The sequence below is a fragment of the Cimex lectularius genome, unplaced genomic scaffold (assembly GCF_000648675.2).
Source record: "Cimex lectularius strain Harlan isolate CLEC.00 unplaced genomic scaffold, Clec_2.1 scaffold246, whole genome shotgun sequence".
Lineage (NCBI taxonomy): Eukaryota > Metazoa > Arthropoda > Insecta > Hemiptera > Cimicidae > Cimex > Cimex lectularius.
In genome coordinates this window covers 162,501-406,163 of record NW_019392852.1, presented here as the reverse complement: position 1 = coordinate 406,163, position 243,663 = coordinate 162,501, and the positions used below count along the sequence as shown (strand labels likewise).

Genomic DNA, 243,663 nt, shown 5'->3' with positions numbered 1-243,663 from the left:
ATGTAGGATGTTCACCGCCACTACGTCAACGGAGGCCCTACATGGCGGGAACTCTGTCTCTCCCCTCTATCTGGACCCCAGCTGACAGTTTTAGTTGTTACCACCACGCGGTCCTACGAACACGTTTCTTTTTACGCTAATGTATTTTAATGTTAACTAGTTATCCTTTTACTTTTGTTTATGTGTTCTTTACCAATAAACTTTAAATCTTTATCTTTTTATTTGTGGGAGACCTTTAATTCCCTACATATATATATATATATATATATATATATATATATACATGTATATTCACGCTAGTAAATTCATCCTTATACATAAATATATATTGGTGCGAGTATCCGAATGAATGAATTGAATTGTTGGTGAAGGGTGCATACGTGTCCCAATGTGTAAGAGCTTAAAAATGCAGAGAAAGAAATATTGAGAACCGGATATGACCTACCTGTTTGCCGGTTGAAAAAATAAAAAACAATTTAAGTTCGCACCTAAGTTTGAAGAACCAACATAAATGATTAAGGACAAACTATAGATTATTCTTCGTTTTCTAAAAATGCCTTTGAATTTTCGATTTCCTTGTTGAGCAAGATTCCACTGGATCAAAATGCCACGAATGATGGATGATTAAAAAGCCTAGAATTTAGAAATCCAAATTGTGTGGTTGTTAAGAAAAAACAAAGTCAATAAAAAAATCAATAGCAAGTGAATTAAGCGCTTTGAACCAGAAGAATTTAGCGTTTATTACTTTAATCACCGCAATTTTCGGAAATATCTAGTCAGGCAAAGAGAGTTTCCAGCTTAAATGTGAAAAATGGAGTTTTAAAGAGCGCAAGAATAAAAGATTAGTTGATGACTTTATGGCATGTATTATGTGCCCCAATTATTGATTAATATCTCTAATCTCCAGTGCCCCTCAATTACTTCTCTGGCTCGTAACCTCTTCCATAATTTACTGTGTCGTTAAGAAATATATCACGAATTATCTTTTCGTGAAAAATAACGATACGGTATTTTTAATGCTATTAAAATTGTTTTGAGATGGTCATTTCTTGATCAATTTGTAAAATTAACTATACTTTTTAAATTATTATAATTTTTTAAAAATTTGTTTCTGTGTTTAAATTAAAAATAAGAACACATCTGTCAAAAGCACGTAATATGTCCAGTTTTCGAAATAATTTACAAAATATACATTAACACCTAGGTTAAAAAAAATGATATCCAATCCTAAGTATATGCAGTGATAGAGTCTACAATTTAATTGTAAACCTTAATAAACAAATTTGAAATTATTTAGAAATCGTTTAAATTACAGACAGAAACGCAATCTTTGTCATACTTTCATATGTAGTTGGTGGATATCTATAATAACATTCCCATAAATATCTGATTAGTAGTGAATACTTGCTAGATAAAAAATAATCATAAGGTGCTGAATATCGAATATAAATTTAAAAATCTTTCTAAAAACCTTTTTTAGTTGTTTTATTGTAAATATTAAAAACGATTTGTTATTAAATTTTCATTTGCCGGTTTGTAATTGAAACCCAATGGGTAAAATGATCATTTATGACTTAAATGTATAAATTCGTGATTATATTAAATGTACGTATAGATGAATAGTTTTAATTGTTGTGTCCAACAAATTGATTATTTATTCTATCCTTGTAACAATGTAATATTGTAAGTGGAAAGAGTCTTACCTTGTCCTCGTTGTTCCATCCCAGAACTATAATGTTTTCTTAGGGCTTTCCCCTACTCGGGTGGCCGTGGATCGCAAACAATCCCTCAACCTGTCATCCGAGAAATTACAAAATTATTTTTAGAACTTATTTCCCGGGAGACGGTGGCGAGAGATGGTGTTGTAGGCGTGGAGGAATAGGGCCTCAGCCATGGGGGTCGTAGGCCGGGGGGAGATTCCGAAGGGGAAAAATTCCCGTAAAATTCTACAGAGTTCCTGGCTCTTCTCCAGGCCGGGAGAAATGTTTTCTTTGCCTCGAGATCTGATTTAATGTGGCATTCCTTATGCGCACGATACCCCAAACGAGCCGCTCCGTTTCGAAATGAATCAAAATGCTTTACCTTTGTAACAACTCGGCCCTAAAAAGGGAAAGTGCTTTTGCGTGCTCGTCCTACCTTGGTCTCGCAGTCATTAGACATTCATGCAACGGCAATCAGAAAATACTTTAGACTTTTATTTATGAAGATTACTATCACCATAGGCAAGTTATTTAATATCAACTATTTCATTTTATCATTAGTAGAGAAATTCTTTTTCTTTTAATAATTTAATATTCCAAAGCCAATAAAAAAAACGACAATGTATAAAAAAGCAAATTTTGTAATTGTCCATTACTTAAACTAATATAAAATTGGGGGTTTGCCGGTAGAATTTATAGTTTGGTTGTCTCTGATCAACAGATTTGTTTATTACGTTGCAAACGATAAAAAGGGTCCAGGATTTGATTATGTATACAATCCTTCGGTATCGACCAAGAAAAGTACACGTTTTTCTTACTTACATCGTTAATTCCGCCTACCGAGAAACACACTATCCTGCTATTTGGAAATTTTTCAATATAATTTTTTTGTATTAACTAACCTTGATGATAACGTTGACGTTTTCCTTCAATCTACCGCCCAATCAGTCTCCTTCCTCAATAAAGAGAAAAATTCTCTAGAAACTCCTATTAAAACCTTATATCGTATTATTGAATTCCAAGAAACCATTCACCAGTTTCTATTTAGGTTCCTACAATATAGAACCCATCAATGGCATCGTCTTGTGGACGTCTTGTTATTCTCCCTTGAGCAGAATGTAGCAGAAGCAGTGTTGAGAACAGCTAAAAGCTTCTCGAAAGTTGTCGCATCTGCGGCAACTATAAACTATCTTTATCCAAACTGAAGTTTAGTTTCAGCGAGGTTCACTAATTTCAGGTACACTTGCCACAGGACATCAGCGACCAATGGAGGGAGAGCGTTAAGCAGCTCTCCGCATCATTTAAAGGTGTTCCCGAAAGAAAAAAGAAAAAAAGGTTCCCGAGATTCCCATCTGGTAATGACCAACCATTCAGCGGGGGCCATCCCTAACCAGACCGTTTGGATGCGGTTGTTCAGACCCCTTCAAAATTAACCCACGGATCCTGTTCCTTCCTCAGAACGAAACTTCCTGACCCCAACCTCAAAAATATCTAAAGGAAAAGGTGACGGGAGGAATGGTTTAGATGTCTCTTAAAAATAATAATACATAGTAAGATGTTTCGCTCAAATGCTTAAGGAAATTTTTCCTTCAATAGGTGAACGTGTCCTATAGAGAAGGTTGTTTGTTGAATAATTTTTAATGAGTTGACTCTGTGCAGCAAACAGTTTGTAACTTTTGCAAGTTTAAATCCCGGATCACCCTGAGTGAGATTGGCGGTTTCATGTCAACCTATAAGACACAATCAACACGATTAAAGTCCATCAGAAAATTCTTAAAGTTTCTGATAAATATGTTACTCGGGGATATTATAAAAAGGCTTTAGATCTGGAAACCAATAATGAATCAAGTTTGATAACAGCTCGAAAAAACAAACGGAATATTTTATGTGGTATTGTCGTGTCCCCAACTCGCAATTAGTCTGCTGTGTACGTTGCTAGAACACAAGAAATAAATGCCTACATTTACCGAAAATCGTATTATCAGCTTGCACTGCTGGTCACTCAAGATCACAGTGCCGAAATGTCAATGACTAATTCCCATCAATTTTGTGTACATATTTATGTTTATTCGTTTAATAATGAATAAAATATGTTAGTTTATACACTTTTATCAACAAATTATGTTTGTTTATTCATTATTATTTTGAGTTATAGGCCACGAAGGGTCTGAAGTCATTTGGAACATTGAAGCTCCGCTTGGTTTAAAACGGGGACAACGTTTTCTCCGTGCCAAGTTGAATAAAGTTAACGGGATCCCGTCTCTGCCAGGGGATCTACGTTTGAACGAGTGGTCAGAGTTGTCATTGAGGAAATTGCTTAGGGTTGTTTGATTAAAACCGGACTCTTACAACTCGCACTTGTTCAAATCATTAGTGTATTTGCCAAGTGGATGCCATGTTTACAATTTGTTTCCCCACGAATGAAAGTTTCATGATTAAATGTCTGGTTCATCTAAACAATTAAAAGAACAATTCATGGCTTTACTATTGTATAACATGTACACTAATATTAAAATTACAATGATTTCATGTTTTGACATCTTAGAGTGGACGGTGTTATTTAAGAAATAACTACATTATTTTTGCAGCATTGCATGACAACATTCTAAGTTAACATGTTTGATTGACTTTTAAAGCATCATTGAACCATCGTGTAGATTGTTTCGTCTTCTTAAAATATTAATGCTTCAATAAAAGCTAGTTTTGTTTTGTCGAACCTGATCCTCAGATTATTGACTTATGACAGATTAGATATACATTAAATAACTTATTGTTTACATAGTATATTCATGTTTTTCGTTTTTCACAACTATGTTTCAATCAACATAGTTCATTAGATCAAAACCGTATTTCTGTAGGTGTAACAATATTCATATTACTGCTGTAATGTTCATTTTTTTCATATATCATATATTATTCATGTATAAACTTTTTATTTATAACGATAATAATTTAAAAACAATAATAAACAGACCAGTTTTTTTACTATGAATAATAAAATAAATCAGATTTAATTTGTCGTCATAACTTTATAACAGTTCATATAATTGCTCCCAAAAGTAAATATAACTTATTTATATTTTTGAACAATATAGTTGGTAGGATCGGAGATGTGGTCCAAAGAATGTTCTGGTGTTGAAACTACGCAAAGGTTTCGGTGTTTTATTTCACCTTCCTCAGGACGGATACATATACATATAATATTTTGTAATTACTTATGGGTGTAAGTGAAAATCAATGATCAACTTGCTTTTCTTACTTACAAACTCTTTGTCATTGTTTTATTTATTTTATTTTTTTACGATAGTTCGCAACAGCAGAGGTTATATGAACCTTCGGGGTGCCGGTGTTTTTGAAAAAAAAAACCCCACTTGTAAGTATTCCCGCTGGATTCGAACCCGGGACCTTTACCTTAGAGTGATAAGCGCCGTGTCAACGTCTAAACCGTGGCGGCCACCCCCCCCCCCTTGTCAGTGTTAAAACTGTTTTTTCTTTTGAACATGTATAAATATTATTTCACTCTTTTTGACATTTCTTATATTAAGTACACTGTTTTCAATAAACAAGTAAATAGATAAATCAATAAATGGCACTTATTACAAACTATTATTACAGACAAAATCAACTTAAACAAAGAGGACTAGAGCAGGTTATTATCAGGCAATGTTATATCTGTTCACGTTCGGAACTTGATATTAAAAGCCTTATTTTAAATTTGTAATAAACAAATAATTAAAACTATAAACTATGATTTCCCTAATCTACTAAAACAATTATATTTTTGAAATCAATACCTACAAAAAATAAAACAGAAAATGGATGTATTTGCAATAGATTTCTGAGACTTGTATGGATACAAATGTTTTTCAAAACGCGAGTGGGAGCAAGTTGACGGATGGCGGAGGATGACTCGTTCGATTTGTTGACTCACGCATCACTTGAGATCACTTCTTCTTGTTTGTCTTCTGCCTCCTTACAAGTATCACTACACGGACTCTTTTGTTCTTCCTTTCATGCTCGGATACCCTTTTTACCGACCTATCCCTTTCCCGTCGAGGGGTGAAAAACGGTTTTAGTAAAATTCGCGTTTTTCGCCTTGAAATCATCGACCAGGAAGAGAAAACGCCAACAGTTTTTTTCCTCTCTCTAGTAGTTATCATCGCATGAAGAGTCACCTCAATTTCACCCTTAAAAAAACGGTTCGAGGGTGCTTGAGTCGGGGAGGAAGTGCGCCCGATAGGTTCGTATTGCTTGTGACGTTCCCTAATGAACCTCAGACTTCACCGTCCAGACTTATTTTCACACTATTTCTAAAGGTCTGTACTGGCAGTTTTTCCAATTAGTAGCCGGCCAAACATTTCTTTGAAACAATTATTTTTTGTATTGATAGTACTTGTATTTCTAGCAAACTTTTACACACGCCGAAATGTTGTCGCGTTTGATACAAACATTTTGATTCCTTTTGTACTAAACATAGTAAATTTATCAAATAGAGTAGTATAAAAATGAAATAAAATACCATTGATAATTAATTAAAATAATGTCATCTAATTTTTTTAATAAAATCATATCAAATGGAAATGAAAATTATTGAAAATAAAATACAAAATTGAATTATAGTCGATAATGACACAAATCCGTCAACCCTTCTAAAAAAAATGATTAAATTATAGTATGAGTGTTGTTTACGCCAACTATTTATTCATAGAAATGATGAATGATGGAGTGAATGCGGTGTTCAATCCTTTTTAAAAAGATTCTAGTTAGATTCTAATTTCTCAAACCAATCTACTTCTCTCCCTTTGTTGAAACTATGTAACATTGTTGTATTTAAATTTGAACTGAAAATATGTTTTGTTTCTTTTAGATAGTCCTAGAACAAAACATATGTTCAGTTCAAATTTAAATAAACAGTGTTACATAGTTTCAACAAAGGGAGAGAACTAGATTGGTTTGAGAAATTTGAAATTAAAAAATGGAACATAACATAATAGATATTGATCTACCTCCCATTTTAAATATGTACATCAATAATGTTAAATTTCCAAATAATTAAATCAATTATTTTTATTGTTATTTTTTTATAATAATTTAACAATTTCAGGAATTATTCTAATTTTTATCTTTTATCTTTAATCACTAATTTATAATTAATTTCTTACGGTATTTACTATTTTATTATATATATATCTAATTTACCTGTGTTGTAATTCCCGCTTTTCGCACGTTCAAAATTGAGCAGCATTAAAAACCAGCTTTTCATTGGAACGTCGCGTTGGCGGGGGTATCGGAGGGTTCACTTTTGCAATTCATGCCGAGAGATGTGGTTGTAGAAATCCTTCAACCTGATGATGAGTTAAAGGGCTCGAAATCCGAATCGTTGCAATAGAACTTACTGTGATTAGAAACTATCTCTTTAAAAAGGATTGAACTATGCATTAGTCAAATTTGCTGCTCAGTTACTCATATTATATTTGAATGCCATTTTGAAATTTTCAATTCTTAGCTATAATATGCTAGTCAGGATAAAAGGGAAAATAAAAATAATTTTGATTATCATTTAATTAATAATGTAATTCCGTTTACATATTAGTAATTCATTTACGTCACAAAAAAGTGGTTCGATAAACAGTTAAGTCCATAATTATCCCAAATTCATCTCGCGTATGTCAGAATAGTTAGAAACAGAATTACTAGTTAGAAACAATGATTAATTGTGTTATAATAGAGCGCTGAAATCGTCATGGTCTTTAAAAGAGGTAGGAGATTGGAGTTGGCAAACTGTAGTTAATTCCTAACGACCTGATTGTAATAATTACAGACCCGTTAAATTAATGACCGCCTTTAACAGTTGATCGTTTGATTTCATTGACCGCCTCCGATTCCCTCCCCTTAGGTTCTTGATAAACACCCTGCCACTTACTCAACGGAAAGTGTGTCTATAAATAATCACAACGTGAGAATGATTTGGCCATTTGTTTATTAAAGTAACTCTTCTGATGACATAGTCATTGTAATAATATATGAGTTAATGGATTGAGGATTTTTAGCGAATTTGGACATTTGACTATGTTTGATTAACAGTTGTCATTTTATTGCCAATTTTTTATTCAACGTTTATTATTTGCTCTTCTTGTGTTCAGTTTGGTTATAGGAATAACATTGGGGCAGTGCATATGTTAATAGAACTTGAATTTCTATATTTATACTGTATTTGAGACTTTTGAAAATGATGAAGGTTATGTCCATATAATCACAAATGATTTGAGCAAAGCATTTGATACAGTATCTCATGAATTTCTTTTAGGTAAACTGAATGCTTATGGAATACGGGATATTAAGCACGATTTTTATTGATATCAATGTCTATAAAAGGAACAATGAAATAACCATGGTGTCCCACAAATATCAGTGCTGGGTCCGATTTTTTATTTTATATGTAAATGATCTGGTGAATACGATACCTTTTCATTTTCAGAAAAATGAGGTTATGTTTCAGTTTGCTGATGATTCTCTTCTTGTACGCCATTCAAAGCAATCTAGAAAACGATAGTAGCCAGGCTATGCCCAGTTTAGTAGAATGGTTTAACTGTAATGCAATGCAAATGAATCAGTCATATAAACATGGTAATATCCAGAAATGGTCGGAATATTGGAGTAAACACAAAGTATAAGATTCTTAGTGTGTGGTTTGATAATAATCTTACAAGGCGTGAAAATATAACACGTATTAGTAGTAAGCTATCCTCCATGTGTTATTTGTTTCTTAAAATTTGAAGTACAATTTCTACAAGTTTAATAAGGATGGAATATTTTACATTGTTTCAGGGTATAATGACTTATTCGCTTCTGGTTTGGGAAAACAACAATTATATTGGTGATCAGGATTAATGATTAGTAAAAACGGAAGGGCGCACTAAAAAGAACATTTTAAAGACTATGTCATAATGTTGGTGATATGTTTATTTGTTTATGTTACCTTAAAATCCATTAACATAATATTATTGATTATGAGGCTGTGAAATTAAGGGAGTTCAACATTTTTAAACAGGCAAAGTTGTACAAAGGGTTTCAGAAAATAGTAAAAAGTCTGTACAACGACATTGCCCAGAAAAACAATTTTAAAGAACTACGACAATAATTTTATGTGAAAACCCACTCTAGCAGATAGATGATTTTGTGAGATCGATTATCGACAAGTTTCTTTTAAATTGTAAATATGCAGTTATTATATATTTGAAATATGGGTAATCGCTATATTTATCAAACAATTAATTAAAACTCTCAATGTTATTAAATGGTTTAGGATAAGATACTAAAATAATGTTAAGTGCTTCGGTTTGACCATACATGGTTCTGTAAATATATTTATCTAGTGTAAAATAAGTCGCAGTATTACCATATAAATGCTAAACCAATAAATATAAACGTTAAGATAGTTGACCTGCCCAGTAGTGTGTAAATAATTAGGGAATAAAATGATTTGATTTGATCATAGTAGTATAATTTCTAGGCTATCTAACTTTTAAACCTCGTATATATTTTACCCTCCGTATGTGACATACGTTTCTTAACCAAATTTTTTCTACATTTTTAAAATCTTTAAGTATTAGGCGCAAATCCTAATTATTCATTAAGTTAGTGTGTTAGCAATTTTCATTTAAAGGATTGCTTTCGTTGAATTATAGAATAGACTAAACCCGCACGACTCCGCAGTATTGCAAAACTGTTGGTTTTTTTCTCCGCTAGTAGTCAAAAATTATGTTAATATAATAAAATGTTTGCCCCCTGAATTTTTGTGAACAAAAATTAGTGAAACTATATAATTAGTAATCATAGAATAAAATTATGGCATTATATTTGAAAGGTAGCGTCAGAAGGTAAATTTCATGTTTAATTAAATAAAAAATTCTTAGAAAAAAGAGTAAAAGATGGCGTTTAATGGCTTTCACTCCCTGGAATGATATTCGATATTGCACCACAGGTAAAAGCTTACTCGTGCCGGCATCTCTGGTTTGTCAAATGTCAACACGAATGACGCCGCATTTACGAGTCCCCTGACCGTTTTACGTTTATTCTTCTTATTTTAATCACTCCCTGGCATGATAATTCTTGTTTAATTTCCTCCTCAGAGGATATTAGTAAGTCTCGTACTGAGATTACCCCTGGGAGGAGTTCAGATTTCTGTGGGGGAATGTTTTTACGGAGGTTTTGTCGACATGTTTACTCTCCATGACCAATTTAGCCCGCAGAGAGTTAGTGACCGCTGTACACAGTATTCCAGATGACAATTTCTTTAGGTTCTTTACTTTGCCCATTTGTTTGTAGATACACGACCGATTGGATTGGGAAATCCTGTTTGAAATCCCGACCTTTTTTCTCCATGATCATTATCTCGTGAAATTCTTGTTCTTTAGCATCTGACTTTCGCTGTCGTTTCCGATCTATTCTTATTTTATGGCTGTAGTGTCCTCACTAATTCCGTATTTCCGTTTCCGTTCCTAGCAGTATCCATACATTGGTTGGTTCTGCTTTCTCCACAAACTCCAACGGGGGGTGGCCTCTGCCCCCGACGACACCGGCAGTTCACCATCAGAATGGAATGGAAATCATTCGTAGAATTTTTTGGAGTTTGTTTATTTAAGGCCAGGAGGAAGCTACCCACCTTGACCACAGCCGTTTAGTGAGGCTGCCACTAGAGGTGAACCGGCATACCATCCCCTCTCTAATCCCTGGGACATCGGAAGGGGAAAAGGAAAAACGTTAGTGTTGGGGAAGGATTGTTACGAAAAAGAAAGGTGAGGTTATATGGTTAGTAAGGGGATGGTGGTTAAGGAAGGCCACCTGGTGCTGGAGGGGTAATGGACGAAGTTTAACCTCCTGCCAGGGAGGATCTGTTCTTTATAAAATTAACGTTGAAGCAATAATTAATTAAACAATAATGTTTGTCCCAATATTTTTAAATTCACTCTATACTTCGGTTATGAAGATTATTTAAATTACATTAAAAATCCAATTACTTTCTAAAGTATTGGGTTGTCTGTTTTATTAAATTTGTATTGACGCACGCAAGAACCTAAGGAAGGAAAGGAGGACCGAGCAAAGATCGACGGCAGACGGCGATAGATCACTGTTTCTCTCTCTCTCTCTCTCTCTCTCTCACACACACACACACACACACACACACACACACACACACACACACATGTGTCACACTCTGGAGAAGACTCTACACTAAGGAGCAAGGCTATTGAGGTTGATTAATAACCTGAAGCTGGCCGGTGAGTTATAAAAATAGAGTTCAATAGATTTACTTATGTATAGGTGCAAAAGGCCCTGTGGCAACATCTTTTACCCCTATCCTAGAAAAATAATTAGTTTAAAAACTGAATAATTCATTACAAACGTTTTGTTGAACAAAAATAATGTGCAGTTTGATATATTATTTTTGCTAATTAGATTTTATTATTTGTAAAATAGTCTGGAATTCAGCAGTTTGGTGCACATACATTTGTGCTTTTAATATTAATAAGTTTCACTAGCTTTTGTGCCCGTCATTTGTTTACGCATTAGACATAAGGATAAGTTCAAAAAAATGCTAGGATACTAAAATGATGTCAAAGTATTATTACTAAAACTGTTAATTCCCCCCCCTCGGCCGGCTAGCTGCCTGGGCTATTGCCGGCACCTCACATTTCTTCCACCTCACGTTTTATAAATTTATTTATTTTTATTTATTTATTTAATTTTTTTTTTAAATTAGCTTTTCTGTAGGAAGTCTGGCGATATTTCTGGTTGTGTGGGACGTTATTTCTACATTTTTAGCCCTCCCACACGTGGTGAAAAGGCTCTGAAACTATCTCATTCACTAACATTCAATCCTAGCCTAGCCTCTATGCGGGTTTCAGAGTACTCGATATTCCTCTGAAGACCCGCCCTCGTTCACGCTAATAAATACATCCATACATTATGTACAATTAAAATTACACTTAATCTAAAACATTAACCTAGGTGGTGGGTTTATGGGGTACTTGATATTCCACCATAGACCCACCCATGCATACACTACTATCGCACTAAAAAATACATTCACTCAAACAGTAACCGATCATCAGTAACAAATTAAAAAGTGCGGAGCCTCTGGCGCATTTAATATTACAAAAGTGCCTCCGCCCATTCACTCTAAAAGATATTATAGCCTAATACTAACCTAAATCGGTGGGTCTGTGGAGTACTCGATATTCCTGCACAACCCACCCATACACACTCACTTTCGCGCCAATAAATACATTCATTCTACCAAAAACACACAAAGAGATATCTATCCTAGTTTGGTGGGTCTGTGGGGTGCTCGATATTCCGACCACTACCCACCCATACGCTCACATATTCTCGCCAATAAATAGACTCACTTCAGGAAGGGAAAATGAAACCACGTGTGGAGAAGCATTAAAGGCGACCATATGCATTTATTTGCTTCAGATATTTGATTACTTTCTTGCTGTTGTCATTGCTGTGTTGCAAAACCTCTTTCAAGCTCGAGGAAAAGCCACACTTTTTTCTGTGCGGCGCCAGTAGTTCGCATTCGGTTAGTAAATGTTTACAGTTATTTGTGCGCCGCACAATGGGCATCTCCGTGGACTTTTCCTCGCCAAGATATGACCATGCGTCAGTCTAGTGTGGCCTATTCGCAGTCGGGTCAAAATTATTCTCTCTGTTTTGCTCAAACTATCCATGGCCCACGGTTTGACCGACTGTTTTAGTTCTTTCAGTTTGTCGGTCATTTTGTCCCAGCGGTTCTGCCAATCTTTCCGGCAAAGATTCTTCATATATTTTTTGAAATCCGCTGGGCTCACGGGAGTTTCCGGGTCATGTGGCATTATCGCTGCTCGTTTGGCAGCTTGATCGGCATTTTCATTACCTTCTATGCCGACATGGCCCGGTATCCAGGCAATAACTACCTCTTTTCTTTGTTCGTGTATTTCCCTGATTTTCTCTTGTATTGCCTGGATTAGTGGGTCCATGGTGAAGATATTACGGATGGCTAAGACCGCACTGAGTGAGTCGGTGCATATGACATATTGGTTGCACCCAATGCGTTCAGTTTCACTCAGTGCGGATGATATGGCGGTCAACTCTGCGGTAAAGATACTTGCAGCCTTTGGGAGAGGAATTGTTTTGGTGTGTTTTTCCCAGCATACTGCGCTGCCGACCCCTTGAACCCTCGAACCGTCTGTATAAATGAAGGTTCCTTCACTGTATTCTTCTTTGAGGGCCAGGAATTTAGCTTTGAATATATATGGGGGGGGGGTCTCTTCTTTCTTCAATTCCGCCATACCTACCCGTATAGGAATTGAGGAGAGCATCCAAGGTTCCTTCTTGGATTCTTTGATTTCCTTAACTTTAGGAATTGTAGCTCTCCTGCAGGCCAGTATCTCCTTCATCCTGATGCCTAATGGCATAGTACGGGTACTTAGCATTGTGTACTCCTCGTCGCAGGCCGGATCGTACAGCACCTTATATAAAAAGTGCTCTTTTCTAGCCCAGATATTGGCACAGTAGTTCATTATTAACTGAATTCTTTTTTCGCCGGGAGGTAACACCCCGGCTTCTGTGCATATACTACTGTTAATAAAAATATTTTTAGACTAATACAAGATTTCATACATATTTTTGTAATAAAATTTTAAGAAAAGTTTGCAATCTTTTTAGATCACTTCTCCGCCCGCCCATTCTTGGTGGCGAAATGAAAAAAGTTTTGTCTTACTTTATGAAAGCACATTTGTTAAATATGAAGGAATAGTGAGATATCTTCAGTGAAAAGAAAAACGGATTTATAAACAGGGATAGCACATTTATGCGGCCGTTATGTGAAAAAGGAGGTTTCTTTTCCGGAACGCTTTAGTTAATAATTTAATAGAAACGATCGTGTTGTTCAGTTGTGGGAGACAAGAGCCATTTCGAGGGTGTCTTCCATATAAATAATTCACTGGTCCGCGAGGCTTAATGAATGTCAACGCCCTTGCAACCGACACCGTCTCTAATTAACAATCAATTTCTTGGTCGGTTGTCGGCCCGGGAGGGAGGCCCATTCCGATTCGGCTCCCCTTTCAAGACAAAGGGCGGAGAGGTTTTTTTTGCCACTCTCTAATATTTATCGTCGTTCAGTTTTACGCTTAATCTATATATTTATAATCTGTTGACGCTCCCCCGGTTTTTAATTGACCTCCTCTTTCATCTCATTGAATTCCTCCCTCGTAATCCTACTTTCCTCGATGGTACTAACCGTTACAGAAAACACGTAATTTAATTCATTATGAAGTTCGGCAGTTCACAATAGAAATATATTTATTGAGTAAATACAAAAATATCCTTCCCCTAAAAAAGGATATTTTACGTTTTCACAACTTCAGTGACAACAGAAGCATTGAGCTTGTGTGACTGACAAGTCTGGTGGAATGCCATTACCGAAAAGGTAATAGCGGTGGAACCTATAGTAAAACTCGATAAAAGGATAGGTCACACTCGCTATACCCACGGCTATCTCGTCATCGGACAGAAACCAATGAAATGCTCGGGAAAACAGTACAGCATATTTTGAAAGAATGTCAACAACTGGCGCCACACAGGAACAGGTGCGCCCTACCTATTGTGTATGTGTGTATTTGTGCATAATGGCCACTCATTCGAAACGCACACACAAGTGTAAAGTAAGAAAAGCCCCGACAAATTCTCAACACAATTAAATTGAGTGGGGCCTAAACATATTCGGCATCATTATCATTATAACAACTAGCCAATTAGTTTGGTCAAATAAATGAAAACGAACCTCTAAGTGTAGCGTCTGACAGAAAAGAAATTTTAAGATGAAGAAATGGACTACGATCTAAATTTAAAAATATTCGAGATGAACCAAATACGTGAGGAGCCGGTAATGACCTGAGTAGTTAGCCTGCTGGAACCGGAAGTGAAAGTACATTGAGTGTAGAAGTGGAACTTATTACTGCGCAAACGGTTATCAACACCGATTAGTTTTAGAGTGAACATTAATCAACTGTGACAATATTGCAAAGTATATTGAAATAAATTAACAAATATTGCTATCGGTCTAAAAATTGTCAATAGCCTATTACGTTAAAAGGAAGAAAATCGGTTTTCAATGTTGTTTTCGTAGTCTGTAAATAAAGCTTAAAAACACATAAAAACTAGTTAACAATTCAAAACAAGGCAGATATACTCTGTACAAATCCAAACTCAATACGGAAATCAATTCTGTCAATGCTTTTGCCATACATAAACTTCACAGGTGTATACTGACAAAAATAATCTATACACTTAGAGTGTTAAGCAGTATTTACAATATAAGCACCAAAAAATGTTACGTTCAGAATAAACAGCAGGATAGCAGAAATAAATAACCACTTACAGACAATTATCTGGGGCATAATAAGGATAATCTTTTATATTTGTGTGTACCTTGCAAACTATCGCGGTAGTATAACAATCGTTACACATTATTCCTTTTACCTTTTTAATTAAAACTTAAAATCCATCCTGCATTATTGAAATTGTCCTGAAAAGGAAAAATTATGACAAAATTCTCCCCACGCTTTCTTTCATATGTAGCGGTCCGTTCGCTTTTATTATCTTATCTTGTGTTATTGCTTTTCTTGAGCTGTGTGAATGGTAAATTTGCTTTAGGTTGTGAACTAAACGGGCTTGTTTCATTAATGAATTGACATTGATTGTGAGTTACTGAAACGACGGACATTCAATAATTTGTGATACTGACTAAAATTCCAAATTTCATATCCAATTCAATTGCTTTTGTAAAAAAATATTTCAAAACATTGTAAATTGTCATTTCGTTTTTATGTTCAGGTTAGAACTTTTTCAAGGTTTGAAGCCTTCTAATCGAAACAATTTTTAAGCATACATATATATTTGCATGAAAATTTATTTTCGCTAAACATTTTAGTTTTACTATTATTATTTTTTTGGCGCAGCTTCTTTTTATTGCAAAATGATTTTTATATCTTAAATCGTCATAGTAACATGTGATGTATCGCTTGACTTTGCATTATCTCATTTACGTTCTGCCTTCTAGGAAACCCACCTTGAATATTAACGGCGTCGGGACACTGTTTTGCATAGTTTATCAGTCTTGCGGGTTAGTACTACCATGGATTAAATGTATTGTAGTTTCCCAGTTCGCAACTTTTCAGCACATTAAAATCATTCATAATGTTCCTTAAATTTATCTTTAATAAATTATTATTTTAATAGCACAAATATTAATTTGTATCCATTAAGTTTCGTGGTCCGGTTGACCAAATAACTTCTTTCAATTATGTAATTAATCTTTATGTAAGGTATTGGTTGAAATGAAAAAGTTAGTGCCACGAGCGGGATTCGAACCCACGACCTTCGGCTAAATACGCCGCTGCTCTACCACGATCCGCTGAAAGGTCAATCGGACCACGAAACATAATGGATTTAATAAGTAAAACGTAAAGTAAATAAATCTTCACTAAAGCTCTCCGTGGCCATTTCATTTGTCGCCGGGAATCGAATCCTGATTACACACGACATTTGAAAAATGGCAGAAAGGAGGGTAAAATCGAATGGTGGGTTGAGGTGGTAAGTTGGTGTCCGAGTGGACGTCACGATAGCTCAAGTGGTAGAGCAGCGGCGTATCAAGCCGAAGCTCGTGGGTTCGAATCCCGCTCGTGACACTACTTTTTTCATTTCAACCAATACCTTACATAAAGATTAATTAATTGAATTAATTTGTATGTTATAGAGGTTATCCCAAGCACATTTTTGATTTTAATATTAAACCCAAATCAAATTTAATTTATTACTTTTCATTTCGTTAATGTATGAATAATTAATCTTTAATAATACAATGCTGAAGACAGGCGGTTATATAAATAATGGATAATTATCCCCTTGATAATATATATTTCACCACTACTACTACCAAATTCGGAAAAACATCGTGGTTGAATCGTATACAACTCTCCACCGTCTATTGAAAGTCATCTGTTATTTTACCCACAGGTCATTAAGCCCATGTGAGGTTATGGCATCAAAACCTTGGGTTAAGAGAGCAGGATAAACTGTAATATCATATGGTTAATAACCTAATGAAATGCAAAGTCAATGAACCCTGGTAAGTCAGAAAGGTAAACCGACACCGTGACAACAAAATGATTACAGAAGAGGAAATAATAAGGTGGAATCTAACGATTATTGGCCCCGTCAAAGTGGAAGCGTTCCACCTATTAGATGTCGACTCTAATGACTTAATACTGTTGCAGTGATTGTTGTGAAAAAATATATGGATGTTTAAATATTTATTTATTTTCATCTAAAAATATTTCTTATCAATTACGTGAATTACCTAGATTGTAAACAAAAATAGTTAAACAAATAGTTACATTTTGACGTTAAACTAAAAAAGCAACAAAATTCGTAAACACTGTTTCAAAATTTTCAGTCAAATAAAGTAAGTAAATCATTTTTACTCGTTGGTTATCACAAACATAAGCTCAAACCACATTGAAATAATTATTTTTTCCAAATAATTCTCAATTAAAATTTTATAGGCTATGCCGTGATCCTAACAAGAACCGCGTAGGTAATATGAGTTGAACGCCAATATTTATACTACCGCGGTCACTTAACTAAGTTCTAAGTTTAAAGGTTTTTTTTTCAAAATACATAAAATGTGAAATAAATGTATGACGGATTCATCATAAACATCGTACTCTATGCAGAATATGTTAAGATTTCATATTATAAAGGAAACTAAAAATTTTTGGAACAGTTTTGCTTTGTTAGAATGAAAAGAATTAAATTTATTCTGGTGATACATAATATTTTATTTTGGATATTTTCAAGTATAATATGTTTTGTTGGTTTGATAACGATAAATTTATTTATTATCTTTTGGTAAAAATAAATTGTTTTGTTATAAAAACATGTTTCTTGGTGTTTATACAAAAATAGTTCATGATGAAAGTTACTTGCATCAGTTGTAAAAAATGAATTATTTATTTAAAAAAATCAAAACATTTTATGAACATTGTAAAATAATTACGATTTATGATGTTTAAGATTTGGGTCGTACGAAAGCCATAACGAGGGAAAGGTGGGATGAATTATGAGACCGGGCCGACCGAGGACTCCCGTTATTATAAAAATGATGCTGTCATGGAATGGTTGGCAAATATGGTGGAACTTAATGGTGGCCTGGGCCGGGTGAGGTATTGTATTTCTCACCTCATTAAACGCCAGCCCCTAGAGTCTCTGCGAACAGGATGCAATCTTGTCATACTCGATACTTTCTTGGTGATGGAAGCTCGCAAACTCATGATGTTCGACTTACTTAAGAAACGATTACTATGAAGATTATAAATAACCAACCAACAAACCGTTATATGTTAGGGTAGATGTGTTTTTCTTTTAGTGAAATTTTCCTTAATTTTTGTAATGAATATATAAGAAGATTGATTCGTCCAAAATTAATAAAATTAATTATGGCATATAAAAAAACAAAATTATGACATATAATTATTATAACGCAAAGCTAAGACATGGCACATGATCACACATCATATTTTAATGACATTGGTTTTTGTTTTTAATGTCTTTAATGTGAAAAAAACACACAATTAATTATTTTTCTAAATTCACTGTCTTGTTAAAAAACAAAAATAATTATGAAATTAATTTATTATCCAACTATTAATAAACAACATAGATATATAATATACATTATACAATGGGCAGACTAGAGAAACTATGGCGAACAAACCATTCGTCTGTTTCATGACTACAACAATGTCACTGTTTCAGACTTCCTCTGGTATATTATTGTTGATTAATTTCCTCATTTTGTCTTACTGGAAATCTGAATATGCTTGCAATTTACAGATTTTCAGTTAGGCAGCAAACCTGAAAGGTTGGATGAATTTTTGTAGCAATTCTCAATTGATTTGGTTGGTGGTTTAAAAATCGGCAAAAATAGCTCTATCTGAGTAAATAAAAATGTTGGGGTATTGAATGAAACCAATTTAGCTGATTATTTGCTGGTTTTTAAGTATTTGTTAGAATTTAATTACAAAATAAATAAAAATTATATGAATGAAAATTTGAAGTAAATGTCCTTATTAAATATCATATGTTAGCTGGTGTAAATTCGTTCCATCGATAAACGATTGCAGCATGACTTTATTTTTTAAAAATTAAATTGAGGAATTCCCGGAACGATATTATCTTTTTAGTCATTATTCCAGACATGTTCTTGTTTAAAATTTCACTGACGTTACACCACTCATTAGATTTCTAGGTCAATTATCCGGACGGTGTAATTGAACTTATTAAAATTTCCTACTCAATTTGATATAATGAAATTATCAAAGGCTGTAATAGCAGGGGCAGTGCGGGCCCGACACTTCTTACTCAGCGGGTCTAATAAGACACATGAAATATTACGGCGGATCTTCCAGGAATTTTTCAACAGCTAGAATTTCCCAAGACGCAGCGTCTGGTTTGCAATTCCACGGGATGAAACTTTTAATTCCTCAGGTGCATTATGTGTAGGCTTATAATTAAAAAGGGAGAGAGAAGGAATACATAAGAAGAGTAATTATTATTCAGCATTCAGCCTTTAAGCTTTTGCCAAACGGGCCTATTAAGAAATTAAAATATTTAAAAAAATAATCTTAATACCATCCATTAGATTTCATGGTCCGATTAACTAAATAACCTCTTTAAATTAATTAATCTTTATGTAAGGTATTGGTTGACATTGACATATTGGGTGACACTGCCTTTTTCATCTCAGCCAATACCTTACATAAGATAATCCTAGAGTTCATTTTTACATACAATTGTTAAAACTATTCACAATGTTAAAATTTGCTATAGGCTGCTTAATAACAGACAATTTGATGTTGAATATTTGAGAAACGATGAAGATTTATCATAGCACATAGCTGACAGTAAACGTCTTACTTTGAAATTCATCAAAATATACCTGAATCAAGTCGAAACATTCAAATAGAGCAATATTTATATTTTTTACGCACTTTTTCACGCCGACGAAAATAGAATAAACAAACCGATCATTCCTACCTGGGATCAAATAAATTCCTCTTCGAATAAATTCCTTCCGGACCTATAATTCACGGGACCCCTCGTGAGAGTGTCAGTTTTATTTAGCGATCGTCGCGCGGTTTGAAGGAAAAAAAGGCAAAAAAAGAAAAGAAACCGGATGGTGTTAAATATGGAAAATATGACAGGGGCTTAAATTGAGTTTCTGAGGTGGGTTAAGCCTGGTAGTGGAACGCTGCTCGGCCTGACAATTACTTTAACAAAGATTTGTCACCGGCTTTGGTTACTGATTGAGTTATCTGATTTTTAACTCGGGACCTGGTGAGGGGAGAAAAAGAGTCAAGGGTCCCCACTTCCTCCCCTTCTTGGTGAAATAAATTAGATAATGATGGATCAAGTTATTTGATATTTGTAATAGGGTGATCACCATCTGCTATCTGCTCCTCTCTTTCTCCCCCCTTTTCAATTTTCCCGAATGGCAATTAAAATTCCAAAAGTCTTTTGCACACGGAAATTTTGAGAACTTTTTTTAACGAGTGATGATATAATTAAAATTAATTCCATCCCTAACCATTACTAACCGTATTATCATTGTTTTATCAAATACATTTTTCAATAAATGATCCTTGAAATAATAAATAAATTTTATAAAAAATTGTATTCGTATAAATTCAAATATTTTATCAGTTATTAAAATAATTAAATTCTCAACTACAGAAAGTTTTGTATGTATACATGTCTACTCTTTAACAGAAAATTGTATTTATAAAGAAAAATCGTTTATTTGGGTTTTATATTTTGGAATGGGTTTGGTAGTTATGGTAGGAAGTGAATGATAACTTGCCAGCTGTTTGACCATTAGTGATTGTCTGCAGATCCTGCCGTTTCCGCTGCCGTTGGCGGTCAGATTAATGACAGTGGGAAACCGAAATGTGTAACTCTTCTGTTCTGTACTCCTTCAGGAGATGCCAAACGCACATCCCGTTCTATAGGCAAAGTTTAATATGTCTTTGCAAAATTGTGTTATAATGAAATATATATATATANAAATAGATAAAAAGATGTATATATATATATATAGATAGATAGATAGAGCTATTATGTTAAGTGACCGTGGATTTCACGGTGAGAGTAAAATCAAAATGCGAGAGATGTTGATAAAAACAGATACTACACTTTGATGTTGAAAAGGCCGAAAAGCGATGGTTTTCCTGCATTGAATTACTGCAATATCTTTCTAACCAAGTATCCCCTTTACCGCTAATTTCCTTAGCTCGGCACGCCTGGAGAGTGAGATACGAGTGGCTTTCAGATATGCAATAATTGTCGTTCTTGTACAAATACTTTTACTTTTACTGCTTTGTTTTTTAGTATTCTATCAGTTTTCAAGAGGTAATTTGTTCTTATGTAAGTCTTTTTGTTTTCTTCTTTTTTCTCATTTTTCCATCTATTTTCATTCGTACACTTGCTATATGTAGATTTTCTCTTCGAATTTCTTTTGTTTTAATATTTCTATATTTGTAAGCTTTATTATGCAGTAAACGCACCAAAGGGCTACTAGCCATGCTTATTATACTTTGTATCAGTGTTTCTATTTTTTGTTTGTGTCTATTCTAATAAAGTATTGTGTATTGTATTGAGAGATGTTGAAGGGGAATGGGTATCCAATTTCATTAATTAGAAAAGTAATATACCATAAATCCAATGAAAGAATAAACGATGAATCTGAACCCATAACTGACGTACCTGAAAATGAAATTGAGAATTTTAAACCTAACATCTTTGTAAACCAAACAGCCAACGACTTAAAAAGATTGTTGGAAAATGGATTTAATAATAAGATAGGCAATCAAATTTTCACTAAATTGAAAAGTGAAGACCCAATATCAAAACTATCAAACGTGCTTTACAGTACAATGTTATGATTGCCCCAATACATACAATGGCTAGACAAAGCAATGCGTAAGAGACCAAATCAGAAGGAGACCAATAATCAGAAACACTGTTATGACTGCAGTGCTTCAAATAGACGAGGTACTGCATTGTAGCAGCAAGTCTGCACCTCACCTGTGTCAAAAAACTGACAAAACAAATTATGTTTATCTTCAAAGACGATATTCCGTGTAATTTGTAGTCTGATGCAAATAGGTTAAGTTCAATGTGTTGTGGAATTTCAAATGATGACCATACATGATGACATAATTGATTTTAATAAATTGTATGTACATATAATTGTTTGTTTTATTGCGTTTATATTCTTATTTATTAACTATTCATTTGGAATGCAATTTATGTTATGTAAAAAGATAGTTAAACTATTATGTTAAAAGTGGTTTATAGCTAATAATCTAGAATTATTTATAAATGCAAAGGAGAGGGAGAATTTGTTAAAAGCTCCTTCCCTGTACAGGATATAAACCCTACATGAAAGAAACCTCACCCTAGTCATTGTTTTTATTTTTACTATCAGTGATATTGGGTAAATTGGGCAAGCCAATTGATAGTTGAACAGGTGAAGAAGAAAGTGAAAAAGTTTTCAGTGTTAACACGAAAATAAAATAATTTAAGTTTACACACTTCTGAACAAAATCTGAACTTTGTTATGTACAAAATGTTTCATGTTAAATTGGACAAAATTAAAATACATAATATATCTTTTTGTAGAAGCCTGAAGAAGGTACAATAAAGTAAAATTAAAAACATGTTCCTTTGACCAAATCCCTGATAACAATACATTCGACATATCTATAAAACAATACCCACACGTACACACACACGTACACACGTACACACACACACATCTATTTATATATATATATATATATGTCTAGAGAGAGAGAGAGCGNAGAGAGAGAGAGAGAGAGAGAGAGAGAGAGAGAGAGAGAGAGAGAGAGAGAGAAAGAGAGAGAGAAAGAGAGAGAGAGAGAGTGAGAAAGAGGGGGTAAATGGTTAAATTAAATTAGAAGGTAACTAGACTTAAAAGTTGCCTTTTATTATTATAATCACTTATGTAGAAGAATGCGTTTTCTGCAATTGCTCGTTCAGCTAATACGGTTATCAGATTTATAAAACGTCTCACGAAAACTATTTGGCTACAACTGGTACACTAAATCCTAGGAGTTAAAAGCCCGATTGGAAGAGGATTTGTTAAATGGCTTCCCCAGCCCAACGCAATACAAATTTAAATCGGTTCCTTTCGGATTTAACCCTGGATCGGACGGAAGCTGATCTATGAGACAATCACCAGCCGGTTCCATCAACGTTTCAGCCGGCGGAGGAAGCGCCCCAAGAATTATAATGACGGTTTATTGTATTAAAGGACGGTATTCAATTTGAATTCCTAATCCCTTCAATTTACCAGAACATTAGGAAAAAATGGAACGGAGGAAAGACCTTTCCGGAACATCGTTAAAGCGACGAGGGGCCGCCTTCTATCTAATAACGTCTTCAAGGTTGATAGGATGAGGAACAAGCAGAGCGAAAATCAAAGTTTTCGACGTCGGACCGGTGAAGTGTCGTCGCAAGGAAGGCGTCGGGAGGTGCGAGGGTGAGGGGTTGTGAAGTCTGCTCCAATAGAGCGGCAATGAAATAATTTACCCTGCCGTTGATAAGCTCTTTAAAGTGAGGGTGGAAGCGTAGATCGACTGATGGCGACCCGACAAAGAAGATTTCCATTTTATAAACGAAAAAGGGCTGCTACTGCCACATTGACACGTGCACTTTATTGAGTTACATGGTTAGATCATCTCAAAGATCACATCACTGTTTAGTGTAAAATAAGCCAAACAAAAAGCAAAATTAAGCTGAAAGTAGAGTCTATTGTTGACAATATACTTATTTTCAACGTGTAGATTTGTTTAACATGTTGAAAGAAATATGTAATTGCCCAATAACGTCTTGAACAAAAATGCACATTTATTTTGTATTTTTAATCAAAGACTTATGCGTTAAATATTGCTTTTTGGCAAATTTACAATTACATTTGCAAAGCTATACCCAAAATATTCAAATTAGTGACTCTTTACAATATTTTCTTTTAACTTTGTGCGATTTTCTTTTCGAAGGTGCAGAATAATGAACATGTATTTTCGGCGTTTCCGAACAGTTCTATCCAACACGTCCAAGCTTTTTGAATTGTTTAGACGTTAACTCTAATAGAATGTTGGTATTTATAATTTTGCAACGTCGGCGTTATCTCCATACAAAGAAATTTTACATGCCGAGTGATCTATTGCTCGCTCTTATGCATAAGCATTAGGTTTAATTAGCTTCATTTTTAGACATAGATCTCGACCATACACTTGCATTTTAGCCTAGCCAACCATTAGAGATGGCAAAACGCGTCTGACGATTTTAAACAAGTATTTTTTAACTATTATTTAAAAAACACATAATGTAAAAAAAGTAAAGTAAAGAAATTCCTATCTTACAGAAATGCTAACGTCCAACTACCCTTTGGTTATTGTGGACGATAAAACATACTATAATTATTCTAATTAATTAATCCTTATGTAAGATATTGGTTGAAATTAAAAAGTTAGTGTTACGAGCGGGATTCGAACCCACGACCTTCGGCTATATACGCTGCTGCTCTACCACATGAGCCATCGTGGCTTCGATCCACTCGGACACCAAATTCCTATCTCAACCAGCCTTTCGAATTTTCCCTCCTTTTTACTATTTTTCAAATCAGGATAATGGCACAATAGTTTAATGCCTAAACCAGGATTAGATTCTCGGCGATAAATGAAATGGCCACGTAGAGCTTTAAAGAAGAAGAAGAAGAAAAATAACTTTATTCTGGGACTGGTGTCCCCTTAGAATAATTTACATGAGACAAAATATAATAACCTTCTATGAAGNCTCAACGTTATCACCAGTATTGTTCAAGCCGGCCTGGTAACGAGAATCCAGTCACGTGAAAACGCAGAAATTAAGTCGGATATTTTGCCCGAAAACGAAGAAGAATGGAAAATCGAAGCTTATCTACAGGATTAAGATGTTGCTCCACACAAGTAAGCCAAAATTAAAAGCAATTGACAAACCTTAGACCGGCAGGAAAAGCAGTTGAACCAGAGTCGATGTGTCGCGTGTCGCTTCAAAGAAGGTAATCAAGAAATAATGAGTGAAGATATACTTCGTTTTACTTATTAAATCCATTATATTTCTTGGTCCGTTTGACCAAATAACTTCCTCCAATTAATTAATCTTTATGTAGGGTATTGGTTGAGATAAAAAAGTCTGTGTCACAAGTGGGATTCGAACCCCGATCGAAGTCAATATAGCTCAAGTGGTAGAGCAGAGGCGTATTTAGCCGAAGGTTTTGGGTTCGACACCCGCTCGTGAAACTATCTTTTTCATTTCAACCAATACTTTACAAAAGATTAATTAATTAAAAGAAGTTATTTGGCCAATCGGACTACGAAATATAATGGATTTAATATAATTATTGTTAAACGATCATAAATGATTAATATGTATGCATTTTATCTACCGAAAATGTATTAACTTTGCCTAATATAGTAAAATTGCTGCTGACAGGTGTGTGAAATTGTGGTAACAACATGAGCAAGTAGATGAACGTAGTGGCATGCGATACCAATCGATATGAGTAAAATATTGAGTATTTTCTTTCAGTACCTAGTACTTTTGGTATTGTCATTCGATACAAGTACTGTATCGAGTACTTTTTAGAGTATCCGTAAAAATACTCAAATAGATTTTTCATCGAGTGTTCAAATAATATTGGTTTATTATTTTCCGTTGGAAACATAACTTTCATCAAACTGGGAGTTGAGTAGTTACCGTTAGGAACGCTTACAAGCGGCGCGTATCAACAAGTTAATCGAAATTTGTAATTGGTGGTTGGTAACTCTGCTGATAATTTTTATTTCATAATTATTTCCCTAGTCGCACCTCGCATTTTTAATTTCAGTTTAATTTTTTAAAATGTTATTATTTTCATGTATCGAAAAACTATTCCCCTTCCTTCTCATACGTAAATCATGGCTCCTCCCAAAAGTAAGGCATGAGGTTATTTTACTAAGAAAACTGAATCGTCGGCATCTTGTAAATTGGGAATAAGTCTAACCTTTTTAAACATTTTAAAATAAAACACAAAACACACCCGATGATTAATTTTCTCAAAGCTCGATAACGATAAAATTGAAATATCAATTTTGTTGAAACGTGCTGAAAGTTTTTCCTTGTTATTACTTACGTACCCAATGCGTAAAAAAAATACATAAAAATATGAAAAAATTAGCAAATTTTTATTTATTTTAACGCATGATCGTATTTTACCCGCAAATCGATAGTGAGTACGTTGATCATTTATGAATAAACGACGAAGTACTCACATGAGTAAGTACTCGTTAGAATCGAATAACTTCTGTCGATACTTGAGTAGTATCGAATACTTTCTGGTCACTAGATGAAGGTACTGTTTCCACTTTCGACACGATGTACCCCCTTTCATTTTTTTAAGTTAGGACAATGAACTGAAGTGAAATGTTTATCTATTTGATATTACAGTACGATTAGGGGAGGCAATTAGAAGGAAAACAATCAGCTCCTATTTCGTCCATAAGAAATTTAAATCCCTTGAAATTCTATGAAATTATACTTATTGATTTAAAAGTAATTTGAACAAATGTATCAAAGAAATATGAAAATTCTATTAACTATTTGGAAACCTAGGTTTGGTTTTAAAATGAACTGTGTGAACGGTCTCAAGATTTTTCCTTTATCTTTTGGCCGAGGGCAGGGATATACCATGTATTACACACACTACAACGGACCAGTGTGCATTTTGCAGTAGCAAGTGTTGTTTCCGGAAAAAGATTAGAGAGCGTTATCAGCTCGGTTATTGAAATGATTACCAGCATTCTCCCATTTTCATTACACATTTCATTTTTGAGACCTTCGCTTCGATCTGCTGTTTCCACGAAAGCTAAATACGGACAAGCAAAGCATCACCTAAGCCTGCTAATTTCGTGCAAAAGAAAAGACTAATTGAATGTCTCGAACACGAATTCAACTAATATGTCAAATGCATGACTTGATTTTTTTTTTAATTAAAACGAAAATATTTTATTTATAAAACGCTAGGGGTTTGAGATGAAAAAGAAAATTGAAATGGAATAACGAAATAACATCTGTAAAAATCAAGATAAAAACCGAACCGAATTTTCTCGAATTGAATACATGAAAATATAAAAATAATTATTTCATCTCATTGAGGAGCGTTCATAACTAAAATATTTAACGAAAAAAATCTGCTAAACAAAGTAAACAAAAAAAGAGCCATTTTGCAATTCACGAGCATTAAAATGTATTTATTATTATTCGGCACAAAAAACTAAATTATTTCCATACTTGTGTATTATCTGATAATTTTTCTTCTTCCTTATCGACCTGAAGTGTGTTTATGATTATTGATTCTAAGATCTGACCGGTTCTTGGACACAAAAAACTTTTCTTTCCCTAAACGCAGGCATAATACCTTATTGTTTTTCTTTCTTATTGGCCTCACATTAGTACCATAACATTTTAATTAAAGATTTAAAACTTTCATCACAAATGAACAATATATATATATGTATATATATAAGNTATATATATAAAATATAAAAATGTTTCAAATTGTGAAATCTATTATTTTAATATGTAACATAAATAACTATAAGTTTAAAATCGTAACTGAGATTTCATATTCGTTAATTTCTTAAACTAACAATTATAGTTTTAAAGTCCTGATAAAAAAGGTTACTTCTTGAAAGGTTGATGTAAGAGATGAGTGTTTTTTTATACTCAACTACGACCATGATGTTATAATTTCAAATCATTATTTCTTTCAATTTGTTAATCTTTTTATGTAGAGGAAATAGTCATGGAAGGCAAAAAACTGGGTAAATAATTACCACAATAAAAAGACTTATCATCGAAAATTCATCACTTCCATCAACTGATTTTTCCTTTACACTTTTTCTTTCCAGAAGAAAAAGTAGAACATCATTAACACTTAACTAAAACTAACTGAAGAGGCAAAAATTAAACAATTACATGAACAAGCGATGAGTTGCAAATTAACAAATACTTTACATAAATCTTAAATAAACTTATAAACATTTTAAACTAAGAAAAATATTCAAAATACGACCTTCAGTTAATTCGTGGGTTCGAATCCAGCTCGTGGTACTAACTTTTTCTTGCAACCAAAAACCTTACATAAAAAGATTAATTATTTGAAAGTAATTTGGTCAAAATACCACTAAATGTAATAGATGAAATTATTATGTTGAATGATAATCAGTAATTATACTGAACAAAGTAACAAAGAAGGAAATAATTAAACAAAATCTTAGACAATTGAACAGATAATAATATTTTATTTTCCTGTGTCGCATTGAGAGTATTTTTCTTAGTTTAAGAAGTTTATAAGTTTATTTAAGAATTATTGAAAGTATTTCTTAACTCCATTATAATTTGTGGTCCGATTGATCAATTAATATTTTTCAATTAATTAATCTTTGTCTAAGGTATTGGTTGAGATAAAAAAAATCAGCGGCACGAGCGGGATTCGAACCCACGACCTTCGGCTAAATACGTCGCTACTCTACCACTTGAGATATCGTGACACCAACGTCCCTCTCAACCTCACCTCTCAAATTTTTTCTCCTTTTTGCCATTTTTCAAATGTCGTGTAATCTATTTGATTCACGGCTACGGAGAGATTTAGTGAAGATATGCTTCGTTTTACTTATTAAATCCATTACATTTCTTGGCCGAAGGTCGTTGGTTCGAATCCCCCTCGTGACGTTGACTTTTTTATCTCAACCAATACCTTTGATAAATATTAAATATTTGTTAACTTGCAACTCATCGCTTTTTCTTTTAATTGTTATAATTTTTGCCATAGTTATAGTTAAGTGTTTATGATGGTCTAAAGGCAAAGAAAATCAAGTGATGAAGTGATGAATTTTCGATGATGTTTTTTTATTGCGCTAATTATTTACCCAATTTTTTTCCTTTCATGACTATTTATGACGACTATTATAGAGGTTGTGGGTCGCTTTGAGCATTATATTGCGGTATGTGGGTGACATAGGAAATGCATTATTATAGTTTGCAGTTAATGGGGTTCCCCTCAAGTCCGTGCAATTAATTTAGGAGCGAAAATTCACCGTCAGCGGTCCTAGCGGCGCGGGGAGTTGAGGTTAACATTCCCCTTTGCGTCCCTATGATATTAGTGGTCCCTCGCCGCAACCGGTTTGTTAATAGCGGGACATTTGTCGTCTGTGCAGAGTGAGAGGGTGTAATTAGTCTCAAGATTTGTCTCCATTGTCCCCAGAGGCCGGCGGTACATTGCCGACAACGTCTCCGCTGACTGGTCCTAGGTGCACCACGGCCCCTTCATTATAAATCGCCCAGAGCGTACAAAGAGAGCATTATCCCGTTGTCTTTGAGGCCGGCCTAATGACACTCAAGTCCATTGTCTCACGGGTCAAGCGAACAAACAGGTCCTAGCATCCTAGATTTGTAAGCAAAAACGGCCCGACCCATTTGGTATTGCTCTCTGCTTATAAGCAAACAATGCCTCGTTAGAAACCGCCATTTAGTTTGTCAGAACCAAATTTTGAGCATTTGATCGCCAACGAGCTAACAGTATTACGATGCTTGTAAGTAAATTATTTATTAACACATATTATTAACCTGTTTCTTAAAGATACAAAAATTTTTTTTTTATTGAGTAATAATTGCTAAATTTGTAAATGCATTGTGCTTATAATTATAGGTTTGAAATATTACAAATAATCTGCTCAAAATGAAGGGATATTGCCAATTTTTTAGTACTTACTTTCCCCAGCAATTTTATTGAATTTTTATTACAAATTGCATTTAATTATTAGAAATTATTACATTTTTTCTAAAGGAAAATTTAATTAAGGGATTTGAAAAATAACAAAATAAAAGGTTTTAATTCCATTATTTTTATATTGGACAAAATAGTTTGTTTAAAGAATTAATACCTTGTATAATTAAATACATTATATTTAGTGGTCTATTTACCAAATTACGTCTTTCAATTATTAATCTTTTTATGTAAGGTTGAGAAATGAAAAAACAAGTGCCACGAGCGGGATTCGAACCCTCGACCTTCGGCCGCTGCTCTAATTACTTTAGCTATCGTGACTTCGATCCACTCGGACACAAACTCATCCCCACCTACAACCTTTCGAATTTTCCTTCTTTTTTGCCATTTATCAAATCTAATGTAATCAGGATTCGATTCTCGGCGACATATGAAATGGAGAGCTGTTAGTGAAGTTATACTTCGATTTACTTATTAAATCCTACTTTTTTTATATTCACTAATTTCGTGGTCCGCTTGACCAATTAATTAAGATTTTTATTTGAGATAAAAAAGTCAAAGGCACGAGCTGGATTCGAACCCACGATCTTCGGCTTGATACGCCGCTGCTGTACCACTTGAGCTATCGTGATCTCGATCCACTCGGACACCAATTTCCCATCTCAAAATTCAAAAGGTGCGGTTGAGATTGTTTTTTAATTTTTTTTTTAATATAAAAAGTTTTATAAATACCTGGCCTATGCCAATAATATATTTATATTCTTCTACCCCCTTTTTTGTTGTGGGGATGTCGTCAATTTGTTTTAAAAAACTATAGTAGAAACATATATTCTTTTATTTTTATTATTGTCACCCAATTGTGACCATATATATATATTTTTATTTTTATTTATATCTATGCACCTACCTCCAGTCGTTATCCTCCCCTCTCCGCGTGGGTAACTATCCACTATTATAGATGGTGATAGTTTAATTTTCTTTTTTAAATCGTAGCTTGTTAAAACGTAGGTCGAATTAAGGAAAAAGCAGCTAACTACCTTCACAACAAGAAAACCATATTAATATTGTTAGAAACAATATTATTAATAACTTTTTACCACTTTTCATAACAAAAACAAAAACTTTAAACATAATAATACTCTTAATCATAAAATATATTTGGTACACACTAGACAATTTTTAATAGAACACAAAAACATTATCATCCTAACAGCTGATAAAACAAATAAAACGGTAATTACTAAAAAAAAATACTTAGCACAAATGGATGAGATTATAGAAAACAACAAACAGTATAGACCAATCAGAGTGATCCTACAAAAGAAATAATCAAAGTATACCACAAATATTTAGACAAACTAGTCAAACAGAAATATATTTCCCCTGTAGAAAAAACAAAACTCACTTGCCATAATGGGATTCCCCCGAGAACTTACGGCTTAGTCAAATTACACAAAAAAGATAAACCATTAAGGAATATTGTATCTAATATAGGATCCCCTTTGAAAAAACTTAGCAAATTTCTTAATAAATCGTTGGACCATATAAACAATTATAACCCGTTTGTCATTAAAAATAGTTTTGAACTGAAAGAAAAACTACTTAATGTCAAGATGGATGACTCCCTGGTAATGTTTTCTTTTGACATAAAAGCTATGTTTCCTAACATCCCGTTGATAAATGTATACAAAATCATAAATGATAGATGGGATCAAATTGAACGCCAATTAAGAATAAGACGTTGTTTCTAGAAGGCCTAAAAATGTGTAATAAACAATATTTTATGTATAATGAGAAATACTATAGACAACTCGATCGTACTGCTATGGGTGGATATCTATCGGTAAATTTAAGTGGAATACTTATAAACCACTTAATAAACAAAACAATAAAAGACACAAATATCCTCCCAAAAATATTATTTAAATATATAGATGATATACTATGTATCATCGATAAAGAGGATTTAGAGGCTTTCCTAACTGGGCTAAATAACTTTCATAAAAAACTTGAATTTAATGTTGAAATTGAAGATAATAATAAAATTAATTTCTTGGATGTATCCGTAATTAGGTAAGGTAAAACTCTTAAATTTTGTTGGTATACCAAACCGTCATTTTCATGTCGGTTATTGAACTTCCATTCTAACCATCCATACCAACAAAAGAAAAATGTCATTAGTAATTTAATATACAGAGCCTTGAAATTATCTGACAAAAAATTCTGACCTGTTATAAAACATAAAACCCTCAATATTGCCCAAATGAATGCATACCCCCCTAAAATAGTTAAAGTAATAACTATAACTATATATATTAAATAACTATATAAGTTATAATAATAACTTGGTATAATGTAATAAATAGTTTAAAAAAAGATAAAAGTGAAGAAAAAACTCACCAGATAAAAAACCATCAGATAAAAATGCCAATACTATAAAATATTACTCATCATTCACTTATATCAAAGGTTTATCCGAAATGATAAATAAAACTGTAAAAACTTATGGGGTAAATAACATCTAAATGGGTTATGTCGCCAAAAATAAAATTTGACACACCTCCCCACCAATTAAGGATGAATTAGATCTAAAATATAAAAACAATATAATATATGAAATTGCATGTAAAGATTGTGATAAAACATATATTGGACAAACCAAACATCTTGGTAACAGAATACTAAATCACTCCAATGACATTAAATATAAAAATGATAAAACCGCTCTAGCTTCCCATGTTAAACATAACCAACATATGGTAGACCTTGTACATCCAAAGATATTAGACAAAAAATAAATCTGAAGAAGCGTGAAATTTTGGAAACCTTGTACATTTGAAAAAACCAAAATAAAATAATGAACCAAAAATCAGATATGAAAAATGTAGTTCTATATGCTAACATACTAAATGTAAACCCCAGTCGAATCCGACCTTCCCCGATCGTGACGTCATAACAAGTGGAGCGCTTTCAGGATGAAAGGAGAATATCTCCGTTTTCAGTAGTTTTGCCGCCACAACCGATATAATTGGACAGGCTTGTGAAGGTAGTTACCTGTTTTTTCCTTAATTCGGCCTCACGTTTTAACAAGCTGCGATTTAAAAAAGCAAATTAAACTATCACCATCTATAATAGTGGATAGTTACCCACGCGGAGAGGGGAGGATAACGACTGGAGGTAGGTGCATAGATATAAAAAAAATATGTATATATATATATATCTGGTCACAATAGGGTGACAATAATAAAAATAAAAGAATATATGTTGCTTATAGTTTTTTAAAACAAATTGACGACATCCCCACAACAACAATGAGGGTAGAAGAATATAAATATACTATTGGCATAGTCCAGGTATTTATAAAACATTTTATATTAAAAAAAAATTAAAATCATGGATATATGTTCTTTCTAACTGATAATTATAAAATAAAAAATCTCTCTATTTTTAGTTTTGATGATGGGACATTGAGCCCGTAACGTGCAATATACTGCAAAAAATTGGAATAAATTTTTAACCACGGAAACTTGGACTTTGTGGAGTTTTGTTTTTATACCCATCCAGATTATTAAATCCATTCTCAAAATAATATTACGAACTTCTGGTTCAAGATGATGAGTTTCTATGGTTAAAGAGAAACAACTGGATTAAAATGGAGAAAAAACGAGAAAAGTTGTTGGTTTACAAAATAAATAAACTTCACGTTTTCTATTCTTGGGTAAAGACGTTGTTAAAAATGAGGATTAACTAATTTTTATTTTTTGGCTTGTATTTTTTTATTTTGTTTTATACAGTTAAATAGAATATGTCGGTTAATTTAATTAAAATTACAAATATCTCTATTCATTTTTTACGCAGATTAGATGAGTATATTTCTTACCTATTTTTATTATTTTTTGAAGTACTGATAAAAAAATGCAAAAAATGCATTCACTTTATCAGGCCATTGAAATTGGGATGCTTGACGAAAGAAATATGTTTTTCTTTCTTTCTTATTGGTATTGTAATTGAGCGTGTTTCAGTATTAGGTTTCTCCGTGAACAAACATCTATATTTCCAGAGGATATCAGACAAGTCGACTTTGACTGAAAAGTTCCTATTGTGCACTGTCTGAGTACCATTTGTATTCGGGATATTTCACTTTTCATATTACTTCAACTTTTCACAAATTTATTCCGTTAAGACTCCTAGGGTTGCATAAATGTTAATCCTAATATAAATATAACTACACCAAAGCACAGGGCATGTTAATCTCCATTATTTTTATTTTTTTATTTTATTGTACCCTCAAGCAACAAAATACACGAGACTTAGAAGATAAACCTTTTGGGTTCCCAAAGTTATTGGCTAATATTTATGTTTGTTCTATAAATACTCATAGAAATGGCGCTTACATTAAAAGTTGCCCCTACTAACAGCTGCAAAGAGATATATTTAATTATTAGACAGTTTTCACTAATATAAAATTTTCATTTGATCGCTAAAACATTGATTTTTTAACCAAAGGTTAAAAGCTAGATGATTAGGGTCTTGAAAACTTATATTACAAATAATGGAAGTAATCCAAAGTAATCATAAAAAGGCTTATTAGTGCAAAAATGACCATAAGAAAGAAAAACAGCTTGACAGCAGTAAACTCTTTCTGGTTGAAGTTTACATTCTTCAAGAAAAAGAATATTTTGAAGATTTAATTTAATATTTAACTAATTTAAGATTCAATTTCGTTAATATTTTTTGAAGCTTAAACTGACCCTGTATATGTCAGTGTATATAGGACCAAGAAAATCTTTCTTAATCTTAAGACAAAAACTTTTGAAAGTCGTAAAAGTTCAACTCCTACGAGATTTTCTGTTTTGTTCGTTAAGGCTGCAAAAAAATCCGCAAGAGTTTCAAAAAGGAATAAATCTTTATGACGTACAACTGATTTTATGGTATATAGGCGTGAAAAGTTGGATCTCGAATACAATTGAGAATCAGACTTCGGACTGTAGGGACTTTTAGACATTTTGGCATATTTGAAACCTCTGGAATTATTAACGTGTGTTAATGGGACATCCTGTAAATTATATTGTTCATATTTGCCAGCCTTTGTAATGATTAATTAAAGTTTCGAAGTCATGATGAAGAAAATTTATTAGGCGAAATCTGACGACGGAACTAAGACTTTTTCTTTTTTATTGGTCTCATCCTCCAGCATGTTTTAGTTAAAGACTGTATATACCAAGCTTTGTAATAATTGATTGAACTTTGAACGTCATAAAAAAATTTGAAATGCTGGAAGACAAAGGGACTAATTTTTTTTCTCATTGGCCTCATATTTAAAATTAAAAGTGATTTGTTTCAGATTTAGCCAGGCGAAAAGACATCTGTATTAAGATATTTCAAAATTCACAATTTCATAGGTATTTTTATAATTGTTTTCTTGTTGATAGAACAGCAATTGTTAATTGATGATATTCTTTCTAGCCAGAAGAAAAATTAAAACGTTTTGATTACAGCATAGTAAAATCCTATTTTACTTATTGGTAGGTTTTAGTGTCTAAACTGTTTAGAAATTAAAATAATGAACCTCCATGTTAACCCTAATTATTAATAATACTCATAGAAATGGCGCTTACATTAAAAGTTGCCCCTACTAACAGCTGCAAAGAGATATATTTAATTATTAGACAGTTTTCACTAATATAAAATTTTCATTTGATCGCTAAAACATTGATTTTTTAACCAAAGGTAACCATAATTAGCCGATATTAGGAAACAATATTTTAACAAAAGAAAGAAATTTGGTGAGTGTATTGTATTAATTGAGCTGTTCAGAATATTCCTTTCAAACAAACATCTATGGGAATGGGATAAAAGAAGCCATTTTTGTTACATGGATATATAAGTACATCAAGTTATCTCCTAGGCTGTCATAGTTTATGGAAAAGAATACCGCTCGAATTTCGGATTTGATTGTGAAAAATCAACACATCAGGGCGAGCGGTGCACCGGAAAATAACATGCCTGGTCAGCAATAAAACAACTTGTCGATTCCGCAATATTCAAAGGCGATTTATCCGTTCATCATTTCATCATGATGATAGTTAGTTCATCATCGGATAGTTAGTAAAAAGAAAGTCATAGAATATTAAATACACCTACTACGAATTTGATGACCTAGAAGTAATTTTGCACCAAACTCTACAATGTGCCCCAGCAACAAAGTAAAACATTGCTGATCAATACCTTTTACTGTAGCAGCAAAGTATCGTTTTATAGGAATTTTATTTGAAAGAACACTTAAAAGAATTTGCTTAAGGGTGTACACCCAAGTTTATTGCAAACTAAACGTACTATATAAATGTTCTAAAAACAAACAGGACCCTTTTCACGATTTAGAACTCTAAGAGATAGTATTTATCAAATAGTGTGTTTTATTTGAACGTTTTTCTCACATGGTTTATTTGTTTCTTTTCGTGAGTGAATTGGTGTGGGTATTAGTCTGTTTGTTAAAGGTTTTTTCATTTTCGTATGATTTTTTAAGGACCGGTTGATTATTTACATACATTTACATCCTTGTTGGTTTTTATGTACGTGTTTTTAACAATTGTGGGTTGTTTAGTAAAATTAGTGAGAACGCGCGTGTTTATTTGTTTGTGTTAATTGGTGGTGTTGATTTAGGAATATGAATATGTGTTTTCTTTATTACGTGTTGTTTCTTTCTCTATTTTGCTATGTCTCTGTTTTTATCCTCATTTTTTCTTCATATCTATCTATCTATCTATATATTTATCTATCTTCTATCTCTCACTCTATGTCTGTTTCTCTTTTTCTTTCTCTTTCCCTTTCTGAAATCCAAGATTATCTGTGTAATCTCCCTTTCTTTCTCTCTCTCTCAAATCCAACTTAATTTTTTGCTTATTTGTAGTTTTGTCCACTTTTTTGGGTTGTATACATGTGTAAAATGTACGTACAATTCATATACGTTATTCACGTTCTTTGTTTTTTACGTCTCAGCCCTACAACTCTCTCTCTCTCTCTCTCTCTCTCTCTCTCTCTCCCTCTTTCTCTCTCTCTCACTCTCTCTTTCTCTTTTATTCTGACTTCTCCCTCTCTTTCTCTCAAAACCAATTCCTTTTTTGTTTATTTGTGGTTTTTGGACTTTTTTGTGTTATGTACAAATATACAGTACATGTATGTTGTTAGTGTTCTTCGTCTTTTACGTCTTATCCCCCTCTCTCTCTCTTTCATTTTTAATGTGTTTCTTGTTTGTTAGTTTGTCAATTTCTCTGTTTTTACTCTTTTTTACTACCTACCCTTTTTTCTTTTTCTCTATCTCTCTCTGCCCGTGTCTCCCTTTCCCAGCATCTATCTATTCTATTCTATCTCTCTGTTCCTTTTTCTTTTCCTTTCTTTTTCAAAATTTTTTGACGAAATAATTGTTATGAATTATGAATGTTAGACCAGATCGCCTCTCCATTAGTCTCCAAATAGTCACTAAAAATTGGGTATTTATCAAATTGAAGTTTAACTACGATCAATCGTTCAATTTTTTGGCTCAACCATTTTACTATCTATTATTAATGATACCTGCATGATGAATGTTAGACCCCATTCGTTTCCAAAGCTTTCTTCGGGTGGGTTTCATTATTTAAATCATATGCTAATGGCTATGATGGCTTCTAATGATTTGTGAATATTTCTTGTCATTTTCCCACAAAGAATAGATTTAGCGCAAATACTCACCAGGAAGGTAAAACGTATAACAGCAAATAAATTGTTTTTGATAACTTATTTTTATTTTCTAAAATATTTGCAGCGAATGAGGTTTGTGGCTTCTTAGTAGAAAGGTACGGAAACATAAAGTATCATTTCTAAATTGGACGTAATATAATAAATAATAATAAGTCGATGTAATTTTTTCTAAGACACACGAAACTGAACGATGCGTAAAATATAAAATTTGTTATTAAAGCAATGGAAGTGATGTTAGTTGGTAAATCTTGTAACAGCAAAACAGCTATTATAAAGTACTGTACTCTTTATATTGTATGTATATTATTAAAACATTTTTTCTTGGTTTTAAGGAGAGATGTTAAGTAACATTGAACATGCTATGAATAAACAAGAAGTTCATTCAACAAAAGGAGCTATGTTTTCGCATATTATTATTTTTAAAGCTTTCTGAGGGTGGTGGGAAATATATCACTGACTGAGTGGACCTAAGGCTCTGGGGAGAGATAAAAAGTAAAAATGTATTTATACTGTTCTCCCAGTGTCTGTGTGTACGTATTCCTCCCCCAGCCAGGATATAGCTTGGGCCCCCTCGAGGGTTTTCCTCATGCCTCCGTGATCCGGCATCGCAAATTTCCGGTTCCCCCCGCACAACCGCCACACCATAGTTAGTATTTTCTTCAAATTTATTACAGGCACAATAAATAAACAAAGGCGTTCCGCCCTGGAAATTAAGTACAATTCAATTCCAGGGCTGGAGTTTTTCGTTCGGTCAGGGATATTTTCTAAAAATTACGTCTCCGCCGTACTTTTCGGGGGTTTTTTCTTCGAAACATATTAACGGCATCTGAAACCTGAAAACGGAGGGTAATCTTGCTCAATATGCAGCAAGGTCCGTTTGTTACATCCTCATCGCGAGTCCTTCTTTCCGCTCCTTCTAGGATCCCCCAAAGCCATCCTTAATACTCTTATACACTGTTTGGGAAAATGATTATGTTTACTGCTATCACATGACGATGTTTGCCGCCAGTTAATTTAAACTTAGGTCTCCTCACATATCTCCTATGCGTGGATCCGTGGTTAACGGAAAATACCCATTGCTACATGTGCGGCAATTTCATTTTGATCCCTCATCATACAATATGATAATGGAGTTGGGATCAGGTTAACACGGAACGGGCAAAATGAGCATTTAACCGAGTTAATAAACAGTTAAGAGAAGATTATAGTCATGAGTTGTACGTACAGCTGCAACTTTATTTAAAAAAACAAAAATACACACGGAAAATTTTCCCATTATACTGAATGATTTGGATAATTATAATAACAATAACAGTATATGTATATAATATAAAGAAATAATATATGATATGATAAAACTTTAAAATAGAATTTATTGTGCAACATTAATTCCTTCTTTATTGTGCCAAAGTTTCTACCATTATTGAGATCATCTTCTGGGCCTGGGATCTGTTGGTATTGTTTAGATGTTACAAATAGTGAAAAAAAAATTATACAATGCTACAAAATTTTAGAATCAAAAAATTAATTTATCCAATGCTAAAAAATTTTAGATTAAAAAAAATTGTTTTATACTATGCTACAAATTTTTGTGAGTATAAATACTTTGATTGAATCTAAAATTTTCTAGTATTGTATAATTTTTTTTTAATCTAAATTTTTTAGCATTGTATAAATTAATTTTTTTCACATCCTACATGTATTTGTAAAATTTAACCAATGTTTATCAATCCCAGGCCCTGAAGATGATCTCAATAAAGATTGAAACGTTGGCCCGACAAAGAAAATGTTTTTCTAAAACCTACGTCACACCAGACCGCATCTCATCCGAGTAATCATCAAGTAAGGTCACTAAACAGCACATATTAATTCCTTCTGGTAGATCGTTATAAAACAATATACAATGATTTGTTGTTTCTTTAGTATTGTAAATGTGTGTAATACAATCTGCCATCAATCCATTTGAAAATGATGTGGTTACAATTTGCGGGGGGAAATTCGAAATAGATAAGCCCCTAGTTGAAACATGCTTCAATTAAAACTTTTTCGCCCCCACCATTATCGTCTGGGTTAAATGCCTTTGGCAGCAGGTTGGTCTCGCTATGTCCCCCAAAAGTACTTTGGCGTTTTGGTTGGCTACCGTTCCTGTTGCGGATAACTTTTAATTGTAGGAACAGGGACGTCCGAAGGGGTTCGTCGGTTGAAAAGGGGCTGCGTTAGAAGAGCCATGGTAGTTAGTACAGTTCGTCTATTTTCCATCGAATCTGTTCCTCCGCCATCCCCCATCAAAAAAGTCAAGGTAGTTTGTGTTTTCTAAACTGCTCGTGCAATAGGGCCAAACTTAAATTGAACAAACCCAAGTCCCCTTTTCCTTCACAAACTTATAATTATAATTAAGAAGATAACAACTACATACCCCATCGAGCTTGATAATTTGACGGTGGGTCTGGAAAAATTCTCCGGGCTTTCATTCCACTCTCTTTCCACATCCCTTTTTATAATCTGAAACTAATTATAGGCACAGAAATAACTAGAATATTAAAAATTCTAAGCAATTCACATGAATTTGAAATTTTTAATGTTAATATGAAATTATTCTAAATGTGCATCATTTTGCATAAAACATTAAAACAGATTAAATTCACTAATTTTGGGGTCCGCTTGACCAATTATTATATTACAATTAATTAAGGTTTTCAGTTGAGATAAAAAAGTCAATGGCACGAGCGGGATTCGAACCCACGATCTTCGGCTAGATACGCTGTTGCTCTACCACTTGAGCTATCGTGACCTCGATCCAATCGGACACTAACTTCCCATCACAACCCCACCTTTTGAATTTTGAAAATGGCAAAAAGGAAGGACAACTCAAAAAGTGGGGTGGAGATAGGAAGTTGGTGTCTGAGTGGATCGAGGTCACGATAGCTCAAGTGGTAGAGCAGCGGCGTATCTAGCCGAAGATCGTGGGTTCGAATCCCGCTCTTGCCATTGACTTTTTATCTCAACTAAATACTTTAATTGATTGCATTAAAATAAGTTGAAAATAATGAAATAACTTTATTTAGAAAAAAACTACTATGACTATGTACAGCTTAATAACGTTTAAAAAAAGTAAAAAAACTTATAAATTAAAAAAGCTTTTAACAGTGCAATCAGCAGGATTTTATTCAACTTAATTATTGAACAATCCAAACAACCAACTCAACAGATTCATTCACAAATGCCTAATGTTCAATTTAACATTTCGACAATAACTGCTGTTTAGGTATATTTCAACTTTTTGCCTGCAGTGTATTATTCATTGTATAGTAATAATATTGATATCATAAATAATATAAATTTATGAAGTCATGCTTCTTTCGTTTGAAACAACAGTAACTATTTTTTATTATAGATCAACACAATTTTGTATCGACTTAAGTAAATATTTGATTATGACGTTAATTAAGACGTTTGATTTAGTCAATGTTAGAATAACACCCATTTACACTGTAACGTTATAATTATTTTTGGCTGAAAATAACTCTAGGCCCGTTTGCTTTAATCGTCTTAGGGATTTAAAAAAAATATTTGTGGAACTAGGAGATTATTGAGCACGCCAAATGATGGATGATTTTTTAATGGAGGGTTTTGATTAGGTCATATACAAAATGGGATTTGAATGCTAATGTGATGAGAAACATAAAATACAACATTTAGAATCTCTCTCTCTTTATAAACGATTTTCCTGATGTCCTAAACTTCGGTATACTTTGCTTGCCTTACAGAGAAACATTGTCGCATTAGACAATTCACCATAGAAACCGAAAACAACTACAGCACCAACTTCTTGGACATAACACTAACCAAAATCTATAATAAAATCGACGTCCGAATGTACAGAAAACCTACTGCAACCGACATCATAAACGCACAATCCAACCATTCACATCGACACAAAATTTCAGCACTATGACACTCATGATACACAGACTAAAAATAATCCCATTCAACAATGAAAACTACAACAATGAACTACACTGACAAGGTAATCAAATTGTATCCTATATTGAACGGGTAGTATATCTCTCCTCCATTTTAAGCTAAACTCCTAAAACGTTTATGCTAGAAGCAGAAATTTTTACCATTTTAAGAAGGTTTTATATTTGTTAATACAGTAAATTGTCAGAAATAGTTTCTGATTCCTCATGAACGAACTGAGTATTTAAATACGATTGCTATTCAAGACTGGTAATCACATCAATACAATCGCTACAATATCAGCGAATGTATGCATTGAATTGTTAACGTGTGTAGGACTATCGTGTATATTGAAAAATGAAATGGGCCAAAAATGCATCCTTGAGGAACATCCGCCGTTTTGCGTAACTTATGTGCAAATGTAGTTCTCTGAGCGAAACCGTTGCAAAATGCAAAGTCAGTAAGGTATGTTTTTAATATGAGATAATACGTATGGAGGAAGATGTTTTACAAGGAAAGCCCGAGTGCCAGACTAGATTGAATTTCTAATCCAAAACAAGAAAGATACCCTAGCAATGCTGCTTTTGTTCAAGTTGTTCAAGGGAAGCGATATTGTCAGCAACATTTCTTGACTTTTTGAGTGAAAAAAGCGGAATTCAAAATGGATAGAGTTTAATTTTAGCAATTTCAATTATGGGTCAATTCATTGAAGTAGGAGGTTTCTTAGAATTTTGGCAAGTGTAGATAAAAAAATAATAGGCCGATAGAAATTTGGATTTTCAAAAGGGCCTACCTTCTTGTGGGCATTTTTGAAAAGTAATTTTTCAGAAAAATAGTCTACCAAATTGACGAAAAACATTAACAAAGGGCAAAACCAAAAAAATTACAAATACACGCATTACATGATGCACGAAGTGAAAAAAAAAACCTACAAAAAATTTACAACAATTTTTCACTAGAAAAAAATGTTAAAAAAATAAAAATTGAACGTACCTCTTATCAATATAATTACATATTACTCACCTATTAGTAATGTTTCAATTGAAAGAAAAATTTTTTTTTGTATTTACGAATAAGCGTAAAATTCTCAACGATGTTCGTAAATAATTAGGAAAACAAGAAAATCAATTTGATACAAATAATATCTAACCATCGTTTTTAGAAATATACCTGCATCAATAGACAAAACTCATCTGGATGCAAACAATACTCATTGTCACTTGAACTGCTTCAGGGGTTGTTGTAAAAAATCCATTTTAATCATATTTATTTCCAAATTCAATATCAATAACATACATATATCATCATCACATGACACAAAACATATAATGTAACGTATAAAACAATCATTAAATTCCTCACACACTCTTACACAATTTGGTTATTCTTTCCCTAATTATCACCATCTATATTACCGGAAAGGATAATCAGGCTGAACCATTACCCATTTTTTTCCCATTGTCGTCTCCTTTCACCTCAAAGAAGCCCACTCCTCATATAAGAATGGATTTCTATCACTACTTCCCTCTCCACCTGTTCAAAATCAAACGTATATAAATAAAACATCAATATCTCTCTGGCAGTGTCAACACGACACACAATAATGACACATCTACACAGAAAAAAAAACACTTTGAGCGAGTACAAATACTTTGATTGAGTAATATTTTAAGCATTGTATAAATTAATTTTTTCATATCCTACATGTATTAGTATAATTTAAATAATGTTTATAAATCCCAGGCCCTGAAGATGATCTCAATAAAGATCGAAACGTTGGCACGATAAAGAAAATGTTTTTCTAAAGCCTACATCACACCAGACCGCATCTCACGATATCCAAATAATAATTAAATTATATTATTTTTCTTAAGTCCTCAATGTGTCCAGGCTGCACATTCTCAATAATGTGTATCCAAAGAGTATAAATAACTTGAGAAGGTTGCTTGTGAATGGAATTGGCAAATTGATTGTTTTATTGAGTAAATTTAAAGACACGATCAAAAGAAGGTTTAAGGGCTTACCTACAGAGTTTTACAACAGTTTTAGGCAGAAAGAGGGGGAGACTCTAAAAGGGCCCAATATAAAAAAAAAGGTTATATAATCTGCATAACGACTTTCCGATTCCTAAGACCTCCATCTAAAACGGTTTCATCTTATTTTCGATTTCGATGTGATCCCCCTTACCGATAGGGTACTTTTATTTGAAACATCTCAGCTTTATCACCTTATATGATTCTTGATACATTTAGAAGTACTGTTTAAATTTGTATATTCCAAACAGAGGGAAAATTCGAAGGTTTTTGAAATAACAGTGTGAGAGTTCGGATGGATATGTATTCTCATCGTGCTGTGGTTTTAAACTTTAAAAGGGAATTTTTTTTTAAACATCCTGCGTTGTATTACATACACCGCGTTCAACTTTTAGCGACGTGAGTGGAACCCAGCCCTTAATAAAAAAAAAACACCTTATTTTTTGATAAGGTATTCAAAATATAATAATATATAATGTAATCGCAGGCTGCTTTTAAACTCGGCTCTCTTTGTAGGCCGGGCGTCAGCGTAACAAAATGCTTGCGCTTTCCCTCTTTCAGCACTAAGTAGACCTCTTAGCTTCGTAAAAATACGGGGTTCTTGGGTTATTTAATTTTTGTGCATGCCTTTGGAGGTTTGTAGATAGAAAGGGAAGAACATTAGTTAGACGTGACCGCCATGCGAGACGTAGTATTATGTATGTATAACGTTATAAAAAAAAGATTTTTCTAATAGATAGATGGTTTCAGAGTATGCAGTGTAGACTATAACACGAGTATTATCATTAATATTCACAAATAACAAATAATTTATCGATTTAAATATTAAATAAATAACAAAACTTTTAGAGAAGTTATAACATATACAAATATATATTTATAATTTTTAATTAATAAATTTAAATTAATAAATTTATCTATTTTTTTAAGTTCAATCACTAAGCTTAACTTGAAAGTAACCATTTTATTATTTGTTTTTCTGTGCAAATGTTCAACTGACGTACTGTCAAAGTAATCAATGCCGTAAAATGTTATACAAAATATTTATTTTATTGTAACGAAGTTTGATTGAAATTGGTGAAGATAGTTTTGCCTTGAGGTAAATTTTAATGATTTTTATGTTGGATTATTTGGGAATAATTGTATTAAAATAACGGGATGGTAAATTAAAACTTTTTCTAAGATTTCTATAACAGTTTAACGTTACAATTTGAATTGTTAAATATAAAGTATTTTATATTTTTTTTTTATTTAACATTTTTTTAAATGTTCTTGTTTGCCTTGTTTACAATTACATATAGAGTTTTATTTTTATTTTTTATTATTGTGTTATATACAAGAGTTTGCTATTTTTATACACCAGATTAAAACAGAAGCACCGAAAAAGTGTTGGACGTTAAAATAGAATATAGAAAAGAATTATTTAATTTATTTAAGCATCGCTTACAGGAAAAAAACAAACGTTTTACATTGTTGTAAAGAAAACAAAAACAATTAAATGACAAAAACTAACTTTGGATAATTTTTAAATTTTTTATTTGGATATGAATAAATAGCATTTCACAAAAAATGAAAACGTGAAAAAATGAAAATATGAAATTTCACAATATCTTAACTTATTTAGTAAACAATAACTTATAAGACAAGACAAAAGAAGCAATATAATTTAAATAGTCTTATATTACATGATAATTTAATTACATGATAAACATTTTTTTACAAATCATACCATACGCAGTCCACGTCATATATCAATCAGAACAGCTCTCAATTTTATACTCAAATCGTCTTTTACACAATTCCTACGATGAAAAAAATTATTAAACGTTCCACACCGATGGAAATAGCTAAGATTTATGTGTATCCCAAATATCTCGAAAGTTCCTGAGATTACTATGATAGCAAAACAAGCTTAACCACAATGCGAAGTTTCATCATACCGACCCACCTCACGGCTTCCACTAATCTCCAAACTATTTGAAAATGTTTTGCTTAAAAGTCTGAAACACTAAATTTAAAAAGCGAACATCACACTAAGCCACCAGTTGAATTTAGAGCAGGCATTCAGCAATTAACCATAGGTATAGAATCAATTTTGAGGAAGGCGGATAGTTCTGCCTCCAATCTCTAGAGAATGAATTTTCCTCCTAAGTAAATTACTTAAACTAAATAATGTAACATAAAAATGTTATACATTCAGAATTCCTTCTTACAAAACCCAGCTAACGTTGTAAATATATTATCCTAACTTTCTGTATTATATATGGTGTTTACTGACCGTTAGTTAATAATTATTGGGATATCGTGAGATGTGGTCTAGTGTGATGTAGGTTTCAGAAAAACATTTTCTTTATCGTGCCAACGTTTCGATCTTTATTAGATCATCTTCAGGGCCTGGGATTTATAAACATTGTTTCTGTATTATGCAATTATTCCACAGTAACTATTTATATAGGCCAAAAGTTATAGCTGTAAATAGCTTACACAGTGTGTTTGGACAAAGGCAGCCTTGTAATTATTATGTCCATCAATTGAATAGACATTATTAACAAGTAATATATCTAAGAGATATATTACGTATATATAAAACAGTAATTATGGTTGATTTTTGCTATTAATAAGGATTAACATACATTGTCAAAAATTATTATCAAGAAAAGCAAACATACAATCTGCGTTAAATTTATTTTTCTACTCGTAGTGGTTGTTCATTTTTTTAACTTGAATTTCCGTCTATTGTGTTCGGGGTTTGGTAATTACTCATTTATGTCTTTATTCATAGATTTTTCTTTGGGTATGATCTGTTGTACTATAACTTTTTCTAGACATAGTTGACATTCATAATGTTGTTAATATTTGTTAGGATTTTTATTTAATTTTGTGTTGAGGAAGATTTGCCCCTTTCCGAAAGGAGTTTTTGTCTTGCTTCATGCACGTGTGTTCCCACAATTTGTTTTATTTCCTAGTAACCAAAAGATTCTAGGCATTAATGTGGCTCAAGATTGTTTTTTTTACTCTCTTTCTTGAGCTCGGGTGTCTCCTGCTTCGTTACCTGAAATTCCCTCATGACGTGCCACCTACCGTAGCGTTAAATTAATAGTTGTGTTACCTGTATTTAAGGAGTTCTAAATTACTTTAGAGTTGATCTGGTATGCTTGACGAGCTTTTAAACATGCCTGGTTAACCAATAGTATTATTTATATTCACTAATTTCGTGGCCCGCTTGACCGATTAAATCATTACAATTAATTAAGGTTTTTAGTTGAGATGAAAAATGGCAAAAGGAGGGAGGACTCATGAGGTGGGGTTGAGATGGGGAGTTGATGTCCGAGCGGATCAGGGTCACGATGGCTCGGTTAGTAGAGCAGCGGCGTATCTAGCCGAAGGTCGTGGGTTCGAATCCCGCTCGTGCCATTGACTTTTTATCTCAACTAAAAACCTTAATTAATTGTAGTATTATTTATGTTGCTTGAATTGTTCTTTAATGATCTCATGTGAACATAATGTTATAGCTAGTAATTCTTAAAAGATGGTTATGATACTAGACCATCTGATTTTCATGCATTAATGTTTGCATTTATTAATTCCAAATCAAGAACGGATATGAGCATTTTTTAAAATATTTCCCGTTTGCTATTGAATTAATTAATTTCACACTAACTATTTTAATAGGTCAAAAATATAGCTGTTAATAGCTTACACTGCCACAATACTTTTAAACGTAACTGTCGACTTCACATATACTGAAAATTGTACAATAGTGTGGTATTGAGGGGTTTACAAATACTTATTAATGGACCGATGTAGGTCGCACTAATCCACCAAAGCTGATTAATCCATTGGAAATGCCTGCCCTATACAATTTATTAGTTTAATTGCTACCTTTTTTAAAACATACATTGCCTTTAATATTTGTGGAAAAGTTATATGAATTGATGAAGCGTAGAGACAACAGTTTTGCAGTACTGCCAAATGTCATATCATGACAAATTATTTATTTTAGTAATTATTCAGAAATCGTGAGATGCGGTCTTGTGAGATGTAGGTTTCAGAAAAACAGCAATATCTCACTGGCACTCTCAACACGACACGCAAGAATGGCACAATTACACCGAAGACAAACACTTTGAGTGAATATAAAAAATATATTTTGCATTGTATAAATTCACTTTTTTCCACATGCTACATGTATTTTTTAAATGTAAGCAATGTTTATAAATCCCATGACCTGAAAATGATCTCAATAAAAATCGAAACGTTGGCACGATAAAGAAAATGTTTTTCTGAAACCTACATCACACCAGACCGCATCTCACGATATCTGAATAATTATCGATTGACGGTCACTAACCACCACACACTTATTTTAGTGTGAATTCATTTTATAATGTTAATTTTTATATAAACGCGACAATTGAAACTGTATATTTTCCAGACTGAACTTCATTGTACAGTAATATTTAAAAAATAGGTTAATAAAATCTGTAATTAAAAAATGCATACCTTGATATGATGAAAGCTTTTAGCAATCTGTACAACAATGGACAACTTATTATATTTTATTTATTTTTCTAAGCTTCTAGTCATCACCCTAACTCGCTCATTCACTCTCTCTCTCTCTCTCTCTCTCTCTCACTCTCTCATTCTCTTTCTCTCGCTCTATCTCCCCCTCCATCCTGCTCCCTCTGTCTTTTTTTAATGCACACACACATTCACACAATCACATAAAATATAATACAATTCGGAAATAAAAACTAACGTAAGGTATATAAAATATGCCTATGGCTTCCTACATTTAATAGCCTGCAAGCAAGTAGAAAATTGGGAAAAAGAAAGAAGAAAAAATAGTGAGAGAAAAAATGGAAGAGCAATTTCATAGCATTTGAGAAAAAAAAAGAAAAGAAATCGGCATAATCTATCTTCACGTAAAATATGTATATACATACATTTTGTTACACACGTAGTTTTGCTGAGGTCATAAATTTTACCTTAAGCCGTATTAACGTGGGCTAACAAGGGACCGCTTAATATTCGGAGCCTCATTATACTCCATCTTTCAGGGGAAAAAATCCTCCTCCCCTCCAGCAGAAAACGCCCGTTTCCGAGTCATTATGGTTGTCCGTCTGAGGGGGAAAAATAACCAGAACGGAATAAGACATTTGAAGGATGGGGTGAGAGTTGACGAGGGTCTGAAGTCGGTTCTTTCTCTCCTCCCCACGCTCGCGGCACATCGCGATATGAATACGTCAGGCTTGAAGGGGTTGGGGGTGAAAGTACAAATGACTCTTGAAGAAACGTAGTTTGAAGAAAAGTAGTAAGTAAAGAGGCCAGCCTCCAGATAGAATGATCAGCCCCAGAAACGAAAACGTTTAAAATAATCGTATTAACTATAAGTAAACTTGTTTTAACATTTTATATGAGCTGATTAATTCGTTTTTTTGTATTTTTATAAATCGTAAGAAAAAAAGAATATCGAATATTATTTTAAAAAGAAAAATGTAGACGGTTTCAGAAAAGGTTTAAAGAATAAATTAAAACGACCAATCTACCAATCACCACCCAGGTATCAATGAGAAATTCATAATTTAACAGCTTAGCTTTTAGAAGTAAAATTTAGAACATTTTACGAATGGTAAAGTAGAGAGATTAGGGATGAAGCCATGCAGGTGAAAAATCCAACTTTTTTTCTCCTGTCGAGCTTTCGGCTTTATTTGACGCCTTCCTCAGGACTCTATTTAATTACGATCAATGTTTCATTACAGATTACAAATATAAAAATTATAATGATAATTCAACAACACATTTGAAAAACTATTTAAAAAAACTTTACAATCAGTCAAAAGTTAAAAATTAATGTCGCTTATAATTTAATTGACAAAGTGTTCAAACTGAGCTCTGATATTCTTACTGATTGTAAAAAGACTGTGATAATAATTCTAGTCTATAATGATTATCCTGTACCTGTGGTCAAAAAATTATTAAATGATAGAATTCTAATGTTTAACTACAATACAAATGTACGTGATAGGAATAGTGGACCATACATTAAGATATACAAAACAATTACCTATGTTAAAGAAATTTAAAATAAATTGTTAAATTTTGTGAGGAATAGAATATAATTTTAATTTTAAATTTGTATTCAAATATAAGAACAATTCCATAGTTTTCGTGGTCCGCTTGACCAATTAATATCATTAAATTAATTAAGGTTTCAAGTTGAGATAGAAAAGTCAGTGTCAAGAGCGAGATTCAAACCCACGACCTTCGGCTTGATACGCGCTACTCTACCACTTGAGCTATCGTGACTTCGATCCCCTCGGGCACTAACTTCTCATCTCAACCCTACCTTTTGAATTTATCTCAACTAAAAACTAAAAATTAATTGAATGATATTAATTGGTCAAGCGGAACACGAAAACTAGTGAATTTAATGAGTGAAAATGAAGTATACTTCACTACTGCTCTCCGTGGCCAATTCATTTGTCACCGAGAATCAAATAGATTACACGACATTTGAAAAAAATGGCAAAAAGGAGGGAAAATTCAAAAGGTGGGGTTGAGATGAGAAGTTAGTGCTTGAGGGGATCGAAGCCACCATAGCTCAAGTGGTAGAGTAGCGGCATATGAAGCCGAAGGTCGTGGGTTCGAGTCCCGCTTGTGACACTTACTTTTTTATCTCAACTAAAAACCTTAATTAATTGAATGTACAAGAACAATCTTAGAAACCATGTATTTTCAAAATTGAAGTCCCCAGTACCCACTGAACTATGTAGTAATGTCTACAAATTGCCTTGCATGGGCTGTGAAAGGGTGTATTATGGACAAACCAAACTGTTATTCGAGGACAGATGTAGACAACATGAATATGATTGTAGGGACAGAGTTAAACACGTAACAGCTCTTTTCCAGCATTGTCATAAACTCAAACATAAATTTGATTTTGAGAAAACGGAGATTGTTGATAAGGAACATAACTTCGGGAGGAGTTTAATTAAATAAATGGTCTACATAAAAGCAGACAATAAAGCTTGTAATTTGAGAAAAGATATCTCAAACTTGAGTATTATTTATAGTTCTATTCTTAACTAAAATTGTCATTGTTGGTTGTTTTGTTGTATTGTTTTTTAATTATTTGTTTTTATTTATTTGTTTATTAGTAATTCATTTATTTATTGTCATTATTTATAAATGGTAATTGTTATATGTGAAATTTTTAGCGTTGATATATCTCTGAAAATTACTTTAAGACATTTTGTAAGCCATTGGCATCATTGTTGTGTGAGATAGATGTTGTTATCTCTCCTTCTATTACGACCACATGGCCGGACTGATTGTAAAGTTTTAAAATAGTTTTTCAAATAAGTGGTTGAATTATCATTATAATTTTTATATATGTAATCTGTAATGAAACATTGATCGCAATTAAATAATGTTCTGTGGAAAGCGTCAAATACAGCCTAAAGATCGACAGCAGAAAAACAAGTTCTTTCATCTGCATGGCTTCATCGCTGATCCTTTTACTTTACTATTTATCATGAAGGCCGATGCTATACTCTACGATATCTTATGAATGAAATAATATGAATGTTTACAACATGATAAATAACGGAATTGTGAAGTAAATCAATTTTAAAGGCATGTAAGCACAAAATGGCAATATATATTTCTAATTGAATCAACATATTGTTATGCTGTTGAGAAGCAGCTAGGGTAAAATTGAGGATTACCATTACATCGACTTGAATATAATTTTATTACGCGGATCTTGATCTTGTTTCTGTTCGTTACAGTAGTTAACACCGCTATGCGCTAAACTGGTTTGAGCGAGAGCAATTTATCAAAACTAATGGAGGCGGCCCATGATCGAGTTATATATACTGTATGAGCGGGCGCTCCTCCGAGGGAATTCTGAATGACTTCGGCTTTCATAAAGGCTTTACATGAATATTACAAGCGTGCAGACATCCAAGGCCTCTTTCGTAAAGATTCTTTTTTACTGTTATAATTGGTTGAATGTTTTTTTACATTAGATAGAAAAATCAGTGATCAATATTGACTTGGACTTTCATGAGGTGTTCAAATATTAAATACACGATGACTGCAATTCTGCCATTCCTGATTTGGTCTTCATAACCTGCAGTTCTTGTTTCTTTAGTAAGCTACTAACTATTCTATAGTAATTTCTCGCCATCGTTAGTGGTGAATCTGTCCAATTTTATATGAAATTCGTTTGTTCACCTCTGGGGATTTCTCCCTTAACGACATTATTTTAATAAAATTTCATACCGTAAGATTTTCAATTTATATCTATTCATGACATTTTCATCATTTGGTTGTTTGTGTAGATTGTTTTATCTTTAGAAAACAATCATATGACTTAGATCAGGGGTGCTCAAACGGTCGATCGCGATCGACCAGTCGATCGCGAGTGCTTTTTGAGTAGATCTCGAGAAGAAAAAATTTTTTAATAAGTAGGTAGGTAACTAAACTACAAAAATGTATTACGTAATAAAATAACACTGCTTGCGGCAAAAGGTGGCTTTATCAAAGGAACGCGCGGCACTTGTCAAAGAAAAGCCGCGTTGTTTCTAGACTAGTAGACAGTACAGTCTAGTCTAGAAACAACGAGAGACAGTACAGTCTAGTTTCGGGCGGCGCGTTTGACGGGAACATTCGAGACTTTCGTTCACGCCGATATAAATGTTGTGCCTGCAGGAATNTCAGTGGTTACGTACCATCTTATGAAAAGTATGCTGAGGACATGCAGTGCCACGCTTCAACATCCAAAGCCACTCCTTAGTTAAGTTTAACACCATATGTAACTCTTTTGTTTTGTAACAACCAATAAACTCGCAATTTTGAATAACTATGAGTTTTTTCATTGATATTGTAGAGAAGAACCTAACTAAACCTAACCCAAACCTTGACTAAAATAATGTACCTATATTGTGCAGAAAGCTAATATCTATATATGCTACGGTACACCCTAAGGTAGGTAGGGTGTATCGTGTATGTACGACAACCCTGCATCACACACACTTGCAGCCTCTCAGAGTCGATCGTAAGTAGTCTAAAAATATTGAGGTAGATCGCCAGCAGTTCAAGTTTGAGCACCCCTGACTTAGATAGATGAGAAGTACGCACAGAAGAGGATGTATATGGTATTCGTTACGTATTGTGCGTGTGTGTATGTGTTTTGTAAGTGTAAGGTGATTCGTTTTAAAACACGTATATTGATACTAAATTTCACAAATTAAAAAATTAGTTTTGACCAATATTAGTCACTCAATAAGACTGAATAGCATTCAAATTTTGCCTTCGGCAAATAAAAACCGTGTTTCAGCCTAGTGAGCTGTATGCAAAAATCAAATTGGCTATTAATAATGATGATGGTCGTAACATGAGACATCGCGGGTCATAAAACGGAAGTTATGTGTCATACCGTTACTGCCTATCCGTGCTTTCGCGGGATTTCTTTCTCAAACAAAACCGGATTTCAAGTTTAATTTAATTTATTGCCATATCGTTCACATTATGGTACTGCGGCTCAGCGCCCGTGAGATATCATGGTGATTTATAATATTTTTAAGCTTTCGATTGAGTTTGGCACCCGGGCTTGATGTTCATGCTTAAGGCCATCCTTCCATCCACCTACTATCTCATACTGCACAGTTACCTTACTGACCGATTCTTCCAGTTCAACGAAGTGTTCCTCAGGGTAGCATTCTGGCTCCCACATTATACCAGGCGTTCACAGATGATATGCCATCACATCCCTAAACCACCACATTCACATTTGCAGACGATACAGCAATTCTCTCTAGCAACTCCGACCTTGTCATTTCCAGCCCAAACTTTTAACAACACCTCACACTACTAGAGTCTTGGTGTAAAAAGAAAAGGACAACATTTAACACGAACAAATCCACCCCCCATTACCTTCACTCTACGTAAAAAGATCCCCCTCCCTGTTATCTTAAGTAATACTCCCCTCCATCTACGGACAAGGTATGGAACCTTGGACTGTACGTCGATAAACGTCAGAAGGTTATGACAGGATATAGAGGTCTTGCACAACTTCTTGACACACCTTCTAATTTACAATTAATAAATGTGTATTTAAGGTATTGGTTGAGATAAAAAAGTCAGCGTCACAAGCGGGATTCGAACCCACGACCTTCCGCGAAATTCGCCGCCGCTCTACCACTTGAGCTATGGTGACTACGATCCACTCGGACATCAACATCCCATCTCAATCTCACCTTTTGAATTTTCCCTCCTTTTAGCCATTTTTCATAGGAGGTTTTAATTTACCTGTCAAAAATAAAAGGCTGCTTTACAACACCATAGTTAAGCCGGTATGTACTTAAGGAATGGAAGTGTGGGGTTCAGCCAAACATTCCAACGCCCACCGCATTCAAACTGCCCAGTTCTTAATACTATGAGAAATACTATTTGCTCCATTTTATGTATCGAACTTAACTACACACAGAGTTACATATCCCTTTCGTTCAAGATGAAATCCGTTACCGTAAATTTCGTAAAAACCTCCTAACTACCGTAAATCAGCACATCAGAAACATTGCATCCCGACGAACCCCCCTCAAACCCTCCCCGCCAACTGAAGAGACAATAGCCGCGAGATCTCCTAGGAAGGTGAGGATAGTGAAAGTGATAATGGCACAAGTATCAATTAAACAGACAATATTTTATTAACATTGGAGTAATACTAATGGGTATTTTCTCCCCTCTTGTACTAAAAATTATAAAAAAAATATATTATTTTTAATAAACGTTAACATTGAACCCAAAAGACAACATACGATTGATTTTCAATGTCCACCTTAAATTTTAATTTGGATTTCAATTCGACAATTTTTTATTTACTAGAGTTTCTGATTAAAGAATGTTACAGTGTTACATTTCTTTTTCTTTATTGAAATCAAAACCAGAATTTTAAAAATTTGGGGAGTCGGTTTAGGCGTTGACACGGCGCTCATCATTGTAAGGTCCCGGGTTCGAATCCAGCGGCCCTGCATCGAATCCGCCATACTTACAAATAGGCTTTTTTCGAAAATACTGGCACCCCGAATTTTTAAATAATCTAGCAGTTGAAATTCCCTCGTAAAAAATGTAAGATTTTACTAAGGTTTATTGAAACTTTTAAGGTTATTTTTTTCGGAAAACACTCAGTACTACAGTAATAACACCAAAAACCTTAAATAATATTATGGGCGCAATTTATTTTTGACCAAAAGTGTGACGACTTTAAAATCAATCGATGTCCTGATCAACTGATAATATAATATCATTGTTCTAGACGTTCTTATTTACAAACTATTTTTAATGTGCCGTCACTTCAAGAAAAATAATCACACTTAATATTACTATTAATTAGCAAAAAGCTTCACATTTAGTCAACTTAATCGGAAAAGGGTGAAAACATATGAAAGTTCAGAAAAACAATCGACTGACTATTATCATTGATAGAAATATTAACAATGCAAAAATAAATTAGAAGAGGGGTGAACGTATTATTATTGTGCGACTTGATGTGTAGATGAAATAAAATAAAAAGAACACAATTTTTAAAAGCTTTCAGGACAGAATAATTATATTATTTTGAAAATATAATCTATACAACCTATGACTTTGTTGCTAAAGGTTATGAAAGTGTATACCCAAGGGGTTGTGTAAAATAAACTGTACTACCTGAGGTTATTCGACTGGCGGTTTGTAATAAGGATTACTGTCTAGTTGGGAACTCCACACACCTGTTGTTCATAAAATGTTTCAGAAGGGGTGGGTATTAAAAATTTTCATCCTTTTCTCATTGGGCGGGGGGATTGTTGAACCTTAATTAAGCCTGCGGAGAGGAAAAATCCACGCGTGGAAAACCGGCCGTTCGTTTTCAACCCCTCAGGCCACAAATCTGTTTTTGAAGTTGATTAATCGACTTTATGCGGAGGGAGAAACCGAAGGTCCGTGTTGCACCGTCCATTCCTGGATAAAATCGAGGAAACTTTGTACTCTTTTGATTTATACGTGATCATAAAAAAACACAAAACCTGTATGCAACATCATAATTGCACCAAAATGAAATTATTAATTGATAGAACATTGTTTTTTAGTCATATATAGCTTTAGAATAACTTAAACCGTGCTTGATCTAATAAAAGGGTAAAATAAATCGTCAATAATTCGGCATAAAATATTTTATCAAATTCTCAAAAAGAATATAATATATAATATATAATATATTAAGAATAATTAATCATCTTAATCCAGACTTTAGATAAAACAATTAATTAATTTAAATAATTAATAGAGTCAATTATGACCACTAAACATGTAGTATTAAAAGAAATAAATATTTAACCAACAGCTCCCCGTGGCAACTTCATAAGTCGCTGAAAATCGAATCTTGATTACACGACATTTGAAAAATGGCAAAAAGGAGGGAAAAGGCGAGAATGTGTGAGTGTATGGGTGGGTAGTGGTCGGAATATCGAGTACCCCACAGACCCACCAAACTAGGATAGATATCTCTTTGTGTGTTTTTCGTAGAATGAATGTATTTATTGGCGCGAAAATGAGTGTGTATGGGTGGGTTGTGCAGGAATATCGAGTACTCCACAGACCCACCGATTGAGGTTAGTATTAGGCTATAATATCTTTTAGAGTGAATGGGCGGAGGCACTGTTGTAATATTAAATGCGCCAGTGGCTCCGCATTTTTTAATTTGTAAATACAGAATGATTGGTTACTGTTTGAGTGAATGTATTTATTAGTGCGATAGTAGTGTATGCATGGGTGGGTCTATGGTGGAATATCAAGTACCCCATAAACCCACCACCTAGGTTAACGTTTTAGATTAATTGTAATTTTAATTGTACATAATGTATGGATGTATTTATTAGCGTGAACGAGGGCGGGTCTTCAGAGGAATATCGAGTACTCTGAAACCCGCCTATAGGCTAGGCTAGGATTGAATGTTAGTGAATGAGATAGTTTCAGAGCCTTTTCACCACGTGTGGGAGGGCTAAAAATGTAGAAATAACGTCCCAGAACACAACCAGAAAGATCGCCAGACTTCCTACAGAAAAGCTAATTTAAAAAAAAAATTAAATAAATAAATAAAAATAAATAAATTTATAAAACGTGAGATGGAAGAAATGTGAGGTGCCGGCAATAGCCCAGGCAGCTAGCCGGCCGGGGGAAAAAAAATCTAGTTTTTTTTTTTTTAATTATGATGATTTTTCCTGATTATAACGCGCCGGCTTTAAACGACATCTCACGGATGAAATAGATTTATAGAATTGTTACTAAATCTTTTGAATTTGTTCCATAATTAGTTACGTATGAAGTAATTTGTGAATTTTGATCTATTTTCGGATTTTTGACCACAATTTTCGACGTTTTGCTGTGGTCCAATTGATCAGAAAAAGTTCCATTGGATTCAACGCAACAAAGACCTAGACACACAAAATTTTGGAAACTTGCCTCAAATACCGTGGGTGTTCTGAATTTTTCTCGCTTTTTTTTGCATCTTGTTTTTCAACAATTTGTACGTAATATTTTATCACCAATTGAAAGCATTTTAAATAATCAATAACTTACATTAAATTTGTCAGATGCTTAATATTGGAATCCCAGTGTTGTATTTGAACTGGTAATCTTGTATATGATAGAAAATTAGTAATTCTTTCCTATCAACGCATTGATTTCACATTACACAAGTGCGCCTTTTCTTTGAAGCAGTCATCAAACAAAAAAATAAACATTGTAAAAGGGACTGATTTTAATAAAATTCATGCGTTAAAATATTATTCATGTTATATTCAGTGACATGGACTTGAGGAAACGTGAGCTTTTTTGAGCGGGCCGGGGCTTGGATGAAGGGGGACGGCAATGTTTTATGCCGCCTAATGACGCCATTTCCATACAAGATCCAGAGCGGGAAGTGTCGCTTTGACCGGCCTTTAAATGACCCTTCATCAGCATTCAAAGCTTTGTAAGGGCTACGTATATGTAAAAGTGAGATCAGCCAAAGGGAAGGACATGCATGTCCACGACGCCCTGCATTTTATGCTCTGTGAAATAACCACCTGATTCACCCTCGTATTTTCAAAAGATGGCATTAAAACAAGCTGTACTTTTTTGGTGTTTAAATCGCGTACAAAATGCCTATTAACAAGCTTACCCTCGTAAGCTTAAAAACATTTTTTATTGTTATTATTAAAAACATTTGAATTATTAATTATATATTAAAATAGCATGCGATAATTGACCATTCTGTAATTGATACTCATTAAATAGATTATGATTCTAATACGAACATTAAACTACTGCACTATAATTACCACCATAATAAACAAGTTCTAAAAGCACCAATAAAATAAATAAATAAAATTACACCAACTCAAGTTCAATAATTGAAAATTATTTACATAGTCTATTTCCAGTTCTACTTATTAAATAATCCAAGTAATAATTTTGTTTCAAGAGAAATCCAGATTATTACAAACGAATAAATGCTTTAATAGATGCAGTCTTTGTGTTCTCGATATTAGCAAGTGTTCGAAAGTACTCTTAAGCAATATTTTACAAGTTTAAGTGTAAAGTTATTTAAATTAAACCAATGTTCAAAAAATCAAATAGTTTTCTAATATATAATTACATCAAGAATAGACCAAAAGAGTTCAGAAATAAATTTATAAGCAAAGAGTTTTGTAGGTCGGTCTATTTTTAACTTTATTGATAACAAAAATCAACCCAATTTTCTATGACTCTAAACAAAGCACATTATGTTCTGGTTATTAAACATGAATATCGGTTTTCTTCTATCACGGACAGTTTTATAAATAAATCAAAATACTTTATTAAGATTTATCATTTATCGCTCTAATAACAATGAAACAAATAGAACTGTACTGGAGGTATTGAAATAATATTGAAATAAGTCAAAATCTCAAGGCTGTTTTGGGAACATGCTACAGTTGGAGGATATGCTAGGATTTTTTATCATAAAGCTTCTACCCGATTAACAGTCTGGGATCACAAAACGTTCATGTGTCCTTTGCGGGTGGGATGTGGGATACGGATCACAATCGTTCACACACATATACTCAACCATTCACGACTATAAATATCTTCTTCGTACTCTATTATATACAAACCTATATTAACTTAGACTATTTTAGCAGTCCAGCTGAGGCGGTGGCCATGGATGACTACTTCTGAGGAGCTGATGATTGATAAAAGGGGCTTTAACAGCATCGACATATGGGCACCCTTATGAAATTTAAAGTAGTTCTAACAATGCATATATGATATACATTATTTCAAAATTTTATATTTTATGTAGATAAAAACGGTTCAAAAATCTGAGGAGTATGTTAAGATAAAGGAAAACACTATTTTGGCGGGTCTGTGATGTACCTGATATTCCGTGACAGACTTGCCTACTCCCATTTTTGTCAATAAATATGGTCTGTCCTGAATAAAAGCTATGTAGCATATATATTTTAAGTAATTTATCTCATAGTCCGCGGTAGCGAGTGATTAGTGTAATAGACTCGACTGGATTCCCACCGTCTGGCCATATTTTTCACACAGCCCTTCCCCCCACCAAAAAACAATAAAACGCATTTGCATATACAAATCGTCAGGTTCCTTGCTAAAATGTAAAGTCTATAAGGCCATTAAAAAAATTATCCCTGCAATCACTGCTGGTATTATGCGACCTGGTGTGACGTAGGTTAAGAAAATGTTTTTTATTTATCGTGCCAACGTTTCGATCTTTAGTGAGATAATCTTTGATAAATAAAACAGTTTTTCTTAACCTACTTCACACCAGACCGCATCTCACCATCTCCAAATCATTAGTTAACACTAATATCACACGTTTACACACACGTTGGTATATTTTTCTTTCGTGTGGATATGCAAGATTTTTCGGTTTTCTTGTAGCAGTTCGCTATTGGAGAGTATATTTGTTGTGGTGACTCCTTCTCAACTTACTGGGCACCAACTAAGTTTTTGTGACAATGTCGAAACCATGGGTTAATCTTTCAGTATAGCCAATCCCCAACACGATTTTATTTTTTAACAATTCGAAATGACCCACTGTTTCTCCGTGTGTTTTTATATTTGTTCTTTTGGTAAGCAAGTGTGCCAATTATTCAAATAATTATTTTCATTTCCCGTTTTGCGTCTGCTGGGCCTCTACGGGTTATAGCAGGGTTACAGTTCTCTTTCCCGCTTTATCATCACTTTTTCATAGATACTAGCATGACCCTCCCGATGACGGTGAACTCACGATTTTTCCCCTTCCATGGGCTTAATTGATTTTTAAATACTCTGAATCTTTAAGCTCATGGAGAATGGATTACGGATATCGAGTGAATCCCGCGCCGATAACAATGGTTTCACTACGAAGATGACGAAATTGCTCGTAGTTAGTAAAACTACGGACCCAGTTAGAAGGGGGTTCTACCATATCTTGTATCCCTTCTATGCCACTCGAGCCATACAAATGTAGCATGATCAAATTCATCCCTGAATGAAAGAAAATATGATTTATAGATTTACGAGAGGGACAATTCTTTCTTTCCTATCGTTCCGGCTAACGAGGGGAACATCCACGGCCATCCTTCTTTCCGATATTTCTTATGCGTTGGGAATCACTATTCGCCTCGTGGACAATATATTTTTTTCGTTATAATTCTTTTAGGACTCGTACGGATTCTCTTCTAGGGTTCACATCATATTCTATATAGTTTTACTTAATAGATAGTCTTTTCTTGCTATATACTTGCACATTACTATACTAACTGTGTTTAACCTAATTTTAAAAAGAGCCACTACATTTTATTTTTACGGCAATTCTCTGAATGAAAATGGTTCATTTAATATTCAGATTACATGGATACTCTATGATGAAACTCCTTCTCTTTTGATTTGGATTTTAGTTCTATACGAATTGACCTTCTGTTAAGGATACTTTTCGAACTGCACCACTTATTTGTTTAACAAATTCTTCAAATAATATTGATTAATTAACAGGACGCTCTGGATGTAGTTCATTAAAGCGCGATTCAGCCAAGTACAAATTTCAGTTTTTTTCTGTATCACAACCAAGTAATTTACGATCAAATACAATTATAAATAAATTGGTTCAAGGTTGAAAAAGTTGAAAAAGATTTCGTTTATCCGAGAAATAGTGTTGTAAATAAGTATTTGCGAATAACTTGAGAAGGGTTGCTCCAAAATAAAATCGTTTGCACCGTTGATTTCAGTGTCCAAAACCTGTTCAAAAACTGTACATTGTATATTGACATTTGTTGAGTTAGATCAAAACTTGTTGACGCATGAGAAACAACATGAGAATTTTTTTTAAATTAATTTATTTTTTTATTTTTTTAACAACACAATAAAAAATATAGGGAGCCAGAAGTTAAACTTACCCAGTGTAATGGTTATTATATTTCTAATTTTTTTGGTTGCATATTATTGAGTTCGTTTTCAATAATTCTTACAAACTAGTGGGTTTTGAGGGGAAAAATTCCGAAAAAATCATTAAAAAATAGATTATTTTGTTTTAAGAAATTTGATTGAAAGGTTAGAAAAATATAAAAGAGGAAGGGTAATTTCCATTCAAAATGCATTGTTCACCAACAAACATTGCTTCGCAGAAATATGATTATGTAACACTTCCTTTGAGGCAAATTGCATGTTGATATTTGGTTGAGCCTGAAATCTAGCCCAGGGCGTTTGCCGATTTGGATGAAGGCTTTTGATTAAAAATTGATTAGTTCAATCGGTCCGGCTAAATTGCGACGTTGTATTATAAATGGGTAAACAATAACCATACAATTAGAAACAATGAATTATTGGCAAAGGTTAATAGGATAGAGGGGGAAAAAGATGCCAGCGCCTAGGGACAAATGATTAGCGGGAGCGGAAAAGCTAAGAGTAAAGAAGACAAAAGGCTAATTACCCTCAATGATAATGAGGAAGGAAGGCTAAGTAAACAGCTACAGTCCCCCCAAATGTGTACTTTGGGATTGGGACAGCTTTTGCTGGGAGGCCCAAAGACTCTATTATTGCCAATTCCATCAAAGTTAAAATTAACCCAAACAACAAACCCATTATTCTTAGAAATGTTTAACCCAAGTGGGTAAAACTTCTAGAGTTCTTTAAAATTGCCCAATAAAAAATACACAAGAAACCAACTCAAACTATTCGGCCGCAATGAAGAAATAGCATTTTTATGCATGCCTGTCCAGTTTATGTCTGTTTTTAAGCGATTTGTACAGTGTTGGTTATGTTAAGCATTGGTTAATTAGGTGTTAAGTTGTCAAAGCAGACGTAAACTTTGAATTGCCTTTTACCATTGGTATATTTGATCCAGATTTTTAAAACGTATTTAGCTAATAAAATAATGTTTTAAGCATTCGCTCTGAGTTTGACTTTCCATAATTTTTAGAAAGATTGGTTATTTTTTCACAGGGATAATAATAACAATATTCCTACGAAATTTGCTTAATTTGCTCGCTGAATTTTTTAGATGAAAATCTACATGGCAAATAACAAATAACGATAAAACTAGAATGTTCTGAACAACACAAATATATAAAAATAAAATTACAAGTAGAAATTATATTCAGATGAAATATGTGAAAGTTTTATGATTATGAAACGCTAGTTCTACTATAATTTCAATTTTTTACCATTACAATTACCCTTAATTTTTGAAATTCTCCTACCTTTTTTAATAAGGATATAACAATAGCCCTACTAAAATTTACAATAGCCCTACTAAAATTTACAAAAGCAAATTTAATGCTGAAATGTAAGTAATGACAAATAGCGATAAAATTAGAACAATCTGAACAAAACACATAAATAAAAAGAAAATTAGAATTACAAATTATATTCAGATGAAAATGAGAAAGTTTTATTATTATGAAACGTTAATTCTGTAATAATTTCAAATTTTTACATTACAATTACTCATAATTTTTGAAATTCTGTTAACTTGTTTATAAAGGATATAACAATAGTCCTACTACGATGTACAAAACTAAGGTTAATTTACAAAACTTAATTTGCTCTCTGAATTATTTAGGTTAAATCATTTAAAAAAGAGCTGAAATGTAACTAATGACAAATAGTGATACAATTAGAAGAATCTGAACAAAACACATAAATAAAAATAAAATTAGAATTACAAATTATGTTCAAATGAAAAATTTGAAAGTTTTATTATTATGAAACGTAAGTTCTGTTATAATTACAATTTTTTACCATTATTTGAAATTCTGTTAACTTTTTTATAAAGGATATAGCAATAGTCCTCCTACGATTTACCTAACTAAAGTGGATTGACAAAACTTAATTTACTCTCTGTATGTTTTAGATTAAAATCATTTAAAAAAGCGCTGAAACTGATAATGATAAAATTAGAACAATCTTAACAAAACAAATAAAATAACAATAAAACTAAAAGTAGAAATTATATAATTATATTCAAATGAAAAATGTGAACGTTTTATGATTATGAAACATTAGTTTTGTTCTAATTACAATTTTACATAAGTACTTTATAATCTCCTTTTATTGAATTTGAAGACTCAAAAAACAAACTTGTTATTTTTTCTTTTTTTTACGAGGGTTCGCAACAGTGGAGGTTATATCAACCCTCGGGTTGCCGGTGTTTTTGAAAAAAAAAAAAACATTTGTAAGTATATCCAGCGGCCCTGCATTCGAACCCGGGACCTTTACCTTACAGTGATGAACGCCGTGTCAACGCCTAAACAGTTGCGGCCATCGACGCCCCCCTGTTCTTAGCATTGCTAAACTGTAGAGGAATAAAGCTTCTAGTTCTCCACAAAATTTCCAAACAAAAATCCACAGAAAAACTAAAAACGGCGTTGTTGAGATATTTTGGCTGTTACACAAAACGAGATATAAATTTCTGTCATTGTTTAATATATATCAAATGCCCATTCATGAGTATAAATGTAATTTGTATTGATAATTTTACAATAATGTCTAAGCAAAAAAAAACCTTTGTAAGATGAATGAGAAAAACAATTATCTTGGACTATACAAAGACAAAGAAAGGGATAGGAAATAAAATCTACTTTTTCTCTCTCGGCGTGAAAAAATGTAATAACAACCTAGACTTGTCAGAATCTTCTTATTGCCGCTCCTTAATATAAAGAGAGACAAAATGACGCTCGAGGGGGTGTGGAGTCCGTTTAATTTACTTCTCTTCAATCCGTCTTGTACGTCGTCCCACTGCCTGTTTCCCAAATTAACACAGTTTCCGCTCCTTATGCCTATCCGTTTTATTGCGATTTTTTCCCAGGCCAAATGTAATTTCCTTTGTTTATCACGAATTACAGCTCCGTTTCTGCTTTTGTTGATTAATAGAAACGTTTTTTCTTTAACAACTGACCAAGCAATAAAGGGTTAAATGAAATTTTTTATTCATTTGCCCCAGACATAAAAGAACATTTGAAGAAACTAAATTTTATTTTTTTGCCGGGTCAAGACATCTACTAGGTAACAATCCCAACATTATTGATTTTCATCGCATGCTTATTTATGTGTAAAGTTAAATATTTATCTGATGATCATTCTTGTTAAGGCGTTAAGTGTTGTAAGAAAACCCCACCTTTAGAAAAATTATTTTAAATATATATGCATTTATCGTTCTATATTATTTATTTACAACACGAAAAATTGTGGGAAAACTTTGTTGTGTATTTACAAATTCTACTAATCTAGACTTGGTGATTTTTTAGACATATTTTCCTGAATTCCTAATCGTATTGCTTTAATAAAGATGTTAGGGTTTTCTTGTACCCTATCTGAATTCGTTCATGTTGGCGATGGTACAATACGGTCATTAACTAACTGGCAGAGGATATCTGTATTATAATAAAGTCACACGAGTGTCTACTAAACGCAATAAAAGAAAACCTCACTGCGAATATAATTAAATGTTATAGTTTGAAATATACAGACAGGATAAACTTCGAAAAGATGCACAAACGATATTGAGTTTTCATGACATATGTTTTCCTTTTAATCTTTCTTAAGTCTGTTAGGGTTTTATGAGAAAATATTAAAAAAATAATTACGAAAACACATCTAAAAAATACGTACAATGATGAAAAACAACTTTCTCATATTCTATCTTTCTCCCTCCCCCATTTAATAAATAATTCTTAATGTTTTGATGTTGTCCAACCTGATTTTGTAGAACTCCAAAATAAGATGAGGACCTATTGTGGAAAAGACAATTTATTTCCTACGCATCATCACATAATTCTTACCTTTTCTTTTGCTACGTGAGGCTCTCTCTCACTCTCTCTCTCTCTCTCTCTCTCTCTCTCTCTCTCTCTCTCTCTCTCTCTCTCTTTCTTTCCCTCTCTCCCTCCCCCTTCTCCTTTACTCTTCATGTAGGTATATCTCTATCTGGCTACTGATCTCATCTATGTATATTTATAGATCTCTAAGTATTTATCTGTCTAGATTTCTATTGATCTATAACTATCAATCCAGTTGTTTATTTTTCTGTGTCGTTCTCAATACTATTTTTTTCTCTCTCACTCTTTCTATCTATCACTCATTTCTTCTTACTCTCTCTTACTCATCTCTATCACTAACTTCATTTATACAGATGTACATCTATATTTTATCAATCAATCTCTTTCTATCTAATATATATATATATATATATATATATATATATATTATTACATTGTGTGTTATTTGGCAATAAAGATTCTTTTTATAAGTAAGTTATGTGCGAGATTTAGACGAAAGACTTTTTAAAAAGAATCTTTATTGCCAAATAACACACAATGGTTACAGAGAATAACTTTCCTATTCAGGGTATAGATTATTCTATAACAATTAAATATTCAGATCTTTACTGTCCGTTGACTGTCCTGTAACTAACTACGAACAGGAAGCTTATCTAAATGGAACAATTGAAAGAACGGGCAATTGTTGAGTCCACACATTCATAAGTACTGAGATAAGTATTGTTTAAAAGAAGTCTCGTTATTAAAACGGAGACGTAACTTATATATATACACACACACACATATATATATATATATATATATGCATATATACACTTAGAAACACTATATAGGGTGTATCAACTTAAGGAGTGGAATTTATCCTCCGGCCACAGGCAATCGAAAGAGTTTGTTAAGGTGATCAAACCAGCAGAATCGAAATGGCTATTCTCTATCTCAAGGAAGGGAATTAGGAGGCTGATAGGTATTCTGACGGGCCACTGCCCACTGAGAAGACACCTCTCCGTAATGGGTATTTTACCAAATCCCTTTTTCCGTTTTTGCGAAATAAAAGAAGAAACGGCAAGGCACTACCTCGCAGAGTGTGACAGGTATTCTAGGTCTAGATGTGAAATCTTCGAAGGAGCGGACATCACCAAACCACTCCCTGAGATAAAATGGTCCAAAATCTTGGGGTTTTTGAACAAGTCCAAGAGATTTATGCAAGACACGTGAGTCCAAGTCCCGGACCTACCTATCACTATTTCTTCTTTTATTTTGCAAAAGGGATCTGGTAGAATACCCATTACGGAGAGGTGTCTTCTCAGGGGGCAGTGGCCTGTTAGAATACTTATCAGCCTGCCTCATAATTCGCTTCCTTGAGATAGAGAATAGCCATTCGATTCTGCTGGTAAGATCACCTTAACATACTCTTTCGATTGCCTCTGACCGGGGGATAAATTCCACTCCTTAAGTTGATACACCCTATATGGTGTGTCTAAGTTTATGTATGCATATATATATGTATATTTATCTAGTTGCATATACATCTACGTATATGCACACATACACTTAGACACACTGACACAGACACTCCTATACACCTGCACAAATAAAACTCTAGGAGGACGGAACCGGAAATCGAAGTTATAGGAATAATAATACAACATTTTTATCATAATAACATCAATATATTATATCATTTAAAAAATCACCAATAGCCATGGAGTAGTAAAAATAAAAATGAAATATATATATAAACTATAAGAGAATGGACAAGTAATATTTTTTGCATACATACATGTATTATGTAAATCGAGAATCTTTCGATTAACATCTTAGTCTTAGGGTTACTATCGTCAGATAAACCACACACACAGTAAAATCTATTATTGTTTTTGATCAAAATATTCGGCTGATTCTTCGTTAAAGCAGGTGTTTTGCAGGACGTAGTATATTGTTGTTTAAAAATGAACATCATGATCCCTTATAAAGCACTATTGCGAACAATAAATGAAATTTGAAACTGAAGATACTCACACGACGGTATAATGGTTCAATTATTTCAAGCAGCAAGCACGGAATTGGTTAAAAAACCAATTATTGTTTTTCGTGACTAATTTGTCTCGACTTATGCTTAAATTAAGCATTGTATAAATCATAGTGTAAGGTTTTAAAAGATTTTCCTTTACTCCCCTTCTTAGATATTGTTTAAATGAAAGGCTGATGATGATTACTCCTAGGGTGAGGGACATATATCTGTGAAGGGTGAGCGAGGAATACGTGACCAGAACTTGGGGACACTTCCTTTGTTTAGGCCCTAATGAACTCTCCCAGCCGTAGTAATGAAAACCAAGGCACCTTTTCACCAAGATCCCATTTCCACCCCGTCTCTTATATACTATGTTATTGTATTGCCGGCGAGATTGCAATCCCAAGAACATAGCCGTCTATATCCATTCAAGCAACGTAGGACGATTTTAGCCACAGATTAAATTCCTTTTTCTTTGATTGAACGCAAAATCAATTGATTTGATTCAAAAAAGAGGAACCTCGAGTTCCTATTTACTTATAGAATTGACAATCTGTTTAATATACTTCTTAAATGATTAACTATGACATTTGTGGCCATATAAAATGTGTTTAATCAAGTGTTTGTTTTCTGCTAAAAAAAAGGATAATGCAAAAAGTTTGTTATTCCATTATACAAACACTTTTCTTCCATAGATAATTTTGTGATGAATTTGAGCATATAAGCATTCATCGCATTCTGGGGCTGATGAGGTACTCAATATTCCGCCATTGGCACTCGTAGTTTCCCATTCACACAAGCACATAGCTATATACACAAACAAATAAATATTTACATTAGCACTGTACAGCTACATATTTATTTACATGTACAATATTTACAGATGGGGAAACACCCTCGTCTCTCTTAAAAATCCGAACAGGGTACCGAACAAAGCACATAAAAATGATAAATGGTGGAGTGAGTATGATATTCAATCTTTATAAAAAGATAGTTCCTTCTCACGGTTAGTACTAGCTGGGAGTAGGAACTATCTTTTTTATGAAGAACCAACAAAGCCCTTTCGTGCCCAAGGACTGCCGTCTGGTGCCATGCCTACTTGCTCCATGCAATGCGCCAATGCGCGGCACTCCTGTAAAACACTGAGCAGCCTTTTTCTATAAGTGGGATACCTGCGCAAGGGTTCCCCAAAAAGGAGGTGTCCGTGTGCCAATCAAACGTAACTAGTTAACTATAAATGAATGAAAACTTTATTTGGAGAAAAGGTTTAATACTTGGAAGTAGGTACCGAGTGTTACAACTTGAGTTGTCTCTGCTGTAAAATTACTCGAAAATGGCAAGCCAGGAGTTGAACAGCACTTCCCCCGGATTATCGGTCACAATTGATGCTTTAAGCACTACAGTATTCCTCGATCTGAGTAAACGTGGAATAACTGTCCAATGGTAAATCCTGTTTGTTTGTCAAAGCTAAGACCGAAAAGGTGGCCATTTTGATATATTAATCAGTATAACTAATAAAAAGGTATACTTTAAAAGTACTTATGATTTTTATGTAAAGCGACGTGGATCAGATGTTCGCCGCGATTTAATTTTGACGAATATTTATACTTTGATAATATTTCATGTATTGTCTCAATAACTCTAAACTAGTCAGCTGTTTAGATACATAGCTTTTAGTTGAATACACAAACCCAATCATCCGGAATAAAGCGAGATTGCATCAACCACAATCCTGAGCGTTGTTTGAACGATTTTTGACTAGATCAATGGTTATTATATTTCATTAAACAACGACTGGATATTTTTTAAAATCTTTAAAAATATTGGACAAACCTTCTTCTAAAGTAGATAGTAGAAACGCGTTTGATATATCAAATCAACAAGATAGGTTGAACAAAATTATACAAAATTACCATACTGTAGCACAATTTGTACATTGAGACTTTTATACCTGTGACTGATATATTGGTCTTGCATGGCCATGAACCCGTAATTTAGTCGTAACCGAACATTTTGTAGCCAGGTAAATCCAATTCTTTTTGAGACAGCTTAATAAAACATAGATGTTGCGTTTGTCGTCTGTAATACATAACAGTCACTTGTATTCTACAATTGAACATACGCAAATTTTTTTTCTTATTTATAAAGTTTAAACAAATATACAACACATTATTTTGAAAAAAAAAAACGGAGATCAACTAGAATTAAGAAAAACTACTTAGCTCGAATTGCAGATTCATTTCGAATTAGAATAATGTATTGCATATTTGTTTAAACTTTATAAATAAGAAAAAAAAATTTATGATTCTATTGTTCATCTGTCGTGGTTGACATTGTTCGTAATTCATTTTAGCATGATGCCTTAAAACTGAATACAATATGATAGTTTGTTGTAATTAAATTATAATATTCATATTGTATTTAAAAAGTGGTCTCAGCTTTCATATAACTTCATGTCTAGTTAGTGAATACTACTACCCCTACTAGACCCGTTGGAGATCGTGAAATGCAAAAATACGACTGACGAACCAACCCAGACTAGATACGAAAACCAAATCGAACGGCGACGGCCAAATTTTTAGTATTACAAATGATAATGGTTGAAAAATCGCGTTAATTACTAACTAAGAAAGTAACTTTTTAATTTATTATATATTTTATTAATATTTATTATATATAATATAATATTATACAATTAATTTTATTAATATTATAATATATATTTTAATTTGCACATTAAATTTTTTTTATTAATATTGTTGATGTCACAATAAGTGAGAGTAAAAATGAATGAATTCATTGATTTATTAACAATTCACTTATTAACGATTTTTTTACTGCTCGCAAAATTTAGGCCACTAATACCTACCTTACGCTTAATTAAAATTGATTTTTTTACAGTCGTATCAAAGTTAAAATAAAAATAACTTAAAATAAAAATTGAAAAATGGCAGAAAGGATGGAAAATTCGAAAGGTTGTAGGGTGAGATGGGAAGTTGGTGTCCGAGTGGACGTCACGATAGCTCAAGTGGTAGAGCAGCGGCGTATTGAGCCGAAGCTCGTGGGTTCGAATACCGCTCGTGACACTAACTTTTTCATTTCAAACAAAACCTTACGTACAAAGATTAAGTAATTGAAAGATTTTATTTGGTCAATCGGACTACAAAATCTAATTAATTTAATAAAACAACATTTAAAAATAAATTCTAAATTCTTAAAGAGAGACAGAGGGACATAGAAAAAAAGAAAAACCCACAAGAGTGGGTAGAAAATGAAAGAAAGGGAGAGAGAGAGAGAGAGAGAGAGAGAGAGACAGACAGAGAGAGAGAGAGAGAGAGAGAGTGAGAGAGAGAGATAAGAGAAAAAGAGAAAATGAGTATAGTAGATAAATAAATACATGATATATATATATATATTTTTTTTATGTATAGGTGTAGGTGTAGCTAAATGAAGAGATAGATAGATATATATATAGTTAGATAGGTAATAGGTAAAGTCGTGAGAAGGATAGATGGATAGATTGATCGGTAGATAGATAGACAAGTAGGTAGGTAGGTAGATATATATATATATATATATATATATATATATAGAGAGAGAGAGAGAGAGAGTGAGAGAGTGTGAGAGAGCGTGAGTAATCTCTAAAAAGGCGCTTTACGATGTTAAACCAGAATGACCGATCCGTCATGACGGGTTTTAATTTATTCATGCGTCTCTCTAAGAAGAAATTGTCTGTTTTCTTTCTTCAAGTGTGCCAAACCAAAGTCTCTCACATGTTTTGTCCACTTCTCGGAAAATCATTCAATTGTGGATCTTTATTCGGACTGTGAATTTTAAACTTAGCCGACACGCGCAAAAAAAATATTTAAACGGATTCGTTCAAGTTCGATTTAAACGTTCTACAGCGCAAATTTTTTAAAATTCGAAATCATGTTCAAACGAAAATAAATTAATGTGTAAACTAATTACTCTAATTATAATTTATAAACATTTTGTCAAAATTTTAATCGTGTGAATAGTTTTGATCGTTGCAATCATTTTCAAATAAATCGTTAAATAAATTAATTATGCATTAAATAAATGCATACTAATGCAGATAGGTTAATGTTAAAATGTTTTATTAAAATTCGGGGATAAGAATATGTTGAAATCACTAAATTTCTTCACCAAACTCTCGAGAATTATTTACCCTTCATCAATAATGTTAAGCAATTATTAATAATTATTCCGAAATCGTGAGATGCGGTCTGCTTTTCCGAAAAATTATTGATTAACGGTCACTAATAATCACCAAACAATTATTAATGATTTACAAAGTTAACACATGTGAATATGTATTTACAATATTGAAGTTGCTGTTTAAAGCTAATGAAATTCCAAATTAAATTTACACGTACTACATGAAACACCCGTCTTTTCCATATAAGTACACAGTTATTTGCAAATTATATACATTACTTATCACTTACACCTCTTAGTTTATTGCTATATTTATTTTTATTTGACTTTTATGAATATTAAACAACTTAAAATAATAAGCTGTATTGAAGGGCATAAGAAACAGTTGTTGAAAATTAATAACAAATGTTATAATTAAGACAGAAATATAATTCATTATGTTGGTTTAGTTATCTCGTTCATCCTGTAGAACGATATATCAGGCTGCTCATTAGACCTCATTAAAGGGAATGGTTTCTTAGCATGCAAGGCCGGGGATGACGGTGAAAAAAGTGGACGGCCGTCCCGTCAGCATTTAAGGCCGGCAAAAACAGGCGAAACGAGCCGAGGCCATTAGTTTGCGCAGGAACAATAAGTCGGGACGTTCACAAAGGCGTTTCTACCCCCGGCTTGTTGTATTTGTGGACCTGTTTCCCTCGGATATTGCCGTCCTGGTAGACAATGACGTATGGCGTCACGGCTGACCGGTTGGTCCGCCAGCTAGTTGGTAAGGGTGCGGATCGTTCCTGTTCGAGAGGGGGTGAACAATTTGTCAACGGAAGGCATTAGTGTCCAAACCCTGCCCACAAAAGGGCCCGGCGAGGCCAGACGCTTCAACGTTTTCACGGCACCCGAGCTAATAAAATTCTTCCCGATACTTGTCCTCGGGCTATAAATCGACGATAAAAAATAATTAAACAAAAACAGTCCACTTCTAGGTTTTAAAAAACCTCTTTATCTTCCAAAGTTTCAACAGCAGCTATCCTGTAAATAACTTTCGCCTCTATATCTTTTTGTCCAGTTGGAGATCTCTCTACAGTGTATCTTTTCTTAATAATGGATTTTCAATGCTTAATATATTTGTAGAATAATTCAAAATGCAATAACGTTTTTTAGTAGCAAATAAATAAATTCTGAAGACAAACTTGTAAAAATCTCAATTTGAGTCTGCTTATCAACCGTTCAGGATTATCTGTAGATCTAATTCAATGTGAATGATTATGCCTTTTTTTCCGTTTGGGTGAGATGTAACAATGAAACCTAACATTGAAATGTTCAGAACATAGCGGATTTTAGACCTATGCTTTTTCAACTAACGTAAAAAAGAAATAATTTTGAATTTTGGTTTTTAAGAGCTAGATGAGATAAAGATTTCAGGCATTGACTGATATGTAGCATGATCTAATTTTAAGTGTCATTCACGCGTTTGTTTTATGTAAAACCTTGTTTCCAGAATCGGGAGGAATTACTGGATACTAAGACAGGAGTTCAAATATGTAGAAGAGAAATCATTAAATAGGAAATAATAGAACATCATTCATTTTCAGGATACCAGGTTATCTTTGATAAATACTTGGACGGTTAAGGATGGTATCTTAATGCTTTCTGTTTTCAAAAGCCTGGAGTCGATTACAAAAGGTGAACTTAACCCCTTCGGCCAAGGGCAGTTGCGCGGAGGCCTAGCGTTTATTTAATTATATATTTTTTACTAGATTTAGTTAATAAAACATACATAAAGTTGTTATTTTTTTAATCAGAGAGTTCGGAACTATTTTGTTTAGCTTGTAAAACTAGTCGTTGTTTATTGTGAAATTAGTCAGAAGTCATTGAAAGGCCCGGGGAAATTCAAGGGCATGCAGACCGACGGAAACAATGACTAGGTATGCTAGTACGGAATGGGGTGCCTTCAAACTAAATTAAAACAGTTTCCAGGCCTCGTTTTTCATCTCTAATTAAAGTGTCAGGCGCACATATTTTACAGTTATTCTCTCCAACCCTTTTCCACAAGGGCCCGAGGGCGAGGAGGGTTGCCGGGAGAGGGTGGTTTCACCGCAGTCTGCGGCCCGTCTGAGCCCCTAACCCCTCCATGCACATGTTGCGCCCCTGTATTACGGTGTTCATAAATTTGAATGAAGAGGGATAAGCAGGGGGGTCGATCCTCGCTGTAATATAAGTTCAAAAGCGCATAAATGTTAATTGAATTCAAAGAGGACTAGGTATCGATCAGGTATATAAAATCACCTACCTAGTCCTGTTTGAATTCAATTACATTTATGCGCTTTTGTAATTATAAATATGTATATATATACGTATTTATAATTATATACGTATATAGTTACCTAGTTACCAACTAATATATGTTTTTATTGTCACGTTTTTCAACCTTACAAAGGAGATTTCACTAGAAAAGTTCTAAAAAATTTAAAAGTGAGTACGTCCTGGAATACTTATAAAACAAGAAAACTTTGGTGAATCACCGAAAATTTTGCTGGAAAAGTCATTTCAAGAGGATATCCAAAAAACCTTGGTTTTGCAATTTGTTATTCTTTGTGCGGCACTGTGTGTATTCAGAAGCGCGAATTTTTCAAATAAAATGTTATCTTGTGGAAAATTTAATGTAGTTTGCAAAATAAAGATCAGATTTGTATTTAAAAGATGCTAATGTGAGAAATTAGGAATTTATGTAAAAAAATCTGATTTTAGACTAAAATCACACAAATTGTAATATCTTAAGAAAGTGTCAAGAAAGAAACCTCGTTCTGGTGGCACTGAACTACGTTTTATTTAGTGATCCCACCATGGCAGTATAGATATTTAACCCTGTAATGGCCTGTATGTATACACGTTCTATTCAGTGTCTCAATGAAAAACCATACACTTAAAAAAAAGTACAATACTCACGTTTCTTGACAAAGAAGTGTTATAGAAAATCAGTTCAAGTAGTCTCCTACACAATCACAGTATAAGGAAATGAGAACCAAATATAATTTTCAAACAAACCTACCAACTTTTGAAACATTGTCAAAAACTAGGTGTTTTAATACCAAATTTACATCAAGAAATTAGCCTGGTTGCAGATTTCCGCAGATATTTTAACTTAAAAACTGGCGATAGGCTATAATTTCATCATCGACGAAACAACGAAAAATTTGGATATATATCACCTATATTAGGAAAAGAATTAATAACTACAAGTCGATATACCATTGTTTACTCTTCATTATTATTGTATTAAATGTACGCAAAGTTCAATTTTTTATTTTAATTTACCTAGCCTACTTTGGCTTTTTAATTAAAGACGTCTGTAATAATTTGCGTAATAATTAAGCTATCACCACTCTGTGCAACATAAAGTAAAAATATATCAAGTAGACATGGCGTGCGGGAAAGTAGGGCATGAAGCTGCTCGACTGTACGTACTGAAATTTCCTGGGCTGATTGGACAAAATTTAATACTTTCTTGCTAAAAATTTCGAGACAGCTCGTTCCTTTGAGAATTGTTGCCAAAAATTGCTTTTTTAAAAGAATATCCTAATTGATCTTTAGTAATTTTAGTGAATGTACTGGACATTTTCAAAAAATAGTGCCCACCGACTTCTACAAATTTATGGGGTTAAAACAAATATTATTTCTTACGTTCAAGATTTGCAGAAAACGGACTATGAACGAAGGATTCCTTTTATGGCACGTATGGCAATATTAATGGAGCAAATTCCCAATATGCTATCTTATATTCTTGTGAATGATGAGCCCAATTCTACAGAAAATAACATTATTTAGAGTAAAAAGTGTGAGTAACGATACCACCAGGCCGTAGAACTACATTGAAAATCTGAAATACCCCCTCAGTTTTAGAATTAAAATATCTCCGTGAAATACACAACCATTAACTGTTTTTGGTGTCAGTTTTTATATTCAAAAATTAAGTTTTGAAAAATATATAAAAACTAAGTAAATAAAAAATACAATATTTTAAAAATATTTAATTATCAATAGGTAAACTGTGTCAAATAATGTTTTTCCTACTTATTTATATACTTGGAGAAACCTATGGGGTTACCATTTAAACTTTTTCTATAACCCTCCTTTTTCATTAAAATTAGGTATCCCATTGAAATAGAGTCACTATGTACATAAAGAAAGAAAAAATATACAAGTGTAAAAAATATATATAACAAAATCCAAATATAAACTACTATAAACCTTGACGACATCATTTAGTGTTAATATAAAAATATGCTTATTCAATATGAACTTTACTTTTATTACCATCTTGTCGGGTTCTTTTTTACGAAGAATAGATATAAGCAGTTGTTTGTTCTTCGAAAGATAGTGACTGACAAAATTTATTCGATATTTTAGACCTTCTACTCACTTGCATACAGAGTCGAGGGATTGTCCACAGATATGTATAGGGGCTGTCTATAGATAAGTATACAGACGATGTATATACAAATTTAGAGTCTGTCGTCTATATGCACTTGGATGCCGTGTGCTTCGTAAGGTGCTAAATATGGCTGACCTTGTTGGAATCGGGGTAAACATATTTGTAAGTAGACATATTTGTAACCATAGAGAGTGAAAAGAAGGGAAAGAAGAGACGTCGGTGGAAATGCGAACTTTTTAAAGGGGACCTCGTTTCGGTTGCAACTTACTTTCAACTTTGCAATTGGAAGTCAGCGTGGGTTTACGAAACTTTGCCCGTTTGACCCCAAATGACGTTGAAGAATTGCTTCAGCCTTTAGGCGGAAAAATAAAAAAACAAAATAGATTTAAAAAAATCATTCCACCATCTCTACGATTTGGAATGAGGCAGCGTTAATCTGGCAAGTGGACAATTGTCCACCGGCGTAACGTACACTTTTGGGATATCGAATCGAGCTTTATCACAGATTGTCTATGAAGTGTGTGAAGCCATTAAGCTCTGACGGGATTAGTGAAGGCATGTGTAAAGCGTTATACCAAGCTTCCTCCTCCAGTTCTCAGAAAAAATGTCTACCAAAACGTCCACAATGTTGCGCAACATTGTATAAGAATTGGCTCGTATCTCCATTTCAAACGAGAGTCAAAAGTCTTCAATTTTGTTTCAAAAGCTTGTCTCTAGATGTGAATTTGTCTTTCGATTAACTATGTACAATCGCCTGATTGTTTATAAATATTGTCTAGATACCAAAATAGTTCGACTTAGTAGGCAAGTGTGTACAAGCTTGAAAATTTAGATAAACATATGTAACTAGTTATGAGAATTGAAGAAAGAGGATTTTAACCATATTGGAGTGATTTTATTTGCGTAAGAGTTACATTGGATAAATCGATATTGTGACTTTTCAACGCATTGCCTGATCTGGGAATTCTTGAGAAAGAAGAGTAATATAGACAGTATGATTAAAGTGACGCGAAATAGATAAAAATCTCTGATCGCAAAGGTTGAACATGAAAATTTATACTAGATAGCAAGGAAAATGATAACTTCGATTTTTTCTGGATTCAAGGAAAAATTTAAGTTTTCATTATTAATTCATTATTGAAAATAAGTATTGCCAAATTTATAATGAATGTTTTAAAAAGTTTATTTTGAATATTTTCATTTCAATTTTTAAGGCACACCTAATCAATGTTAAGCAAAGAAATTGTATAGTTAAGATCTTTCAAATAATTAAGTTTTTAGTTGAGATAAAAAAAGTCAGTGTCACGAGCGGGATTTGAACCTACACGATCTTCGGCTAGATACGCCGTTGCTCTACCACTTGAGCTATCGTGACCTCAATCCACTCGGACACTAACTTTCCATCTCAACCCCACATTTTGAATTTTCCCTCCTTTTTTGCCATTTTTCAGCCTTTTTGCCATAGCTCAACTGGTAGAGTAGCGGTTTATCTAGCCGAAGATCGTGGGTTCGAATCCCGATCGTGACACTGACTTTTTTATCTCAACTAAAACCCATAATTAATTGAAAGATATTAGTTGGTCAAGCGGACCACGAAAACTAGTGAATGTATAGTTAAGGTTTATAATTTCGAAAAATGAAGGCAAGATTTATATGAGCATCCTGTGAGTAGAGCTATATTTTAGAAAAAGGAAATCCAGGGGGGCCGTCGGTGCCCGCAACAGTTTAGGGCGATGACACGGCGTTCATCACTGTAAGATAAAGGTCTTGGGTTCGAATCCAGCGGCCCTTCATTCGAAAAAAAAAGTTAATCGATATACTCACCCCACCACAAAAAATGATAGTTCAACAAAAAATAAAACTTACGAACTCATTCTATACCGGCATAAGGTCACTTATTGTATCTGTCTTCACTGACGTGTTGGTCATAAACGCGGTTGAATTAGACCCAATCTTGACTTAAGTGACTCTATCTTGGTTCACATTAGTTCACTCTCACGCAGAATAACACCATAATCAATTTTAAGAATAATCTATGTTGTCTACAAAATGATGAACCTGAAATTTGGTCGGTACTGATTATTTTGTTTGTACTAACTTCGCCGGGTTGATTTGCCGTGTACACCATCCATCTGTATATCGCTAACTTGGCTGGCAAGAAATTTTAAATCATATAAAAGTAACCAATAAAACCTAAAATATCTATAGGCTATGACCAATTGAAAATGGTACATGGCTCGAGAAAGAAGAATGACTAGAATTAAAAAACACCTAGCGAATTTTCAACATCCATTATTTATAATTTTCATGTAAGAAAGAAAACACACTTATGTGTAAGCTAAACTTTAAACAAAACTTATCCAAAAAGTTCTTTTTATAGTAACATTATCATTTTTTTAAATCAGTAGATTGGATATGATTATTTTGCATGATTCTATACGTTTGACTTTTAAATAAATACATGCAAACCGCCAAAACATAAATATATATAGATAAATTTCTAAAGTTAATTCAAAATATTATATTGTTGTTAGTGGTTCAAAATCTGCCCATCTGGAAATTTACCGAGTCACTAAACAGGCAGGGTCTATTAGCCAACCTCCCCGGCATCCTCCGACTGCCTTTTTTCCCTTTATTTATGTCTTTTAATCCAGAGGCCGACCTCTTCCTCTCTGCCCATAAAAGCTAATATAAATCTTGGACTATTTCTTCATTGCCCCCCCTCCAACATTATCCCGTTCCCATCTCTACACGCCAAAATCCACTTCCGGTTCCACCGTATTATAACAAAAGGAAAGATGTTCATTTTCCGTTCGAGTTTCGGCCTTCACCAACAACTATATGCTTCCGTGCTAAATAAAGCCGGTTAAATTGTAAAAGCACAAACTACCTTTAAGACAGAATTGAATTTTATATTATATTCTTTTTCCCCTCGAACCTGGGATTAATAAAAACATTAACTCAAAGCACAAACATGCTTGTTTTTGTGTGAAATCGAGAAAGAGAAAAATCACTCACTCAAAAATATTTTTATTGACGTTGAAAATGAACTTAATTTTTTTTTTTAATTTATTGCAGTGCACATTACAGTTGTGATCGTATTCTATATATGTGACATGAAACTTTAGTGAGGGCGGCATTCCTCACTTAATGAGATTATTAATAAAGTTGATAACAGTAGCTTGGAATAAATAATTATTCAATAGCATTAGAAATCTAATAATTTTACAAGAAGATTTACTTAATATCAAAAAATATTAATAATAATATAAATAAAGAACTTACATTAATTTTAGTTCAACCAGTTTAGATACTACAAGGTCGAAGTGTCTCGTCCTTTTCGATCGTTTTTGCGTTCCTGTCGTTGTTTTGCTAAAGATGTATTAGTGGTGTCAACTGTCGATGTCCTTGTGCCTTCTGTAAATGATATGGATTTCCTAGTTTGTGTATAGTTGGTTGTCAACATACCGCAATCATTTGTTATTTACAGGAGGATGCGGTTCTGAATCGTTTGCACCGTTTTAGTTTACTAATCGACCAGCCGATAACCATATTGCGCAATCGTATTGCCAGATTACATTCGACAACATGTCCTTGTGACAATGTTCTTGGTTGTGTTTCCCAAGCTAGCTTGTGGTCTAGGGCCCTAGATATCGTACCGATTTTGGATATTTTACGTTCTTGCAAAAATATTGCTGCATTTGATACAAGACGATGCAATCGAATTGGACTAATTGTGACTTGCCTGATTTTACTTTTTCCATCCATCTTTTACTACTTACTACTAGTACTTAATTTCTGTAGGTCGGTATGGGCTTCCTCACTGTTATCTCGATTTGAAAATATGGCGATATCATCAGCAAAGTGGAATGTTTTAGAACCGTACTTGTTGATAAATTGCTTGAAAAGAGAAGGTAGAGAAAAGGACCCAGTACCGTGCCTTGAGGTATTCTCGATTTAATTCCAGAAATTTGTGAGTCTTCTCCATTCAATATCTTCTGTTGGTAAAGCAAGACTGTACGAAGCGGTAGTGGAAGTAATTCAGATGAGGCTTCAGTTTTATTAATGGTGGTGCTACTGTTTTGAATGCCTTTTCAGTTTCTATGAACAGACTAAGAAAGCCATTCTATTCCTCACATTATGTAATATATTATCAAATTTATCCCTTATAGAATCTACACCGGATTTATTTCTATGGGACTGGTTATTTAAAATGTTTGGCGAGAAGAACGGAAACAAAGAATTTTATCAGCAAGCCAAGAAATTAATTCAACCTTTATAAAAGATGCTGTAAAAAAAAGGGAATTAAGGGGGATTCAATTTACATCCTTCATACTGGTAGACTGTTTGTTGATCAGCTTCTTCTGTAACTTTAGAAAAAAAATCATAAACTCCTTGCAGAGAAATATTGGATTTGATTTTTATTCGGCTCTAACTTTTGTCAATCGTGACTGATTTCAGATTTTTTTTTTGTTTTTTCCCAGATGTAAATGTATTTCCAATCTATGGGACACCGTTCCATTTGAAAAGCCCTAGTTTTATTTGGTAACTCTGACATTTTATGAGATAAAGTGGATCATCCATGCTTCATCCATCTTTCACGCCGTTAGAGTCTTTTGCGTTGTAAGCTGTAAAGAACAGATTTTTGGTCGACCTTCTCGTTGGGCTATTCTTAAAAAGATACTCTGAGCTGTAGCGCCCACAATCAACAAGTTCTGAAGACCATCCATACCTTATTATTGCTGAACAATAAATAATATGGCAGAGGCAATGGACCGGATCCGCCAAGAAGCCCTTGCGCATCGAGAACACGATGGTAACCCCAGAAAGTCAAAATCGCAAGACAATAATCAACATTCCATTCAGAATCGGCCATACGCGGTTGACACACTGGCCAAAGACCGCGTATATGGTCGACGTACTGTGCAATGATGCTGAATGTGTCTCACATAATTCAGCAGTGTTATTCCTTGGGTTTAAACAGAAATAGTGACGTGTGATCGCGAAAGTATCGAGTATTTTCTTTCCATACTGAGTACTTTTGCTATGGAATATTGTTATTCGGTACAAGTACTGTATCACGTACTTTTTGTAGTATCGGAAAATATACTAAAATAGATTTTTCGCCGAATGTTCAAGTAAAATTGTATTGTAATTTTTCATCAAACTGGGAATTGCCTGGTTACTGTTCAGAGCGCCTACTAGCGGCATGTGTCAACAGTTTTATCGAGATTTGAATTGGTGGGTTGTGGTAACTCTGCTGATAATTCTGGTAGCTCATAATTATTTCCCGTGTCGCACCTGGCACTTTTAATGTCAGTAATATTTTATAAAATCTATTCGTCTTCAAATACCTAAAAAGTATTCCCCTTCCTTCTCATAGGTAGAACCTAATGATGGCTCCTCCCAAAAGTAAGGCATGAGGTTATTTTACTAAGAAAACTGAATCGTCGGCATCTTGTAAATTGGGAATAAGTTTAACGTTTTTAAACATTTGAAAAGAAAACAAAAAAACACACCCGATGATTAATTTTCTCAAAGCTCGATAACGATAAAATTGAAATATCAATTTTGTTGAAATGTTGAAATATGTTGACAGCTTTTCCTTGATCTTATCTATTTACCCACTGTATACAAAAATACTTAAAAATATGAAAAAAAAACTGCAATTTTTGGTTTATTTTATCGCATGAGCGTAATTTACCCACAAGTCAATAGTGAGTAAGCTGATCATTTATGAATATATGACAAAGTACTCATATGAGTAAGTACTCGTTAGAATCGAATAATTTCTGTCGATACTTGAATAGTATCGAATATTCTTTTCGATACCAGTATAGACTACTGGCATTTTTTACTGGCAGATTTTTTCTTGAGTGAGTGGTGTACAAAAAAATATAAAAAGAAACATTTATTTAATAATGAGGTGTTAAATAAAAACTGCATGCTTTGGGGCTGAAAAAAAACTTACCGTAGATAGCTTCACCCTATTTTTTTATAATTTAAATCATCATTTTTGCTGTTTGGTTATAATTTACAGTACAAAAAGTTAGGAATACAAAAGACTACAATGGATTTGCCCAGGGGTATTTTGCCTTTTCGGCCTTTCGGGGGTGGCCCAGTACCATGACTGAATTGTCACGGGAGTGCAGACCGCAGACTTAATTGAGTTCTGCCATTTTGTAGGTGGAAACCTACGAGCAAGAGTAATATTATTCGGAGAGAAATGTTTTCATTTTCGCGTGGGAAAATGACCTTCTTGCAAACACACTATAATATGTAAAATGGCAGTTTTCACTTTTCAGTCGCTACTACATACAAAAACACACGCACATAATACACAATGTTTTTTGTAAAAAATCACATTACACTTTAACGGTTTATTTATATCTGCTGTGAAATTGGTATTACATAAATTAACTTACTATCATGAAAAATCAATTTAAAAAATTGAGGCCAATAAATGCTTGCATTTTATTGAGCTTTCGTGTTTAGAAAATGTACGATCAATTTAATTATAATATTTGTTAACAATTAATTCATTAACAACATAGAACACGTTCGTATAAATATTTGTTAATAATGATTATGTAATTTTCCATATGCTCAATTGTACATCCGAGGGTTTCGCATTTCCAATGAAATTCAAGGAAGATTTCAAAATCAATGGTACTATCAATCGGGCTAAGAGAAGGCCAATTGTTTGGAAAGGCTGATGACATCTATCGCACTTCGCTCAATACCCTCTAATCTTTTAATCCCCCTACGATCATTGTATCCAGCTAGATAAAAAACAATATAAATTAGTGAAACAAATGATAGATTTTCGTCCTGATAAAATGACACAGTTATCGTTTTAATGACAATCAATGAAATTAAATATACGTTTATAAAACAGAACAGAATAAAAAATAGAATAAATGTGTTAAAATAATATGCATTTTCAATTAATTAAACTTTAAGTGAGGTATTGGTTGAGATAAAAAGTCAGTGTCACGAGCAGGATTCGAACCCACGACCTGCGGCTAAATACGCCGATGCTTTACCACTTGAGCTGTCGTGACTTCGATCCACTCGGACACTAACACCCCATCTCAACCTACAACCTTTTGAATTTTGCCTCCTTTTTGCCATTTTTCAAATGTCGTGTAATCGGATTGGATTCTCGGCGACAAATGAAATGGCCACGGAGAGCTTTCAGTGAAGATATACTTCGTTTTACTTATTAAATATTAATCCATTTATGTTTTTGTGATCAATTGACCAAGTTACTACTTTCAATTAATTATTCTTTTTATGTAAGGTCTTGGTCTGAATATAATTCATTTTGCTTATTAAATAGATTAGGCTTCGTTGTCCGATTGACCAAATAACCTCTTTAAATTAATTAATCTTTATGTAAGGTATTGGTTGAGGAAAAAAAATGTCACGAGCGACCAATATTTTGGATGAGATGGAAAGTAGTGTCCGAATGGATCAATGTCATAATAGCTCAGGGGGTAAAGCAGAGGCGTATTTAGCTGAAGATCGTGGGTTCGAATCCCGTTCGCAACACTGACTTTTTTATCTCAACCAATACTTTGCTTAAAGATTAATTAATTGAACAGAATTTATTTGGTCAATCGGACTTTATTGAATCAAATCGGACGAAACCTAACCGATTTAATATACATTGTTTTTTGAAAAAAAAAAGATCGTATAAATAGACATTACATATTGTATAAATGTATATAATTATATATAAATTATATAATTTTTTTTTTGTTAAATTTGATGTTATATTATCAATATTTGAATTGTGATTAAATTCGTTCTGACGTGTTTTTCATTTACAAAGATCGATAACGTTTTTGTTATATTAATTTATTTTTTCTAAATCCAGAGGTTAGTAATAAATTAAACAAGGTGCTCACATGTGTTAGAGGATTTTCTTTGCCCCATTCATTACAGTTTGGGGATGATCCGGGATAACATTTGAACATAAAACATTTTCCCTTTGAGATTTCCGCGTTGAGCTATCAACCACCCCACCCGGCCACAGACAAAGACTTAATCCCTGTGGTGGAAATATTATCGGGTTGTCCGGAAAATAATGCAGGATTTTAAGTTTTCATTAAAAAAAATCTATATAAAATATTCTGTTTACGTTTACAGGATTACTCATTTGTNTGGGAAATTATTTTGATTAAAGAACATTGCTTTAAAGTAACTAGTTTCTTTTTTTTTGTTTAATACCAAAATCCTGCATTATTTTCCGGACAACCCAATAAAAGCAGCCCTTCCTCATTTCGACCCACACCCTCGACAATATGACACCTGTTTTTTTTTCAAACATCATTTTCACATTGCTGCCCCATACGCGCGGTGTACATGACAAAAGGGGCCCGCGCCTCGGAGCTTTTGTGTACTAGAAAAGCTCCATTGGAAGTTCAGATTACAAAGTCCCTTTTTACTCTCTTTAGACTTGAACAAATTGAGTTCCGGCTCTGTTGAGTTCGAGGGGATAAAAAGAGAAAAGGCACCCTAAGCCCCATATTCACGTTATCTTTACCGTGAAATTGTACACAAACGACGATATTAGTTTTCCTGTGGCAAACCGGAGTATTCCGCGAGTAAACGGATTCCCACTTTCACTTAAATCGCATTCATATCAAATATCCATAAATATATAATAATTTATCGATTATATACTTATTTTTAGTAAACTATTTTTTATAAGAAAGATTAGATTTATACATTAGTAATATTTTTAGAAAATAATTTTGGTTTTACATTGGATCGAAGAGATTATCTTTTTTCCTCCTTCAAACTCTGCATTAAAGGGTCTCAAGATGCTGCATTTCTCAGGTAAAGATTCAACCTTAGAGATGCCCGGAGTAAATAACCATGTAAAGAATTTTTTCATAAATGTTATAAAAGAAAAGTCCAAAGGTTTTATTTTTGCCTTGATCGTAATATGAGTAGGAGGAAAGAAATTTTCTTGGCCTTTGTTTATCAAAGGGAAGAACAAGGGGGCAAACTTGAAAATATAAACTAAACAAATACTGCTTGAAACTTAATATATATTTTTTCCTCTTTATCACATCCACGCATACCAAGATTACGCGTATGAGGCTGAGATAACATTTTCAAGTGGAGGCGAAAAGTTTCATTGCAACTATCTTTTGTTTAGGAAAGAGGTTTAAGGTTGCTCGTTTGGTAAATGAAAGAAAAAGGATATAAAATCAAAAGCTAGTTAGAAATTCACACAATGTATTTTTTTATTACATCATTCAAAGAAAATAAACTTTTTATAAACCTTTTGACTAAAATTATTTAACTACTTTTCATTATACTTTCTAAATTTCAGTTAATTAATCTTTTTATGTAAGGTTTTGGCCGAAATGAAAAAGCTAGTGCCACGAGCGAGATTCGAACTCAAGACCTTCGGCTAAATACGCCGCTACTCTACCACTTGGCTATCGTGACTTCGATCTACTCGGACACCAACGCCCTTTCTCAACGTACAACCTTTCGAATTTTACTTTCAAATTGAAAAATCGCAAAAAGGAGGAAAAATTCGAAAAGTAAGTTGAGATGGGGAGTTGGTGTCCGAGTGGATCGAAGTCACGATAGCTGAAGTGGTTAGTGCATCGGCGTATTTAGCCGAAGGTCGTGGGTTCGAATCCCGCTTGTGGCACTACCTTTTTTATTTCGACCAAACCCTTACATAAAAAGATTAATTGAAAGAGGTAATTTGGTCAAAAGACCACAAAATATGATGGAAATTTATAAACATGATAAAAGTATCTGCGTGGTACTGTTATTTGAAAAAATATTTCTCCTTCAAACGGGCACGTCCGGGAGAAAGCAATATAACTTTAGTATAAAAACGTTAAAATTAATGAAAGCTCATAAATTTTAAAAGCTTTAATTAGACCGCGTCTATAAATTATTATATCTTCTTATTAACCCTTTTATAAACTGCTATAGACTCAGAGGAGTGGTAATAAATCTAATTATTCTCTATAGTTTCTTATAATTCTTAATCTTAATCTCTCGGTCGGCTTAACACTTGTGCTTGATGCTGCTAACGGCTCTAAGAATTGAAACGGACCCATTTGCATCTGCTAATAAGGGTTGCCTTCGTCTTCTTCTCATTTATACATCTGGGGGACCTCCTAATGACAAGCCTTCCCTTGGGACCCTCTTATGAATTTAAATTACCCCATTGTTTAAACAGAGCCTTGCACACCCTTCCCCGCGAGAGTTGGCTCACGCCCTCATCCGCCGTTACTTTATTATGGAAGTTTATACATTAAAAAGAAATGTAACTTCCTCGGTTCTTCCTTTTTCGGAAAAACGGCATTCGGCCGTCTCGCTTACCCTCGAGCACTTCACTGTTCCGGTAGTTGATGAATATATTCAAAAAAATTTATTTATGCGGCTTACGGTACCATGGAATACTGATTATTAAACTTTGGTAAAATATAATTGTCGCTCTGTTACAATTATTCCCACCTCTTTAGTATAAGTATACATTTGACAAATTATCAATCAATTAATTTTTGCATTAGATGAGAATGCTTCCAGTAACCTGAAAAACGTGCAATTTAAAAACATAGAACTCTTGAACCATGAATTACATCATAATTAAATACACCAAACAGTCATAAGATATGAAACAGGGATGTCATAAGGTGACGTATATCCACTAAAAAGCGGACACTGGACGTATTTTAATGTTTATTTCAAATGAAATATATTTTTATAGCTGTATTAATTACATCATAATTATTTTAACTTAAATTAAATTAAAAGCGATCAGGAATTTTTTTTGTAGTTTTTACAGTTTACAATTCACAAACAAAATGTAATCCCAAACCAGTAACAAATAAATCTGACGTAATTTACAAAATCAATTGTTTAAATTGTCCGGCGTCTTACATCGGTATTACATCCCAATATCTGGATAAAAGAGTAAACCAACATATTTATAATTGCAAAAAACCCAAACAAAATCATACAGCACTGGCTACCCACTATTTTAGCACTAACGCAATTTCGAATTCAAAAAAACTTTTAGAAAACTAACTTTTTAGAAATGGTTTACATCAACAGAGATAAACACAGCATCAATTACAGAACAGACATAACTCAGTCGCAGCTACATTAATATCACATCACACGAAACATATAGTACAACATATAAAACAATCATCACATTCCATAGTCTAATTCTTCAACAATTTGGTTTTCCTTTCCCTAATTATTCCCGTTTATATAATCCTGAAAGGATAATCAGGACGAACGATTACCCATTTCTTCCTACTGTCGGCTTCTTTCACCTCAAAGAAGCCGACTCCTCAAATAAAAATGTCTTTCTACCTGGCTTCTTTCCCCACCCCTTCAAAATCCAGCATATATAAACATAAAACAGCAATATCTCACTGGCACTCTCAACACGACACGCAAGAATGGCACAATTACACAGAAAAAAAAACTTTGGGTGACTACAAATACTTTGATTGAATCTAAAATGTCTAGCATTGTATAAATTCATTTTTTTCACATCCTACGTGTATTTGTAAAATTTAAATAATGTTTGAATAATGTGATCTCTATAAAGATCGAAACGTTGGCCCGATAAAGAACATTTTTTTCCTAAAACCTACGTCACACCAGACCGCATCTCACGATCTCCAAATAATCATCAATTAACGGTCACTAATTACCACACATTAAAATTTAATTATATTTTTTTAACTAATTTATCTCTTTACGCATTATTGGAAGCTAAACACGCAATGTTAGTTAATGTTATTCACACAACAACAGAAATCTTTTTCCTTCTCATTTATAATTCTTTTTGTTCCTAAATAAAACTTATCCTCTAATTTCTCTGGTATGGAATATATTCAAAAATGTTTTACACGATTGTGATTACTGGTTTCATACTATCAATGTATACTGACAAAACGTAATAATAAAAATAAACTGCCTACAAATCCTTTTACACACTTATTATTCATGCAATTAATTGTACAACAATAAACTGTTTATCTCTCTCTCTAAACTCATAAGTTTTTATGCTTTCAAACAAATAAACGATCTAACGCATACACTTAAAGAGACACAACAAAATCATAAATTAACTATCTTTAATTGATGCGGTGGTTGTAATGATTACTAGCTACCATCATTTTACCAGAATTTCGAAAAACAATATTATTTTTTTATGTCATCCGTCCGATCAGCGAATACGTTTAGAGCTAAATCAAATCAACTTTAGTTTAATTTGGATACCGATGTAATAAAGTCACATCAAAGAACTGGTTTATTGTTTATACTACCTTTGTATAAACATGTTCAAGGAATTTCCAATTAATAATAACCGCTTTGAAACCTGCAGCAGGAATTTCAATTCATTCCAATAATAAATAGTCAGTGGCCGTTTGTTCGGGCCCGTGGGCTAAACCACAGCACAGCTCTGAACAGCCGATATTATTGAAAATGAATTTTGTTGTTATTGATGAAATATTTTATCTATGTCAACAATAATTGGGTGATGTTAGGACTAAACGTAAAACAAACCCAAATAAAATTTAGATGTTAGAAAATTAAATTGCTAGGACAGAAAGAAAAATCACAAAGAACGGAGCATAATGTAAAACATTAAATGTAATTTAACCGTATTGGTAGACGAAATAAATACAATCATGTGATTCGATGTAGGTCTATCTTGTCTGCACCGACACCCTCAGCACGGTTACTACTTTCGGAACTCGGAACTCTCGCGAAAATGGTGGTGGTTGTCTAGGGCCGGACATATACCAAAATTTATTGGATCTGGAGTGCATGGAAAAAGTAGACGAGTCACGACCTGACCACCACGATGGGGCAGAGCATCTCTCACTTATCAATATGACAGTCAATAGATGGTCCTGGAACGATCTGATTCATATTTGTGGGTACATCGTCACCTTGATTACCTCACCAAAATGTGAAGAAATCTACCCGATGTAATTTTTTGGTCAAATTAACCCTTTTAATTTAAAATGACCTTGTTTTGGCACCAAATGAACACATTTTAATTTCACGTTAACAATTTTAAAATTCAAATTAAACGTTTTTACTTTCTAATGAATCTTTTTATCTACAAATAACCTGTTAAAAGTGTAAATTAACTCTTTTTATCTCTAAATTGGCCATTAAAAATTAGTCCTTTTTCGTTCAAAATGGCTAATTTTTTTATGTTAAAAACAAATAAGGTGAAATTTAAAAAAGTTAATCTAAAATCTAAGGTACAAGAAGCTTAACTTCAATGTAAAAACGTTTAGTTTGTAAGTGTAAAGGGTTAAGTATGTCGGGCGATAAGCCCAGATGATGGGGGCCACAACAGCGACTATTTGAGTCATTTGTTCTATTTTTTGGACAAAAATAGGCTGTTTTCTGTTTTTTGACCTTGCTTCTACATTAGCTATGGAAATAGGCATACTCCGAAGGACGGCTCTGGCTAGGCATCGTGGGACCGCCACCCGGCTTTAACCGACCAGCGGGAAAAGTGCAGACCAATTTATTTTCTTGTTAACCATATTATTTGATTTTTCATTACGGAGGTCTTTTTAGAGGTATGAATAAAACATATTTCTTTCCAGACAATCATGGAAAAGTCCAAATCTCCAAGAACCCGAAGGAACGACCGATCCTTCTCTCCTTGAACACCCACCCAATAAAACCATGCCATCATATCTCGTTCTATTCTTTACCATTAAATCGCCGCGATAGACAAAGTTAGTCGACCGTTTTATATTTGTTTGTCGTTTAAGAACCATCACAACATGTTCCAAATCCTCAAAGGTTGCATCTACATAAATTACTCCTGCTCTCATAAATTTTGTTTTATGGAGATATAGGTTAATACTCATATGGCCCGATATAAGTCTGGCTCTTATCACTTTGGGTCCAGGCAAGCCCATGGAACCATGGAAGCAAGGATGCTTGTTTATCAAAGAGTTTATTGAAGTATAAAAAGCTCCCTAGTTAAATCATCACAATAATTGTGCTATTTATTAATTAACTTGACCGCCGTACTTCAGGGAGACACTAGACCGGCAAATCAAGTCAAATTAAAAACTGGGTATGAAACATGCAAATGAGGAAATGAGTGAGTTGACTGGTCTTGGCCACGAAATCTACCTTAAAATTCCTTGTAAATTGTGGAGTGTGCCCTAACCCCAAAACATTGTGAATTGGTACCTTTATTCTTTCCCAGTTCTCTTACTCTTTTTACCACCCAAGCTACTAAATACTTTATTCCAGTCTTCAACTTAATTCAATTAATTAAGGTTTTTAGTTGAGATAAAATGTCAATGTCTCGAGAGGGATTCGAACCCACGATCTTCGGGGTACGCCGCTACTCTGCCACTTGAGCTATCGTGACTTCGATCCACTCGGACAGTAACTTCCCACCTCAACCCCACCTTTTGAACTTTCCCTCCTTTTTGCCATTTTCAAATTAAGGTAGTTAATCTTTCAAAAGAAGTATTTTTATTCTGGCATCAACAAATAGCTTATTATTGTAGACATATTGCATAGCTTTCGAAATTCCAATGAGCTCCTCTGAGTAGACACGGTTTCCGAAGCTTATACAATAGATTTCAATTCTACGCAATTGATGGCCAAACCAGGCACACCCCGCTTCATCCATTGAAATTCAGCCATCTGTAAAATGAACTAGGGAAGTAAGCAGATCGACCAAGTATCACATAGAACAATAGAATTATAGAATAGATATAGAATATTTCTGAATAATCTGAAGGTAGAGTTATCTGCATTCCGAAGCTGTTCCAGCGTACATATTTCTTGATAAATATTTCTTTTTGTGTTTATTGAGATGTAATGTATTTATTAGCCTGAATGAAGGAAAACCGTCAGAACCTCATTGTCTTTGAACTACGAGCCTAGTGTGCCTTTGATTAAAACTGCATGTGTTGAGGCTGAGCTGTTGTTGTAAGGAGGGATTAGATTTCTCTGCAATATTTTTTTACCATTAAATTTATTTATCAAAGTGAATATTACGGTATCACGTACAGAAACTGTATTCGTATGTAATAATTTCCTTCTTGGTTTTACATTCATAAATAGCTTAGATGCAACGAATGAAAGAATTGTTACCTATCTGGATTTTGCAAATCAATCTAAATGATTAAGTGACTTACACCGAATGATTACATCGCAGATGTAGCCACTAGAGGAAGCTAGCTCATGGTACAAAACGTGCTACAGGTTGACGATGGCCGGTTATGATTAACGACTTGCTATTTCCTTGTTGCAATGTTTATCACGTCAGTTTCCTCCATTACATGATTTGCGATGAATGATATATTGTCTTTGAAGACAAGACGGAGAGAACAAATGAGATATGACATTAATTTTTTTGTATTTGATTTATATATTTTGCGAATCATTAATGTCAACGTTATAATAGAACAATATTTTCTTTTTAAATTATTTTATCTCTTATTCAACGGTATATTTCAGTATGAAAAGCCTTGTGCAAATGACACGCTCTCAAAAATGAAAAATTGTGTGTTTTAAGATACATGTTGTTGGTATTTGTTTTTAAAAGTATTTAAAACGCAATTACCCTAGATCGATAGAAAAATCAGTGGTTCAAGAGGGCTGGCATAAACGTCTTTCAATTAATTACCAAACTTTCCTGACCATCTGTTCCCAGCGTAGGAAAAGATCACGTTCATTAAAAAGTATAGAACACCCCAGTTCCGGGGGTGTTAGCGAAAGCTTTCCCCGCCCCCGCACTAATTAAGGACTGGGAAAAGTGGGCGAGAGGTGATAACAGTAAAATCTAAGTGTTATCGTTGAGGATTACTAGGGGCCTGGGCATTAGCCGCCTTTTCCCTTTATCAAACTTAGCAAGGCCAGGGGTTAGTTTCTTGTTCCACAAATCGACGGATGTCTCAGACTGTGAAGAACGTTTTAAAACAGGAAGGACGACACAAAACAACACACAAAATAGAAACGTCGCTTTTTATGAATTTCTGCTCAAGTTGTTTTCATCAATTTATGTCCAACTCGAAATGCTCTCGGTTGAAAAGAGATTCCTATCATGAACGAATCAGCCAGAATCAATATTCTTTTTATTTAAACATTGTTTTTGTTTGTTTTCTTGTTCTTTGCTAAACGAATTTGCTCGTTCTTACATCTTCCTTCGTCGTGTTCAAAACGTGCGTCGTTCTCATCTTATTAGTGGCCAGGCTGAGCAGTCCATTAATCAATATGGCACCCTGCCGCCGCCTTTAATTAGAATTAATGTATCACAGTAGAAGGATCTGATGCGGCCATTGTCTAGGCCTCATTGTAGCTTCCTTTCATTCAGTCCTCCCTATCTTCTTTGTCTTATCTGAGCTCGCCTCCACGGTCTATATTACTGAGTATATAATTTATTAATAACTTGAGAAATAAACTGGCACTATTAGCGTTAACTTTTTATTAAGTAAATTCAGTACCTTCGATATGTTGATTCCGTTGAATAAATGTACATTTAATTGTAACGGTCTTGGAAGTAACCTGCAGTTGGGGGGTTTAGGAATAATTAAAAATTTGAGAAATTAGGAAAAGAAAAAGGAGCACTCGCACCTATTATACTACCCAACAAAGCCCGCCGAATATTAGCTTAATCCATTAAGTTTCGTGGTCCGGTTGACCAAAATAAATTCTTTCAGTTAATTAATCATTAAGTAAGGGATTGGTTGAGATAAAAAGTTAGTGAGTTAGTTGAGATGGGAAGTTAGTGTACGAGAGGATCGAAGTCACGAAAGCTCAAATGGTAAAGCAGCGACGTATTATGCCGATGGTCTTGGGTTCGCGACACTGACTTTTTTTATCTCAACCAATATATTAGCATAACATTAGGTTTAGTTGGTGTATTTGTAAAACATACAGGAGTAGTGTTCCCGAATTAAATTTCGATTTTATGAGATCTGGCAAATCACGTAATGCTATTTTTTAAATTTTCATTGAAAATAAAAAATTACATATATTTCGATAGTGATTTTTTCTCATCTCCTAATCTCACAGACCTTTCCATTCTTCTGGAGTTACATACACAAATCCCCAAGTAATACATTCCCCGCACATGACGTAATTGTATTCACAAAGCTTCTTAACCTGCCTCAGGAGAGCATAGTACTTTGAACCAAATTCTACAATGACATCACTCTTATCAGAAATTATCATTCTCATTACTAAAGCTTATAAAACTCCCAACCACATATCCTTATACAGGACCCATCATCCATCTTCCCAATTTATATTATGATTAATATGATATCCAAACGCTTAAGGCGGCCATTCACGATCACTCCAAATGGAACCGCGCCAAGCCGTACAGATCCATTTGGAGTGCCTGAATTTTCAGGGGCATTCACGACCGCTCCACAGCCAGTCGCTCCGAACGTCAACCAGTGAATTACCTTCTCAAAATGGATGACGATCTCTTGTGCTATTCTTCTGATTATTTACATATTAAAAGCAAAAAATCGAAGAGAAAATGGTGTAAGAAGTGGCTCCTGAACAGAAGTCGTAATACCAACATCAATTTGATGAAGAAGTTTTCCCTCGAACCCGCTGATTGGAGGAACTATTTAAGGATGGATGAAACGTCTTATTTATTCATTAAATTTAGTGTTCTATTGACCAAATTACTTATTTCAATTATTTAATCTTTTTTTTAAGGTTTTGGTTGAAATGAAAAAGCTAGTGCCACGAGCGTGATCTGAATCCATGGCCTTCGGCTAAGTACACCGCTGCTCTACCACTTGAGCTATCATGACTTCGATCCTCTCCGACACCAAAAAATTCGAAAGGTTGTAGGTTGAGATGGGGAGTTGGTGCCCGAGTGGATCGAGGTCAGGATAGCTCAAGTGGTTAGCGCAGCGGCGTATTTAGCCGAATGTCGTGGATTCGAATCCCCTCGTGACACTATTTTTTCATTTCAACCAAAACCTTACAAAAAAAAGATTAACGACTTATTTATATTTACTCCAGCTAGTTACCCCCTTGATTAGAAAACAAAAGACAGTCATGAGAGAAATCATCACTACATGAAAGGTTGGCAACCACATTACGATTTCTCGCTACAGGGATGAACTACAAAGAACTTAAGTTCTCTACTACGATTTCTGATCATTGTTATCAATACCGCATCTCTCATTGCATTTGTATCCTTTGTTTTGAAAACGTCGACCAACTGGTTGAGGATCGAATTTCTTTTATTTCTATCGTGGTAATATAATCATTGTCCACCACTTTCATAAACATGGTAAACTTTCATACAATTCAATCACCTCAACAATAAAATCTCGATTGGATGTCATTACCAATAAAGAATAAACGTTTTTGACTTTTTGAGAATGTACGACGGAAATGTTTGCTCAGTGACAGAAAGGCGGAGACTGCGCCAAAAAACGAGGGTTTTCCCATTCACGACCAGGCCAGCGCGCCAAAATCCCCACCCTCCACGCCAGGTTTTCCCATTCACGAACGCGCCATGCCGTCGTCGCGCCTAGATATTTGGAGTGGCGCGATGGTGTTTGTACCGGTCGAATATTCGGCACAGCCGGGCACGCCAGTTCAGTTTTTCCATTGAGGTGGTTTTTGGAACGGCGACGCTCCGTTTGGACTGCTTGGAGCGATCGTGAATGGCCACTTTTATGATAGTGTCTAGTACTTAGGCACCTTTTATATACATAGTCTTCCCTCCCAATCCCTATTATCTTATTTTTCTATCTTGCATAATTGACAGCTTGTTCAAAATATGATCCATTATCAGACCAAACAAGCTGTCTTACCAATCTTTCCCGATACCATATGACCGCAGTTTTGTATTTTAACACGAATCAAATCAAACCAACTTCCAATATATAAAAAAACTTGAGCTTATTAAGCTTTTGCAACGTCTAGTCATTTACGTCAGTCTGGCGATTCCTGGCATTGAATAGGGATATTAAAATATCACGGAGAATTTCGTGCTGGCAGGGTTGAGTGCAAAAAATATTGGAGTTCTTTGCCGCCATAATAAGGTAACGTTCTAGTTGATATGGGTGCTTAATGAAGTATTAAGCTTTTTTTGACCTATAGCATTAGTTTAGTACAGCAGTGTGCCGTTTTATAATTTTGTATCTAAGTATACAGTCCAAGTCAACCCTAAGTAACATAAGTAGTTAGTTGTGGGTGTAGTAATATTGTTGAGAAAAACGGGAAAGATTTTTTTATTTTTATATTATTTCATCTTTTTTTGCGGAAAAACTAAATGTTACAATTTGTTTTTGATTATTTCAATTTTCCAAGTGCAATGTTCTGGTTCCAGGTTTATGGAGAGGTGGTCAATAGTGATTTAAGTATCAATTTTTTACATTAAATTCTACATGTGATCCTTCTGCTATAAAATACACTAATTACTAATCATCCAAAATAATTCTTCGTTCAACAGGTATAATGTCCAACCGTACCAGATAATCCACTGCGATTGAAGTGAAAGTCCTTGCAAGTCCTTCTCTAAACTAATGACCAAGTTTCAGTGTGAAAAAGTTTTGTCACTGAGCTCTTAAAATTGACTCAAACGATGCAATGAGCAATATAAAATATTTACTTAATTCAATAATTGTCGTAAATGAGTAATAAAAGTTAAAAAATGTTCCTCGATTCTTTCTATTGTTTCTAAGTTTTTCCTGACGCTCATGTGTTTGAAATTAGTAAGATCTAATGTTGTTTTTTAAATATAAATTAAAACTAAAGTATGTAATGTTTGGAATTTTGAAGTTATCCCTAACAATAAAATGTTTTGGGACGGGCAGTTTCACCTGTGATTTTTTTATTCGGGGGGTTTTCCTGAAAGTTTACGTCGTGTCAGCACAAATTGCCCATTGGAACGTCGGCCAGGTTGAACTGAGTTACCGCGTTAACCGGATTTAACACGATACAAGTCGAAAATGCTCAAATCAGTCCGCAAAAGTGTGGCTTGGGGGCGGCGGCGGTTGTACGCCGGCATGTAGAGTAGAGTTGATGGAGCTGCCCCGGACTGTCAGGCGGACCTTCAAAACCAAACCCGTCTCAATTTAACATTTCTAACCTCGGCAACAATCCCTGATACGGGTTTATTTGTTTTTGGCAGTTAAATTGAACCCCATGTCCAATTCTAATTGCCTAATCCTTTGAGCTTTGCCATGCTAGTATAAACATCGCCCAACGCGAAACAATTTAAATGGCATTGCGGTGAGAGCAAAATTTTTGTCAATCCCTTATTGTGAGTAGATGTAAAATTAATTCTAAACTTGTTATCCTTTAATCCAACTTATTGCATAATTAAACTGTTTATTTATTTAATCACTCGACATTTAATAAAACGTTAAATTACTTTAAATTAGTGTCATAGGATGTCCATGATCTCTCATATTTTATCGTATTTCTAAAATAAGATACACTTTAATGTATCATTTGTTAATCCAATTTTTAAAAGTTTATTTTACACTTTAAATATATACTTAAAAGTTTATTCTTGTTATTTTCATTAAATATAATATAAAAATAATTTTCTAATAAACGCAACTGCATGGACATAAGTTCGGGTGCTTGGTTGATCTTTTAAACATTGATAAATCAAAATTCGTTTATTAGATAACACTAAATTATTTGTTCTATATTAATTCAGAAGTAAATATACAATTAAATAAATATTAAAATTAGATATATATTGTATAGATATTAAATATATAGATTATATAAACTTTAAAAAAATCATAACTAAAGAAATCAAACAGATTACACATATGCCTTTAAATAATGTTTCCTTTTCTCTTGTAAAAAATTTTATTGGTAGAATTGTCTTTCAAAACAAGAAATTCATTCTTTCTTTAATGATGACTGAATTTCTGGCGTAGTTTTTCTTCCACTAGGTTGCACATTCCACTTGGACCCTCGCCTTGTTGTTTTTTATATCTAGGCGAAAATCTTTTCAAATTCTCCTAATTTTTCTTTTCCAAAAGTTTTTTACGGCACATCATATTTTTTTTTTTCAAAATGCCCGTTACGTTTCAATATGTTTGTTTTGCTTTTTCTTTGATTTTCTGTTGCGTCCTTATTACGTATATGACCATGTTGATGAATATCTTTGAATTTTTTCAGTATTTGATTGCCTCGCGACTTCAGAAATATAATAATTATTCCTTTGACGATACGATATAGAAAGTTTTATGCACTAGAATTTTCTTTTTAAACGTTATCTGACTAGGTTGCGTTCTTGTCTCTTGTCATCTGGCATGCTACAAAAAATAAAACTTTTCATTGTTAATTTGAAATGTTGTTTCATTTAATTTCTTTCTTCTTTTCATTTTTTTCAATTCTTCATTTTCTGCTCATAACTAACTGCTTTTTACATTTTTCCAGCGATTCACTGTTATCTCTCTTTCTTAAATAAACGGTATTTTATGTTGATAGTCTAACCTGTTTTAGTAGGTTTTGTTCTTGACACTTATTATAAAATCATAATTATAACTTTTCCTGTGCTGTAACATATTCACAAACTCTTAAACAAAATAAATTATTAGGAAATAAAATTAAGAAGGTGGTATCACACTGCAAAGTAAACAATATAGGCCTTCAAATAACATGAAAAAAATTAGTCTTAATAGAAAATACAAGATATCATATAAGGACAATTTAAATTTATTTGGTACAAATAATAAAAAAGACATATATGTAAATTGAACTATATTACTCTGGCGGAAGATTATTGAGGTTGGGGTCTTTTTTCTTCTTTTTTTAAAACAAAAATCAACAAAATTTAATTTTACCTTCAGAATTGTTTGGCACTAAAAGCTATCAGTAAACCTCGGTGTATAGTTTTTTAACAGCTGGAAACCAAAGGTTTTCCATTCGAAGAAATTATAAAGGGAGAAAGTAAAATTTTATTGAATACTTCTAAAAGTGTGCGTAGTTAAACATGATTCATAATTATAATTAATTAAGGTTTTTAGTTGAGATAAAAAAGTCAATGGCACGAGCGGGATTCGAACCCACGATCTTCGGCTTGATACGCCGCTGCTCTACCACTTGANATTCTTGTTAGTTGGATAAAGCAAATGGAAAATACAAACCAAAAACAAAAAAATTGTTATATATCAATTAATTAAGGTTTTTAGTTGAGATAAAAAGTCAATGGCACGAGCGTGATTCGAACCCACGATCTTCGGCTTGATACGCCGCTGCTCTACCACTTGAGCTATCGTGACCTCGATCCACTCGGACACCAACTTCTCATCTCAACCGCAACTTTTGAATTTTCCCTCCTTTTTGCCATTTTTCAAATGTTGTGTAATCGGATTGGACTCTCGACGACAAATGAAATGGCCACGGAGAGCTTTAGTGAAGTATACTTCATTTAAATCATTAAATTTATCTCAACTAAAAACCTTAATTATAATATATTAATTGGTCAAGCGGACCACGAAATTAGTAAATATAATGATTTATAATCTTCTTTTGTCCTAATTTCTACGGACAATATTTGCTTTGTCGAAAGCGTATGTTCTATACCACGTGGTGTACTTCGTAAATGTATCTAGTAATTTACAATCTTATTTTTCTTTTTACTTCAACCTTTGATCTATCAACGAAGCATATTACATCCCCTCAACGATTAGTCTATTTAATTCACAAGGGGACGTCCAGATTGGTGTTTCACGGATTTGAACCAAACTTTTTTTGCTGATTCTACACTCTGAAGTACTGATACATGTATCCGCCATTTCTTGTAAAGAGACCCTGGTTACGCCAAAAAAATTTAATTTGTAATTTTTTAACATTTTTATACCCGGTTCTACTTACTCAAATCAATTGTGTTAATATATCATTTTAGAGCATTTTTTAATGTAGATTGCAATAAAAATATTGTAAAAGCTATGAAAGTTTATCAATAACAAAAAAATATTTAAAAACCAAATATTTTTCAAGTAAACTATGTCTAAATTTTTCTTCATTTATCGTTTTATGATCATTTAATTGGGACTAAAGTGAGATTTTGAAAAATACTTCATTGCTGAGAATGAACGCTCTTCTACTAGTTTTTGTTACTTTTTCACCGCCGGTGTCCTACCAGCGGAGGTGGAATTAGAGAGCAGAGAGAGAGAGAGAGAGAGAGAGAGAGAGAGAGAGAGAGAGAATGTGCAAAAAATTTTAAAAGATATTTTTTAAGTGATTTAGAAACAGAAAGTAACATTAAATGAAAGAAGTGTTTATTCAATAATTATTAGATGTTTAGGCTAAACCCGTACAACGTCTGTGTCATGCCGAACTGTTGGTCCGCTTATTTGGTTAATTTTTATACTTCAGTCAACGGGTTAATGAAGTTTTTTTTCCAAAATCGAACTTTAGTCCCAGTTAGATTTTAAAAAAAATATTATTTTTGGTGTATTAATTTCATTGTTGTTTATCATAAACACAAACATATTCTATGCTGCAGATAGCTCTAATTTGGTAAGATTGAAAAAGATAAATTTTTAAAAAAATCTGCTTTTTTGTATATTTGAATAAACATTCTGTAAGCAAAGTAGGTTAGAAAAAATTCAAAACTACGATTTGTTCTCATTGTTTGATTCTAGGGTTATAAAACATTTATTTCCCAACTTTAGCGGAAATCGGTGTAAATTATTTTTTTGACTGATAATTTCGGCGACCTTCTGCGTGACTGGATTTCCTAGTGCAAGTTCTAACATCATGTTTTCTTAATACCTAAGAGAGCGCTGTTTATGGTTTATAATTCGTTTTAAAGAAATTGTCAAGTGGAATTTATAGTTGTATCAAACATTACGACCGGACTATTTTTTCCAGTTGAAAAACGCGGTTAATTTCTGACAAAAATAATTTCTTATTTTATGTATTCTCTTATATCTTTTGTAAATTTTTATGGTACATAAGTCGTTAAAAAGCTACGTGTTTTCTTTCAAATGGTATGTTTAACGTTAAAACCCTTTACGTTTTCGTTAATTATAGCCATTTCAATGAGATATTCCAAGTAGGAATTTTTAAAAATCGAAAAACTTTTAGGGGTCAAAAAATTGATGTTTAAATTCAAACAAAAATTTATAATTTTGGACCTCTAGGGGTGTAAAACGAAATAAAACTTTTATGAACTAGTTTACTTGAAAAAAATTGATTTGAGACTATTTTTATAATTGATAAACTTTGATAGGGTCTACTCTAATTTTTTTGATCTATATAAAAAATGCTGCAAAATGATATATTCACATATTTGATTTGAATAAGTAGAACGACGAAATATAAATATTAAAAAACGGAAAATTTCAATTTTTTGGGGGGCAAAACCATTATATATTCACAAGAAGTGGCGGATACTAATCCAATATTTCCAAGTGTTGAGTCCCCCAAAAAATGTTTGGCCCAAATCAAAGAAAATATCAAGTTTTTACGCAAGCACTATTGGTAAAATGTACGAAGTAAAGCTTTAGCTGATCTATAGTAGTAATTACTGATGACGATAGTAATTGTTATTGATTAATTTCGACTAATTATTTCTGAGAACATTTTGCTTTAATTATCAGTGTTTTGCTGTTGTTCCTCTTTTAACTTTCTCCTGTTTTACTCAAAGACATTGAAGTTTTCTTTATTCCACGCCAGATTTGCAAAGCTGATTTTGGTAGGAAACGGTTTGTAGGTTGCCCTTTGTTTTTCCTTTATTTTATTTCGAGATTGGCATTGTTCAAGAATTTCTAACAAACGCGACGGCAGGCTCGGATCAATGGAATAGGGCTACGTTGGGAATTTTCTTACTCCCTCCATCCAATATATTAACAGCTTTTCCCTTGAAACCTCAAGACGACAGAGGCGCAGTGACTTTGTTTTAAATTGTTTCCCGAGGTTGTTCTGCGGCTGTGATAGCGCTTAAAGCGAAAATTTACGCCGGCAATTTAGAAATGTAGCTAATGCCCCAAACCGTGCGGGCCCGGTTGGAGATTAACATTAAAAAGCGGTCGCTATTAAAAAAAGTTTAGAACATTTTGTTGTAAGTCCAAAGCTACATTCATAAAGCGCTTGATTTACAGTGCATGTTTATGGTATCTTCACTAATCTAACATTTATTTTTAATAATATACACATGTAAATAAAATTGTTGGTTGTGTTGATGGAGATTATATGTAACTTTAAGCTAGATGCTTAAAAAATGAAAATAATAAAAGCTTGCATAAAGGTTATTTGTTTACAGTTCATTAAATAAAATGTTCAATGTTGATTTTTGATTAGTTTATCCACCCGCCTACGAATCACTCCATTCATCATATTTATACTATAATTTACTATCTTATTAAATTATTTTTGCTCTAAACATTTATACAAAAGATCCTTTAACTTTTATTTTTAAGTCAAAATACTGAGCAAACTTGTAATTTTCTTTTTTCACCCTGGGTGTTAATTTAATAAGAAGTAAAACATCGAGAAGGATTGTGTGGTGATTAGTGACCATTAATCGATAATTATTCAGAAATTGTGAGATGCAGTCTGTTGTATGTTTGTAAACACCAGGCCCTGAAGATGATCTCAATAAAGATCGAAACGTTGGCCCGATAAAGAAAATGTTTTTATGAAACCTACCTACATCACACCAGACCGCATCTCACGATTTCTGAATAATAATCGAGAAGGATATTCTAATAATCCTCTAATGGTTTCCTATCTAATACATTCAAATTCTCTGTGATTTGAATTTAACTAGGTGAATTTAACTATCTTTGTCACAAATTGTCCCACAACTTCATTACTGTTTAGGACGAGATTGCATACTGGCCATTGAGCACTCTGAATCGCAGACAAATTAGTTGGACCATGTTAGTCACAAATGAGCAAATTTATATTTCTTGCAAAACTTGACCGTCGAATTCTGTGGTTTTCTTGAAGTTTTGGACATGTGGCTCCAATCGAGCTTCAAAACGTCTTCTTCCTCACAGTGCGTAAAATGGCATTAACATTTCACAATGTCAACATGTACCATGCATTCTTGATTAGGGATGTATAATCAATCTGTATCTCTTAAAACGACAAAAATGTATTTATAAAAATAGTTATTTAAAATAAGAAAAACCTAACATAGTTGGCTTAAAAGGATCATGCGGAGGTATCTATCTAATAACCTTGTATCTATGGCTATACTTAAAGACTTCTTTAAAACTAAAAAATACATTCTTTTCAATACATAATATAAGTCAATTTAATAAGTAAAACATAAAAATTTACGGAATGTTAGAGAGAATTTTTGTACACAAAAAATTAGATTAAATATTCAAAGATATATTTACAAAATCCGATGTAAACACGAGTGGGAGTTTCTCAGTTTTACCTACATATGCCATCACCAGCCCTTTTGTTTAGCATTTCTTTTCTTGCCTTTCGCATGTGTCAACCTTCTAGAATATTTTCTTCTTTTTCCAGCCATGTTATGTTGTATGATATAACGGTAATCAACTCTCTCTTTTCCTTCTTCTATTGCTAGCCCCTCTGCACTTCAAAGCTCGTCTATTGTGCATAAAATAACACCAGCACACAGAACACAAAAACAAGATAAAAACGGGATTAGCATTCACCAGAACCCAGAGAGCTAGATATTCCTCGGGGTAATTGGGGATAAGCCCCTCCATTCATGCTAATAAATTACATGCACATACCAAAATTCATTAACACTACCCAACAGAACTTGATACGCATGGTGTTAACTGCGGAAAAATACATTACATACCTAAACAAATATAATTTGGTCCAATAAATAACACACCTATGAATTATTTATTTCCAATCCTCTAAAACCGGTGAAATATTATTGTACATTAGATTCAGTATAGTTATAGTATTATATAGTACATAGGAAATTTTTTTTTTTATTGGCCTTATGATCTTGCATATTAGCCATGGTACGAATTCTTGTGTGTTCAAATTGGGGGTTATCGGGAAAAAAGGGCCAGAGGCGGCGGTGGGAATCGAACCCACGACCGCGGCGTGAGAGTCTCTCATGCTAACCACTCGGCTACCGCCAATTTATGGTGCTATGTATGATATTTTAGGTTTATTATTTTATGTTTTTATGATATTTTACTTCGTTACTGTAGACAAACAGTCTAATAACAAGATATTCTTGTAATAATATTTTAAGTTTAATTGTTAAATGAATAATTGTTATAATACGATCTATCATCCATTTGAATTTTATTTTTAAGAACAGAAAATTGCTTGAATAGACTCTTTGTTAGAAGTAAAAGCTTAGGAACTGTTAATTCTTTTTTAACATTGTTTCTTTTACTGTTTTTTTTTTGTTTGTTTTTTTGTTACAAGATGGGTTAAATGGTAAACATCCGGCTGTGCCGTCTGAAGGCTTTTTGTTTAAAAAGCTGCTCCTTTAAAAGCACTTAATTCCCTTTTTAATATAATTATTTCCCTTTTGCCTTTATGACGCTTGGCTGCTCCAAGGCATTTCATAACTCGGTTAGTGAAACTCTTAGAGTTTATCTTTCTTTACTGTTTTTCAAACTGTAGCTAGACATCCCTTTGGTGAGAAGAACATTTATAACATTTATCAGGAGTTAGATGTATCGTATGTCAAGTTTATAACGAGAAAAATTTATAAGGTTGATATGTTTATCAACAGTTATGTTGTTATGAATTTGGTAAGTAATTTGCATGAAAATAAGCTGGATATCTATATTAGAAGGTTGGTAAATGTGCTGATAAATTGTTATGCTGAATACTAAGTCGTTTATTTATTTGTATATAAGAACGGTTCGCTGAGTATAGTAGAAAAATTGAAATTGAAAATTAATTTGGTTATTGAGTGAAATAAATGTAAATGTACGACAGTTTGTAAATCTTTGAAACGTTTGGATTGTGGTAAAAATTGCTTAAATTAGTTCATTTAAGTACTAATAAAACTTAGGTAACCAGGAGTTTGTGTTGTGTAAAATATGTTAATAAAATAAGTAAAAACTACCACACCACAAATAGAATAATTGTCAAATTTTGGGAAGTTGTATCAAATATTTAAGAAATTTGTCTTGTCAAATATTCTTTATTAGTACACTATTTCCAACAGGCCAAAATTTTAAGGGTAAAGAACGTAAGTAGTTTTAATAATGCTGGGTGGTCGGGTAATCTAAAATAAGCACTTAAAATAATATAACCAAAACCATAATAATAAATATCAGTCAAGTTTTGTACAATTTACAAGATTAAATTCCTGTCCTACAAGAGGGCTTAACGGCCAACTACCCCTTGTGTGTCGCGGACTAGCGGTCGAACCATTTTACATTTTACAAATTGTACCAAATACATTTTTTGATAAACATCTACATATAGGACCGTCCGTCGTAACGGTGGTGAACTACCAAAAGCGCAATGGCTTTGAAAAAACTAAAAATGTGTTTAGTGGTGGAGGCGGTGGAATTGTAGGTGAAAAAACAATATTTTTCAAATCGAAATTTGGGGGGGGATAAGTTTTCACGTGTGAAATTTTTTTTGTTTGGTTAAAGGAGGGTATTTCAACTACGAGGTTATATGAACCTTCGAGGTGCCGGTGTTTTTGAAAAAGCACATTTTTAAGTATTTCGGATTCGAATAGGCACCTAGAAATTTAGGTGGTCGGGGTAGAGGGTGGGGGTGTTAAAAATTCATCAAATATGAAAATAAGTCTTTCACGCCTAAAATATTGTTCGTAAAATATAATAAATTCCAAATATAATTTTTGTTACATCTGAATCGAAAGATAGTCAATTTTTCGTTTTAACAATGAGAATTGAGTTATTCAATAATTCTCTTTCTGTTAATACGAGTAGAAGATACCTAATTAATAATTCAATTAGTAGTTTAATAAATAATTGGAAATAAATGTAGTATTTAGGTAGATAATATTAGTATATTGTTACAAAGCAGGAAAATAGGTTTTTATTAAGGTAAGTAGCAATAAAATGTAATATTGTAATAAAAATTGTAAGGTATTATATAATGTCGGGTTTGGTTTTACAGTTTTACTTCAGAAGTAGGTTAAAAAACTAATTACCATTACACATAAACATAAAATAAAATGCAAGTTTATTGCCAAAATATAAATTCAATGTGGATATAATTAGCCTGTTATTTTGTATAATGGAATTTGTGATGAATAGAATCTATTATTCATTGTATCACAGGGTTTACAGTCCATTCTCTCTTCTTGGAATCGATGTTAGGTTCCGGCTACCGCTTAGTTATTATTAGTATTATATTGCCTCGGGTTACCAGGAAATTCTACGCGCCGTGTTAATACATAGGTTTAGTGCCGCAATTATAATTGCATAGTAGTTAAAAATATAGTATGCAACCTAATCATACTCTGGCTGGATTCCGAATGACATCGGTTCATTAAATAGCTGGAGAGAAGTAGCGAGGTTCAGTTTTAGAACAGTTGAAGTTCCAGTTCTTCGCTGCCGTTGGCTTCTGAGCATGCCTTGAGACCTTTGCCTTCCTTTGCTCTCGGTCGACACATCAATGTACGACCTTAAATATTTTAGCTGAGCCGATTAAGGCGACGTGGCCTGATCTTGGGATGGAAATTTGTAGAGAGGGCTCGAGCTGTAGGTTTAGGATGAAATTAGAGGTTGGTGTTAAACCTTTGGAATCGGGAAAGGATCTGTTTGTTGAGGAAATGAATGTTGATGTCGATGGATTTAGAGAGGTTAATGACGTAGTAAGGAGCTTTGAAGATTTGTCTGAGGACTTTAGATTGGAAGGATTGCATTGGATGTTGGATTGCTTGGCAGAACCCCACAGTTATAGTCCGTATGTGCAAGTGGTAGCATTAAAATCTTGTATAACGTTAGATGATCCTTGACGGTGAAGATGAATTTTTGTCCTAAAAGTCTTCGTAGTTGTCAAGTCTTTTGATAAGTACTCGTTTAAGTCTTGTGTGAGAATTCCACTCAGTCTACTGTCTAGGTGTAGTCCTAGGTATATAGGTATTTGTCTTGAAGGGAAGTCGGTATCTCTTTTTTTGGTGATGTACAGTGGAGGACAAGACTGTTTTTTCAATGTGAACGTACACTGAGAACATTTTTCTTCATTCAGACTTGTCTTCTACATTTGTACAAGTGTTCGATAAGCTCAAGAAGTCCTTGGGTATTGGAGGTACCTTGGGAAGGAACTGACTATATTAAATTAACAGAAACTATCACTGTCGGTATGTTTATTCTTATTACACATACCTCGAAAATATTTTTTCGTTCTTAATTTTTCTTTAACTATGATAATAAATATTTTCGTCTCAGTTATTTATTTTCTCAAAATCACTTCATCATCTCCGGCTTAAAAGTTTTTCTATAACAATAAGAACTCGTTCGCCCAGGTGCCCCTTATGCAGAGAAAGGTTACTCAATGAATCCCACATAATAGAGGCGTGTCTTGCCTTGGCTCTACACAGAGAGTGTGTAGGTATGCCGCCGGATTTAAGAATGGTTCTCGGACACGGTAGCGTGTTTAAGGATCCTCTATTCTGCTTTTTAGAGGAATTGGTAATTTTTTATTGTACATAGCCATCCAAATATGTTTTGTTTTTCTGTGTTTTGTATGAGTGAGTGTATTTATTAGAGTGAATGGGGACGTCTGATGATGGAATTACATCTCCCGTCGAGCTGTGTACGTGACTTGGGTCAATGGCGGAATATTTATAAAAGTACTCCAGTACTCATGTAGTTAATACATGAGTAGTAAGTAAATATTAAGCATGCGCTCGGGGCTGAAAAAAGTTCATATTCATATAATAACATTTTTGAAGCTTTTATTAAATGCAAAGAAATGATCGTGATACTAATTATAAGAGAAACGATGTAAGAGAAATATATGTGCTATTCTATTCAGTTTATTTGTATTTCTTTTAAATAAACACAGCTATATTTCAACTTTCTGAAGTAGGAAAGATTAAATAAAACAACTTCTCCTTTACGTGTAAGGAAGAGGAATTTACGCCTCAGATCTTCACTGAAATATTTATTTCGCCTGAACCAGGTGCGTCATAGCGAATACGTCTGACAGCGTTCCCTGTCCTTGGCATTCGGATATAAAAGATTCAAAGTGTGTTCATCCAACCCTCTCAATAAAGTTAGCGACTCTCAGGTACAGGGGGTGGGGGTGGGGATACGAATGGTCTGCCACACGCTTTAACCCCCAGCTTACTGCCGACTAGAGTTAACTCATTTCCTTTGGATTTATAGGAATGGCCGAGTAAAAACTTTTACTTCGCGAGGTCCCGTCTACGTGTAAGCCGGATAACAAGATCGGCCAAAATCACTGCCGGAAGAAATAAGCGCAAACTTAGTGGGGATTAATTGAGATTATTCTCTTCTGTGGACTTACAATTTCACAGCTTAAGGAATACAGCGATGTTTTGACAAACAAAATCTTTTTCCACTGTATGTAAAAAAAAACTTCTTGAAATTAAAATGTTCAAGATTTTATGCCAAAAGTAATTACGGATTAAGCTTATTATAAAGAAAACACTTATTTTCTTGTTAAATCGTTTTTATACTGGAAAACAAATTATACCAGCTGAAGTTACACGTTTTCTTCCTCCATTATTCCATTGTTCATTACACATTTAATAAATGTTTGTATAAAAAATTGACTAAAGTTGACTCCGTGTACGAATATTAAAGTCCAGACTCCAACAGAACCACTTAATGGGCCGCCGATGGTTAGATGTTTACGATAAAGTGGAATTTCATGGCTTTGGGGGAAGAGTAAAGAAGAAAAAATGATTGATTGCCTTAACGTTATTTACTGTTGGTAATCCGCAAGAGATTGACAGATATCGTCAAAGAAAACATCGCTCAAACCATCCCATCGTCTCGGAATGAGTGCTTCCATATAAACTTTTCGTTTTTTACTCTCGTTTGTATGAACGCCAAGTTTCCTTCCCTAGTCGCATTAAACGTTGGCAACATTTATAAAAATGACGTTTTATTTTTCAGGAGAGAAGAAATCCTGTTTGGAATAAGAAAACGACTTGGGAATGTTAGGAATTGAAATATATTGTGAAAATATACAAGATATGTATATTAAGGATGATTAGTATAACTCCATAATTTTGCCAAACTTTACCTACAAAATAATTTTTATTTACTATCCTTCATACAATCGATAATAATACATACAACAAAAATTATAATGACAAATCATTACAAATTATGATATAAATTGTAGCAAATTTTGCACATACGTAATAATCATACTATTAAAGTTGAAGTAAAAATGGTAATACAAACTTTTAACTAAATATATTAATATTTGATACGTTTAAAAACATGTAAGAGTGGTTTTAGGCGTTGTCACGGTGCTCATCACTGTAAGGTAAACGTACCAGGTTCGAATCTAGTGACCCTACTGTAAAAAGCCTTTTAATAAATCCGGTATAAAAACAAAGTATTGTGTTTGTCTGAAATATTGCAATAAAAGATTTTTTGAAGAACAAGTTTCTATTAAAACTTCTAACTGAATATTGTACTGATTTATACATTTACGTTTGATTAACATCTTTATGCTACTTTCATGTGTTGTACTGTTTTGCATAATTTCGGGTTTTTTTTTCACTTCTTGCTACATTATTATCGATTTATCGGTGTGCAGGTTATCATACAGTTTTTACGAATTTACATAATTTTTTTGTCAGGTCCTTGCTTTTTGAAGATTCAGGTCCGTTTTTTAATAACTGCATAACGTGATAATGGCATTGTTTGTGTCATACTCAATCTAAAATGTTGTAAATAAATGAAATGTAAAAAAGTAATAATTTATGTTTAGTACTTCAGTCAAGTAATTGGATGTTTATTTATTTACGGGCAATAGTCCATTTTATTACAATAATGACAAGAAAGAAAAAGAAAAAATTAAGCATTCATTGACAATAAGAAAATAATAAAAATAAAAACATAGAGTATAATTTAGATACCAATATTTAAATTTTAAAAAAATAATTGGGAGTAATTATAAACAATTATAAATAAGATTAATTAATAATACACACATACATATACACAACAACAATCAAACAGTACATCACATACACACACACGGCGGTGGAACATACATATGGAAACATATACACATCCACCAGTTGTACTAACTGGTTGTTATTGTACAAGTTCCTCTCAAATTCCACTTGAACATGGCTTCAGATTAATTATTAATTTTTATACAGTTTGGAACCACATTGACCAGATTCAATTGTATATCGGATTTATGATAAATATTACATGGAACCTATTTGTTCTTGCATGGATGGAATCTATGTTATCTAAATTTCAGGAATTTACTTATCATTTTTCTAACATTTGGATGTTGCTATTGGTATGTGGAAACCAAACAAAACTAGCATATTCTATATCTGGTCGGACTAGTGAAGTGTAAAAACAGATAAGATGGTGGTTTCTGTGAAGTCATGGAGGATCTATAAAGGAATCCTAGTAGTTTGTATGCTCTTCTGTAAATGGTTTCTATGAGAAGATCGAATGCCTATGATGAGTAAGACAATCTTCTTCTTTAGAGATTAGAGAAGAAGTGAAATAATTTTAGGTCGTCTGCAAGTAGTAATGATCTTATAGAACGAATAATACGAGGAAGGTCATTGGTAAAGAGAAACAGAACTGGACCCTGAGGTACGCCAGAATTGACTTCAAATTCAGAGGAATGGATAGACTTAATTAGAACGTTTTGAAGAAAATATTTGACAAATCTGTAAAACAATAGGACTATAGTATTAGTAAAGCTAAATTCTTTGTGTTTTAGAAGTAATACACAGTGATGAACCAAGTCAAAGGTCTTGGAGAAGTGAGGGTATTTATAACATCAAATGTAACAATATAACATGTAGCATAATGTACGATTCTATGCAAGAATACCATCCTATTTATTTGCGATGTGTAAAAGAATAAAATTAAACTAAAAAAGGCTTAGATTTTTTTTAAATGTTTTTGTTTGAAGCCTATACATATTAGCTGACAACATATTACAAATGTGATGAAAATATTTTTTTCTCGTGCTCACAGCACTAACATTGAAGCATACCCTGAGGGCACACGTAGCAAACCCGGAGGACACATGGCATGAGAACCAATCGATGCTGGCACTCAGAACCGTTGTGATGGATTGATAGGTAAGGAGAACTCGAAGCCATCGTCGATTAAAGCTATGTGGCGGGTTCTAGGGATGGAGCTGGAGAGGGCCCGATCAATAAGGTTAAGATGGATCGATAGGTTGGTGTTGTTTGTTACGGGAACGGATCACTTCGTTGAAAAAAGGAATGTACAGATCGTTTCATATAGTGAGGAGTTTGGACGATTTCTTTGTGCACTTTTGATTTGAAAGTTTGAATGTGCTGGATGTTGATTAGTTTGGTGGAAACCCACAGTTCCATTTCGTATGTTCTAAGTAGACACAGCAAATTCGTGTGTAAGGTTCGTTTAATTTTGTTGGTCAAGACATATTTCTGTCATAGAAGTTTTCGTAATTACCCAAGTCTTATGTTTTAAATTATACATGATATGATAATTCTTGTGTGGGTATTCCACGTCAGTTTACTGCCTATGTATAGTCCTAAGTATTTTACTTGAATGGAAGTTGGTATCTTTTGTTGTTGATGTGGAGGACAAGACATTTTTTTAATGTGAATGTACACTGATTTCTTTATTACATTAAATCCTCCACTTTTTTCACTACCTATGATAAGCTTAAGGTGTTTTGGATGCTGGAGGTAGCATGTTTAGGATTCGAGTTAGCATACAAAATTGCGGTATCCTCCGTGAAAGCTTAGAAAAGAAGCCAGGAAACTAATAAAACTTTAAACGAAAAGTCAAATAAAATATAAATAAAGATTAATTAAGATGAGCTGTGCCGGGTGTTTGTAAGGGCGAACAGGAGAAGTAAAAGATTTAGTTTTTCGGAAGGAAGGCCCACATACGACTAAGCATTAAAGATTGATGGCGACGCGACATCCTGCGTAGCGAATATGTTGCCTCAAAGAAAACTCTAAACGTCGGATAATATAAAATATGTTTAGTATTAAAAAAATACGGCGTTTTAAATCCGTTTTAGTCTGATTGAAAATATGACGGGAGGTCGTTGTACTGATTACCCATATAATTATCCGGTCAGGAGTTTGTTTACTTTTTATGTGTGTGTGTGTGTGTGTGTGTGTTTTACGCTTGCATTCTGAACTTAGCTGGCCATAATGACCACATAGCGATCATTCATGCTTTTCAATTTCCATTGTAGATTATTTCGTATTAAATCAGATTTCAGCCGTGCATGCAATTCAAAGGCTTCTCGAGAATGCCGTATTATTTTCATTGTTTAGTTGAACGTTAAATGCGGTACTAGTACCCCTTAACCCAATTTCCTCCATGGATCCGTTGAATGTAAATCATCGGAGCATTAAAGAAAGAGTATTCAAAAATATTCAAAGTATTATCCTCAATCAAGACAAAGTAATACAGCTTTATTTCCATAATAAGTGCCTTGCGTGCCTGGGGAAAAGTCCCCGGGACCGACGCCGGGCCCATTTATAAAAGAAAACTAACGGTAAAAGCGGTTTTTTTCAGAGATTGAGAAGGGACTATTTTGTATATACAGAGGGCCGTTTTACGCCCCGAATCCCCGGTGTAGTCAAACGGCACAGGAATACAGATATCGCCCTATGATGGGAGCCGTGGTTTTGTGGGATTGGTCGGACGGCAACATGATCGTTATCTGAAGAGTTTCCAGTCACGGAAGTACAAGTGCCATGCAATATGATGACGTGCTGGGATTTGTACGCAAATCAACATCGTTCGACCTACCACCATCGCCGGGCTATCAAATCTGTACACGTACGTTTATTAGCACGACCGAAACCATTTATGATTGTTTCGGGGAGTTATGAATACAACGTGAGACAAGTCGGATTTTTCTATGTGCAAATAGCAAACCGAGCGATTTTTTGCCTAATATCAAAATAAACAAATATTATTTAGTACCTGTACAAAAAATAATTGTGATGTTGGTCCGAATCCATTTTGTTCGGGAACGAAAGAAAAATACCGAGTCATTAGAAGAAGGAATCAGAAATATCAACTCATCAGTACTGGTAGTTTTAAATAATCCATCAATCATCTTTTAACTGTCAAAACAACAGTACCGATATCAAAATAAAAATATCGTTTATCCTGGGGTATTGAAGCAAACGTTCATTACTCAGAATTATTAAAATAAAAGTATTAAAAATAAAGATCAATGTAATAAAACATGTAAAAATATCAAAACTGACGGTCATGAGATGGCTTTTATTGCAATTACAAGTTCTCGGTTCTAATCCTGACGGTTCGCATGCAATTTTAATGGGGAATAAAATATAAAAGTTTTGTAAAGTGATTTGGGGATATTGTGGTGGGATTGAAGTAGTGACACAACCAAACAGAGCAGCACAGTGACTATAGGTTGTTCAAAATGAACGGTAACAACCAAATTTCAGCTTCTTCACCTGACAGACAACGTGCAGAAATCACACCATAAAGATACATGTTTAACATTAATTATTTCGTAATTAACAAACCAAGGGGAGGGAGAGAGAGGGAGAGAGGGAGAGAGAGAGAGAGAGTGTGAGAGAGATGTGAAGTGAATGCATGTCTCTTCGTATAAAAAATATTTAAATAATTCTAAAATAAAAACGGAAATGTAATTATTATTTAATGAGTTGATTTTAAGAACTTTTAAAACCGTTCTGGATTCTTTCGTTTTTTAGTTAATTTGTTTATAATTAATTATTCAATAACATACATTTTCGAAAATGGTTGAACAAACTTGGTTGCATTTTTATCGAACATAAAAAAATAAATTTACAATTACAGGTTCTTTTATCTAAAAGATTAAAAACAATCGATTTGTAATTTTCACTCATTACATTTCATATTGTTTATGATATTTTACATTTTAAAATAATGAAGATTTCTATTAATATATCTTTATATAATAGGTGTACTTAAAAATATAAAAATAAACGATCACATATGAATAAACTCGACAGAACGCAAGTACACTATTGGTTAAATGTTCTGAAACCATTACACTAATGTATTTTACGCTACGCTTTCTGTTAGTGTAACACATAAAAGTTTAAATTTAATATCAATTCTTTGAATGTAAAAATGTTATTAAGGAAATTATCTTCCTTAATTATCTTATTAGATAAGATGATTTTGTTCAAATTAAAAACATGCCAATAGAAAACAACACATATACACGGTTTTCTGAAAATATGTACGTAATATAGTCAATGGTCTAAAAATATAGTATTTCGTTCGTACAATGTGAAGTCTGTAAACTTAACTACGACTGAACTTGACGAGAGAGAAGAAGTGCAGTGTTAAACCGTTAGATTGCAGAAGCGTATAGACCTAGCTGAAACTGCAACCTTACGCTGGACATCTCTCCTTATTGCCCTCGTCCACAGGTATAAATACTAGGACGTTTTTTAGTGATATTCGATCATATCTTTTTTATGCCAATGCGTTACTACACTCATCGAAAAACGATAGATCGTATTACGTAATTTTATTATTATTTCTTTTCATTCCGATTGATTTTTTATTGTTTATGTTAGGCAAGTGTGTCTGTCTTAAATTCGTGAGAGTGAAAACAACTTCGCTCAACAGTTCGTCATACTGTTAAAAATTAATGTTTCACTGTCATGTTACTAGGGATGGTTTTTTCATTTGGTGGTAGTGACGATTTAAATAATGAGTTATATAATAAGTTCCAAAAGCCAGGACCGCAACACGTGCCCTGGCGGCAGTATTTGGTCAATTTTCTTCGTATAACTGTAGGCTTCGTTGCCAATTGTGCGGTTCTGTCCTTAAAATAACTCACTGCAAGTTTGTATAAATTTTTGGGACAATTTTTTTAAAGTTTACTGAAGATTCAAATCCCTTTAACGTCTAGGAGTATGATTAAAATTTCTTCTTCCATTTCTAGACAACCTTCTGCAATTTTTTTATGTTTCATCAAAATAGTGCTATACTGAGGAGTAAAACTGTATTGCTTGTCGCTTAGATTGTTTCTTCTGCGATGGAAGTGAATTATGCGCTCGGTGATTGAAGTAATTTTTCAAGCCATTTTCCATAAAACGATATGAGGCTAATTGGTCTGAAATTGTCCACACTATTGCATGATTCCTTACCAGGTTTAACCAACGTTATTATTTATGATTCCTTCCAAATTTTTGGAAAAATGCCGCTTTTTTTATACATTCATTAAAAATTGAGAGGAATAGGTTGGGGTATGTCTAAAAAACCCTTGCAATTATATCTTTTATTAGTGATCTGACCCTGGAGACTTATTAATTTGATGTTTATGTGTATATGTATATTAATGTGCATATAGATATGTATATCATTGTAAACAACAATTTTTGCTTGTTGAATTTGATATAGAGTTGTATACTAAATCAATAAATGAAAAAGTAATAACAGGGGTACTTATCTATTTATAAAAGTTAATCGATAAAAAAAATCAACAAAACTCCGTGAAACTGCTAAATTATAAACTATTGAGCTGTTAGATTTGATCACACTTTGTACTTTTCTTAACGAGGGTATTTCGAGTTCGAGGGCATCTGAACCATTCGGGGGGAGGGGTAATTTAAAAAAAAGCCCATTTATAAGTATATCAGGTCCGAAGAATGTAGGCCTGCTGGATTCGAACTCGTAACCATTACCTTACAATGATGAGCACCGCACAGCAGGACAAAGGTAGCAAAAAAATCGATTTCCTAATAACTGAAATTTTGATAATCAAATTCACTTTTCTTACAGTATTTGAGCCCCGGAATAAGGCTGTAATAATGGTTTTTCTGTTAAAAATTGATCCTGTACAGTAATCACTGCCAAAACCTGAAAATTTTAAATTTTGCAAGATATACAGGTATTTTTTGAATATTGTCTCCACCCCCAAGCAGCGGTTGATTGTAAAAACTCGTTCACCTTAATTTCCTTTTGTGTACACACCCAAATATGAGATAAAGACAATAAATAATTCAACTTTGGGATGGAATCAGGTGGGTTAGTTGAGAGAAAACCAACAATATTCAAGGAATATTCGGTTTTTTAGACGTAAAAAAAAGCTTCGTTGTTCTTCGCTTTGGCACCGTCTCTTCTCGGTTCTATACACATTGAAGTACTATCCCTGTTGCTTTCAGCTGCTTATTCCTTCCCTATCCCTTACAGCATTGTTTCAAATAGAGCGATTTCGCCTAAAATCTCGAAAAGACAATAAATTTGGACGCTTTCTGCTTAGTTGAAGGATTGTACCTTAACTGTTACTGTTCGTTTACTGTGTAGAATCCGAATCAATAACAGAAATATCGTACCATGGAACGTTTTTGTTAATAGAACGTATATCTATAAAGGATAACGGACGAAGTGCAAAACGGTTGTTGACTTGTGTAGTAGGTACATAATGATAGTTATTGGTTGTTAGTTTATAGCTGTTTTGTCAGTTCAGTTTTTGTTTATTACACATTCATGGAATAACAAATTATTGTAATCGATCAATATACCCATTCTAATTACATTCCATTCACACAGACAGAGAACTGCAAAATTGAATTTTTTGAAAGTGTGCAATTTTAATGAAAAACCAAAATTTTAAAAATTTCGTTTAAAAAAGCCAGTTGACTTTAACAGAAATAGTAAAAACAATGACTATTGAGAAGGTCGTAGGTTCAGTTTATATTTTAAACGCCCTTTTAAAAATTTTAGTGTGAAATTTATTTAAAAAAACGTGCGCAAGCTTCATTTTCGTTATTTCAGAACGGGATTTTCAATTAGTTATTTGCGAATAAGGCATCTTAATTCTTTTTTCAAAGTTATATTCCTGATCAGCGTTCAATTTCGTTTAAGGAGTTGAGGTTTTCAGTATTTGTCCCTGTTTATTTACACTTCGTGTTTCAACAGAATAATAATAGTTATTCAGATAGAATTATTTTCAGTGGGTCCATCTGATCCAATACGCTAAATTATTTTTTTTCTACATGTAGCGATATTCGTCTACCGTCCACAATTTTGGACAGTTTCCTGTAGCCCATCCGATTCGACCCCGTTGATGACACTAACTTTTTCATTTCAACCAAAACCTTACATAAAAAGATTAATTAATTGAAAGAAGCAATTTGGTTAAAAGACCAATAAATATAATGGATTTAATAAATTGAATTGTTTATCGATAATAGGTAAACTGGCAATAATCCATTCTACATTTGTATTGTTGACAATTTCCGTGTTGACATTCCTGACCATCTCTTTCGATTTGTCAATTCTTGCTGTTTGTTTTAGTTCAGACTTTATCCCACGTGGGTGCCAGTCGTAATTAGGTCGGCCAGAGAGGTGGTGACCAGTAATGAACAAACACCTGGCAATTGTCGCAGACCGCCCACGACAAACGATCCAATCCGATGATTTGTTGGAAAGCGTTTTCTTTAAACGGCTACATCCCTCTAAATGACTTTTGGGAATTACGTTTATACACAATTGAGTTCTAAATAATCCTGTATAAAGAGATATATTTGAATCTGCTATCAGCATACATCTGAGTTTATTGGTCATATATCTCTTCGAATGAACTGTCTTTGTATTGTTAATTTTTAAATTCCAGACAGCACACTTTCAACAAATTAGGTCAATACGTAAAAAATTGTAACGTGACAACATAAAATAAAGGGTATTACTCGTGATTTATTATGCACAAATAATCTCACTGTTTAGACGGCACAAATACTTACAGCACGAATAATAAAATTATTTTACTGAATATGTTTAACAATAATTCACATTACTCGAAAAATTAAAAATTAAAAACTTTTCTCTAAATTATACGAAATTATCGCATTATGTAGGTTAATTTTATTGAATTATTAGCATATTAGTTATGATTTGTGGTTTAATGTGACAGTTCACATTTTTTCAAATTCATATTATAGATTATCCAGAAAAAGTGAGATGGTCATCAGACCGCATCTCACGATTTCTGAATAATCTTCGACTAACGGTCAGTAATCACCACACATTCATACTATAGGTTAAAATTAAAAAGAGTTCCTGTTTACGACCTACGCACTGCCACCAATACGGGTCTATTATCCAATTCTTTTGCCACATCTGCTCAATCTTGTTTCTGCTGCTCCGAGCATAAATGCCTTTGAAATCTGTAGTTAGCAGTTCAAATATTATACTAGTCCTAACATATCCTAGTTTTCGAAGGCTCTTGCCTGGAACCCATTAAAGGAGGACTAATTATTAATTTCTTGCTTGATGGATCTACGTTTTTGGCAGTTCGATAGACAAAAAAGTTCAGGTCCAATAGGTATCCACATAACTTCCCATGGCCAATTTATCAGCCAGTAACGTTGCCCTTCTGCCCTTTGTGCACTGGTTCCCAGGCTGCGGTAATTTTGGTTTTATATCCAATGATTGACAGTCCCAAACGGCTCTAGACTTTATTACTCATGAGATGAAAATTTAAACAATGTTTATAAATCCTACGCTCTGAATATGATCTCAATAAAGATCGAAAAGTTGGCACCATAAAGAAAATGTTTTTCTAAAACCTACGCCACACCAGACCGCATCTCACGACTTCCAAATAATCGTCAAGTAACGGTCACTAAACACCACACATTATTAATTACAGTTAATGGTTTATTGCTTTGTAGCTATTATTTTGTAATGGGCGGGCGCTCTTGCTAACGGGACGATTACTGGCAATATCGTTGATGTCGTTTTCAAATTCCTCCCTTTATGAACCAATTAAAATTGTCTAAATATAATTATAAATTACATATTCATAGAAATTGCAGTTGGGACCAACTTGGAGCAACTTGTCAAAAAAATGTTGTGGTAAAACAATGCCACTGCTATTTTATTTATATTTTTTATATTTATCACTACCTACTGCTCCACAAAATATTACTTGCCAATTTAGTAATATTAAGACATTTATTTTTTATAATTCAGGTGCTCTTGAGGAATTTCGTCCCAAATCTCAAGTAACGTTACTTTCAGCTCACCTAGGTTGTACAAAGGTTATTTCTTTGATTTACCCAACGTCCGAGCGCGTCCCAAAAGCACTCATCGCTGTTCATATCAGGGATAGGGGCTGGCCTTCTTAGAAGGTAAATATTGACATCTTGAACATACTGCACAACACTAGTGGCGACAGTTGGTCTTGAATTATGTTGCATAAATAAAAACGGCTCGCCAATAACAGGAGCGAACGACACCACATATTCCTCAAGAATTTCTGTCAGATTTCTGCATTAAGTGACAGCCTATTAAAAACGTGTAACTCCATGTATATCTCCACACCATAAGTTGTATATCATACCACATCTATCCATTCCACCATAACTTGTAACCTCCTCTCTCTTATTATACTGTCTATTATACTCAGAATATAATTAAGCTTTAAACTTACTTCCGAACGTCCCTCTTCCAGTAATGCTGCGTTGGCTGTAGAGCTCTACAGCTACTCCATAGACTGGAAGACGTCCGTCCGGTGAAAGAAGAGAAAACTGGGATTCGTCTGATTATACACATTACAGTTTCTATCCAATGTCGGTATCCCATGTAATCTCTAAGCGGTCCCATCGATGGTAAGTGCTGGACCCGTTGCTGACCTTATGGTGACTCATTTCTACAAGTTTTCTTCTTACTCTTTCATCGCTAAAGTTTTTAAAATGTTTCAGAAGCAGTGGGAAACAAATGTCTTACAGAGTGAAATTTGATAAATTGGTCGTCAGCAGGTCTCCTAGCTCATGGACGTGAGCTCATGAATCTTCGTTTCAGGCAAATCTAAAACTCTGGAATCGAAACACTGATTTCTTCCATCCTCAACAGTGTAATGGCACGGGCAGCCTGCTCGCTGATTATAGGCATTTTTATAAACGTTTTGTCCTGTGCCACCAACACAATAATAAATTTGTGTGTTTTAAAGGATTAACTCCCATTATTGATGATTTTCATTGTGTAGATTTAAAATCAAATTAGAAATTTAGCGGTTTTGCCACCCAATCGGCGACAAAAACAAATACTTTACGTCTCATATTATAATTATGAAATCATTTTTAAAGCAGTGAGACAAAAAATATGGCCAAAACATTGTCAAATTAAAAAAGAAATATAAATTTGAAAGTGCGCCCCTTTTTTGTTGTCTAGCTTGGTTGTTATATTTGTGTTAAATTGATAAAATCAGGCAAGTATATGTAGGGTCAAATTGGGTTTTAAAGTTTATCATTAAACGTTATAAATGTTATTTTTACGTACATGGTATATGCATTTTCTTTTAAAAATATACATTATAGCATATATAACAAATTTGTAGGTTTTTCAAACTTTTTTTTCACTGCCTTGTGTTTAATTTTACGAAAATTGCAGAATCAATTGATCAAAATCTATATGACGTAAGGATTTCATAATGTTTAATTTATCTATAATATGTTATTAAAAATTATGTTTAGAAAAGCACGGCTTAACACTAATAATGTAAATGAACTTTATTAAAGTACGTTTTACGTATTTAATAGTACCTAAAATAATCATTTTTGGGCTATAATATCCTAAAATATTTACATATATACACATTATAAATATTGAAGCCCCTCCAATTATACCTCATCATTAAACGAGTTAAGGAAAACATAAACACAATAAATTATAAGTACTTTAATCGCAATAAATATTTACACACCTAATAATTGGCTTTATTAATATCAGTACAAATACGGTATCACGACACAGTTCAAAAATAAATATTTGAACTGTTGTGATTAAGTAATAAAATGCAATAAACAGACATAATTGGCACACGTTCAGTATTTACAGGTATCACACGTTTGTAAATAAATAAATATGTGAAAGGTAGATCCTAGCACAAGGCAAATGAAGACAAGAAAACAATTCGCGCTATCGCGATTCTGTTTGTGAGGTTATGTCGTAGGAATATTTGCTAGAAGGGCTGTCGAAAACGACGTAGCTTCCGTCCTTTTTATCTTCGACTAGTTGGTCCCTCGATTCTGGAAACGATGAGAACGTCTCGTTTTGTGGTTTGTTGTGATCTGGGTTAAAATAGAGTGCGATGTTGCTTGGTCTTATGTCATTCGTCGCTGATGCAGCGTTGACGGATTCTTCAACGGATAACGTTTCGGAATCTGACGATTCATGCTTAATCCTGACGAGCTCTGAACCACTCGGTAAGCTGTCGGGGCCGTAACTATGCTGCACTGCTTGCACCGTGGATGGCTGTTGTTCGATTGCTGATAATATATTTTGCAACAGTCCACGGGGAAGGATTTGTTCCGGATTAGATCCAGATGATCCGCCTTGTACCTGCAAGTCGTAGGTTCCTTGGTTTCCTTGTAGTTTAAAGTCCAAAGCGTTTCCGAAATCTATACTTTGAGACTGAGTGATATCGGCGTTTTCCAGGCCTAGAGAATTCGCGATTTCTCCGTGATTGAAATCGTTAGAACGTGATGGTTCGGCCGGTACGGCATAACTGGGAGCTTCCTCTGAATGTGCTCCATGACTCTGATAGCCACCAGGTGGTGTCAAATCTACAGATGGTGACTGGTCGAATGAATTCTGAAGTCGGAACGGTTGTCCGACTGAAAGGTCATGATGAGACAACGATGCTGCATAATGATTGTTATCGTCATCTGGAACGTGTTGAGGCACTTCAGGAACGCTCGGTGGAATGTACGTACCCCCTTGGAATGGCCGTCCATGACCGCTGGTTTTGAATTCTACAGATTCCCCTATAGCTTCTATTAAACCTTTTGGGACCGGCTCTCTGAATTTAACCGGTACCTTAGGTTGTAGGTTTGGCCCTTCTATTTGTTTACCAGAGGGCACTCCATAAGCTAGACCTAAAGGTGGAGGTTTATGCTGGTGTCCCACTTCAGGTGGAGGTGTTCCGCAGCAGCTTGCGATCGGAAAACCAAAGTTACCGGTGTCTGCATGATTTTGAGGTACCCCATATGACTGGCTCGGGGGTGATGCAAATGAGTTACTTGGAGGTCCATAACTGTCGCTCGGTGGAGGTCCGTAGCTGCCGCCAGGCGGTGGAGGTCCGTAGCTGCCGCCAGGCGGTGGAGGTGGGCCATAATTATTGCTGGGCGGTGGACCGTAGCTACCCGCCGGCGGTAATAGTGAGCTTTGATCATGACCTGATGGGGGTCCATATGATCCACTTGGAGATGGTGGTGGCCCGTAACTATCCTGTGGGCCACTTGATGGCGGTCCGTAGGAACCACTCGGAGGCCCATATGTTCCACTAAGTGGTGGCGGTGGTTCAAAATTCTGATTTAGATCATGGCCACCATGACTTCCATGACCTCCTTCAAAACTGAACGGACTTTGATTAACAGATGGAGCACTTAGATCGACCCCAAGACCATTGTTTGTCGGTGGTCCGTATGTGTCACTCGGATGACCTCCTGCGTTTTGCGGAGGGCCATAGTCTTGTGAAACATGTCCTCCAGTAAGTGGTGGAGGAGGACCATCATATCCGCCTCCGTCACTATGGTGATGATGATGACCGGAATCTGGCGGACAGTTTCCGTCAGGATGTGGTGATAAACCTGGTATCGGTTGCCATCCATCATATGTTATTTCCGGAGGAGTGGGTGGTGACGGAACACCAGGAGGAGCATGTGGAACACCATAAGAACCACTAGGAGGACCGTATGTTATCTTGGGTGGACCATAAACTGGCTTTGGAGGGCTTAGATTATGTTTTGGTGGACCATAAGTAGATTTCGGCGGACCACTACTATGGTGTTTAGGTGGGCCGTATACAGGTTTCGGTTTAGGCGGCCCGTAAAACTGTTTGGGAGGAGTGAAAGAGTGTTTCGGAGGACCGTATACTGGTTTAGGTTTAGATGGAGGCGGACCGTACACGGATTTTGGAGGACCGTACGAGTGCGAAGGAGATGATGGTCCGAACTTATTAGGGGGTCCATAAACAGGTTTTGGTGGGCCATAGTGTGGTTTTGGTCCGTGAAAAGATGGGCCGTGGTAACTGCCACCTCCTCCTCCGCCAAAATGCTTTGGCGGTTTATGCGGTGGAGGGCTTAAATCGGGCGGACCGTATTCCGGCTTTGGTGGAGGTCCATATTCAGGTTTTGGCGGTCCGTACACCGGTTTTGGTGGTCCGTACACTGGTTTTGGTACACCAAAATTTAAAGACGGTGGTGGGCCGTATGAATCCGACGGGGCTGGTGGTGGTCCATATTCGTCTTGAGGAAGTTTAGGCAGTGGTGGTGGTCCGTAAACTGGCTTCGGACCAACATGGGGATGCGGTGGTCCATAACTATCTGCTGGCAAAGGAGCTCCATAGGAATCACTTAATCCAGTCGGTGGTACTCCAAAACCGGATGGAGCTTCTCTCCTATTTACATTTCCTGATGCTGCTTGCTCAGTGTCATTAGTCTGCTGTGTCAATACTGCGCCACAATAATTGCATATCGCCAGCAAACACCAAATTAGGAATACCTAAAACAAAATAAATACCCATTTTATATTACAGAAGAATTATTTTCAACATGTATAAATATTATGAAAATTCTGAAACACCCATCGGAAGCCTTTATGCGTTTTCAAATGAAACTAGGATTCATCCCTGCAGTTATCTGACCCTTTAGCCTTCTGATTAATAGCAAAGGTCACAAGAAGACGATATCTAATAGTCGAAGATATCAGTTGTAAAATACTTTTTAACTTGGGGGTCACGAAGTACTTTCACCTTGAATAGCTAGTCCCTTTCTTTGCACGCCACCACTAGAGAGAAAGAAATTCCGCATAAATTGATGAAGCAAAAATTAAACATCTTCATCGACCGTTTGAATATTTGACACTTATATCAAATGTAAGAGTAAATCATAAAACTCATCTTAAGGTTTATAATCATAATAGGCGATATAAAAATAGGATATGGCACAAAATCAAATATTTCAATGGAGGTATTCCTCGCTGTGAAAGTATTCAGAAAATTGGCAGATCGAAGAGAAATGTCAGAGGTTGGCCAGGGTCAGTGGGATAGGACCTGCTTCACAAGCGAAAGTGTGGTCGGTGCCCTGAGAATTCTTTAAAGACTGATTACAATAATTGGCCTCATTATTTCCAGCAGAAAGCCCACCATTTCCAGCTGTCACGTTGTAAAACCGTCACCGGAGCTCACATAGCCGTTTTCATTATGTAGGATTTTATAAGTACGAAATGAGAGCAAAAGTTTTACTCTGAGGGCAAACTCGATTCGTCTTCCACTCTGAGAAAAAAACAGGGGGTTCAGTTATTGGATCTGAAGGGAAAAGGATTCGCCCTAGGAGGGTAGATGGACGGAAATAGAGTTTCGAGTTGGAGTAATGTGTAAATATTTGAAGAGAGTCACGTGACCGTGTTGAGAGCAGTGGACAATTCGCTTTCTTCACATCATAATAGAGATTGTTTTTACCATACTAGTGCTATTTTGGAACATAGACTGATGTTATCAACACAGCATCCTTTCTAAAGTAAAATGACTATAAACCGACAGCAGTTCAATTTCAAAAAACCACCAGTCTAAATAACTTTGTTTGATATAGGAAAATGTGAATAAAGTACAAAGAACAGTCAAACGGATAATAATAGTCTGTATTATCCGATAGAAAAGTCGAACTTATTTAAGTTACAATACAACAATAACACAATAAATATTGCTCTATCGATTAAAATAATAATTATAACAAGACGAGAAATTTATAAAGTTCTTTTTAACACTATAGAGCAACGTTTTTCCGTTTCATAAAACAGAAAAAATAAAGAAATATAATTCAAACTGACAGAGTTTTATCTTTTAATTATTGTTTTGTTGGTAATTAATCTATACATTTCTATAACTTAATAACATATTTATGTATATTCATAGGATTATAATTTCAAAGTGATTTCCAAATATCTTGTCATTTATTAGAACATTTGCGTCATGGTTTGGTGAATAATTAAATGGTTAAATCTCATGATTCAGATTTAAAAATAATTCAAACAGGGGTTTTTGTGTTAATAACAATTGTACAGAAACTCTTTCGACATCAGGAAAATATGCAGTTACAAATTTTTGTGTTAAAATTATAATTAGTTCTACTGTCATTGTTCAACATTGTTCAATAATAAACTATCAATATTTGTTTGTGTGCTTGAGAGATCAATTGATTCATTTAGGCTTTTCAAACGCCAACGATTTTTGCCTATTTTTTCTTTGGTCATTTGGTTTAGTTGGATAGTTGATAGTTTGGTAAACCCAACCTAGTTTCATTCAGTATAAAGTGGAAGAAATTGGTATGTGACAACTGTAAGAAATTCTAAAATTTAAAAAATATTTGGTATATTCTAAATAATTGGATAAGTACGTCCATAAAAAACCTTTACCAATAATGTTAGTTCCTTCTAATCTGATTTTAATTTAGTTAATTGTTAAACAAATGATTGTTAAAGAAATTAAGACAGCTAATGAAGTTGTCATACAGAAATCAACAATCATAAATCTATGATTGAAATTTATATATATATATATATATATATATATATATATATATATGTATGCATGTATATTGTCGACATACTAGTGCCCTAGTTTCCCAAAAAGTACATAAACGAGAATTAAAATCGAACCGTAATTTTTTAGCATATGCTCTACTTTTAATATTTGCAAGTATTAGTGCTTTTAATTTATGAAAATACGATAGTTACAAAAATGAAAGTGTCCTTTTTAAATACAATAGTAACCAACATTTTTGTTTCCATATTCATCAAGATTAAAAATGGCCAAATTTTAAATTGGTTCAAAAAAACGTTATATATTAATAAAATAACTCGTTAAATCAAATGGAGAAAACATTTTCATAAAAGAAATGTTTGTTTAGCTTTTCTTTTATTTTAACTCAGCGTCCTAAACTATTCCTAAATTATTTGAAATTGAAAAATAATTTAATAATATTAACATAAATTTACATAACTGTTAAAAAATTATTAACGTTATTTATAATAACGGTTCGAGTGTTTGGCCTTCATTTGATAAACAGTAACCTGATCTTTCAGAAATGCATCCCTCGTTGAAAATAGGATAGTTTGCGGATCTAGTTCGTAGCAAGTCTCTGTTACACATTTTCCCAGCCAGTGCTAATTTCACTGTAGAGTTTAATATTACGAGTACCCCCAGAAGGGGCTTGAAGAACGGCCAGACGAGCGAGCCCTTCTGGATAGAGCACACTGTATTCTTTGCTGGGGGCGTCGGTGGCCGCAATGGTTCAGGCGTTGACACGGTGCTCATCACTGTAAGGTAATGGTCCCGGGTTCGAATCTAGCGGCCTTGCATTTGAACCCGTCATACTAACTTGATTTTTTTTCAAAAACACCGGCACCCTGAGGGTTTATATGATCTCTGCTGTTCCGAACACTCGTAAAATATAAAAAAAATACAATAATAAAAATAAATTTTTTGCTGACTGTAATATTTAACCTTTCCACACGTTTAAATATTGCCGTATTCTATTACATTTCATACATATACATTTACACATTCATTTTATCACAAAAATAACTTAATGTATGTTTGGCTATGTAGTGACATAGCCTACACGAAATACTACTATGGACTCACTTCTAAAACTAAAAAACCGACTGTTGGTATGCAGGGAGTTTTTCATCTCAATGAACTTCTATTAACGATAAAAATATTCATACACACCTGGAGTGAGTCGGTAGTTTTAATTTTACTCGATCATTCAATTCCGTCATTCTCACACACTTAAACATTCACGCTTATAAACACAATCACCCGTGGCGGTAGTCACCGGGCTTTGATAATACGCCAGACCTTTAACTCTGTCTATCATACTAATCACATCATTCTAGTTGCGTTCGTTATATGCAGTCATACACTTATATTATTTTCAAGCAAATAATTTATCTCAATTATCACTGTCATAGTTTCATACTTTTCTTTCATCGAGGTTAAGTTGCATTTTTATTTGCATTCGACTAATAGAGGTCTTTTGTTGACACTTTCTCCACTTTTGTTAAAGGGAGTAAATTTGTTATAAAATTTATTGTTTAAACAAGTCCTTGTTTGTTGTCCCAACTACGCCCTCTACCCTCCTTGCATCCTTTGTAGACGTCACAGACGTACTTTCCTCTGATCCCCATCCTTCAATTGATTCCAAATACACGCCCAACGAATAACGAAATGGAGCAAATTTTGGAGGGAAAAAATAACGAAAACAAATGCACCGATGTTCCAGTTCCTTTCTGAAGCAATGCATATCAAACGATATACCTCAACAACATTCCTGTCCATACAATCGGACATCTCTATAAAGTATCTGGACGCAAATCTTGGACGTCGAGAAAAAAATGACGCTCTAAAACCTCTTCTCAAACCCATTTGGAATATAGACTAGAATTATGGGGCTCCGCTAAGCCGATAAATATCCAATGAATTTAGTCCGTCCAATCCAAAGTCCTCAGATTCATAGTGAATATCCCCTACTAGGTCTTCAGTACTACCTTCCACAACCAATAAAAATAAAACAAATATAATAACTCACATAACACAAATAAAATACACACTAAATTTTATAAGTTTCATGTTAGTCTCCACACACCAAACCACTAGCCCAATCCATGCCCAAAATAATATATCCCTATAATCCAGTCAGACGACTAAAGTAGAGGTGGTACCGGGGACCTCGCCAAGGACTAGCCCTCGTATAAAGTTGGAAGAATGATTGCTAACCCCTCTCAAAACATATATTTAGACGTGTATTGATAATGTGTACAAATTCCATAAAATTACAAAATATATTATTTTATACAGATAGTAATAAATATTTTCTTATAAAAAAAGGTGACCTTGATTTGTACAAACTAAACAGGAAAGCTAAACTAATATTCCTTTTAGGCGTTTTATGTAAGGTATTGGTTGAAATGAAAAAAGTATTGAGCCGAAAGTCGTGGGTTCGAATCCCGCTCGTGACACTAACTCCTTCACTTCAATCAATACCTTACTTAAAGATTAATTAATTGAAAGCAGTTATTTGATCAATCGGTCAACGAAATATAATGGATTTAATAAGTAAAACGAAGTATATCTTCACTAAAAGCTCTCCGTGGCCATTTCATTTGTCGCAGAGAATCGAATCCTGATTACACGACATTTGAAAAATGCAAAAAAGAGGGACAATTCGAAAGGTAGGTTGACATGGGGAGTTGGTGTCCGAGTGGATCGAAGTCACGATACCTCAAGTGGTTAGAGCAGCGGTGTATTTAGCCGAAGGTCGTGGGTTCGAATCTCGTTCGTGACACTGACTTTTTATTTCAACCAATATTTAACATATAGATTAATTAACTGAAAGAAGTTATTTGATCAATCGAACCACGAAATATAAGGAAAAGGTTCTCACATTTTTCTGAACAGATTTTCAACTGATTTTCGCCATTTTTCATAAAATCAAACGGACTTGATGAATTGATGATAGAATTTTTTTTAAGTTTTGAATTAATTGAGAGTAAGAACTGAATTAATGGGAATTATTTAACTGTTTCAAATTAGACTACTGTTAAAAAATATATTTTAACTTTTTTCTGGGTTCAGTAGTTTTTGACAAAACCAGGGGTGACACGAGTAACTTTTTCGGTATTGAATTATCGACACTTTTTCACGTACGAAAGTGGTGATGTGATGACTTTTATCTTTTATCTTACTTATCTGTGATTTCTTTTATACTTACTACACGTTTATTTATATTTTTAAATTTACGTATGGGCACCAGTTAAACCTGTAAAACCTATTTTGCAAGAATGTTTAATTAAATTCGTAAGTGAAAAACTTGATCTAGAGCGTACAGTAATAACTATCAGTTTTAAGTACAACAGTTTCCCGATTAATGGTGTGATGACCTTTTGTACTTACTATACGTTTATTTATATTTTTAAATGTTTGTATGGACGACAATTAATCCTAAAAACCCATTTTACAAGAATGTTTAATTAAATATTTAAACCGTATAGTATAAGTTAAAACCCGTTTGTCCCGCAACAAATTTAGTTCGAGCGTTGTTTAACGAGGCGAAACCAGATTAGCAGTCTGACCCAACGGGAAAATCCGAGAAATGGCCAACCTCGTTTGTCAATTTGGGAAATGGGGCAGCAAACAACAGCCGTGTTTACCGAGGTCCAGGTACCGAGGAATTTATCTTGTGAACCCAGAGCCAGTACCCGGGACACGACGGCGGTCAAATCAACGATAGCTTGCAAATTGCTCAATATCGGCATCACGGCGTCTGTAATCGCATTATTCCCGAACGGAGGGTTCTATGCAGCAAATTAATATATTCCTGTCCTGAAGCGGAATCATCCATTATTCAAGTAGGTGTCCCTCTCTTTAGTTTTAATGTCTCTTCCAGGGATGATGAAGCCGAGGGAAAGGAGTCAAACAGTTCTAATTTCGTTACAAAGGGTTGATTTGATCATCTACAACGGTACAACCATTTGAATCTTAATGCACTTTTAACTGCGTCATTTTCGAATCTTAGGAAAATAACGAAAACCCTAAATTTCTACGAGGATATAACATTTGTAATATTGACATTGACTTTAAAAAGTAATTTAATTAGAATAATTATAATTACAACATAATACTGTTACTTTCTTACTCCCAACTCCAACTGTACTTTTTTTAAACGTAAGATAATTCACAATTATTATTTATACTTTCAAACACCATTATAAACAAAGAAACAAAAAATGCCTTACAATTGTCGTTATTGTATAGAAAGTAGAGAAAAAGGGGATACATAATTTTTAGTAAAATGATGGAGAGGCCGTAGTGAAAGTTCGTGATCGACGAGATTGATTCAAATAAAGAGTGAAAACTTCATATATGGACAAATGGCGTTTTTCTGTAAAAATAAGTATTCATTCTGTGAAAGTAGAGTTTTAATCTCGAGGCTTCGTCGGCCGGATGTATTTCCATTTAAGATATTAGAAGTTTTACCACCGTGGAATCATCATCATGGAACAAAAAAAACGTATACTTTTCATAAAATTGTGATGTTTGTATCAGTGGTATGGGATTATCGGTCGATGGTTGTTGGCATAAAGAAAATGACTTCGAATCTTGGCCGACATTTCGATTTAATTTTAAATCTTTTCCAAAGCTGTACATATATAGTATATTATTATATTATTTATTGTTACAAAATTACATATACTTTATATACATGAAGACAAAAACTTAACTTGCCGCTTGATATCTAAGTGTCCTCTTTCTTATTATGTTTTATTTCTTGCTATCAATTGGCAACCTTTGACATGGAACATGGACAACCGTCAGATACGATACGGCAAAATAGATAAACGGACACGAGGGACGGAATAAAACACAGACCAACGACTACCCAACAACTGGACTTACATAAAAAGAAAACAAGAACATTGAGATCATAAGAAGTGATAAACGTACTCAAATTTAATTATTTTAAAATACCTTATGGGCGGGATATATTTTGTTTTCTTTTAGCTGAAACGTTTTTAAAATATAATTTTATTTAAAATATGCATTATTTGCATAAGCATTGTTATTGTAAGTTCCATAAGTGTTTGTTCGTTTTTGGGGAAGTCAGAGAGAATGTGCAAAACTTATATGTGACATTGTTACCCTTCGTGAGATGTTTGTCGGCTTTTCGGTAAGTGTATCAGTCTGGTCGGTCCTATTTGCAGTAAACTTAGACTTGAACAGGTTTTTGGATAATTTTTTTCACTACCGTGGTTTCATTGTGTTGCAAGGTAGTAAACCGAACTGTACATCAACAACGTTTGCATACAACACTATGCAGATCATCTGCGATCATCTTGGTCTCTCAAGTCTGACATATCATTTCTGATATAGTCAATAGATTCGTTGGGCACAATAACCACAGACCAATGACACGTCGATAGTCAAAACCAACATAAATTTACAGACCAGGTTTTTCTGGGGTCTTTTATATGAATTTATACTTAAAATTTGTAAATAATAATAGGTCGGTTTTTCATTAATTTCAATTAATTAAGGTTTTTAGTCGAGATAAAAAAGTCAATGGCACGAGCGGGATTCGAACCCACGATCTGCTAGATACGCCGCTGCTCTACAACTTGAGCTATCGTGACCTGAATCCACTCGGATACTAACTTCCCATCTCAACCCCACCTTTTTGAATTTTCTCTCTTTTTTGCCATTTTCCAAATGACGTGTCATCTATTTGATTCTCGGCGACAAATGAAATGGCGACGGAGAGCTTTAGTGAAGGTATACTTCAATTTTACTTATTAAATTCACTAGTTTTAGTGGTCCGCTTGACCGTTGGTGTCCGAGTAGATTCAGGTCACGATAGCTCAAGTTGTAGAGCAGCGGCGTATCTAGCCGAAGATCGTGGGTTCGAATCCCGCTCGTGCCATTGACTTTTTTATCTCGACTAAAACCCTTAATTAATTGAAATATATTAATTGGTCAAGCGGACCACTAAAACTAGTGAATTTTTCATTAATGTCAAACAGTTGAAAACAGCATGGAAAGAAATTCTGAATTTAAAATGAAATCTAGCTTTCCCGAAGAAGTGATTCACTATCAGCCTCTTGTTGCAGAAAATGCACTGAAGAATGTTGTTCGCAGAAGGTTATCTCAGAACAGATCGACGTGGTGGAAGAACGGACGAACAAGGCCCCTTTCAGAAAACAAGGAGAGAGCCTTGCACAAAAACAACACTGATTATTTTATATAGGGAAATGTTAAACTTAAGCTTCTCAAATAAAAGTAGAAAGTAGAAAGTTTCATTATTTTGAGTATTTAGTATGTTCTATTTCTTAACGTATTACATTTTTATAATTCACCTAATAGTAAATGTTTGTGATTTACCTAATTATTTCTTGATATATTTACGGCTCGTATAAGCATAATTGCTTTCTGTAAGGATAATAATTATTATTAACATGATAAAATGTACATGTTTTTAAACCAATTTAAACTTTAAAAATAAAATTTAATCACCTAATAATTTAGAAAGCTACGAAACGAACACTTTCTTGTCGGCTCGACTCGTTCTGGGGTCAAAAGGTCCCACTGCGTCGTACAAATTTCTCCGGGCATGTACATTTTAGGAAGATATCCATCGTTTCTTAATTTGGGCTTGCCTACTTGCCATTTCATTTAGCGTTCCCAAAAGAGATTGGAATAGATTTTTTTGTCGTTTTATCGCCTAGGGGATTTACGACAACCTCGGCCTTGGACAGACCTGTGGGCTGTACTTGTAATGCATGTGATGCAAGCAAGCAGGCCGTCCCACTTAAAAAACGTTCCGGATTGAAACGGATAGCGAACAGAAAAGAGAACGAAGCGACCATATTTGGATCGGTGGGAATGAACTGCTTAATACTTGTCGAGATGTGTTGGATATTTCTATTCTGATCATCTTTCTTAATAAAAATATATGAGTACCTTCAAATATAATAGTATGATTAGTTCACTAGATTTCGTGGTCCGATTGACCAAATAACATCTTACAATTAATTAATCTTTATGTAAGGTATTGGTTGGGATAAAAAAGTCAGTGTCACGAGCGACCAATACATTAGTTGAGATAGAATGTAGTGTCCGAATGGATAGCTCAAGTGGTACAGCGTATTTATTCTTAGGTTATGGGTTCGAATCCCGCTCGTGACACTGACTTTTTTATCTCAACCAATACCTTACATAAAGATTAATTAATTGAAAGTATGATTAGTTTCGACCAGGCTTTTCTTGGTGATTTTGCCTGTCAGATGAATTTCGCCATATTCAGCTGTGGGTCAGTATTCTATATTCGTAAGTCGAATTTTTCCTCATTTAGTTTTTAAACTTTTAAAAAGGGCAATTGATAAAATAAAACACATTCGAATCACTAAAAAAAGGGAATAGCAGGCATGGCAGATGATCACAGGTCAGCTGGTCTACCATCTCATCCAATCCTACATATTAAAAAAGCCCTCAACTACCAATGTTGTTTCTTATTGTTTTGGTGTCAAAACAATAAGAAATATATAAAATCTGTCTATAATAACAAAATGAGAAAATCAGATTATTTTAGATAGTATTAAGCGGAAGTTCCATCCAAAATGAAACCACGGGTTGTTGAAAAAAATTCTGATATCTTATTGGAAAAAGCCTACATCCGACAAAAACAAAACTCTATTGAAAAAATCCTACAACCGACAGAAACAAAACTTTCATGTTTCCTAACCATCTAATCAATGTGCTTTGTTCATGTTCAAATCGCCGTCCGATGAAAATACAACAACAATGGGCCCTCCGTCCAAGCGTGTCAATAAATTGTCACACGCTCATTAACTTTTAAAAAGCCGGTTTCGCGTCGGTCATTTCTCTTCTTTCAAAAATGTCTTTTGGGGTGAGTTGGTGCATAACCGGTTTTTTATTATTATTGAAAAATAAGACGAGTCGACGGTAAAGTAAGTTACTTCAATTAAAGTAAATGTTTAATATATTTTTTATGCAATATTTTATACTTGTCTTTAATTATAATTAATATTCCATAAAGGTTGATGTAAACGACGGGAAGGTGAAAAAACTATGAGGTTGCATTTAAACTATTGAAATATTAATTATAATAGCCCGATCTGCCCAGCGGAAATCAAAAACGCAATGAAAATAATATGTTGGAATGGCAAGTCCGTTGGGATATTAAGACTCAAAAGTTAAAAGCGGTGAAACAGAGAGTCAAATCCTGGGTCCCGGAAAAAAATGAAGAAGAGGGAAAGGATTAATATAACACGATTGACGACTGGCCACACTCGCCTTGGCTACTATAACTCTATCTCCTCATAGAAAAGGGACCTAGGAAATACCCTCTCTGCTTCGCAGTTGTAACAGTGAAACACGTTTTAGAATAATGCACGGAGTATGGTGCGACATACCTGAAGATATGTCAATTGTTCTGAGGCATGACAGCAACTACAAAGAAAATCTCATTGCATATTTAAAATCACTCAATGGGAACATATAAACAACCACACGTTGTGTTCTCCCTCTTACTTGTATGAATGTATTTATTAATGCGAATGGTGAAGGATGCGTTGGTGAGGATATGGAGTACCCACAGGGCCAACGAATTAGGTTTACGTAATTTAATATCTATAAAGAGATGTGAGGTGTGAAAGTGATAATGTGAGTTTGTTTGCCCGCCTGCGTGTTGCTGCAAAGTACATTATAACATGGTTTTATCTAAATTGGTCTAGTATTCTTATAAAACGAATTTATTTTTTTGAAAAGTCAATGCCATACGGGCATTTTTAAGCTAGTTGTTGATATTAATTCGTTCGAAGTTTATCAACTTAATACATATACATACACACGCTACATTTAGGCATCTATGCCACAAACGTTGCCTTAGAATATGGCACGGTTTACAAAGCATAGCCTTTAAATAGTAAATGTACTACTTACGTACGTATATATATAAATTATAAAGAATACTTTCATTTTTTATTTCATTTCAGCATATAGGAAAGAATTTGACACACAAAATAGAATCAGAAAAAATTCTTAAATCGGTTTACAAAAAGTATCATTCCAATTGCAAATATAAGAATTTGCCCAGGAAAAATTTCACATTGATTAAATTGGGCTTGGAAAAGTCAATTTTGTCTAAAATCTATCATATGCAATATTTAACGTTCTTCTGCCTTGGGTTAATCAATATGAAAACTAAATGAGAAAACGATAAATTGATTAACTAACTTATAAAGCAAGTAATAAGTAAATTACGAGTAAAGTCTAATTTAAAAATTGACAAAAAAATTTAATTTGAAGATTTAACTGATGTAAGTAAAAGTTTTACATTTGTTACTTATGAATACCATCCGATTTTCCAGTGACCAGCATCTCAATATTTAAGTAACTTCATAGATAGACTTATAATTTTCTATATATACACTCTATAAATTACATAGCATAATGCTAGATATATGTACAATTTTATAGATTATTTTTGTATATTTATTCATTACTCGTGGTGAAAATGATGATTTTGAAAACGAAAAAATTTAATTCGGAAAAGGAAAAAAGGAAATTTATTATTAAATGGATGGATTATTTTTAAAAAGGCATTTTTCATTCTAAGCCTTTATAATATCTATTCAATAAATTCTGATGAGATGCTAAATTTACCATATAGCAGGTTAGAGTCAATTTATTACCTATTAAGTATACTTGGTAGAATAAAATGCTGGAAATTCGGTCGTTACCATTTTTGTCTGTCAATTTTCACTAGACGTTTCGACATACTTTAGAGTGTGATTTGATTTAGAACTATTATAATTTTATTAGAAAAACGTATAATATATATGGTTAGGTATAGTTCAATCTGCTTTGGAAAAAGTTGAATTTCATGTGTAAATGTATGAATACGCTTCTGAAAATGTGTTTAAAATGTTGAACAAATTGACGATTGACGTATTGAAATAACTTTGGATCGAGTTACATTCTGCGCCACACCTACAATTTTAAAACCTCTACATTTTTTCGTTGAATTAATTATAAAGTGATTATTTGTCAAATCAACGAAATCGGTTTTCTGCCTATTATTAACCAACCGTTTTTCCCAATTAACGTGTTGACCTATCACGACACGTACCCAATGTATAATTTGGATCTCTCGAGCTCCTATCTTCTTCTTTGAAGAGTTCGATAAAATTAATCAGCTTTGTTAACGCGTTGAAGGGTTTTTTAACGAACGTGTTAACCTGTAATTTAGCCAGTTTTAAAATTACCTTTGATTTGTACATCGTTCCTTCAGCGCATATGGCCAATGGAAAATATTCTCCAGAGGATGAGATTCAAAACAGTCGTTGCGCACTCTTGCAAACTGTCGGTTCAAGCTGAAACAGACAAGGAAGGATTAGTTAGTTAGTTGGGGCGAAACTGCACGGTGCCCGCCGTGGCTTAAAAAAACAAAGAAAAAAAGTTTTTTTTTTTCTTTTTTGGATAAACTCAGAGACGGAACGATTTAAAAGATAAAAACGATTCTCATTGTTTTGAAAGTTCAGACCCGGAGACTCGACATGAAACCAGGATGTGCAGTCTTTGGAAATTTCATTTCCTCAAGCAGATTCACGCCATTCACTCATTTAAAATGAAGCAACACGTACTTTCTCATGATGAACAACTTGTATATACGAAGTAACACTATGTTTAAAATTTTAATATGAAATATACGTAATGTACAAATTTGTGAGATTTATTCTTCGGGTTTGTGAAGATAAGAAAATTTAGTTTGTTTTTTTCCGATAATTTTAGTCTGTCAAATGCCAATTCTCGGTGTTGGTCAGCTATGCCGAAATATCATCAATATGCACAACTCCTAGGCATGTTTAAAAGTTTCAATTTTAAATTTTTAAAGTATGTCTATTAATGTAATGCAAATAATAATCAATAGAGGAACAAGTGATACAATGTTTTAAAACATTACTTTCACTTATTAATAAGGCACCATTAAAAATAATTTTAAAAACGTGAGAAACAAATGTTAAATAAATATGACAGATAAAATAACCTAAGTTTTAAAAACATTGTACCACTTGTTCATTGGGTTAATTTAATATTTTTAAACGCAGTCTTGCACATTGTACAACATAATAATAATAAATAATATTACCCGCTAGAAAAGTAGAATTTAAACCACATTTTTGTGCAAAATATGAAACAAACTCAATTTTTAAAAAATGTGCGATTTTTGTACTACTAAGGAAAAAATTTCATTCACGGGAAACCTCATGAGCATATTTGAATTGTTCATCATCATCAGCGTGCGCAATTATGTGAAGTTCAGTCTGTTCAACTACTAATTTTTATCAAATACTTTTAATCTTTTTAAGTCAATAGCGATCTAAATATTTCCCACAAATCAAACTGAATATATTACAATATAAATATGTTATTTTAACGTTGGTCACTCGATTAATTATTTCTGCAAATAAAAAGACCTGGGACATTCTTAGATTCTCGTCCCTATTTCCCGTTAAATTAAACATATTCGTTCTTAAATTAATTTTATATGGATTTAAAATGTAGTTGTTAAATAAACTATATGTCGAAAATATAGTTGGTGTTAAATTTAATCTAACCCATTAGATTTCGTGGTCCGATTGACCAAATAACCTCTTTCAATGAATTAACCTTTATGTAAGGTATTGGTTGAGGAAAACAAGTCAGTGTAACGAGCTGGATTCGAACCCACGATCTTCGGCCAATACGCCGCTGCTCTTCCACTTGAGCTCTCGTGACTTCGATCTGCTTGGACACCAACTTCCCATCTCAACACAACCTTTCGAATTTTCCTTCTTTTTGCCATTTTCAAATGTCGTGTAATCTATTCGATTCTCGGCGACAAATTCGAATCCCGCTCGTGACACTGACTTTTTTATCTCAACCAACACATTACATAAAGATTAATTAATTGAAATTTAATCTAACGTTATTTTTGTTAACTTTCAAGAAGTTGGTTTTGTAGCCTGAAATTAGCCTGTTTTCCGAAATCGATTGCATCTTTTCTTTTTAACAACTGATCTGTTGTCTATATATTTTAGGAAACTTCTTTCTCTCAGTTCGTTTTTCTTTGTGTAAAAGTGGGTTACTTTTGTGATCAAAATGTGTTTTTACTGGTGAAAATTACCGGTTTCCTTTCACGAAAGAACGAGGATTTTTGAAAGGCATAAAAAAAGCCACCGTTGATAACCGAGAAATGCATACATTAAGGCTGACGAAGTTGGAAAAGAATCCGGCTTATAATACAAGGAACGATCCAATAATGGCAATACAGGTCGCAAAAAAAGTTCTACTTTCTAAGTGTAACAAGCCTTCGGCGGCAGAACAACGTCGGTAATATATCCTCAGTTTTATTTCTGACAAACCTCCGCCCGGTTCATTACATGTTATTAACAGTTCCAATGTTCAATGCTGATCAATGTGAAAATTACAAGGTTGTCCGAATGAGGGGAAATCCGTGAATGGATTTTGTTTCGTTTTTTGCTGGTACACGTCAAGTTCGCACGTCGCATTTACGTTGGGCGACCCATTCATGTTAGAGGAGAAACTCACATTGACTTGTATCCATTGAACGTAACCATTTGTAAAATGTTAATAATTTAAAAAAATTTAACCTTCCCGTCACCGAGAACTATCAGACGGTCTTTTACATTTTGAAAAAACAATAATGTTATCCATACATTACCTAATCACACTTTCCATCGGATAGACACTGTATCAGAAATAGAGTGACGGAGAAATATGATCAAACTGTCCAAGGATATTTTATGATTCAAACATATTACAATATGTGTCGATTAAATATTTATTTTGATAATATGTAATTGTGAATAACTGATAAATCATAAGTTCATCATTTACGCCCAGACTTTCAATTCTGAAAGGAAGCGTATCCAAGAGATAAACGGAAATTAATTGAAAATGCAGGAAATGAAACCTGAAAATTATTTTTTTAATTTTTTTCCTTTTAAATCCAATTAGTGTTCGTTTTAAATTCTGCTTTTCACCGTAAGCGCCTTTAAATTTTATCGACGTCTTCTGGTCGACGTCTTGCAAATTTAATGTTCCCCAATATCAGGCCGAAATTTCCCATCAGGTGCCAAACGTAGGAGTCAAGCATCTGGAAAAATATACTATGACTCTTGAACAGACGGTCAAATTGGCAGAGCTAGAGGTCTTCGGACAAAGTTATTGCAGTAGTTTTTTGAACTTCGATCTTCTGGTACTTGGGGCAAAAGTATCGACTCCCTAGTTTATCCAATATATTTAGTGGTCTATTGACCAAATTACTGCTTTCAATTACTTAATCTTTTTATATAAGGTTATGGTTGAAATAAAAAAGTTAGTGTCACAAGCGAGATTCGAACCCACGACCTTCGGCTAAATACGCTGCTGTTCTAACCACTTGGGCTATCGTGTCTTCGATCCATTCGGACATTAACTCCCCATCTTAACCTACTCTAGTTTATGTTGAACTGTTTGATAAAGTTTATCGAGGGATAAAAAGAAATATCACATAATGTAAATGTGTTGTAAAATTGTGAGATACTGTTGAGGTCTGAAAGGTGATAGACGCAGATCGAAATTTTGCTAATTTCAGTGATAGTTCTGTACGTCGGAGTATACACGGACCCGAACGGAATGTGTCACCAATGCCAGTGTCCGGTCGTCGGTGTATAATATATATATAAGAAAAGCAGATATATAGATAGAGAGACAGGCAGAAAAAGAATGAGTGAGTGAGAGAGTGAGTGAGTGAGTGACTGAGCGAGAGAGGGGGGAGATAGGGAGAGAGAGAGAGATAGTTAGAACTAAATGAGAGAGTAAATATCATGATTAGAAAAACAGAGAAGATATTTTAACTTTGTCTTTTCTATCGTGATGTTATGTATTAAATTTTTTAAATCTTTTTCGTCTTACGAAAAGCCAGACAAAATTATTTTAAAATTAATTAAGGTTTTTAGTCGAGATGAAAAAAAGTCAATGGCACGAGAGGGATTCGAACCCACAACCTTCGGCTAGATACGCCGCTGCTCTACCACCTGAACTATCGTGACCGCGATCCACTCGGACATCAACTCCCCATCTCAACCCCACCTAATGAGTTTTCCCTCCTTTTGCCATTTTTCATCTCGATTAAAAACCTTAATTAATTGTAAAGTATTAATTGGTCAAGCGGACCACGAAATTAGTGAAATTATTTTAAAGATTGTTTTGATGTAAAAGGATGTTTATAAAAGATCTCTAAGTTTTTAATATAAAGAAATTATTGTTTGTTGCTTACAGCGTATAAACATGTGAAATATACAGGGTGGCCCCAATCGATTCAGCCGCACTTCCATATCTTATAGGAAATTGAATGCTGAGTAAAAAAGGTCTTATGAACCTGTGTCCGCAGACCCTTCAGTTCCGAGCTACAGGCAAAAAACCGTGAAAAACCACGTTTTTTTTTACTTTATTTGTGAAATTGTAAGTAAACCGTTAGCCTGACTGTATATCTGTAGAGGATTAATTTCTGCGTCGAATGAGATTAAAACCAGCTTGATCGGCCGAAAATTTCATTTTTGGCGATTTTTCGAAGTTAGGAGGTGAAGGGGTACACAAAATTCACCATTTCTGACACTTTTATCGAAAATTCACATTTATTGAAAAACCCAAATATAACCTAATAAAAAACGCAATAAAGAAGGAAATTGCTATAGAAAAATCAAACAAAACACTTAAAAAAGAAACTAAAAAATAAAATTTGTTGAATGTCACAAAATTGTGAAGAAAAGCAAGAAGTATTCGGTTGAAATAGTCAAAAGAAATATTAATAGTCGAATCCTTAGAAAACAAAATCTTCTTAAGCGAGAGGGGACTAGATGAAATTTTTTCCGATTGTTCTCTGACTTCGGTAAAGTGTGCTTTGATGTTGGTGCAACCCTGATTACGTTACCCTGATTTCAATATCGTTTAAACGACTATTGAAATATGGGCAATTAAATCTTAAAGTCTAATGTCCCACAACGTCTTGTAACGAGACAATGATACAAAAAAAAAGTTTACGAGGGTAAATGTGGGCCATATATCGACAGCCATAATTCGTGTTGGTTAACCGATCCGTGACAGTCTTTAAAAAATGTTTAAATATTAAAACGTTTTTTAGTAGAAACGTTCAAAAACAAAAGCACCTAGACACAAACCATCATCCATCGAAGCAACATTTTACCCCGTTATTAATTGTTCGTACTCACAGAGAAACTTGTTTACAATTCAATTCTATAAATAAACAATGAAACCCAAAAGATCAATGGTTGGAAATATAATATAATTAACCAAATTTTGGTTAAAATCTACCAAATAAGAACAGTAATTTGAGAAAAAAATAAATGGAAAACACAATAAAAACAATGTTATTTACGCATTTATCTTACGCTTAAATAAGAACAACAAAACAAGAAGGAACTTTCCTTTTGGAATTTTAAATTCACTATATAGTGTCGTCCTGGCAACCTGCCATTGATACCCTCATACGTTTAACTGGGATACGGTCGGTTTATCTCATCAGCGATAAACGACGTGAGAATCCTCGGCTCAATGATTTGTTTGCATACCATTTACAATAATAAGACTGAGGGTGTTAAAAGCGTGGGCCGGTGACCTCGAGAATCGCTCACTTTGTGTAAAGACTAGTTCCTAGTTTGAAAGAAGGTCAATAATGAAGTGCCAAAATCGTCTTGCTATTCCTTTATTCGGAAGTGGCCAAGATTAAACGGAAAAATTACAACATTATCCCTTCTTAATTCGCAACTCGCTAGCCTACTATTATATGTAATTTATTTAACTTGGACGGCGTGCTGGTCGTTTGAAATCTAGAAAGCAATCCTTTAGAAGCAGAAATCATCACTTCCGTTATGCAATTAGAACTACTTATAATGCAAAGACTACAGCGTGAAATGGTAATTACGGTCGGTTTCAATTATTATTCAGCTGGACGACTTGTATACATGAGAATGCAAACAGCCTAAATATGATGTACACGTTTATAATTTTAAAAAGTGAAATTTTTTTGTTATATGTCTACTGAACATCATGCAGAGTAAGTTAAATAAGAGTAAAAAATTCCGTAACGTTCTTAGAAATAACACTATTTGACTGTATTTTTTAAATATATTTAATTGTACAAGAGTATGTTTCTAAATAAATAAGTCCTGGTGATATCATCACTCTTTAGGACTTTGTTTTGTCTTTTCCTATGGTTGATTTTATGTATTTAGATAAGATCCATTCATATTTTGTTAAAATTTGAACATACGGTTTTTGTCTATGGTTTTTTATGATTAATCGTGGTTCATTTCTGACACTAAATTTTTTTTTAAATTTTGAGTTTAAGATTATGTGTTATTGATTTAAATGATTATAATTTTCTACGATTGGAATGGGTTTGTTTATATGTCTAGGTTTTTCCGGGTTATATTATCGAGTTTACTAAAGGTAAAGGTTTACTAAAGGTTTGTCCATCGTTTTTATGATTTTAATGCCAGTTTGTGCTTGGTTGTTAACTGGTTCAATTAAAACATAGAGATAGATAATTCTTTAGTGGGAGGAATAGACATATATAAAGAGAGTACTGAAAAAAAGATAGTGAGAATGATCAGAGAGTGGAGCATGAGAGAAAGAGAGAAAGAGATAGATCGATATAGAAAAAAATGGCTACAGGACAGAAACGAGAAACAGAGGGAGAGAGTGTTTAGGTCGCGAATGATCTCTGACTGAATATTTAATTAATTTGCTTTATGTGTGGTGATTAGTGATCGTTAGTCGATGATTATTCGGAGATCGTGAGATGCTGTCTGTTCACCAGACCGTATCTCACGATCTCCTAATAATCAATTTGCTTTATGTTGTACCAATGGTATTTGTTTGTTATAATTGGAAAATTTGCTATAAAACGAATTTTTTTGCCGTTGTGTCTGACGCATCCCTCGCGGTTGATGTCTGTAGTAGATAGGGTTCAGAGGAATATACCTACCTTACCTACCTAGCCTTAAGTTAAGTCGGGGTTGGATTATCTCTAGTTTCAACTTGGATGAAAAAAGTGAACATTTTTTTTTATTTTCGGCTTTAAATTTGAATATTGTTTGCTCGTATGTGTGCAACTGAACTACGTCTGTGGATAATCAAAAATCAGAAAACTTCAAGTCGAGTTTGTTTCTTTGATTGCCATTTACAGAAACAATCCTCTCGTATCTGTGAAGGGAAGAAGTTGGTTTAAGAGGGTGAGAGATCAAACTAGCTTTTGATTTCATAAAAACGCCGGCTGGCAGTGAATTGAGCTTTATACGTCATTTAATGGCCAAGAATTTTGATTATTGCCTTAACGGCCCGTTTTGAAGGCGGACGGTTTGTTTGTAAATTGCGGTTTCGCTCGGAAAGACCTACCAATAAGGTTTGTCGCAATTTGTTCGAATGGTTATGGCTTATGACAAAAGCGAAATTTTTACTGTTGCCAACCAATTTACACAACTGTACACAATAAAGTATAGCAAAATTATTCCTCTTTCACGATATAATAATTTTGTCAACAACCCATAAATATTGACTGCGAAAGCAAAGACAAGGAAAAACGTAACTTTCTGATTAGTTTTCGAAAATAATTTAAATTTATTTTTTGTATTATGTGAATTCAGTAAAAAAGGTTCACTTAATTATTTCACGNGGAGAAATGTATTGAGAGTATGGGAAATTATTTTGATTAAAGAACATTGCTTTAAAGTAACTAGTTTCTTTTTTTTTGTTTAATACCAAAATCCTGCATTATTTTCCGGACAACCCAATACCTAATTAATTATTTAGCTATACCTTAACTATGTCTGACTGTGTTAACACCCATATGTCTTGCCTCCTGTATATCTTTTATCACTGTGTCTATCACTATTTCTTTGTTTCTCAGCCTTTCACTCTCTCTCTCTCTCTCTCTCTCTTTCTTTCTCTTCCGCACTACCTCATGTTGACCGCCATCAAATTATTTTTTGTTTATATTTACGTTTTTGTCTGTAATTGTGTATTTCTGTGACTCTCTGTTTATACGTACGTTGGGTAATTCTGTTTGCTTTCTTTCTTCTTTGATGTTTTCTTTCTTTCATCTCTCTCTTCTCTGTACATGTTTTTCTATCTCTTCTCTCTCTCTCTCTCTCTCTCTCTCTCTCTCTCTCTCTCTCTCTCTCTCTCTCTCTCTCTCTCTACATATCTACCTATCAATCTATCTATCTTCCTACCCACCTATCTCTTTCTTGCTCGCCCGTTATAAACGATTTCTTTGTTCTCTGTAGTCTCTTGGTTTTGTTGGATTAAGAATGATTCCTATTTTTTTTTTTTTTTTGTGTGTGTTTCGGTCTTTATGATCGTCAGTCCATATTCTTTTTCAAACATTTTCTAGCGAAGATCTAGATTTTCGATTGAATATATTTCATTTTATCTTGATTCTTCTTCGCCCACTCCAAAAGTTCTGAGTTAGCTGTTTGTTTTAATTATTATATTGTTTTGAATACTGCACTGCCTTGAATACCTCTTCCGAAGATCGTCTGAAAAGACTTCTTGTATCCAGCAGGTCGATAATCTAGTTCATCGATACTGCACTGCTTTTAATTTGTCTTTAGAGTTTTTTTAATATTAGATAGTGTGCCTGTGTATGCCGTATTGGTCTATCATACTTGTTTCAACATCAGTGTTGATTCTTAGCAATTTTTGTGAAGTCAAGGCTCGGTTATACAGTCCTGACGGGTGGGGTTACCTTTGTTTGTCGGTTTTGTGGTTGATTAACGCTTGTTTTTATTGTTCCGATTGGTCTTGGTTACCGTCTATACATTTTCTTATGTGGTTTATGCTGTGTGGTGTAGAAGCTGTATATGATCTGTGTGCTTTTTGTTAACTATTTTGAAGTTTGTACTTGCGTTGTTGCTGTTTATGTACGAAAATATATTCAGTTCGTATTCCTATTTCTTTCTTTTTTTGTCAATGGTACTTAATTTAGTCGGTCTATCAATTATTTTGATGCTGCCAGTTCATAGCGGTGTTGATTTACGTCGGTTGGTATGTTCATTTTCTTTACATCTCGAATTGTAGTCTGTTGTCAGTTTTGGTGATTGTATTCTTTTCAGTCTGTATAACCCATCTCTTAGCGGTAAGAATATAGCGAAACCGATTAACTTTTCCACCCTCGTATCACATGACGTTTATTCGTTTAATATCCGATGACCAGGAGGTTTCTTTACTTGTCTCACGAAGAGCTGAGTCCACGTATGAGATAGGCGCGGTAACACTCCCTGGGGCAAAAGATCGGGTTTTTGTACGAAAGTAATTGAAAATCACACACTTTGCACTTTTGCCTTATCGTGTTATAAGTTGATTACTCTGGCTCTCTTTGAGCTAATTGAATTTCTATCCAAGTGGAAAATTGTTGAAGATGATATTACTTGTACAGTTGTTGTAAAAATTTAAATTTTTTTGACAATGTTGAAAACTTCAGTGTAGATAGTTAAATGTAGTTGTAATTTTGTTTTTCAGTGTTATTAACAAATCTTGTCAAGAGACCAAGAGACCTCTATCGAAATAAACAATAGCAAAATTATTTCGACAATAGTTTTTTCAACAACCCATAAATATGGACTGTCAAAGCAGAGACAAGGAAAAACGTAACTTTCTGATTAGTTTTCGAAAATAATTTAAATTTATTTTTTGTATTATGTGAATTCAGTAAAAAAAGTTCACTTAATTATTTCACGATTCTCTAACTGATTTAATAACCTGGCCATTTAATGTACAACTAATAGAAAAACAAAAATTAATAAATATTACCACGCGGTGTTATATTTCCTGTCGCATTTACTCTCTCTTTCATCACTCTCTCTCTCTCTCTCTCTCTCTCTCTCTCTCTCTCTCTCTCTTTCTCTTTCTCTTTCTGTCTGTCTGTCCGTCTCTCTCTCTCTCTCTCTCTCTCTCTCTCTTTCTCTCTTTCTCTCTTTCATTTGTTTATAACTATATCTACCTATCTACATATCCATCTTTTATCTATCTGTTTATCACTCTTTAAAAAGTATTAGCGTATTATCAAAAGGTTTAATTTTATGATTATAATTTGATAGTTATAGATCATGAAAATTATTTTTCTAACAATAATAGTTTCTAATAATAGTTAGTGGGCTGTCATACTAAATCTAATTCTTTGTATGTATGTACATATAAATATTTATATATTATTCATCGAACTAGGAAATGCAATTATTATACAGTTTCATAACTGGCTAATGAATACTTTAATGAAAGGAAGTGGAATCCTCTTTCCTGCAAATTAATAATTATTGTTGTTAGTCAATGTGTTCTTCAGTGGGCCAAACTATGAGAAATATCCCACATAATATATGTCGGACTATATAGCTCTTCGGGTTTCACCATTATCCCAATTACCGAGTAAAATACTCTAATTTAAAAAAATAAACAAATTACTGAATAATATGTTGATGTTTTGAATAAAAGATTTATTGAAAATTTGTTTCAATCTTGACGTCAATATTTTGACACTTTTTCCATTTTATCCAATAAATTGAAGATGTTGTTAAGGTAAATGGCTGAAGGTGTACTACTCCTTAGAGGTCTACATCAGTATGACTGTCAGGAGGCTAGTTATTAATTACAACCGGCTAATTGTTCGCGCCCATTGACTTTCGAGAGTGATTGATGATGGTGCAATCAGCTCGCCGGGAGCCGCTGATTAATCGTCAGCTCTTGTAAATGCAACCCGTAGCGGTTCTATTATACAAACCTTGCGAATCCGCAGTGAAAAGACCGAGAACACTTGGCCCGCTGGTTCGGCTATGACTTTGTCCGAAAAGAACTTAAGTATCATCATTCATTCGAGACGACGGCAAAGAGCGGTTTTTTTAACATAAGAAAAATAATGAACGACCGAGTGCTAAGGGGATAATTAATATTAATATTTTCCTTTGTAGGCCCATCCTGAAGAAAAATGCGAAGTTTTCTTCGAATTAAAACTGCTTCAAGCTTGCGATTCGACACTCTAGTACGACTTTCTCAATTGAAAGGACTCTGATATCAGGATGACACAAAAATTAATTTAAAACGGGTCTAAATGCCATATAAAACTACGAATAACGAAATAAATTAAAACGCTAATAAATCATAAATGAATTATTACATTTCATAATCATACGATACATTACATGCTGAAATATTATTATAATTGTACATAATAATACAGTACAGGAAGGATAATGAACAACAACCCTTTGGATGTCACGGACGAGTAGTCCAACTAATTTACAATTTTGTTTAAATTTACTCTTAATTATTAATCCATGGGTAATGCCGGGATTCGAACTCAGATCCGCTAGTGTGGTAAATACAAGTCGGCGCCCAATTCACTACCGAAAATGCCTAATTTTGCATGCCGCAACTTTCACAGCCTAACAAATGTGCATATTGAAGAATAATATCCACCAAATGTATCGATTCACCAATGCTATTATTTTATTTTTTTATGTTTTATTTATTTATTTTTTTTATTTTTTTATTTATTTATTTATTTATTTATTTTTTTTTTTTTGAATATCATGGTTGAGGTAAATTCCATTATGATTCTTTCTTTGTTTTTCAAGACATTATTAATAGTTCGTTTGTCCACCTTAACCTCAGCTCTCAATAGAATTTGTTAGTTGTCTTCAAATACTTTCTTTTTTGGCTTCACCGTCAGGTGTCCAGCCATACTACAGACATTTAAAATGTGCCGATCGGAAACCAGCCCAGGCCCCCCAGCAGGCCAGACAAACCAGACGGAGCCGCCGTTGAGAGGACTCTCACTAGCGTGGCTGCGTCCTTTTGTTCTATATTCGTGGGAAATCTTCTTCCTTGTCAGGCGTATGAGGAAGATGTGAATAAAAACCTTACAAAGCAGCAGATGCTCCTGGAAATCTCCCCCACTGTCCGGGGCAAAACCGCCCAAGATGCCGTGACCCCCCCACCCAAATCTCCAAATACTTCTGGCACCAATATTTCCATGTCCTTTGGTCACAAATTGTTCACCGTGGTTACCATCAATGTGCGAAAAATCATATTTCTAGATGCGTACAACTATCGCTATCATAAAAAGATCCAATCATAAAAAGGAACTTTCAAATATTTAAGCCGGTCGAAACTTTTTATTAAATTCTTTTTTATCTCAACTTAACCTTAATTAATTGAATGTTATTAATTGGTCAAGCGCCCACGAAAAATAGTGACTTTTTATTAAATTAGGATTATTTACCCATATTTTTCGAATAATTCTATCACATTACTTCACCAAAACGCAAGATTTCAGATTTTCTCCCGAGCTCGTTGGAGACCAATGCTAATAGACTTATTTCAGGTTTCTGAAATAAGGAATGAGGACACTGGCAAAATAACATTGAGAACGATCGGCAAATCTTTCAAAACTCGTTAGTTTCAAAGTAACAGCAGGCAATACAAAAATAATTAATGTCAATAATGAGATTATGCTTTGTGAATATGTAAATTCATTGCTAGAGTGTTTATGTTAACATTAAAATATAATACGTAGCACATAAATAACATAAATATTAATAAAAATAGATAACGTTGCTTGTACTGGAAAGCTTAACAACCAACTATCCATATGGTGGGCCACTTTTCAATTACATATTATTACCAACTAAATGTCTATGACCGTGCTGCGCCTCGAACCCAGAACCATTAGCATGGGAAATGCAACTCGGACGCCCTAATCGCCCAACCATCGCAATCCTCCCCAACTGCAAAGATGAATAATGAGTCAATTTCAACATCAACAAATTAGATGCATGTTTCCAGTAAAAAGAAAGATAAAGAAAGGACGAACGGCCATTAGAAGAAGAAAAAAATCTTTTATGTCCTTCTGAAATGGCAATTGATGTCAATGTTCAGGATGTTTATTTTTCCATTTTTTGTGACATAGTAGAAAGTTGTAACTCAAGGTGATGCCGATCATTTATTGTTTAAGAAAGCAAAACGTTTAAACAAACCTAGAAAAGCCCGTTCGTCGGTATTAATATTTATCTCTTTACCTTATTTTTTCAATTAAAATGTACTATTGAAGAATAAAGCATTGATTTAAGTAAATAATAAGTATGATGTTTAAAACCATAAACCATATTGCATGAATTTCCAAATTAAGCATTTTTATGTTATTGCATATTTTGTACTATTAAAAAACTGATTTTAAGTCAATTAATTTAGATATTAAAATGAATTTTAAAAACCAAGATTTGTCATAAATACGTGAATAATCTGCATTAAATAGATTTCTTTCTAAGCTTTGTCATTTTTCAAATTTAAAATGAACGCATTAAGAAATGATAAAAATATATACAAACTAGTTATGGGCTCCAAGAGAGGGCAAAAATCGAAGAAAAGAATCAAACTGGGCTATTTTATTGTATATAGTACTGATAAATATCTCGTTTTGTTTTCACTTTTGTTTATATTGAGAATGAATGTATTAAGTAGTGAGAATGTGTAATGTGAAAAGGACATGGAACATTGATTATAGATACACATTATGTGTAAAGAAAGATAGAGAATATCGAGTACTTCATATCTCACTTGATCTCTAAACAGAACATGGTATGGTATAGTGATAGGGATTCTAGGAAGCGGGATTTGTGCTCCCCAGGCACTGCAGCCTTCTGGCTTATTTTACCTTACTAGTTAGTTCATTGCATAAACACAATCATTAGTTAGTGCACTAGACATTAGTCCAGTGCAATAGACTTAATCCTTTTCCTTAGAAGTATCAGGTCATTGACTGTCGCTGCTGCAATTTCATTCCCTAAGTTTTTTTTTGTATGTTAGGTTAAATCTCCATTGAGCTGTTGCTTCGCATTCGAAAATGATATGGGTGGCTGTTTCTTCCTCCTCATTACATAATCTGCAGATCTGACCATCGTATTAGATGCCCATGTTGTGCAGATGTGTTTTCAGATGCCAGTAACCGGTTAGTAGTTTTATCACACCTCTAAGTTCAGCCCTCTCCAGTTGTAGCAGTGATTTTTCCGGTCTTGGTGAGGGTTGTTTCATCATACGTTTACTATCTCTAGCGCCGCTACAGTTTATCCTCTTCTCCTTTTGTTTTGTTTGAATCAGGAGGATTCTATATTTGTTTTTGTTATCCCAAGTATAGTTTTGGCCGGTGTATACGGGCCTATGTATGCTGTTCCAGATCCTCCTTTGGCCAGTCTGTCTGCTTACTCGTTACCCGGAATTCCTCTGTGCCCTGCCACTCAAGATATCATCAGGTTGTTGTGTTTTCCCAGGTTCTGGAGATTTTGGATGCATTCACTGACTTATTTTTGCGTTATTATTTTACATGCTAATGCTTCAATGGTTGCTTGGCTTTCAGATATTATGAGGATTTTTTTGCCAGTGTAACCTCTTTTAAAATTTTCCAGGGTACAAGTATTATGGCATGCATTTCTGCTTGAAGGACCGAATAGTACATCACTAATGATATTTGATTGCTCATGTTTTGAGCTAGTACAAAAAATGCCCGATCCGGTTCCTTCATTTGTTTTGAAAAGTTTTAGTGATTGTTTGAGATCGTGAGATGAGGTCCGGTGTGACGTAGGTTTTAGAAAAATATTTTCTTTATCGTGCCAACGTTGCGACCTTTATTGAGAACACCTTCAGGGCTCAAAGTGTTTAGCTAACACCTTTTCAAAGATCTTGCTCAAAGAGCTGAGTAGGCTGATAGGTCTGTAACTCGGAGGAAGTTCTTGCGGCTTGCCGGGTTTTTTAATATATATTACTTTGGAAACTTTCCAGCCCTTCGGGAGATACCCCAAGAAAAAGATGGCGTTGAAGAGGCGAGTCAGTAGAACCAGAGCATTTTTTGGAAGGTTTTGTAGCGTAATATTAGTGATTCGGTCCAGACCTGGTGCTTTTTTATTTCTTCGTGTATAAGAAACAATGTGCTTCCCCTGTCACATGTATTGTGGTATGAATAAACACTTTCAATAAAAAATTAACAATCTTTCTGGCACTGCCAATCCGTCAGATTCTCGAAGTTGAAACATACTTTGGAAGAAAGGGGACGGACACAGCAATGTTCTGTAAATTTTTTATTTTTTATTCACTAATATAATTCTTAATTAATATGCTTTGAAGATTTTTGTAATGTACATCGCAATATTTTAAACAGAAGAATAATCATTATACTTTTTATAATTAATCTACTTTTAAGTTTCCGTGTTAATTAATGAAACATAATTAATGATATGCAAAGTTATGGGAAATATATTTGATTTTGTATAAACAAAGGAAAAAATTGTGTTTAATGAAGTTAACGACTGCCAGTTTATCTTTTAACCAGTCTCGTTTTTTAAGAGGTTGCATTTCCTCGTCGAATAGGTGACCCAGACCGAGTGAGGCTTTAGTCACGGATGCAGTAACCGGTCCGTCGGGTCCAGCCGGGCCCCAATTAGACACCGGAACGCTCGAAACGGGTAACGGAATAGTTGGTTTTGATTTGTAATCATCGATAAATTACATCAGTGATATTTTTGTCGTGGCGATAAAGATGTAATTTTTCTGCAATATCAATGAAATTAATAAACGTTTTGCAACTTCTACTCCTCATGCTCTTTTAATTTCATGTTTTGCACTGATAGAACATGGGTTGCCAATTCGGGCAAATTGGCGCAAAAAAATTTCGTGAGTTGCACTAAGTCGGACATGCTCGTAAGACTGTGACTTGACCGTTTACACGCCAGTGAATGCAATGAATCTCTAATTGTGACCAGCATCGAACAATTTATTTTTATCTATTGACTAGTGACCGTATTAATTAGAAAATATAATTTTAATAACTCAACAGCAATAAAAATACCCTAATTATAAGTTTTAGGTAGTAGTTTTAAAACGTTTTCAATGAATTTAGTGGATATAAAACTAAAATAAACTATATTCTACAAATTATCATTTATTTATTATTGATAGGAGGTTTTCAAGCCTTTAAAAAATGATTTTACAAACCTAAGAAATCCCAGAAACATTTTTAAGTTTTTGCAATTTCTAAATAGTATTTTTTAATTTTTAATATAATTATATATAAAATTACATCTGAACTTGTGAAAAATGTCAGGGTTTACCCGTTGTAAAAATGTAAACCTCACAGAACTGGAAAGCATCATTCTACTCAAAAGATTCAAAGCAATGATTTTTTGTTAAATGTGCTAGCTTTTATGAAGTCGAGTTTTTGGAAGGTATCCAATAAAAAAAATATCCTGTCGAATTATGATCTAAAAGAATGGAATTATGATCTCAAAACCACAACAATGTTTTGTCTTTGGGTGTGCTTATAACTTATATTTTCTTATATGTATGTACTATGAACGTGATATCTAATATCAAAAAAGTAGTAGGTTTCAGGACATACTTCAACAAACTACTATTTAAAGTGGGACTATGAACATATGACAATTCAGGAGACAAAAATATCCTATACAATTGTCCAGCTATAGCTAGAAAAAGACTATATTGGCTAGAAAATCAATTCTAGAATAATGTATAATACACGTGACCTGTATAGAAAATTAGTTTAAAATCGATAGTGTCGGCAACGAGTTCTCGGACGTTAGACAGACACATGCCGGTTTCCCAAAGGGAGCATACTTGTTCCCATGCTTTTTATCGTTTACATTGCTGACCTCCTTATACACCCTAATGCCATCATCACCACCTACATGGACGATGATGCAATTGTGCAATTTTATCTTTAATTCGAATTCTATCCAACGTACCTCGAACAACCAAAACACCTTGAGCTTATCTGACTAGCCTATCAAGGATGGTGAAAATAGTAGGACTTATTGAAAAATATGTACCCAGTGTGCGTTCACACTAAAAAAACATTCTTGTAATTGTACATCCACAACAAAAGATAACGACTTCCATTCTTGTACTTCTGACAGCAGACTGACGTGCAATCCCCACACAAGACTTAAGAGACAATAACATAAGAGAAGACTTGGACAACTACGAGGACTTCTTAAACCGACATCTGACCATCAGCACTAAACTAACCTCATGCAACACTTTACTGTAACGCCATGCGGAGTGGAAATTCGGGATTCTGTCAACAAACGTAACATCAGGGCATCCAATCCTTCCAATCGAAAGTCGTCAGACAAATCGTCAAAGCTCCTTACTACTTCACTAATTTCACTATCCACCCTTACCATTCGTTTAGTCAAGGAACTGATCTGTTACCGGTTCCAAAAGTTTCACAGTCTCTCGTTTTGAAATTTAATCTAAATAATTTTTCTATTCTTCCAACCCGGATGTTTCCTGTGAAAAACCGTTTTGTAATCACATTTCTAATATGTACTAACATGTGTAGATACAGGTAAAATAATTTAAAAAGAAAAAAAATTGTTTGTACCTTCCTACAGATTAAATTTGTACGTAAACTCCAAGAATGTCAGTATATTGTTATTTTATTTGTTGTTGTTCGAACTATTAATTTTTCTTCTGTTTCTTATGTTAAACTTACTCTTAGAGTTTGAGTGCTTTCTTCTATTTTGTTCTTTTGAAAATAAAAACTAAAAATTGAGGATGTACAAATCTTACAAAAGAATGATAAATACTAAAATCATGTAGTTGCAAGAAAAAGTTAAAATTTTCAGAACTTGTTTATTGTAACTGAAGTGCACTAATCCATCTGCAAAACATGTAAGTATTTTTTCCCACTAATTTATAAATAAATATACTACTTTTTAAACCTGAAAAACAATTGGTTTTGCACTTCATAAACAATTCGGCAACATTGATTAGGGATAAATTACCTCTTAATGTTTATCTTGGTCTGCCTATCCTCTCATGGTTGTTCTGTCAGACACGTTTCGGCATTTTTACCATGTATTGGTCTGAGGCACGCTGAACATGGCGATCAGTAAAGATCAAATAAATGGCAGGTTCGTCATCGGATCACAAAAGGACATTTTGATAGTGTTGGCTGGTCTGTGAGTGGGTGGTGATGTGGAATTGATCCATTACATTTCTGAGTATATATTATAGTATATTATGGTTGTGAGTGCTTTTTCTGTATTCAAACACCTTTCTTTTCTTCGGAACACCTCATTGAACATGGTGTGAAAACGCAACTTTTATTAGTAAAACGTAAAACCACCGAGCAAAGATGGGCCGAGAAATGGAATCTAACTTTTTTTCGAGGGTATTTAAACTATGAGGTTATTGAACACTCTGGTTGACGGCGTTTTTGAAAAAAGCCCATTTGTAAGTGTGTCGGGTTTGAATGTAGGTCCGCTGGATTCGAACCCGGGAACTTTACCCAACAGCGATGAGCAGGAGTATCAACGCCTACGTTTCGGGCACTGACGCCTCCGAGAAAATTTCATCGGTGTCGTTGAATTCAATACGCTTTGTTTCTTTTTTAATTCTAAATGTTATGAAAAATACAAAAATGTATTACATTATTTTGTTTAAATAGTCCAAAGTTTTTCAGTAGTTTCGAGTTAAACAGGACTGCGTGACTTACTAGTTTAAATGACACTCACACTTCTAACGTAATTTTTGATTTTCTCATTTGACCAATCATTTTGCTCTTTATAGTTTTTTATATGGCGGTTGTTTATTCGATCCTTGAACTAACTTTTCCCCAACTATTTCAGTACAATCGATTTTTTGATTTGCCGAGATTATGTCGAGCTTTTTGATGAAGGTGTTGTCACCATTGTTCAAAGTATTGGAATCTGCGGTTCCTTCCCGTTGCCGTTGAACGTTAAAAGCGACAAATATTTTCAAGAATAATAATTCCTTGCTAAAAGAGGAGTTACGATTCTTTTTGCCCGCAGTTCTCATTCTTGTGTTTGAATAACTGATTTTCCCAGGGCCGTCAATGGAAAAGGCCTCCTTTCTGAACGGCGTGAAATTGTTTCGAAACGTTCGATGATTTCATCCAAATTGCAAACGGTTGCTTTTTATATTTACACATTGTAAAAAAAAGAGAAATTTGATTTATGTTGAAGTAACTTTGAAATTGTTTATTCGTGTACTTTCAAATATTTGACATACTAACCAGTAATCAATAATTTGCAAAAAAAATCTACTCTAACTTAGACATAATTAATATCATTGGGCCTAAAATAATTACTCGATTAATATGACAAATTCAACCTAATTGCCGTAGTAAGAACATTGTATTTTTTTTTCATTTTCAGGTTTTTTATTCAGTTGAAAAATTCTTTTTTTTAACTTAAAAATTTAAAAAAAGGAGACTTTAGACCTGAAATTAAGGTTTTATTATGATAATTATTACTAATTATTTTTGGCAAATATATTTTTCATACATTTACGTTTATAGAAAAACACTTTTCTAAAGTCAAAACGCGTGGATTTTGATTTGATGTTTTTAAAAAGAAGGCAATAAATAAAAAATCTATGCTTTTCTGAATTAGACGTGCTTGTAATTTGATCTATGAAATATTTAAATATTGAATATTACAAATCGTGCATTGCTATCTATTTTAATGATAAACAATCTTTAAAGAAAAATATTATTAAGTAAAAGCAAAAATTGTAGCCATATTTTTAAATATTTGGATTTTGAAATTTGAATAAACAATTCTAATCATTAGTTTAATTGTATGTAAACAAACATTACCTGATTTCATTTTTTTTAGTATTTGCATCTTTTATTTATTAACTGCTGAAATGAAAAAGTAATCATACTGTTTTAATTTTTGAAAATTTAAATCCAACATTGTTTATCGAGTTTTGAATTTGAAATTTTCGTTTTGTTTAGTTTCGATATTGAATGCAGATTTCTAATTTTTTCTGGAACTTCCGGTTCCCCTAATAAGGTCTTTATAAACAATAGTAGAATGCACCCGGTTTTAAACAGGGAAATAAAATAAAAATTCATAAACCTCCCACCTGGTTCATCGTAATCCGCTTGATAATTTAGGAAGAACTTGTCGGCTGCGTCGAGACTCACTTCAGGTTCAGGGCTGTTGACATGGCACTGACCACATTCGGATGAAGTACGAGATTGGAAGTACTTCTTAAGCCTCCCTTCGATTATATACTCAAAGCCGAGGAGGGGGCTTCGAGAAGCTAAGAGGGGAATCTCGGATGGGAGTGAAAGTAGGCGAGGAAAGCAAGGGCATCAGTGCCACTCGGCACGCGGTCTGTCAGACGTCTGTTGGTCTTTCACTTTCCTCGGAAAACACGAGGCGGAATTATCTACCTGTTCCAAGAGGACTTTTGAACGAAAAAGTCACATATGTGAAGGTAGATTGACATTTCTTTCACGTAATTTGGCTGATTGTGAAATGGACGAAGAAAAACCATAATTTAATTTTGAAAAAAATCAGCAAACTGTTTGTTTTTTATTTAAAGATCAAAGTTCAAAATTCAAAATGTTTTAAAATACAAAGCTACTAACTACGTAATGTGCTTTTTTTGAACAAGGAGGATTCTTATGAGTTTGGTGACCTATTTAAACCCCTTCAATCAAAGACAATGACATTGAATTTACTTAATCTTGGAAGTTTTTTATATACATACTTGATAAAACAATTAAGTAGAACGATTTTTATTATTATTTTTTTAACGATGGTTCGCAGCAGCAGAGGACATATAAAAATCGGAGTGCCGGTGATTTTGAAAAAAAGCGGTCCTCCATTCGAACCAGGGACCTTTACCTTACAGTGATGAGCGCCATGTCAACGCCTAAACCGTTGCAACCACTGACGCCCCTTTATGTATTATTTCTATTGGGTTGTCCGGAAAATAATGCAGGATTTTAAGTTTTCATTAAAAAAAATCTATATAAAATATTCTGTTTACGTTTACAGGATTACTCATTTGTATGAATGTCAACACTTATTAATCCTCTTCCAAATGATATTGTTTGTTTACCTCTGTAGCATTCCGCTACTTGGAAATAATTCAGTCATCCTTATAATGTCAAAGCGAGAATTTCGTACGATTTTCTTTTACGAGTTTAAACTCGGCCGAAGCGGAGCCCAAACGGCTAGAAACATTAACCAAGTCTGGGGCGAGGGTTGTGTTAATGAGTGCACTGTGCAAAGGTGGTTTAAAAAATTTCGGGAGGGAGATTTCAGCCTTGAAGATGAAGAAGGTCGTGGAAGGCCTTCCTCTCTTAATGATGATGTTCTGCGATCAGTGGTGGAAGAAAACCCCAAAACAACTGTTCGAGAACTTGCAGAGCAACTCAAAGTCAGTAAAACGACCGTCGCTGACCACCTCAAGGCGATTGGAAAAGTGAAAAAACTCGAAAATTGGGTTCCACACTCATTAAACGATCGCCAAAAAAATCAGCGCTTTGATGTTTGTGCATCACTTCTTTGTCGAAACAAAAATGACCCATTTCTGGCCAGAATTGTTACATGTGACGAAAAGTGGATTCTCTACGATAACACTAGACGTTCTGGACAGTGGCTCGACAAAGGAGAAGCTCCAATACATTTTCCAAAGCCCCCAACTCATCAAAAAAAGGTAATGGTTACGGTATGGTGGGCTTCATTTGGTTTAATACACTACAGCTTCTTAAATCCTGGCGAAACCATCAATGCTGAATCATACTGTAACCAAATTAATACCATGCATCAGAAATTGGCAGTAATGAAGCCCTCTTTGGTCAATCGGAAAGGGCCCATTTTGTTGCATGACAACGCTCGACCACATGTGTCACGTGTAACGTCACAAAAATTATTGGAGCTTGGCTATGAAACTTTGCCTCACCCACCCTACTCTCCGGACCTCTCGCCTACTGACTACCATTTTTTTAGACACCTGGACCACTACTTACAACACATAATATTCAAAAATCAAACGGAACTGGAAAATGCATTTATTGACTTTATCAATTCTAAAAATTCTGAATTCTACTCAGACGGAATTAATAAGTTACCAACACGTTGGGAGAAATGTATTGAGAGTATGGGAAATTATTTTGATTAAAGAACATTGCTTTAAAGTAACTAGTTTCTTTTTTTTGTTTAATACCAAAATCCTGCATTATTTTCCGGACAACCCAATATTTTATTATTTGTGCCCTTTACATATTTACACATATTACAAATGTGATTATCAAACTTCTTTTCACACGGTCACAGCACTAACACCAGCGCAGCACCCAGAGAACACATGCCATGAGAAGCCGGCCAACGCTGGTCCTCAGTGTGAGGGATTAATGGGCAAGGTCTCTAGGCCATCGTCGATTAAGGCGACTGGCGGGTTCTCGGGATGGAAATGTCTTGATATGAGTGTTTTATTCTAAAAATTTCCATAAATAAATAGAACCAACTAAAATTTTTATTATATATTAACAATGACAATGACATGAGAAGAATAAAAAACTTAAAAAATGTAATGGATCAAACTATTATTTTTGTCTATTATTATCAGGGAGTTTCTCTACCGTCTTATCTATTATCCCATACAAGATAGTTGTAATGTGCACTGATTAAAAATTTTAGTTTAAAAAAATTTCATAGGCAGTACCCCAGCCCATGGAGAGTTTATTTGTATTTTTATCTTTTGCCATAATGATTACAGATTTTCAGTAAATACTAACACTTTTCCATATTTGTGTAGGGCCATAATTGACCGTATTAATTATTCCAATTAATTATTCTTTTCATCTAAGGTTTTTGGTCGAGATGAAAAAGCCGAAGGTCCTGGGTTCTAATCCCGCTCGTGACGCTAATTTTCATCTCAACCACAAACCTTAGATGAAAAGAATAATTAATTGGACTAAAATTTCACAACTTAATTTTATTGTTTAAATCTTATTATATTCTTATTGTTGGCTTTCACTACAATAAAATCTTAAAAGTCAGCCTTAAATGTTGATTTTATTAAATTATTTTCACAATTACTATTTAATATATATTTTATAACATTTCCAAATCTATTTGATTTATAAACTGTTCAAACTGTGTCCAATGTTCTTTCGTCAAAGTCCGTAATCCAGCCGCTTCCTTCCAGAGGGTCACGTCGAATCAACGAGTATATCTCTTGGTCAAACATCTGGCATTCAAAAATTATATGGTGCCAAGATCGGGGTGTTCCACAGTTTGGGCAATTAGGGTTATCAATGATATTCATTTGGTAAAGATACACCTTGTTTCTTCAATAGTCCGCATGTGCCATGGTACTCGTAAAAGTTTGACTTATATTTAAATGCATGCGGTGTTCAAGATTGGAATAAATGCCTTGGTGTGGATTCCTTTTATCACCTCCCTCCACCCTTATCACCTCCCCTTTTATCCAATGTCGTTATTCACTTCCGATTAGCCCAAAATTTCACGTAGTTTGTTGGTACCCGCGAGTAAGTTTTGGCAAGCTTTCATCAGACGCAGCATCCTTTGCCATCCTATCTGCCATTTCGTTGCCATCGTTTCTAACGTGTTCTTTAACCCAGAGCAATCCAACCTGCCATCCCAATTCTGTCCGCAGTTTCGTAAGCCTGAATTTTCTCCACGGTAATATTATGATTTCGGTGGTCGAAGAGCATGTCCAATGATGTCGCACTGTCTGTGTATATGTGTTCGTAGCTGGGAGCAGGAGGTGTTCTGAGGCTCTTCCCATTTTTCGCATACATGCACGGAATGAATTTGTAGTAATAAAAACCTAAAAAATAGATCCATTAGATTTCGTGGTCCGATTGACCAAATAACTTTTTTCAATTAATTAATCTTTATGGAAGGTATTGGTTGAGATAAAAAAGTCAGTATCACGAGCGGGATTCGAACCCACGACCTTCGGCTAAATACGCCGCTGCTCAACCACCTGAATTATCATGACTTTGATCTACTCGGACAATAACTTTCCATCTCAACCCACCTTTTTGAATTTTCCCTCCTTTTCACAAAATTCATCTCAATGCCAAATGTGTGGTTACGTGGAAGATTTTCAGCACATGATAATGAGATTCAAAAGATACAAAGAAGAAAGAAGTAGCATCTTAGGAGAAGATATAAACTACGAAATTCTACTTTCCTCATACACCAAAACAACATACAATAAACTGTATAAATTCATGTGCAGTGCAAAAATAAAAATATAACAAGAGAAAATAAGTGTTGTACATAAAGTTAACCATGTAATAATTATTTTGTTCAAAAATGGTTGTACACATTAATTATACCAAATAAATTTAAAAAAATAGGTTTTTATCATTTGAGGTCTGGCATTTCAACACCACACAATATATCCAGCAGCTACTGAACTATTTGCTTTTAATTAAATCAATCAATTTAAACTTTCTTAATTATAACGTAACATATGTTTAGGTTGTCTTTATTAACTGGTTTAACATTTCAAACAAGAAGTTCAGTAGATCCTATTTTTAAAAAAATTACATTTAAAAGAAAAATATATAATTTTTTGAATTTCAAAATTTTACTTATTTTAGTTATCAAGAAAATTTCGTAAGAACCGATAAAATTAACACTCTATAGTTTATTTATTATATGAGGGAAATTTGGTTTTTCACTTGTATACAGTTTTAACCTATTCTTAATGAAATGAACTGTAATCCATGTCAGATCATTAGTATGAAAGTGATGGATTTTGAAACAGATTGTCAATAAAATATATATTACGGTCAAACCTGATATGTATAGTATTTGGAAGACAATAGATCAAACATATTACATATATGATGCATGAAGTAGGGCAAAGATAATTTTTGGTCAAAAGGCTGTTTTGTTCACCATGCAAAAATCGATATGTTTTACATCTAAAAAGTAATTCTAAATTAACTACGTTTGCCTTAGTCTTAACAAAAATTGGTAGTAATCCCAGTTCAAAACGTTTTCGTGATTGCGAATCCCTTGAGGGTTTCGTAGATAGCACAACCTGCTTGCTTCGAAAAGAAAAAGGCATCATTTTATTGTTCGCACTCACAATCTCCTCGAGAGAAATAACAGGGCAACTGCAATTGGGGAAAAAAAGAAAGAAAAAACGTTGGGCCGAAAAGACCGATCCAAATTCACGGGGTTTCCCTTCGGAACCGGCAACCGGCGTTCGCACGTGACCCGGTACATAATTGAATCTAAAATGTTGACTCGTCCAAGCTCCGGGAGCTCGACCGGCCGGAACAGTTTCGCTTCGGCTCTATTATTTCACGCCGTTTACCCTTTACAAAAACAAATGGAAGGAGTCAGTCGTTAGACTCTTTGGCAGGATCTACAGGCCCCAAGGATGCCTAATCCGATTACCGACCAAATACAAACGCAATCTATTACATAAACTAACAAAAGGCAAAAGAATGTACTTTTCTATTTCAAATTATACATTATAACGCCAAACTAACGTACGATCTAATATGAAACAAAATCCTGGTCTTTTGAAATTATTTTTCTTCAATAGTCAAAAGGTTTAAAGGAATCTTCACTGATTCTACATACCGTTCGGATGTAGTCAATGTGATTTCTGCACCACGTCCATCAAGTGGGGACATTGTGCTCCCGCCAGTGTGTTATAGATCCCTATTTAGTTTCAGCATTTTATTACGCTTGATGCTATTATGCTAGACCCTCAATAAAGATCGAAACGTTGGCACGATAAAGGAAATGTTTTTCTGGAACCTACATCACACCAGACCGCTTCTCACGATTTCGGAATAATTATCGATTAACGGTCACTAATAATCACCACACATTATTTTATATGCTTGATAGTGGCTTCTTCGTGACATGTGGTGAATCTAGTATTTAAATAACCAATACATGGCACTGCATTCTGTACTCGAGATCAGCAACGTTGCTTCAACATCCGGCTCGTCGACACCCGACATAGGTGCTCGCAGCACTGCTTGCGGGTGTCGTCTATTTAAGATTTTAAGGTCCTGAGTCTCCATGTAAACACAGGCTCTTCTCAGGCCACCAGAAGACACACTTACTACTCTTTCCTTTCATGAACTTACCAAATTTCCAAATGAATAGTATTTTAAATATTAAATTCCTTCCAAACATATCAGTTCTGTTGTTTATTTTTACCAATGTGTAATTTGCCATTCATGCGAACCAAGTCTAATATTACATCATTTCAAAGTTCAACTCCTAGTTTTACTTGTTTGGTGTCATGGAGGTCGATAATTCCTGTTCATGCCTGAACCTATATTCGGCTGATCTTGCTTTGAAAATGTGTACAGGTAGGTTTAATAATATGGACGAAGTATCATGGTTTCCATGATAAAAGGCAAGGCTTTTCATTGAATACATTAAGACCCAATTTCCACTAACGATTGTAATGCTTTTTCATATCTCAAAATAAGCAAAGTGCCATTTTGTGGTTTAATCACAATTCGATTCTACGAAAAATATGAAATTATTTTCACTTAAGGTCAAAATTTATTAATTACGTAATGAACGAAAGTGTGTACAAAGTATATAGAGTGAAATAATAATACCCTAGTTCAGTTAAATAATTTTGTAAAATATTTGTACTAGTAGTATAGTCATATAGAATATGAAATAAATAAAAATAATAATAATTAAAATAATAAATAATAAATATTTATACATTTCTATAGTTATATATAGTCATTTGATTAGTAATTTTTCAGCAAATATATTATCATTAAAATAATATTATTTTTAAAATTATGTATTTAATATTTTAATTGGGTTATTTACAATCCGTTAACTTTTAATAAGATGATAATTTTTTTAAAATAAGTTGTTAACTTTATTTAAACATTATTGTATCTTTAAACATTTTTTGTAGTCAAGTAATTAATGGATTTTATTCTAGTGTCTGCTTTTTATGTAATGAAAATTAATTAAGGTTTTTAGTTGAGATGAAAAAAGTTAATGGCACGAGAGGGATTCGAACCCACGACTTCGGCTAGATACGCCGCTGCCCTCCACCTGAGCAATCGTGACCTCGATCCGCTCGACATCAACTCCCCATCTGAACCCAACCTTATGAGTTTTCCCTCCTTTTGCCATTTTTCAATACGCCAATACCAGAGCAGCGGCGTATCTAGCCGAAGGTCGTGGGTTCGAATCCCTATCGTGCCATTAACTTTTTTTCATCTCAACTAAAAACCTTAATTAATTATCATGTATTAATTGGTCAAGCGGACCACGAAAGTAGTGAATTTTTATGTAATATTAATATTCTAAAATTACAATTACCTTTTTATTTATTTTTAATTTAAATATTATATTTGCATGATTTACCAAAAAAATTTAAACCAAATTTTTTTAAGTATATGTTTTAAATCAAAGAAAAAATGAAACTCGGAAATGTGCAGTTATGTTTAAAATGTTCAATTGAACGGCAGAGTTGTACATGTATGTATATGCATGAGTACATAATTTACAATATTCAGGAACGTCCTAAAAATTTACCACGGACGGTTGAAAGTGTAATTTGTTTAACTTTTTGAATAATTCCCCCCCCCGGCACGGAACAAAATGAAACTCGTGGAAATTTCATGTTAAAACAACGCCCGTATTGCACTCGGGGTCTTAAAAAAGAGAAAACGTACGATGCCGCATAGTGCACGGGTGAAAAATTTAAAAGCTGTTGGTGATTCCAAAGAGCGAAAGTCTTTTTGGTGAACAAACAAAGGATCTTTTAGGAAGAGCTTTCTATAAACATTTATTGCCGTTTAGCTTCCTACGTTCATAGATCCGGTGTTTGTACAACAGGCGAGAAAAAAGTCTCCTTTTCTTTTTAAATTACACTAAGAAAATAGAAACCGAGTTGGTCTGAGACAGCACATGCTGACAATATTGCACAACCAAAGGTGAAGGTGTAAAAATTTAATGCAATTACTGAGATCTGTCAATAAACTGTCTTCGTTGCGGGTGTTTATAAATGCTTATAGGTACGCCGGTACATATTTGTGTACAGAGAGACGTACACGTAAAAGACAGAGATATAGAGGATAGAGAGGGAGAGAGAGTGAGAGAGAGAGAAAGAAAGAGAAGGCGAGAGAAAAAATAAGAGAAAGATGAAAAGGAGGGAGAGAGAAGGAAACAAAGATAAAGAGGGAGAAATTGAGAGATAACGAAAGAAAACGTGAGAAAGATAGAACCAGAAGGAGTGAGAGAGAAAGAAAGAAAGAAAGATTCATCCATTTAACTGGGAGTCTAGTGGCTGAATGTTAAGGGTAAAGGCTCTGACAATATCTGGCGAGTCTGCAAATAGACATTACTACGAAATTATATCATTCGTTTGTTACTGATAAATTGCTATATTTAATCGGTCCAGTTGCGTGAAGTATACTCTAAAGTTATAAGAGAATGAGTCATCGAGGTCACCGGCAAGTGGATATCGCAGAGGCTGTTGGCGTTACACAGAGCGTGGTCTCCCGCGCTTCAGCCCGTTTCCGCGAGAGTAGAAGTGCCAATATGAATCCTGGTAGTGTATCTCAGCGCATTACTACGCTAAGAGAGGACGAAATACCATCATTGCTGCAAGACGGAACCGTAATTGTATGTGGGAAGCTGGCCTCACGTCGTATGCTCCCTTGGGACGACCTGCAGCGACAGCCCGCCACCACCAACTGAAGAGAATATGGTGCAGCGAGCGCTTAGAAGAGAACACCAATTGGAATGGTGTTATGTTTACTGATGAGTCGCGTTTCTGTCCGTATCGCTGAAGAGGGTATAGAGAACAGGGTATGCGTATAGTTTGGAGGGAGCTGGGATTTACACTGGAGGACCAACTGGACTTCATATTGTTGAACGTCACCGAAGTCCGTTATGTCCAAGAAATTATTGACAAATACATCCCACAAATTTCGATTTCTGGATTACAATGCCAGACCTGTCAGAGGCAGAGTTCATCAACGTTTAGAAAACCTGAGAATTTCCCATATGTCCGTTCCCCTATTGTCTGCAGACCTCAATCCCATTGAGTACATGAGAGATGCGTTGCAGTTTTATGGTTGATTCTGGGGCGATCAGGAAATTTCTGGAAGTACAACTTGACTGCACGACGCAATACCACCACTATCAAAGCAGTCGTACATATAAACTATGCTTTCATAATGCGAGTGAGACAAACAATGACAGAATGTAAACGACCAAGGCAATTAATGTTTAATAAAGAAGCAAACTATTGGAATTAACAACGAAACAAACAAAATGCGTTTTTCTCGTGTAGAAATGTGTGGCGATTAGTGACCGTTAATCGATATTTTTTAAGAAATCGTGAGATGCGGTCTGGTGTGATGTAGGTTTCAGAAGAAAAACATTTTCTTTATCGGGCCAACGTTTCGATCTTTATTGAGATCATCTTCAGGGCCTGGGATTTACAAACATTGTTTACATATAACAATTACATTTTGGATGTGGAAAAGTGAATTTATACAATGCAAAATATATATATATTTTTATATATTCAATCAAATCTTCCCATATCTTTGTCATGTTTTGTTCAAATTAAAATCAAATTGCAGCATTGGTTTCAGCGTAAAAAACACTTTAAATTGTACTGTCACGATGTATAGGGCCGTATTTGAAATTTTGATGTTGAACTGGGCCTGGTTTACTCTGTATAATTTTACAAAAAAAGGTGAAAATTTGAAAATACACTAAAAAATATTAAGCGCGTGTTTTTTAAATTTATATACATATACTTTTAATATTGCTCAAGAAATCTTATTTTTTCATTAGAAACGTGGCCAGAAGTGAGTTGCCAGCATTTGCCTGTCTAGAAATCTGGGTTCGATCCGGGCACACTCTTGGACTTTTAGTCACATTAAAAACATGAGTAAAAAATTCAACCTTGTTCATTTAAAAGGCAAAATTGAGTGATCTTATTGTCTTATAATATTATTTGCTGATATTTAAAGTCTAAAACATTTTGTTTTATTTTATACATTAAATATTAAGGTAAATCCATCCATTATATTTCGTGGCCTAATTGACCAAATAAATTTTTCAGTTAATTAATCTTTTTGTAAGGTATTGTCGATCGATGTTGTGGATCGAAGTCACGATAGCTCAAGTGGTAGAGTAGCGGCGTATTTAGCCGAAGGTCGTGGGTACGAATCCCGTTCGTGACATTTACCTTTTCATTTCAACCAAAACCTTACTTAAAAAAATTAAGATTACCTTACACGAAGATTAATTAGGGTAAATCTAATAAATAATTGCATGTTAGATGGTCATCGACCCTGTTCAAGATGGTGTTTACTAATTCGATCTCCCTTAAGAACAGGATGGAAAAAGGAATAAAACTTAATTATATTAGTAATTTATTTATAAAATAACACCTTGAAGAACGTGAGCACACTGCGTAACAACAAACACTCATCACCCGCTCGCCCTAAAGATTTCACGTTGGCAATTCTAAGCAGAAATCTTGTTCAAACTCGCATTGATTTCTTTCTCATTGTTTCGAAAAGTTGGGAGAAAATTATTAGACTGGCATTTCTCGCCCGAGTAAATTGATGAGCAGAAAATTGATGAAGCAATATATTTCATAACTGTAATGGCTTAATTTTGATAATGGAAAAAACGCGCAGGGTGTAAGAAATGAAAGAAGCTTCCGTTCGGTTGAAAATAAAAGAAAACAGGAAATTAATAGTGCTGGACATTTTTCCTTACGGGTTTTAGCGTAATATATTTGATTAGAGGGAGATTTGATTGTAAAGGAAAATATAAATTACGTGTGACTTTCTTTAATGAAAAAAAAATTTACAATCATATCTCTCACGTGACATACCATATATAACGTCAACATTTTGAAAAACAGGTATACGAAAATAAAACTAAAAACATCATCTTATAGCAAAAAATGACGTTTTCACTTTTCATTTTGTTGCATATGCTTTCCCTGGGCAAGGTGATTGTACTGTGTCCGTTCTCCACTTTTTCAACGAGCCTGTGAACTGTACACAAGAATCCATTGTTCATCCGTTGCATTCAAGTAAAGGAATTTCGGTTCGGTTTCAAGACTAATGGTTAAATTTCCTTTCGACGTGACTTGCGTTATTCTTTATTTGCAACAGGATATGGGTGGAATTTATGGAAAATTGAATGTAACGATTTTTAAGGTTTTGATTGATAAGCGATCCTAAAGAGCGTCTATATTAATGTATCGGGTCTACGATTTACTTCAATTAAAAATTCAGATTTAGCAGCCCGAGAATGTCAAAAGATTAGAAAATGTACTTACCTTTATTAGGTAATTAGGCTTTAGTATATTGTCCTCATTCAAATTGAAAAGTTGCAAGTATTGAAAACAACATTGGAATGCGGTCGAAAACAGAAGAAGCGATGTTATTCGGACCTAAACCCCTGGATCGAGATGTCAGGTTAAAAGTAAGACAACAAACTAGTAACTTCATTGAAACAGATTGATTGAAGAGAGAGAAAGATTGGCTGCGACCTCCAAAGTAAATGTGAGTCAACGGGCGTCTTGATATGTTTTGTCATGTGAACCATCATCGAAGATAAATCTTCATTTTGTTAATGGTTTTATCTTTGAACTTCTTAGAATTCGACGTTTTTAAACTTAGCTAATGTGCGGCTTAAAATTTTATTTCTTCATTGCAATCAGAAGACTCGCATTACAATCATATTTCAAACTGACAATGTCTGCATGGATTCAACTAATTTAACAATGGAGAAAAAAAAATTACAAAAAATACTATCCAACTAGCTAAATTATAAGCCAGTTTAGTACTAATAAATGTATGTTGCAAAACAAGAATAAATACAGTAGGCAAAATATTCTGATTATTCTGACTACGATGTGAGGGTGTCGTGTGTATTGTGCAAACATTAATAAAATATGGTTGTGACTACATATAATCCTTAATTTAAAACGTGTGAAATAAAATGATTACAAAAACGTACAATTTTATTTAATTGAAAGGAATGGAATTAATTTAAAACTAGTAATTTCTGTCATACAAAGGATTAACAGATATACAGATAGATAGATAAATAGAAAGAGAGAGAGAGAGAGAGAGAGAGAGAGAGAATTAAATGTGAAAAAGACAAAATAAAAATGAGAGAGAAAAAAATAAGAGTAAGAAAGAGAAAGAGGAGAGAGAGAAAAAACGAGAAAGAATTAGATCAAAATGGAAAAAGACTGAGAGAGAGGTGATGAATGAGAAATGGGAGAGGAGAAGAATGGGATATATGTGTGTGTGTGTGTGTGTGTGTATATATATATATATATATATATTGGGTTGTCCGGAAAATAATGCAGGATTTTAAGTTTTCATTAAAAAAAATCTATATAAAATATTCTGTTTACGTTTACAGGATTACTCATTTGTATGAATGTCAACACTTATTAATCCTCTTCCAAATGATATTGTTTGTTTACCTCTGTAGCATTCCGCTACTTGGAAATAATTCAGTCATCCTTATAATGTCAAAGCGAGAATTTCGTACGATTTTCTTTTACGAGTTTAAACTCGGCCGAAGCGGAGCCCAAACGGCTAGAAACATTAACCAAGTCTGGGGCGAGGGTTGTGTTAATGAGTGCACTGTGCAAAGGTGGTTTAAAAAATTTCGGGAGGGAGATTTCAGCCTTGAAGATGAAGAAGGTCGTGGAAGGCCTTCCTCTCTTAATGATGATGTTCTGCGATCAGTGGTGGAAGAAAACCCCAAAACAACTGTTCGAGAACTTGCAGAGCAACTCAAAGTCAGTAAAACAACCGTCGCTGACCACCTCAAGGCGATTGGAAAAGTGAAAAAACTCGAAAATTGGGTTCCACACTCATTAAACGATCGCCAAAAAATCAGCGCTTTGATGTTTGTGCATCACTTCTTTGTCGAAACAAAAATGACCCATTTCTGGCCAGAATTGTTACATGTGACGAAAAGTGGATTCTCTACGATAACACTAGACGTTCTGGACAGTGGCTCGACAAAGGAGAAGCTCCAAAGCCCCCAACTCATCAAAAAAAGGTAATGGTTACGGTATGGTGGGCTTCATTTGGTTTAATACACTACAGCTTCTTAAATCCTGGCGAAACCATCAATGCTGAATCATACTGTAACCAAATTAATACCATGCATCAGAAATTGGCAGTAATGAAGCCCTCTTTGGTCAATCGGAAAGGGCCCATTTTGTTGCATGACAACGCTCGACCACATGTGTCACGTGTAACGTCACAAAAATTATTGGAGCTTGGCTATGAAACTTTGCCTCACCCACCCTACTCTCCGGACCTCTCGCCTACTGACTACCATTTTTTTAGACACCTGGACCACTACTTACAACACATAATATTCAAAAATCAAACGGAACTGGAAAATGCATTTATTGACTTTATCAATTCTAAAAATTCTGAATTCTACTCAGACGGAATTAATAAGTTACCAACATATTTTGATTAAAGAACATTGCTTTAAAGTAACTAGTTTCTTTTTTTTTGTTTAATACCAAAATCCTGCATTATTTTCCGGACAACCCAATATATATATAGAGAGAGAGAGAGAGAGAGAGAGAGAGAGAGAGAGAGTGAGAGAGAGAGAGAGATGAAAAAAAGAGTCGGATAGAGAAAGAGAGAATGAGAGAAAGAAAAAATGACAAAGAGAATGATATAGAGAGAGACAGACAGTGAGTGGGAAAACACAAAAAAATATAGGCAGACAGACGGATAGAAGGCGTGAGTAGTAGAAAAAAACACAAAGAGAGAACATTAGTAGCACGGATGTATAAATGTACATTTGGATAGTGCTTGTGCTAGACAGGTAGATGAATAGATAGATAGAGAGAAGATAAACAGAGAGAAGGAAGGTGAAATAAAAGAAAGAGACAGAAAAAGGGAGTACATGACAATGACGCACTGAGAGAGGAACGTCAGATAGGCATAGAGAGAGTTTAAGGGATAAAGGGATAAAACCAAAAATAGAGAAATACTGACAGATAGAGGGGGAAAGTGATAGAAAACATAACCTCTAAGTGAGAACATGAGTTGTATGGATGTGTATACAAATGTGTGTGTGTGTGTAGAGGTAGATAGAGAAAGAGAGAGAGAGAGAGAGAGAGAGAGAGAGAAGAGAGAGAGTGAATGAGGGAGCATGCGAGAGAGAGTGAGAGAGGGTGAGCGAGAGAACGATGTATAGAGAGAGAAATATAGGTCACAGACAAAGACAGAAGACTGTTTGATTGTACGAGTGACTGATTAAGACGCATAAAATATCTCATAAAATTAGGAAACAATTTATTCAAATGGAATATTAAGAAGTTTTATAATATTTTGATTGTTTCAATTAGCTTCTAATCCATTACAATCTACAATAATACAATTCAGAATTGTACACAATTTGTATAACGCATGGTTTCGTCATGTACATAAATGAAATTAATTATCTGTCGGCAAAACGTTTATTCGGATTTGAAGATTTCTTGGTGCCTGTAATTCATGTTTTCATTTGTAAGAATCATTATTTTTCTAGGCACAAGGCTAGGTCGTGCTAGACGGTTGAGAATTTTAATTATAAGATGCTACCGACCGGTTTCCAAGCCATCCTCGGAGAAAGTGCGTTAGTGCATTCAAGGTGGCTTTAAGACGCCGTGGGAGATTAGAACTCGCTAGGAAGTCTAAGAAAACGAAAATATCAATCTTCATCTTATCGACCATCGGTTTCACGTTTTTTCTTCCATTAACCAAATTGGGTGGATGGCGAATTAAGCGATTCCAGATGGAAGTGAAATTCTAACCGCTAATTAAAACTGAAGACGCACGTACCGTTTGATTTCTACTTTTAATCCCGTAATAATTTTGTATGTTAAACATCATGTATAGTAAACAAATGTTTTCTATAACTTTTAGCATTATTGCATTAATTAATTTACGTTTATTAAATATTAACCAACCGAAAGGAAATAATGTTGGTGTTTTTATGATGAGAACAATAAGTATTACAAAACTTACTTATATGGCTCAACATTATCCGTAGGAAATCCGCTAAAATGTGCATTTGGTACTTTTTTATTTTGCCTGAAAAACATCGCAATTGGCTTTATTCGGTTTGATGGTGACGATAATGTCTACGTACAACAGCGTGATAAAGCCAAAATACCTTCTCGTGCAATGACACTATCACATCAGTGTCACTCCCTTTGTTCAACATGAAAGCCGACTCACACTGTAAGAAACAAAACATATTTTTACAGCACTCTTAAAAAAACGTCATTATGTCGTTTTTTGTAATTACTCCAAAAAGGCAATTACGCAAAAGCAATTTGCTCTAAACTGAAAAACAATAACAGATTGCTCCATGTTGGATTGTTTGCCCCTGAAATTTGACTCATTTACGACCGTTTCTATAGAGGAAGCGAAAGTTCTTGAAGTCATGCCGATTACTATTGACGCCTATATGAAACTACCCTGACCCGAAATAGAATTAAAATAATTGGAGTGAAGAGTCACGAAATGCGTTTGTTTTTTACTTCTTCATTCTCCCAGGCGAAAGGGAAAACCGTAAAACTTTATTGTCTGTTTCTACAACACGACTTGCTTCTGAGGGCACATTCTCTTCTATGTCTTTGGAAAAGGCACGAAGTTCGTTGGGAGGTTTAAAAAATGAAAGATTTTGAAGAGAATACCCTGGGCGAGATAAAAATGAATAGTAATAGTTATCGTGGCGAACATGCCGAATTACGTGATCTTTTAAAATATATCATGAAGAAATTGTAAATATTAAATCAGCTTGGTAAATGTATACTTAAAACTGGGCATTTCACATTTTACTTCAACTCTTTCAACCCGTTTTTTAATCTAACTTCATACTTCTGTTTCTCTTAGTACCTTTCATTCCATTCACTCCTACTTTGTTTATTATCAGTCTCACTGTCAATTTCTATCACACACCCTCTATCTATCTATCTCTCTTTCACTCTTTCTACCTCTCTCTCTTTTTTTTCCTTTTTCACGTTTAATCTCTATATATTCTCTCCATGCCTATTTCTCTCAGTCTCTTCTCTCTCTCTGTATTTTTTCCTCTATTTGTCCGTCTCATTCTCCCTCTCTCTCTCTCTCTCTTTCTCCTTTCTTCGTCTTTTTTCTCGTTCAGTCTCTTCCTTTTCCTTCCATGATTCTCTCTTTCTTCTTTCGTTTTCTTTTTTATGTTTCTAACTCTTTCCGACTCTTTCATTTCTCTCTCGTGTGTGTGAGAGAGAGAGAAGAAAGTCATCGGCAGCCGATACGTTCATACTAAATGTCTGTTGATGGTTTTCGACTATTATACTTAGATATTTTACAATTTGTAGGAAGTCATTTTTTATTAAACAATTAATTGACTCTATTACTTGAATTCCTTTTGTTCTTAGAAAGTTTTTCTAATCATTGTGGCAGTCACTTGACGAGCTTTTTAAAGACAACAAGACCGAGTAAATTCACTTTCTTCCCTGTTATTTTTGATTGCGGGTTTGAAGTCTATTATTATTTTTAAGCCAGATTACGTCTGCTGACAAACGTTGTTAATTTAAATCGGAAATTCGAAAAACGAGGACGTTATGATTGATGGGTCTGTTTATCGACGGCTCAACGGATTTGAAAGTAACGATAAAAGCACAGTCATCAAAAATAGGTTCAAGGCAATCGTCTATTGTAGAAAAACGCCACTTCGTGATGACATTGCAGGTGGTCCCGTAAAATCAAAGAGTCGATTTGAAAAAATCACAGGTCCACTTCGATCCACTTCAACTGAACTATTATTTATACAATCAGCCCTAACTAATATGAGACACATAGATTCCTGTATAATTTTTGAACCTCGGTACAAGTTCAATACAACTGTTTTTGCTAAATTATGAAATTTACATTACAAGCATGTTTCTGAAGAATTGCTGATCTTGGCTGTAATGTTTTATAACAATATTTATGTAGAGAAAGAATGAGAATGAGACGGAAAAATAGAGAAAGAAAAATGCAGAGAGACGTGAGAGTGAGGGTGTGTGAGAAAGAGGTGAGAGGGAGAATTATGGAGAGAAAAGAGAGAGTATGAAAGAGATTAAAAAAGAGGAAGAAAGGAGAAAGAGAGAGAGTGCGAGTGAGAGAGCTAGAGAGAAAGAAAAAGAGAGAATTGTGGATGGAAAAGGAAGAGTTTGGAGATAGAGAGAAAAAAGAGAGAGAATATGACACCAAAAAATAGAGGAAGAAAAATGCAGAGAGAAAGTGAGATTAAGAGCGTGTGAGAAAGAGATGAGAGAAAGAATTATGGAGAGAAAAGAGAGAGGTGAAACAGATTAAAAAATGGGAACAAAGGAGAAAGAGAGAGAGAGAGAGAATGATGGAGGGAAAAGGAAGAGGCTAAGCGGGAGTAATAAAGGCAGAGAGAGATACTGAAGAAAGAAAGAATGTGAGAGTGAATCAGAGAAATGAATTTTTCATTTTTTAAGCTTGTACCTGTTCATCAGCTTAAAATAATTAAGCCGACTTTTCGACAAACCACAGTTCAATGACCGGATGTTTGGCATGAAGAAACTTCGATTTCGCGTGTTGCGCCTGCTATTGGCACCTGCTGATATTGGCCATTTTTGAGTTTTAAATTACACCTACACGGGCAGTATGTTAGTTCTCGGGTTAGACCGTTGTACCGTATCGAAAATGTTCATAGAAAGGCTGAGCGCGGCACCTGCGCTCAATGTCAGCGGGTGAAAGTCAAGGAGGATCTGCTCTCTGCTGACCCTACGACCTCTGCCTTCACTGACACAATGAAAGTGTGAACGAGGAGAGTCAAAATGGGAGGAGCTGCTTACCTACATCGCCTTTCGTTCGACAGAAAGTTGCCAAACTTTTACCCCCGGCATGATAATGACGCAAACAGTCTTTGGCCTAATGAGGGCTATTATCCGCGTGTAATGTTTAGACCATTTGTTAAAATTGCTTGCTAGAATCATTGACAGTAACATTCGATACATATAACCGTAATATAACGAATAATCATGATGTGGGGTTTTCAAAACACTTTTTTTTAACATTATTATTTATTTGCTTCTTTGAGATCTGCCGACTTTGATATATCTATGTTCCTATTACGCTTATTTTTGTTCATAAATGAGGTGGACAAAATCAGTGAAAGGAAGAGGTTGAAAAAGAGCAAGTAAAAAAAGGCTAAACGAAAGGGAGAGGAAGTGGAAACACGGGTGACACTACAAAATCATGCATTTATTCGAACATAAAGAAGTCTCAATTAGTGTCGAGTTTTATTAGGAGAAATGAGAAAATTATATGAGGTAAGATCACTATTAAACTCACATAACAAACATAAATTACGGGCAAGCACGCACCTGTTCACTCTCTCACTCACTCCTTCTCCCTTTCTCTCCCTCTCACTCTATCTCTCTCTCTCTCTCTCTCTCTCACTCTATCTATCTATCTATCTACCTCTATCTTTCTAACTATCTATATATCTCTATCTCTATCTTTCTCGCTTTCTATCATTTTCTCTCTGTCTATCTACCTATCTCTATCTATTTATATACCTATCTCTCTCTCTCTCTCTCTCTCTCTCTCTCTCTCTCTCTCTCTCTCTCTCTCCTTGTGCTTTTGCTTCCTTGTGGATCACCGTAATGGAAAATCACTGGAATTACAAAGAATTTGTAGGTACTAGTATACTAGATAATACTATAACTGATAAATTATTGTTGTTTTTTTTTACAAAGGCTTAAAAAAATTACAGTTGTGAAATTGTTAATGTTTTATGTGTTTTTTGTGTTTTTTCGATAGTAGATTGACCACCAATGATGCGAAAGAAAAAAAACGAAGCAAATTAATAATAATATACTAAGTACTAAAGTTCTGATAAATCCCAATCTGGTTAATTTTTTTAATAATTAACTAACAAATAAATGTTGACGTTTTTCCCGTCTTGTTGCACCAGGAGTAAAATATTAATTTCACAAGAAGAAATTATTGAACCGAAAAATGAAGTTGATTAATGTATATTGTTTAAGAAGCTTTTACAAGAACTTTACACTACAGCATTAACTGATTAATGGTTTTTTACATTTAATTGGTACATACTCAAATTATTATAAAAAATGATTAGCTAACAATAAATATATCTCGTTTTTATTAGATTTTTGTTTGCATCGTACAAAGGTTTAAACAATTGCAATTCAAGAGAAAACATTAATTATTACTGTTTTCTGACATTCATTGCCTTTTATATTATACGTTCAATAAAATTACTTAATTACCATAAAATTATTATTACCGCTTTATAAGGTTCAAGAATTTTCATCATTCAAGTTCAAAAAGTTTGTTGTTTCTTTTATGTAGTTTGAGTGAAAGTACATTTACAAGATATTACATATATATTTTTATCATATTGTTCCTGTACCCAAAATAAAATTCAATGTTTATCAATCTAAATTTGCAGTACATACTTCAAATGAAGAAAGGACGAGTTTACATTTTTTGAGGTTGTTTACCATAGCAGAAAGTATGTTAACCTTACGAGTTCCAGTTTTTTTGAAACCCTTTTTTAATTATTCTAGGTTCAAATTCTGGGTCGCTTAGATTTGAACCCGGAACTTTTACAGTGATCGTGGAAAAGCCTAGGCTGAAGGATGCACACGGACATGCCTTTAACAAATCTATCCCTTTGAGATTCTGTAAATACCCTTAAGCCATTTTTTCAATTTTTTAAAGTAAAAGTAAATGGTACACGGGTAAGATATCTTAAGTCCTCTAGAAGTTAAGAGTTATTATTTATTAATCACCCCTTCAGAAGTAAAAAATATCCTGGCTCGATTGCCGAAGAACAGGCTATGGCTGTGAACTCCGAGAACTCCCCAAGAAAGCTTCTTATATTTATAATAGTATACACCGCACCACCCACTTTTCATTGCTCTCAAAATACTCCAACAATATCCAGTTTCCAAAATCCGGTAAACCCTCCCATCATGCTTCCTCCTACGATCAAATCAGTATATTCCTCCACTTTTCAAAAGTATTTGAGTAGATCCTTCTCTAATTAATACAATACTCAATTCCTCCATCCTTTTCTCAGACCGTCAGTTTGGATTCCGACCCCAACAGTCCACTGCCCACCACGTGTTTCGCGTTGTGAACCGCATATCCTCATCCCTCGAGTGTAAAGAATATTGTGCAAGGGCCTTTCTTGATTTGTCGCAACCGTTTGACCGCATGTGGCGAGAAGGCCTCATGTACAAACTAAAGTACATCCTATCTAATACCCTCTACCTAATCCTTGTTACCACTTAATCAACTGATAACAGAGCTCATTCCGACTATTGTCCTTTGGGAGCGGGAGTACCTCAGGGCAGTGATATATGGACTGATCATTTACCTCATCTTCACCACAGAGATCCCAACTTCACCCTCCACCCTCCCATTGCCGACGATACAGCTTTCCTATCCTTGCCTCACGATCCCACAATTCCTTCGTAGAAGCTCCAAGCACCTGTCCTGAAAATATCGGAATGGAGCAAACCCTGGCGTTTAAAGCTCAATGAAAGCAAAAGCACACTTTTATCCTATATACAATATCCTTAGTTATACTCCCATCCCAAAAACAGACTGCGTCCGCTATCTTGGTTTCCATCTACACTCAAGACTGTAACCTGGAAACAACACACACGTCTAAATCGACAGGAACTATACCAACGTTTCGGACTACTCTCCAGACTATTGTCGCGCCAATCTAACGTTTCAAGACAATAATAAAAGCAATTTAGACGTACATACTAGAACTGTGGGACCACCAAACTTTCCAACATCCAAAGAACAGAGACCTGCCAATCCAAAGTCCTCAGAATCATAGTCAATGCTCCTTAATATATCTCCAATAATACGCTCCACAAAGGCCTCAAAGTTTCTTTCGTGCAAAAAATAATTTCCAAAACATTTTCCAGTTTCCACAGTAAACTCTGTTTTCCCCCCATCCTTATCCGATAGAAACCACCCCGATAATCCTACAAGACGACAGAAGATGAGATGGCCTCGCGACCAATTGAACGAGGATTAGACCTCGCGTATTGCTGGCAGAAAAACAATGCTTGTTAACTCTCTTACGACGACACACGATTCATGTAATTTGTAAATTTAACTCATTACACGTTGTGAAAAATGTTACAGGTTGTAATAAATATAATAAATTTAAAAAAATATACTTGGATGAATACTACACAATAAAAAATATGAGTCGCGGTGACCCCTTTTAACCTCTAACATTTTACCATTTAATTATAATTTAGTTCCAAATTATATTCAAAAAGTAAAAACACAAAAACTTACGGATATATGCAATACATTTCAGAAACTGTTATATAAATGATCTGTGAACTAAACTTTAATAATAAATACAATTTCGAGATTGACATAATTCAAAAATAAAATACATATTTAACATTTTTCGGTCTCTTACTAAAACATTGAATAACAATCGTCTTTGACCTCATGAAGAGGTAATGGACAACGAGTAAAATGTTATGTGACGTTTTCTGAGAAGAAAAATTGTTTTTCCATCTCGTGAAAGAGATCTCAAAACTGGGTCAAAAGATAAGATGAGTATCTCAAACCGCCACACCTTCACAATGGAATATTTAACGGCAAGATTTCCTTTCACTAGATTTGATTCAGCATAAACTCCGCGTTATGTAAAGGATCGTAAACTAGCCCTCTGGATTCTTACGCCGCTGTGGTTTCCATGAGTATAAATCCCAATAGGTCAGTTTAATTTGTTGGTCAATATCGGTTTTAGTCCGGTTCCGAGGAACTCAAATGTTTACAAGGCATATATTGCATAAATTCCAATTTGATCATTGAGCGCAATCACAATTTTCTCAAAGAAAGGCAAGCGATTTAAAAGTTACATACTAACTACATACTACTTTATGTCTACATCAAAAATGCAGGCAGATTGATTGTTATCAATATTCAACAGCATAACTACATCACTCATAAAACTGACTGATATTAAAAAGGGTGGTAAAATATATACACGAAATAATAAAAATAAGACTCTCACTTACTCCTTCTGTCTATCTACCTATACATCTATATATTTAGGTTTATAACCGTAAACACGGTATTTTTGTCCATTTATTGTTTTATGGTATATTTTGTAATTTAAAAATGTTTATAAAATAAATTCTATTAATAAAAGTAAAAATTGTATATGTGCAATGTATTATAATTATTTAAATGGTGGACCTCTCTTTCTGCCTCTCTATCTCTCTATATCTATCTATCTGACTCTCACAATGAATCATCATGGGGTTGACAGTTGGGAATTAGACCTCAGTCCCGCCGCAACGTTGATGAAAAACCATCTCTTACTAACTCTTCCATTCATTCTTTCCTGCTACTACCACTTCAACTTAATACCACTTAGTAGTGCTAGCCAATACAGGTGCTGAAGTACTCGATGTCCCCCTTCACAATTGTCTACCTAATCTAATTAAGAGTCTATACAGTAGTCAATAATCCGCCATCGACCATATTCACGCAAGTAGATCATTTACTCTCAAAATACTAAAAAGTTTAATTTATTAATAAAGTTACTAAACTACTAACTTAATAAATTTAGTAAGTACTAAATGTTTAATATATTACTAAAAATCGTAGAAAAGGACGATTTGGAAGAAATTGCTGAATCTCATTGTCGAGTTTTAGAGAAATACGGGTATTCACGATGTTTGTAAAATGTTAACTCCTGTTAACTATGTCCAGCAAGATCGTGAACGCCCCCTTCTTTTCTTAGCATGTCGAAATGCTACGCGTCGCGATTAGTAGAACCAAAAATAAACTATAACAGTCCTTGAAGGCTTGTTGTTATTGGTTATGATTTTGTTTTGGGTTAAATGGTAAGCTGCCAGAAGTTAATAAATAAGGAAAATTAATCAACTCATTCATTCAAAATGCACTCGAAAAGTGCTAACAAATGACACGCTTCACTTCGTGTCGAAATACCTAACTTGTATCCTAACGTCTAACAGCCTTCAACTTTTTAGGATAGAGGACGTATCTATTACAAAGGAGAATATAAGGCCAGGTCAGAAATTAACAAGAAATGTATTGGTCTGATTTAATTAATGCGTACTTAAGAATAAAAATTCGTGTAAATAAAAAACAGCTGTTAACTTCATGGCTGCCACGTTGGTTACCTACGCCCTAACGGACAGCAAGTGACTACATTTTCGACCAAACATTTAATATTGGCCCTGGCCTGTTAGATTGAGCAATGTTAATTAGCCGATTCTTACAAGTCGACGTCATCATTTTCTCGATCTAACAGGATTTAACAATTAGCAGGGTTAACTCAAAGATCGTGAATATCCCATTCATCAGTAATCGTCACTTGAATTTCAATGCAGTATTGAAACTGGTGATTTCTATGATATTGAAATTAAGAATTGAATTAGAGTGAAAAAGTCGAGACACCCATCCCACTGCTAAGAATGTCGATACAAAATAAAAGATGCATTTCGGAAATGATCTGAGTGTCAGAATAATTAACATAAACTAGATCCCCTCGCCCTTCCCTGTTTGAATTAACCTATTTCTTTATCAGTATTGATTTTTTTGAAACGCTTTCCAATAAAGTAAACTACTGACTTTCACGTTTTACGTGTTTCAAGTGTTAAATATTGAAGATAGACGAGACGACATATTCGAACTGTAATCAATAAATATAATGTGTGGTGTTTAGTGACCGTTAGTCACTGATTATTCGGAAATCGTGAGATGTGGTCTGGTGTGACGTAGGTTTTAGAAAAACATTTTCTTTTTCGTGCGAACGTTTCGATCTTTATTGAGATAATCGTCAGGGCTCAAAGTGTTTGTTTTCCGTGTATATGTGTCATTCTTGTCCGTCATGTTGAGAGGGCACAAGAATGACACAATTACGCAGAAAACAAACACTTTGAGCTTTGAAGATGAGCTCAATAAATATCGAAACGTTGGCTCGGTAAAGAAAATGTTTTTCTAAAACCTACGTTACACCAGACCGCATCTCACGATTTCCGAATAATCAATAAATATAGTATTATGAAACATTAAATGAAAATAATTAGAGAAGTTCAAATGTCGAGGAATAGCGTGTGTCCATTTATCATAATGTATAATTGTCAAATATAATTGATAAAAAATGACGGATATATCAGCGTTTCATGTAATTCCTGTAAACCAAGTCTGTGCTTTGTTGTTTTTCTTCGGGGATGTTAATTGATGTATAGGCCCAAGTTCACTAACACAGTCTGCTGTTATTATGAATGAAACATCGTTCTTTCTCAGCCCAGGAAACTCTGGAACAACACAAATTAGGGACGGTGCTACTCCCAAAAGAGGACATTGCTCAAATGAAAAAAAAACAGACCCCATACCGCCCCCAGAGGCGGAGCGATTACTCTTGGCGGCTGAGATAAACCCGATGAGGACAAGTTTAGTTTTTGCCGGCTCCGACACCTGCAAGTTGACTCCTCCCTCATAAATCCCCCTGCTCTTGTGGTCCGCCGAACTTGCCCCAACGGCGGCCGAAGTTGCTCCCTAGATAAAGTAGGGGTCGCAGGTCATTTACCAAAAGTTTACCCTTACCACGGTAGGTTGTTCTATTAGGTGTTGGTGTGACTTTCCCGCTGACATACCGGTGGGCCTAGTTTGGGCCGAGGCCACCAATTAAAACACCATAAATCTTCCGTTAGTTTCATTTGAAACTGCACCTTCACTAAATAGAAAGAAATAAACCGATCGGAAATAAATTTTATATATTATATCAAAATTTCTATGTAAGCGAATAGTAATTAACCACAGGCAGTTCACAATAATAAACTCTTTTGTTAACTAAAACTTTTATTAAAATTTACATAGAATTGCAGCGTCCATAATAATACTTTTAAATATTTATTTGACTATTTCATATGTGTCTGCTTTACAATATTCAGAAGGCTTTGATTGTAAATTATTCACTTTAAAGTGAAAGCACTCTCGGCTCTTAAACATCAATGTTATCCAAATGAAATATTTATGCCATAGCGTAACTTATGTAAAATGAATTTATCCAACACAATTCATATGAAATAATTATAACAATCCATAACTAAAGTATGTTAGAAACGATACATTCGGAGATCGTGAGATGCGGCCTGGTGTGGCGCCTGTTTTACAAAAACATTTTCTTTATCGTGCCAACGTTTCGATCTTTATTGAGCCCTGAAGATGATCTCAATAAAGATCGAAAAGTTGGCACGGTAAAGAAAATATTTTTCTAAAACCTACGTCACACCAGACCGCATCTCACGATCTCCGAATAATCAGTGACTAACGGTCACTAAACACCACATACTTCGTAATAAACGTGATTTTAATGACATGAAGTGATAATTTATTGATAATATTTGATATAATATATCATATTCCATAGAAACATAATAAATTAATCAGCCCACCGAACAAATCAATCAACAAATCAATCATCAAACCTATCTTAAACAATTATAAGATTTTTTGATAGGCGATACAACATTTGTTTTTGTCGCTCTGATTTTCTCAACACCGAAACGAATATACACCCTTAGTCCACTGAATTTCCAAATTCTTTGCTTTATTCCTCAAAATAAGTTCCACTTACGTTTAAGAGGAAATAAAATGAGAAGGCCAAGCACTGGCCAATAGTCTGGACGAGGGATAATTGTAACTTACGGCTCCTATCTATTCAAGAAAACGAACCGCCCATCCGACCGAGCAATTTTCCAGGAGATTTCCCTAAACTCGGGCTATCGTGCATAAGTCACAGGCCCACTATACCTCTCCGGTCCACCAACTTGTCGTATTATAGGTATTTATGCGTCGGACCGTTTCCAGTTCTGCAGGGGTGCTGGCAAATGGTGCGTGTTGTTGGGCCGAGTTTGGGGTCAAGTGAGCCTATGAATATGACCTTTTAGAAAAGCATTAGACGTTTCCCTTGGGCAAAGTGGTGATTTACATCCGCCGTTGGCGGTTATCTTTTCATTTAAATTGTCTCCATCTAATTGATGATTTGTGATCTCGACAGATTTACTTGCTACCATAACATTGTTTCAACTTTAATATAGTTACTAGTCGTTACTACTGTCGTTATACAATTTTATTACATCAAATCTAATCTTCTTAGAAAATTGATTAGTATTATTTTCGAAATTTCACCATAAAGAGTAGCCAGTCATCTTAGTAATCAACGCAATATGTAATATACACGTAAAGAATGTGAACATTAGAAGTACTTGCACTAAATATAGTACTAGAAACTAAAAATTGATGGTTTTTACATGCCAACTAAAAAATTAATTAAAATTTAGATTTCTTCTTGAATTGGCTGAAGGACTTGTTGCACTGCGACCATCAAGTCACAATCATAATCTTCTACAAATGGGTTTTAGACTTAAGGATTCGGTATCGTTACTGAACTTAATAATATCAAAAATTATATAAGACATATATCATGTAAGTCCATTAGTCCACTCCTAAATGTAAAAATAATAAGAACCAACAATAAGTTTATATATTAAATCTATTATATTTAGTGGTCTATTGAGCAAATTGCTTCTTTAATTTAATTGGAATTAAACTTAACTTTTTAAGTAAGGTTTTGGTTGAAATGAAAAAGTTAGTGCCACGAGCGGGATTCGAACCCACGACTTCGATCCACTCGGACACCAACTCTCCATCTGAACCTAATTTTCCCCCTTTTTGCCATTTTTCAAATGTCCTGTAATCGGATTCGATTCTCGGCGACATATGAAGTGGCCACGGAGAGCTGTTAGTGAATATGTATTTTGTTTTACTTATTAAATCCAATATATTTAGTGGTCTATTGACCAAATTACTTCTTTCAATTAATTAATGTTTTTACGAAAGGTTTTACTTGAAATTAAAAGTTAGTGACATGAGTGGATCGAAGTCACAAAAGCTCAAGTGGTTAGAGCAGCGGCGTATTGAGCCGAAGGTCGTGGGTTCGAATCCCGCTCGTGACACAAAGTTTTTCGTTTCAACAAAAACCTTACGTAGAAAGATTAACTAATTGAAATAAGTTTCTATTAAATGAGTATAAAAAAACCAAATACAACAAATAGAATATTGGATTTTAAACAATCTTCAAACAATGCGAGTTTGCACCGGCTTTTTATTATGTTTAGATAAGACTTTCATGAAGAATAATTTTCCACGGTGGTCCACTTCCACCAGGTACGGTTCTTTAGTTTAATACATCCTTCAGATATTTTTCTATTCTGCTCTTTTACCACAGTTAGACATTTTACAAAAAGGTTCAAGAACAATTGGTATTGCCGAAAACCTTGGTCCTTGTAATAAGGAAGAGAAATTATACATTGAAAATAAAGTAGGTTCATTTTCAGGTCCATATTCGTGGGACTGTCGCACGGTGTTAGCCAATTCCTTCCAATGTTGGTCCATAGTCCTTTCCTTTTCCCATATGTGAGCGAATGGTGTGACTAGACTTGGCCGTCGGTAAAACGGCCAAACTGTGTTAATTGAACATAAATGAACGTTTTTTCTTTGCGAATCGTGATGTCTGCCAACATGATAATTTCAATTGTCCCTATCGTAACAATCGGCTTGCAATTTCCCATTCCCAGATTTCGGCCTGCCACAGAACCTTTGCGGATGACAAACAGTTAAAAAACGATTGAATCTACTGTAAGACAATTTTTTCTCACCAATTATTATGATTTCTATACATCTTTTGAAATAAATCAAGCATCACATATTCATATGTATATAAGTCATCAAAACAAATAGTGTGCTCTGTATATCAAAATCATTTTATTACTTTATTAGGTCAATTCTTATTAACTTATTGAAACACCTTTAGTATTGATATTTTTTAAACCTTGTAAAATAAAGCAACAATTTGAAGTAAATCGAGTAACGATGCTAACATATGGTAAATTTAAAAAAATTTAAAATCCCTTCTCTCACTCATTCTTCCTTTTCACCCGGTCACTCTTCCCTCTCACTCACTTTCTCTCTCTCTCTCTCTCTTTTATCTCTCTCTCTCTATCTATCTATCTATCTCTTTCTCTTCCTTTCCTCTCTCTCATCATCCTTTTCTTTCTCTCTCATTCTTTCTTTTCTCTCTCTCTCTCTCTCTCTCTCTCTCTGTCTCTTAGTCCGTCCTTATGATTTATATGATCTTTAATTTGTTGAATATTATTGGTTTTGAACTAAAATCTAATTCAATTTAAATGAATATTTCAGATAAATTGGTAAATGCAAAAATTACTAGTACAATATTTCAACGCATAGAATAAAACATAATAAACGAAGTAAATCATTGTAAAAACATCTTTCACTACTTGACTCGATCAATGTTTAACAGCTGAAAATTCTTTGACAACCGTTTCGCCTATATGAAGATAGTATGTTACTATAATACAGAGATAATTTTTTTAAGTTTGATAAATAAATTTTTAGAAACTGAGGCTATATAAACGATAGTCAAATTGTTAACAAAATTATGAACTTGTACTGGTAGTACCTTATCTTAAAAATTATTGTTGCATTTATCTTTTTATCTGTGCATTATGCCAAAAAGGAATTAATTCATTTCAATGCAAATTACACTTCAGAACGGCACTGTTTGTACAATAACAGACTGAAGAATTTATTTATAGCCTGTCGGATATTTATGATGAAATCAGTGGTTACGCCAAATTGGCCCGGTCCGAGAACGAAATCATTTATTGTATTTACCAGACGTACAGTATGAACAATGGTCAATAAACAATTTCTACCTCCGCCCAATGCAAGAAACTCGCTCGTAAAACTAGCATTAATTGTAAGTATTCGCACGTTCCGGGCATAATCGTTAAAATTAATCTTGATCATGAACGGTGCATGGGATTTATAGCACTCCCTCGCGAGTCTTGGTATAGCAAGGGCAATAATACTAAAAGCACAAATAGCAAATTGTTTTTTATTATTAGAAACTATTTCCCAATGTTATTGAATGAAGTAAAATATTTGTAACAACTATTGTGCATTATTATATATTAAATAAATAGAATATACAAAGGTATACATAAACAATTGACTAAATATATATAGTTTACATAAAATTAAAGCCTAATATGTAAATAGGTTTTTTAGGTAAATTTTATTTAACAAACTAAAACACTCACAAAATTACCATCTTGTAGAATTAGTTTTTACGTTAAAAATCTATATCATTAAATATTTGTAAATATAAAAATCAGATCAATTGTTTCTAGTTTGCCAAACAAATTGTTATATAACTAAATATCTCCTATATGTTGAAACATATGGGCTTTGTTTATAAAAGACAACCAATTTATGCTTATATATTACGAAGAATCAATGTGATATGTTATATGAATTTTTTATAACTTATTCTTTTGTATTTGGTTTTTAAAACATAATGTAGTGCGGTTCACTAACAACTCTGTAAAATTACGAGTACAATATGCTATTTCTATTATTTTGACAGTTTGCGTTCCACCGTTAACACTATTCAATTAATTAAGGTTTTCCGTTGAGATAATAAAATCAGTGTCACGAGCGGGATTCGAACCCCCAGTGTTTCTTCTGTCTGTACTCCTATCCGGTGGCATGGCAAAAATGGCAAAAAAGGAGGGAAAATTGAAAAAGGTGGGCTGAGATGGGAAGTTGGTGTCCGAGTGGATCGAGGTCACGATAGCTCAAGTGGTAGAGCAGCGGCGTATCTAGCCGAAGGTCGTGGGTTCGAATCCCGCTCGTGACACTGACATTTTTATCTCAACTAAAAACCTTAATTAATTGAAAGATATTAATTGGTCAAGCGGACCAAGAAAACGAGTGAAGTTAACACTATTATCAAACTCTCACAAAAAATATACGAACCTATGATTTCACTAAATCAACTAATTTAAATAAAAACATATAAGACCGTAAAATGGCTCACATTTTCAATAAAAATGGAATTGGACGATTTAACCATTTTTCACTAAAAATTATTTGAAGCACTTCTGAAGTTCAGAATATCATTGGTTAAAAGACTTTGATAATCTTACATACAATTTTAAACTTTAGTAACTGAATTATTTTAAAATTGGAGCGTTGGGTTAATGACCAATCTTCTATTCCGTACTTCTAGGTTTGTCGAACTTCGTTATAAACTAACTGTTTATTCGTTAAAGGCTTGATCGTTTATTTAGTATACGTATAAGAAGTTTATATCGTTTGCTAAGTCCTTGCCTTTTCAGTCTGGTTTCTTCCTTGGCTTCTTCAGTCAGATGGTTTCTTCTCTGTCTTTTATCGAATAACATGCCTCAATGTTTTACTATGTCTGAGGTAGGAATAAGTATGTACTTAAAGTGGGTTTTGAGTTATCCTGTAAGATCATATAAAGGTGGGTATTTAAGCATTTTATTGTATTGCCGATATGTTTAGGGTTCACTATTCCAGAAAAAATCGGGAAATGTGTTCGAAGTTTTTTCTTTCAATTTTAAACTTCTCCACATAGTTCAAGACACATATAACTTTGGTGTGTTGTCAGGAAAACCAGGTTAAAGGGTTAACCGTCTGTATTTATAACGTATTTGACCAAACTAGACTATTACAAGTTAAAAGAATTTGTTGCAAATGGCCTTCAGTATTGATCAATTTTTTTATTGGATCTGCCTATTTATTATTTGCTCCTAAGTTTTCTACTTGCGTCGGTTTGTTTCGCCGCTTGACATTTAATCTGGCTCCATGGCGAGAATTTGGATTAATGGTTAATTAACTCCCGTTAAACAGAGGGCGTTATAGGAAGCAGTAAATAATTGGCGGGCGAGCGATCCCCAATATTGGCGAACGAGGCCATTATTTTCTAAATTCATGCCATCCGTATTTCGCGGTGAAATTAAAACCAAATTCGTACTTTTGAATCATGTCCTAACAAGACCATAGGCTCAGGAGAAATGAATAGTCGTAAAGTAGTTGAAATCTACAAAACTTTTTATATAGAAGAAAAATGGAAATCATATTATACAATAATTTTACACTGTTCGTTCTCCTTAAATTAAATTATGTGCTTAATAGTAAAAAGTAGTTTTCCTACAATGGCCAGTCTTTCTTTTTAAACACCCGCGAATAGACACAAAACTACTTTTCACGGCATTCGACCACTTCCTCTTGGGAGGAACCCAACATTTCTGGATGCGCCCGGTAGTGAAAGCAAATCCGATGAAGTTATAACTTTGCATACCAAGCCTTGTCGACCGATCGTAAATAAGTTCAAATTGCGTAACACGTTTCCAAAAAAAACAAAAAAACAGTTGAATCAGGAAAAGGAACAAATTTGCACAGTGAAAGGAAACACTGTAATAATCGTAGTGTTTTTCAGTGCTCGCATAATTTGTGTCTTCATTCTAAAAATTCACCGGAGTTTCTCCGTTTAATTTTTTTTCGTATAAACAATTATTTTCAGACAGCTGGCAACTTGAAATATGTAGTATCGAAAGTATGATAAGGAATTTTCTTTAAGATAGTTTAGGATTGACAAGATACGACTTTTATTTAATGTTAAAGTGTGATTATTTGTACCAAGTGACGTTATTTCCTTTTGGTTAATTATGGAGATCTATAATCTTCATGTCAATCAATTAATAATGGAAAGGACATTGTACAAAGGACTTTGTAATATGTTTTCTATATACAAATTAAGTTCAATTTCACGTTTATTACTATAATGGAATGATAAAACGACAAAAATGAGATCCTTTAAAGCTTGTAAATATTTATTGAATGATATCAGTAATTTTGAAAGCTATTATTGTTCGTTAGGCGTTTTGGAGTAGAAGATTTTAGTAATTCAATACTTACTATATCTATGTATCTACTACATGTATCTTATATATATATATATATATATATATATATATATATTACTATATCTATATATCTGCTATACTAAATCTATCAACAGCATCTTTCTCTCTCTCTCTCTCTCTCTCTCTCTCTCTCTCTCTCTCTCTCGCTCTCTCTCTAGCTCTCTGATTCTCTTTCTCTGTTTTTCTGCTTCATCTGTTGTTTTTGGATTTTTATCTTTCACTCTCTCTCTCGCTCTCTGACTCTCTCTCTCTCTCTCTCTCTCTGTGTTTTTCTGCTTCATCTGTTTGTTTTTGGATTTTTCTCTTTCACTCTCCGTTGCTCAAGAATGATCTACTTCTTTCTTTCTCAATCACTCTTTTCACTCTCTCTCCCTAGCTATCTCAATTTTTTTAACATTAACTGCCGAAAATGTTTATAATGTTCATGTTATTAGGTTAGGAGCTTTATGATGCAGGTTGCCATTTTATTTTGCCAAACGTAACCCTTGCGTCTTTTACCGACATAATAACAATCACGTTGGGCAAGACCACGTTCAGCAAACTGCGCACATTCATTGATTATTAATACACGTTAATATGCATTAACACATGTGTCGCATATCGAGCATTGCTGGAGGTTGTTGCAAGGAAGCCCCCATCTGCAGAGCCTATTAGACCCATGCGGTCGCTGTGTTACACTTTCAGGCACGTAAAACCAATTTGGTATATCTAAGTTGGCCAGGCAAACCTCTGATACGTGTAGATATCTTAGATTTGCAGTTTCCTACTCGGGGAGACATGTAACGAATGTTGAACAACAGCTATTATCAAATTCCGCATGTTGACCTCAGTGAATTCGAACGGAATCATGTAATAGTAATAGGTTCATGATTCATTATAATGACCAGCATTTTATGCAAAAAAAATACAAACAATACGATCAAAATAATTCAAAAATATCTCATGAAAAATTACTAGGTAGAGTGATATATTTTAACATACTAAAAACACAGTAATTTCCTAATTTATTTTTATTTAAAACCTTTAACCGTCGACACAAAATAACAGAATTAAAATAAAGGACAGGTTAAAAACAATACCACTGGCCATAGAAAAATACAAAAATGAATTAAAAACAATAATAGCTTATACTATATAGTTGTGAAAACTGTACAGATGATAATTTAATATTTATCGCTCAGAAAATGACATTCAGAAATTTTTGCGCCCATTGTAGTTGTTCAAAATTCAGTGGCAATAAGTTAAATCTATTAAGCTCCTCTTTAGAAGTTCGCGTAAGCGCTTTATTTTCGGGTCACTCTTACCATTCATGTCAAGAGTTGTTTGTAACGCTTTCAACCTGATGATGAGCATTTAATGTTCGAAATCCGGATGACTGTAAACAACAAATTCTGTTAGTAAAACCATCATTTACAAAAAGTGAAAAAAGACAGTAACGTGTTGTTACAACGCACACAGCACATTCTTCTTCTACTTGGCGACGCCATCGCTCCACCCCATGATGGTCTTGAAATATAACATTATAATTAATTCGTCTTTTTAACATGTACTTAATCCTCTGCCTTTATATATCTGAGCGTTTTTTTGGTACCGACATGGATCAGAATATTCCGACTATTGCTCTCTGGCCGGGAATACCACAGGGCGGTGTGCTCGGATCAATTCCTCCGATATCCAGTATCTTTTAGACAGAAGATGTTCCCCTTACATTATTCAACCTCATTGTACCTTTTGCCGATTACATAGGTGGAGCTAATGTACAAATCCCTAACTCCGATCCAAAACCACCTTTCTTAATTACATCAGATTAGTGTAACAATGGAAAATGAAGATAAATAAAGACAAGTTCATCCATCTCACACTAACACTCCGAAAGTAAATCTCCTCTCACGATCTATCCCCAGTTCTGAATACGTTCGTTACCTTGAGTTCCAACTATACTCATGGCTATCATGGAATAAGCCTGGGCGACTGAAACTAAACTTATGTGACGACAATCTAATCGACTAAAAACATACCTACGATCTACAATTCGATATTTTCAATATAAAGCCGTTGAGATCCATCGTAAATGCTGCATATTATCCTCTCATCAATACTACCCTCCAGAACGCTTTTAAATAGTATTTAGTAAAAATTAATTATTCAAAAATGTATCAGGTTCGAAAGTAAACACTCCCACCATTCTAGACGAACATATTCAATCGTGGCGGAAATGGCCACGCGATTTCCTTTTTGAAGAAAATAAAATAGTACAAAACAGTAAATAGATCCATTATATTTAATGGCCTATTGACCAAATTACTTCTTTCAATTAATTAATCACGTTTTTCCGTAAGGTTTTGGTTGAAATGAAAAAGACAGTGCCACGAGCGGGATTCGAACGCACGACCTTCCGCTCAATACGCCGCTTTTCTAACCACTTGAGCTATCGTGACTTCTTTCCACTCGGACACCAACTCCCCATCTCAACCCCACCTTTTGAGTTTTCCCTCCTTTTTCCCATTTTTCAAATGTCGTGTAATCAGGATTTGATTCTAGGCGACATATGAAGCGGCTACGGAGATCTGCTAGAGAATATATATGTATTTCATTTTACTTATTAAATCTATTATATTTAGTCGTCCGATTGACCAAATAACTTCTCTCAATTAGTTAATCTTTTTATTGTAAGGTTTTATTATAATTATAACGTTCAATACTAACTATGTAGACATATTAATCAGAATTATATAATTAAATGATGAATTCGTAAAATCAATCAACATAAGGCAAGCATGACTCTTACTGGTTTTACCTTTCAAGAAAAAAATCAATAAAAAAAATTATATACAAGAATTTCAACAAAAAAAAGAATGCCTCAGTGAGAAAATATGTGATAAATATTGGGCTGATATAGTAAATACGTCGCCATAAAAAATCTAAATAAATAATATAGTGAATAATTGACAATTTAAAATTTAATAAGACTCAAGTTGTCAGGTAAAAATTGTACAAATGTAAAAATTAATAGAGAATAGTGTGTCATGACAAGAAGAACATTTTGATATTGTTTTGCAATCAAATGAAAATAATAACCATTGAGGACTTACAGATTTTGCATGAAATTTCCTATATAAATAGTTCAAGCATAAAAATATAGTATTATAAAACAAAATCTCGTTTAAAAAATCTATCTATTGCACTATTCATAAATAAAATGTATATAAAAAACAAACCTGAATTAAAATAGGAACGCAATGGTCTTATTCAAATATCGTGCAGTGGTACAGTATAAAACGGCCGTGTATTTCATTTTAGCAGCATTAAAATGACAAAACGGTTGCAATCACGATTTTCAGCTGGTAGGAAGTTTAGGGTGAAACGCAAAACACGCTTTAGGAAGACGGATACACGGAATGAGTCACGAGCAGGGCATGTTCTGGATTCCAAATGGCAATATACACAGTATTTTCACTTTCACCTATTTTGTTTGACAAATTGGTCAAGAACGGCACCATTCATTAGTTGTCGCGTGCAAATTTTCAGAAATTGCTGTTTCAACGGTTGAAACTTGACATCGACACAGACGACTGGATTTCAACGGAGGCGAAGGAATCTATTTTGATTTACGTATTGGGAAATCGACTGAGAGTTAGTGAAAGGTAACCTTGTAACGGAAATGTGACATTATTTTTTGTATAAGAATGTCCTAAATCATAAATAGTTTACGGTTAATAAATTTAAAATCATTCCATATGTTTCGAATGTTGTAATAGTTAAATCGTTCTCTATTTCATTTTGTAGTCTGTTTTTTTACATTTCTATCTAAAAAAGTTTGTAACGTTGTTGTAAAATTGTGTAAAATTTAATTAAACTAAATAAAACATATGTACAAGGCTTAACTATGCACCAACCTTAAATAGCAATAATAACGCGTGAAATTTTCTCGTTGTTTTTTTTTCTTGTGCATTTTTCAGCCTGGATCTTGGTAATGACTCTCTGCTTTTGTTTGAAAACTAATTTGTTGTCTTAAAATGCTAGCCTCTAATTTATGACTCAATTTATCAACTATAGAATGGACTCTCTCTCTCTCTCTCTCTCTCTATATATATATATATATATATATATATAGTAACCTGCGTAATCGTTTCAAGGAGTATACAATTAAATTTTGTTTTTAATAGGTGGCAAATACTTTATATATACTTAATAGGTTATTGAGAAAAAGGGGAAATTGATAATACTTAAGACTCAAAATTAAATATTTACAATTTATTTACACACAGAAAAATTAAATGAAATTTCCTCAATTATATTCAAAATTCCTAATCATCCTTAGTGGCCAGGGTTTTACCAAAAAAAAAATAAATAAATAAAAATAAAGTAAAATTATAAAAAGAAAAAAGGTACTTTGCTGGATGACGACTCGCTTTTCCAAACATCCAAAATAAACGATGTTGAGCTGGAGGTTACTGGTGGGTTCGACGCCGACAGAAGGTGCCTGCAGTGCCGGATGACAATACAGTTGACGTGATGGTCCGTGAAGTCGGTGATGTGACGACACGGTGACGATGACGAAATCGATGGTGAATTCGATCCAAATCGATTTTAGGTTCGATAATCGATTGTGTAGGCGGTGCGTCTTGTACGATGCCGACCCAAGGAAGCGAGCGACTGACTTGCTCCCGACGGCTCACAGGGCCTCCGGAGGCGAACCTTGATCATCAGAAACAACAAATAAAAATTAAGCTTCTTGGGCATATATATGGAAATGCAATTTAATGATATATATTACAATTAATGATACACATAACAATGCCTTGGTCCGTCAGCTCAGCTCCGCTGACCACGACTTGAGGTCTTACGGAGTGACAAAGAAAATGGAAAAAGTGGTCATTAGTATTTCTTCTAAAGGAGGCTTACCACTGGATGATTTCTCCTCACATGTTTTTCATGACAATTTTGTTCTTACAGCATTCAAATTTGCCCGTGAGTTAGTCTTGCAACGACTGCCTCTGCGATATCCGCTTGCCCGTGACCTCGATGACTCGTTCTCTCACTAATTTGCGAACTTCTGGTTCAAGATGATGTCCTTCCATGCTTAAGGAGAATGCAACTGGATTAAAATGGAAAAAAGACAAGAAAAGGTGTTTGCTTACAAAATGAGTATTCTTCATGTTTTCTGTTCTTAAGTAAATCCGTTATTAAAAATGGGGATTAACATTTGTTTGTTTTTGGTTTATATTTTCGATTTTGTTTTATCCAATTAACAAGAATATGTCGGTAATTTAATTAAAATTAATAGAATAAAAATAAATTACAAATATCTATATTTATTTTTCAGCAGTTTATATCTTAAGTATCCAACATTTGCAACAAAAATCTTTGCACAGAAATCTCACGGAAGAAACTTATTGTACTAGCTTAATTACTAAAGAACTCTCTAAGCTCCGTGAACTTGAACTGAAAACCGCTCTTCGCTTTGTGAGAGTTAAATGGCTTGGCAGGACTTGGACAATTTTGCTAGCCAGATCCTTTGGGAAACTATTTTCTGCAACTGATTCTTCTCGATATTTTCAGTTCAAATAAATTTCGTCATGAAGAAACTGTAAAGATTAAATTAATTCAATGAAACCTGAAAACAAATCAATCAATCAAAATGCTTTTTTTCGGGGGATCTGAAAATGTGACTGAACTTTTAAATTTTTTTAGTGTTGAATTTTAAACAAACTTAGCCAGATTCGATTTAAAACAAAAATATGATCATAAATGATACCTGGACCCAACGAAAAGAAAATTTTTCGAATAGGAGTTTCAAAAACAGATTTATAATACTATGGATTCTCCTAATATGTGTATATGTTTAAAAAACCACACATACACACACATTTTTGTGGTTAATAAACTCAGGTAACCCCGTCTTTTTTGAAGGAAATGAGATTTTTCGATTTGATGCTTTTTCAAACTTGCTCTAGTATTTCGACCTATGACAACATGGAGGATTGCATGGTATATTTGTTTCGTCACGCCGAGATGAATTTTATGGACGCCGAATTATGAAAAATTTTATATGTTTTTTCCAATTTCAACTGGAACTGTTTCATTGAGGAAGACTCTAATAAATTTAAAGATGAGTATTTTCGTCAATGAGTATTATGTCAGAAGAAGATTGCCCGTTGAGAAATATTAGGGCACTGTGTCATGCTAGACAACCGGTTCGTGAATTCCGTCATCATCGGATATGGATTTGGTCTAACCGTTCTTTTATTTGACATTCACAATTTGGAGAAATGCTATTTTTCCATTTTCCAATTCCACTGTTTTGTAAAAACTTTTTATAAATCTAATACAAAGTAGCTGAGATGGCTTTTTCTTATGCAAAAAGTATTTCAATTTTATTTCCGACTTAGCGATTTACAATGTGAGGATATTTCTTTCAAACTGCATCTATAGCGCAGGCAATTGGTTACTTATGTATGCAGAGGTAGTTACGTAAAAGACGATAGTTTCTTCCTCCGCCGGCCCTTTTGTGTTTGAATAAGTTACCGTTGCGAAAATATTGCCTTAAAACGAGCTAAATAATGGAAATTTATTCCGAGTGAACTAGTTCCTTTTTTGCACTTTCTTTTGGTATAAAATAAACAATTTCTTTTACTTATAAAAGAAACTGGAAGTATGATTATTTAAAAAAAAAACTTTTTCACATTTCTAATATAAATTCATGGTAACAGCAAATAATTAACAACAATTTTCAAAATGTTTTGGCAATCCATTGGAAGGATTATACCCGTACCATTCATTTTACGAGGGTGCAAAGTTTGGAATGAAATGACCGCCAGCAGTTAGTTGATTTTTTCTTCATCTACATCAAAATTTTGCCAACCAATCAATTTAAATAGACAACCTGAGGAAGTTGTCATCTGATAACGTAAAGCAAATCGATCGAATTGAACGTTAATGAACTGACACGAAACTCATGATCAAAATGGATTTCCTGGAAAAATTGAACGCCCCCAACGACACCGTTTTTTCAACAAAACGAAAATTGTTTGCCCTTCCAGAAGCGCAATCCAAAAAGGTGGGTGTATCGCTGGAAGCTAATTGAATGGACAGTTTTGGGGGAATTTGCAAAGCTCGAGCAGTTTGAAGTTGTAAACAGTTACCAATCCAACATTTTAAAAAGATTCCAAATTTCAACGTTTTTGTTTTTTCTAAATTTTCTCATCAATTCTGCATTGTAAATAGGGTTCCTTACAGCAAATTCAACGTTCTTTCAGTGGCACAAACGGATTTTTCTACAGTCAGTAGTTCTGAAGTTTATAAGCAATTTAGTGTACCTAAGTCGAAAAATTAAAAAAAAAACCAATACCTGAAATTACTTCTTTACCGTTGAGATTTGGACAGGGGTTTATAAGAAGTTTTTTGTTGTGGATGGGGAGTAGAAACACCTCCTGAAATTTTCGACACTTATCGCCCTGTATATATTTATTTTTTGAGAAAAAATTCTTACCTTTTCCGCCAAAACTCCACTAGATTTACCGTAAGTCTAACCGCTGTAATGACTTGGATAAAGTCCGAAGGTGTTATGCTTTTTGACTGGAACACCGAACTTCAGAACAAAAAAATATATATTTTCATATGTTCTAATTGCGATGAAAATGCGTATTTAAGACTTTTATGTAGGATACTGTGATTTTTGTAATTGTTTATATCCAGTCATTTAACATAATCAATCACATTATTTTCGTATCCTACGATAAAAAAAAACATATCAACTGATGTATAATAATGGCGAAATACATCTGTAACAATGACATTAACCCTTGTTAGAAAAAGACTTTAAAATTACCCAAAATATGTTTTTGACGATACTTCTAGGACCCAGTCACAAGAACGCTTAGACAGAATATTTTTCTGAAACACCAAAAATGGTTTAATAAAAATTGGTAATCCTCTAGCTTTGTTATATGTATAATAAAATTGTATATTGATTAAACTTTATAATTTACGTGTGGTGATTAGTGACCGTTAATCGATAATTATTCAGAAATCGTGAGATGCGGTCTGGTGTGATGTAGGTTTCAGAAAACATTTTCTTTACCGTGCCAACGTTTCGATCTTTATTGAGATCATCTTCAGGGCCTGGGATTTACAAACATTGTTTACAAATACATTTAGGATGTGGAAAAGAGAATTTATGCAATGCAAAATATATATTTTTTTTATATTCAATCAAAGTATTTCTACTCACTCAAAGTGTTGTTTTCTGTGTAATTGTGCCATTCTTGCGTGGCGTGTTGAGAGTGCCAGTGAGATTTTGCTGTTTTATGTTTATATACTTTGGATTTTGAAGGGGTGGGGAAGGAAGTCGGTATAGAAAGACATTTTTGTATAAGGCGTCGGCTTTTTTGAGGTGAAAAGAGCCGACGAAGGAAAACAATGTGTTGGTAATGGTTCGGCCAGATTTTTTTTTAGGATTATGTAGAAAGGAATAAATAGGAAAAGGAAAGCTAAATTGTATATACAAACACAAAGATACACAAACAGCTCCTCCATAACAATCTCTACCCTAAACACATTATTAACAGAATAATCAACAACTACAACTCAACACTAACACCATCCACTATTACTAACAATACTACATTAAATCTATCAAATACAAACAAACCAGCATACATTTCCATACCATTCATTCAAGGCCTATCACATAAATTAAACACATTTCTCTCGTCCGATAACTTCAAAATAGCTTCCAAAAATTATAAAACAATCCAAACACTTTTTGCCAAAATTAAAGATCTCACACCAATAACAAATAAATCTGAAGTAATCTACAAGATCAACTATTTAAACTGTCCGGCAACTTACATCGGCCTTACATCCCAATATCTGGACAAGAGAGTAAAGCAACATATCTATGATTGCAAAAAACCCAAGCAAAAGCACTCGCTACCCACCATTTCGAACACCAACACAATTTCGACTTCAAAAATCCAAAAATATTACATACAGAACAAAACAAATATAAACGTAATTTCTTAGAAATGGTTTATATCAACAGAGATAAACACAGCATTAATTACAGAACAAAACAAACCTAAACGTAATTTCTTAGAAATGGTTTATATCAACAGAGATAAACACAGCATCAATTACAGAACAGATACATGCAAACTCAGTCGCAGCTACGCCAATATCATTAATCAAATGCAATATAGATAACATACACATATCATTACATTACGTTCCACACATCTAATATTTTTTACATAGTCTAATTGTCCAACAATTTAGCTTTCCTTTTCCTATTTATCCCTTTCTATATAATCCTGAAAGGATAATCTGGCCGAACCATTACCAACGTTTTTTCCCATTGGCGGCTCTTTTCACCTCAAAAGAAGCTGACGCCTTATACAAAAATGTCTTTTCTATACCGACTTCCTTCCCCACCTCTTGAAAATCCAACGTATATAAACATAAAACAGCAAAATCTCACTGGCACTCTCGACACGACACGCAAGAATGGCACAATTACACGGAAGACAAACACTTTGACTGAGTAGAAATACTTTTATTGAATATAAAAAATATATTTTGCATTGTATAAATTCAGTTTTCCACATCCTAAATGTATTTGTTAAATGTATTTGTTAAATGTAAACAATGTTTGTAAATCCCAGGCCCTGAAGATGATCTCAATAAAGATCGAACGTTGGCACGATAAAGAAAATGTTTTTCTGAAACCTACATCACACCAGACCGCATCTCACGATTTCAGAATAATTTACAATTTACACTCTTGTATATTCAAAAAAGTTATTGAACAAAATAAGTACATTTATCTTTTCTTACTTGAAGTTACTTAAAATTGTACTATTTTACTATCACAACATTCTATTGTTTTGTAATATTTAATGTTTTCAATTTTACTTGTAATAACAAAATGTAATTTGAAATAAAAATCTTAAAGTACGACATTTTCATTTATACAGTATAACTTTCTATCCATCTATTCGTCTATCAATATATATTTCCAACCATCTACCCCCATCAGTCCAACTATCCATATCTCAATGATTCTATATCTGTTTACATATCTTTCCATGTACCGATTAATATCAAACAATATATTTAGTTTCGTCTACTATGCATACCCATCCACATGTGTCCATATATCTTTAAATTTATCTTTCTGTGTACTGATCTATCCCTGAGTATATGTGCATTTTTTTTCTAATATTAGAATGTGACTGAAAATTGAAAAAGTAGAACAATTTAATTAATATCCTTTCATTTATTTTAATTATTGTTTGTTCCACCTTCATTTAACAACGTTTTACATCATTTATAATAAATAAATAGAAGATCAATATAATTAAACGATTTATCATGATAATATAATATCATAAAATTAGTTATACCCTTGAGTCAAGTAGCATTGTTTTGAAAAGTTTCGAACATAAGTTAAAATATATATTTTCAATTACAATTTAGCTTTTAAATGCTAAACTTATTTGACCCTAACTCAACGATTTCAATTTTTTGTTCTTTCAAATCGATATGTGATGGCTTTTTTATTGATATTTGTATTTAGCCATTGATAGAATAGTACCAATCGTAAAAACTATCGATTAGAACTTCCTAAATAACTCATAATTGAATAGAGAAGGAATTATTGTTTTATAATTTTTAAACGTTAACAATGCTTAGGATTTTCTAAATTAATCAATTTTGAATTTAAAAAATATTGCTTACTCGTTTTCAGGGAAGAAAAAGAAAATTTGTGCTCTTATTGAAAAAATACACGGATTTCTCTTTGTTGAAGAGGTGATTTTTAGGAGGAAAACAACATCCATAGATCTTCGGTCTCATCTCGTTTAATGCCCGGTGACTTTCTCATCGTTTGTCGGCCTGACCTTTGTAGCTCAATACTCACGACTAGACATTCAACTTAGCCTCCACAGAAATGAAAAGCGTCAAAAATCTGTGAGAGAAAGAAAAGAAAGAGAAAGAAGGGAATATGAACAAAAAAGCCTAAAGAGTAAAAGATTTATTCTTTAACTCAGATCGGTTTAGATCCAGTTCAACGACGAGGCTTTCAATGCCGAGATGAAAAATCACATGCCAAGAGCAGTTCTACCTTGGCAGTTAAACCGATAAGCTTTACGAGTGAATTATTTCTATTGATTTCAACGTTTTATTAGGAAACATCATTTTGAAAGCGGGTATCTCACGGCTCAACGCTCATTACAATCTCGAATTTATAGTGAAATTCCTTTTAGAAGATAGACGTATATACACTGCTGACATGTGAAAACAATCTAGAAAAATCTCATATTAAAAAAAAATTCTCGAATATACCCAGTTTGTATAGAAAGCCTGTTTTGCACCTGATTTGGCTTTAGATAACTGACGTAGTCATTACCCTCAGAAATGCGGTGATTGAGAAAGAAAAGTGGTTTCTATGTAATATAACATAAGTTCGGCACAGATCATAAGGTAAGCTAAATGATCATCCATTAAACTGTTATAAGGGCTGAAATTACCCAAAAAAGTAAGTGGATTGAAATACATTACGATATACTGCTTTCTCAGAACTAAACGGTTAATTTTAGTAAAGTTGTGAAAATAATGTGTTTAGAAATAGAAAAGTTAAGAAATAAATACGTATAAGAAACAACAGGCACATAAATGAAGTTTTTCTTTCCACTGTCTGCCAAGAGTGAAGTCATTGCAGCCCAAAAACGATTTATTACTATTAGGTTATACTAAATTAATTTATGTGTTTGCTTCTTTTTATTTTGTTATTTGTCATTTGTTTTTAATTATAATTGTAGTTTCAAGAAAATTTTATAAAACATTTTATGCATAATTTCACAATAATTTGCAAAAAATTATTTATGTTTTTTTCAAAATTAATTTATGAATCTCTAGATCTATCTTTCTTTTCAAATGTTTCCTTTTATAACACGCGTCCATTTTTTCCATATGAATCTATTTATTTGGCCGTCTATACAAATTTATATCTTAGTTTTGAATCTTCCATCTGTAATAAATCAGTTTTTTATCATATTTAAAATAAGTCAGAAATTTGCTGATCTCTAGGTTTCGAAATAGTAGTTTATAATAACCGCAGAAAGTTTTTCAACTTTGAAAAAAAAAATTTTTTTGAAAGTTCTCGCTACTAAAACGCTTATTTCACGAAGGTTTACAAGTTTAGTATTGATTACATCTTATTGAAAAATGTTCAGAAATCGTGAGATGCGGTCTGGTGTGATGTAGGTTTCAGAAAAACATTTTCTTTTTTTGTGCCAACGTTTCGATCTTTATTGAGATCATCTTTAAGGCTCAAAATGTTGGTCTTCTGTGTAATTTTGACATTCTTGCGTGTCGTGTTGAGAGTGCCCTTATTGAAAATTTGACGTAGTCTTCAATGATATCAACGGATTTATCCAACACCTTTTAATTTTGCACTTATCATTGTTTATTTGAAGCAAGGTCGTGAAATCATAAAAAAATCAGAAAAAGTGAAACAACTCAAAAACTGTTAAGACTCGGACCATAGTTAATTAGGGCTTTATGGTTCCTTTTTAGATGTACAATCTACTGGCAAAGTTTGTAACACAAGTAGCGGAAAACTTTGTATATATAAAGTTTTGTAATTTGTGTGTGTATATATATATATATATATATATATATATATATATATATATATAGAGAGAGAGAGAGAGAGAGAGAGAGATTTAGGGAGGGAAAGTGGGAGATNATATCATTAAACATCTTGAAGTACAAAAGGGAGGCTATCACTTTAGGATATCGTCGTAGTACAAAGATAAAAGCCGAGATTCAGTAATCAGATCATTATGTACAATATGGACATTATTTCAAAAATGTGTTAATATAGGTCAAGTTGAGTAGGTCGATGGGAAAAATCGTGGTGTCCGAGAGTGAATCGTTCGTCCATTTCTACTTTTATCGGATTACTTTATCTTGGGTAAAACGTGAAAAGTGTTCAGAATCGATCGGGACGTGATTCCCTTGCCCCATTACGGCAATCAACAGTCGAAAAGTGAAATCAACATTGTAACATTAGAAAGATTTCTTCGAGCACGGAGAAGGAATGAGGTAAAAAATCTTTTAGGAATTTTAAAACTAGTTAGAACGGATATGTAAACTAACAATTATATAATGCAAATGTAATACAAATAACTATACTATATTGATATTTTATTTTCTTAAAACTCTGTAAATGACTACAGTACGAACTTTGAATAATTGTATATATGTAGAACCATAATTATACGTTCTATCCAATGGATATCCTGAATTTGTTTGTTGAGAATTGCTCCTGTGGTATGGGGTATCCTGTAATTTGATCGCTACCGATCATTTTCGTAGGGTATCCTCGATGGGTTTGTAAGACAGACGTGTTTCATCATTTCGTCATCTTCAGTACTGGGTCGGGAAGAATTTTGCAAAGTAAAATTTATTTTATAAATTCGTGAGAGGTCGGGGTGGGTTATCATTGCATAATTTTTATGAGAAATCAACACAGCAAGGATAAGCAGACCAAAATTATCGGTAACGGCCAAATTACAGAATGGTTGTGCCTGTTTTTTGAAGGATTACAGTCGGATCAATGAAGGTTTTAAGAAAAAAGTAAATTAAAACAGTGTTTCAATCAGTTATTACTTGAGCTTCTCAGCACTTAACGATTCAAAACATTTTCAAAATTTTCCAATACCTATTGGATCAAAAAAAGGTTTTAAATATCTCCTTTTTGGTGGCTATTCCCAGAAAAAAACTAAAAATCAATCTACTTGTAAAAATTATATATTTTATGATAAATGTGAATTTATATTGCTTACAATAAACTAAATTAACTAAAACGATACAACATTTTTTATCCATATCCGCTGAAACGTTATATTTAACAGATTTTCAATTTTTATATTCAGAATGATATTGTGATATGAATAGATCTTTTTTTTTGTTAATTTATGTTAAATTCTTACAACGTGGATCAGCACGGCTTAATTGGCGACAAAGCTGAAAAGAATCTGTTTTCTATTCGTGATCCTGCCACAGGGGACACTTTTCAACCGAGGCCCCGAAGTTGGAAGGGGAGATCCTCCCCCCCGAAATGCGAATGTGTTCGTACCGGGTTGAGTGTTAGCGAGGTCTAAAGGGGAAAAAGGGCGCGCTGTGCTGGAAGCCTCGGGGAATGGGAGCTAATCCAGTAATGGTTCTGAAAGGGATACGCGGAGGAGATGGGGATAGATAACGGTGATGCAAAATACGGAACGATGTGATTGTTTTTCCCTTTCTTTCCTGGCACCCTGCTTTCGGATACATTATCATCCATAGGGCAAAAAAAGATCAAAGTACGCATTTGACAAGCCTATATAAATATATATATGACGTATATATAATGCCGGATTTTTATATATCAATATTATCTGTATTTTTATAGTATATGANTATATATATATACTATAAAAATACAGATAATATTGATATATAAAAATCCGGCATTACTCCGTAGTGGCATTAATCCTACCAAAAATTTTCCTTTCAGTAAAAATGGCATAAAATAAGCTCTAGAATCGAATTGCACAATAAAAATATGTGATTCCCAATTAAATTAACCAAGTTAATATCATTATCCAGACAGATGAGAAAGTTATGTTAATTCCGTTATTTCCACGCAATTCCTAGCCAAAATTAACTTGGAGCTTGTATAAGGTTAACATAAACAATTAAGACCATCTTTTGCTAAAGTTAATTGTTTCCGAAGAAACTGGCTGGACTATAGAAATATATATATTTAAATTCTAAAACAAATAAAAGGACAAAATTGGTGGTGTTTTGTTTCTCTGCGAGCAGAGGATTTAACCTGTGTTTAAATGATGGACACTGATCACATTACTGGGTACGTTTGACCGCTACTGATTTCTTACGTTTCATTCATAAGCTTCACGCCATCTCCAGTGGAACAGTTTCTAAGGTACCAACGAGAAATGATAAATCCTGTAAATTCAATGTCGTTCGGCCCAAAATGAATTATAAACAATAATAATGGTAATTATTAAAAAATGATGTTTTTTTTTTTCAATGTTGCACTGAATTTATCGAAATTTACATACTTAGTTATGAATAAAGTATAATAATTAGGTTGTAGGTTGAGATGAAGAGATTATTAATTTAATTAATTAGGAGAGATAAATAATTAAAAGAAGTATCTTGGTCAATTGATCACGAAATCGTAAATGGATTAATATTTAAAAAGTAAAACAAGTATCACTTCACGAAACACCTCCCCGGGGCACTTCATAAGTCGCTGAGAATCCAATTACACGACATTTGAAAATGGCAAAAACAGGTAAAATTCGAACGGTTGTAGGTTGAGATAGAGAGTTGGTGTCCGAGTGGATCGAAGTCACGATAGCTCAAGTGGTCGGGGGTTCGAATCCCGCTCGTAGCAACAACTTTTTCATTTCAACCAATACATTACATAAAGATTAATTAATTGAAAGAAGTTATTTGGTCAATCGGACCACGAAATATAATGAATTTAATTAAATATAAAACGAAGTATGCATATCTTCACTAAAGCTCTCCGTGGCCATTTTATTTGTCGCCGAAAATCGAATCCTGATTACACGGCATTTGAAAAATGGCAAAAAGGAGGAAAAATTCGGAAAGGTAGCTTGAGATGGGAAGTTGGTGACCGAGTGGATCGAATTCACAATACCTCAAGTGGTAGAGCAGCGGCGTATTTACCTGAAGGTTGTGAGTTCGAATCCCGCTCGTGACACTAACTTTTCATTTTATAAAATAAAATATATAATTAAAATAAAAATAAAAAATAAAAAAAATCTTAAAAAATTGTCGTGGTGGGATCAGGACAGTTGTTTCAGGTCGTTGAGATGAAATAAAAATAATCACAGCAATTAAATACAAATGAACACCTTTTTTTTCTATTTTTTTAAAAAATAAAAATGAACAAAAACAAAATAAATTCCCTTTTGTTTAATTAAAATAAAATAATACAAATAAGTATCTTTTCTATATTTAAAAGTGACATACTGCTTAAGGCCTTTTTATAAAAATTAAGAAAACAAAAAAAACATTGTGCCGGCAATAATAATGATAATCAATTGATAAAAGTGAACAAATGAAAATAAACTGTTCTCTGGAGAAGTGGTTACCCTGCAGCTCGTTGAAAGTCCAAGGCAAATAGTTGTCGAACTCGTATGAAGCCGGTTGTGCAGTCCGACGTCCAGAAAGATCTCTTCCCTCCGTAAAAAAGGCTGCTGAATCCAGAAAACGTCCACTTGTCGTCCCCGGGGAAAAATAACGAGAGCGCAAACCACAAAAAAAGACAAGCCACCTCTCTCGTCGCCACGCGTTCCTCGTCTGCCGGAGCCGCCGCGCATCAAGCGAACTCTCGTGCACTCGCGCTCCAATTTGAATGTGGTTATAAAAATTCCCAAAAGGCAAAAAAAAAAAGTCTTGTTGATAGCTAATTAATTTTACATGATCGTGTATAATCATGATTTTGATATCAAATGGTAAGTCACACGAAGTCCTCCGCATGATGATAAGATTTCTCAAATTGGCGCGACTTTCCAAATTCATCCGAAGTCGACGGTAGGAAGTATTCTGAGGCGTTCCTATTCAACACAAGTCCACATTGGCTGTTGATGAATTCTTCAAGGAATCCACCTAGTTGGAGTCGCGCAGACTGGCATCAGTGTTTATTACAATATAATTTGCATGATTTATTTATCAATTTTTTAAAGATATTTATTCTGCTGATTATTTATGAACATTTATTTTTAATTAACTATAATTATTTTAATATGGTTTGTGTAAATAATCATTTATTATAAAATACAATTAAATTAGATTAAGTTGAGATTAAATGATTTTAAGAAAGAAATTTTTAATTTCATTAAGAAAACGGAGAAGGTAAATTGTTTCGGGGGTCTCTCTCTTCCTCAGAAAAAAGAAAGGCAAGGAATATCTGCGCTATGTTGGTATGGTACTGTATGCCAGTTTAGTGCTATGTGTATGTGCATATATTATTCATGGAGGATTAAAGTGCTGTTTTCTTTATTTGTGTGATGTGTGCATGAATGTTTAGATCAGGATTTTCTGTAGATTGAATCAAATATGACACTTTGTTGAATATTTTCTTGACAATAAACGGACCAATATATTCAGGCGTTAAAGAAGATTGTATGCCTTTGTCTTTGTTCGATAATACGATATTTTTGTAATAAACTGTGTCACCTATTTTCGGTAAGTCATTGTTTATATCATCCTTGTATAATTTCAGTCTTTGCTTGTGAGCTTAGAGTAGATTGTGATAAGTTTGCTTTAATAATAATTCCATATCTGCTTACGACAAAATTTCCAAATCGTCGACGATATTTAATTTTAATGTAATAGGGTGCTGAATCCAGAAAACGTCCACTTGTCATCCCCGGGGAAAAATAACGAGAGCGCAAACCACAAAAAAAGACAAGCCACCTTTCTCGTCGCCACGCGTTCCTCGTCTGCCGGAGCCGCCGTGCATCAAGCGAACTCTCGTGCACTTGCGCTCCATTTTGAATGTGGTTATAATTTCAACTACAATACCACATATCTCCCTAATTTATAATTTTATTTGATTATTTCAAGACTAAATTTACTAACATTATATGCAACCAATTACTTTCTCCCAATATCAGACATGTGTAAGACAAATTATTACAAGATTATAACTCATGTTTGAGAGGAGATCAACTGTGCTGGAGGCAGATGTATCCCCAGGTTTATAGACACCGGGTTTCTTGTTGGAGCGATGGCTCCGGGCGTTCCGTCGCTTCAGAAGACATCCCATGAACGAAAACCTTTTAAATTTTAAATTAAAAAGAGCTCGGGAGAGGTGTACCTTGTCCCAAGCCAAAAAGTATAGCCCGGCGAAGTATGAGTCTGAAATAAATTACCATACTTCCATAACGGTATAAAACTATGGGACAAGTTCAGAGCCCTCCTGCGGATCAAACCTCAGTCGGTGCCAATACTGACCACCCATGACGGTAGTGTGACGGAGGAGAAATTTCGTGTGAGGGTGAGTGAGTGAGAGAAAGAGAGAGTGAGGGGGGATAGAAAGGTTATAAGTATTTGGTTAAATGAAAAGACAGAGGGTAAGAGAGAGTGTGAGAGGGAGTGATGAACAGAGAGTGTGTAATTTAATTTGTTTTCTCATAACGTTAAGTTAGTAATTTTCTTTATATAAATTAAATTATGTCTGCGATAATTATTATCTATATAAAAACAATGCAATGCCAGTAGGTAAGGAACAGTGGAAGAATGAAAATAAGAACATACAATATAAATCTAGTAAAGGGACAAAATTGTATGTTTAATTTTACGAAATGAAGTGTAAAATTTTTAATTTATAATTCCTAGCAAATTTATAAATTGATTATTTGAATAATCTTTTTCATAAGTTGAAATTGGATGAAAAAATAATTGATTTAGAAAGAAATTTGCAACAACTGGAGAACTAGTAAGCAGTCCAACATTCTAGACACGAATCCGCCCTCAACCGACAAATGTACTGTCATTTAGAAAACAATTATGTTGGTATCCTCGTGTCCTAACACTATTCTCCTGTTTTCCACGGATGAGTCATTAATCATGAAACTGTTGTGTAAGTAATAACGTGAACGATAATTGTTAAGGAAGAGAAGCGTGCGTGGGGGGCGTTTGATTGATGAGAAACTGGAGTTTCACCTCACAAATATATTTATTCCAGGGAAATAAAAAATGTTCGACACAGAACACATAGTCAAATTATCGATAAAGACCGACATAAATAGTTTCAAAAGAAGCGGGGAAATACGAAAGATCCTGTACTAATTGCGTGGGAGACTAGACGTCGGAGATTGTTATCAAAAAAGTTTCCCTGCCCGAAAACAATCCGAAAGAGATGGCCTGCTACTACTGTTCAACGAGAACAAACAGTAAATCAACAAGTCACGAATTTACCAGCAGCCGGCTAAAAGTAAAATTGATCTGTCTCATATGTTTTCCGTTTATCTGTCAAACCGAACCGACAATATTTTTACCCCTACAAATTAAACGATATCTTTAAAAAATTAAAACAAAAGTCGTTTATGTTCGTGACTTCTAAAATGTTGTACGCGGTTACATTTTGTATCATATACAATACAACTTTATAAAGAAAGAGACACGATTCTTTTTATTAACTATCACAGCTATTTAAAGAGTAAAATATTGAAAACAACTAAATCAATTAATAAAGATTACTACATTTATATTGCTAGATATTCAAATAACCTTTACCATTTTCTAACGAAGGTTTAGCTTTATGTCGAAAATTTATATTACTGACGATAATTACAACTTTGCCGACATAAAAGTCCGGGAAATTTGGTGTGTAAAACTTGATGTTTATGTAATAAAGCTGATCTTTAATAGTATGCCACACACCACGAGGATATTGGAAGGCAAAATTCCAGAGAAAAATACGTGTATTTAATTTGCATATGTGTAAATATTATGAAAGATTATCCGTAATTCCTTACGAAACCATTCATAATAGTTTTAAATTTATTGGAAATTGATATTTCATTCAGTTATTTTTAGCAGGCATTTTTATATTTAATCGGCATATAATGTATCCATCCATCTATCAGCCAATCTTTTGAGGTTTTGTTTAAAATATTAACATGATAATACATCTTTTTGTTCTGAAAGGAAAAGATGATAGGGTAATCTGACTGTAGATTAAGATAAGATAATAGTTTTGCATCTCTTTAGCAACTATTTATTTATCTCACGGCATGTAGGAAAAGATTGATGGATGTGTCCCATCTAGCCGTGGTTGAGCACTGCCTTTTCCAATTCTTGGAGGAAACAGGGGCGTTTTGTTGTATATAATAATGATAGTTTTTATGACCATGGTGTGGGTTGATAGTGAACAAATGGAGTGATAGTGCCATTGGCGGAATATTTAGTACCCATCGACCCTCAATAAGGTTAGCTATATAATAAGTGTAAAGGGTGATCGTGAAATATCGAGTAATCGATTACCTTAACTGAGTGAATGGTATCCAAATAATTAAGAAAGTATTTAAGGGAGAGTAGAAGTTTGAATGGATTTAGCAACTGATTACTTTGGGGACTCAAATGTCCTAGCAGATGACAGGACTCCGAGCCCATCCTCGGTGGCTGGATGGATAAGACCGAGATCTGGATTTAGAAACTGGTTACGTTGGGCGCTCTAATACCCTTGCTGTTGGCAGCACCCGGAGCGCATCCTCGGTTCCTGGACGGATAAGACCTAGGTCTGACCCCGGACTGGCAACACCCGAGGTGGGTGATTCTCGAGACCTGCCGTTACTTTATTATAAATCACAAAAATTGGAATCGCCTGTGGTCTGGGGAATGTGATAGGCTCAACTATGTACATATGCGNGAGAGTATGGGAAATTATTTTGATTAAAGAACATTGCTTTAAAGTAACTAGTTTCTTTTTTTTTGTTTAATACCAAAATCCTGCATTATTTTCCGGACAACCCAATACTAAAGGACTTTCACGATGCCAAACATTTCTGCTGTGAAGATGGATAATGCGTTAGGAAGCAAAATAATCTCAGAATAACCATTTCGGATCCAGAAGGAATCCACATCCCGCTTTACCTTCTAGCAGCGAACCATAACCAGTAAAAATATAGCAATGGTTCGGAAAGAGTTCTTCGAGGTCAGATAGGAACATTTTGTTTTGATACATTGGGAGGAAACAAGGAATAATCCTTTAAAGGCCTCATCGTTGGTCTGAATATAATGGCTCTGTGGAATCTACATTAAAAAAATTGGAGCGATTCTACTTCTAAACACCGAGTAACTCTTAGGAACGACAACTAGAAAGTCCGAAAAAGATTGGGAATGATTTTTTTTAACCAATGTTTTTCTGTTTGCACTTTTTCTATTAATAACGCTAGTTTGGAGAGAAGAGGACTGGATGTATCTTGCAAATTTACCACCTTGTTTTAGCTAATTTAATACGACAAGTGGGGGTTCTGCGTGTAATGTCACTAAGGGGGTGCTCGATAAACTTCCTAAAATGCTGCTTAGGCACTTATTACTAAAAACATTAAGCCGATTCAGATCCGCATTTGACGCTGGCCTGTACAAGAGGCACCCAGTGTCGAGAACAGGACGTATAGAAGAACGATAAAATGCCATACCTAAAGCGGGGGGCAAGCCCCATTTGGGAGCCAGTAAAAATTCCGAGAACGTTAAATAACTTCTCCCCTTTATCCAGCAGATGCTTTATATTTTCTGTCAATGTGCAAGTCCAAAACTCTCATTGAGTACCTGACTGGGGAAATGTGTTCCCCAATTTGTTCCTTTTCGGATAACTCAGTTTTCCTACTTCTAGTAAAGGGTCATCTATAAGTTTTTCCTACGAGATTTCCAGCCCATTATTTCTCATCCACTCACTAATTGTATAGATCATGTCATTTAATTTATGTTTGTAGTCAGACAAATGATCACAAACATGGTAGATACATATATCATCCGCATATTGAACTTATTCGAACCCACTCAGGAATTACAGAGACTAAATCCTTGACATACGAGTCATAAAGGAGGAGGCTCAATATTCCACCTTGAGCCAGGCCCTTGTATGTACTTCTGGGTCCAATTAGGTCGCCATTGATATTGAAATAAAGTTTTTTTAGAGAGACCAGACTCATGGCATTATATATAAATAAGATAGTTCCTACTCATAGTGCAGTTTTCCAACAATCCGGATTTCGAGCTTTTAGCTCATCATCAGGTTGAAGGAGTTCAACAACCACATCTCGAGACATGAATTGTAAGTAAACCCGTAAAGTATAAGTGAACCCGCCGATCCCCCGCCAACGCGACGTTCCAATGAGAAGCTGGTTTTTAAGGCCAGTTTTGCAATTCATGTCGAGAGACGTGGTTGTAGAACTCTTTCAACCTGATGATGAGCTAAAAGCTCGAAATCCGGATCGTTAAAACCAACTTACTGTGAGTAGGAACTATCTTTTTAAAAGGGTTGAACACCGCACTCTCTTCACCATTCATCATTTCTATTAAGTAGAAATAAGTTAGAAACCCCTAATTGAAAGCCAAAAAATGTGTGTTTACGTTGTAAATCTAGACCAAAATGATTCGGATTAGTCATGCCTAAAAGAGTGGTCCATACATCTAACACTTTAAACAGATAGTCTGTATCTGGGTAAAATAGGTTTAAAAAAATAAAAACTGATAAATTACAAAACATAAAGAAGGGGTTATTTAACTTTCTTTGTTATCTAGCTTTACAACAACAGTGGTAGGGTTGGTTGTATTACTTTCTGTGTATTGAACATTTATTATTATTTAGAAATCGTGAGATGCGGTCGGGTGTGATGTAGGTTTCAGAAAAACATTTTCTTTACGTGCCAACGTTTCGATCTTTATTGAAGTCGTCTTCACGGAGGGACAAAAAATGTGTTTCTAAAACCTACGTCACACCAGACCACATCTGACGATCTCCGAATAATCATCGATTAACGGTCACTAAACACCACACAATTGTATATTTATGTTAAATTTATTTCCTCTCATTCATAGCTTCCAGCTTTTGTTACAGCTCTATACATACATAACTATCTGTATATTATGCTTACTTTTGATCTGTATTATGTTAAATCGCACACTTTCTTCCTTATGAGACAACATTAAACAAATAGAATCTGTTTTGGTAATTCGAACACGAAACTGTAATAAACAGAAAGTATTTTTGTATTTGTCACGTTAGTTATTAAAAACATGTTCACTTGATACTACTGTAAACTTTGTGTAAGTTATTACGAAGTAAAATATAATTGTTGGTTAAACGTTTTCTATAGTAATGAATACAATAGTAAACTGTAAATTTCAAAACCGCTTGGATCGCATTTAATTCCTTCGGTCTTGCAAACAATAAAACATGGAGTTAACTTCAAAAGAGGATTTTAGAAAAGGCATGCGAAACAATTGTCATTTGAGCTGTTAAGAAGCGCTAATTGTCATGTTTAAACGTAATACTTTCTCTTTGCAAACATCCTTCTAAGCGAAGAGACAAGTCATTGGGAAAAACCCGCCTTGAAGGGATTGTCTAGAAGAATTTTATTTGACGATTACTATCCAAGCAATTTTGGCTGGATACGTCTGCCGTTTAGTGACAGTCATAAGTAAAAAGCCGTTTCGAGTATCACACAAACTGTCAGGGTCGAAACTCTCCGTCGATTTGCTCCAAGGGCCATTTCAAATGGAAAAAATGTGAAAGTGCCAATGTCGCTGTCGTTATTATAGAAACACACATTCATCATCAATACGACTCATACACAAGGCGATGCCGATTTTAAAACAGCCATTAGAAGATATTTATGAAAGGAATAGCGAGAAGAAACTACCTTCTGAGCAATGTGCAGAGCAAGAAATCGTGATTGTCTGGCCGTTTAATCCACTACGTTAAGCAATTACTGTTATAATGTTATAAGTTATAATGACAAAAAACATACTGCATTAATGTTTCCAGTAGTTTCGCTTTGACTTAAGGGTAAGTAAATCTTAAGTTTTAATCCTGACCGTCACATCTGCCAAGGCTATGAAATAATGGTACTAACAAAATATAATAACGGGCCACTTACTAGATCTGAATACTAATTATATTTTATTTTTTATATTACAGTTAATTAGCAGGCTTTTAAAATCATGTTACAAAAATATTAATCATGATAAATACTATACGAATAAATATTATTGGTTAAAACTAAATTAATACTACAATATTCTTAGTAATGAATAATACAGTTGTTATAAAATAAATGTTCACATTATATATCTAGTAAATAAAAAAAGGAATACAGAAATAGGTAAAGAAAAGTTAGAGAAAGATTCTCCGTCAAGGAATGAAAAAGAGTAGATTTTCCATTGGTCCAGTTACGGAACAATTGTCACACTTATCAGATGTGCAAGAAGTTTTTTTATGAAATTGGGTTCCAATTGTTAATAAACTCCTAGAACTTATGAGGACTTGACTTGTCAAGGGTGCAACTATTTTATAATAATGGGATTAACATATGCTGAATTACATAAACTCATGTAACACTAAGAATATTTTCACCAATCAGTAACCAACAGTTAATTTTTCGGAGGTTTTCTTAGAATGTGTTCTTTTTTGTAACACCCCAATAAGATATTAGTACAATTCCAATGACTGTAAATTTTTGATAGTATCCTTATTTAAAAAGCATTTAAATTAAAAATTAGTAAGCACTGTATTATTATATAATTTATGGTCAGTTTTCTTGTCTTTTTTATTTTTTATTTTTTTTAAGAGGCTTCGAAACAACCGAGATCATATAAACCCGCAGGGTGCCGGTGTTTTTGGAAAAAGCCCATTCCTAGGAATCTCGTGTTCGAACGCAGGGCCGCTGGATTCGAACCCGGGACCTTTACCGAGTAACGAGCGCCGGGTCAACGCCTAAACTGTTGCGGCCACCGACGCCCCAAGTTTCCTTCTTGAAGATAGGCTGAGTAATTGTAATGCACATATTAAAGAACTTTTGTGTTGTACGATTTTTCATAATTATTCTGGAAATAAAATTATTATTATTACTATTATTTCTCAGCCAACGAGAGGAAAAATCGTCCTAGCATTTTATAGTGTCAACGGTGCTTCGTTAGCAACAGCAGGTAGAACATTTATCGGTGTTGATTTTGGGCATTCTCAGGCATTCCCTACATAATTGATTATCACAACGATCAATAAAAAATAATCTTGGTGTTGATGCATCAATGAGATATTTCTATAATATCGATCAATGCAGGCTGGCTTGTACTAGCTCGGTTTGCTCAATTTATGCTTCATTTGCGGTACAATGTTGTTAGATGGTAACGCGAATAGAAAATGTCTGGTAAGAACGTGATATCCCTCTTCTTTTCATAGCATGTTAAATGTTAATTTTTCCGCAATGCTGCGCGTGGTGATTGTTAGAACCAAAAATAAGTTAAAGAAGTCCTTGATGGCTTGTTGTTGGTTGTTTGGGTTTTCTTTTTTGTTAAATTGCAAGATGCCAGAAGTTAATAAAAAAGGAAAATTAATCAACTCTTTCATTCAAAATGCACTAACAAATGACAAGCTTCAATTTGTGCCGACATACCAAACTTGTATCTTAGGGTACAATAGCCTACAACTTTATAGAATAGGGGATGTATCTATTATGAATGAGAGTATAAGGTCATGTCAGAAATTAACAAAAGAAATGTATTGGTCTGATTTAATTAATTCGTATTTATGAATAAAAATACGTGTAACCAAAAAACAACTGTTAAATTCATGGCTGCCATGTTGGTTACTTACGCCCTAACGGATAGCAATGTGACTCGATTTTCACCTAACATCTATCATTGGCCCCGGCCTGTTAGATTGAGCAAAGTTAACTAGCCGATTCTTACAAGTCTACGCCATCATTTTTCTCGATCTAACACGACTTAACAGAGTTAACAGTGTTACACAAAGATCGTGAATACCCCTATTTCTAATTAACTATGTTATTCTAATGTGATAAGATCGGCTAGTCTCAGATAAGAGTAATTTCACCATACTTTCGTAATATTTTCCTTAGTGTTGTTGGTGTTAAAACACATGTCATTGTGGTACAAAGCGTACTGAATAAGTTAGCCAAGTTGGACTAATATAAAGTGGATTGGCGTTTTGCAATTTAATTTTTTATGTGTCAATCAAAGTGATTCGGCGAATGGCTTGAAGAAGCCACGCTCGTTATCTTAAGATTGGCGTGTATTGAAAAGTTTGCCTAATTCGCTCTTAACAAGACAGGGGCAGATTCAGACCTGCGTTTATCACCTTTCTCCAGAATTGCGCAACGGCGGTTGTTTTGAATAAAAGACATTCCTTTTTACAATCTGAACAGCCATTTTTGTACGGCTTGCACGTTAAAAAACATCATTTTCCTATTCGATAACTAGTTAAGTTGTAGTTCTAAATTTTTATGTAAAAAAAGGCGTGCTGGTAAGGTTTTCTACATTGTAAATTATTATCGCCGCTCGCGCTCTCTCTACCAGGTGTGTTCCAGTCTAGTGACGAATCGAATGTCATCCGGTCGGTTATAAGCACAAAAACCTATCTTGAAAGGATTTTGAATAACAATTTTTTCAGAAGCCGACATAATTGACCTGCCATTAGATCCTATTTTCTTCCAGGTTGGGTTACAATGTCACGATGTGAAAGTAAAAGGTAAAAATATAAATAATTAAACAAGAGCACACTACCCTCTTATCAATTTTGTCTTGAAATCAACAGTTTTAACAATATGTTATACTAAAATAATAATATTATTATTTATTCTAAGATCCATTTTATCCATTGATAAACAAAGCATCAGCATTCATTTTTATGAATAACCAATATTTATTTTTATATTTTGGTTCCATATAATATTTATCTGTGTCTTTAAATATAACATTGAAAAATGACTAAAGAAAGTGCTTGGTAGTCTCCGCCTTGGTGTTTGGTCGTTCATACGTTTTTTGACATATCGCGCCATATCTTCTGCGGTTGGTCTCTGTTTTCAAAATCTTAGCGAAAAAGAACTAGATTTACAAAAACAAGAAGACACATATCTCTCTCACTCTCTCTCTCTCTCTCTCTCTCTCTCTCTCTATCTATCTATCTATCTATCTATCTATCTATCTATCTATCTATCTTTTTATCTTTCTATCTCACACTCTTTCATTCTTCTTCCTTCTTTCACATTATCTCTCTCCCTCTTTTTCCTCAGTCTCTCTTTTTTTCTGCTTACACGTATATTACGTACCTCCTGATAATAGTAAAATTTGATAATGAATAAATTATTAACAAAAGTTACGCTTTGCTTTTGAATGAAGAACAAATGACGTAATTTCGGTGTATTTCTCTCGTTGATATCTGAGATTAATAGCACCTGTGGTAACTTTCATTGATGTCCACCGGAATTTGAATCCGGCTCCACCCTTTTGCCAGTTTCATTAACGCTAATGATTCAATCATTATGAGTGAATACAATGAAGATCCGAATTGTACGATTTGATCCCTTTGTTGCGACAGAGACAATCAAATTGTCCGGGCCTATTGTCTGTGATTCTTGATCTCTAAACAATCAGCGCCACTTTCTCCGTTTACAGGTGCATTAATTAACGACAATCCAGTCGGGGGTTGAGATCGCGTAGTGAAATGATTTTATTTTAAATGGGCATCGGATTGTTACATAACTATTTATAACTGGCAATTGTGACAATCGAAATCCCTATCATGTATGGACTGGGCATTGATCGTATCTGTGAGGACTTTCTTACTTTCTTAAGCAGCAAGTAGTATTTTTTCATGTTTCGTGCAGGTCATGATTCAGTGGTCAGTTATTGTAGTACATGAACTTACACGTATACGAAACTAGTATATGTACAACTTGATAGTATATGATTGGATGCTTAGTTAATCATTCTTACGATTCATTCATCATCGAAAATAGGGGCAAGCGGTATGACGATATCTTGGAATCGTATTAGCACATATCCTGGAATAATTAGTGTGTCATCCGGCCTAGATTAGATTCTAATGTTCAATGCCATAATTAAATTCAAATGTATTGTGTATGGTTTCTTTTTGTGAAGTCAAGTCTCCTTCTGTAAGGCTGGATAGTGGTGGGAGGTGTATTATTATATGTCTTTGTTATCAGCGATTCTTTCGACAATCCGAGGACAATCGGACCTTCGTACACGATTTCAATTGGTGACTATATCACAGAAGAACATCTAACTTCTTCGTTCGTACCGCTTTTCAGTGTAAAATATGTCCATAAGCTTTCAAGGTCCTTTGATGTCCGTTGAAGGGGGTCAGCAGCCTCATTCCCTGGCATCACCTAATTACATCTCGATCATAACAATGCCAATTTAAACACTAATTCCCTTTTGGAGACAATCACTACTTTCTGGTTTTAGACTATCTGTAAACTTGGATGACTACAATTAAACTACAATCCATTCAAAAGGCTTTGGCACAGTCAACTTATCGGTTTGGGTGTTGAACAGCAACTGACCAGCCAAATTAGTTTATAGGATTACCGGTTTCTTTCATTTTTTTGGTGTGTGTGTGTGTGTGTGTGTGTGTGTGTGTGTGTGTGTGTGTGTGTGTGTGTGTGACAAATAAACGGAGATAAGTGGAAAAGATAAGGACGTGAGATGTAGTGTTAATGATAGTTGGATAAGAAGATACATAGATAGACATACATACATATATATATANGAGAGAGAAGGAAAGTGAGAAATAGTGAGAAAGAGGTATGTAAAAGCAAACGGGCTTAAGGGGCCAAATATGCTCGTTCTTGGTTAAAGTTAATTATATCGATATCCCAATCGGACGCCGCTTCATGCACTCGTTCCCAAAATGCAATAATCTGTACTTAGTGATAACTGTATACTGATCTACGATATCTGGAATCTTTGAGGACTATGATGAAACTGTCAGTCCATTCAAGGCGCCAATCATTAACCAAGGTCAACTAATATGCCTTCGTCTAGACTCTCTGCCGAGTGTTTGTGCGTTAGACTGAGAAAGAGAAAGAGTCAGAGAGAGAGAGAGAGAGAGAGAGAGAGAGAGAGAGAGAGAGAGAGAGAGAGAGGGAGAGTTATGTGTGTAACCTGAGGCATAAGTACCAAACCAAAATTCGCAAATTAAACATAAATCTAAAACAGCCAAACATTGAAACTTTTAGCAACGTTTTTATTTGCGTAGGGCCATAAGCATTCAGTAATAAAAAATAAAGTGTCCTTAGAGATTTTCTTTGCTTTTTCAACCGGGCGCTCGTTTTCCCCCTTTTTTCCTTCAGAAGTATTTAAAATATCCGAGTTCATTAGCACGTAGAACCCCAACCAACTAGGGCAGAAGCGGCAATTTCATGGGACTATCTTTATCTAATGACTTCCGAGCTATTAACCGCTCCCCGCTGTTTGTTACAGATACCCCCTCGGCTGCGAAGACTGGAATATAGGGAAAAGGAGGGTTTGTTTCAATCAATTCCTACGCCGAGCCTCTTCTCCGCTCCTCTTATTACCTACCTTCTCTATCTCAAGCAAACAACACAATTTTCCGCTTGGGAATAATATTTCAAATTAATTCTAACGACAAGGTATTTAATAAAGCAGAAATATTGCTATCTCCTGGTGTAAATAACTCGACTAAGTAACTTTATTTTAGCTTTAAGCCTTCGGGGAAAATTATGGGAGTTTGAGTATGTTTCTTTTATGATCTCCATTTAATTGATTACCATGTAACAGTTCGGGAAAATTGCTCAATTAAAATGAATTTCCTCTCAGCTTGAGAAATGTAGTCGTACCGTGAGTAATGAAACATTAATTGCTTTGGACGCGTATTGCTCGTACGTTGGGTATTTATTTAATTCATATTAACAGATCTTTAAAAGCATGGGCCGTATGTTCTTGAAAATAACATATTGTACACTTGCTCATGAGAAATATACCATAAAGATTTGCATAGCATGGTACACATAATGTTTGCGTGAGATTTTTTCTAGATTTTTTTTTTATATCTACTCTAATCAGGCTAGGCTAATCAGAGGAATAGTTTAATATTCGTTTTTCAACTTGCCAAATTTAGTTAATTAAATTAAAATAATTACTTGTTTTTAATTTTGAATTGACTCAGGCATGGCTGTTTACAAAATGCTGAAATGTCCAGCAGGAGGTGAAGGGTTTTTATTTTAAAAATCTATCAGTTTTGATTAATTTTAACTTCAATCTTTATATTTTACAATTTATTTTCATGAGGTTTGTTGTCAGGAGCGCATTAGCTTTTAAATTAGTTTGCCTGACAACGTTCCCATATCCTGTCAATTAAGTATAATACGTAGCCAATCAAAATTCACCTTTCAGCGATTAACTTAAACCTTTTACATTTTAATCTGTCAGGCGCAAATTCATTTATCCGTTAATTCGTTTTATTAAATTGAATGCGGGCTTAGCTGTAAAGAAAAAAAGCCCGTTTGAATAACAAATATAATCGCCGACGTTCTCATGACGACAACAATTTTAATTAATTGGATTTCAAAATTTGTTGATGGCACTAAGATGTTTAAATCAAATGATATACACGTATGACCAATTGAATTAAAGAATCAATTACTATTACGATTAATTGCCGGCTCAAATATCATTTTATTAACCTAGATAGATAATAGATAATGAAAAAAAATTACCAAATCAATAAAACTATTGTATGTATATGTGCATAAATAGTCTTTTTGGTACGAGTTAAAACTAATGTACAAATTAATTAATCTTTTTATGTAAGGTTTTGGTTGAAATGAAAAAGTCAGTGCCAGGTCGTAGGTTCGAATCCCGCTGGTGACACTAAGTTTTTCATTATCAGTATAATTTTTATATATGTAATCTATAGAGTTCTGAGGAGGTGACACTAACTTTTTCATTTCAGCCACTACCTTACATAAAGATTATTTAATTGAAAGAAGTTATTTGGCCAATCGGACTACGATAGATAATGGTATTTAAAAAACATTACAATTAGTCCGGGCGTGTGGTCTTAATATTTAGGATATTTGTACGATTATATCTAATTATATCTAGATTCCTAAATATTAGGACGACACGCCCGGACTAATTGTAATGTTTTATATATATTAATAAGTTCACTAGTTTCGTGGTCCGCTTGATCAATTAATATCTTACCATTAATTAAGGTTTTCAGTTGAGATAAAAAAGTCAATGGCACGAGCGGGATTCGAAACCACGATCTTCGGCTTGATACGCCGCTACTCTACCACTTGAACAAAAAGGAGGGAAAATTCGAAAGGTGTGGTTGAGATGGGAAGTTGGTGTCCGAGTGGGTCGAGGTCACGATAGCGCAAGTGGTAGAGCAGCGGCGTATCGTGGGTTCGAATCCCGCTCGTGCCCTTGACTTTTTTATCTCAATTGAAAACCTTAATTAATGGTAAGATGTATTAATAAGAATAATTATTAATATATATAATAATTATTATTATAATTAATAACATATAAATAGATATATATTATAAATGGTGAATATTTTTCATACTTTTAAACAAATTTATAGTAAATGCCAACATTTCAGTTGTAGCATAAAATGCTTCGTTTCCAATGCCATTAGTTTTGTATATCAATGAAAATTCTACTGATAAAAGAATTAATTCTTTAGAGTACCTCTTCAAAGATCTGAACAAATCATAAAACAGTCAGTTCGCTTTAACTGAATTTCAGTTTCACCTAATCCTCTGGGGTTTCAAGAGCCCCCTAATATCCTAAGATTTACAAAATGGGCGATGTTGAACGCAGGTGTTCCACAGTGCATTAGAACCCCCCCCCCCTTAATCCTTCACCGGTTTACATTTAGACTCGGATCCAAGAAGATTGATACAATCATTACTTACTCCATAATCCTCCCGGTTAAGAAGAACGGCCCCGTCGCTCAATGCCACGCTCAGCCACGCCACCGCTCTGATCATTTATACCTGGCTCAAAGATTTAATTGCGTTCACCGTATCTCACCTTTACGCGGAGGGACTAATTAATCGGACGTCAAAGGAGGACGGCTGTTATAAAAGGAATCAATTGCGTCAGTATTGAAAGCGGGTTATTTTTAAAGGGATTGCGTTGCATCAAAGGCACTCCAGGATTGACAAGAACGTGTCGGGTAAGACGGCACTTCAGCAGAATAACAAGTCGTCATTCCACATCAGGTTCTATACTCCTTCAAAAAGGAATATTCACGAATAAACAAAATCCTAATATTTCAAAACTTACCCAAAAAACAGCCTTGAAATTACACTCACGCCGTTTCATGTCTGGAGTTAATGGGCTATTGATTGAACTTGCACTAGTAGGCGTACTGCAGCAACTTGCGCATAATTAAAATCAAGCCCGTAGAAACAACCCGCTCAACGAAAACGTGCCAGCGAATGCAGTATGTCTTTTCTCATGTATGAAGTCTTTTCGACAGGAATGTGCCTCGTGTTTAATACAAAAACCATTATATTTATTTGATGTTTTTTCCAGTTTTAAAATTTTAACAATTCTTCGTGTACACCCTTTCAAACTGCATTTACAATGTCTTTATGTCGTACACACTGTTTTTATAATTCATTCTTTTCTAAATCTATAAAACTTGACAATTATTTACCTAATGTTAAAAAATCATGTAAATCTAAGCAAACTTACAAGAAACATCTAAAAGTTTTTCTCTCATTAAATTATGTTCAATCATGTTCTGTAAAAAATCAATAATATTTAGTATTAAAAATTATGTGTAGTTGTTAAAAATTATATTTGAATTATACGAGTTTTGTATTTTGAATTATGTAAACTTTATTTGTATGTAAGACGACTGCCCGTTAAATGTAAAATAGGTCCATGGGACCTAATTTTGCAAGCTTTTATAAATAAAATGTTCAACTCAAATTCACTCTCTCTCTCTCTCTCTCGGTCACCCCTTTCTCTTTATCTTTCGTCTCTTCCTTTCTCTTCTCTCCCTCTCTCTTTCTCTCCTCTCTCTCCATCTTCTCTCTCACTCTCACACTCTCTCTCTCTCTCTCTCTCTCCCTCTCTCTGTGTCACCCCTTTCTCTTTATCTTTCGTTTCTCCCTTTCTCTCCTCTCCCTCTCTCTTTCTCTCCTCTCCCTCTCTTTTTCTCTGTCTCTCTCTCTCTCTCTCCTTCTTACCGACCTACTCTATTACTATCATAAAGATGATAAAACACAATATAAGAATGTATGCTGCAAATAGTATTTTCTCTGAGTTCAGTTATCATATTTTAATAAGAAAATATCTAAAACATATGATAGAAAATAATTAAAAACATCATAAAATCATGGAAACATAAATTAATTAATATTATTTACATATTATATTATTTTTCAATCTCTAAATAACTATAATAATAACAAAAATTAAAAACTAATTGGTTAACTCATATAAAGTCATGACTATTAAAAATTCTTGTTAAAGTTTTTATTGTTTTTTTTTCTTTTGATTGTTACTCATAAATAAATACGTATTACCTTATAATTTTATTAACCAAAAAAAAAAAAACTTTTATAACGTGAAATATTTAATAAAAAATATGTAAAACTTTTTTTCTTGTATTCTATTTGTAATGACGAAAAGAGTCTGCATAAATTGTATATACATAATGTATGACTCCACTCACGTTAAGTGGAAGAAAGGTCCATGAGTCCTAACTTTGCGTGGTTAAATAAAACGTTTTATCAATCAACCAGTCTCACTTTCTCTCTCTCTCTCTCTCTCTCTCTCTCTCTCTCTCTCTCTCTCTCTCTCTCTCTCTCTCAGGGGATAGTCTTCAATTACGTATCAGTCATTTGTTTGTCATTTGTTGTTGTTTTGTTCCTTCTAAAAAATGAATGAAGGTATGAGTTTGTATAGTATATCACTCGATCGAATTTTACGGTCACGTATACGTAAATATATTTTTAGATATTTATCTGTAGGAGAACAGGTTATTGTACAATAACAAGACGAAGGCTTTCAATTTACCCCGATAAATATTCATTAACTTTTAATGGCGTTAACAACGCTTTTATTGTGCAGTGGACCAAGGAACCATTTTGAATCGAATCCATTGTGCACGGCTTGGTAAATATTCTTTAAAAAAGTGCTTTTGTTCGGGTGGTAATTTTTATGGGTGGTTGTCATATTGAAATATCTTGAATTGTTAAAAATCCCATTTTTTTATTAGTGCCGTAAAAATATTAATATATTATTTGTATTATTCATATATTTGTCTTATTTGTTAAGTAGATTGGACGCCTTAGTGCAGAGTCAAAATATAAACTGTACCACTGGAGCAATCCTAGTACACCAGGCCATACGGTGTTGAGTAATTGTACTAATATGACATTTCGTGAGTCAGACGTAGCCACGTTTGACCTGGCTTGACACTCGTCCTCAGGTTCCGAATAAGAAAGATCTGGATCCAAAAGCACATCCCACACCCTGACGTCTGTATTACTTCAGCAGATCCACGCGAGGATAAAGCAGGATCCTCGCCCGGCTTCGCCGACTTTTTCTTATCTTGACTCTTTTAAAGTTTCTTTCTTCACACTATAAAGGTGGCGCAATTCTTTTCCTTATCTTGGTGCAAAAGTTTAAAATGTAACACTGCCTCTTCTGGATGGTTGCCCATCGTCGGATATTATTTGTTTTTCTTCTCCTCAAAAAAGAAAAAAAATAAGTTCTTAGGGAACGAAACGAGATTGAAAAAGAAACTGAGAGTATGCTGGGCTGACAGCTAGCTTCTGAAGAATTTCTCCACCCCCTGCTAAATAACATTATAGCATGAAAGATGAAACGAAAAAGTGATAACGTTATGAAATCTCTTTGAAGATATTGTAAAAATACCAAAATAAGGTAAATTATAAACTTGTAAAAGAAAAATATAAAAATGAATTTGGCATGACCAGTATTTTAGAAATTAATAACGGGTTAATACGTATTAATTCGTACAAAAAAAACAATATTGAACAGTATTTACAAGCATAACATTTTTTGCTAATCAAATAATGTTGATTTTCATCAAGTTCCTTTCTATGTTTTCAATGTATATATCAATAAATGATCAAACTGCACCAACAAGACCTCTTTATTTGCTAACAAATTGTTTTAGGATCATATTACCATTCATTATGAATTATGTATTTATTATTCATTATTTCGTTTTTGGAATAAAACATTTTTTCTCAAATTAATGCAAAAGTGATTAATCTTATCACACTAAACACTGGAATGTATAAACATTGTTAAATTTTACAAATGTGAAAAAAAATGAATTTATAAATGTACACAATGCTAGACAATTTTAGATTAAAAAAATAAATTTGTGAATTTATACAATGCTAGAAAATTCTAGACATACAAGATTTTTTTCACGTGCTACATGTATTTGTAAAATTCAAACAATGTTTATAAATCCCAGGCCCTGAAGATGATCCCAATAAAGATCGAAACGTTGGCACGATAAAGAAAATGTTTTTCTAAAATCTACGTCACACCAGACCGCATCTCACGACTTCCAAATAATCGTTACTAATAAAGTCGCGCGTATAGAATTTTGTATATGTTTTCAGATTTTATTTCTTTAAGATCTATACTAGAGTGATAGTATAAATATTTCAAGGTATCGATACTTTAAAAATATTGACTTCCTTTTCTCAATTCCAATAATCGATACTTCCCTTTGGATACCCAATCTCACAACTTTGTGTGCGCATATCTGAGGCGCTTGGAGTTTACAGCTGCAGTGCGGATCGGGTTTAAGGATGAGGTTATTTTTTATGTGCCCGCTAACAAAAATGGGTAGGAGAAAAATGGCTTTTTCGGATCATTATATGGAGGAAGAAAATCAATTTTTTCTACTTTTGTACTTCAGACTTGTTGGTATCTTATGTACGCAATTCCGTCCAGGATGTTTGCTTGTTGCCTGACTTCCAGAGGAAGAACTTGTCATTTCTGTCAGGGATCTTATTCTCTTTATATCACACATATGATTGTCCTGGATAAAGCTAAGTACACATGGCTTTTCCCTTCCTAGAATATGTGACAATCAGTAAGTCTAGGTTTCTCTATTGCTTTACGCTGGTAGAACTATATCAAGCTATAAATCCATTGAAAGATTTAACCATTAGCCAAGGTTCATTGACGACGTTAGCACATTTGTGCCCGGTTTTGTTTTGTTCAAAATGACGTTATAAAAAATTTACCATGTTTAGGCTAGTTTCAAATTTTTACCTTTTTTGGTTAAAAATAATACATGGTAGCTCAGGCACGATTCAACTTCAAAATTTCAAATATGACCCTATACAAACTGACACATCATTTTAAAGAATTTTTTATGCTCAAAACAATCGTGAAATCGTATTTTAAATTAGTCGAAAAAAAGTCAAAATTATGGCAAAAAGTTTGAAAAGCCCGTCAATTGGGTTGCTATTTATTAAACACATTTCGTGTTCGTACTAGTTGCCTTGTTTAAAGATTCAAAGATTTGCTCTTTTTTGGCACCCTTACCGGTGCTCGGAGCCATAGATTCAGGGGACATGGATTGACAAACATTTTCTATCGTTTGCCGATAGCTCTTCAACTTATGGCTTGGTTATGATTGTGGTTATGATTGAAATGACCCACAGAAAATAGTCAAGTGGCGCAAAGAATTGTGTGCGGAGCATCAATCAAGTTGAAGACTCATTCTTTATTGCGGAGGACATCCTCTAATAGTGTTAGTAAAACCGCCCTCAAAAAATTGAGGAACAGAGCATCATTTAAATCATTTTCGGATAAGGCCCAAATAATTTATTTCCGAGAAGTCCACCAAACGTTGATACTGTGAACCACCCTATGTATACGAGCACGGAATTCTTCGATTTCCTCTGCCCACATAAGAAAATTCCAACGTTTGGTATGCCATTATTGTTCCATGGATTAATCAGTCCATAGGATGTATGGAAGAACGTTTTCGAATAATCATCGACTAACGGTCATTAATAACCACACACAAAATTAATATAAAAATCAAAAAATGAGAAGCTGAAAGTGAAATAATAAAAACGAATTTAAATATGTAAGGGAATAAAACTAGATAACTATAAGTATTTTACAAAACAGCATGGAATCATTGCAGGATGAAAAGAACAAATCATTTCCAAAAAGTTAAAATTTGTTGAGGTTTTCAAATATCAAAAGTTATTGTCCGCAATAAATAATTTTGAAAATTGACGTTTTACAATTTCCTATTAATTGACGGTAGATTATAGGTACTTTGGTAAAAAACATGGCCACATCGGTCGTCAGCTGCTCGGTCCGGTCTGAAGAATCCTTGTGACATTATACAACTAAGGTGAAACCCCTGTTGTCTCGTACTGAATCTAATCTACAAAAAGAGGCCTTTAGAACGTGCTTAGTTTTTGTTATCGAGGAATTTGAAAGTAACTTGTCTTTCGTTTTAACTGTGGAAACAAAACAAAACTTTTACTCTAAGAGATTGACACTATGATGAATTACATAAAAATTAAAATAAAAAAAGAAATAACTGGTTTGAAAAATGATTATCTTTTATATTATCATTGTAAAATGATATTGCATCATAAAAGCTAAAGTTCAGCTAGTATACGAGATAAAAGTAATAAATAGAAACACATAGAGACAAAGATACACATGCACTCCGTTTCTCTCTCTCTCACACACTCTCTCTCTCACTTTCTCTCTCTATCTATCTATCTATCTATATCTATCTATCTATCTATCTATCTATCTATTTATCTATGATGCCTCATTTTAAAGCATGGCCAAGCGGACCACGAAAACTAGTGAATTTTAAAGAATTTTTTGTACTGAAAACAATGGTGTAATAGGATTTTAAATTTGCCAAAAAATGACAAAGTTATGGCCAAAATTTTAAAATCGCATTTCGTTCGTTTCTTTGTTAATTCAAGTAATTTGCTTCTTCAGTAAAATAAACATTAATTGCCTTTATTGTTTACATTCTGTCAATGGTTGTCAAACTTGGGCAAACCTTAATTCCTGGAAGTAAATAAATTTTATAATATCTATTCGTTGCATTCAGTATTCCAAAAATGAACCGATGAGAACATTTTTCGACATTTCAAAGATCTCACGATTTTTGAATTTATATTAATTGTTTAAACAAACGGAATTTAAAGCTTCTTTCGTAAGTTGAATCTGTTTGCCTTTTTCTCCTCTTGGTGACTTCATCCCACCCTCTTGTATACATTTCTTCCCTTTTTTCCTTCGTCCAATTTTCTCTCTCCCCTTTCCTTTTCCTCTATTTTCTCTCCTTCTCACTATCCCTCATTTCTTTATGTTCTTTGTCCCTTTTTGTCTATCTATTTACTTATCGATATCATTTTTTCTGCTCTTCTTCTCTCTTCATTTCTCTGTTTTTCTGTACTCTATACATTCCTCCTGTTAATCTATTCCTCTTTCTCTTTTTCTCACGCTTTCTCATTTTTTACGTCCCTCTCTGTCTATATCTACTTATATATCTCTATAATTTAAGAATCAATATATTTATCTGTATCTATAGGATTCTTTTTGTATCCCCTTCTACTCTCAACATTTTTATTTTCTTCTATCATTATATTAAGTTTATTTTATTTTTCCCCTCCCGCTCTGCCATATCTTTCTCCTTTTTTCTCAATTTTTCGTGTTAATGTTTCTATTTCCCTTTTTCACTTTTATTATCTTTGAATTTTTAATTGCTACTCAATTTTCAGTCTTTCATTGAACTTGGTTTGTTTGCAGGACGTTATTCTATCTGCGCAACTACTTTTTCAAGCTGGCGCTTTCTGGACTTAGACGGTACTGTTCGCCTCGATATCAAAAGAGGTAGTTTCACCGTGTAAACGCTCTATTTGCAACGTTTTATCATGAAGTGCGTAAACAACTTTGTCGAATAACGAATTTAAAATCTGGGTAGTACTATAGTTCAATGCCGCAGAATGATGGTCGACGGCAATGTACTGGTGCAAAAATAATACAGGTTTTGAAAAGGCATTCAAAAATATTTTTAATTTTTATAAAATAAAGACAATGTATTCCATCACAATTTGAAACATCTTTGCCAACGTGTAATAAACGCTTTTATTCCGCTGACATAAAAATCTTTATTTCGACTCACAATGAAGATTTGTAAGGCGTTTTCGGCCTCAGCGCGTTCTCTAAAAATGTTCTTTTTCAAGAAATGGAAGTCTATAGGCGAGTGGTCGAGTCCATAAGTTTCCGCAGGGTGGGCACTGCGACGTGCGGCCTGGCGTAATCACGAAGCATCGACCCCTTACGGTTTACCAATGCTGGACAAAGAATTGGCAGTTTCTCGTGCATTTTGTCATTATAACCACCAAACAGTCATTATAACCTTTTTAGTGCGCGGATTTGGTTTCGGGAAGTGTTTTCTTGACCAACCACTGACTTATACGCCTCCTGTTATCGAACAGTATCCATTTCTCATCACAATGCTGATTCGGTGGAAAAATGGATCATGTTGGAGGCGTTACAGAAAAGAGGTGTAAATTTCAAAACGTCGATTATTTTGGTCTTCCGTTACCCCCACTTGTCGAGCTTCTTTACCAATTTGCTCAAGATGGCGAACAACAGTTGAATGGTCAACACTAAGCTTTTCCGCAATTTACCATGTTGTCTTACATCAACAACGGAAAGCCTTCATCGTCACTTTCCCTCTCTTCGAGATCGAAATCTTCAAGACGACTTTTTTTTTCTTTTTTTTTCGAGGGTATTTCAGCTATGAGGTTATATGAATGCAGGGTCGGACAGTAATGAGTGCCGTGCGGCCACCGACACCCCAAGGCATTTTAAACAGATATTTTAAACGGGAAGAGCAGTGTGTGTTCGAAACTATCGCTGATTTCTTTGTCCGTTTATTATAGTATTAAATAGTTAATTTAATGATTATGATATCGATAAGGTATTATGGCAATTGTCGAAATGTAATAAAAATTCAAGGTAGGCTAGTAAACCATGGCCGGTTCTTATGAGGATGATCGAAGGTAGGCTTATTAACGGCCAAGTAAGTTGGATCTTTAATAGCATGACGATACCCATTATAGTTGGTCATGATTTTATTTGATTGTTTTGATAAATTTAAATAAAAAATAAATCGGCATGGAACCCGAGAGGACGCCCGGGAAGCGACTGACGCTTCCGCTTTGTTTAGTCGTCCCAAATCTGCGTCATGTATCCGAGATGTATTGTATACTTTTTGTTGATCATTTTTAGGTATTTTCGTCGAGGAAAAATTTTGGTCAATAATAGTGGTGCCTTACTGCAAATAGGCCAAATAATATTTGCCAAACGAAAAAGGCACTGTTCTTATTACGTGACTTTGTTCATATTCATTCGAAGCCAAGTGCAAGTTTTCTACCGCAGTAATCTCAAGATGATAGAAATAGAAAGTGACATTCAATCAAATAAAAGAATAAAAACATACAAATCTTGACAATTCACCATCGACTTTTTCCTCTTCATCTCATCAAGGAGATATTTCGAGTGTCGGATCAGTGCTCACGGATCTCACCGAGTACCGTCTGTTATTCTTGTATAATGACGGTGTTTGAAATGGGTACGGCGCATTTCTGCATAATGCCGAATATTATGAATCGGTCCCACTTGCAAAAGGGTCAGGGAAAGACAAAAATTTACATCCACCTCAGGACCCAAAAAAAGAAGAATGTTTATATTTTTGTTGTCCTTTGTGGGGATTTTCTTACGATTATCACGATTCGCGCAGCATGTTTGCTTCCAAGGGTGCCACTCGATCAAACCAAATATTTGCCCCAGCTTTCCCTTTTCTATGGAGTCGAGTGTTTGTTTACGCGCCCTTTGGCAAAACGTGTATCCGACAGTAAGACGCTCTTCTCCCTTTCAAACGATTTTTTCAAACAAGTTTCCAAAATACACAACAAACACACCCGACTGGGCAAATGGGTGAGGTTACCCGGTCGTCTCCAATTAGTAGAGATAGAGAAAAAATCTTCAAACCAGTTTGAATGGTATTAAAATACTCATTCACGTCCCAGGTTAAAATATTATTCTGAATTTCGTATAATCAATTATCACGTCTATGCTCTAAGTATGCCCATCCGACAGTTGTTAAAACATCAGGAAAAGATATCTTTGGGTTATAATTTATTTTTGAGGATGAAGGTCTGTAATTTACTAACGGAGTGATGTCAGAGTGAAGGATCATCAAATCACACAACAGATATGGCCTATTTCGTTAAATTTATCGGGAACGATTTAGCATTGAAAATGTAGTTTGCATCACCGTGACCAAATGATTGATGATCTATTGTTATCAGGTAAGGCATTGACAGAGAAAATGACCATTCTAAATTATTTATGCCATATAACGGGTATTTATGATGTTTGTAAGAGGTTAACTCGTGTTAACTCGAAAAGAGAAATGTCCAGTAAGATCTTGACCGCCCCCTTTTTTTTCTTAGCATGTTAAACGTTAATTTTTCCGCAATGCTGCGCGTGACGATTGGTAGAACGAAAAATAAAGCTATAATAGTCCTCGAAGGCTTGTTGTTTGTTTTGGTTTTCTTTTGTGTTAAATTGTAAGATGCCAGAAATTAAGAAAAAGGGAAATTAATCAACTATTTCATTCAAAATGCTATCTATGCATTCGAAAGGTACTAACAAAAACACGCTTCAATTCGTGCCGAAATGCCTATCTTGCACAGCCTACAACTTTATAGGACAGGGGATGTATCTATTATAAATAAAAGTATAACGACAGGTCAGAAATTAACAAAAGAATTGTATTGGTCTGATTTACTTAATGCGTATTTAAGATTAAAAATACCTGTAAACAAAAAACAGCTGTTAAATTCATGGCTGCCATGTTGGTTACTTATGCCCTAACGGATAGCAATGTTACTACATTTTCACCTAATATCGAACATTGGACCTGGCCTGTTAGATCGAGCAATGTTAACTAGCCGATTCTTACAAGTCTACGTCATCATTTTTTTCGATCTAACAGGACTTAACAGAGTTAGCAGGGTTAACACAAAGATTGAGAATACCCCTATAACCAAAGAATTATCACTAAGTAGTAAGGTTTTTCTGCTCATTTTTTCATCGCAGATTTGGCATTTGTTTGTTTGAATTGATGTTGTGTTTATTAGATTGAATTAGTGTTGCGATGTTTCCTGAATGTGTATGCTTTTATTTATTGCCTCACTTGTCAACTCTTTCTTAAATAAATCTCATCTAAGGAAAAAGGCAGAGAGTCGAATTGACATACTTCAGGCAATACAGTGCTAGTTTTGACTTTAAAACATAATAAAAAATGTTCCAAAGCTCCCTGATTTTCATACAGTTTCCATTTTAGTTGGCCTTTGTTGTATGAAATTCTTCTATGAGATGCAAGCAATGGTCATAGCGGTTATAGATAGTCTGAAGTCCAATCTTCATTTTGTAACTGCTCCTCGATTAACGAAGGAACATTTTTTTTTTTTAAATGCAAGATCTTTAATCGCAAATAACAAATATGGTTATCTGCTTAATGTGTACAATTAAAATGTTTGCATTGATTGATTTCATTTGCTTTAGAAACATTGATCCTTGATATTTAATATATTCTGTTGTTTAAAAATGGATGAATGCATGGTCTATTTGAAGCAAATCGTTTTGATCGTACTCGATGTTATTATTGTACATTTTTCAGGGCGTTACGATTATTCACATGTTAAATATATTATTTAGTTAAAAATTGGATAAGACCTCTTCCTTGAACGAAGAATGGGCCTTAACAAAGTATTTTATATCCTGTCCATTGTAATTAATCAATTTTTTTTCTTGTCATTCCGTTGTTTTATTCAAAAGTGTCACCTATTTCACATATCTGAAATCCCAGACCTATTGAATCCCCGTCATTTGTTGAAGTCCAGGGTGCAGTCGAAGCTCAACTGTGATGAGAGGAACCCCCTCCACAACAGGGGTGAGTGGGGGTTGTTGAACCACCTCTACCGAACTAGGGAGACGACGAAACATCAGGAGGCCACGTTAATCTAAGAGCTCCTACCGGGTTTCCCACCCCCACTGACATCGCAGAGGGTTGAAAACGTCAAAAATTCCGGACACCATCCTCCCAGGTGGGATCGGCTGGGAAGCGAAGAGCACCTAAAACCTGGGTACCGGGTATTCGGGGAACAAGGGCGGAAAAAAGAGATTCGAAACAATTGTTCGATGAAAGAACGTGAACGGGTGGCGGACTACCCACTTTGATTACTGTTTCCGGGAGTAGGATATGCCGGGGTATGGGTCGATCGACACCCACGTCCACATTTCTCGTAGGCTCAATAAAACCTCAAACATATTGTAAATTATTTAATTATCTGAAAATATAAGGTAAACTTCAAATATACACAACATTTTCAATTAACTAAAATCGCTGGAAGGCTTTATACTTTTTGTTTGTATATTATAAGAAAGGATAACAGTGACCTAATTACTGATTGATACATAAAGCCCTCTAGCGTCTTCTCACACTCTTTTCAACATAAAATTAATGATCGTAAATTAGGCAATAATCTTATGTTTAAGATATTAAATGATGTGACGTTTCATGATTCCAATAATTCAAAAATCAAGAAAATATTAACTAACAATGATTAACCATTCAAAAATAAGATGAACCAACCTACTTCCATACAAAATGTAAATGATGAATTTACATAAGATATAACCTAGAACACTCACGTCTGTTCCAAACATCATACAAGGTATAAACAAACTTATGAGAATAGAAATGTGTGGTGTTTAATGATCGTTAGTTAATGATTATTTGGAGATCGAAAGATGCGGTCTGGTGTGACGTAGGTTTATAAAAATATTTTCTTTGTCGTGCCAACGTTTCGATCTTTATTGGTATCATCTTCAAGACACAATAAAGATCGAAACGTTGGCACGATAAAGAAAATGTTTTTCTACACCTACATCACACCAGACCGCATCTCACGATCTCCAAATAATTATGAGAGTAGAATCAAAAGTTGTATTCTCCTTTAAAAGCACCATTATTACAGATGAAATATCAAATTTAATATACAGATTTAGCTGTGTAGACTGCAACACTTATTATATTGCCCAAACAAACCAATGGATATATTTGCGCGCACAACAACACAGTTTGGATTGCATTAACATGGATAGGACTGGCACATCATTATCCACACACTATCATGAACTAAAACACCAGTTCAACATGGAAAGACCGAAGACATAAAGGAAAAAGAATCAAAGAACTTTTACATTAAACTGACGCCAAACACTTCCAATACAAAAACAGAAATTACAAAATCTGTGCAGAGTTGATTTGGGTTGAGAGACATAGAAGGATAAACAGTGTGTCCCCTCCACAGTAGTCCTAACCAAACTCATATTTGTATAATGTGTTAATACTTTATTTAATCCATTATATTTTGTGGTCCGATTGACCAAGTAACTTCTTTCAATTAATTAATCATTACGTAAGGTGCTGGTTGAAATTTAGCTGAAGATCGTGAGTTCGAATCCCGCTCGTGACACTAACTCTTTCATTTCAGCCAATACCTTACATAAAGATTAATTTATTTAATGTTACTACATCTGTTAATTGAAAACGATGTTAATATTTTATGTTCACCTTATGTATTCATATAATTAAATAATCATAAACATGTAGCGGGCAGAATTGGCACTAAGAAAGTCACTTACCAAGAATTACCTGGGTCTGTACATAGTGTGTTGAATTATGGTGTTTTTAAATCTTTATATGGACTAAATGAGTGTAAATGTGTCTTAAGATATTTACCCCTACACCTGAGATTCACAGACATGGACATTATTGGGTAAGAGATCAAATTTACATATTAATTCGAAAAATTAGATATTAGTTTAAGTATTAGTGGGATAACTGTAATAGTGGGATAACTTTTAAAATAATAATAACAATAATCTGATATAAATTTACATAAATATAAGCCCTGAAGAAGGAGAAAATATACCTGAGAAAAGTTAGCAAAAGTGACTATTGTCTCAGTCAATTGACCAGCACCTGATTTTCTCACAACCTTTGAACCGTGGTCGATCCTACACTCAACAAGTTTCCTAATTTTACCAGTATTGCTATTTCGATAAATACTGTTTCTATTTAAAATATTAAATAAGAAATACAGAACTGCTCAAAAGTCAAACGGTTTTAGTGTAAAGTATTCAAAATAGCACACATTAACACATTTACGTCAAGAGTCCTCTGAAGCACTGATTATACAATTATTCAAATTACTTTACCATAAATTTATTTTATGTGTGAAGACTATCTTTTTAGACAGCTGTTACATTGCCTAAATAACAGATTTATTCAGGTCAACTTTTTTCCAACTTAATGTACTTGTATCGATGCGTGCTAAACCTAGAGGAATTTCCTTATTCCCGGCTACATTATAGCTTTTAGCTTTAGCAAGATTAATATCGACATTGCCGTGGGAAATTTCACGCAGTCTCGATGAACGGTGGAAACAACTTGATTTATTTATTTCCAAACGAATTTCTGGACCGAGTTCTTTGAAAATCTCAAACACTTTGATGGATTTTTTGCGGCCCGACTCCGCGAATAGGCGCTCACAGCCCTTTGCCAATCCGACGGTTCAAAACCAAAGGGAAGTTTTTATGAAAGAGCCCGTGCAACTGGGGCTGGCACAAAGCGAGAAAGGGCGGATCGGGAATTCTACGGATTTTTCGAAGGGCCTCCACGCAAGGGGCCCCTTTTGTAATTCGGATCCGTCACGGGAATGGGGGGGGTCCAATCGTAAAAAAGCAAGATAAAAACGTTTATTAAGGGTTTGTTAAGCTTCACTAAAATACGAGAAATGTGAAATGGAAAAAATAATCGTTTAATCCTTTGAGGTGGTCTGTCATTTTTTAAGACTTTTAGTAGCTTGCTATCAATAGGAAGTACTCAATAGGAAAACGATAATTTAAACTTATCAGTACAGAAAAACATTTTCTTTATCGTGCCAATGTTTCGATATATATTGAGATCAACATCAGGGTTCAAGTGTTTGTTTTCTGTGTAGATGAGTATTATTGTGTTCGTGTTGAGAGTGCAACAATATCTGACTGGCACTCTCAACACGACACCCAATAATGACACATCTACACAGAAAACGAACGCTTTGGGCCCTGAAGATGATCTCAATACAGATCGAAACGTGGCACGATAAAGAAAATGTTTTTCTCAAACCTATGTCACACCAGACCCCAATTTCACGATCTCCAAATAACTATTAACTAACGGTCACTAAACACCACACACTTACCAGTATATATTAATCCATATTTGTTTAGTGGTCATCGTTATATTTAGCGTCCCTCAAATGAGGTTGACGCTACTTTTGCATAACGGATTTCGCCGATAACGCTAAGTTTCCAGGGGAATTGTTCATGTTATAGTCGTATCTTGGAAGCTTGTAAACAAAGTCACTATTCGCGGATGTTATGGATTTTCCCGTGACTGCTGACGATAGTTTGGTAATGCTGAGTACCTGATAGTTGTAGAAGGTTTAACTGCAATAAACATTAATTTCCAGGTGATTCTGGTTCAGTTCAGATATTCTATTCCTATATATGAAATGTAGGACGAAAAGTGACAAAACCTCTTATGAAAGAAAAACCCTTTAGCTTAGCAATTTGAGGAAAAATTAATATATTGTAGTGCAATTAATTCACCGTACGTATAAGTCATTATAACCATACTGTATCTCTAAAGCGGCCCATAGACGGTCAATATTATTGTACAATATAGAATGCACAATAATTTGACGGTTGCAATGAACATGAATAGTTTGAAGGCGAAATTGAAGTTTGTGCAATATTTTGAGCACTTGTTGAGACATCAGTAACTGACTGATATTGCGCAATAATGCCAACAGACGGTGCAATATTTTCCAGGTTGTACAATATATTTTCAACTTTTCGTCAATCATGCATTGTATTGCACAAACTTTCAATATCGTCTACACACGATCAATTAAATTGCACAACCCAATATATTGTGCAATAATATTGATCGTCTATGAGCCGCTTTAGAATTTTAGCTGTTAAATTTTACCTTATATTTAGGCGGTTCAGCCAAAAGGTCTGTTTTTCACAGTGATGTGTCTTTTTCTGATTCGGAGGCAGATTTCGTTTCATTTTGTCGCGATTTGACTAAAGCGTGTTTTGCAATATGACATAGGGAACATGCGTGCGTGCAAAAGTTTGATGAACCAAATTATCTGTCTTTCGATTGATGTTGATTAATGATTGAAAGGTTCATAAATACAGTGGACGCAGCTTATAAGACTCACTTTGGGACTAGCAAAAAGTACGTCTTATAAGCGAAGGAAACAAGATTTTAGAATGTATGTAATGCAAAAACTTTTCCTGTCAATGCATATAGATATAGCGTGTCATTTACCTACAAAATGAAGGTAAGTCTTCAAATACGTACATACATAATCAATTGAAAATTTAAGATGGTTTAAAGAAATTTGTTACTTTTGTTTGCTTTTTGTTATTTTCCATCATTTCAATAACATACTTCTCATAATCGTAGTGCTTTTGAAAATTGGTCCCGTGGTGCCGGACATCTCTCTTCAACTCCCCTAGAGCCTTTAGAACTTCTGAGTTTGAAGGTGGTACTTCGACATCATCGGTATCCTCCTCAGCAACATCGTCATCTTTCCTAGCATCCGATGTGCTGCTGCTGGCTTCGCTCATGACGGACTGTCAGATTTGGTCCTCAGAATACGCTTCAGAGGTTTGAAGATTGTGGTCGATATCCATCCAATCCTCGTAGTTCCTCACAGTAAGATCTTCTGCCGTGTCAATAGGATAGCAATCTTTTCCCTTCTCCACCTCTTCATCAGTTTTGAAAAAACCTCCGTGCCGAAAGCAGTTTCGAATGGTCACATCACTAACGTTATTCCACGCTTGGTATATAATTAGATAGACAGTTCGAGTAATAAGACCTTAGGTGAGAAAAATTAATGCAAAGCATGCAAAAATAAGGCAAGAGAGGACTTTTTCCGAATAATTTTGTACGTCAACTTAAATCTGGTTTAGTTAATTGCCGGCTATGTCGATTTTTGTAAAAAAAAATTATCTAATGATTTATTCTTCGACTGTATTACATAGCCTACAATTGTGAATTGTTTGGTAAAAAAAATGTCTGGGAAAATCGGGGCGACGGTGTTTTTGAAAGAATCGGAAACATGGGAATAAAGGGAACCGTCGGTGGAAAAGGACCGGCCGGCTGAAAGATACCGGTATTGATGAGAGGCATTGTCTATCAGCGAATACCAATTAGCCGTGATGGATAGCGTTCGGAATTAATCACAAAGACTCCTGATTAAAACTTTTTTCCGGGCTCATTTGTTTCAATTCGTCGGGCTCGACGGCCCGCTTATATATTACAATGGATTTTGACATTCGATATAGAACACCAAAAGGGTCTTTTGTAGATTTCAGTTGATTAGCGAACGGCGAAACGGGCCCGGGTCGGTCAATCCACAAGGTGCACGCACAAAACATATTCGCGCCGCCCAGTGTGTTAAAACGTTTATTGCGAAATTGGGTAATCCCTTTTCCTGGTGAACAAATACATTTGACTCCAAATGGGGGACCCTTGGAGTCAAAGGTATTTGTTCACGAGGAAAAGGGATTGCCCCATTTCACAATAAACGCTTTAACACACCGGGTAACGTTATTTTGTTTTGTGCGCTTACATTAATCGTTTCCAGCAAAATTAAATTTGCTGTGTTCATAACAATACGGGATGGAATTATCATGGTGTATTGTATATCCTCAAAAGTTCGAAACACAACACTTTTTATCACTTTTAAAACACAACACCAGCATTTTTTAAGAACATTTTTTTTAGCTCATATCACAAAAAATATGCATTGAACATGCATAATTTATATTTAATTATCATTCATTTCCCAAAACGTTAAGTAATATTCAATAATCTTAGTGTAAGCAGTTGATCATAACAAAACTATTACAGAATAGTTTCTTACGTGCAAATCCTGTTAAAATCTTTGTTATAAACATGTAACATGTAAACTTAAACTTATAAAAACAGAATTACATGATTGGTGGAGACCATGATACCGAGACTATAAGGAATATAAATAAATTCAAAGAGAGTATTACTTTAGTCAAAAATGGTGATAACATGGACAGATTAAAGAAAGGAAGAAAAAACAAGCAGAAAGTAATACAATATATAAAGATAACAAATTAGTTGTGTAGATATAGGGGTCTAATCCCCAAAATGACCCTATGGCTATACTCCTGTGTCCTAAGACCAATGTTGAAATATGGGCCAGTGATGTGGTGGACCAAAACTCTTCAGGCCAAAGCAATAAGGCTATTGAGTGGCACCCAAAGAAAAGCTTGTCTCAGTGCCACTGGTGCCATGAGCACACCGCCAACTGCGGCCATGGAAGTTTTGTTAAACCTCCCACCACTTCCCATTTTAATCCAAGGAGAAGCCAGACCAGCAGCCCACAGGCTCATAAATGGATAACCATCTGCTAAGATAGGCCATTTACATAAACAATAGAAACCGAGGGAGGAAATAGAGGTAGATATCATTCTAGGCACGCCAATTGATGCCACTACTACAAAGTACAACTTTACCAAGAAGTACAAAGTACTGGTACCAGAACGGGAATAATGGGCCTAAGGAACACCACTAAAGGCAAATTCCTACTGGTATACTGACGGCTCCAAAACCGACAAGGTTACGGGAGCTGGGGTCTTTGGGATGAATCCCAAGAACGAACTGACGGTAAACCTAAGAAAGTATGCTACAGTTTTTCAGTCTGAAATAATAGCGATTGAAAAATGTGCCAAAGAAATAAAAAGGCAAGGAATACATTCCCGGAAGATAGCCATTTTCTCTGAGAGCCAGGCGAGGCGAAGGCAAAGTGTGTTTGGAACTGCATGGAGACCCTGACGGAAGTCAGCGACACTAATGACCTGACCGTGGCATGGGTCGCTGGACATTCGGGGCATAGAGGCAACGAAGAGGTTGGCATGTTGGTTAAAAAGGGTAAAATGTACTCTCTGGGCCCAGAACCCTACTGCGGCCTAGCATCCTGCCACAAAAGAAGATACATCTTAAAACGGATCCTTAATGAGTCCAAAAGCTGGTGGAACAATACCGCAGGTATGGAGCACGCGATGAAATTCATAGAAGGACCATTCGCAAAACTTACAAAAGAATTACTGGAAGGCAACTGCAACCGAACTAAGATTCTGGTTAGACTCCTGACAGGGCACTGCCACTTAAGAAAGCACATGCACCGGATAGGAGTAAAGACAGAAGAAACATTGTGCAGATACTGCCAGGAAGAGGAGAAGATCGCAAAACACTTTTTATGTTTATGAGAAGATCCCACACCAAGGAACTCCTGTCAAAGCTGTGGAGGCTGGTTCATAACCTGAAGCTGGCCAGTGGAGCACATAACAGGGGAGCACAACAGATCTATTCAGGGCGAGGTGCAGTAGGCCTTGTCGCCGCCTCTTTTATAGATATAAAAAGAGAAAAAAAGATTAAAAAAAGAAAGAGGGACAGAATGAGTGAGAGAATGACTCAAAGAGAAATAAGCAATGAAATGGTGAAATAGAAAAAGAAATATACCATAATAGATAGAGCGAAAGAAAAAAAGTAGGTTACAGAAATAAAGATAAACAGAGAGATTGAGGAAATGAAAAAGACAAATAGAGAGAGAGAGAGAGAGAGAGAGAGAGAGAGAGAGAGAGAGAGAGTGACGGGGGGAGAGAATAGATAGACAAAGAGGCGGATAAAATGTTAATTAATGGTAAAAATAATAGAAATATATGCAGATATCGACAGAAAGGAGAGCACGAAAGATAGTGGGATAGAGATAGATGGAAAAAGTATGAAAGAGATAGAGAGAGGGAGAAAAAAATATCGGAGAAAATGGCAGATAGTTACCTAGGAATAGAAGGAATAGTTAGAATAGGAAGTGAGTTAGAGACTGCGGTAGAAAGGAAACAACTACGAATATAAAAATCATGTAACTACGTGTATATAAAAATAAATGTAAATATGTGTGTGGTAGTGATTAGATAGAATTTATATAAGAGATAGACAAACATTAGCATAGAAACATAGGAAAGAGATCGAAAGAAAGTAGCACTGACATATGAGTAAACAGAGATGTAATGAAAGGCAAAAATATAAATAGAAAGTTAACTACAAACGAACAAATAAATGAATGGCGGTAAGTGTGAGGTAGAGAATAACATGAAAATAAATAAGTTGAAGGCGTTTAGAAAGAAGAGTATGAATGGGATAAATCCTCTTGTTCATAAAAACTTCATGAACAAAAATTAGAGTATCGACAACAGACAACTAATAAACTCACCAATCAGTGCATATAAGCCATTGTCAACAACCAAAATACATCATTGCACCACTGGCAATCACGGAGACACTGATAAAAACATTACCTAGATATATATAACCACATTACAAATATTCTAGGAGTATTCACGATGTTTGTAAGAGTTAACTCGAATAGAGAAATGTCCAGTAAGATCGTGAACGCCCCCGAATTTTTTCTTACCATGTTAAACGTTAATTTTCCGTAATGCTGAGCGTGACAATTGGTAGAACCAAAAATAAAGCTATAACAGTCCTTGAGGGCTTGTAGTTGTTTATTTTGGTTTTGTTTTGTGTTAAATTGTAAGATACCAGAAGATAATAAAAAAGGAAAATTCTTTCATTCAAAATGCTATCTATGAACTCGAAAAGTAGTAGCAAGTGACACGTTTCAATTCGTGCCGACATACCTAACTTGTACCCTAACGTCAAACAGCCTACAACTTATGTATCTATTATAAATGAGAGTATAAGGACAGTTCAGAAATTGTGTTGGTCTGATTTAATTAACGCTTATTTAAGAATAAAAACACGTATAAGCAAAAAAAAACAGCTGTTAATTTCATGGCTGCCATTGTTGGTTGCCTACGCCCTAACGGATAGAATTTTCGACCTAACACTTAACATTGGCCCTGGCCTGTTAGATCGAGCAATATTAACTAGCCGATCCTTACAAGTCTACTTATCATTTTTGTCGATCTAACAGGACCTAGCAGAGATACCACAAAGATCGTGAATACCCCTACTGTTAAAAACATTACCTAGATATCTATAACCACATTACAAAGATTCTATATAGGAGTAGCATAAGAATTAACGCTCAGTCTTTCGGTGGAATGTGTATAAGTAAGCTAATGTGAGCAGCATGGATTATAATAATAATAATGAAAATAATGTTACCGTTCGTGACAACATATGTAGATACGCTAACTTAAATAAGTTTTATAACAATATTAACCCAATCGGACAGCAGCTTCTATTCTTATAAATCGTGTTTAATCACTGTCAGAATCTCAAATTGGTACGGACGATGACACGAAGTGTCTCATACAGTTTTTTTATGACCCGGGCCGAAGAATTTGATTTGCGAGATTGCTCCTGCCATAAATTCTCGCGTGTATTAAAAACACCGAGTGGTCGCGATACGGTAGCGGTTTCATTACAGTCATTAATCCATGTGAGGTTTTATGTTTGAAGGATAATCCTGATTTTTTGATTAGTGCAGGCTTCACGACACACTGTTTATCCACGGATGGCCTATTACAAATAAACCAATCCTACTTTAATCCTGATAAGAAAAGATTCTAGAATCCAAGTATCCGCCGACTGTTTTTGAACAGCTTTCACCCCGTCATTTATTTAGTTACATATTAAGACGAAACGTGATTTTTTGAAATAGGTATATTTTTCTAAACATATTCTTTTCAAAGCTACATTTCCAATGCTGGAAACGGCACCCGTAACAAGCAGAGGGTGTACGCGGAGCGAATGTCACCTGAGCTTTCTCTCCTTTGTGGGCCGGCGTTCAGAATAGCGACTTGCGGCCCAAGAGAGGAGCCTAACAAGTCAAGGGGAGCCAAAATCCTCTCAGGGGAAAGAGAGAAATAACGATCTACCAATCCATTTGAAAAGAAACATCGTACCGAATGCTAAATTGAATCCACGCTACTTATTCTAATAGAGGACTCCTTTTATGCTTAAAGAAATCCTGTATTTTGAAGAAAGCGAGTCAATCCTTGACGGAACGTTGTTGAAGCTCGTACCAATTTAAAGAAAATCTAATTCCAACTAATAATTTGTTCATAATGTCTAAAAAATAGAAATTATATCAATGACGTCGGTTGACAGTCACTGAAAATCAGCGTTTTATTCTTATCGATTTTAGTTTACTTAATAACTAAGATCTAAGAATATAGTAGATTTTAGAGACTATACAAGTGGTCAAATGAATGATTTTTCATCCTCCGTCTCACGCCTCAATCTAATCGCCGCTTCATAGGTGAATACATGTATTTTAAATGAAGAATGAGGAAGTTTTCGAACCAAAAACAAGCTTTACTTGCGTTCAAATTGACTCAACTGTGTTTCCCGTAATGCAAAATATACGAGAGTCAGTTCTTGAAGATGTTTTTTCTACCATGATTTTTTCTAAGCTACCTAGCTTTGATCATCCACGGTAAGGCATAAGTTGATTTACTGCAAGATTCCTGTTATTCAGGCTGCCTCTGTGTTTTGTACTCTTCAACATCTATTTCTTAGCCAAGATTCAGATATTTTTTGTGAATTTTTACTAGTTTAATGTGGATTTGTTTATATTTTATGTTTATATTTATATTTTATTTTTTGCATGTATGTATTTACCATTTACTCACTCGTACACTATTTTTGTTTAGGATCTGTTTGCTGGTCAGGGAGATAAAGAAGTAGACTCTGTGATTACTTGCTAAGCTTTTGGCCTGTAAAGGTGTATTATCTAAATTTATATATATAAATATATGTNCTCTCTCTCTCTCTCTCTCTCTCTCTCTCTCTCTCTCTCTCTCTCTCTCTCTCAAAATGATGAATGTAGACGAACGTTCAAGTTTCGATGAGATCAAAGAAGGTGTAGCGGTTATCGGGTAATATTAATAATACATTTATCTTACAGTTACTAATTTATTAAACATAAACATGGAAAAGATAGTGTGCACACTTACAAAGTCCTATAGGCTACTATATGCGAAAAAATGTCCGGAATGTTTCTCGAGAGTACTATCGCTAGGCGAAGTAAAAGAAGAATGGTCGTAGCCAGGGAAAACCTTTCTCAGGTTTTTCCTGGTACCAGTGTTGTCCTGATCGCCTGCAAAGGCATTGAACTATACTCACATTATCCTCCTGATCGCTCAAACCAAGATACCATTCGAAGATACCATCTTACCATTCGAGTGTTTTGTCCAATTAGAGGGGAAAATTGTAAAAGAATACGGATTAGGTGCACCAGCTAATAATAAATTAACCCAGAACGCTTTTCATTTTTCTTCGATGAAATTAGGTAAGAAATATATTGAACAGAAATAGGCATATTCAAAAATTCGGGAATTTTCAGTACTTTGAAAGGCTTAACCTCAATAAAACGTTTCGGTATTAATAGAATGCTGTATGGACCTCGACAGAATCTAAAACTGAAGTTAAAACTAGAGTCCGAATTGGACGGAAGATTATTTCAAAGCTCCCATCACATTACGAATACTCGGTTATGCAGAAGATTACCAAAAAGTTTCATCAACGTGATACAAGATCTCGTATTGATAGGATTGAAAAAGCAACAAAATTCTTACATTTCAACAGACCAATCGGAAAAAGTTAAAACAGGATCATGAAGTCAATTTGGCCATTGCTGTTTGACTAATGTAATTTTTTTTTTTTCAATTCGAAATCTTAACCTTTCGACGATTTAAGCGTGAATGATTGTAATAACCAATATAGATTATTATATTATATATGCAAACATAGAAAAAAATTTCTACTCTGAGCCTGATCCCTCTCCTTTCCTTTCATTATCTCAGTTCAGAGATGAAACTCCTATTATCACAACTGATTGTGTCAAACAGACCCAATCCATAAAATCGGACCGGGAGATGTGAGAATTCAAAGCTGATAAACCATTTCCTCCTGATAGTACCTCTTATTGTCTAATAAAATGATAGAACAATATAACATCGTTCACAGAATGATATAAAATCTAGCAGCCTGAACATTTCAATTCATTCGCAATCATGGCTTTGAAAGAAGAGTTATGATAATGAAAGAAGGAAAACATCAAAGAAGAAAGCAAACAGAATCACCGGACGTTCGTATAAACAGAGATCCACAGACATACATAAATATAAGTAAAAACGTAAATATAAACAAAAAAATAATAGGATGGCGGCCAACGTGAGGTAGTGCGGTAGAGAAAGAAAGAGAGAGAGAGAGAGAGAGAGAGAGAGAGAGAGAGAGAGAGAGAGAGAAAGAGAGAGAGAGAGTGAAAGGCTGGCATACAAACAGGGAAATAGTAAAACACACAGTGATAACAGACATAAAGGAGGCAAGACATATGGTATTACACAGTCAGAAATAGTTAAGATAAATTGAACACTAAAGATATAGCTAAATAATTAATTAGGTAGATAGATTAAAAAATCAATGTAAGTCTAAATAAAAGTGAGATCGAAACGTTGGCACGATAAAGAAATTGTATGTGCCAGGTGTATGGGATACTGCGCATAGGTTGGATCTGTCTCAGTATCAGAAACACAATATTTTCGAAAAAGAGTCAGCAAGATCATAAAATATTATTATTTCTGTTTATTCGGTGATTGGGAAGATTAACAAAAGTGTGGTGATTGTAGGGAATTTTAGTGAATGATTTTACGTTCAATGTAAAATGGTTTTTAAAATATTATTAATTAAATTATTAAAATTATTAAATAAAACCCTTCTAGCAGGATAACTTTTAGTCCTGTTTTTGTTTCCTTTCCCTTTTTCTTTGGTAGATGAAGAGAACATCTTACTCCACACTCTGTTAAACATGAATTACATACTTACCATCAAGGATTTATTATTTTTATTTATTTTATTTTATTTCATTAGATGGGAAGTTAGTGCCCGAAGGGATCGAAGTCACGATAGCTCAAGTGGTAGAGTAGCGGCGTATTATACCGAAGGTAGTGGGTTCGAATCCCGCTCGTGACACCGACTTTTTTATCTCAACTTAAAAAAACCTTAATTAATTGAATGTTATTAATTGGTCAAGCGGACCACGAAAAATAGTGAATTATTTTTATTGATTGTCATTAGCATCAGTGGTATTTTTACGTTTAAAAGGTACTATTACGTAATTAATATCATATACTATTAACGTTTAAAGTTAATATATTTTATTTACTTTATTTGTTTTAAAGAACTGCACTTGCTGGTAAGTGCTTCTCACATTGCACACATGAAGCTTTGCTCCAAAAAAAGTGGTGACATTAAAAAATTATTTTATTTCTATTGCAGAAGGCGGAAAATAATTTTTATCTCTGTGTAAACTTGACATACTAACCCACATGGTTTTAGACCTGAAAAAGACAGGACGAAGAATTTAACAAAAAATGTAATACTTAACAGGAATTTAAAAGTGGAAATGTGCGAACCTGGTAAAGAGCGCTGTTATATAAAAATGACTGTCCAAACATCGAAGTGAACTTCTTTTTCTAAATGCCAAACCATGTCACGAATATCATAGAATAATGCCCCGTATGTGAAGAGAGGACTTTCTATGCACCATGTTCATCGATTTTCTACGCACATGCAGTATTTTTATATGATTCAGATCTATTGCTGACTATAACCCAATACAGACTTGTGAAACGGCCGTCTGTCTTTAATACTGATCCACCATGCTTCATTTAACGACACTTCAGGGCTGCTAACAAAATACCTGTAGGTTGAACCAATGTAAAAAGTTAAGTTTAGCAGCTACATGTGTTTACATACGTACTTTTATATTTCAATTAATTTTATCTATTGATTGTATTTATGTTGAAGGATCTTATATAAAAAGTAGTTTTTTTTGTAACACAATCGTTTTCATCTCGATATTGTTTCATATAAAATTAAATTTTAATCCTAAGGAAAAATAGTATATTGGAAGGTGTTGCCCTGATAAACCTTCTATTTTTCATCTAAGTTTAAATTACTGAAAGTTCAAACTATCATGTAGCTCATAGAATCTCAATAGTATCAAAAGGGACATATTGTATCTAAAATACACATATGTATAAAGTTAAATTAAAAACATTTTTTTGAGCGACAGCATATAAAAGAGATAACGATGTGGATATTTCCATACTGTACCTGAACATGTGCTGAATGTCGATTCTGTCAAACTCCTATCAAACCAAAGAAGCCCAATATCCTTCTGATATAAGATATATTCTATCTAACCAAATGACAACAAAATAAATTTGATGGAGTTGCAAATGCCTCTACGCTGTACTATAACGTACTATGCTAAGTTTACAAATTAACTTTTGTATGTAGTTCAATTTTATATAGATCGTATGTGTATTTTTATGTTAAGAAATTATTATGTGTCTATGGTTCCATTCGCACTTTAAGCTGGTGAATAAAAACGCCTACAATTCTTCCAACACAACTTTAAATTTGTTATATATAATTGTAGATTATATAAATTGTTCATTTATTGAGCACTAAAGGATTGCGTTTTTGCGAACGATTACGTGGAATATGCCCTCATACAATCGCTCATCAAGCGGAGTAGGCCAATTTACCGGCTGGATATGTAGAAAATCTTGACTTTTGCCTATATTTTCATGGTATGCAGAATACAATCGAAATTTTCTTGTTGTATTTGTTCAACTTATATTCGCGAACAGTGATTCATGTAATAAAAATTCAGGATAATTTGTGAGAGATGGTTCTGCAGCATTTAGAAACTGATTTAATGCCCCTCAAGTAATAAAGGA

The 243,663-nt window shown here is 34.1% G+C and overlaps 1 protein-coding gene, 2 long non-coding RNA genes and 1 other non-coding gene across 5 annotated transcripts; 2 read left to right on the top strand and 2 right to left on the bottom strand.

Moving 5' to 3' along the window:
- Nucleotides 1-24,692: 24,692 nt before the first annotated feature.
- Nucleotides 24,693-118,812, top strand: LOC112127579. 2 transcript variants are annotated; one of them, XR_002910636.1, is made up of 3 exons: nt 24,693-24,930; nt 117,988-118,144; nt 118,241-118,812. It is a non-coding gene; the product is annotated as an uncharacterized LOC112127579 (long non-coding RNA). The 2 variants fall into 2 exon arrangements; XR_002910635.1 differs by having other exon boundaries at nt 118,238-118,812.
- On the top strand, nt 50,021-50,093 carry Trnah-aug. The gene has a single exon. It is a non-coding gene; the product is annotated as a tRNA-His (tRNA).
- A 386-nt stretch (nt 118,813-119,198) lies between the features above and the next one.
- LOC106670329 (extensin-like) lies at nt 119,199-154,275 on the bottom strand. Its single transcript, XM_014400539.2, has 3 exons — nt 154,138-154,275; nt 134,379-134,486; nt 119,199-122,039 (listed from the first exon to the last, which is right to left on the bottom strand). Exons 2-3 carry the CDS (start codon nt 134,391-134,393, stop codon nt 119,454-119,456), a joined length of 2,601 nt encoding a protein of 866 aa, XP_014256025.1. The 5' UTR covers nt 134,394-134,486; nt 154,138-154,275; the 3' UTR covers nt 119,199-119,453.
- A 35,970-nt stretch (nt 154,276-190,245) lies between these two features.
- Nucleotides 190,246-190,992, bottom strand: LOC106670303. Its single transcript, XR_001341052.1, has 2 exons — nt 190,912-190,992; nt 190,246-190,704 (listed from the first exon to the last, which is right to left on the bottom strand). It is a non-coding gene; the product is annotated as an uncharacterized LOC106670303 (long non-coding RNA).
- Between the last annotated feature and the right edge of the window lie 52,671 nt (nt 190,993-243,663).